The following is a 288,358-nucleotide window of genomic DNA, read 5'->3' as shown; positions in this document are numbered from 1 at the left end:
ATCTGTTCTCAGTGTAGGAACTTCTGATGACATCATATGTTTTTTATCCTATTCTGCTTTCGAGAAGTTTCAGGAATAGGCCCGGGTGCCACACTGAGTCAAAGGCCTTCTTAAAGTCCACAAAGAAGGCATAGATCTTTGTATTGTGGACATGGCTCTTGATGAGGCTCTGCAGGGTGTAGATGTGGTCTGTGATGCGGTGGTTTGGCATGAAGCCTGCTTGACTTCTGCTATGGACATTGTGCTGGGTGAGGAAGCTGAGGATCCTCTTATTCAGGATATTGCTGAGGAGTTTCCCCAGGTTACTGCTGACGCATATCCCTCTACCGTATAGTTGGCTGGGTCCTACCTGTCTCCGCTCTTGTGTATGGGGGTGATGATGCCCTGGTTCCAGCCCTGGGGGAAGTAGCCATCACTCAGCACAACATTGTAGAATTTTACTAATGCAGCTTAGATACCTAGCAAGTTGTATTTGATCATTTCTGGAAGGATCCCATCTGGGCCACTGGCTTTTTTTCTCTTTATCACTGAGATCCTCTCTGTTATCTCCTGCAGTGTGATCAGTGTGTCTAGAGGGTTTTGGAAATCTTAGATTTTTTTCCTCCATATCCTTCAGCTTTTTCATGATTTCTTTTTGTTCTGGGCTTTGGTCCTCCCTCAAGATCTCTTTGTAAAGATCCTTGAAGTACTGGAGCCAGATGTTTCCGTTTTGGATGTGAAGGTTGGTGTTCTTGCTGGTTTTGTCTATGTGCTTCCATATGTGAGATGCGATTTCCCTCTATCATGGCTCTATGGGCCAAGGAAACAGATTGGCTTGCACAAGTAACAAGGATTTTTAAGGATGAAGCAACTGTCACATCCCAGTCCATCCAGCCGAATGTTGTAGAGATGCAAAAGTTGTTAAAGAATCTGTATAGAAACAGAACCAAAACTTGGTGGAATAAAGCGGCACTTGAACAATATCTCATGAAGGACCTGACTCCCAGGGGGCTTCTGGTGCAGGTATACCCCTAATTTCCACTTGAGGATGATCTGTTAAAACAGAGGTGGGAGGACACCTGCAAATTGTGTTTCCGTACTTTTATTGAATTACTCATAGGTTATGAGAGAAAGCATTTTGATGATATTGAAAAGTCGATTGCACCACTACAGGACAAACTGCGTGGCCTGGTCGACTCTGATGCACTTTCACAGTTTGAGCAGGAATTGAAGAATGATCAGGCACGGTGGGATAAGAAGAACCAGGAGATTAAAGCAAAAAAAAATCCAACGCGATATACTCGATCACCAACAAAATCGGGTGTTTCGCAGGCAATACCAGCGCAGAACGAATGTATCTTGGGCTGGCTCATCGATTTCATTCTACAGCAATTTGTCACAGCAACCACGAGTGGCACTGACGAATGGACAGGAGACACTGCAACCACGTACACCACTCACGAGGAAATATAACAACTCTGGAGACTCCAAGAACGGAGAACTTAAGCCCCGGTGAAATTGGAGGCGCTCCGAACATTAGAAGCACTATTGCTGGAATAGGAGGCAGCAGAAGAGGTCGATACCTATTGGTCAGTTCCTACGTGCAAAAAGAATATGTACATCTAATACCGATTTTAAACGCGAATCGGACATACTTAGACAACGCTTCAAACAATGGGGATATCATCAAAAAGACATACAACGGGGCTATTTACGTGCAAAAAATACACAGCGGGAGACACTTCTCACGACCAGACACATGGATACTTCATCTTCCCCACAGGTAGTTAGGATGATCACTAACTACAATACGCAATGGTCTAATATTAGAAAGATCTTTTCCAAATTTTGGCCTGTATTGAGATCGGATCCTGATCTTGAATGGATCCTTACACCAACTCCAGCATTTGTGGCAAAGCGCAGTAAAAATCTGAATGAGATCCTTGTGCGCATCCATTATGTTCGACCTATGTTCTCAGACACGTGGTCCCAAATGGGGCTCGGTGCAATGTGGCCATTGCAGTGTATAAAAGGCCATTGTCAAAACGGACACTTTCAGTGATTCCTCTGGTCAACAAACATACAATATTGTGCATTTTATTAATTGCAGTACATCTGGAGTCACCTACTACACTACCTGCCCCTGTGGTCTTATATATGTCGGGATGACTACACAGGAATTTTGTATTCGTATCCAGGAACATCAGAGTGACATAAAGGTGGCTGCCAGGATTATTGACTCAGAAAGGGACACAATTGTCAAACTTAAACCAGTGGCGAGTACATCTCGGCCTAAAAGGAGGCGATATCTTCAAACGTCTGAAACAAGTGGAAAGCAAGTGGATAGTGAAGCTCAAAACACAAACACTCAATAGATTTAATGATAAAATCCCTTTTGCGTCTTTTCTGTAATGGCATCTCCTTAAATCCTTGTTCCTATTTTAATATCAATATCAGCTTTTGGTGTTGGCGCTGGTACAGTATATTGGGACATTATTCCTTTTGCTTGTTTCTATAGGTGTGCAATTGGGGCATTGTTTTTTTGTCTCTGAATTGTTTCTATAGGTTTGCAACATTCTATCTTACCATTATTTGGCTGGCGTTTTGATTGCTCCTGTTCTGGTATATGTTAATTGGTGTGGGTCCGCTATGCTATACCGCGATGAGGCAAATGTGGGCTTCTTTCTTTTCTATGTCCAATCGACTCAGTGTTTTTGGAAAAAAAAATTGGGAAGTTTTGTGGCATGACATGGTATAATTGTATGGTGAAATGGCACTAACCACTTCAATGTTTCTGTGATGCATTAAATGTATGCATCCTCTTGGTGCTCAGAGGACAGATATGGGCAATTTAGCACAAATCTTGTGCTCCTGTACACTTACACCTAGTGTTTCTTTTTTTTTTCTTAATTTGTAATGGTATCTTCCTCTTTTTTGGTAGATGTTACAAACTTTTGGTGATTAATATTAAGCTGCATTGGCTCTTCACCTATTTGATACTGTACGCCTTCATGCTCCGTGTGTGCCACAACAGTGACTCTGGTGATATTTTGTTTGATGTAGGTTTATCAATTTTGTAGTTGGTTGCTGTTGGCGCCAGTATCTTTTTATCTACCTATTTATTTATTTTTGTTGCTGACCGCGCATTTGCACTTGCACTTTATTATCTTTTCAGTCCACCAATCATGCACCACCAGCCCTAGTGTTTTTAAATTTTGTTTTTAACCATGTGTTTTATCAATCATGTGTATTACAGTGATTTTAATAAAAATTTTATGGTATGATGATATCTTGTGTTGGCATATTATTTTATGTGATTTAGTGAGTATCCATATATCCTTTTTGTTACTGATAATTTGACTATATTTGGATCGGATATATTTATATGGGAATTAGTTTTGGTTTTTCATTCATGTGCTTCCATAGTTCCCAGAAGGAGTTGTCTTGGAGAGTGTCTTGGAGTTGGAGGAGCTTGGTTGAGATGTTGCCTTGCTTTTTCTTTCTGAGGATCTTTTTGTATTGCTTTTGTATGTTGTTGTAGGCTTCCCTCAGACTGGTGTTGTTTGAATTTTGGTGTTTCCTATTTGAGGACATTCTTAGCGCCTTCCTTATATCTTTAAACTCCCGGTTGAACCAATTGTTGGGTTGTTGCATTTTTTGGCCTTTTGTTGCATCTTTTGAGGTCAGACATTTCCGCCATAGTGTAAAGTATATTATTAAAGTCCCTTAGCACGAGATTTACTCTTTCTGGGTTCAGCTGATACACTTTACTATGGAAGTTATAGAGCATCTCATGGATGTCTGCACTATTTATGGTCTCCATATGCTTTGGGGCTGACATCTTGGACCATTTAAAAGATGGAGGTATGCTAAAGAGGCCTGTCTGCTGTGATATTTTTGCCAGTGGTTTACTTGTGGATTTAATGCATATGAGCAGTTGGTCTGACAGTTGTGTCTGTGTGGGGTGACTATGAGGCCACCAACATTTGTGGGGTCCCTATCTGTGATAGCACAGTCTACCACACTGTTGCCTACATGGGAGTTTAGGGTATGTCTACCAAAAGAGTCTCCCTTGGTGCGGACATTGAGAATATGAAGTCCGAGGCTTCAACTTAAGTTCAGTAATTTTCTGCCACTTTTATTTACTGTGCTGTCATAACTGTTCCTCTCTGTGTGCACTGAGCTGTCACAATCAGTGTCTGCTCTGAATATATACTACAAGAAAATGTTTACTAAAACAATCATGGTCACAGGTGCATATCCATCAAGCAAGCATATAAATAACTAATAAAAACATGGCTGCACAACATTTCACATGCAAACAATAGAACTGAGAAATGGGGGTCATTCAAAATTAATGTAGTATTATACCTACTAGAAATGAAAAAATAGAAGCTGCATACATTTGTGATCAAACAAGCTCCGAATATATAGACATTACCGTCAGTGTTCAGGTAGTCTCCTTCCCTCCCTGTTCTTGAATTAAGATCTCCAAACATGAGAACATTGCCCAGGGCCTGGACATGGGCGGCTTCCCTCTGTAGGATCTCAAAGCTGTCAGGATTGAAGTATGGAGGGTGATCACATTGCGATTTCAACTTAGAGCTTCTGCCGACTTCCGTGCTCATGGAACGTCCCCATTACCATGGGACCGGCTCCATGCTAGAATGTACTGTCGGATTTGAGAAAGTTGTAATCGCAATGCGATAAATAGTGATGAGCGGGAGGTGCCATATTCGATTTCGCGATATTTCGCGAATATTCGAATGAATATTTGTGTTATATTCGTCGAAATCGAATATTCGTAAATTATTCCAATTATCGCGAATAATATGCGATTTATTTTTTCGCGTATTGCGATTATTTATCTTGATAGTATAAGGCAACGTTCCTATGCTAATTGACTATGGCTAGGCTAATATGTGTATTTTACGAAATTTCGTGATATTGCTATAACTTCGTCTCTTATAATATTACGAATATTCTAAAAGAAGAAGTTAGAGCAATATTACGAAATTTCGTAAAATACACATATAGATTGTAATTTAGCTAATATTGTGCTATAATCCCTTTTTTTTCCTCTAAATTTTTTTTGCCTCTTCTGAACTTAAGTTTTGTAAAATATGTACACTATTAAAAAATATTACTATAGCAGTATATTAGCTTAAATACAATCTATGTGTATTTTACGAAATTTCGTAATATTGCTCTAACTTCGTCTTTTAGAATATTCATAATATTCTAAAAGACGAAGTTAGAGCAATATTAAGAACATTTGCAAAAGCCGAAATTGCGATGCGAGTAATATAATACGAAATAATCGCATGAAGATTTCAACTTAGCACTGCTATACTCCATATTCTAGCCTAATATGGAATATAGCTGTGCTAAGTTAGCACTGCTATATTCCATACTAGGCTAGAATATGGAATATAGCAGTGCTAAGTTGAAATCTTCATGCGACTATTTTGTGTTATATTACTCGCATCGCAATTTCGACTATTGCGAAATTTCGTAAAATACACATATAGATTAGATTGTAATTTAGCTAATATGGAATATAGCAGTAAGTTAAAAAACGCCACTGACTGGAGCAGCCAGGAAGCCAGGAATCCAAAGGACAGGTAAGAACAACTTTAGAGAAGTGGGAAAGAAAAAATCTAATAATAAAAAAATAAAAAAATAAAGAATATTCGAATTCACGAATATATAGAACGATATTCTAAATATTCGCGAAATCTCGAAATTGCGATATTCGAGAAAAAAATTTGCAATTCGAATATTCGCGCTCAACACTAGCGATCAATACAGGTTATATTAATCGCATTGCGAATTCAACTTAGAGCTGCCGGGATCCTAATGGTTGTATTGCTAGAATATAACGAAGATTGAGAATATAGTGCTAAATTCGTTATATTCCTCAATTCTAGCAATACAACCATTAGGAACTTAGCTCTAAGTTGAATTTGCAATGCGATTAATATAACCTGCATTATTCGCATTGCGATTACAACTTAGATCTGAGTTCCTAATGGTTGTATTGCTAGAATTGACAACGAATATAGCACTAGATTCTCAATCTTCGTTATATTCTATCAATATAACCATTAGGAACCCAGCTCTAAGTTGCATTGCGATTACAACTTTGTGACACTGCAGCTTCAGAATTAATCTAAGATGGATGCTGTCCTTGCTTTTTGATAGGCAGTGGGAGGGTCTGGGAGGGAGGGTATGTTCATTGGCTGGAATGTGTCTGCTGACTGTGAGGTACAGGGTCAAAGTTTGCTCAATGATAACGTATAGGAGGCGGACCGAACATCGCATATGTTCGCCCGCCGCGGCGAACGCGAACATGCGATATTCGCCGGGAACTGTTCGCCGGCGAATAGCAGGGGACATCTCTACTTAGGATATGTAGAGTTTCTCCAACCCTGGGGCCAGTTTGTACTCCCTCTGCAGGCTCTGGTATACTGTCAGCTTCTGTGATGTTCGTATGTTGTTCCTCCAGATGCTGATATACTCTTCTTTGCCATTGTGTATCATCCTCCCTGCTGCCAGGCTGTACTGGTTGGTGGCTTGAACAGGCTGGGTTTCGATGACTTGTTGCTGGGTGCTTTGTCTTTCTGGGGCTTCTTGGTGTAGCAAGGCTTTGTGATGGTAGGAGCTGGGATTGCTGCTATGCAGATGGGCTCTGAATGATAGTGCCCTCTTCTGGACAGCAAAGTAAAGTGGGAATCTGCCCAGTTCTGCTCGCCAGGCACTGTTTGAGGTGCTTCTGTAGACCTGGAGAAGGTGTTTGCAGAGTTCTAGGTGGAAAAGTTCTGTTGGCCCAGAGTCTCACTTTGCCCAGTCCAGGTATGTGTCTGGGCCCCAGACTTCGCTGCTGATGGTGTCAAGGATTTTAAGCCAGACGGTCACTAGTGCCTTAGGACGCCTTCTGATGGCATAGAAGGTTTTGCTCACTTTGTCTTTCAGTGTTTCCATGGCTTTCTTAAAACTCCCTGATTGGCTGATTTCTAGGCCCAGGTAGGTGTAGCTGTCAGTTTCTGAAAGTGGACAGTTGTTCAGCAGGAAGGGATGACGCCCGGCTGCTTTCCGGTTTATTTTCTGGAACACCATGATGTTGGTTTTCTTTGGATTGATGGGCACTGCCCACTTGTTACTGACTTTCTCCAGGATATCTTGGAGACCTTTCTTAGTTGGTGATAGTAGCAGAAGATCATCTGCATAAAGGAGAAATTTCACCTCTGTGTCATGGAGGGTGAGACCAGGTGCTGAGGAGGACTACAGAGCCTCCGCCAGCTCATTGATATAGAAGTTAAAGAGGGTTGTACTGAGGCTGCAGCCCTGTCTGACTCCTTGGCTCTGCGGGAAATAAGCTGTTCTCCTCCTATTTACCTTCACACTGCATCTGTTCTCAGTGTAGGAACTTCTGATGACATCATATGTTTTTTATCCTATTCTGCTTTCGAGAAGTTTCAGGAATAGGCCCGGGTGCCACACTGAGTCAAAGGCCTTCTTAAAGTCCACAAAGAAGGCATAGATCTTTGTATTGTGGACATGGCTCTTGATGAGGCTCTGCAGGGTGTAGATGTGGTCTGTGATGCGGTGGTTTGGCATGAAGCCTGCTTGACTTCTGCTATGGACATTGTGCTGGGTGAGGAAGCTGAGGATCCTCTTATTCAGGATATTGCTGAGGAGTTTCCCCAGGTTACTGCTGACGCATATCCCTCTACCGTATAGTTGGCTGGGTCCTACCTGTCTCCGCTCTTGTGTATGGGGGTGATGATGCCCTGGTTCCAGCCCTGGGGGAAGTAGCCATCACTCAGCACAACATTGTAGAATTTTACTAATGCAGCTTAGATACCTAGCAAGTTGTATTTGATCATTTCTGGAAGGATCCCATCTGGGCCACTGGCTTTTTTTCTCTTTATCACTGAGATCCTCTCTGTTATCTCCTGCAGTGTGATCAGTGTGTCTAGAGGGTTTTGGAAATCTTAGATTTTTTTCCTCCATATCCTTCAGCTTTTTCATGATTTCTTTTTGTTCTGGGCTTTGGTCCTCCCTCAAGATCTCTTTGTAAAGATCCTTGAAGTACTGGAGCCAGATGTTTCCGTTTTGGATGTGAAGGTTGGTGTTCTTGCTGGTTTTGTCTATGTGCTTCCATATGTGAGATGCGATTTCCCTCTATCATGGCTCTATGGGCCAAGGAAACAGATTGGCTTGCACAAGTAACAAGGATTTTTAAGGATGAAGCAACTGTCACATCCCAGTCCATCCAGCCGAATGTTGTAGAGATGCAAAAGTTGTTAAAGAATCTGTATAGAAACAGAACCAAAACTTGGTGGAATAAAGCGGCACTTGAACAATATCTCATGAAGGACCTGACTCCCAGGGGGCTTCTGGTGCAGGTATACCCCTAATTTCCACTTGAGGATGATCTGTTAAAACAGAGGTGGGAGGACACCTGCAAATTGTGTTTCCGTACTTTTATTGAATTACTCATAGGTTATGAGAGAAAGCATTTTGATGATATTGAAAAGTCGATTGCACCACTACAGGACAAACTGCGTGGCCTGGTCGACTCTGATGCACTTTCACAGTTTGAGCAGGAATTGAAGAATGATCAGGCACGGTGGGATAAGAAGAACCAGGAGATTAAAGCAAAAAAAAATCCAACGCGATATACTCGATCACCAACAAAATCGGGTGTTTCGCAGGCAATACCAGCGCAGAACGAATGTATCTTGGGCTGGCTCATCGATTTCATTCTACAGCAATTTGTCACAGCAACCACGAGTGGCACTGACGAATGGACAGGAGACACTGCAACCACGTACACCACTCACGAGGAAATATAACAACTCTGGAGACTCCAAGAACGGAGAACTTAAGCCCCGGTGAAATTGGAGGCGCTCCGAACATTAGAAGCACTATTGCTGGAATAGGAGGCAGCAGAAGAGGTCGATACCTATTGGTCAGTTCCTACGTGCAAAAAGAATATGTACATCTAATACCGATTTTAAACGCGAATCGGACATACTTAGACAACGCTTCAAACAATGGGGATATCATCAAAAAGACATACAACGGGGCTATTTACGTGCAAAAAATACACAGCGGGAGACCCTTCTCACGACCAGACACATGGATACTTCATCTTCCCCACAGGTAGTTAGGATGATCACTAACTACAATACGCAATGGTCTAATATTAGAAAGATCTTTTCCAAATTTTGGCCTGTATTGAGATCGGATCCTGATCTTGAATGGATCCTTACACCAACTCCAGCATTTGTGGCAAAGCGCAGTAAAAATCTGAATGAGATCCTTGTGCGCATCCATTATGTTCCACCTATGTTCTCAGACACGTGGTCCCAAATGGGGCTCGGTGCAATGTGGCCATTGCAGTGTATAAAAGGCCATTGTCAAAACGGACACTTTCAGTGATTCCTCTGGTCAACAAACATACAATATTGTGCATTTTATTAATTGCAGTACATCTGGAGTCACCTACTACACTACCTGCCCCTGTGGTCTTATATATGTCGGGATGACTACACAGGAATTTTGTATTCGTATCCAGGAACATCAGAGTGACATAAAGGTGGCTGCCAGGATTATTGACTCAGAAAGGGACACAATTGTCAAACTTAAACCAGTGGCGAGTACATCTCGGCCTAAAAGGAGGCGATATCTTCAAACGTCTGAAACAAGTGGAAAGCAAGTGGATAGTGAAGCTCAAAACACAAACACTCAATAGATTTAATGATAAAATCCCTTTTGCGTCTTTTCTGTAATGGCATCTCCTTAAATCCTTGTTCCTATTTTAATATCAATATCAGCTTTTGGTGTTGGCGCTGGTACAGTATATTGGGACATTATTCCTTTTGCTTGTTTCTATAGGTGTGCAATTGGGGCATTGTTTTTTTGTCTCTGAATTGTTTCTATAGGTTTGCAACATTCTATCTTACCATTATTTGGCTGGCGTTTTGATTGCTCCTGTTCTGGTATATGTTAATTGGTGTGGGTCCGCTATGCTATACCGCGATGAGGCAAATGTGGGCTTCTTTCTTTTCTATGTCCAATCGACTCAGTGTTTTTGGGAAAAAAAATTGGGAAGTTTTGTGGCATGACATGGTATAATTGTATGGTGAAATGGCACTAACCACTTCAATGTTTCTGTGATGCATTAAATGTATGCATCCTCTTGGTGCTCAGAGGACAGATATGGGCAATTTAGCACAAATCTTGTGCTCCTGTACACTTACACCTAGTGTTTCTTTTTTTTTTCTTAATTTGTAATGGTATCTTCCTCTTTTTTGGTAGATGTTACAAACTTTTGGTGATTAATATTAAGCTGCATTGGCTCTTCACCTATTTGATACTGTACGCCTTCATGCTCCGTGTGTGCCACAACAGTGACTCTGGTGATATTTTGTTTGATGTAGGTTTATCAATTTTGTAGTTGGTTGCTGTTGGCGCCAGTATCTTTTTATCTACCTATTTATTTATTTTTGTTGCTGACCGCGCATTTGCACTTGCACTTTATTATCTTTTCAGTCCACCAATCATGCACCACCAGCCCTAGTGTTTTTAAATTTTGTTTTTAACCATGTGTTTTATCAATCATGTGTATTACAGTGATTTTAATAAAAATTTTATGGTATGATGATATCTTGTGTTGGCATATTATTTTATGTGATTTAGTGAGTATCCATATATCCTTTTTGTTACTGATAATTTGACTATATTTGGATCGGATATATTTATATGGGAATTAGTTTTGGTTTTTCATTCATGTGCTTCCATAGTTCCCAGAAGGAGTTGTCTTGGAGAGTGTCTTGGAGTTGGAGGAGCTTGGTTGAGATGTTGCCTTGCTTTTTCTTTCTGAGGATCTTTTTGTATTGCTTTTGTATGTTGTTGTAGGCTTCCCTCAGACTGGTGTTGTTTGAATTTTGGTGTTTCCTATTTGAGGACATTCTTAGCGCCTTCCTTATATCTTTAAACTCCCGGTTGAACCAATTGTTGGGTTGTTGCATTTTTTGGCCTTTTGTTGCATCTTTTGAGGTCAGACATTTCCGCCATAGTGTAAAGTATATTATTAAAGTCCCTTAGCACGAGATTTACTCTTTCTGGGTTCAGCTGATACACTTTACTATGGAAGTTATAGAGCATCTCATGGATGTCTGCACTATTTATGGTCTCCATATGCTTTGGGGCTGACATCTTGGACCATTTAAAAGATGGAGGTATGCTAAAGAGGCCTGTCTGCTGTGATATTTTTGCCAGTGGTTTACTTGTGGATTTAATGCATATGAGCAGTTGGTCTGACAGTTGTGTCTGTGTGGGGTGACTATGAGGCCACCAACATTTGTGGGGTCCCTATCTGTGATAGCACAGTCTACCACACTGTTGCCTACATGGGAGTTTAGGGTATGTCTACCAAAAGAGTCTCCCTTGGTGCGGACATTGAGAATATGAAGTCCGAGGCTTCAACTTAAGTTCAGTAATTTTCTGCCACTTTTATTTACTGTGCTGTCATAACTGTTCCTCTCTGTGTGCACTGAGCTGTCACAATCAGTGTCTGCTCTGAATATATACTACAAGAAAATGTTTACTAAAACAATCATGGTCACAGGTGCATATCCATCAAGCAAGCATATAAAGAACTAATAAAAACATGGCTGCACAACATTTCACATGCAAACAATAGAACTGAGAAATGAGGGTCATTCAAAATTAATGTAGTATTATACCTACTAGAAATGAAAAAATAGAAGCTGCATACATTTGTGATCAAACAAGCTCCGAATATATAGACATTACCGTCAGTGTTCAGGTAGTCTCCTTCCCTCCCTGTTCTTGAATTAAGATCTCCAAACATGAGAACATTGCCCAGGGCCTGGACATGGGCGGCTTCCCTCTGTAGGATCTCAAAGCTGTCAGGATTGAAGTATGGAGACTCTGGTGGAGCTATGTATGCTGCACAGAGGTACATGCTGCACGGAACAACAACTTCAGGATTCGTTGACATCAGACAAATTTACAAAATTAAAGGAAGCTGTGGATTTACATAAAGCTACAAATAAAAAGGAAACTGAAGAAAAATAGTGAATCAAGTTTCTACGAGACAACGAGGACTATATTTAAAATAAAGTATACAGATGGCAGGATACCTCATTTCAGCATCGGTCGGGATACAGGAGATTTGGAAAGCAAAGTCCTTATGTGTCCAGCTCTGGGAGCGAGTCAGCTGGCTCACAAGAATCCCGGCCTTTTTTTCAGAGAGGCGGCCGGCGCCCACAAGGAGGAGGAACATCGGCGGAACATCTACGGCGGGACCGAGACAGGCTATACAGACCCGCTCCCAGGTAAGAAAGAATCGCTAGTGATTAATTTGTTCTCTCGAAATCTTGACCCTGACCAGATTGTGGCATTACAAAAAGGTTTAACATTTAGCTAGATGACTGGGTTCGACAGTTTTCAGATGGATATCGATCTCCAGCTATTTTTTCGAAAGATCAGGCTTAAGGCCCATTTTTCTGAACCCAGGGAAATATTCGAGATTAAAGAAATTCCTAGGTAGAAGGACAAATATGAAAAATATGGCCTTAAAGTGAAAAGTACATTCATGCCGCCCAAGACATATCATCCTGTGGAAACATATATACAATTTGTTTCCAAAGAAATAGAGACATATTTACGGTATGTGAAACAGGGGGGTTTGTACATGTGTCATAATGTTACTCTTAAAGAAAGGGCAGCTATTAAAATGTTAATGGAGGATACGTCCTTGGTCATTAAACCCGCTGATTAAGGGGGCTCCATAGTGATCATGGACAAGAGTAATTATATTCGGGAGGTGATGCGTCAATTGTCTGAAATTAAATACTTTTTTTTTTATTAAGGACAAGATAATGGAAATGGTAAACCATTATGGTGTAAAAGGTGTCATTGATGAGCAGTTGCAGAGATATTTGGTTAAACAATTACCTATTACACCAGTACTCTATATATTGCCTAAAGTCCATAAGACGCTTGTGGATCCCCCTGGCCGTCCAATAGTGGCTTTGGTGGATTCGATATTGTCCCCCTTATCTATCACCTTGGAAAAGGTCTTAACACCCTTGATAAAAAACACTTGGTCGTTTTTGTAGGATACAACGCATTTTTTAAAAGAAATTACAGACCTGCATTCCATTCCGGTGGATAGTTGGCTCGTGACAATTGATGTGGTGAGTCTCTACACATCAATTGATCATGAGAAATGGATTCAGGCGGTGGCTGATATATTATTAACTAGTGACTACCCAATAATACAACAGGAATTCTTTTTGAATATGCTACGTTTGTATAACAATTATTTTATGTTTGAAGATGCATATTATTTGCAGCGAAGGGGAACCGCAATGGGATCTTACGTGGCCCCGCCCTACGCAAATGCGTTTATGTCAGCTTTTGAGGAGTCCTTTGTTTATAGTAATATGTATTACTAAGAAAACATACTTATTTGGAAAAGATTTATAGACAATATTTTTTGCGTGTGGGCGGGGCCACGTGAGATCCTATCCGAGTTCTTTGACTATTTGAACAGGGTCTGTAATGGTCTCAGATTTACTATTACCTGTGATAAGCAGAAGGTGAGCTTTTTGGTAGAGTTGAGCGGACACCTGGATGTTCGGGTTCGAGAAGTTCGGCATATATTTAGGCCCAGGCACCCAGCCAGAGGAGAGAGGTCCCGTAACAGAGAATCTGGCTTCATGTCAGCAGAGAATCAGTCTGCGTGTCATAGCAGAGAATCAGGCTTCACGTCAGCCACCACTGTTACAGTCCATTGTCATATATTTTGGCCCAGCACCCAGACAGAGGAGAGAGGTCCCGTAACAGAGAATCTGGCTTCATGTCAGCAGAGAATCAGTCTGCATGTCATAGCAGAGAATCAGGCTTTACATCAGCAACCACTGCAACAGTCCATTGTCATATATTTAGGCCCAGGCACCCAGCCAGAGGAGAGAGGTCCCGTAACAGAGAATCTGGCTTCATGTCAGCAGAGAATCAGTCTGCATGTCATAGCAGAGAATCAGGCTTCACGTCAGCCACCACTGTAACAGTCCATTGTCATATATTTAGGCCCAGCACCCAGGCAGAGGAGAGAGGTCCCGTAACAGAGAATCTGGCTTCATGTCAGCAGAGAATCAGTCTGCATGTCATAGCAGAGAATCAGGCTTCACGTCAGCCACCACTGTAACAGTCCATTTGCATATATTTAGGCCCAGGTACCCAGCCAGAGGAGAGAGGTCCTGTAACAGAGAATCTGGCTTCATGTCAGCAGAGAATCAGTCTGCATGTCATAGAAGAGAATCAGGCTTCACGTCAGCCACCACTGCAACAGTCCATTGTCATATATTTAGGCCCAGCACCCAGGCAGAGGAGAGAGGTCCCGTAACAGAGAATCTGGCTTCATGTCAGCAGAGAATTAGTCTGCATGTCATAGCAGAGAATCAGGCTTCACGTCAGCCACCACTGTAACAGTCCATTGTCATATATTTAGGCCCAGGCACCCAGCCAGAGGAGAGAGGTCCCGTAACAGAGAATCTGGCTTCATGTCAGCAGAGAATCAGTCTGCATGTCATAGCAGAGAATCAGGCTTCACGTCAGCCAACATTGGAACAGTCCATTGGCATATATTTAGGCCCCGGCACCCAGACAGAGGAGATGTTCATTCAACTTTGGGTTGCCCCGCAATATAATGGTAAAATGAAAATAAAAAGAGGATTGAATAAAGAAGTGCCCTGGAGCACCTCCAAGGCATAAAAGGCTAGCTCTGGCCACGTGGACAATTTGGAGACCCAGAAGTTGAATGGGGCCGAACCATTAGTCAGTACGTGGAGGGGTGTGCACACGTACTGTTCCACCATGTTAGTGAAATGTTGCCTCCTGCTAACACGTTGCGTATCAGGTGGTGGTGCAGTTAGCTGTGGCGTGTTGACAAAAGTTTTCCACATCTCTGCCATGCTAACCCTGCCCTCAGAGGAGCTGGCCGTGACACAGCTGCCTTGGTGACCTCTTGCTCCTCCTCTGCCTTGCCCTTGGGCTTCCACTTGTTCCCCTGTGACATTTGGGAATGCTCTCAGTAGCGCGTCTACCAACGTGCGCTTGTACTCGCGCATCTTCCTATCACGCTCCAGTGAAGGAAGTTAGGTGGGCACATTGTCTTTGTAGCGTGGATCCAGCAGGGTGGCAACCCAGTAGTCTGCACACGTTAAAATGTGGGCAACTCTGCTGTCATTGCGCAGGCACTGCAGCATGTAGTCGCTCATGTGTGCCAGGCTGCCCAGAAGTAAGGACAAGCTGTCCTCTGTGGGAGGCGTATCGTCATCGTCCTGCCTTTCCCCCCAGCCACGCACCAGTGATGGGCCCGAGCTGCGTTGGATGCCACCCCGCTGTGACCATGCTTCATCCTCATCCTCCTCCACCTCCTCCTCATCCTCGTCCTCCTCGTCCTCCAGTAGTGGGCCCTGGCTGGCCACATTTGTACCTGGTCTCTGCTGTTGCAAAAAGCCTCCCCCTGAGTCACTTCGAAGAGACTGGCCTGAAAGTGCTAAAAATGACCCCTCTTCCTCCTCCTCCTCCTCCTGGGCCACCTCCTCTTCCATCATCGCCCTAAGTGTTTTCTCAAGGAGACATAGAAGTGGTATTGTAACGCTGATAACGGCGTCATCGCCACTGGCCATGTTGGTGGAGTACTCAAAACAGCGCAACAGGGCACACAGGTCTCGCATGGAGGCCCAGTCATTGGTGGTGAAGTGGTGCTGTTCCGTAGTGCGACTGACCCGTGCGTGCTGCAGCTGAAACTCCACTATGGCCTGCTGCTGCTCGCACAGTCTGTCCAGCATGTGTAAGGTGGAGTTCCACCTGGTGGGCACGTCGCATATGAGGCGGTGAGCGGGAAGGCCGAAGTTACGCTGTAGCGCAGACAGGCGAGCAGCGGCAGGATGTGAACGCCGGAAGCGCGAACAGACGGCCCGCACTTTATGCAGCAGCTCTGACATGTCCGGGTAGTTGTGAATGAACTTCTGCACCACCAAATTCAGCACATGCGCCAAGCAAGGGATGTGCGTCAAACCGGCTAGTCCCAGAGCTGCAACGAGATTTCGCCCATTATCACACACCACCAGGCCGGGCTTGAGGCTTACCGGCAGCAACCACTCGTCGGTCTGTTGTTCTATACCCCGCCACAACTCCTGTGCGGTGTGAGGCCTGTCCCCCAAACATATGAGTTTCAGAATGGCCTGCTGACGTTTACCCCGGGCTGTGCTGAAGTTGGTGGTGAAGGTGTGTGGCTGACTGGATGAGCAGGTGGAAGAAGAGGAGGAGGAAGCCGAGAAGGAGGAGGTGGCAACAGGAGGCGAAGAATGTTGCCCTGTGATCCTTGGCGGCGGAAGGACGTGCGCCAAACAGCTCTCCGTCTGGGGCCCAGCTGCCACTACATTTACCCAGTGTGCAGTTAGGGAGATATAGCGTCCCTGGCCGTGCTTACTGGTCCACGTATCTGTGGTTAGGTGGACCTTGCCACAGATGGCGTTGCGCAGTGCACACTTGATTTTATCGGATACTTGGCTGTGCAGGGAAGGCACGGCTCTCTTGGAGAAGTAGTGCCGGCTAGGAACAACATACTGTGGGACAGCAAGCGACATGAGCTGTTTGAAGCTGTCTGTGTCCACCAGCCTAAATGACAGCATTTTATAGGCCAGTAGTTTAGAAATGCTGGCATTCAGGGCCAGGGATCGAGGGTGGCTAGGTGGGAATTTACGCTTTCTCTCAAATGTTTGTGAGATGGAGAGCTGAACGCTGCCGTGTGACATGGTTAAGATGCTTGGTGACGGAGGTGGTGGTGGTGTTGGTGGTACATCCCCTGTTTGCTGGGCTCAGGTGCCAACGTTCCTCCAGAGGCGGAGGAAGAGGCCGAGGCGGCAGCAGCAGAAGAGGCCGAGGCGGCAGCAGCAGAAGAGGTAGCAGGGGGAGCCTGAGTGACTTCCTTGGTTTTAAGGTGTTTACTCCACTGCAGTTCATGCTTTGCATGCAGGTGCCTGGTCATGCAGGTTCAGAACGTTAATGCCTCGCTTCAGGCTCTGATGGCATAGCGTGCAAACCACTCGGGTCTTGTCGTCAGCACATTGTTTGAAGAAGTGCCATGCCAGGGAACTCCTTGAAGCTGCCTTTGGGGTGCTCGGTCCCAGATGGCGGCGGTCAGTAGCAGGCGGAGTCTCTTGGCGGCGGGTGTTCTGCTTTTGCCCACTGCTCCCTCTTTTGCTACGCTGTTGGCTCGGTCTCACCACTGCCTCTTCCTCCGAACTGTGAAAGTCAGTGGCACGACCTTCATTCCATGTGGGGTCTAGGACCTCATCGTCCCCTGCATCGTCTTCCACCCAGTCTTGATCCCTGACCTCCTGTTCAGTCTGCACACTGCAGAAAGACGCAGCATTTGGCACCTGTGTTTCGTCATCATCAGAGACATGCTGAGGTGGTATTCCCATGTCCTCATCATCAGGAAACATAAGTGGTTGTGCGTCAGTGCATTCTATGTCTTCCACCGCTGGGGAAGGGCTGGGTGGATGCCCTTGGGAAACCCTGCCAGCGGAGTCTTCAAACAGCATAAGAGACTGCTGCATAACTTGAGGCTCAGACAGTTTCCCTGGTATGCATGGGGGTGATGTGACAGACTGATGGGGTTGGTTTTCAGGCGCCCTCTGTGCGCTTTCTGCAGAAGACTGGGTGGGAGATAATGTGAACGTGCTGGATCCACTGTCGGCCACCCAATTGACTAATGCCTGTACCTGCTCAGTCCTTACCATCCTTAGAACGGCATTGGGCCCCACCAAATATCGCTGTAAATTATGGCGGCTACTGGGACCTGAGGTAGTTGGTACACTAGGACGTGTGGCTGTGGCAGAACGGCTACGTCCTCTCCCAGCACCAGAGGGTCCACTAACACCACCACGACCATGTCCGCGTCCGCGTCATTTACTAGATGTTTTCCTCATTGTTATCGTTCACCACAACAACAAAAATATTATTTGACCCAATGTATTGAATTCAAATTCAGGCCTTTTTTTAAAGACAACTAACACTATCTGGCTATCTATTTAGGTACCGTATTACACTAATACAGGCACAGCAGTAACCACAGATTTAGCTGACTATAAATTTGAGGCCTATTATTTAGGCGCTGGGTGACAGGTATAGGTTTACTGACAGAATTAGACTTGGAAATGCACAGTAGCGTGTGTGTGAAGTTATTCAGAATGACCCTATGTGCACCTTGAATCTGATATACCCTTTTAGGGATAAATTTAAAGTAGGCCTGATACAGCAGAAAGCACTAAATTAGGAAATTGCTAAATTGGGAATTGTATTTCAACCCAGAACAAAAACTGTGCTTTGACGGACACTAAATAACTTGACCAGCCACACCAGTAACGACAGATTTAGCTGACTATAAATTTGAGGCCTATTATTTAGGCGCTGGGTGACAGGTATAGGTTTACTGACAGAATTAGACTTGGAAATGCACAGTAGTGTGTGTGTGAAGTTATTCAGAATGACCCTATGTGCACCTTGAATCTGATATACCCTTTTAGGGATAAATTTAAAGTAGGCCTGATACAGCAGAAACCACTAAATTAGGAAATTGCTAAATTGGGAATTGTATTTCCACCCAGAACAAAAACTGTGCTTTGACGGACACTAAATAACTCGACCAGCCACACCAGTAACGACAGATTTAGCTGGATATAAATTTGAGGCCTAGTATTTAGGCGCTGGGTGACAGGTATAGGTTTACTGACAGAATTAGACTTGGAAATGCACAGTAGCGTGTGTGTGAAGTTATTCAGAATGACCCTATGTGCACCTTGAATCTGATATACCCTTTTAGGGATAAATTTAAAGTAGGCCTGATACAGCAGAAACCACTAAATTAGGAAATTGCTAAATTGGGAATTGTATTTGAACCCAGAACAAAAAATGTGCTTTGACGGACACTAAATAACTTGACCAGCCACAGCAGTAACGACAGATTTAGCTGGATATAAATTTGAGGCCTAGTATTTAGGCGCTGGGTGACAGGCATACGTTTACTGACAGAATTAGACTGGGATATGGCCAAAAAATAAACAGACTATTGCTGGTTAAATACACTTGGTGTGACAGCTTCACCCTGATGTAGGATTTAGCCAAAAAACAACCACACTATTGAGGGTTAAATGCACTTGGTGGCAGATTGTGCTGGCACACCACAAGACACAAAATGGGCGCCGATCACCCCAGAAAAAAGTGACTGAAAAACGCTCTGGGCAGCCTAAAAACAGTGAGCAATTCAATAGCAGCAGTTCAATCATCCACAGCTGCAGATCGATCTCTGAATGAAGTCCTTTGGAGGAGTTAATCACTGCCTAATCTCGCCCTAACATGGCAGCTGCAACCTCTCCCTATGCTGATCAGAGCAGAGTGACGGGCGGCGCTATGTGACTCCAGCTTAAATAGAGGCTGGGTCACATGGTGCTCTGGCCAATCACAGCCATGCCAATAGTAGGCATGGCTGTGACGGCCTCTTGGGGCAAGTAGTATGACGCTTGTTGATTGGCTGCTTTGCAGCCTTTCAAAAAGCGCCAAGAAAGCGACGAACACCGAACCCGAACCCGGACTTTTACGAAAATGTTCGGGTCCGTGTCACGGACACCCCAAAATTCGGTACGAACCCGAACTATACAGTACGGGTTCGCTCATCCCTACTTTTTGGATACTGTGGTAATAAAAGATGAGTATGGCCGTCTCTCAACTGATTTGTTCAGGAAAGAGATGTACAGGAACAGCATTTTACATTTTACTAGTGCACACCCACCCTCGCTGAAGAAAGCAATACCAAAGTCTCAGTTTAAGAGAATAAAAATAATTGTTTCTGACCCACTTATATGGGACCACAGATTGCAGGAAATGGTGGTGAGAGTTAGTAAAAGGGGGTACCCGAGGTCCATTTTAGAGGAAGCTAGAACTGTTTCCCCATCTAGGGATACTCGAGGTAGTGAACAACAACCCATAGCGTTTATACATAAATATCATACCTATAATGCGAGTATAGCTGGTGTGGTTAGGAAACATTGGCGTATTTTAACTAAAACGTACCCAGATGTGGAGGAATTTAAAAATCCACCATTGATTTGTAACAAAAATAACCCCAGCCTGAGAGACAAATTAGTCCATGCAGACTTAGGGAGTAAAAAGGAAACATTGAGACAGAGCACATTGAGTACAATAAAGAAAGGCACATTTCCGTTCCTGCATTGTCTTCAATGTTCTCATATTATTAAGGGTTCTGAGGTATATCATCCCTTATACAGGAAAGGCCTTCAAAATTGAAGTTTTTTTTACCTGTGAGTCAAAAAATTTGATCTATTTGATCAAATGCCCATGTGGGCTTGCGTATGTGGGTGAAACTATGCAAACGGTGAGGGACAGGATATGCAAACATAAGTCCACAATTAGTAATAAAAATGTATTACTACCGTTGCCTTACCACTTTGATAAATGTAAACATTCCATATCTCAGTTAAGGTTTTGGAGCAAGTTGTGAGACCAAGGAGAGGAGGCAATATAAAAAAACTTTATAGAGAGGCATTTTGGATACATACGCTTGATACATTGTATCCCAAGGGTCTAAATCGCGATTATGAGGTTGTAAGGTTATGAGACTATGTGTATGTTTTCGTACTGCTTGATTCAAATAATTTCATTCTTTTCCTTTATTATAGACATTATCGACTCGCTGATCTGATATTTTCGATATTGTGAAAATTCTTCTGTTATGTGTGTTCCCATGCCAGTGAAACTAAGAAATTGGTTGGTTTATTTTTTGTTCCTGCCCATAAGGGGGTGGATGATGTCACTTTGATTAATTGATGTGTATATATAAGAGTCACTGTGAATTTGAGATGTATCTGTTGATGGAGGTTAAAGTGTTCCCTGCCTCCTCTGCTCCCCCGCCCCTCAGGTGAGGGGAGAGCAATTATTTTTTAGTTTAGACTGGTATAAAGGTACCAGAGGAGACACTGCTCATTGTTACGACTAAGAACTACTGTTCGAAACGCGTCAAAGTTGCTACACTTGTGGGTGGATGTCCTGTCTATATGTCTACTGCCTGAATAAAAGACGAAGATTTTAGCTACCAAAATCGTGAGTGCTGGAATTTCATTGTGCTTTCATATCAAGAATATACAGGCTCACCAGCCTTTTCCGTGCACGCAGGTGTTTGAACAATTGGGTGAGCTGGACTTTTCTTTGTGCATATTCATATATGCCGAAACGTGTTATTTTGAAATAATCTACTCTACTGAGCAATAAAGAAGATTAATATTCGCAACATATTGGCGGCTTGCTGGATTTTTCATTGATCTATGTGGAGCATGCTCATTCCAGGCAACGCCAGGTAACTAGCAGGTGCTGGCTATATTCGATTTGTACAGAGGTAGATGTCAGCCCGAGAGGTGAGGATGGAGCGGCATATTCTTACCCAGATGTGGCTGTCTCCTCTGTTTACTGGTCTGATCTGCTCATGGAGCTCCTCTTTATACCAGACTAATATTCCTCCCGAGCTCCTGCCTAGCTTGACGCTTTGTTTTTCAGAGCAGGGACAGAGATCTCCATGTATCCGGTGGGCACCAGGGATTTATTCTCTGTCTTAGTCCATGTTTCTAGGAGGATCTGTATGTCAATGTTGTTTAGTCTTTGGGTAAAGTCTGGATCTTGCTTCTTACATCCGAAAGGCTGAAGCGTTCAGGCCCTTAATGTTCCAACTGCTGACAATAAGAGATGTCATTGTTTGTCCGTATACCTTATAATGAGCTGCCCTGCATAGGACAAGCTGGATTCTTGATGGTGGCCATGTTGTAGCAGTTTGGTCCAGTCAGTGTTCTGCATAGAGTGCTGAGCAGTGTCTTTATCTCCTCAATTTCTCTGCTATGCATTACTCTATGTGAGGCAGGTGGGTTCCTCCATGGTTTGTGCCTCTGATGGCCATATTTTGGGTAAAGGTCACCATTTCCAGTTTGTTGAGGAGGGTATGAGATTTCAGGTCTATTTGTTGTTGGTGACTTTTCCATAGGTTTTTGTCTTGTGTGGAGTCTGCGCCGGGGGTCTCTGTTGAGCACTATGTCTTTGGATTCTTTGGCTAGAAGGCCAACTCCTTGGTTATTGAGGTGTTATTTGTCATACAGGTGATGATGTTTTATGGAGGGGTGTTGTGCCAGGGTGATGTTTGGCATGGCTCTGATTTTAGCTGTCAGCTCTGTGTTGATGCTCTGGATGATGTGTTCAAGGATGTCCTTTCTTGGGAGCAGAGATGACAGGATGATTTTACAGCTGAACTTCTGTTGTGCGGTCTCTGCTAGCTGGCTCAGTTGTCCTTCTATCTGCTGGTGCTGGTCCTGGAGGTTATTGGTGCCTGTATGTATGATAATGTGGTTGGGTTTGGTGAAATATGGATTATTAATGATGGCTGCTGCTTGTTCGATAGTAGAGCAGAAGATTTTACCATCTATTTTTCCTGGGAAAAGTCGCTCTGTGTTCAAGTATTTACCATTGGAGTCTATAATGAGAACAGTATCAGGGCACAGTGGCTTCCTACTTATGTTTGTGTCCTGCCTGCTGCTTGGGCTTCTTGCAGGAAGCTGCTCTGTTGGGGTTCTGGTAATGGTTGGCTCTGTTGTTGGGGTCTGTTGTGGTTGTATACTTGGGCTTGTCAGCTCTGGGCTCTCTTTTATTACTCTGCTGTTCTTTGCTTTGCTCTCATTTTCTGTTATTTCCATTTGGCAGTTAGTTTATATATTGGTGTCATGGCTACTAGCTTCCATTTGGTTCTCACACCCTTCTTTTCCTGGGTCACTCTCCTTGATTAGCGCATACGTCTGGATTTCAGTTTTTCTATCTCTCATCTCAGTTCTGTTTTTTTTTCCTGCAGTTCTTGTAATTTACCTTTTATTTCCTTCAGGGCTGGGACCTGTTTACACGTTAGTCTAGTTATCTCTTCAGCTACTTGGTCATTTGCATTTTTGTCACCAGAATTTCTTTGAAGCTTCTCTTTAAAGTGTATAAAGTCTATTTATAGCTGAAATAAGCAATCTCTGAGGGTCTCCAGGAAGGGGTGTGAGGAATTAGAACATGGAGCTGAAGGGGGGTCTCTGGTGGTTTTATCTGTAGGGGTAAGGAGGTCTCTGGTGGTTTTCTCTGTAGGGGTATGGAGGTCTCTGGTGGTTTTCTCTGTAGGGGTAAGGGGGTCTCTGGTGGTTGTCTCTGTAGATTTAGGATCACTGTTCTTAATCAGTTCTTTGTAGGTTTGGGCCTGGACTTTAATATGAGGGAAGATATCTTTAAACTGGCCGAGGTTGTCCTCAGTGCCCTGGACGACTATGTTGCCATTATTGTACACGTTGATGGTAAGTGTGACATCATTGTCATTTTGTGGGTCTTTTACCTTGATCTGTCGGCCCTTGTTGTTGCCACACCTGGTGATATTCACATAATGCCTGCACAGGACTGTGTGCCAGGCGATGGGCTGCTCGCTATAGAAAAACACAATCATTTTTCACTTTTCTTCTTCCTTTAAGGTAAAATCACTCAAAAGGGTTACTGGTTTTCTCTAATTTTGGCATGTTTTATGGCTCTTCTCGCTTGATTGCTTCTCTAGCCTTCACAGTATGTAATCTCTCGGGTGTCTGACCCCCTGCTGTCAGAGGCTACAGTCGCCAGCTCTATCCTATGGTCAGTTACATTCTTGGAGCTTTCTTTTTCTAAATTGTAGTTTAGCATTTTCTGGAAACTCTTCATATTCTTTACTTCTATGGGGTGTGCTCTGTAGAAGGACTATTAGACAGGCGATGGAGCCAGATGCTCTTACCTTTAGATGTTTTCAGATGCTCAGTTCTGTCTGATGCTCCCTGTTGCTTTTAGTCTGTGTTATAGGTAGAGTTCTTGTCAGATCCTGTTTTCTATCCTTCTTTGTCCTTATTTTCGGAGATATTTAGTCCTCCTTTTTTTCTGTCATCCATGGAGTCAGTATTTTCCAGGTTTTGTTTTACAGGTTGCAAATTACAAGATATAAATTGGAGAAAACTGAGGAGCTCATGTTTATTGCTGCTTACTCCTGGGACTCCGGGGTGGGATATCTATCTATCCTCATACCTATTGCATATCTATCTCTTCTATTTCTTTTATTAATATATTTGAAAGCACCATTAATTCCATGGCGCTGTATATCAATAGGTGTTACACATACATAATATAAAATAACAAATACAATAAACATTAAACTAACAACAGTGTGGTACAGAGGAGGAGATGATCCTGCTCATGAGAGCTTACAATCTACAAGGAAAGGGGAAGGACACAGTAGGAGAGGGTAAAAACTGCTCAACTGGTTGCATGGTGGCATCATGCTCATTGTAGGTGGTAGGCTTTCCTGAAGAGGTGGGTTTTCAGGCTATTTCTCTATAGCATGCAATCAAATAAATGCAAATAAATCACATCAAAATAATGTAAAAACTTACAAGAGCACTAATCATCATCACATTTAGGCGTAAAGTTTATGGAACTTACGTTTAAATACAAAAAAGTCCAAATAATTTCACGGTGGAGAAAGTTTAAATGCAAGTTCATTTTGTGGCCTTTGTCTCCCCCCAGAGGATTTGCTTTTACATGTTTGTGTGTACTACAGTATTTCTGTGCAAAGTATTGGAACTTCAATGTTTTCTGAATAATACAGCCATTATATATATATATATTTTTTTATTTTAATTTTGTTGCAAGAAAAAATTCTGAACTAATGAATGTTCCTGCAGTTGCGATAAATAAAACAGAATTGGAAAGGTTATGATCCTACTGTGATCTGTTCACCTTGCCCTTAGCTACATTCTACTTCCAATTTAGACAATCTATTTATTGGAATTTTTTAAATATAAATAGCATACTAAGGGCACGGCCACACAATCAGGTTTTTGGATGCAGTTTTGGAAGCCGCTCTTGTTTATGGCTTCCAAAAATGGGAACCTGATCATGTTGCCGTGCCCTAAAGCATCCAATAACTTGCAAGCACTTTGTTGCTAACCATTTGGTATGAACTGAAATTTTACTCCTTACATTTTATTGCCTCTTAAGATTTCCAAAAGATCACATACCAACCTCTTCTCTTCATTAAAGTATACCTGTTTTTATTTTTATTTTTTTACATAATTGCTGTGCTTCTTTCTACAATCATTACTGTCCTGGACAGGTTATTTTTGGGCTTCCCTAAAGTCTTTTCAGCCATATTATTCCCTGTTTCAGCTGCACAGCTAGATGCATTTCATTCAGAAGCAGGGGGCATATCCATTCCATTAAATCTATTAGCACTGTACAACTGCGATGTCCTTTGCCTTACTTACCACTATGTTTTCAGCTCTTTTGCTCAAAGAATAGATGAGGGTAAAAAGACATACAGGAGGCTCCAATAATCTTTAGAAGCTGTATAGAAGCAGTTCTCTTATCAGGTCAGCTAGCTCTGACATACCACCACTTGCTGTGTTACTAGGGATAGATCTTGCATAACAACAGGCTGGGGACTGCAAATTAGGTGGAAGTGAGACACCTATTGGCCATGACTTCACAGCTTTTATTTAGAGGGATGAGGGCATATTTTTTAAATAATGTGTTTTAGAAATTTGATAGTTGCACTATTCTCTATTAAATAAAATCGACTCAGTGATTTTACAGTGGCTCCTTAAGGTGGTTTAGTATGTTTAAATTGAATGTGTTGCCTTAATTGCTGCATCTAATGCATGTCTAGACAATTCAAATCTCATGTTTGTTTTAAGGTATTTTTTGCAAATTTTCAGGATATGTTATACATGCCTGAAAGGTGCAGATCTCTGTGACCTTGGTGACCTCCTATTTATCAATTCTTTGATATATTATGTTCTTCGTGGTGCTCTCTGTTGAACTGTCATGAGATACATAAAGAACCAAGCGCTGGATTGGGCTGCATGCAAGAATTTTCTTTTTTTCATTGAATTAATTGGAGTGTGAGTTGTGGACAAAGGTCAGTGGACCCTTGTTCTTGTAACAAGAGTCAGTGAACCTGCACCTATCAGGCATTTTTGACATATCCTTTAGACAATTCTTCTGAATGCTTCCCATAATGTTCAGATTGAAGTGAAATTGACCACTTTCAAACAGGCCACACGCCTGTCACCTGTCAACAGCTCACCTGCCACACAATCTCTTGCAACCTCTCTCCCATGCATTCTTATTTTCCACCACCCAGTATAAAAGACTCAATCTTTGTGAGTGGTTCTGAGGAGGTTTTCAACAGAATAGATATAAAAGGCAAAGGGGAAGTGTAGCTAAGATTTCTTTCACATTAGTATTAGGATTGTCCTGCAGGCTGTTTCGGCAGGGGAATAGACTGCCGGATCTGTATTAATGCTAGCACATGTGTACTGCCAGAAGTCCTCTCCGGCCCCATTCACCAAAATGGGATGGGTTGGAGCAGCACGGCAAACATGCCAAGAGGCGGCTGGACAAAAACCGCATCATGTTTTTAAACTTGTTTTAAAAAAATTGGGATAATTTTATATATTTTTATTGAAAGATTATAAAGATTTTAACAATATGTTTATACATAATTTTTCAATACAATCTTTGCTAAATTGAATCCACACAGTGTACATGTCACGACCATGGTTATGGCCGTGACTCCTGGAACCGCAAGCAAATGCCTGCGGTCTTGTCTTGTTGTCAATCACAGGTGAGGGCTGAAGTATGTTGCCTCACCTGTGGTTGCCACTGGCAACATCATGTATGTGGCAGTATAGCAGTCTGAGCTGGTGCTAGGCAGCTTGCTGTAAGGGGCATGCGGTTGCACCTGGCAACCTGTCTTTGTAGGTGTGCCTTTTGTCGTTTTGGTGTGCACAGGATTTATGTATTGGTACACTTCCCCTTTAAGGGGCTGTCTTCCCTTGCCTGGTGTAGGAAGAGTTAACTCCCTTCTTTGTGTGTGAACACTAGGTGTGTCTGTGTGTGGGTGTGGCTACATGGGCTATTTAGCCTCAGTTTAGATCAGAAGTCTGAGGGGTACTCCAGCCTTGTTTGTAAGCTGGAGTCATCCTCCTGGTCTTTTACCATCTGCCAGTGAGGGCAACCCTTGTGGTCATAAATGTTTATATGTGATGTTAAGTTGATGTTGTTTTCCTTTCTATGTTTAATGCAGCTATAGATCTGGGTTCCGGTGTGTTTATGTGTGTGTGCTGTGTCCATTTATGTTTGGTGTGGACATCAGCTTGTGAGCACGGGATACAGTCAGCAAGGCTGTGGCAGGTAGGTTTGGAACTAGAGTAGTTCACCTGCCATATCCATATGTATGTTTATGTTCCCCTTCTCCTTGCAGCTTGGCCAGTGAGACTCCTGTCCCTCCGTGCCTAGGAGGAACAGGTCGTTTTACCCTGCTCCTAGTCCAGGGCCACCCTGAGGGCTAGTAAGGACTATAGGTTACGGTGTATGAGCCCTCCTACCATCAGAGTTGGCTCATACAGCTAGGAGTCAGGGTCAGTGTTAGGGACGCGATAGGAGGTGACCTGCTCCCTAATTCTGTCGTCCTGGTCGAGCAGCGACCATACATCTTCTGGAATCGCACGACTGAGGGTTTCCCCCATCCTCAGCCGTGACAGTACAGTTTGTTTCCGATTTTTCATGTTAAAACATAAATTCACCCCCTCCCACCCTATCCCAACCAAACTGAGACTGCTGATCTGATATGCCTACTTTATTCCAATTCAGAAGGACCTAGACTCGCTTCCTGCCTCTTTGTATTCTCCATATCTCCCTGATATTCTAGATTTCCAGTTTACCCGATTTCCCTCCCAATTGGGCTTCCAGATACCATTTTGTTTGTGTGACGGGAGACATCAGCTCCTGAATTTCTGTGTCTGTTAGTGATGCTTCAATAAACTTTTTCCATTTATTGACAAATTTGCCTACTGACTTTTCTTGTACCTCTCCATCTCCAATGTTTCCATGAAAAGCATATGTTTCAGGATACCCAGCACCTGTTCCCATACAGGAGTCTCACTTTGGAGCCAGTGTCTTAAAATTGCTTTCTTGACTGACATGAGTAATATATGGACTCCTTTTTTGGATACCCCGTTTCCCTCCCCTCCCGTCTGATCTATAGGGATAAATTGGAAAATACATTGTTGCGGGTTGAGAGCGACATCTACCCCCCAAACTCCTTTGATGTAGTCCCTTGCTTGAGTCCATAAGGAAGTTAAGTTAGGGCAGTTCTACAGACCATGTAGTAGGTTTGCTTTTGGTAATGAGCATTTAGGACACTGTCTCAAATAATGAGTCGGAGCTTTCCTATAAGATAGGTCAAAGGCATAAGTAGCTTTGTGCATTATTCTCAGTTGGGTCTCTCGCCATTGCTCATTGTATATTGCCTGTCTTATTAGTTCAAAACCCATCCCTGATCTGTTTAGACAGGTTCGGGACACCTAGCTCCTTTTCCCATTTAGAGAAGGCCCTTTAAACTAGACCTATGGTTTGTGTACTATGTAGTCTGCTGTACATTTCTGACAAGGGAAACATGGAGTCATTCTTGACTATTAGTGCGTCAAACCAAGTCAATCTGTCCAACTCTCCCAACTTCTCGGATTGGGCTTTACTGTAAGAACGTATGTGTTGGAACGGAAGTAAAAGAGGGGTGGGTAGATTGTATTTGGCCCTACATTCCTCCCAGGTGATCAACCTCTGGTTTGTTTTGTCTAAGATGTCACGTAATGTTGTTACGCCTTTCTGTTTCCATTCATTATGCATTTTATTTTCTCTCCCTTGGGGAAATGCTGGTAGTGTCCATAATGGCATGTGAGGCGTAAGGTAAATCGGTAATCTGTGGATCTTACGTAACTCTTTCCATGCCATGATGGTGTCCCTAACTAGTACTGATTGTTTAATTTGGGGTGGGATGTTCTTGAGCCTTGTGTGTAGTATTGCGAAAGATCCCATGGGCTAGCCAGTTCCTGTTCTACACGACCAGCTGTGAAATATGTGGTTTCCCCAAATCCAGTCTTTAGCATGTCTGATTAGGGCTGCCAAATTGTAGTGTCTTATGTTGGCCAACTGTAGGCCTCCTTTCCATTTTAGCATGGTTAATTTTTCAAAGGCTATCCGGGGTTTTGTCTTTTTACATCTGACGGTTGTAATGGCTGATTATAGCTTTAAAGGGACTCTGTCACCAGTTTCTGACCCCCACTTTTAAAAATATGGTTCTGTGCATGGAGCCCCTGTGATTCCTATTGTGGTCTTATAAGCTAAATCTGCAGGCTCATTTAGTTAAAAAAACGTTTTATCTAACCTGTCAGTCATCTTGTTAAGGTGCCCAGGGCGTTGCTCATGGCTTGAAGATGCCGCCCGCCGCCGCCGTTCGTGCCCAGCTCCTCCTCTGCTCTCATCAGCGCCGCCTGAAAATATTTAGATACGCCTCCGGCTCTCCCTCACTCCCCCCTCCTTCTTTTCTAAGATCCCGCGCGTGCGCACAGGCCTGTGCCTGATGCGCCCGTGCGGACCTTTCCGTTCAGCCTCATTGAGCGAAGTGCGCATGCGCGGGCACTTCGCTCAACCGCCCGATAACGCGAACACTGCCGCACGCGCGGGATCTTAGAAAAGAAGGAGGGGGGAGTGAGGGAGAGCCGGAGGCAGAGGAGGAGCTGGGCGGCGGCGGCGGACGGCATCTTCAAGCCATGAGCAACGCCCTGGGCACCTTAACAAGATGACTGACAGGTTAGATAAAACGTTTTTTTAACTAAATGAGCCTGCAGATTTAGCTTATAAGACCACAATAGGAATCACAAGGGCTCCATGCACAGAACCATATTTTTAATAGTGGGGGTCAGAAACTACAAACCATCCCAATAATGGGATGGTTTGTAGGGGATATAGAAGCCTGGAAAAGCTTGTCATTTTTAACAGATGTGCTCTCCCGTGCAGGGATAAAGGCAGCTCTCTCCATTTGTCCAGTTCCCCCGTGATTTTCTGGATCAGGGTTGGGTAATTTAACGAGTAGAGGGATGTTGGAGATCGTCCTATCTTAATTCCCAGATAGGTGATGTAATCCTGTCTTATTTCAACTCTGAGTTTCTGATTTATTCCTGTTTTTGTATGGTGAAGAAATAAGATCTGACTTTTGGTAATATTTATTTTATATCCAGTAATCTCTCCATAATGAATGAGGGAATCTAAGATCTGTGTCAACTTCAACAGTTTTTCTGGGGATTGGGAAAAAAATTAAAAGGTCATCTGCAAAGCAGGCCAATTTAATTTCTTGATTACCCAATTTGATCCCGTCAAATAGAGAAGTTTGTATCAGAAATTGGGCTAAGGGTTCTAGGGCTATGTTAAATAAGAGAGGAGATAATGGATACCCTTGCCTTGTACCCTTCTTTAACTCTATCCTGGTTGATAGGAAGCCCGGAATATAAACCTATGCAAAGGGATCAAATTCATCATATATCGCCCTTAGATAATTACAAAAGTTCACTCTTATGCCCATTCTGTCTAAAACCTCGTCTAGCCAGACCCAACTGACATTATAAAAGGCTTTTTCAGCGTCTAGCTTTATCTTGTGACCATCTAGAGCAGCCAACACGCGTCTGATATTTGTGATTGCTGAGCGTCCTTTTTTTTATAAAACCCACCTGATGATTTCCTATCAGGTCCGGCATTATTGCAGCCAGTCTATTGGCTAGGATTTTTGACAGTATTTTTATGTCTTGGTTAATAAGAGAAATTAATATATAGGACCCTGGGTGGGATAAATCCATACCCTTTTAAAATGGAGTTGAATAGGGATGTCAATGTAGGTGTTATTTCTCCCAGTATTCCCTTATAAAATTCTGCCGGGAATCAATTCGGACCCGGAGCTTTCCCGTCTGAGAGGCTTTTGGTGGTGGCCAGGGGCATAGCTAAAGGCTTATGGGCCCTGGTGCAAGAGTTCAACTTGGGCCCCCCTTCCCTCAGTGCTTTGTAACCAGGGGCAGGGGAGCACAGAGCCTTCTGCCTGAGGCAAAAATTGAAATTCTTGACCTAAGTCCTTCACTCCAGACAGAAGTGTAACCTGCATGCACTTTCTATAATACCAGCTTTTTATGTAGCCCCACAAGGGTCTTTGGACCCCGCTCAAGCTCCTGGGCCCTGTAGCGACTGCTACCTCTGCACCCCCTATAGCTACACCCCTGATGGTGGCCTTTACTTCCTTTTCCCCTATCTCCCTATTTAGAGATTGTAAATATTTAGTTGAAAGAGACAGTAGACTGACTTTACTCAAAAGGTCTTTAGCCCTCTCACTTGTGTATATAAGGATCTAAAGTAATCTCCCAATATTTCTTTAATTTCCTTGGGTTGAGTGTGGAGGGTGCACTTATCATCCTTTAGGGGTAGTTTATAGTATGGTCTGAATAAATTAGCTAGCAGCTTTCCCGCCTTATTAACGTGTCTAAATAAATCCGCCCATTTGCGTTCCCCATACCACTTTGCTTTACTTTCCAAATAGTAGTCGAAATTGTGTTTTTTGCCGTTATCTATAGCACTTTATGTGTATCCGATGGGTCCTGGATGAAATTTGTGTATGAGTCCCTCAAAGATTTAACCGCCTCTTCATATTTTCTTTTTGTGTGTCCTTTTTTTTCCACAGCGAAGGCCATAATACGTCCTCTCACTACCGCCTTTGCAGTGTCCCAAAATATTTTGGGATTATGTTTGTAAGATTTATTCTCCTGAGCGAACTCCCACCACCACCCTCGCATTCTGTTTATAAAATCCTCATCTTTAAGCAGATGATGTGGCATTCTCCATATGTAATCTGTTCCTTTTGGGCCCACCTCCCTCATCTCTATTATGACCGGGGCATGATCTGATATAACCAAGTCAGAGATTTGTATACACTGGATTTTTAGTAAAAGGTCAGAGGATGCTAAGAAATAATCCAATCTCGACCACGAGCATTGGGCATGAGAGAAATGCGAGTATTCTCTCCCCACTGGCTTGTGATGCCTCTGTACATCCATCTGGCCTGTTGAGTTTAGGAATGGTGTGAGAGTATGGGATCCTTTCGGGTTGAGATGTTGTTTGGGGTTTTGTTGACGTCTGTCCTCCCTGTGGTTGTGTACCCAGTTACAATCCTCTGTCACCAGTAGAGGACTTCCCCCTTCCTGAAGTATGGTCATTTCTAGATTGCGGTAAAAGCTAGATTGAGCTGTGTTCGGCGAGTAGATTTTATAAATAGTGATGGGCCCAGAAGGTGAATCCAGCACCATTTTCACCAGCCTTCCCTCCTTGTCTGATGTGGTGGATTTAACATCACAATGTAAATGTTTATGTAGGAGAATAATTACCCCAGCTTTTTCCCTTGTGAGGAAGACCCATATACCTGCCCCACCCAAAGTTTACGGAGCCTTCAAAAATCTTGCTCATTTAGATGCGTTTCCTGGAGGAGAGCCTGGAGGAGATTTTGTGTGTTTGTAGATGTCTCAGAATATTAATGCGTTTATATTGGGAACGCAAGCCCTTCACATTCCATGTAGCAATTCTCATGATGGTTTCATCATATGGCTCTTTCCAGGAGATACTCTCCAGGCACACAGGTATATCATTTCTGAATCACTTAAACAAATCGGCATTTCCAGATGGAATAAAGATAGCATTTTTTCCCCTCCCCCCTTCCAAAATCCCCTTTATTTAAACCAAAATCTCAACATATTAAACATAACTGAAGTTTACACTCTCAAGACTTCACTTTTTAAGCACATCGGTGAGTGTGATTATCCACACTCACCATCATTCTAGCACTCTCAAAAAGAGATCAGAAAATAAACCTTTTTCTCTGTTACCTCCTTCGCCCTATAATTATGAACTAATAACTACAGTATGTTATACTCCCCAGCAGACAGTACCAGCATTAAGGCTTAACAAGGTTAATAGAAATTTTGCCTCTGAACATTTCACATGGACCTTCTAGATTCGAATGTTCATTCAGTCCCACTCCAATCCGTGGTCCGAGGGTTGTGAAATCATCTCTCTGGCTAGGTTGGTGTGGGGTTTCGGAGATCTACGACTTCCTGCCGTCTTTCCACATCTCCCTTTTGTCTGAAAAGCCTGCGCTGATGAAAGATCATTGTCTAAGTCCAGTGCCTCCGATGTTTTTTTGGGGATGAGGAAAGTCTCGACAGACCCATCCGGACGACAGACTCGAAGTGTGGCCGGGTATATCAGGGCAAACCTTGTCTTTTTCTGGACCAAGGAGGTGCAAAGGGTTGAGAACACTCTCCTACGTCGTGTGACTATAGCAGAGTAATCGCTAAATAGAAGCACCATTAGTGGTTGTGTATTCTTTCTGTACTTGCTCAGAATAGCTTATTTTGCTGCGTAGTTCAAGTACTATCACGGTGGGGAGTGGGGGAAACCCCCCTACCGTACAATGTCAGGTATAATGGGGAAGCAGCTAGGCCAGGATACCGGAATCAGGGAGCAGGTTACCTCTTAAAGTGTCCATAATACTCGCCCTAACTCCTCACCGTATGAGCGGACCTAGATGGTAGGACGGCTCATACCCAGGATACCTAGGACCCTAAGTCGCCCTGATAATCCCTCACATAAGAGCAGGGGAGAGATGACCTGTTCTTCCACGACTCGGATGAACAGGAGTCTTAACTGGCCTAGTTGCAGAGAAATGCCAAGTGGAACAGCAGGTAAGTTTCCAGTGGTGGGGATAACCACTGAACCTAGAACCCAGGAAGGCATGGTAACTTACCCCTGGCAGCTGCTGGATGGCACAACAGAAGACCACACCAAGGTAAACTGGAACCCATAAAAAACATACTGCAATCCAAACACCAAACAGATGCAGTATGTACTGACACACAGGAACCAGAACTACAGCAACAGCTCACAGACTTGACATTTTTCTCCGGGAAACCATGAGACCCCCTTCCGGAGGCCACGACAGACAAACAGGGGAACATATAGCATCCATGCCGGACAGAATAATACACCAAACACTGACCAGACACAGAACAACAACTAGATGAACAACCACCCCAGAACATATACCCACACCAAACATAACCACAGGTATGGTAGGGAAAATGGAGGATACATAAGGAAGACATCGCTGGAGACATTGATAGGTCCCACTAGGTCCCACTAGATGGCCCTTTACACTGGAAGATGGAACATCCAGACAAGGAGCATAACTCCAGCACACACCAAGGCTGGAGTACAACTGACTCCTGGCCAAAGGCCACAGGTATAAGAAGCACCTAGTGACCACACCCAATCAGGGGGTTAACCCTTACAGCACCAGACTGGGGAAGGCTACAACTTAAAGGGGAAGTGCACACACCAGTCACCACGTTGCCACTGGCAACAGCATGCGTGGCAACCATGTCACGGCCCACACAGCCAAAGCCAAGAAACTGCCACCACATGCCATAACAGCAACGCGTTGCCACCGGCAAACTCAAGCATGGCACAAGTGTCACGGCGCACACAGCAAAGGCCGTGACAAGTACTTCACTATGACTGACCGTAGTCTGTAAGAGCCCGTATTTTGATTTTGTTGGGCTAGTGGCCCCAGTCTGTGTGCTCTCTCAGCTGTGAATTTACCTTGCAGCCCCAGTGCCTGCGGTATATCTTGGGCACATAGTTGGGCCAGTTGGTTAGGCAAAATTGATTCTGGCAGGCCCACTATTCTTAAATTGCTCCATCTGGCGCGATTCTCTAGGTCGTCGACCTTATCTCTCAGAGATTGATTAGTGTGCAGTACCTATTTGATTCTTGAGTGAGCCTTCCCCAATTCTGCCATTACAATGTCAAGCCCCTGCTCCAGTTCAGTTAACTGTGTAGCATGCTGATGCACTTCAGATTGGAGCTGCTGCAGAACAAAGGAGACCGTTGCTTCCAGTGTAGCTTTTATATCCGGCGCCAGCAACTTTGCCACCTCTATCGACATGTTTTTGCAGGAGACCGGCAGCGTCTGGTCAGGGGATGAGAGGCCATTGTCCTCTTTCTGGTCAGCTGCATCTGACTCTGTTTGTTGTTGAGGGGGCTGTGAGGCAGACCTCGTAAGTCGAACGGCTCTGTCAGGAGTGGTCACAATCTTGCCTTGATGTTTCCTGTCTGCTCACTAGAAGAGCGCGGGGATCAGTGTGTGGGAGCCGCACCGCAAAAGGAACTTTTCCATGTAGACCTCCCCAGGCGGTTGAGGTAAGTAGCGAAGGGGACAATTTGTCCCTAGATGCATGGGCTCCCTGTTTTGCGGGCTGTAGGTCTCGGAGCTACTCGCGCCCCTGTCTTCACATGTGCCCGCCGGAAACGGAAGACCGGGGATAATTTTATATCTCATGTATGCTGGAGTTATACCAAAATATTAATATTGTAACTGTTACCTGTGCCTGATGGTCAGCTACCTTCATCCTATTCCATGCCATTCAAGTGCCACTATTACGAGAGTCAACTGCTTGTCGGTGCAATTTTATATGATTTATTTTGTATGTATTGGCCAAGTATCAGCAGAGAAGGTTAAGGTTGATAAAGGTTGACATAAACAGAGCTAACCAACCTGTTCCTCCCTTCTTGGTAGGGGTGGGCTGGTCCTGCTTCCGGCCAGGAGCCGGCATTCAAGTTCAGCTAGAGAAGAGAGATGTAGCACGTGTCAGAGTTCCTACTCCTAGAAACCCTGTCTTTTCGTGTGAGACCAACACTCCAGAGAGATATTCAGAATCAAGAACACAGCCTCAAGAAAGCATCAGTATTTCAAGATAGAGGGATCAGCTTTACCAATAATGCAGCAAGGTGAGAGACAACACCTCAGACACCTATCACCTAAACCACAATAAGGCCAGACAAACATCAAGCCTGTAACACAGAGTACAACTATAAACACAAGTGCCTGCACGTAGTGATGTACGAACATCGGCCGGGACGGTAAACGAACGCAATCAAATGTTCACGAACCGCAAGTTTGCGGCTGGCCCCATTCACTTTAATGGTAGATGAACCTTATAAACCTTCAGCTCATATTTACAGCCACCAAATACTTAGTAGAAGTGTACAAATAGTCCCACAACATGGACAGTGACATACTAGAGGGGGATCAATGACAAAAAGTCGAATAAAAATTATGTATCTTAATCAGGGGACATTTTTATGCATCTTAAAGGTAAATTCTCTAAAATGTGCCCTGTTGGAGCGTAGAAATTTTTTATTTTAGGCCACGGGAGTACGGGCCTTAAAAATTTGGAATTCACCTGACATAAAAGAAATTCTGATTATGTGGCTCGAGGTACATTATGCTGTCAATGGATAAAAATTACACTGTAGGCCACTGGACTACAGGCCCCAAACATTAGGCATTCACATGACAGAAAAGATCAAGTGATTATTTGGCCAGAGGTATATTACACGGTCAATGAATATCAATTTTACTGCAGGTCAGTACAAATACAGGTCAAATACATGTTTAAAAGAACTAAAAATATAAAATGAGATTAAAAACATGTCTAACAAAATCCCCCCTCTTGAAAAAAATAATAATGACAATAGTTGAAATTCAATAACACAAATGTTGCACTACCCAAATGAACTATAAAGAAAGTATCTAATTGGTTTATCACACCTCCAAAAAAAAACTAAACCCCCCAAAACAGAAATCCAACTTCCAAACATGAACTCAGTGATGAGTAGCTCAGCCGTTATTGTTTATCACTTTCAAAATTCGTTTCAGCATGCTTGATGCAAGCGTTTCCATGAGGTGAGTGGGAACATTTCTCCAAGTGGTGAAGACGGCCGCACGAAGGCCATCAACTGTCTGGAACTGTTGTCTATTTTTGTAAACTTCCCTTGTCATCCATCCCCAAAGGTTCTCAATTGGATTTAGATCAGGGGAACACGCAGGATGGGCCAAAAGAGTGATGTTATTCTCATAGGCGTGCGCATGGGGTGTGCCGGGTGTGCCTGGGCACACCCTAATCAGGCCGACTTGAGGTTCTGTCAGGGCCGGGAAGCGCTGAAAGCGCTATACTCATCTCTTCCTTCTTGGTCCTCGGTGCTCCACTGTGAAGGCTGCGCACAGTGTGAGGGCGCGCTGTGACCTCACACTGTGCGTGCCCACACAACAGACTGTACAAGAGGATTACAAAGTGGGGGCTGTGAGGAGCGGCAGCATCCGGAGCAGAAACGGTAAATGTTTTATTTTATTTTATTTGGGGGCCAATATAAGGCACTGGGGGCTGAAGAGAGGCTGTTGGGGGGCTTATATGAGGCACAGGGGGCTGATATGAGGCACTGCGGGCTGAAGAGAGGCTGCTGGGGGCTGATATGAGGCACTGGGGCTCTTATCTGAGGTCTGATTGGGGGTCTTTCACATTGGGGTCTGATCTGAGGTCTTATTTGGGTCTTATTAACATTGGGGGTCTTATTGGGGCTGTCAGCTGAGGTCTGATTAACATTGGGGGTCTGATTGGTGGTCTGACCTCAGGTGTAATGAAAAATATTTTTTTCTTATTGTCCCCCTCTAAAACCTAGGTGCGTCTTATGGGCCGGAGCGTCTTATAGGGCGAAAAATACTGGTAAGTTTAAAAATGATTTCTTCTCCCTTCATTATATTGATAGTGCGGGTCTGTATGTATGTATGCAGAGTGTATTTGTGTATATATATGTGTGTGTATGTGTATGTAATATATACATACATACACTCGCGCGTGCGGCGTGTGTGTTTGTGCTTTAGGGTGCACACTCTAATGCAATAGGCTGCGCACGCCTATGGTTATTCTCCTGGAAGAAGTCCCTTGTCCTGCGGGCATTGTGTACTGTAGCGTTGTCCTGTTGAAAAACCCAGTCGTTACCACACAGATGAGGGCCCTCAGTCATGAGGAATGCTCTCTGCAACATCTGGACATAGCCAGCGGCCGTTTGACGCCCCTGCACTTCCTGAAGCTCCATTGTTCCACTGAAGGAAAAAGCACCCCAGACCATTGTGGCGCCCCCTCCACTGTGGCGCGTAGAAAACATCTCAGGTGGGATCTGCTTGTCATGCCAGTAACGTTGGAAACCATCAGGACAATCAAGGTAAAAAAAATTCTCATCAGAGAATAAAACTTTCTTCCACCTTTGAATGTCCCATGTTTGGTGCTCTCTTGCAAAGTCCAAACGAACAGTTCTGTGGCGTTCAAGGAGACGAGGTCTTTGAAGATGTTTTTTGTTTTTGAAGCCCTTCAGTCTCAGATGCCGTCTGATGGTTATGGGGCTGCAGTCAGCACCAGTAAGGGCCTTGATTTGGGTCGAGGATCGTCCAGTGTCTTGACGGACAGCCACTTGGATCCTCCGGCTCAGTGCTGATAAAAAGTTTTTGGGTCTTCCACTTGACTTTTTTGTTCCATAACCCTCAGGTCATTTAAGAAATTCCAAATTACTGTCTTACTGCGTCCCACCTCAGCAGCGATGGCGCTCTGTGAGAGAGCATGCTTATGCAGTTCAACAACCCGACCACGTTCAAAAAGGGAGAGTTTTTTTGCCTTTGCCATCACAACGTGTGACTACCTGACAGAAAATGACAATGAATCCACATCTTTGCACAGATTTGGCCTTTTAAAGGCATGTGGTCCTAAAATTTGGAAAACAGCCTGTTTCAGTTTAATTGTTATTTTCGATTAATTGAATGCTCAAAAAATTATTTGTCTCACTCTAATTTCTTCTTGTTGCATGTTGAATATCGATAGCACACCTATACCAGTCCGTAAAATGACTTTTGTGGCCCTATTAGCTAGCATTTGGTGTCCCTAACAGTCTGTCCCTGCTCCACACAGCAACCTCTCCCTACACTGGCAAAAGACTGAATGTAAAATGGTGGCCAGACCAGGTTTATTTATAAGGTAGGGGGTATGTCCATGTTCTGAAACGTCTCAATTGGTTGTCCTGTACCACTTGATGGCTGTGTCATGGGTCAAAGTTCTTCACAGTGTAAAAGAATATGGCGCCGGCGGACATCGACATATGTTCGCCCATTTGGCGAACCGTTAAAGAGCAAAGTTCGCCGCGAAACGACACCGGGCAAACTGCAAGGCCACTTCTACCTGCACGTTCCATTAAATTGTCATCTAACCAGCCACCATACTTCCTCATCTTGTGCCAGAATTTGCAATTTGTACTTAAAAATGCTGAATGTGCCACAGGTTGTATTTTGTATATTTAAGTAAAAAGAGACTGTTATACTTTTACTTCTGGCCTGATTCTTCAAACTACCTTTCCACTGCATTGATCCCCAGGGAGCAACGACCTGAGGGAATAAACCGTGACACAACATCTCATCAGGGTCACTACCACTCACATCTTCTGCACTGCTTCTCAGGGGATTGCTGCATCTACTCTGTCCCTTGGATGAACAACAGCATCAGCAATAGCTTCTGCTTTTTTTGTTTGCTTGTCCAGTCCCTGGCTAGTGTGTATGTCCGTTGAGTGTCCTTTGTTGTCTATGTCCTGACCCAGCGGGTATTACTGCTGTATTCAGTCTGTGTCTGTGCATTATGTCTTGGTGCCTGTTTAGACTGTGCCTGTGGTTTTGGTGTGTTTTATTGTCGTTGAGCCTTCTGATGCTTGCATCCTGAGCTCCTGAGTCCATAGGGTCAGCTGCCAAGTTGCCAGGCCAAGACCATCCCAGGAGGTAGTGGTCTGGTTGCTAACCCGCAGCAAAGACCTCAACAATGTACAGGGGTTACAGGGTAAATACTGGGGAGGCTCCAGAATAACACACTTTGGATTTGGTCCAACATGAAACTGGTTACTTCATACAGTGGTTCCACAACCACAGATCCGTAACAGTTCAACTGATGGTAACAAATGCATCCTATGACCTACTGCCTGGTGTCTTCATGTGGCAGTGAGCTGCTTCCTTTGTACAGTAGTGAAAGCAAATACAGTTTCAAACTCAACATTAATAAAATAGAGTACCAGTGAACATACAAGTGAAAGGAAAAGGAGATAGACAATGCACTTCAAGGAACTTCACATGAACTTTGTTCTTCATTGTGTCAATGGAAGCCTGTGGCTATGTTTGACATATGCGCCAGGAGCATTCCCCTGTGTATACGCCAACTGAATTCACTGTACGTGATCTTAACATAGCCTTACAAGTGTTTCATTTTATCCTTCCACTGTGAAAAAGAACTCAATAGGATTTAGGTGAAAGAATGAGTATCTCTTAAGAAGCTGAAAGGAAATAAGCAACTAAGGAGAAAATGTATTGCAGTAAAACTAGCCATACAGTGTAATATTAATATACGTTTAACTTCCTATAGACACCATTTTATGGTGACTGTTAAAGTGGTATTCCCATCTCAGACATTGATGGCATATCTCTAGGATATGCCATAAATGTCAGATAGGTGCGAGTCCCACCTCTGGGACCAATTCGTTTTTCCAGAATGGGGCTTTCAAAGTGACGGAGAGTGCACCGCAGACATGCGGTGTGCTCTCCATTCACTGCCCAGGGAGTTCGAAAAACAGCCAAGCGCTCGGCTAAGTCCCATAGCAGTGAATGGAGACTGCACCAAACATGCACGCGCACCTCTCCATTCACCACTTTTGAACTGCTAAAAAGAACTGAGCCAGCACTCAGCTATTTTCACAAGTTCCATAGCAGTGAATGGATGGTGGCCGCATATGCACAGCTGCTCTACCTTCAATTTGTGGGGCAAAGAAGTGGTTCCTAGAGGTGGTATTTGTGCCTATCTGACGTTGATGCTATATCCTATAGATAGTCTATCACTGCCTGACATGGGAATACCCTTTGAGGGTACCTGCTCACGTTGCAGATTTTTTTCAGTGCGGAAAACCACAGAGTAATACAGTAGCAGCAAATGGTATTTATACACCATTATATGTACCCCATTAAAAAAATACAACTCATCCAGTGGGGGAAATGTATCAATATGTGTCATAACTAACTATTATAGCTGGAGATGAAAGTGGTAAAAATTTAGACCAAATTTATCAAATGTCATACAGAGCACAATAAATTAGCCATAGAGCAGATTTGCCAAATATTATGATGGCAATTGCAACATTTTCCAGCAATTATGACATTTGTATGCCAGTTTGTGGGAGATTTGCCTGAAGTCCTGAATCTGGCCAACGCTGCAGTTTACCTGCAACTTTTTAACAAAAATTTTCAATTTTGCTTACAGCGTACAACTTATGAGTTTACACTTGTCTGGGTAATGCTTACAACTAGTGTTGAGCGAGCATGCTCGCCCGAATACCTGTCCGGCTCGAGCATCGCTATGCTCGGCACATATTGGCTACTGGCATTACAGTGATTGGCTAGCCGAAACGCGTCATCAGGTGCTATATAGCACCCGATGATGCGGGTTCGGTTCATTGTGAGTCAGGGAGAGATGCGCTTAGGAAGGGACAGATAGTTTCGGGAGTGTGATCGTTTCAAAGCCCAAAAGTCCTTTTAAGGACTATTATGTGTGGTTGCAGGCTGGCAGCAATATAATTTAGCCAGTGAATTTTTTTTCGATACTTTGCAATACTTTTTCGATGGAGGGTGTCTGCAGTGACTTGTGACATCTGTGCTGCAATACCTCCTGTGTGTCAGGGCCAGATATTGGCAAAAATATTATGAACAACAAATATATACAGTATATTTTTTCCATAATTTATCCACACTTTGCCTATAAATGGTCTCTGCAGTGAATTATCTCCATCTGCGCTGCAATAGCGTGTGTCAGGGCCAGATATTGGAAAAAATATTACTGACAACAAATATATATTTTTCATAATTTATCCACACTTTGCCTATAAACGGTGTCTGCAGTGAATTGTCACATCTGTGCTGCAAGCGCGTGTGTGTGTGTCAGGACAGATATTTGGAAACATTTTACTGACAACAAATATATTTTTTCAATAATTTATCCCCATTTTTACTATAAACGGTCACTTATAACATATAACATTTAATATGAGGAAGGCGAGCATTAACCCCTTAAGGACACAGCCTTATTACACCTTAGGACCAGGCCATTTTTTGGCAAATCTGACCAGTGTCACTTTAAGTGCTGATAACTTTAAAATGCTTTGACTTATCCAGGCCGTTCTGAGATTGTTTTTTCGTCACATATTGTACTTCATGACACTAGTAAAATGAAGTAAAAAATAAAAAAAATTTTGCACCCAAAAATACCTAATTTAACAAATAATTAGAAAAATTAGCAAATTTCAAAGTTTCAGTTTCTCTACTTCTGTAATTCATAGTAATACCCCTAAAAATTGTGATGACTTTACATTCCCCATATGTCTACTTCATGTTTGAATTATTTTGGGAATGATATTTTATTTTTTGGGGATGTTACAAGGCTTAGAAGTTTAGAAGCAAATCTTGAAATTTTTCTGAAATTTACAAAAACCCAATTTTTAGGGACCACTACAGCTCTGAAGTCACTTTGCGAGGCTTACATAATAGAAACCACCCCAAAATTACCCCATTCTATAAACTACACCCCTCAAGGTATTCAAAACAGATTTTACAAACTTCGTTAACCCTTTAGGTGTTGCACAAGAGTTATTGGCAAATGGGGATGAAATTTGAGAATTTCATTTTTTTGCCTAATTTTCCATTTTAACCAATTTTTTCCACTAACAAAGCAAGGGTTAACAGCCAAACAAGACTGTATCTTTATTGCCCTGACTCTTCCGTTTACAGAAACACCCCATATGTGGCCGTAAACTACTGTACGGCCACACAGCGGGGCATAGAGTGAAAGGTGCGCCATATGGTTTTTGGAAGGCAGGTTTTGCTGGACTGGTTTTTTGACACCATGTCCCATTTGAAGCCCCCTGATGCAACCCTAGAGTAGAAACTCCATAAAAGTGACCCCATCTAAGAAACTACACCCCTCAAGGTATTCAAAACTGATTTTACAAACTTCGTTAACCCTTTAGGTGTTGCACAAGAGTTATTGGCAAATGGGGATGAAATTTGAGAATTTCATTTGTTTGCCTAATTTTCCATTTTAACCCATTTTTTCCACTAACAAAGCAAGGGTTAACAGCCAAACAAGACTGTATCTTTATTGCCCTGACTCTGCCGTTTACAGAAACACCCCATATGTGGCCGTAAACTACTGTACGGCCACACACCGGGGCGTAGAGTGAAAGGTGCGCCATATGGTTTTTGGAAGGCAGGTTTTGCTGGACTGGTTTTTTGACACCATGTCCCATTTAAAGCCCCCCTGATGCAACCCTAGAGTAGAAATTCCAAAAAAGTGACCCCATCTAAGAAACTACACCCTTCAAGGTATTCAAAACTGATTTTACAAAGTTTGTTAACCCTTTAGGTGTTGCACAATATTTAATGGAAAATAGAGATACAATTTCAGAATTTCACTTTTTTGGCAGATTTTCCATTTTTTTTTTCCAGTTACAAAGCAAGGGTTAACAGCCAAACAAAACTCATTATTTATGGCACTGATTCTGTAGTTTACAGAAACACCCCATATGTGGTCGTAAACTGCTGTACGGGCACACGGCAGGGCGCAGAAGGAAAGGAATGCCATACGGTTTTTGGAAGGCAGATTTTGCTGGACTGTTTTTTTTTACACCATGTCCCATTTGAAGCCCCCCTGATGCGCCCCTAGAGTAGAAACTCCAAAAAAGTGACCCCATTTTAGAAACTACGGGATACGGTGGCAGTTTTGTTGGTACTAGTTTAGGGTACATATGATTTTTGGTTGCTCTATATTACACTTTTTGTGCGGCAAGGTAACAAGAAATAGCTTTTTTGGAACTGTTTTTTTTTTGTTATTTACAACATTCATCTGACAGGTTAGATCATGTGGTAATTTTATAGAGCAGGTTGTCACGGACGCGGTGATACCCAATATGTATACAATTTTTTTATTTATGTAAGTTTTACACAATGAATTAATTTTTAAAACAAAAAAAAGTTTTAGTGTCTCCATAGTCTAAGAGCCATAGTTTTTTTCAGTTTTTGGGCGATTATCTTATGTAGGGTCTCATTTTTTGCGGGATGAGATTACGGTTTTATTGGCACTATTTTGGGGTGCATATGACTTTTTGATCGCTTGCTATTACACTTTTTGTGACGTAAGATGACAAAAAATTGCTTTTTTTACACTTTTTTTTTTTTACGGTGGTCACCTGAGGGGTTAGGTCATGTGATATTTTTATAGAGCCGGTCGATACGGACGCGGCGATACCTAATATGTATACTTTTTATTTATTTATGTAAGTTTTACACAATGATTTCATTTTTGAAACAAAAAAAATCATGTTTTAGTGTTTCCATAGTCTAAGAGCCATCGTTTTTTCAGTTTTGGGGCGATTATCTTGGGTAGGGTATGATTTTTGCGGGATGAGATGACGGTTTGATTGTTACAATTTTGGCTTACATACAACTTTTTTTATCACTTTTATTACCTTTTTTGGGAAGTAAGGTGGGCAAAATTTCAATTTCATCATAGTTTTTTATTTTTATGGCGTTCACCGTTTGGGTAAAGTAACATGACCGTTTTATAGATCAGGTCGTTACAGACGCGGCGATACCAAACATGTGTAGGGAATTTTATTTTATTTTTTTTAATCAGTGATAAATGTGTTTTTTGATTTTTACTTTATTTTCACTTTTTTTCACTTTCTTTTTGACCCAGACCCACTTGGTTCTTGAAGATCCAGTGGGTCTGATGTCTGTATAATACAGTACAGAACAATATATATTGTACTGTACTGTATTTTACACTTTGTCTGAACAGATCTATGCCTTTTAGCACAGATCTGTTCAGCACCATGGACAGCAGGACGCCTGAGAAGGCGTCCTGTTGCCATGGGAACCTTCCCTGTCTGCTCAGTAGTGGTCAGAACTGCGCAGACGGGGAAGAGTAAGGACGGGGCTTCGGGGGGCTGCCTGGGAGCTCTCTCCCCCTCCATTCGGGGGGCTGCAAAGGCACAGCAGCCCCCCGATGGGAGAGGGAGGGAGCTCCCTGCGCTGTTAACGGCTGACATCGCAGCACAGATGTCAGCCGTTTATACCAGGGTGCCAGCAATGTGCTGGCACCCTGGTATACCCACTGGCCACCAATGATTATTCAATGGGAGGCGGGCGGGGGATCGCGATCCCGCTTGCCGCACCGCCCGCCTCCCGCACCGCCCGCAACCCTCCCCCTGCACCTCCTACCGGGCAAAAATCACTCAGGGGTGAGGGGGGGGGGGGATACAGATATGTTTTAGGAATACTAAAGTTACTGATCCCCGCGGTCAGGGACCGCGGGAATCAGAAACTGCAGAAATCGCAGCAAACCGCAGGTCTGAATTGACCTGCGGTTTGCCGCGATTGCCGACATGGGGGGGTCACAGGACCCCCCCCCCCGCGCATTTAGCCTAGGTGCCTGCTCAATGATTTGAGCAGGCACCAGGTTCCGATCACTGCCCGCCGCACGGCAGTGATCGGAAATACACAGGGCGTACATGTACGCCCTGTGTCCTTAAGTACCAGGGCACAAGAGCGTACCTGTACACCCTATGTCCTTAAGGGGTTAAGGGACGGGGAAGTGGCCGTGATGCTGATGGTGCACGCAGAGGTCATGGCCCTAGGCATGGTGAAACTGTGCCTGCTGCCAGAGCACAAGAAAAACAATCATCCAAGATACGTAGCTTCATGTCCCAGTTTGCAGGGCGGCGCAGGACACCACTCTTGAAGTGAGCCCAATGAGAGCGTGTGGCCTTTTAGATTGCAGCAGATAGTGCTTCCAGTCGGTTAAGAACCACCCTGTCTTGCACCAAGTCCCGTCTCAGTAGCAAGGAGTCTGGTCCACACAATCCTCACCCTGATCCTCTTTCCTCCCACCATTTACAGTCTGGCAAAAACAAGTGATCCCACACTCGGATATTCGGAGGACCTATTTGCCTCGCCATTAATTGATTTGGCCCTCTCGCCAAGCACGCTTGAAGAGGGACCTGAGATCTCGTGCCCCGATTCCCAACCTCTTGAGCATCCAGAGTCACAAGAACATGACGCTGGTGAACAGCAATTAGTGTGTAATAAGGTGGATGATAATGAGACACAGTTGCCAATGACTCAACCGCAGGAAGAGGATGACACACAGTTGTCAATCACTGAGGTTATGGTTAGGTCAACAAATCAGGAGGATGATCAGAGTGAGGAAATGGAAGAGGAAGTGTTGGATAACGAGGTCACTGACCCAACCTGGGAAGGTGGCAACAAGCCGAGCGAGTAGAGCAGTACAGAGAGGGTGTGAACAACAAAAAAATTGTAGTTTGCAACCTGTGCCAAACAAAAATGAGCCAGGCGTGAACACTAGCAACCTCACCACCACCAGCATGATCTGCCATATGGCATCAAAGCACCCTAATAGGTGGGCAAAACACCTGGGTCCACAATCTGTGTCTGCGGGTCATACCACTGCCTCCTTTTCCCCTGTGTTACTTGCTGGTTAATCCCCTGTCCAATACACAGGCCCGGATGCCTGCACCTGGACCTTTGCAAGCACCATCAGCGACCACATCCACTCCCCTGTCCCAGCGCAGCGTCCAAATTGTCATTGCCCCAGGCATTTGAGCGCAGGCGCAAATACCTAGCCACCCACCCACAGGCCATAGCACTAAATGTGCAGCTTTCCAAATTACTGGCCCTGGAAATGTTGCAATTTAGGCATGTGGACACTGAGGCCTTCCGCAGCCTGATGTCGGAGGCCATCCCTCGTTACGCAGTCCCCAGCCACCACTATTATTCAAGGTGTGCCATGCCAGCTTTACACCAACATGTGTCCCTTAACATCACACATGCCATGACCAACGCAATTACTAGGAAGGTCCACTTAACCACAAACACATGGACAAGTGCTTTCAGCCAGGGACGCTACATTTCCCTGACGGCACACTGGGTGAATGTTGTGGAGGCCGGGAGCAACGCCAAGGATTGTGGGCCCTACTTCCATTAGGCTTTCCGCCAGCACCTACATTATTGGCTCCAACCTCGACTTCTCCTCCTCCGCCTGCTCATCCACTTCCAGTTCCGCCTCCTCCTCCACTTCCACCTCCGAATTATCCACGTGCAGCACCAGTCAGTCATCAGTCGGTAGCTGGAAGCAGTGTAGCACTGAAGTGGGGAAGCGGCAACAGGGCGTGCTGAAGCTGATCTGCATAGGTGACAAACAGACCACCGCAGAGCTGTGGCAGGGGATTAGAGACCAGACTGAGCTGTGGCTCTTGCCACTCACCCTAGAACCAGGCATGGTTGTGTCTGATAATGGCCGTAACTTGGTAGCGGCTTTGGAGCTGGGCAACCTTAGACACATCACATGCCTTGCCCACGTATTCAACCTTGTGGTTCAGCGGTTTCTCAAAACCTACCCCAATTTGCCTGAGCTACTGGTGAAGGTGTGCCGTGTGTGTGTGCACATTCAACAGCTTCAGCCGGTCTGTCAACGCTGCAACTGTGCTTGAAATTGCCAGCTCACCAGCTGTTGTGCGACGTGAGCACACGCTGGAACTCCACGCTCCACATGTTGGCCAGGCTTTGTGAGCAGCAGAGGGCAGTTGTGGAATTGTGGACTACCAGCTGCAACATGGTTGTCACCTTTCTAGTCAGCTTCCGCTATTCACAAGCGAGGAGTGGGCATGAATGTCTGACTTCTGTGAGGTTTTACGCAACTTTGAGGAATCAACACAGATGGTGACCGGCGATAACGCTATTATCAGCATCGCCATCCCACTTCTGTGTCTTCTCAAATGCTCGCTGTTCACAATTAAGGATGACGCTGTGCATGTGGAAGAGGTGGAAATAGGGGAAGACATTACATAGGTTGATGATAGCCAGACCACCCTCAGTTCGTCTTCTCAGCGCGAATTGGTGGCTGAAGAGGAGGAGTAGGAGCAGGAGACGGTTGCCTTATCTACATCTGTTCTGCGTGGGTGGGCAGAAGAGGAGGAAGAGGATGAGGAGATTGGGAGTGATCCTCCTGATGACGACAGCAAAGTCTCGCCTGTTGGTACTCTGGCACACATGACTTCATGTTAAGCTGCCTTCCCTGTGACCCGCGCGTTATACGCATTGTAAACAACACGGATTACTGGTTGTTCACCCTTCTAGGACTGCCGCTACAAAGATAAATTCTCATCTCTCATTCCTCTGGTGGAGAGAATGAGCAAAATGGTGCAATACCAGAATATCCTTCTTGGAAAATTGCTCCAAAGTTTTCCATCTTAAAACGCTGGCGACAGAGTCTGTACTTCCTTGGCCAACCAAGGACAGGAGACAAGGGGAACACACAGCAGTTCCAACAGAGGCAGGGCAACACTCTCCAAAGCCTGGGACAGTTTCATGACACCCCGTCAACACCCTCGCCCTGATGTGCGGCCTACTGCTACAAGGAGAGAAACATTTTGGAAGATGGTGAAGGAGTACAGAGCAGACCGTGTCAGCGTCCTCAATGATCCCTCAGTGCCTTACAACTACTGGGTGTCCAAGCTGGACATGTGGCACAAACTTGCGCTCTACGCTTTGGAGGTGCTGGCCTGCTCTGCCGCCAGCGTTTTGTCTGAGCGTGTATTTAGTGCTGCTGGTGGCATCATAACAGATAAGCGTATCTGCCTGTCAACTAAAAATGCTGACAGGTTGACTTATATAAAAATGAACAAGACATGGATAAACCATAACTTCTTGACTCCACTACTGATGAACATAAAGGTACTTTACATGTGTTGTTTTTAATATACAGGGTGGGCCATTTATATGGATACACCTTAATAAAATGGGAATGGTTGGTGATATTAACTTCCTGTTTGTGGCACATTAGTATATGTGAGGGGGGAAAATTTTCAAGATGGGTGGTGACCATGGCGGCCATTTTGAAGTTGGCCATTTTAAATCCAAGTTTTGTTTTTTCAATCGGAAGAGGGTCATGTGACCCATCAAACTTATTGGGAATGTCACAAGAAAAACAATGGTGTGCTTGGTTTTAACGTAACTGTATTATTTCATGAGTTATTTACAAGTTTCTGACCACTTATAAAATGTATTCAATGTGCTGCCAATTGTGTTGGATTGTCAATGCAACCCTCTTCTCCCACTATTCACACACTGATAGCAACACCACAGGAGAAATGCTAGCACAGGCTTCCAGTATCAGTAGTTTCAGGTGCTGCACATCTCGTATCTTCACAGCATATGCTGTGAATGGTCACCACCCATTTTGAAAAGTTTCCCCCCTCACATATACTAATATACCACAAACAGGAAGTTAATATCACCAACCATTCCGATTTTATTAAGGTGTATTCATATAAATGGCCCTCCCTGTACAATCAGAGGTGATGAGATTTATTTGAGGTAATAAACGTGCACGTGTCTCCCATACTATAATGTGTCGACATAAATCACAGGGTGGTCTCTCAGTCCCCAACTTTGTAAAGTACTACAAAGCGGCGGGTCTGGCTCAATTGTTCCTAACACACCTACAACCAGAAGCACACCCTCTGTGGGTTTCCCTTGAACAGTCCCTCCTTACCCAGTGGTCCTGGAAGGCCCTGCTCTGGACTCCCCTCCTCTTACCGCCGATGATTCGGACCAACTCTCCATTATCACATCACTCTCTACTACTCTGGAGGTCTGTTACGTTTAAATCTGGGCTGCAATCCAGACATACTGTACACCACTTCTTTACCTGTTTGGGAACCCGGCTTTTCCCCCTGGTCTCCGGACAGATACTTTTCAGTGGTAGATCTCTAATAAACTCTCCTCTCTTCATAAGTTCCTGATTAGGGGGAAATTGATTTCACCAGCTGACTTCAAAGATAAATATGAACTCCCAGATATTGAATACTATAATGCTAACCAAATCTTCTCCTTTCTTCACTCTCTGAAGGTTAATAACCTGAACCTAGATTTTACCCCTTTTGAGCGGTCCATCACTTTTTCCATGTATAAACAGGGACTATTATCAAGAATTTATGGAACGCTTAACGCCTCACCAGAAGGGGTTAAGCTGCCATACATGAGGGATTGGGAAGAGTATATCCGGGAGGAATATCCCGTAGCTAAGTGGCACCTTCGTTCACAGACTTTACCTAAGAATTCATGGCAAGTCATGGCGGAGACCTCAATAAAAGTGCTTCACAGGACATATCTAGTACCCTAAAGACTGCACCGTATCTATCTTGAGGTCTCATCTCTTTGCTTTAGGGTTTGTGATGTTGAGGGTACAGTCTACCATGCCTGGTGGTCTTGTCCACATGTCCAACAATTTTGGAGAAAATTTTCTTGATTGCTTTCTTCTGTATTGGACTGTACCTACTCGCCTTCTCCCTCTCAGGGATGACTTTCTCAAAATTTAAGCTCTCCCAACATATACTACTAGCTGCCAAAATTCATATCGCCTCTAAGTGGAGATCTAGCTCCTTTAATTTTCAAGCAGTGAAATTTATTACCCCCAAAAAATCTCATTACCTCTGATTGTGGACAACGGAGGTCTCTACTGGAAATCAATAGAATCCTACTTTACGAGAGCCATTCGTATGGACACATATAAAACTTTTGTAAAGCTCTGGGAGCCCTGGCTGTCCTCTTCCCACTCGACTTTTGATATAGCATGACATTGTAACCTATTATACGCCCTATATAGACACATACGGTTGTTCAAAATTAATCATACTACACTGCCATTTACTATTGCCATTGTCTGATCTCCAATTGTAACTGTTGTTTTGATTGTACGACTCTGTTTATATTGTACAAAATCTGTACGTTCAATATAATGATGAGCATTTACGATGCTTTTTTCTCCATTAAAAAAATCTTTGAAACATAAATAAAGGGGGAAGTTCCTTGAAACTTAGCTAGGCTATTTTCCTTTTTCATGTCCCAAGCATGTTAAAAAGTTGGACCCCTTCATTCCCTGGACAGAAAATAGTCTCTCTATCTTTCTATCAATTTAGATAAAGGGATGATAGATACCTGGGCTATTTTACCTTCTTAGGAACACTTTTGTTTATAGTGTCTCACCCCTCCTATCGCTGTGGTAATGGTGCTCTGCTAAAAAGTGGTTCACCTGGTCACTTCCTTAAGACAAATCCTTATATAATTGATTAGCACTCACCATATGTATTTCATACATATAATAGATTAAATTTATTTATAGAGAATATTATCACAAAAAACTATCATAACATATAATTAAAAGCATACAACATAGAATATGACATCAAGCATGGAACATTTGGCATAAAATGTAGGGAAAAAACATAAAAAGTATAAAAAAGTACATGCAGTGACACTGAGATTGTGGGTGTCGTGATCCTGGTTACCTCAGACCTAATGTGGCATAAGTTAATGGCATTAAATGGTTTAGAGATGCATTAGACGATTCATTAGTAGTCACACATATGCTTGTTAGTATAGTTATTCAGAACTTGTCCAAAATTGTATCAATATCAGTCAAGGTATGCTGTGGTTTTTGCTGACAATATTTGCCAGTCAATCCAATGTTATGGTGGGGTCTTTATATGCCCTTGAGCAATAAACAGATACAGTGTTGTCAGATGGGACTCTTGAGCAAAGTAACTGTCCGAGTCTGGATCAGTTATTAGTGCAGAAAAAAACAGTATGCCTCTATAGAGACTGCTGGTATTCAGGGAAACCTGGGAAGGGGCAACACCTTTACTAACCCCTGGCCCCCTTAACCCATCCTTGACCCATGACAAACCACACAGACAAATGTGTCACTTTTATTGCTGGATGGTGATCGGCCACAGCTTATTTATTAAAGCGGCAAACCATAATAAACCATAATATCGGAGCAGTATGCCAAACGCTGGACTCCCAGCGGGCAAGTTAAACCGTAATCATCAGAGCGGTATGCCCACCGCTGGACTCCCAGCGGGCAAGTTAAACCGTAATCATCAGAGCAGTATGCCCACAGCTGGACTCCCAGCGGGCAAGTTAAACCGTAATCATCAGAGCAGTATGCCCACAGCTGGACTCCCAGCGGGCAAGTTAAACCGTAATCATCAGAGCAGTATGCCCACAGCTGGTCTCCCAGCGGGCAAGTACGCCAACTGCTCCCACCATATCTCCGCTGTACTAAAATGCCGCCAGCTGTGACTTCATAAACTCAACCAGAACTTGCGACTCTCCAAAGCCAAAATCCACGGAGCGATATCCAAACCGCCGGCTCCCAGCGGGGGATCTGAAAAATAGAAAAACAAAACAGAATAACCAAGTATCCATAACTGATCAAAACCGAGCACCACGCCCACCTCTCAGAGATAACCACAAAGGGAGGGAGGGAGGGCCAATTTTGCTTCCACTTGCAAGAGGAAGTGACAGAACAGGGGAGGGGTATATGTAGCCTAACAGGATTCCTGCACCGCCCCCATCCTGTCTAAGGAATGTCCCCTAAGGAATTAACCCTTTAACAGCCCCTTGATCTACCACCTTATTTAACCATAACATGCGGGGCCAGCTCATTGAATGCCCTGAGGGGGAAGAAAGGGCGATGGGGTGACCATCAGTCCCTAATCACCCTCCCTATGCAGTCGGGTGCTTACAATTATGTGAGTTTGGTTCAGAGGTCCTTTCTGGACATCTTTAAAATATGATCTCCGCCTCTCGAGTGTGTTTCAATTTTTTCTAAGGCAGCAAATTTCATTCCACTTGGGTTTCTATCATTGATATTGTTTAAAATGTGCTAACAAGGGGTGTTTCTCATGCCTTCAGAGTCGGCGTCAGAATCGGATAACAGCAGAGGCGAGCACAAGAGCCAGGTGGGAAAAGTCTCTCCAACTCTCACACACAGAGTTTGGCCTGCAAGGAGTGAGAGAGACAAGACCTTAAACATAGAATATAACCGGCCCGGGTGTCATACATAAAGGTGCTATGTCTGTCTGTCTTCTGCGGTCCTGTGGCCTGGTCCTTCCTGCCTGCAAGCTGCAGTCTGCACACTAATCTAATATGGCAGGCATTAGGGAATAATGAGTCCTCGCGAGTCCCCCATACATGATCAACATGACATTACTGTATTGTGGCCACAAGACATTATTATACTGAAGGGGGGTCAAAACTTGTCCATACAGTATAATGTCTCCTTGTTGCCCCATACAGTATAACATCTCCTTGTGGCTGCCCCATACAGTATAACGTCTCCTTTGGCTGCCCCATACAGTATAACGTCTCATTGTGGTTGCCCCATACAGTATGTCTCCTTGTGGCTGCCCCATACAGTATAGCATCTCCTTGTGGTTGCCCCATACAGTATGTCTCCTTGTGGCTGCCCTTACAGTACAACATCTCCTTGTGGCTGCCCCATACAGTATAACGTCTCCTTGTGGCTGCCCCATACAGTATAACGTCTTCTTGTGGCTGCCCCATACAGTATAACGTCTCCTTGTGGCTGCCCCATACAGTATAACGTCTTCTTTTGGCTGCCCCATACAGTATAATGTCTCTTTGTGGCTGCCCCATACAGTATAACATCTCCTTGTGGCCCCATACAATATAACGTCTCCTTGTGGCTGCCCCATACAGTATAACGTCTGCTTGTGGCTTCCCCATACAGTATAACGTCTCCATGTGTTTTGTTCTTTTAAATGGGTATTTATCGCTAATATCGTTATCGTCTGAATATTTTTGATATCGCCCAACCCTGCTATACCCTCACCCTTCCCTTGTAGATTGTAAGCTCTTGCGGGCAAGGTCCTCTACCCCTCTGTACCAGTCTGTTAGTACTTTCTTGTTTATTGTATTTTATATTTGTGCTACCAAAGCTGGATGTACTATATAATGCCATGGAATTAATGGTGCTCTTAAATAAATAATAATAATAATAGTAATATTATTTAATTGCATGTATATTGCAATAATACTTCATTTAAAATGTCCTATTCATTGCATAGTAATACTTTACATGGGATAACTCTTATCAGGGTTCACTTTAAGAGGGGAGGCGATTACTACAGCACTACTCCAATTGAAGTGAATGGGAACATCACTACAGGAGCCATCTCAACCCACTACACAACGGGGCTATGCAGTCCTGGTGTGTACGGGAGAACATCTAGTCTGAGGGGGAGTGGGGTGTAAGACCCCGCTGATCTGATATTGTTGACCACTCCAACAGATAGACCATCAATATAAAAGCCCCCGGGAACCGCTTTAATAATGCATGAATTGTGTTAAAAGATAACATATTGGTTAATAGCACCGAAAATAAAGTTTCATTTCTTGGAGTGAATTAATGTATTGTATATGGTTTAATCAATAGACGCAGGACAATTTCTGAAGAACATTTTATCCATAAGAGCTTGAAGGATGGTTTCCATAGAAACTACTTTTTACATAGCTAATTATGCATAATCCATTGTAGATAAAATATAATAATGAACCTGGTGGCAAGTTCTCTTAAAGATGACCTGCCTTCTTTCCTGACATGTCTGTTTTAGTAACTACTTGCATTCCCCATGCAATTTCAATTCTGGAACATCTATTCATATGAATCTATGTTGTGCCATTCCTTTATTATTCCTGCTATAAGTTATGAATGAATCGCTAGTGGGTGTGACCAGCTGGGGGGTGTCCCTGCACAGTCTGACACTATCCTATCAGTGCTGCCGGTTTCACACTGTGCAGGGACACACCCCCAACCTGTAACACCCATCTGGACCTTCATCCCAAACTGCTCGCAATTTATTAAGAACTTCTAGCAGGAATAATAGAGGGAAGGCACAACACAAAGTCATAAATAAAAGATGCTCCAGAATTGATATTACATGGGGAATGCAAATACAGACATTTCAGGCGAGGTGGCAGGTCCTTTGTAAGGCTAGGACTACAAGGAGACATTTTTGCAGTGCCACTGACTGATTTTATCAGCTGACAGCTTCAGTCCACAATTCAGTGGGGGTAGGTTCTGTGCACCATATTCATTTATTAACCCCTTAAAGACACCGGTTGTTCTTGTTTGGTGAACATCTGGACTTTAAAGATGGCACCCTTGGTCAATTGCGACCATGGCATCCGAGCAGTCCAATCTTGGGAGCACTGCGCTTCCCCTGCGTCGAGATTGAGGGAGCTGTTCAGTTGTCATGGCAGCTTCAGGACTTCTGCAGACTCTGAAGCTTGCTACAGCAAACTTTATATGGAGCCCTGCCTGTGGCTGCAATGTTATATCACTGCAGATTATGGGGGAAGCATGTTGCATGTTCGTGTTCCCAAAATGTTTTTTAAATAAATATATATATATATATATATAAATAAAGAAATGTGGGCAGCACCACTGTCTGTGAGGTGTAAACGGAGTGCCAGCGGCTGAGTAGGCGATCCACCTCCAAAAATGTATAAAGATAAGGAATTCCGCAGCACATCCAGATAGTAAGAAGGTAAAAAAAGACTTTATTCACCAAGCATGCGACGTTTCAATCCTCTCACTGCTTGAGAAAAATCCCATTGAGAGGATTGAAACGTCGCATGCTTGGTGAATAAAGTCTTTTTTTACCTTCTTACTATCTGGATGTGCTGCGGAATTCCTTATCTTTATATATATATATATATATATATATATATATATATATATATAAAATGTAAAAATGGCAAAAGGTTTGAGGAAGGCTCCTGTATAGAGCCGAAACGTCGCATGACCTTTGTGGGTAAATAAAGTATTTTTGCTATTTTTATCTCTTGGAGTGCTGCCCATTTTTAAATTTTAATTTATCTGGATTGGCTTCTATCCATATTGGGCCAGTTGCACCCTTTTTTTTTGCTTACATCTGGGACGGTGCTGCCACTTTGTTTTCTTTTTTCTATATATATATATATATATTCATAATCCAGAAAATGAGCGGTACTCCGGTAAGGTAAGAACAAATGATTCCTTTAATCACCCATCCACACAGGGAAATAAAATAAGTATATTCAGGAGCAGCAACACAAACGGCTTTTGAAGAGCAGGAAATGGTGTTTACGCAGCAGCTGAGCAGGGGATCGCAGATCCAAAGCGATCCAATGGCATGTAGAAAAATAGGAAAGCCACAGCAGCGTCTCACCAAAGGGTTTCTTTATTCAGGAACAATCCTCATAACAAGTCATAAAAAAGCATTTCGCAGCAACGTTTCGGCTATTGTTAGCCTTTGTCAAGCATAGCAATCACTAAAAATCACAGCCTATAAATAGCTATTCATAAGTCCACTTAAGTGGACTTATGAATAGCTATTTATAGGCTGTGATTTTTAGTGATTGCTATGCTTGACAAAGGCTAACAATAGCCGAAACGTTGCTGCGAAATGCTTTTTTATGACTTGTTATGAGGATTGTTCCTGAATAAAGAAACCCTTTGGTGAGACGCTGCTGTGGCTTTCCTATTTTTCTACCATCCACACAGGGGTCAGTACAGAGTTCTATCCCATCATCTATTTATCCCCAGGACTGTGACTGTGACGAGGGGACATCCTCTGCATCTGGAGGAAAGAAGGTTTGTACACAAACATAGAAGAGGATTCTTTACGGTAAGAGCAGTGAGACTATGGAGCTCTCTGCCTGAGGAGGTGGTGATGGTGAGTACAATAAAGGAATTCAAGAGGGGCCTGGATGTATTTCTGAAGTGTAGCAATATTACAGGTTATAACTAGTAGAGAGGGGTCGTTGATCCAGGGAGTTATTCTGATTGCCTGATTGGAGTCGGGAAGTAATTTTTTATTCCCCTAAAGTGGGGAAAATTGGCTTCTACCTCACAGTTTGTTTTGTTTTTTTGACTTCCTCTGGATCAACTTGCAGGATCACAGGCCAAACTGGATGGACAAATGTCTTTCCCGACTTCAATCAGGCAATCAGGATAACTCCCTGGATCAACGACCCCTCTCTACTAGTTATAGCCTGTAATATTATTACGCTCCAGAAATACATCCAGGCCCCTCTTGAATTCCTTTATTGTACTCACCATCACCACCTCCTCAGGCAGAGAGTTCCATAGTCTCACTGATCTTACCGTAAAGAATCCTCTTCTATGTTTGTGTACAAACCTTCTTTCCTCCAGACGCAGAGGATGTCCCCTCGTCACAGTCACAGTCCTGGGGATAAATAGATGATGGGAAAGATCTCTTACTGACCCGTAACATATTTATACATAGTAATTAAATCTCCCCTCAGTCGTCTTTTTTCTAAAGTAAATAACCCTAAAGTTGATAATCTTTCAGGGTACTGTAGTCCACCCATTCTAGTTATTACTTTAGTTGCCCTCCTCTGAACCCTCTCCATCTCTGCTATGTCTGCCTTCTTCACAGGAGCCCAGAACTGTACACAATACTCCATGTGTGGTCTGACTAGTGATTTGTAAAGTGGTAGGACTATGTTCTTATCACGGGCATTTATGCCCCTTTTGATGCAACCCATTATCTTATTGGCCTTGTCAGCAGCTGCCTGACACAAGTTTTTACAGCTTAGTTTGCTGTTCACTAAAATTACTAGGTCTTTTTTCATGTCAGTGTTACCCAGTGTTTTACCATTTAGTATGTACAGGTGACTTGCATTATTCCTTCCTATGTGCATAACCTTACATTTATCAGTGTTAAATCTCATCTGCCACTTATCTGCCCAAGCCTCCAATCTATCCAGATCCATCTGAAGCAGTATACTGTCCTCGTCCGTGTCATTTACTTTACACAGTTTAGTGTCATCTGCAAAAATGTATATTTTACTGTGCAAGCCTTCTACAAGATCATTAATAAATATATTGCAGAGAATAGGGCCCAATACTGATCCCTGAGGTACCCCACTAGTGACAGTGACCCAATCTGAGTGTGTAACATTAATAACCACCCTCTGTTTTCTATCACTAAGCCAGTTACTTACCCACATACAGACATTTTCTCCCAGTCAAAGCATTCTCATTTTATATACTAACCTTTTATGCGGTACAGTGTCAAATGCTTTGGAGTCCAGTTATACGACATCCATTGATTCGCCTGTGGCAAGGCTCCATAGGAACATAGTAGAATCCCAATAGTTGCCAATGCTAATGCATTGGAGTCTATGAAAGAAGCAATCTAATGATTGCTTGTTATAATTCCCTATAGGAACTATAAAAAAGGGTAAAAAAAAATGTGTACAAAATTTTTTTTGAAAAAGTAATCAAAAAGTCATACACATCCCATAATGTATCAATGAAAAGTAGAGATCTCCCTGCAAAAAATCAGCCCACACACAGCTCCATATACAGTCGTGGCCAAAAGTTTTGAGAATTACATAAATATTGGAAATTGAAAAAGTTGCTGCTTAAGTTTTTATAATAGCAATTTGCATATACCCCAGAATGTTATGAAGAGTGATCAGATGAATTGCATAGTCCTTCTTTGCCATGAAAATTTACTTAATCCCCAAAAAAAACTTTCCACTACATTTCATTGCTGTCATTAAAGGACCTGCTGAGATCATTTCAGTAATCGTCTTGTTAACTCAGGTGAGAATGTTGACGAGCACAAGGCTGGAGATCATTATGTCAGGCTGATTGGGTTAAAAAGGCAGACTTGACCTGTTAAAAGGAGGGTGATGCTTGAAATCATTGTTATTCCATTGTTAACCATGGTGACCTGCAAAGAAACGCATGCAGCCATCATGGCGTTGCATAAAAATGGCTTCACAGGCAAGGATATTGTGGCTACTAAGATTGCACCTCAATCAACAATTTATAGGATCATCAAGAACTTCAAGAAAAGAGGTTCAATTCTTGTTAAGAAGGCTTCAGGGCGTCCAAGAAAGTCCAGCAAGCGCCAGGATCGTCTCCTAAAGAAGATTCAGCTGCGGGATCGGACTGTGCCACCAGTGCAGAGCTTGCTCAGGAATGGCAGCAGGCAGGTGTGAGCGCATCTGCACGCACAGTGAGGCGAAGACTTTTGGAAGATGGCCTGGTGTCAAGAAGGGCAGCAAAGAAGCCACTTCTCTCCAAAAAAAACATCAGAGACAGATTGATCTTCTGCAGAAAATATGGTGAATGGACTGCTGAGGACTGGGGCAAAGTCATATTCTCCGATGAAGCCACTTTCAGATTGTTTGGGGCATCAGGAAAAAGGCCCCGTCCGGAGAATAAAAGGTGAGCGCTACCATCAGTCCTGTGTCATGCCAACAGTAAAGCATCCTGAGACCATTCATGTGTGGGGTTGCTTCTCATCCAAGGGAGTGGGCTCACTCACAATTTTGCCCAAAAACACAGCCATGAATAAAGAATGGTACCAAAACACCCTCCAACAGCAACTTCTTCCAACAATCCAACAACAGTTTGGTGAAGAACAATGCATTTTCCAGCACAATGGAGCACCGTGCCATAAGGCAAAAGTGATAACTAAGTGGATCGGGGACCAAAACTTTGACATTTTGGGTCCATGGCCTGGAAACTCCCCAGATCTTAATCCCATTGAGAACTTGTGGTCAATCCTCTTAGAGGCGGGTGGACAAACAAAAACCCACTAATTCTGACAAACTCCAAGAAGTGATTATGAAAGAATGGGTAGCTATCAGTCAGGAATTGGCCCAGAAGTTGATTGAGAGCATGCCCAGTCGAATTGCAGAGGTCTTGAAAAAGAAGGGCCAACACTGCAAATACTGACTCTTTGCATAAATGTCATGTAATTGTCGATAAAAGCCTTTGAAACGTATGAAGTGCGTGTAATTATATTCACTACAGAAACAACTGAAACAAAGATCTAAAAGCAGTTTAGCAGCATACTTTGTGAAAACTAATATTTGTGTCATTCTCAAAACTTTTGGCCACGGCTGTAGATAACTACAAAGAAATTAAAGGGGATCAGAATATGGTGATGAAAAGAAAAAAAATAATTTTTGTTCAAGGATTTTTTTTCCTTCGGTATAAAAAACACAAGAAAAACTATACATAAGTGCTATCTCCATAATCATAGTGACCCTGGAGAATGAAAGTACTGTAACTGATCAGTTTTACCATATAGGGAACTCAATAAAAACAAAACCCATAAAACTGTTGCATAATTGTTTTTTTTTCTAATTTCACCTCATTTGGAGTTTTTGTTACAGCTCCCCACTCTATTGTATGTAATATCATATGGTGGAATTAGAAAGTGCATCTTGTCCCACAAAACATAAGCCCTCATACGGCTATGTGAATCGAAAAATAAATAAAAAGTTCTGGCCTCAGAAAGGCAGTGAGTGAAAAACAAACGCAAAAACGAAAAAACAAAAACAAAAAAAAAAAAACAAAACGTGGCTGGAAGGGTTAAGGTGTTAATGCACCTTACAGGAGGAGGGAAACTAAAAAATTTGCCCTGCTGGACAATTTTTATTTCCTATCGGTTTGATGTATACAAATGTACAGCAATCCATGTTTTTGTATCCTGCAGAGCCCATTTAAAAAAATGCATACGTTAACGTACATTTTTTTTCTTCCATGGAACTGTATGGTGAACGGACGCCACTGTATGGCATCAGTCTAAGGCATCTGTTAACTCATACATTTTTGGTATGCAATAAATGGATGGTAAAAAAAAAATGTAAACCCAGCCCTAGTGTCAGAATAAGCACCAGTACTCAGCGGAGCAGCATGGCGAAGAGGGGAGGCCGCCATGTACTGACAGAGCGCTACCTGTTCCTGGTGGTCAGGGATGAGGACTGTGTTTCCAAAGGATCATTTTATAATGAGAAATACAGGGCACAGTATAATGCACTAGAATCTATATAATATAAAGATATTAGCCCTACCCCCAAATAATAATACAATTAGGTGGTCATTTATTATATAGAAATAAGTCTATGATAGGCGTATTTCTGACACAGATTGTAGCGCAAAGGTCCTTAGCACCGCAATCTGTATATTTTTCCCGCTCATGCCAGATCTAAAAAAGGATGGCGTGGGCAGGAAAAAGGATACAGTTATGGCCATAACACCTCTGTACAGTGACTGGATAACAACACCATACCGTAACCGGATAAAAGGGTATAAGAGGGCACAGTACAGGGAATGACTAGGGGCACTGCACAGGGTGTGGTAAGAGGGCACAATGCAGGGTATAAGGGGGCACAGTCACATGACTCTGTGACATTAGAAGGTCCTTATAGTGAATATGGTTCATACGCCACCATAATGAGAGGCAGAGAAGTAAGACAGGGGTGTGATTATGTGGCTAGAGATAAAAAATTCAACTGTCGGCCAGTACAGGCCCCAAAAATTAGGCAATAGGCATTCACCTGACAGCAAAGAACTTTGGATTCTGTGGCTGGAGGTACATTAGGCGGTTACAGGATAAAAATTTAACTGTCGGCCAGTACAGGCCCCAAAAATTAGGCAATAGGTATTCACCTGACAGCAAATAACTTTGGATTCTGTGTCTGGAGGTACATGAGGCTGTCACAGTATAAATATGTAAATGTTGACCAGTATAGGCCCCAAAAATTAGGCATTAACCTGACAGAAAAAGCCTTTTATGCCGCTGCATATACATAAGGCAAGGACCATTCTTTGTTCTGGGTGGTGGCGGATATGTGAGGGCTGTCATGAGGAAATTCAATTACACGTGGTCATCACAGGTGTTGAATTCCTCAGAGACCCATGCCTCATAAATTTTTTTAAATGTGAGGTAGTCCACACTGTCGTGAGCTAGGCGAGTGCGCTTATCGGTCATGGACCCCGCTGCTGCGCTGAACGTCCTTTCGGACAGGATGCTCAACGAGGGGCAAGCCAAGAGTTCCATGGCAAATTGTGCCAGCTCTGGCCACAGGTTAAGCCTGCACACCCAGTAGTCAAGGGGTTGCTCGTTTCTCAGAGCGTCCACATCGGCCGTTAACCCGAGGTAGTCAGACACCTGTCGGTCTAGGCATTCCGTGAGGAAGGATCTGGAGGGCAGCTGTCGATGGGTTGGCTGCAAGAATGATCTCATATCCGAAGTGGCCAACACATCTTCAAACCACCCTCTTTTTGCAGGCACAGAAGGATTGGTAACAGCACCTTTTTCGCTGTGGGTAGAAACTCCTCTGCCAGTGCACGGAACAGCAGAATGCAGCATCTGTCACAGCAAGGCCTGGAAATGCTGCATTCTGACATCCCTCTATGATGCTTGTAACATGTACACCATTTTGTGTTTGTACTGGGGGTCTAAGTACGTTGCCACCCAGTACAGGTCCTTGACCTTTGTGCTTTTTATACGGGGGTCCCTCTTCAAACACTGGAGCATGAAGGCCCCCATTTGCACTAAATTGGAAGCAGTGGAGTGCCCTGGCTTCTGCTCATCGCCCAGGAGAATGTCGTTCTCGTGTCTCCTACCCCCCAGCCACGGACAACACTAGTGATCCCAGAAAAGTTTAAAGCCTGCTCTTCTTGATCCTCCCCCTCCTCTCAACAGCCAACATCCTCCTCTGAATCCTCTTCAGACTCCTGCTGACTTGTCTCAGATGGAGTAGCCCCCCCTGGGAATTCATTCAGCATTGCGACTTCCTCATCTTCGAGCTCCTGCTCCTCGATGGCTTGATCAATTATACTATGCAATGCACGCTCCAAAAAGAAGGCGGAAGGTATTATGTCACTGATAGTGCCCTGGCTGCGAATGAACAGTTTGGTGATCTCATCAAATGGCCGAAGAAGTCTGCATGCGTCGCACATGAGCAGTCACTGGCGCAGTGAAAAGAAAAAAAAACTCCCCAGAACCTGTCCTGCCGCAGAGTTCGTACAGGTAGTCGTTAACGGCACGTTTCAGCTGGAGCAGTCTATCAACATATACAAGGTGGAGTTCCAGCTGGTCGGGCAGTCACAAATCAGGCTTCTGACGGGCAAGTGGTGTCGCCGCTGAACATCAGCAAGGCGAGCCATGGCTGTGTAAGATCTTCTAAAACGGGCAGAGACTTTCCTGGCCTGCCGCAAGACGTCCTGGACCCCGGTGTATTTGGCAACGAATCGCTGCATGACTTAGTTCAGGACGTGTGCCATGCATGGCATGTGTGTCATTTTGCCCTGTTTCAGCGCGCTCAGCAGATTGGCACCGTTGTCGCACACCACTTTACCAACTGTCAAATTGAGCAGTGTTAGCCACTGATCGGCCTTTGACCGTAGAGCTGAAAGGAGTGCAGGACCGGTGTGGCTCTTGGCTTCCAGGCACAACAGCCGCAGCACTGCATGCAAAGTCTCACCTGGCACATCAAAAAGGTTCTGAGGAGCTTGAGGGGTGCAGAGGAGAAGTCGGCAGCAGTGAGAAAGGAGGATTCAGCCGAGGAGGAGACTGAAGATGGAGTAGGAGGAGGAGAAGAAGAGGCAGGCCTGCATGCAATTCCGTGGCGGTAACACCAAATCCACATGGGTGCCACGGGTTACATGCTTGATGGCTATCAGAAGGTTCACCCAGTGGGCAGTTAAAGTTATGTTTGACCACCCTATAAGAAAAACCTCATAATGGGTATATAGATATACTGGGGTCTAGTATAATATACTGAGCCAACCAACGGAAAAGACCAATAACCCCATATAAAATGAGAAGACACACATATAAAATATATGTAGTTTATTAAAACTCGAAATTGACAAAAAATTTTGCTAAAAAATGACATTTTTCACTTTCAGTTGTAAAATTTTTCAAATAAAACTACATTTCTATATAAAATTTTCTCTAAATTTATTGTTCTACATGTCTTTGATAAAAAAAATGCAATAAGTGTATATTTATTGGGTTGCGCAAAAGTTTACAAACTATGGTACAAAAATGTGAATTTCCACATTTTGAAGCAGCTCTGACTTTCTGAGCACCTGTCATGTTTTCTGAGGTTCTACAATGCCCAGACAGTAGAAACACCCCACAAATGACCCCATTTTGGAAAGTAGACACCCTAAGGTATTCACTGATGGGCATAGTGAGTTCATGGAAGTTTTTTTTTTTGTCACAAGTTAGCGGAAAATGATATATATATATATATTTTTTTTTACAAAGTCTCATATTCCACTAACTTTTGACAAAAAAATTAATTTTTACATGAACTAACCATACCCCTCACGGAATACCTTGGGGTGTCTTCTTTCCAAAATGGGGTCACATGTGGGGTATTTATACTGCCCTGGAATTTTAGGGGCCCTAAAGCGTGAGAAGTAGTTTGGAATCCAAATGCGTAAAAATGCCCTGTGAAATCCTGAAAGTACTCATTGGAATTTAAGCCCCTTTGCGCATCTTGGCTGCAAAAAATTGTCACACATGTGGTATCACCGTACTCAGGAGAAGTAGGGCAATGTGTTTTGGGGTGTATTTTTATGCTTTAGAGCCCCTAAAATGCCAGGGCAGTATAAATACCCCACATGTGACCCCATTTTGAAAAAAAGACACGCCAAGGTATTCTGTGAGGGGCATGGTTAGTTCATAGAAGATTATTTTTTTGGCACAAGTCAGTGGAAATTTTTTTTTGTTTGTATTTTCTCACAAAGTCTCACTTTTCGCTAACTTGTGACAAAAAGTTCAATCTTTCATGGGCCCAATATGCCCCTCAGCGAATAACTTGGGGTGTCTACTTTCCGAAATGGGGTCATTTGTGGGGTATTTATACTGCCCTGGCATTTTAGGGGCTCTAAAGCGTGAGAAGAAGTCTGGAATATAAATGTCTAAAAAATTTTACGCATTTGGATTCCGTGAGGGGTATGGTGAGTTCATGTGAGATTTTATTTTTTGTCATAAGTTAGTGGAATATGAGACTTTGTAATGAAAAACAAAGAAACAAAAAAAAATTAAAAATTTCCGCTAACTTGTGCCCAAAAAAAAAAATCTATGAACTCGCCATGCCCCTCATAAGTGATCTTTATAGCGCCGCAGCGATTTTACGGTGTTTTTGCAGTGATCAGAAAAAATAAATTCTGTCACTGCGGTTGGGCGGACTGAACGCAAGTGTGCACACAAGATCAGGCCTGATCGGGCGAACACTGCGTTTTTTGTAGAGCCTATAGAACATGTTCTATTCTTGTCCGCAATTGCAGACAAGAAAATGCATTTTCTATATAGTTCTGGAAATGTGCGGATCCGCAAAATGCGGAAAGCACATTGCCGGTGTCCGTGTTTTGCGGATCCGCGGATTCCGTGTTTTGCGGATCTGTGGATCCTGTCATTGATCACCCCCCTGTAAGGCTCCATTCAGACGTCCGTATGTGTTTTGCGGATTCACGGATCCGTGGATCCGCAAAACACATATGGACGTCTGAATGGAGCCTTACAGGGGGGTGATCAATGACAGGGGGGTGATCAGGGAGTCTATATGGGGTGATCAGGGGTTAATAAGGGGTTAATAAGTGACAGGGGGGGTAGTGTAGTGGTGTTTGGCGCTACTTACAGAGCTGCCTGTGTCCTCTGGTGGTCGATCCAAGCAAAAGGGACCACCAGAGGACCAGGTAGCAGGTATATTAGACACCGTTATCAAAACAGCATCTAATATACCTTTTTGGGGTTAAAAAAATCGCATCTACAGCCTGCCAGCGAATGATCGCCGCAGGCAGGCTGTAGATCCACTCGTTTACCTCCCGCTCCTGTAAACGCGCGCTCCTGTGTGCACGCGTTCACAGGAAATCTCGCCTCTCGCGAGAGGACGCATCGGCGCGTCCAGGAGGAATAACAGGGCCGCCGCCAGGACGCAATCCTGCGTTTTGCGGTCCTGAGCTGGTTAAAGACACAAATGAATGACAATAAATATGACACAAAGGCACAAGGTAAAGGGGGGTGGGACGCCCCGTGTAATGGGACCGAAATCAACCACCCTCACATATACCGGACTAACAGGGAGAAAGGGGTCACAGACATTGGTTGTAAAAACCGCATACTTTTGGGAAAGCTGTAAGTTCGCCCAAAGTAACCTATAAACTTTCTCGGCGAAACGCGTGTCGAGGTGCAGCTCTGGTCACCGACCTTGGGTTCCGGCATACCATGGGCAATTTGTATTTTTGTCTCATGCATGGTTATTTTGTTACTTTAGTATGATCCAATGCTTACACATAGCATTCCTGCTTTGCCCTTGATTGTGTTACTATTTGACAATCTGTATTCACCGGTTATCTATGTTATATCTGGAGGGCAAGTTTGCTATGTGTGACCATATTGACTCTCTTATATTATTGTATGTAGCATACACATGTTTATAGGTTACTTTGGGCGAACTTACAGCTCTCCCACTAGTATGCGGTTTTTACACCCAATGTCTGTGACCCCTTTCTCCCTGTTAGTCCGGTATATGTGAGGGTGGTTGATTTCGGTCCCATTACATGGGGCGTCCCAACCCCCTTTACCTTGTGCCTTTGTGTCATATTTATTGTCATTCATTTGTGTATTTAATAAACTACATATATTTTATATGTGTGTCTTCTCATTTTATATGGGGTTACTGGTCTTTTTCGTTAGTTGGCTCAGTAAAAGTTATGTACCTTCCCTGCCTGTTTTTGCTAGACCATGTGTCTGTGGTCAGATGTATCTTGGCACCGACACTGTGTGCCAAAGATATATTAACTTGCCGCTGAACGTGGCCATATAGTTCAGGGATGCACTTCTGGGAGAAATATTTCCTTCCGGGGACCTTCCATTGTGGGGTGCCAATTTTCTAAAGGCCTCCGCGTCCAGCAATTTATATGGCAGTAGTTGGCGGGCTAGCAGCCTTTGGACAAGATGATTACTCAGCATCATAATTTTTTTACGCTCAAACATTTGGGCCACGGAAGCCTGCCTTGTGCCAGATGAACGAAACGATGGCATGGTGGAAGGTAGAATAAAGGACAAATGGGAGGAGAGAGGAGAAGGAGAAGAGGCAGGATTTGGAGCGCCGGAAGTGTGGCTATGTGGGTTCTGACGGTGTTGCTCCCACTGGGCTTGGTGATAGGAGGCCAGGTGCTTTCTTAAGGTGGTCATCCCTAGGTGAGTGTTGGGCTTACTGCGTTGACAGCACAGGCTGCAGATGGCAACATTATTATCAGCAGCTGACACGTAAAAATAAATAAATCACTACTTAGCCATGTGTCGGCCCCCATGTGATCGCAAGATGTGACCGCGCATGGTGGATGGCTCGCTCCAGATACATTTGCAGTCTGCTTTTTGCCTCCTGTGCACTGTGAGTTCTGCCTGCTTCTCCTCCTTCTCTTCACTATCTGCTGCTCCGTCTCTCCCTCTGAACTCTGCTCCTCTTCATCTCTTGTGGACATCCCCGTGACGTCCATCGACACATTATTATTGTCAGCTTCACCACCACTGACATTAGAGATCTCGGAGTAGGCAGCAATAGTGGGGACGAATCTCCTTGGGTTGATCTGGGTACTGTCGTCAGACTGCTGGGTGGCGGCTGTTGCTACCTCCTCTTCCCCATCCGATGCCAAGAATGGCTGTGCATCGGTAAGGTCATGTAATGGATGGAAAAATAATTCCTCTGACACGAGTGGAGGGGCTATAGTGGTGGTGTTGGTGTCTTTGGGGTGCACACAACAGAGAGTGAGGAGGGTGTAGATACAGAGGATGAGGAGGGTGCAGAAGCGGAAGGCTGAGCCCTCAATCAGTATTTTGTGGAAAAAGGTATATAGCAATAGCACCCCTGAATCAGTATTTTGTGGAAGAAGGTATATGGCACCCCTCAATCAGCATTTGGCGGAAACAGGTATATGGCTTCCCTCAATCAGAATTTTGTGGAAGCAGGTGTAAAGCAGCCCTCAATCAGTATTTGGTGAAAGAAGTTATATACCAATAGCAAAAAAAACGACTGAAGGGAGATCTAATAACTATGTATAAATATATTCGGGGTCAGTGCAAAGATCTCTCCCATCATCTATTTATCCCCAGGACTGTGACAAGGGGACATCCTCTGTGTCTATAGGAAAGAAGGTTTGTACACGAACATAGAAGAGGATTCTTTACTGTAAGAGCAGTGAGACTATGGAACTCTCTGCCTGAGGAGGTGGTGCTGTTGAGTTCACTAAAAGAGTTCAAGAGGGGCCTGGATGTATTTCTAGAGTGTAATAATATTACAGGCTATAGCCACTAGGGATGGGTCATTGATCCAGGGAGTTATTCTTATTGCCTGATTGGTGTTGGAAAGGAATCTAAGTGGGGAAAATTGGCTTCTACCTCACAGGGGTTTTCTTGCCCTACTCTGGATCAACTTGCAGGATAACAGGCCGAACTGAATGGACAAAGTTCATTTTTTGGCCTTATATACTATGTTACTATGTTAGCCCTCAATCCGTTTTTTTGTGGAAGAAGGTATATGGCACCCCTCAGTCAGTATTTGGCGGAAACAGGTTTATAGCACCCCTCAATCAGCATTTGGCAGAAACAGGTTTATAGCACCCCTCAATCAGTATTTGGCAGAAAGAGATATATAACACCCCTAAATCAGTATTTTGTGGAAGCAGGTGTATCGCAGCCCTCAATCAGTATTTGGTGGAAGAAGGCATATAGCACCCCTCAATCAGTATTTTGTGGAAGCAGGTGTATCGCAGCCCTCAATCAGTATTTGGTGGAAGAAGGCATATAGCACCCCTCAATCAGTATTTTGTGGAAGAAGGTATATAGCTCCCTTCAATCAGTATTTGGTGAAAACTGGTATATAGCACTCCTCAATAAGGATTTTGTGAAAGGTATATAGCACCAATCAATCAGTATTTGGCAGAAACAGGTATATGGCACCCCTCAATCAGTATTTTGTAGAAGCAGGTGTATCGCAGCCCTCAATCAGTATTTGGTGAAAGGAGGTATATGGCAGCCCTCAATCAGTATTTAGCAGAAACAGGTATATAGCACCCCTTAGTCAGTATTTAGTGAAAGAAAGTATATGGCACCCCTCAATCAGTATTTGGAGGAAACAGGTATATAGCACCCCTCAATCAGTATTTGGTGGAAGAAGGTATATAGCAATAGCACCCATCAATCAGTATTCAGTGGAAGAAGGTATATGGCACCCCTCAATCAGTATTTGACAGAAACAGGTATATGGCACCTCTAAAGCAGGTGTATCACAGCCCTCAATCAGTATTTGATAGAAGAAGGTATATAGCAATAGCACCTCTCAATCACTATTTTGTGGAAGAAGGTATATGGCACCCCTCAATCAGTATTTTATGGAAGCAGGTGTATCGCAGCCCTCAATCAGTATTTAGTGGAAGAAGGTATATGGCACCCCTCAATCAATATTTGGAGGAAACAGATATATAGCACCCCTCAATCAGTATTTTGCGGAAACAGGTATATGGCACCCCTCAATCAGTATTTTGTGAAATCAAGTGTATCACAGCCCTCAATCAGTATTTGGTGGAAGAAGGTATATAGCAATAGCACCCCTCAATCAGAATTTTGTGGAAGAAGGTATACAGCACCCATAAATCAGTATTTGGCAGAAACAGGTTTATGGCACCCCTCAATAAGTATTTTGTGGAAACAGGTGTACCGCAGCCCTCAATCAGTATTTGGTCGAAGAAGGCATATACAGCCAGGTCCATAAATATTGGGACATCAACACAATTCTAATATTTTTGGCTCTATACACCACCACAATGGATTTGAAATGAAACAAACAAGCTGTGCTTTAACTGCAGACTGTCAGCCCTATTTTGAGGGTATTTACATCCAAAGCGGGTGAACGGTGTAGGAATTGCAACAGTTTGCATATATGCCTCCCACTTGTTAAGGGACCAAAACTAATGGGACAATTGGCTTCTCAGCTGTTTCATGGCCAGGTGTGTGTTATCCCCTCATTATCCCAATTACAATGAGCAGATTAAAGGTCCTGAGTTCATTTTAAGTGTGCTATTTGCATTTGGAATCTGTTGCTGTCAACTATCAACATGAGATCCAAAGAGCTGTCACCATCAGTGAAGCAAGCCATCATTAGGCTGAAAAAACAAAACAAACCCATCAGAGAGATAGCAAAAACATTAGGCGTGGCCTGTTTGGAACAGTCTTAAAAAGAAGGAAAGTACCAGTGAGCTCAGAAACACCAAAAGAGCCGGAAGAACACAGAAATTAACTGTGGTGGATGACCGAAGAATTCTATCCCTGGTGAAGAAAACACCCTTCACAACAGTTGGCCATATTAAGAACACTCTCCAGGAGGTAGGTGTATGTGTGTCAAGATCAACAATCAAGAGAAGACTTCATCAGAGTGAATACAGAGGGTTCACCACAAGATGTAAACCATTGGTGGGCCTCAAAAACAGGAAGGCCAGATTAGAGTTTGCAAAACGACATCTAAAAATCCTTCACAGTTCTGGAACAACATCCTATGGACAGATGAGACCAAGATCGACTTGTACCAGAGTGATGGGAAGAGAAGAGTATGGAGAAGGAAAGGAACTGCTCATGATCCTAAGCATACCACCTCATCAGTGAAGCATGGTGGTGGTAGTGTCATGGCGTGGGCATGTATGGCTGACAATGGAACTGGTTCTCTTGTATTTATTGATGATGTCAATGCTGACAAAAGCAGCAAGATGAATTCTGAAGTGTTTCGGGCAATATTATCTGCTTATATTCAGCAAAATGCTTCAGAACTCATTGGACGGCACTTCACAGTGCAGATGATGACCCAAAGCATACTGCAAAAGCAACCAAAGAATTTTTTAAGGGATAGAAGTGGAATGTTATGCAATGGCAAGTCAATCACCTGACCTGAATTCGATTGAGCATGCATTTCACTTGCTGAAGACAAAACTGAAGGGAAAATGCCCCAAGAACAAGCAAAAACTGAAGACAGCTGTAGTAGAGGCCTGGCAGAGCTTCACCAGGGATGAAACCCAGCGTCTGGTGATGTCTATGCGTTCCAGACTTCAGGCTGTAATTGACTGTAAAGGATTTGCAACCAAGTATTAAAAAGTGAAAGTGTGATTTCACATATGCAAACTGTTGTAATTCCTACACCGTTCACCTGATTTGGATGTAAATACCCTCAAATTAAAGCAGACAGTCTGCAGTTAAAGCACATCTTGTTTGTTTCATTTCAAATCCATTGTGGTGGTGTGTAGAGCCAAAAATTTTAGAATTGTGTCAATGTCCTAATATTTATGGCCCTGGCTGTAGCTCCCTTCAATAAGTATTTGACGGAAACAGGTATATAGTACTCCTCAATCAGGATTTTGTGAAAGGTATATAGCACCAATCAATCAGTATTTGGCAGAAACAGGTATATGGCACCCTTAATCAGTATTTTGTAGAAGCAGGTGTATCGCAGCCCTCAATCAGTATTTGGTGGAAGAAGGTATATATCAATAGCACCCCTCAATCAGTATTTTGTGGAAGAAGGTATATGGCACCCCTCAATCAGTATTTGGCGGAAACTGGTATATAGCAACCCTCAATCAGGATTTTGTGGAAGAAGGTTTATCGCAGTCCTCAATCAGATTATTTAGGGGCAACAGGTATATCACATCCGTTGCAATTAGTTTCTCCAATAGCGTTTGTCCCTATATTGTGCAGCAGAACTGCACACAACTGCTGCACAATATAAATACACTATAATATAATTTCTATGTTAGAAAGTATATTATAAGTATATCACACCCCTCTATATCACACCTATCGATAGCACACCTATACCAGTCCCTAAAAAGACTTTTTTGGCCCTATTAGCTAGTGTTTGGTGTCCCTAACAGTTTGTCCCTGCTCCAAAATAGAACCTCTCCTTACACTGGCAAAACACAATGTAAAATGGCTGCCAGATCGGGTTCTGTGATTGGGTGGTGGTGTGTCCATGTGCTGATACATCTCAATTGGCTGTCCTGTCCTACCTGATGGATGTGTCATGGGTCAAAGTTTGGCACTATGCAAAAAAAATGGCACGTGCGAATATCGCCATATGTTCACATGTTTGGCGAATCGCGAACGAGCAAAGTTTGGCGTGAAACGACCTCCGGGCGAACCGCAAGGCTATCTCTATTCAATACACCAAATTTATCAGACTACGTGATAAATGTTGAGCATCTCAAGATTGCCTTTTTTAACTTTACGCAATGTAATTATACAGGGTTAATAAATATTCCCCTTTGGACTGCAACTATAGCTAAATGTTTAAAATCTGTACGTAGCTATAATATGTAAGTATGTAAGTCTCTAGTGCTGGAAAGCGCCCATGCTAGTCATTCTGACATTTTTCCACTAGATGGCAGCATTAGTACAGAATCTATGCACCGTGATAAAAGTAAAATGCCTTCCCTGGACTGAGATAGACTTGTCCTACAGTGTACAGTCACATTCTAAAATACTAAGTTCTACCTGACTATCACAAGCTAATACTCGTGTACAGAACCCATATCAGTGCACAGACCTATTGGTACAGACTGCAATTCTCTAACCTGAAATGTGCATCTACTTCCATTGCAGGTACTTAATATTCCTTATGTTAGTGATGCATGGTTTAGAGGAATATATTGTGAAATACTAGTGTCTGTAGAGCGCATAAATGCATATGAAGAACATATATACAATAATTCTGTGTGCAGGGTCAAGAATCTGGAAAATGGAGCTGCTCCTCGTACCCCTTGCAATCAGGCAATCAGTTATTTTCAGTAGAAGCTAGGTCCAGTCAGACTGTGGACATCCCAGTGGAAATGTAGCATTACATGATGGTGTTCATATAAATGAATGGGCATCTGTGTAAGGCATGGACATACCAGGCACATAGAGGATGATCCCAAGCAGGACATATGGAAAACACCTCAAACATCGCTATCTATGGTGGCTGTTAGAGTTGGACGTTATGAAGTTATGGAAAATTTGATTCGGCTGCTTTGCCGAATTTCACAAAGAAATTTGCTTCATGACGAGTTACCTCATCACGAAGCACATTTCTTTGTAAGTAGTGGGTGCAATGATGGAGGAACATCGAGGGCGCCACACCCTGTCATTGAACCCCTCAGATGCCACTCAGATGATCTAAGAGTAACATCCTCTGGATAGGTCATTATTATCAGATCAGTGTGACCCCACCATTCAGCTGTTTGAGATAAGTCTTTAGTATAAAAGTGTTGGAAAGCCCCTTTAATAAGCATAGATATTAAGGTAAGTGGCTGCCAGGAAACTCTGATGCTTCTTATGTCCTAGGGAAGCAGCATAGTTAGTTGGACAATAAGGCAGTGCCCATATACATTCTATAGGAGGTATTTGCCAACGAAGAGCTTATTAGCTAGCTATAATGTCCATGGTATACCCTGGAGACGAAGGCTTGCATCATTTCCAACAGTGTTATCTTATTTGTGTAGTTCTGCTATAATAAACGTTGATATACGCAGGTTTCATATACAATTTACGAATCCATCATGATCATTCTGTTGTTCTTAAAGGGTTTCTGTCACCCCAAGTTTCGCTATTAAACAGGCTGACATTATAGATTTAAAAATGTCACCTTAATTTAACTCTGCATTTCTTTTATTTAAGTATGTTGCATATGGGCAAGCATAATGGAAACCATTTATATCGCCTCTTGAGAAACTCTTGGAACACTAAGCCTGCTGCATCACTTAAGTTCAGTAAAACCACTGTTTACTGCTTTCTCACTGCACCTGCGCCGAATACTGAACAGGACGCCACAGGCGCAAGATTTACACGGCAGACAGGGCCAGCAGGAGAACCAATGCTGGCCTGGGCCTGTCAATCAAGACAGAAGGGCGTGGAAATGAGGTGGGTGAACGGAGCCTCTAGGTGTAGGTGAAACGACCCCCGCTCCTAGAGGCTCATTTGCATATAATAAAAGTTGAAATTACACGAAAACGGAAGCATACCTAAATAAAAGAAATGCAGATTGAACTGTGCCGCATAGACATATATAGAGGTATTAATCATTAGTGCAGATACTGGGCAGCTGGATTTGTGCTTTAACTGTTTGTTTGTAAGGGGTCAATCCTTACCTAAGTTCTCTTTGGCCTGTGAGTGACTCTCTGTCAAAGCTGACAGAACGAATCAGGTGGATACAGTTATAATTTAAACAGTGCTTTTACTGAACTTTAGTGATGCAGCAGGCTTAGTGTTCCAAGAGTTTCTCAAGAGGCAACTGTCTTAGGGCGGGTTCACATCGACGTTATGAATGGTTTCCATTATGCAGGCTGGAAAAGAAAGTTGCTGTTGACAAGACTTTCTTTTCCATTCTGCATAACGGAAACCAGGCGGTTCCAACATGCCCCCCTCCCCAGCCGATGGTGTCCCAGGTTTATAGGATTGCCGAGTGGTGTGGTGCTCCAACCTGGATACAGTTGCTCCACAGGGTTAGGCTCGGAAGCAATAAAGGTGAGAGTAATGGTGGAGGTGGACAAATAGTCCAGACTTCTGTTTCAGTTTCTGGTTTATAATAAAAGGTTAGAAAATGGTTTGGCAACAGCATTAAGAGGATATTTGGATGCGTCTTAGACTCCTATTATGTACGACATACAATAGACAACCACACAAAGGCTATATGCCAATAGCCAGGTATGTGCAAGCAATCAACCTATCCATAAGACAGATGGCAGCCTTGTGCACCATGAGACATTCCAAACTAGCTCATCTGACTGAGAACCAGTAAATCTCAAAGTTATTTTGCATTTGTTGGATGGCTTGGGTGCACCTACACACCTAGATCAATATCATTGGTGAGACAAAAAGTTTTCTGTTTGTCCTAACATAATATTGAATAACCTTTCTATACATTTTTGTTATGTAATATGGGAAAGACATGCAAATGAGCAGAATCTGCTTTGTTTTTCAGCTGTTAAAAGACTATGAAAACCAATAGATGGTGCTATTGAGTTAAAACAGCGCCCTCTGTTGGTTTCACAGTCTTATGACAAGTCTAATATTCTTGTCAGAAGACTATGAAACCATTAGAGGGCGCTGTTCATAACTTAATAGTGCCATCTACTGGTTTCATAGTCTTCTGACAAGAATATTAGACTGAGTCTTATGACAAGCTTATTAGTGTAGCCTTTTGCATGGAAAATTCGCAATAAAAATTTGTGATTAGAATATTCGCGATCTACACTAGGATGATATCGGACACTGGGAAAGCTAGGTAATAACTCTCGATCTACACTGAGTTATTATTTCCAGTGTCAGATATTAATACTGACTTACTACATAATTATTACATAATATTAGCTATATTGCTATATATTCGTTTTTTAGAATATTACGAATATTCTAAAAAACGAATATAGAGCAATATAGCGAATATGATCTCAGCAAATAGTCTTGCCATAACACTATGCAACTAATAGAGGGCACTGTTCATTATATATTCTGCTCATTTGCATGTCTTTCCCATTTGCCCATGTTTATGCAAATTAGTTTTTACAATACAACACTGTATAGAAAGGTTATTGAATATTATGTTAGGACAATCAAAAAACTTTTTGTCGCCCTAGTGATATTGATCTAGGTGTGCAGGTCCACCCAAGCCATCCAACAGATGCAAAATAACTTTGAGATTTACTGGTTCTCAGTCAGATTAAAGCTGGTTTGGAATATTTCACAGTGCACTAGGCTGCCATTGTAAGGTATGCTGGCTGTTATCTGTCTCATGGATAGATGGATGGCTTGTACATACCTGGCTGTGGCATATGGCCTTTGTGTGGTTGTCTATTGTATGTTGTACATAATAGAAGTCTAAGATGCATCCAGCTACCCTCTTACTTCTGTTGCCAAACCATTTTGGTGGGGTTTCCATCAATTTCTAACCTTTTTTTATGAACCAGACACCCTCTTCTCTTCCGAGCAGGGGGTGCCTGGGGTTCTCCTATTGACTTCCATTGTATTTGAGCACCTGAATTATTCGGCCGAGCACTCAGAATATAGTGTGGTGTCTCATCAGTTACAGTTTGGTTTTACTCATACATACAAAGAATGGAGAGGTTTGTAATTTTTATTGTAGGTACTCTTCAATTGTGAGAGACAGTCTAAAAAAAATCCAGAAAATCATATTATATGATTTGAAAATAATTAATTTGAATTTTATTGCATGAAATAAGTATCTTATACAATAGAAAAGCAAACCTTAATATTTGGTACATAAACCTTTGTTTTCAATTACAGAGGTCAGACGTTTCCTGTAGTTCTTGACCAGGTTTGCACACACTGCAGCAGGGATTTTAGCCACTCCTCCCTACAGATCTTCTCCAGATCTTTTTGTCCCTGGGCTATAGAGTATCAGCTCCCTCCAAAGATTTTTGATTGAATTCAGGTCTGGAGACTGGCTAGGCCACTCCAGGAGCTTCAAATTCTTCTTACGGAGCCACTCCTTAGTTTCCCTGGCTGTGTGTTTCGGGTCATTGTCATGCTAGAAGACCTAGCCATGATCCATCTTCAATGCTCTTACTGAGGAGGTTGTTGGCCAAAATCTTGCCCCACCCATTCTCCCTTCAATACGGTGCAGTTGTCCTGTTCCCTTTGCAGAAAAGAACTACCCAAAGTATGGTGTTTCCACCCCTATGCTTCACGATTGGGATGGTGTTCGTGGGGTTGTAGTCATTCTTCTTCTTCCTCCAAACACGGCAAGTGGAGTGGATACCAAAAAGCTATATTTTAGTCTCTTCTGGCCACATTACCTTCTCCCATGCCTCTTCTGGATCATCCAGATGGTCATTGCCAAACTTCAAACGGGCCTGAACATGTGCTTACTTGAGCAGGGGGACCTTGCAGGATTTTAATCCATGATGGCTTCATGTGTTACTAACAGTAATCTGTGGTCCCAGCTCTCTTTAGGTCATTAACCAGGTCCTCCCATGTAGTTCTGGGCTGATTCTTGACTTTTCTCACAGTCATACTTACCAGGGGCGGACTGACAACTCATGGGGCCCCCAGGCAATAGGAGATTATGGGGCCTCTGTGTCCCCACCCACCATCAAGCCACACCCATACACAACCCCACCCACATATCGTGCCGCCCACATCACCTACACTTGGTACAAAATTTCTCTTCACTATGTTCAAAATAAATATTTACTAATTACAAAAAAATAAAAAATAACACCCTCAACCACAACACAAGCGTATCTCAGACTCAGTGTATCACATAGCTCCACAGCAATATAACTCACAGTAATGTGCGATGTGCAAGTACATCACAGATCACCTCAGCAATAAAATGCAGAGAAAAGTGCAGTGTGTGAGTATCGCAAGTTCTACAGAAATATTAGTCATATTAAATATAAGAAAAAGAACTGGATCGCACATCCTCAATACTATGCTTTTATCTAACTGCTTCTCAGCATAATAACATCGCTTCTCAGCTCAATATATCGTATACCTACCTCTATGCTAAATACTGTACATGAGGCATTGGTATACAATTTGATCAAAAAGCATAGGCCCACTCACCACGACAAGGTTGCCTCTTTGAATGGGACCCTAACCTAAATTTGACGCAGCACTGCACGACGACCACCAACACCACAGCACCGACCCAGCAGGCAGCAGGACCCAGTAGCCAAACAGTGCCCCCGCTTTCTGGCAAAGCCACCTTGGCACTGGGCCCCACCAACCCATCAGGACAGCACCAAAGCAAAAATGTCCGCCATGCAGTACTGCACCATGTGAACAGGTATGGAACTCACCCAATCACCCTACCAGAAATATAAGTCACAGGAATGTGCAGTTTGTGAGTGTATTACAGATCACCTCATCAATACAATGCACAGGAATGTGCAGTGTGTGAGTATGTCATAGCCAACCAACTGCTTTCCCATAGGGAAGCATTAGGAGGCTATTGCGCATGCGTGGATTCATAGAGATTGAATCAATGTTTTTTTATGAGGAGTGTTTAGCACATTGTGCAACACTGGACTTGGAAGCACCTCTAGTGGCTGTCTGATAAGTGGCCACTAGAAGTTTTCCTTGACAGTAATGTAAATACTGCCTTTTTTTTCTGAAAAGGCAGTGTTTACATTAAAAAGCTTGCAGAGACATGCTATAGACACCAGAACTACTACGTTTAGCTGTTGTGGTTCTGGTCATTATAATGTCCCTTTATGTAGAGAGAAAAAAGAATCAGCACAATAGTATCAAATAAAATGACCGTATAATTATTTAAAAAATTAAAAAAGCACAACTTCTGACACAAATATATAGAATTTTGCAGATTACTTTTTACAATGTGCAGATAGTACTGTAACCCTCCATCCACCCCTCCGTTCCCCTTCTCCATCCCCCCACCCCCTTCTCCAACTACCCGACACCTTTACTCACATAAAACAAGTAATATATATAATATAGCTTACAGTGAATTACTGTAAATACTTTCAGTTCTGAAGACTGCAGCAGGCTCAGGGTCAGTGCTCTGGGCAGTGGGCAGCTGGGCTCAGGGCTGGAAGTGGGCATAGCTCTGCAGTTCAAGAAGGAGACCTATAAGATGCACCTAGGTTTTAGAGGGGGGCAATAAGAAAAAAAATCTTTTTTTTATTACACCTCAGGTCAGATCACCAATCAGACCTCCAATGTTAATCAGGCCTCAGCTGACAGCCCCAATCAGACCCCCAATGTTATTAAGACCCCAAAAAGACCTTGAATCAGACCCAAAATCAGACCTCAGCTCAGACCACAATATAAATGGCCCCTAATCAGACCTCAGCTCAGACCACAATATAAATGACCTCTAATCAGACCTCCTCAGAGGAGAGCTCCATGCCTCTCATCACCCCCATATCACCCCCATGCCTCTCATTAGCCCCCATAATCAGCGTGTATGCCTCTCAGCCACCATTATCACCCCTTATGCCTCTCCTCAGCCCCTATTATGCCACTCAGGCCCCCCATTATGCCACTCAGGCCCCCCATTATGCTTCTCAGCCATCCCCCATTATGACTCTCAGACAGCCCCTATTATGCCTCTCAACCAGACCCCATTATGCGCCTCTCAGCCCCCATTTTTGCGCCTCTCAGGCCCCCTATTATGCCTCAGGCCCCAGTAGAATGGCCATTATGCCCCCAGCTAAAAAAAAAAAAAAAGGAGAGAAAAGAAAAAAGAATTTGGCACTCACCAAAAAAATACTCTTTGCAGCTTTATTGACATAAAAAGGTCAGTGCCATGCGGGCAAAACACAGATAGAAGGCAAGGTTGATTGACACTGCCCTTTTTATGTGAATACTACTTGTTTTTTATGCTGAGCACCACCACTACTCACATTTGATCAGTACAGCACCAAATTAAATCCCATACTAACAGGAGTGCCGACCGTATCATCTACATATTACAAAAAAATAAATAAAACACCTCTCCTGCTCCTGGACTCTGCCGCTCCTCACCGACACAGCGATCTTCTTCCTCCTGCTGTTACCTGGTCTGTGGCAGGCGCAGCACTATGAAGTGCCATTGTGTCATTGAGCTTACCTCACATTCATATAATGCATCTTAAAGGCATATTATCTTTTCTGCTTCTGTGAACACAACATATAGTATAACAGTTATATGACATCCAAACATGAAGTCACTGTAAATAACTCTGCTTTTGTCTTTAACACACACACATAGGAACTTTATTAAGGCTGTTGGCAGAGCTAGCTGTATAAACATATAAGCTATATTAGCAACCTAGGACAGGTCCTAACTGGCCAGCTACACTCCCACCAAAATGACCTATAATTCTATGTTCTTAGTGGTAGGACTTAAACATAAATTTGAGGAATTTTCCATCAGTTTCTCAACTTCCAAGTGTCTTTTATCACTCTCAAGTAGAATGACTAACTCCTGTATAGGACGTTCCAACTTGTGTGGAGTAGTGAGAGGTTTTCCTTTTTTGTCAAATTTTGAGTCTCCTATTTGTAACAACACTCTTCTTACTAGTTTGTCTTCATTCTTTTGAACTTCTAGAATGTTGGCCAATTTCCATTGACTTCTAGGTAAATCTTCTTCTTTCCCTAACACAGACATTTCTTCTGGCTGTTTGCCATTTACTTCTTAGCATAAGTTTGGCTAAGTACTCTTTCCTCCGTCTATTCCAAAACTGATTTGATAGATATTGAACTCTTCACCATCTTCTTTTAGAATATAAATCCTTTTTGGTAAACTTGCCAGGTGGTGGCTGTATGTAATCAGACTTAAGGTGAAGTAGATGGTTGGGAGTTAAAGGGTCCAAACTTGTTGGATCGTTGATGTTATCAACTGTAAGTGGACGACTGTTAACAATAGACATTTCTTCATAGAATAGGGTCCTAAGTGAAGCATCATCAATTTTTCCGGCATTCTTTTTTAACACTGAACTTAACTCATTTTTTACAGTCCTGATTTGTCTTTCCCAAACTCCTCCTGTATGGCTTGCATGTGGAGCATTCATATGAAAATCACACTGTTTCTCTAACAAATACTCACTTACTTTTTCTTTATCAATCTCTTTTAGAGCTTTCTTCAAGTCATTCTTTGCTCCGACAAAATTAGATCCTTGGTCAGATCTAAGCTCTCTAACAGTACCTCTAATGGCTATAAAACATCTCAAGGCGTTGATGAATGCGTCAGCTGACATATCCTCTAACATTTCCAGGTGACTTGCTCTGGAGCTCAGACATGTAAATATTAGTCCATATCTCTTGTACTCCTTGTGGTTTTGTTTGGTGATTAATGGGACAAAACAATCCATTCCGCTATAAAGAAATGGTGGTGATGGGTTTACACGATCTGCCGTTAAATCTGCCATTCTTTGTTCTTTGGTAGGTCTATGTGCCTTTCTGCAGACTACACATTTACTTATATACTTTGCTATAACTTTGCTTCCATTCACAATCCAGTAATCACCTTCTCTCAAACAGATTTGGGTAAAACTTCTTCCTTGATGCAAGGATTTGTTGTGGTAGTGATCAATAAACAATCTTGCAAAGGTAGAATCTTTGGGTAGAATTGCTGGATGCTTCAGTCTACTAGGTAACAATGCATTTTCCAGTCTCCCTCCCACCTTCAGTATACCATCCTGCAGAACAAGATTAAGCTTGTACAATAGTTGGTTGTTTGGAAGCCTTTTAGGTTCTTGACTAAGTCTCTTCAACTCTTGAACATTTGGCTAGTCTTCCAAGTATGTCATCTTGACACTTGGCAGCAGTGCTCAATGTTTGTACATCTTTTACTTCTGGATCACCAATAGACAATTCTATGTATCCTTTACTGGGCTTGATTTCCCTTTCCCAATGGAACTCTGGGCCTGTAAACCAATTTAAAATTTCCAATTGTTACATTCAGGCCTCTTGAAGCATGATCTGCTCGGTTATGCTTTGTGTCAATGTGATGCCAATGTTCCGGATTTGTAATTTCCCGTATTTTCTCAACTCTGTTGACGACAAAGATATGGAATCTTTGAGCTTTGTTGTTTATGTATCCTATGACAACTTGTGAGTCTGTCCAAAAAAATTCTTCATCTATTTTTAATTCCAATTCTTCTCTCAGAAACTTGCTTACTGATGCTGAAACTACGGCTGCTGTCAGTTCAAGTCTCGGTATTGTCTGAATACTAGTAGGTGCAACTCTGGCCTTTCCCATAACCAGGGAACAGTGTATCTTTTCTTCTCCTATTACTCTGATGTAGGAGCACTGACCATAACCATAACTACTGGCATCTGAAAAATGACGAAGTTCTATTTTCTTGTACTTTCCGAAATCATGAGGTATAAAACATCTGGGTATCCGAACCTCTCAAGTTTTGCAGATCTCTTATCCAACTCTCCCACCTTGGCCCCAATTATTCAGGTATGGGCTCATCCCATCCCAACTTTTGTCTCCATAAGTATATCTTTTGCTCTGAGGATTACTGGGGCCAAGAATCCCAATGAATCATATATAGAAGCCACTGCGGAAATAATTGTACGTCTAGTTTCAACTTTCTCTTTAATAGATACTTCAAAGAAGAACTTGTCATTCTCTACATTCCATCCCAATCCAGGTACGTTCTGAACTGGAAGATGATCATAATTGAGATCTACATTCTTCATTGTTGCTGCACGTTTAGAGTCAATGATGGATTCCAGTACCTCTTTGTTGTTTAAGATAAATTTGAGAAGGCACAGGTTTCCTCTAGCGCAAAACTCTTGGCTTTCTTTCACTAGTTTTATTGCAGACTCTGTGGACTCTAGACTTATGAGACCATCATCTACATAAACGTTTTTCTTCAGAAAATTTGCTGCTGATGGGCAATGCTTTTTATTCTGATTGGCCAGGTTCTTCAAACCATAATTGGCGCAATCTGGAGACGATGCTCCTCCAAACAAGTGTACTTTCATTCTATATTCTGCTGGCTCTGTATCTGTATCTCCATGCTCCCACCATAGAAACCTCAGGAAGTCTATCTTAATTTTTGAAACTGGTGGAACATCTTTTCAACATCACACATGACCGCTACGGGATACTTTCTGAATCTACAGAGTACTCAGGCAGAGTGTTTGTAAGATCTGGTCCTTTTAGTAGATGATCGTTCAATGCAACACCATCATACTTTGCTGAGCAATCAAACACCACTCTAGTCCTATCTGTTTTCTTTGAGTGGGATGTACCACACTTCTCCTTCTTTAGGTTGATTATTAACTTTCTCTGCATGTCTTTATTCGAGGATGCCTTCCATGAATTTCAAATAATCATTCTTGAGTTTGGGATCTTTTACCATAATTTTCTTCAAACATTTCAATCTTGCTAGGGCAAGATTTCTGTTATTTGGCAGACGAGGCCATTCTCTAAAAGGTAAGTGCTTTTCAAGATGATCTTGTTGATTCTGCTGAATACTTTCTTCTAGAGTGTGTCTTCTTGGTATACACTCTTTTCTTTAGAACTTATGTCTGCAAAGTCGGATTCAAGGATCTTGATTACTTTTGCTGGACTTACAGTTGGTAACTCTTGGACAAATATTCGATGACACAATCCTGTCACCTGTCTTGAGTTTGCGATCTGCTGTTTTCCTCCAACAACACCCCATCCTAGATCAGTTTGAACAGTGATTACTGTGATTACCTTATATGGTGCCAAGGCTTCGGGACAATCGTAGTCTATCAACAGTCCAACACCAAACACCTTCAGCGGGGACATTTCATGAGATATGACAGATAGGTGCTCCCATTTATTGGCTGTTTCACAGGTAGGTATGCAATCTCGATTTAGAAGTATATTGTCTTTTGTCAAATCTGGAGGTAGATCTATTGTGAAGTTTGAATTAAGTCCTTTAACCCTCAGTCCTTTGACCCTTTGACTGTTCACTAATGTGTCTCTCCCAGTCATTGTGGTGAGTTTGAGCTTCACTGGTTCTGTAGCCACTTATAATTTCTTTCAGATTTCTTGATCAATGAAGGTGATGCCCCTCTGGGATCCAGTAGCGCATAGGCGTATACCTTCTTGTTCCTCCTTTTAGGATTTAAAACGCACACTGGTACAACCATTGATGTGCCATTGCTTTCTCCTTACCTCACTCTGCAAGAGAATACCAATACTTTCTTTAATTCCTCAGTATCTTTTGGTATTGAAGATTTATCCTTCTTTGGACATTCTTCATGTGGTGGCGTCCTTTACAAATGCTGCATGTGGCCTTTTTCTTACACGCCTTAGTAACACAACCTTTTCTTAGGCATCTGAAACACAGTTGGTTATCAAGTACAAACCTCTTCTTTTCATCAGGGGACTTCTCCTTCAATTGTTGGCACTTGTGTATGGAGTAGTTCTCTCCACAGAACATATATTTGAAGGTAGTCTGAAGATTTGTCGGTTCTGTCTCTCTACTGATCCCAGTAGTGACTTTGAACTTCCTCTCGTAGGTGTCTGGACCTTTACCTGCTGCGTTGGTTGCAAAGCTAGTTGCTCTTGCTCATCTTATCTCTCTTGCAGGCCTCTATTCTAAGAATTTTAAGACGTAAGATGATGTTATGTATTACATGCTATATGTGCTTCCTCATTGACAAACTCAGAGAACTCTTTAAAACTTGGGATCTAACTGTTTAGTCACATAGCGATTCCATCTAGAAGCCACTTCTTCAGGTAGCTTAGTTAGCTGTCACAACCAGACATCTGAGAAGCTCTGACAGATGCCTTTCAGAACCTCCTCCTTGAGCTTTCTTTGTTTTGGTTTTCAGTTCCTCATCTCGTTAGCCTCTCTCAGCTGTCTTGTAGTTGGACTGATTGCATCCCTTAAATTCCTCCCCATAATGCATTAGTGTGCGGTTTATACAACTTCCTGGAGTGTGTGTGCATGCTGATCCTATTTCCCAGTCTTCTACAAGATAAGTGTTGTACATTCATTTGTGATTTTCTGTTTGCTGGATCCCAGGTGACCCTGACTCCCTCCGTGTCTAGTGTAGGGAGCCGGTGGTCGTGTCCCCTCACTATTGTAGGGTGTTCAGGTGTTATATAGTCGAGGTACGAGGATATGCGATCATCCACCATTGGGGTGTTCGCATAGGCTGAGCAGTCAGGGAGAGTGCCAGGTCTTATGCAGGGGTCTCCCTTTTGTTCCTTAGTTTTGGATCCAGTGAGTCATATATTCATTTTGCATTGTCTTGTTTCCTGTACACCTTCCGTGACATTAAAAACCGCCAAAACCGTCTCAAGCATGGATCCGGTTTCACTTTTGACTGAACGCTTCCAGGGTCTTTCATTGGAGGTAGCAGATCTCCGTAAGACTCTTTCTCAGTTTCAAGTGACCGGTTCAGCTTGCGTTCATGGAGTTTGTTCTAAGCGTAAGATCTCGCTCCCGGATACGTTCTACGGGGGTAGTGAGAATTTTTATGCGTTTCAGAGAGGCTTGCAAACTCCATTTTCGCCTTCTTCCCCATTCCTCTGGTGATGAGGAATGGAGGGTGGGGATCATTATATCGCTGCTCAGGGGTAACGCTCAGTCGTGGGCCTTTTCGCTGCCGCTGGAGGCACGGCCCCTCCGTTCAGTGGATGAATTCTTTTTAGCCCTGGGTCAGATATATGATGATCCGGATCGTGTTGCTTTGGCTGAGTCTAGACTACGTCTGTTATGCCAGGGTAAACAATCCGCAGTGATATACTGCTCAGAATTTCGGAGATGGGCAGCTGATACTGGTTGGAATGATGCTGCACTCCGAAGTCAATTTTGCCATGGTCTTTCAGAGGGATTGAAAGATGCATTTGCCTTTCATGAGAGGCCTATCTCCTTGGACTCTGCTATGTCTCAGGCCATTCGTATTGACAGGCGTCTTAGAGAGAGAGGAGAGATCTCTCCTTCCTGTCATACTCAGTCCCAGGACAGTGCAGCGGTCTCATTCTGTGCGGAGGGGTCTCAGTCGCTGTCAGCCCCTTCTGAGCAGGAGCCCATGCAGCTGGGGTTGATTGCCTCTGACAATAGAAGATTCAGCCCGCATGGGAAGGTTTGTTTTTGTTGTGGAGGTATAAATCATTTGGCAAATGTTTGTCCCTCTAGGAGATTCAGGCAGTTTTCTGGGAGTAATAAAGAAACATAAAGGAAAAAATATTTTAAAAATGTTCCATCTGTTACTATTGGCAGGGTTGAGGCGGAAATTGAAGGTTTTCCGTTTGCTTGTAGTTCCCGTTTTGTCCTGCCTGCCAGGGTGGTGCTAGAGAGCAAGAACATTTTTTGTGAGATTTTTGTAGATAGTGGAGCTGCTGTCAATCTCATTGATAATCAATTTGCTATAATTCATGGTTTCCAGGTATGCACTTTGGGAAAGGATATTCCTGTTTTTGCTATTGATTCCGCTCCACTTTCTCAGAAATCATTAAAGGGCATAGTTCACAATATTCGTTTAATTGTGAGTGATGCTCATGTTGAGGATGTGTCATGTTTCGTCCTTAGGGGATTACCTACTCCTCTTATATTGGGGCTTCCCTGGCTCACTAAACATAACCCCACCATTGATTGGCAAGCGAGGCAAATAAATGGTTGGAGTGACTTTTGCAGAGAGAATTGCCTCACGACATCTGTTTCTGAGGTTTCTACTAAGACTGTACCCCTTTTTTTCTCTGAATTTTCGGATGTCTTCTCAGAGTGGAGTTCAGGATTTGCCCCCGCACAGGCAGTACGATTGCCCTATTAATCTCATCCGAGTCGCCAAGCTGCCTAAATCTCGTTTATACAATCTTTCCCAACCTAAAAGGCTCGCTATGCGTGCTTATATCTCTGAAAGTCTGAAAAAAGGACACATACGACCCTCGAAGTCACCTGTTGCCGCTGTTTTTTTCTTTGTTAAGAAAAAAGATGGTTCTTTAAGACCTTGTCTGGATTTCAGGGAGCTGAACAGTATCACTATTCGTGACCCTTATCCGCTTCCTCTGATCCCGGACCTGTTTAACCAGATTGTTGGGGCTAAAGTCTTTTCCAAATTAGATCTAAGAGGGGCATACAACCTGGTCAGGGTCAGAGAAGGAGACGAATAGGAGACGGCCTTCAATACCCCTGAGGGCCATTTTGAGAATTTGGTTATGCCTTTTGGTTTGATAAATGCCCCAGCCGTTTTTCAGCATTTTGTGAACAGCATTTTTTATCATTTAATGGGAAAATTTGTATTAGTGTATTTGGATGACATTTAGATTTTTTCTCCTGATTTCAAAACTCATAAGTAACACTTACGTCAGGTCTTGCTCATCTTGCGGGAGAATAAATTATATGCGAAACTGGAAAAATGTGTGTTTGCGGTTCCAGAAATTCAATTTCTGGGGTTTCTTCTCTCCGCTTCTGGTTTTCGTATGGACCCCGAGAAGGTCCGCGCTGTGCTTGAGTGGGAGCTTCCTGAGAATCAGAAGGCGCTGATGCGTTTTTTGGGCTTTGCCAATTATTACAGGAAGTTTATTTTGAATTATTCCTCTGTTGTTAAACCACGCACTGATATGACCAGAAAGGGGGTAGATTTTTCTTCCTGGTCGGTAGAGGCGCGTAAGGCCTTTTCTAATATCAAGGAGAGTTTTGCTTCCACTCCCATCTTGGTACAACCTGATATTTCTCTACCCTTCATAGTTGAGGTTGATGCTTCTGAGGTGGGTGTGGGTGCGGTCTTGTCTCAGGGTTCCTCTCCTGCAAAATTGCGACTGTGTGCCTTTTTCTCGAAGAAACTCTCCTCCGCAGAGAGAAATTACGATGTGGGAGATAGGGAGTTGTTGGCCATCAAGTTGGCTTTTGAGGAATGGTGCCATTGGCTAGAGGGAGCCAGACACCCTATTACCGTGTTTACTGACCATAAAAATCTGGCCTACTTGGAGTCAGCCAAGCGTCTGAACCCGAGACAGGCCAGATGGTCTTTTTTTCTTTTCAAGGTTTAATTTTGTTGTCACGTTCCGCCCTGGGGTTAAGAATGTGAAGGCAGATGCCCTGTCACGTTGTTTTCCGGGAGGTGGGAATTTTGAAGACCCGGGTCCCATTTTGGCCGAAGGTGTGGTGGTCTCTGCTCTTTTTCCTGAATTGGAGGCAGAGGTGCAGGCAGCCCAGTCAGAGGCTCCTGATCTTTGTCCTCCTGGGAGGTTGTTTGTGCCTCTCGCTTTAAGACACATGATTTTTAAGGAACACCACGATACGGTCCTTGCTGGGCACCCGGGGGCAAGAGCCACAGTGGATCTCATCGCTCGGAGATTCTGGTGGCCTGCGCTTCGTAAGTCGGTTGAGGGTTTTGTGGCAGCCTGCGAGACTTGCGCTCGTGCCAAAGTCCCTCACTCACGGCCATCAGGTCCTCTCCTTCCCTTACCCATTCCTTCCCGTCCTTGGACACATCTGTCCATGGACTTCATAACGGATCTGCCTCGTTACTCGGGGAAGACTGTGATTCTGGTGGTGGTGGACCGTTTTAGCAAAATGGTGCATTTCATCCCTTTTCCTGGTTTGCCCAATGCTAAGATGCTGGCGCAGGCATTTATTGATCACATTGTCAAATTGCATGGTATTCCTTCAGACATAGTCTCTGATAGGGGCACGCAGTGTGTTTTCAGATTCTGGAAGGCTTTCTGTTCTCGCTTGGGGGTTCGGTTGTCATTCTCTTCTGCTTTCCACCCACAGTCGAATGGCCAAACAGAGCGCGTCAATCAGAATCTGGAGACATATTTGCGCTGTTTTGTGGCGGAGAATCAGGAGGATTGGTGTTCTTTTTTGTCCCTTGCTGAGTTTGCTTTAAATAACCGTCGTCAGGAGTCCTCTGATAAGTCACCATTTTTTGGTGCATATGGGTTTCATCCGCAGTTTGGGACTTTCTCGGGAGAGGGGTCTTCTGGTTTACCTGATGAGGACAGATTCTCCTCGTCTTTGTCATCTATTTGGCAAAAGATTCAGGATAATCTAAAGAGCATGAGTGAGAGATATAAGTGTGTGGCAGATAAGAGACGTGTGCCTGGTCCGGACCTGAATGTTGGTGATCTGGTGTGGTTGTCTACCAAGAATATCAAATTGAAGGTTCCCTCCTGGAAGTTGGGTCCTAAGTTTATTGGACCTTACAAAATCCTGTCTGTCGTCAATCCTGTTGCCTACCGTCTTGATCTTCCTCAGACTTGGAAGATCCATAATGTTTTTCATAAGTCCTTATTAAAACCTTATGTTCAACCCATTGTACCCTCGCCTTTGCCTCCTCCTCCGATTATGGTTGATGGGAATCTTGAATTTCAGGTCTCTAGGATTGTGGATTCTCGTGTTGTCCGCGGTTCTCTCCAGTACCTCGTTCATTGGGAGGGTTATGGTCCTGAGGAGAGGATGTGGGTCCCAGTGACGGACATTAAGGCCACTCGTCTCATCAGGGCTTTCCATAGGTCCCATCCTGAGAAGGTGGGCTCTGAGTGTCTGGAGTCCACTTGTAGAGGGAGGGGTACTGTCACAACCAGACATCTGAGAAGCTCTGACAGATGCCTTTCAGAACCTCCTCCTTGAGCTTTCTTTGTTTTGGTTTTCAGTTCCTCATCTTGTTAGCCTCTCTTAGCTGTCTTGTAGTTGGACTGATTTCATCACTTAAATTCCTCCCCATAATGCATTAGTGTGCGGTTTATACAACTTCCTGGAGTGTGTGTGCATGCTGATCCTATTTCCCAGTCTTCTACAAGATAAGTGTTGTACATTCATTTGTGATTTTCTGTTTGCTGGATCCCAGGTGACCCTGACTCCCTCCGTGTCTAGTGTAGGGAGCTGGTGGTCGTGTCCCCTCACTATTGTAGGGTGTTCAGGTGTTATATAGTCGAGGTACGAGGATATGCGATCATCCATCATTGGGGTGTTCGCATAGGCTGAGCAGTCAGGGAGAGTGCCAGGTCTTATGCAGGGGTCTCCCTTTTGTTCCTTAGTTTTGGATCCAGTGAGTCATATATTCATTTTGCATTGTCTTGTTTCCTGTACACCTTCCGTGACATTAGCATCCTGTGGTTTTCTAGATAGTCGTTTAGTACTTCTAGTCCTTGAACATGTGGGATAGCATTTCTGCATGCTTGCAGGGAGTAACCATACTCTTGGAGTCTGAAGTGTTCTTTAGGACCTATTTTAGGTCAGTTATTCAATTTCTCTCTAAAAGCTCTTTGTATTAAGAAAGGATGACCATATCTTGCATTTATGTTTTCCCAAGGTTGCTGTAGGCTTCTTTGTCTTTTCTATAGGAGTTACCTTAAAGAACTTTCTTTGCTTCCGCACCAACATATCTCTGTAGGTAGAATAACTTGTCGACTGGACTGAAGCATTGATGCTCAATGATCATTTAAAAACTTGCCTTCTACTCTATGAACTTCAGTACATCTCACAAAAATAGAGTAGGTTCGGGAACGGGAAGTCTAGTTAGGACTGTTCTCTGTGATCTTGCTGGGACAATAGTTGCAACATTCTCCTGAGCATAGACGTGGCATCTAGGAATAGAATCATCCAGTTCTATTTTTTCACTTAGTTCTGAATTAGCTGAATCCCTTTCTTCTTCTTTTCCGGTAGAGATAAAGGGTAAATCCACACACCTTTTTCCTAACACTGGACTAGGCCTCTCTTTGTCTTTCTGAGCAGGGATGGAAGGATAATAACTTATTTCTTCACTACATGCTGGAAATTTCCTTTCATTCTCTTGAGCATATAAAGAAATGTAGGAGTCTGTTTCTTCACTCAGTACAGATTTGAACCTATGACCACTCTGATTCATATCCTCTTCGTGTACTCTGAGTCTGGATTCTATGATCTTCAATTCTTTCTGCCTTTCCAGACTCCATCTGTTGGAGTGGTGCTTCCATTTCAGCTTACATCTGATGCCGTTGTGCATCCCTTTCAGCTTCCTTTTCAGCCATAATTTGGCGCTGATCCTCGATTGCATCTTCCACTTCAATTTCTGCTCTCCTGACAGCAAGTTGTTCAGCTGATTCCTTTCTTTTGGCTGAAGTATTTGAGGACTCTGATATGTTGGTGGCACTTCTGCTAGCAAAGGAAGTCACACTTGAGATTGTGGCACCACCATAAAGTAATAACCTTCCAATTATCATTCAAAAGAGCGTTTCTACAGGGAGGAACAAAAATACCAAACTTCAAAAAAGCTAAATTTAGCCAACTAAGAGAGGCCATAGGCCTAACTAACTGGGAAAAAGTCCTCAAAAATAAAAATACAGCCACAAAATGGGATATATTTAAAAGCATCCTAAAATCTCATTGTGAGAGGTACATACCGTATGGGAATAAAAGGTTAAGGAACAAAAAGAAACCAATGTGGATAAATAGAACTGTAAAGAAAGCATTAAATGACAAAAAGAAAGCATATAAATCACTAAAACCGGAGGGTGGCACAGAAATACTGAAAAACTATAAGGAAAAAAATCGAACATGTAAAAAAACAAATAAAAGCGGCCAAACTAGAGACTGAGATTAATTGCCAAAGAGAGTAAAACTAACCCTAAAATGTTCTTCAATTATATAAATGTTAAAAAGTATAAATCTGAAGGTGTCGGCCCTTTAAGGAGTAATGAGGGGGGAGTCGCAGAGAGAGCGACGAGAAGAAAGCAAAGCTGTTAAATATTTTTTTCTCCAGTGTATTCACTGAGGAAAATAAACTGTCAGATGATATGCAGAATGTAAAAATAAATTCCCTATTAAAAGTGTCCTGTCTGACCCAGAAAGAAGTACAACAGCGACTTAAAAAGATTAAAATAGACAAATCGCCAGGACCGGATGGCATACACACCCGTATCCTAAGGGAATTAAGTAATATCATAGCCAGACCCTTATTTCTGATATTTGTGGACTCTATACTAACAGCGAATGTCCCACAGGATTGGCACATAGCAAATGTGGTGCCAATATTCAAAAAGGGTCCAAAAACAGAGCCTGGAAACTATAGGCCGGTAAGTTTAACATCTGTTGTGGGTAAACTGTTTGAAGGTTTTCTAAGAAATGCTATCTTAGAGCATCTCAACGGAAATAAGCAAATAACGCCATATCAGCATGGCTTCATGAGGGATCGGTCATGCCAAGCTAATTTAATCAGATTGTATGAGGAGGTAAGTTCGAGACTTGACAGCGGCGAATCAATGGATGTTATATATCTGGACTTCTCCAAAGCATTTGACACTGTACCACACAAAAGGTTAGTATATAAAATGAGAATGCTTGGACTGGGAGAAAACGTCTGTATGTGGGTAAATAACTGGCTCAATGATAGAAAACAGAGGGTGGTTATTAACGGTACACATTCAGATTGGGTCACTGTCACTAGTAGAGTACATCAGGGGTCAGTATTGGGCTCTATTCTCTTCAATATATTTATTAATGATCTTGTAGAAGGCTTGCATAGTAAAGTATCAATTTTCGCAGATGGCACTAAACTGTGTAAAGTAATTAACACTGAAGAGGACAGTATACTACTACAGAGGGATCTGGATAGATTGGAGGCTTTGGCAGATAAGTGGCAGATGAGGTTTAACACTGACAAATGTAAGGTTATGCACATGGGAAGAAATAATGCAAGTCACCCGTACATACTAAATGGTTAAACACTCGGTAACACTGACATGGAAAAGGACCTAGGAATTTTAATAAACAACAAACTAAGCTGCAAAAACCAGTGTCAGGCAGCTGCTGCCAAGTCCAATAAGATAATTGGTTGCATCAAAAGGGGCATAGATGCCCGTGATAAGAACATAGTCCTACCACTTTACAAATCGCTAGTCAGACCACGCATGGAGTACTGTGTACAGTTCTGGGCTCCTGTGAACAAGACAGACATAGCAGAGCTGAAGAGGGTCCAGAGGAGGGCAACTAAAGTAATAACTGGAATGGGGCAACTACAGTACCCTGAAAGATTATCAAAATTAGGGTTATTCACTTTAGAAAAAGATGACTGAGGGGAGATCTAATTACTATGTATAAATATATCAGGGGTCAGTACAGAGATCTATCCCATAATCTATTTATCCCCAGTACTGTGACTGTGATGAGGGGACATCCTCTGCGTCTGGAGGAAAGAAGGTTTGTACACAAATATAGAAGAGAATTCTTTACAGCAAGAGCAGTGAGACTATAGGACTCTCTGCCTGAGGAGGTGGTGATGGTCAGTACAATAAAGTAATTCAAGAGGGGCCTGGATGTATTTCTGTAATGTAATAATATTACAGGCTATAGCTACTAGAGAGTAGTGTTGATCACGAATATTCAAATTTTGAATTTTTATCGCGAATATAGGTACTTTGCAAATTCGCAAATATAGTGATATATATTCATAATTTAGAATATTCCATTTTTTTTTTTTATTAGTAGACATGATCCCTTCCTGCTTCTAGCTTGTGTACCAATGAGAAGGCAGTATTTTTTACTTTAGAAGTAGTGTTGTTTGCGAATTTTCATAATGCAAATTTTTGTAATGCAAATTTTTCAACTTACAACTATTAGACAAAGAAGATTATAGCACTATATTAGCTAAATTGCTCTATATTTGTTTTTTTTCCGAATATTCGGTATATTGCTATATAGTCTTGTTTTAGAATATTATAAATATTCAAAAAAACAAAGTTATAGCAATATAGCGAATATTCTAAAATAAACGAATATAGAGCAATTTAGCTAATATAGTGCTATAATCTTTTTTTTTAATAGTTGTATATTTTTTCCAATCTGAACTTCAGATGAGATTTTTTTTTTCTAAAATTAGACAAAGAAGATTATAGCACTATATTAGCTAAATTGCTCTATATTAGCTTTTTTTTCGAATATTCGCTATATTGCTATAACTTCGTGTTTTTGAATATTCGTAATATATAAATAAAAAAATATGAATATAGAGCCATTTAGCTAATATAGTGCTATCATCTTCTTTGTCTAATAGTTGTAAGTTGAAAAATGCGCAATAAAAATTTGCATTACGAAAATTTGCATATTACACGATCATTACCATGCCGATTTTTCGAGTAAAAAAATCGTAGAATATAACGAATATTCAAATTTGCGAATATTCGACAAATATTCTACAAAATATTTGCGAAATATTTCGAATTCGAATATGACCCCTGCCGCTCATCACTACAGAGGGGTCGTTGATCCAGGGAGTTATTCTGATTGCCTGATTGGAGTCGGGAAGGAATTTTTTATTTCCCTAAAGTGTGGAAAATTGGCTTCTACCTCACAGTTTGTTTGTTTTTTGCCTTCCTCTGGATCAGCTTGCAGAATGACAGGCCGAACTGAATGGACAAATGTCTTTTTTCGGCCTTATGTACTATGTTACTATGTTATCTAAGGACCTAGCATAGTCTCTCATAAAAAGCTCGTTCATTCTACTTCTTGCTTTAACGTCATCATAATTAGCTGCAGATTAAAGTTCTCTCATGAGCTTTACAAAATCTTTAGTGACTGCAGTACATATGTCTATTTTCCTTACAATATCCTGGGACGGTGTCGTAAACAACCACAGGTTGACTTATGCTGCCATAAGCTCTGATTCAGATTCTTCTACCGTCTCTACCATATCACTCAAGTTCTTTTTTATACTTTCTTGCCTTAGCTCTCTACAAATGTCTTTTATGTATGATTTCCATCTACCATACATCCAGGCAAACTTTTTCTCTTTTAATGCCGCTTATTGTTCCAAATTTTCCAGTATCGTTGAGGTCGGTTTTCTGGCACGTGGTGAATGTCTTAGTTCATCTGTTTGGGCTATATTTGTTTGAGTCGAGACTAATGCTACATCAGACTATTCTACCTCAGACAGGTTCCCTTGCTCTTCAACTTCTACTCTATCTATTTTTGTATCCTCTAACAGTGGCATGGAAATACTAGGCTCAGAAATTTTACTTGAAATGATATAACAATCAATACAAATAATAAGATGCCTTTCACTTTAAATGCAATACTGACAAATGCAGAAATAAATGACTTTCACTTTAAATGTAACAGAGTTCGTGTATTACAATCTGTCCTTTGTCTTTTATTCCTGAACACGAAAATTTCACTTTATACCAAAACCTATGTGTAATGATAAGTAATAAGGGAAGCTCTGACCTTATTCTGAAGAGCAGGAAAAAATGTCTGTCTTAAAGTAGACGTGTCTTTTCTTGCGATGCTCTGTGCTGACTTCCGATTCTCTGTGCACACTTATGATGCGCTGGCTTGGATACGCTGCTGCAGGCTTTGCGCCTAGTGAAGGGAAACTAGCTTGCTGCAGTACGTGGTCTCTTCGTGGATAGCGGTAAGGGCACTCTAGCTCTGGACTTTGGCCTCCCACCATGTGTCTCTTTCTCTCTCTAGGGATCGCAGGAGGATTGGTGCTCTTTCTCTGACTATTTTGCCTTTTGCCGTTCTGCCTCTTTAAGAGTCGGCTGCAGTATGACTATTGCACACGTTCTATGGGCTCTATGGTAGCTCCGCTTGCTCACTCAGGGAACAGTTGATGCGAGGCGGTATATGCTGGCGCTCTGCTGTCCTAATGCACTCTTTACCGTGCAAGTTGAGGAGCACTATCACTACGCCCTCTGAGGCCAAGGCCTCTGTGGCAGTCACAATACTATGAAGTGACTTTTTAGTCTAACCAGACTGTCTATTACTATGTAATTTATCTAGTGCCATTCTATGGAAACAGTAGGTTTAAAGAGCACACCAAATGCTTGAAATAACTTCTTTATTGACCTTAACTTTTCTTCATATAATACTGCCACCTCCGCTGCAGATAGTCTATGTACAAAACACGTGCTGCATAAAGATTCATAAAATGGCGGTATGCATAAGATGGTGGTTCAACTGTTCAATCTAGTCATTCAACACAAAATGGTGGCTATATTTCTCTCTTGAGTATCTGTACTCTCACTTTAACTTATTTAAGCACTTCATGATCTTTCTGAGAGGTATATCTGAGGTCTAGCGAATAGTTCTACTTAGTGAATTTGGACGCAATTTGCGGTATGTAGTTAGCAGTAACTATTTGCAGATTGGTTGAGTATGATCTGGTATGATTGTATGCAATTTGGATTGCAATATGGAATTTCAATTTGTATGAATTTGCAATTGTATCATATTTGCAATTGGCGGAACTGTAAGTAAACACACATATAACTGGTTCAGTATATAGTTCTAATCACTATATTAACAGTAGTAACATTATATAACTGTTTTAAATATCTATTTTGGCCTCTCTGCTTCCATAAAACACAGCTGTTAGTGTAGTGAATGTATGTTCAGCTTCTCTCTCTGGTGAATAATGTTTAGCAGCTCCTGCTAGGGAATTTCCCACACAGGCTGTGTGTGAGGCTGGCTGTGACTGGTCAAGAATCCTGCCCAGCCACAACTGTTTAACACTATGCTTTCTGTTGTGTCTGCTGTGCCATTGAGCTTATCTCACATTCATATAATGAATCTTAAAGGCATATTATCTTTTCTGCTTCTGTGAACACAACATTTAACAGTTATATGACATCCAAACATGAAGTCACTGTAAATAACTCTGCTTTTGTCTTTAACACACAAACATAGGAACTGTATTAAGGTAAGTGGCAGGTATAGCTGTAAAAATATATAAGCTATATTAGCAACCTAGGACAGGTCTTAGCTGGCCAGCTACATGGCACGCACAGAGTGACATCACAGAGCAACTCACGCTGGGCGCAGCCCTGCATAGCCGACAGCAGAAGACCAGGAAGCGATGAGTACCGATCCACCGCTTCCCGGTCCTCCGGTACTAATTAGCACTTCCAAAATGGAAGAGCTGATTAGTATTCACCGTGAGTCCTTCACTATTCGAGCCATGCTGCTCGCATATTGTAGGATAGGATCAGGACACACACGGAGCCTGCGGAGCGGAGGCAGTGGCCAGCGGGGCCCTCTATTGGCCGTGGGCCCTCAGTCTATGCCCGAGTGCCCAAATGGCCAGTCTGCCCCTGATACTTACACCACGAGGCGAGATCTTGCATGGAGCCCCAGACCGATTAAGATTGACAGTCATTTTGTGTTTCTTCCATTTTCTAATAATTGTGCCAACAGTTGTTGCCTTCTGACCATGATGCTTGCCTATCGTCCTGTAGCCCATCCCAGCCTTGTGCTGGTCTACAATTTTGTCCCTGGTGTACTTAGACAGCTCTTTGGTCTTTTCCATGGTGGATTGGTTGGAGTGAGATTGATTGAGTGTGTTGAGGTATATTTTATACAGGTAACAAGTTCAAACAGGTGCAATTAATAAAAGGTAATGAGTGCAGAGTAGGAGGTTTTCTTAGGGTCCTGGCACACAGGGCAGTTCCGACATGAATTCAGGATGCAGTTTTCAATTTAGCCACTTTAGCAGCCTCGTTAAACCCTGGTGTTCTGCATTGTGGAAATTATTGATTTAATTTCAGTTAGCTATACAAACTGCATCCTAAATGCATGTCAGAACTGAACTGTGTGCCAGCACACTTACAGCTAAACTAACAGGTCTGTAAGAGTCAGAATTCTTGCTGGTTGGTAGGTGAGCAAATATTTATTTCATCCAATAAAATGCTAATTAGTTATATACAAATTATACAATGTGATTTTCTGGATTATTTTTATTTTTTTTAGATTCTGTCTCTCACAGTTGAAGTGTACCTACGATAAAAATTACAGACCTCTCCATTCTTTCTTTTTTGCCAGTGTATCATATACTTATTTTCCCCACTGTATCTGTAGCTCTCATCAACATCTTGTCTGAGGATACATGGTGCACACAGGCATTATCCCCATTCCACCTGTAATCTCACTGCTCTTCATATACATCTTACATATGGAATCAATACTCAGGGCATTTAACCTACAGTGGTGCAAATAGCACATTAGGCATATCATATGGTGTATCATTAATAGTATATCACAGTGTGTCACATATACATGAAGTAGTATGTCACATTACTGGCATTTCCCACAGTAAACCATCACATAACAATCTAACAGTTCAGCATGGATGGCATTGCCACCTCAACAGGGTAAATGTTAACCCTTAGCAATGGAACATCAGCTATGCATAACTGCAAAAGGATGCATATTTCTGATATAAGTGTGCAGGTATTTTCAACTCAACCTCAGCTGTGCTATATCTGCATTTAAACGGGGTTGGCCATCTTGGATATTGAAGGCATTTTGCTAGGATATGCCATCAATGTTATATAACTATGGGTCCCACTTTCAGTAGAAGGACAAGCTTAGTTGCGTAACTAGAAAGGCTAGATTCCATAGAAAATTTTCCCACCATGACTAGTCAAGACCGCCCATGCTTGCCATACAACCTAATTTAGTGCCTCTTCTTCACAGTAGTGAAGCCTGGTTTCCACAAATAAATGGAGCACATACTGCTATATGCAGTGACGCCATTGTGCCTGCTGATCTATGAGAGTGCACAGGCCCGGGAGAGGTGGGGGAATGATCATTGGCCTGTGAGCTCTTTTGGTTGGCCACCAGGTGCAATGATGTTATCGGTACCTGCCCAAGCGAGCACAGGAATGAGGCATTCATTATGGCCTGCCGGTCCCCCCACCCCCACCACTGCAGATCAACCCCTGGACCCACTCCTATCTAGAGAAAGGGGCCTGTCACGGCGGGCGTGCACTCAGACTCACAGATAACCCACCAACCAGGCTCTGGGCGAGAGACAGGGGAAGGGTCACCTCCTAGCTAATCCCTGACCTCTTTCCCTGCACTGCTCAGCCCACATGCAGACCTTGCAGGTAGGTATGATGTGTCCCCGTGCCTGGGCTGAAAAAAAAAAAATTCCCTGAGTTGGTGAAGAGGGGAAATAGGAGCAGCCTGCTCGCACAGAACCTGGATGGGAGAAATGACACAAAACAACCAAACTAGAAATCACACTTATCTTTCTGAGCTGGAACAGACAACCTTCCTTCTTAGCTTCCAAGACCACAATGATTCCTATAATCCACTCAGAGAACTGGACTGGTGTGCTATTTAAACCAATGACTAATGAGAGGTGGATCCAGCACGGCTCCAAAACAAACACTAAACTCTTGCTGCTATCCTGGCCGACCTCCGCACATCGTCAGAGTGGGGCATGACAGGGCCCTGATGTGAAGGAGAGCACAACAAGCATGCATGCTTAGCTATTTTCAGAAGTCCCATAGCAGTGAACAGAGGGTGGCTGTGCATGCACAGACACTTTCTCTTTACCTTGGGGTCCCATTCTGGAGATAAAAGTGACTCGTAGATGTGGTACCCACATTAATATACGATCAGTGTCCCAGATGGTAATATCCCTTTAAAAAATAAGAAACAATGTGGAGAAATTTGTGATTTACTTAATTTTATAAATTTTGTTTATAACTTTTCAGGTAAGCTTTCAGTGTACAGGCAGCACACTGTATAAGGGGTTATTGTCCTTGGCTTATTTATTTCCTTCCTAAAGGCTATATATAGGGAAGAAATAGTTAACTGTCTGCCCTTAGTAACAGTTGTTAGGTGTGGGCTGGAGCCACTCCTGTAAGGTACAGTTAGTTGGGAGCTGCCAAGAGAGAGTTGAGAACAAAGCCTAGAGGAACAGAAACAGTCTGACATTCAGCAGCCTGTGAACTAAGAACATCCTCAGAGAAAAACTGAATTTAAAAGAATTTAGAGCGGCTATTATAAAAGGATAGTGCTGAGTATTTTCCAGAGACGGCAGCGCATGTATTTTGGCTATAGACATCTCTGCATTGTGTTTGGGATGATTAATCTCAGGTCCTCCATCATCTTGAAAGTCTAGACTGGCCATCTGTTTGAAGGAATGTAACCTGCTGTGGGTACTGTCAAATACAGACATAGACAGGGAGGAAAAAAGGCTACACTCCTTGACCAAATTGGGAGGTTATCAGGAGAGTAACTCAGAGGGGAATTTGTACTGTCTACAACCCCTATACCCAGCCCTGAGAAAGCTGTCTATGCAACATGTATGATACAACTGTATCTGCAGTGGCCATATTGGCCCCCAACATTATGCTGGGTCCTCTGGATATACATGGAGGTGTCACCATGTGTTGTTGCTCTGCAAAGGGCATGTTGCCAGGGTCTATGGCTTATTTGTCTGGATGGCTCCCTGGTCAAAGGACTAGTGACTCAGGACTTCAGCATAATATCTGAGCATCTTCTTCTGGTCACCTGTGCAGTCTGGCTGGGACTCTTCTACCAAACACTGGACCCTACGAGCATACAACTATAGGCTCAGACTGCTCTGCTATTATACAATTTTGAACTAATCTAGAACCTTCTAGTTGGAGGGGTGAAGCTGGAGAAGCACAACCTAACATAAACAGTGTTGCAGTTCAAGGCTGCCATAGACTTGTATTAGGCTTCAATACAAGGCAATGGGAATAAATAAGGTTAGTTTTTGGCAGAGAAACAGCCTCCCGCAGTTCATTATATCTGGCGTAGCCGGATACTGCCTTTCCCCGCAAGAGTCTATTGATTATAATGGGACCCAGCAGAGATCCGGCCTGTTTTCAGCATTAGTGGCGGGATTCAGCCAGACAACAACAGCTGCAAGCATGCCTGCCAGAACAGCCTGCCAGAAGATTGTAGCACTAGTGTGAAAGAAGCCTAATTAGTTTTCAGTCGTGAATAATAGTCTGACAGAGCTAAACCAGATGGTCAAAAGTTGACTTTGTCCAGCTTTTCCCTCAAAAACTCAGCTCTGCCTGGTTCGTTATGACAGCAGGGGAAAATGATTACTAGCTTCTCAGTGCACAGGCTGGAAAGTTCCTTAGTATGACCTGAGTGTGCATGAGCCATTACCACAATTCCATGCAAATACAGTGCCGTAACATTGCAAGTAAACAGGATATATAATATAAAATGCAATCCCACATTATAAAACATTGTAAGTCGATGGCTTTGCAGAGCAGCATTAAATGCATGGTAAATGTCCACAAACATCCAGACTCCAAAGTACCCTTGCTCCAGGGCACTACATACCTATCAATGCCAGCATGTGTACTTGGGAACTGCTGAAGTTGCCAGTAAAACAGTTCATTACTGCAAGCAGCAACACCTGAATTGCTGCCATACTGTATTGTGTGCTCTTAATATGGGACCGCTGCCTCACACATCAAAAACCCATTTCCACCAACGGCACCCCAACTGCCACCAGGCAGAACCCCAAAACCAATGTGTGCCCTGAGTGGAAGAAAAGGTGCACCCCTCCCATTACTGCACTTGCCTGGGGAGTGCCAGGTTGAGGAATGCCACTATGAATACCACTACTCCCACCTTTACCATGGTCACAACTCCCGTCTTCTCTGTCCCACTCCTCCTTTGAGGGCCGTTGCAAGCTTACAGAAGACCAATATTTAAAGGGTATGGATGGAAATTGCTGCCAACAGTATCATAATGAGTACATGGTAGGTTGGGTCCCTGCTACAGTTTTTGCATTGGGCTTTAGGAGTTTCAAATGACACCACTGTACCCAAGTAGAATGCCTCTGTTTAATCCCTCTCTTGCTGCACAGTGACTCTTGGAGGCATGAGTGATCGTGTGGCTTCAGTTTATCAGCACACTTGATGCTGGACAGATCCTTGGTTGATGTGTCAGAATTCTTTAATGAAGTCTCTGCAGCTTTGTGGAGTTGTATAATGCATATTTCATTTATTCTGAGCTTTGTCATTACCAGGACCTATGAACAGTTTCAGAACCACAGACTGTCAATAGATTTCTGACAATGAGAGATTAGATTTTTTTTATTTCTGTCAGCACTAGTTGTAAATCACACACTGCTTCCTGACTGTCCTGTCGCCCCAAGCTCTTCTTTTGAAGCAAAATGCTTTTCCTAGAAGAACAATAATGACTAATTCTGCGTCACCTACCATATATTTTAGATGTGTATGACTGCCTACTGAATGAAGCACACCATCCTTTTCCTATGTTTTCTATCAAGTTTCTGTGTGCATCTGTATAGCTCTGTTTCTTAATAGGTATAGCATGGGGACATCCTAAGAATAACCCCTACGCTGATCACTAACTCATCCCAGTACGGAGGTCGGCATAGAAATGAATGAACCCATCATATGCTAACAATACACAGTGCAATTTCTCACAAAATAAATACAGTGCAGTTTCTCATCACCATGTGGTTTCAAACAAACGTATCTGCAGCACCCATAGGCATACAGATGAAACTCGAAAAATTTGAATATGGTGCAAAAGTCCATTTATTTCAGTAATGCAAATTAAAAGGAATTCCATTAATGCATCTTAAAATAAAAATTTTGTGAAAAGGCTCAATATTCTAGGCTCAAAGTGTCACACTCTAGTCAGCGTATTAATCCATATTCCCTGAGCAAAGGGTACCTCAAAATTGTGACTTTGGGGTTTCATAAGCTGTAAGCCATAATCATCCAAATGATAACAAATAAAGGCTTGAAATATTTCGCTTTGCATGTAATGAGACTATCTCATATATTAGTTTCACCTTTTAAGTTGCATCACTGAAATAAATGAACCTTGCACAATATTCAAATTCTCACCTGAGGTAGAGATGAGAGAATTTCTCTAAATTCATTTAAGGTCCAAATCCAATGAGTTAGTAAAAGAAAATTGATTCAGGCCTGAATTGATTCTATCAGAATCAAAAGTGCTTCAATGAAAGGTCTCCCAGGACCTTTTTTTATCTTGTGTATTTCTCTCTTTTTTTATTTTTTTGACAAATAACTATGGGTAAATGCATTGTTGACAGTGATAACAAATAACCTGTTCAAACCCACATTTCACCGTTGAATTTGTTATACTTTTTAAAATTAAAAATGTTCCAAAATTTGTTCCTTATCGGGGGCAGATGTCTACCGATGTTTATACAGATGCAATAGTACAGGAAAAAGCAGGTGCTTGTTTAGAACAAGTGCCCAAAAATGATAGCAGTACATTACGATACTGGTATATTGACTTAAAAGTGCTGAATTAAACTAGCATATTGTTTTACTAAAATGCACTGAATTAAACTGGTATATTGACATACTAAAATGCTTTGTCAGAGGCTCAATTCAATGTCTCTCTCATTCTATGTACAGTACACACTGCACACTAGTATTGACAATTTACAAAGGTATATTAATGCACTCAAATCTGCTGAATTAAACTGATATATTAATGCAGTAAAATGCTTTGAACTGCACACTTTTAAATGATAGCAACATTGCAACTGGTTTTTAGAAAGTAAAATGCACAATTGTGCAGCATACTCAGCTGAATATATACTGCTGGAGGTGCTGGGAATATGACTATAAAACACTTATGTATAGTATGTTGAGTTTTTTCTTTTTAAAGGCTGGCTGCCCATGCACAGGAAAAAAAATGAAAAAAGATCTCTGTACAGACACTGAAGGATCTTTGTGATCCACCTTCCCCTTACTGTAGATTTTAGTGAAGAGCAAACTAAGCTATAAAGACCAGTGTCAGGCAGCTGCTGCCAAGGCCAAAAAGTTAATGGGTTGCATCAAAAGGGGCATAAATGACCGTGATGAGAACATAGTCCTACCACTTTACAAATCACTAGTAAGACCTCACATGCAGCCACCAAATACAAATAGTCCCACAACTAGAGATGGCCTTGTGGTTTGCCTGGCAGTCATTTTGCGGCGAACTTTGCGTGATCGCGATTCGCTGAACATGCAAACATATGGCGGTATTCACGCCGACCATATTCTTTTACATTGTGAAGAACTTTGACCCATGACACATCCATCAGGAGGTACAGGACAGTCAATTGAGACATTTCAGCACATGGACATACCCTCTAACTTATAAATAAACATGATCTGGCTACCATTTTACATTCAGTGTTTTGTCAGTGTAGGGAGAGGTTGCTGTGTGGAGCAGGGACAGACTGTTAGGGACACAAATTGCTAGCTAATAGGGCCACAAAAGTCATTTTAAGGACTGGTATAGGTGTGCTACTGATAGGTGTGACATACTGAGGGGTGTAATATACTTTTGCCCCCCCCCCCCAAAAAAAAAAAATTGATCGAAGCAGGGATTTTATATACCAATAATATACATTCTATATAGTGCATTTAGGTAGTGCAGCATTTGTTTGCTGTTTTGCTGAGTTACCGCATCTACACAGAGGGACAAACACTATTGGAACTAATAATTTCTACTGGTATGATTTACCAGTTGCCCCCCAAAATAACTGATTGAGGCAGTTGTGTGATATACCTTCTTCCACAAATACTGCTCTTCTATAGGGACTTTTGTCACAGGGTCATTTTGAAAATGACAGGCAGAGGAAGGCCATTCCTCAGGGGTTGTAGGGGTCAGGCAGGTGCACAAGGCCACAGCCTAAGTGAGAAGGTGCATGCGATTACGTCAAAGGATGCACCAGACTTGGTTGAGTGGCTCACTCAGCCTTCCGCTTCTGCACCCTCCTCATCCTCTCTATCTGCAACCTCTTCACTCTCTGCTGTGTGCACCCCCAAAGACACCACCACCATATCCCCTCCGCTCGAGTCAGAGGAATTATTTTCCCATTCATTACAAGACCTTACCGATGCGCAGCCATTCTTAGCATCAGGTTAGGAAGAGGGGGTATCAACGGTTGCCATCCAACAGTCTGATGACAGTACCCAGATCAGCCCAAGGAGGGTGGTCCCCGCTGTTGCTGCCTACTCCGAGATCTCTAATGTCAGTGGTAGTGAAGGTGACGAATCCGATGATGACATGTCGATTGACGTTATGTGGGTGCCCACAAGAGAGGAAGAGGAGGGGATTTCAGAGGGAGAGACAGAGCAACAGATAGGGAGGAGAAAAAGGAGAAGCATGCAGAACTTACAGTGCACAGGAGGCAAAAAGCAGACTACTAATGTATCTGGAACGAGCCATCCACCATGCACAGTCACATCTGGCGCTCCCAAGACACCGACACATGGCTCCACAGTGTGGGCTTTTTTAACCTGTATGCTGCTGACAATAGTGTTGCCATCCACAGCCTGTGCTGTCAACACATAAGTCGCGGTAAGCCCAACACTCACCTAGGGACAAACGCCTTAAGGAGGCACCTGGCCTCCCATCACCGATCCCAGTGGGAGCAACACTGTCAGAACCCACAAAGCCACACTCCCGGCGCTCCCCGTCCTGCCTCTTCTCCTTATCCTCTCTCCTCCCAGTTGTCTTCCACTCCACCTTCCACCATGCCGTCGTCACGTTCATCAGGCAAAAGGCAGGCTTTCTTGCCCCAAATGTTCGAGCAAAAAAAGATGATGACGCCAGATAACCCTATTGCCCAACGGCTGACTGCTGGCTTGTCAGAACTGCTAGCCCGCCAACTACTGCCATATTAACTGGTAGACTTGGAGGCCTTCAGAAAATTTGTGGCCTATGGAACACCGCAATGGAAGGTAACCGGAAGGAAATATTTCTCCCAGAAGGGCATCCCAGAGCTATATGGCCACGTTCAGCGGCAAGTGAATGCATCTCTGGCACACAGTGTCGGTGCCAAGATACATCTGACCACAGACACGTGGTCTAGCAACCACGGGCAGGAAAGGTACATAACTTTTACTGCCCACTGGGTGAACCTTCTGACGGCCGTCAAACATGCAACCCGTGGCACCCGTGTAGATTTAGGGTTATAGCCCCGGATTGCATGCAGGCCGGCCTCTTCTTCTCCTCCTCCTCCATCCTCCTCCTAGGCTGGCTCCTCCTTTTCCGCTGCTACTGTCTCTCCTGATGCGCCCCTCAAGCTTTCCAGAACCTATTTAACGTGTCAGATGAGATGTTGCCATGCTGTGCTGCGGCTGTTGTTCCTGGAAGACAACGGTGCCAATCTGCTGAGCGTGCTGAAATAGGGAAAAATTACACACGTGCCGTGCATGGCACACGTCCTGAAATTAGTCGTGCAGCTCTTCGTTGCCAAATACCCCGGGGTCCAGGATGTCTTGTGGCAGGCAAGGAAAATCTCTGGCCATTTTAGAAAATCTTACACGGGTTCAGGGGCAACACCATCTGCCCATCAGACGTCTGATTTGTGACTGCCTGACGCAATGGAACTCCACCTTGTATATGCTTGATAGGCTGCTCCAGCAGAAACGTGCAGTTAACGACTACCTGTGCGAACTCTGTGGCAGAACAGGTTCTGGGGGGCTTTTTTTTTTTTTTCACCGTGCCAGTGGCTGCTCATGCGCGACACATGCTGACTTCTGCAGCCATTTGATGAGATCACCAAACTAGTCAGTCGCAGTCAGGGCGCCATCAGTGACATCGTACCTACGCCTTCTTTATGGAACGTGCATTGCGTTGTGTTATTTATCAAGCCGTCGAGGACTAGGAAGATGAGGAAGTCGCAATGCTAGATGAATTCCCAGGGGCGGCTACTCCATATGAGACAAATTAACTTTTTGATTGATAACTAATTGGCGTACTAAAAATGTATATACTATGCCGGAGGCTCTACCTTGCTGCACGCACGCCATTAGAGGCGTGCAGTGTTCTGTTTAATGTAATATATGTTACTGCACACTCACCATTGAGTGATGGAGTTGAATCTGAACAGTGCCCTCTATGATTATGTTGCCGTTGCTCCTGAGGAAATACCGCACAATAGCGGCAGAGAAACGCGTTGAGCACTACAGAGCGCCTTGTTATGTTCAATAGAATTTGATACATACCTTTGTTGAGCAGCTGACTCAGTGGGGTAGTGGGTCCATTTAAATAACACCACTAGTGGCTGTACCTTCACTCCAATATTTTATTGGGGTTATCCATTGTATTAGGACAGACCAAGTTGTAGTGGACTGTACTAAAACCACCCCATTTAATGTGTGGGCTTCAATTAGCCCCTATACTGTATCCTTTACAGTAGATATTTGTGGGGATGTGAGTCTTGTAGAGCTGGTATATACATGAGGTCCCAGACTCTAACTCGCACCACAAGCCTGATTTTTTTATTTTTGGGAGAACCAATTTTTATTCAGTTTTCAAAAATATATTTTTAAATGTACTTTATTCAGGCAGTTAATAGTGTATATCCATCTGAGACAAGTCAACAACAGGAGTCTGAAGAGGAGTCAGAGGAGGATGGTGTCAGGACAGAGGACGAACAAGAAGAGCATGCTTTTAACGTTTCTGGGATCTCCTGGTGTTGTCCATGGCTGGGGGGAGGAGACGGAGGACGACATTATCCTGGATGTTGAGCAGGAGCTTGCCCACTCCACCACTTCCAGTTTAGTGCAAATGCTCAAGTGTTTGAAGAGGGACCCCCGTATAAAAAGCATAAAGGGCAAGGACCAGTACTGGGTGGCAACGTACATAGATCCCCGGTACAGGACTGTCAGAATGCAGCACTTCCAGGCCTTGCTTCGAGAAATGCTGCATTCTGCTTTTGCGGGCGCTGGCAGAGGAATTTCCACTCACAGAGAAACAGTTGCGGGTACCAATCCAACAGCGCATGCAAGAATAGGACGGTTTGAAGATGTGTTGGTCACTTCGGATATGAGATCATTCTTGCAGCCAACCAATCAACATCTGTCCTCCGGATCCAGCCTTAGGGAACGCCTAGACCGACAGGTGTCAGACTACATCGCGTTAACGGCCGATGTGGGCGCTCTGAGAAGCGATGAACCCCTTGACTACTGGGTGTGCAGGCTTGACCTGTTGCCAGAGCTGGCACAATATGCCATGGAACTCTTGGCTTGCCCCTCGTCGAGTGTCCTGTCCGAAAGGACATTCAGCGCAGTATGGGGGATCGTGAGCAATAAGCGCACTTGCCTAGCTTACGACAGTGTTTACTACCTCACATTTCTAAAAATGAATGAGGCATGGATCTCGGAGGAATTCAACACCTGTGACAACCACGTTTAATTGAATTTCCTCATGCCAGCCAATACACATCCACCACCACCAAGAACAAATTATGGTCCCTGTCTTAGGTAAATACAGCGGCATAAAAGGCCTTTTTTGTCCGTTAAATGCCTAATTTTTGGGCCCCGTACTGGACGACAGTTAAATTTTTATCCTGTGACAGCCTGTACCTCCAGCCACAGAATCCAAAGTTCTTTGCTGTCAGGTGAATGCCTATTGGCTAATTTTTGGGGCCTGTACTGGCCAACAGTTAAATTTTTATCCTGTGATTGCCTAATTTACCTCCAGCCACAGAATCCAAAGTTCTTTGCTGTCAGGTGAATGCCTATTGTCTAATTTTTGGGGCTTGTACTGGCCAACAGTAACATATTTATCCTGTGACCGCCTAATGTACCTCCAGCCACAGAATCCAAAGTTCTTTGCTGTCAGGTGAATGCCTATTGGCTAATTTCTGTGGCCTGTGCTGGCTGACGGTTACATTTTTTTATCTCTAGCCACATCCAGCAACAGAATCCCAAGTTATTTGCTGTCAGGTGAATGCCTATTGGCAAATTTTTGGGGCCTGTACTGGCCGACAGTTACATATTTATTAGTGTTGATTGAGCACCGTAGTGCTCGGGCCGAACATATCGGGATGTTCGGGTGCTCAACCGAGCATTAAACCAGGTAATGGAAAGTTAGGAAAATGTCAGAAATTGATGGAAACACCACCAAAATGGTTCTGGAACAGCATGCGGAGGATGTCTGGATGCATCTTGTACTTGCAGGTCGCTGCTGGGAACGATGTTGTCAGAGGAAAAATGTATAGGAAACATTCTTTCCTGTATATTTACTTGTATATAAAGTGCAAGTGCTGCCAAAAATTACAAGGCACTCCGATACAACCTGTATATCACATAAAGGAGGGCCTCATTCACATTGTGGTACAATTGTTCATGTAGTGGGAATCCTACACTCATAAAGCCTATGCACTAAGTGAAAGGGCTGCCAAAAATCACAAAGAACCGACACTCCAATGCACCCTTTGTTATACATAAAGGGGCATCATACACAGCCTTAAAGAATTATGATTGATGTCCTGCTGGTGACCCTCAAAATCATTTGAAGCAAGGGCTTGCTGATCTGACCATCTAAAACATTATGGGTGAGGGCCTGCTTACGCTTTGGCGACTCTGGATAACCTGGGTACGATCGCACATCCCCATGACGGTGACGATCCATTCAACTTTCGATGTTATTTTCGCTGTCGTCATCAGGAGGGTGGCTCTTAATCTCCTCATCCTTTTCCTCCTCTTCTGCCCACCCACACAGAACAGATGGATTTAAACTTCCATGGGTACTACCCTCTGTAGCGGAGGCAACCGTCTCCTGCTCCTCCTCCTCCTTTTCATAGTCCAAATCGCGCTGAGAAGATGAACTGAGGGTGGTCTGGCTATCACCCTGTGTAATGTCTTCCCCATTTACACCTCTTCCACATTCAAAGCATCGTCTTTAATTGTAAGCAGTGCATTGCCGATATTTTGCATTGAAAAAAATAATGAATGGAAAACGCAAATTCGAATAATACATCTGGTATGTCACTGTCCATGTTGTGGGACTATTTGTGCACTTCTAGTAATTATTTGGTGGCTGCAAATATGACATGAAGGTTTTTCAGGTTTGCCTGCCATTCAAGTCTATGAGGCCCGCTGTGAACGCATGGTGAACATTTGACTGCAAACGTGCATTCGTCTCGGCCAATGTTTATCCATCACTGCCCACAAATGGACAGTAACATACTAGAGGGGGATAAATTACAAAAATTCTAACAAAAAATATGAGTCTCAATCTGGGGACATTTTTATGCATCTTAAAGGTAAATTCTCTGAAATGTGCCCTGTCGGAGCCTAGAAAAGTTTTATTTTAGGCCAAGGGAGTACGGGCCTTAAAAATTATGCATTCACCTGACATAAAAGAAATTCTGATTATGTGGCTTGAGGTACATTATGTGATCAATGGATAAAAATTTTACTGTAGGTCACTGGAATACAGGCCCCAACCGGACAGAAAAGTTCAAGTGATTATATGGCCTAAGGTATATTACACGATCAATGGATATCAATTTTACTGCAGGCCAGTACAAATACAGGTCAAATACATATGTTTAAAAAAACAAAAAATATAAAATTGGATTCAAAACATGGCTAACGAAATCCGCCCTCTTTAAAAAAAAAAATACCCTAATGATAATAGTTGAAATTCGAATTATGCATTCAGTGTACATAAAAGAACAAGTAAGTATGTGGCTGGAGGTAGATTATACGGTCATTGGATATGAATTTTACAGCAGGCCAGTGGACTACAGGCCACAAAAATTATGCATTCAGCGTACATAAAAGAACAAGTAATTATGTGGCTGGAGGTCTATTAGACGGTCAATGGATATCACTTTTACTGAAGGCCAGTAAGAATACAGGTCAAATACATATGGTTAAAAGAACTAAAAATATAAAATTAATTAAGGATTAAAAACATGGCTAACAAAATCCCCCCTTTTTAAAAAAAAAACTAATGATAATAGATGAAACACGTGGTCGTCACAAGTGTTGAATTCCTCCGAGGGCCAAAACATTAGGCATTCAACGGGCAAAAAAGACCTTTTATGATGCTGCATTTACCTAAGACAGGGACCTTTATTTGTTCTGGGTGGTGGTGGATATTTGTGGGATGTCATGAGGAAATTCAATTAAACGTGATCGACTCATCACATATGTTGAATTCCTCCGAGATCCATGCCTCATTCATTTTTAGAAATGTGAGGTAGTCCACACTGTCGTGAGTTAGGCGAGTGCGCTTATCAGTCATGATCCCCCTGCTGCTCTGAACTTCCTTTCGGACAGAACACTGGACAAGAGGAAAGCGAAGAGTTCCATGGCAAAATGAGCCAGCTCAGGCCACAGGTCAAGCCTGCACACCCAGTAGTCCAGGGGTTCTGCGCTTCTCAGAGCGTCCACATCCACCGTTAGCCCGATGTAGTCAGACACCTGTCGGTCTAGGAGTTCTCTAATCCAGAGGGGCGGCTGTTGGTGGGTTGATTGCAAGAATGATCTCATATCTGAAGTGACCAACACATCTTCAAACTTCCCTTTTCTTGCTTGCGCTGTTGGATTGGTAACAGCAACTGTTTCTCTGTGAGTGGAAATTCCTCTGCTAGCACCCGCGAAAGCAGAATGCAGCATTTATCGAAGCAAGGCCTGGAAGTGCTGCATTCTGACAGCCTTCTGTTATTCTGCTAACATGTCCGCCATTTTGTGTTTGTACCGGAGGTCTAAGTACGCTGACACCCAGTACAGGTCCTTGCCCTTTAAGCTTTTTATACAGGGGTCCCTCTTTAAACACTGGAGCATGAGGGCCCCCATTTGCACTATACTGGAGGAGTGTCACAGCCTATGGTGTGCGTAGTGACATTTTTCTTCACTTGGTTGCCCGTGACTACGTTTGGTGTTGTATGCATGTGGTGGCAGTGTCTCGGCCTTCTGGCTGATCCCCAGGACATGGTTGCCATGCATGCCATTGCCCGTGGCAACAGGTGAAGTGTGTGTTTATGTGTGTACTTCCCCTTGATGTGGCCGTTTTCCCTTGCCTTGTGGTGGAAGGGTTAACTTCCTTCCTAGTGTGTGTGTGCACTGGGTGTGTCTGTGTGTGGGTGTGGCTACATGGGCTATAAAGCCTCAGTTTAGATCAGTAGTCTGAGGGGGTACTTCAGCCATGGTTAGCTGGAGTCATCCTCCTATGTTATATCATCTGCCAGTGGGGGCCACCCTTGTGGTCATAGGTTTATGTTACATGATGTTATGAAGATGTTTGTTTGGTCTTTATTCTTTGCAGCTTATGGTCTTCGGTTCCTGTGTGATGTGTGGTGTGTGCTGTGTCTGTTTGTGTTGTTGTGGACAGCAGCACTTGCACATGGGTTCCAGGCTTTGTGTCTGTGGCAGGTAGGTGTGGTGCTTGTTACATTTACCTGCCATTGCCATAAGTTGTTCATGTCTCCCTTTTCTATGTAACCTGGCCACTTTAGACTCCTGTTTCTCCGCGTCCAGGAGGAACAGGTTGTATACCCAGCTCCTAGTCCAGGGCCACCCTGAGGGCTAGCAGGGGCTATTAGGTTCCGGTGTATGAGCCCTCCTACCATCAGGGTTGGCTCATACGGTTAGGAGTCAGGGTCAGATTAGGGACGCAATAGGAGGTGACCTGCTCCCTAATTCTGTTGTTCTGGCCGAGCACCCAGTAACATCTTTTGGCATCGCACGGCTGAGGGTTTTCCCCATCCTCAGCCGTGACAAAGAGGTGGAGTGGCCTGGCTCGTGCTCATAGGCCAGGATAATGTCGTCCTTGGTCTCCTCCCCCCAGCCACGGACAACACCAGGGATCCCAGAAAAGTTTAGAGCATGCTCTTCTTGCTCCTCCTCCACCCTGGCACCATCCTCCTATGACTCCTCTTCAGTCTCCTGTTGACTTTTCTCAGATGGAGCACCTCCCCTGGGAATTCATCCAACATTACGACTTCCTCATCTTCCTGCTTCTGCTCCTCAACGGCTTGATCAATGACACGACGCAATGCACGCTCCAGAAAGAAGGCGTAAGGTACGATGTCATTGATGGCGCCCTGGCTGCGACTGACAAGTTTGGTGATCTCATCAAATGACCGCAGAAGTCTGCATGTATCGCGCATGAGCAGCCACTGGCGCAGTGAAATAAAACCAAGCTCCCCAGAATCTGTCCTGCCACAGAGTTCGTACAGGTAGTCGATAACTGCATGTTTCTGCTGGAGCAGCCTATCAATCATATACAAGGTGGAGTTCCAGCATGCTGGGCAGTCACAAATCAGACGTCTGATGGGCAGGTGGTGTCGCCGCTGAACGTCATCAAGGCGAGCCATGGCCGTGTAAGATATTCTAAAATGCCACAAGACGTCCTGGACCCAGGGTATTTGGCAACGAATCGCTGCACGACTAAGTTCAGGACGTGTGCCATGCATGGCACGTATGTAATTTTTCCCTGTTGCACACCACTTTACCAACTGTCAAATTGAGCGGGGTTAGCCACTGATCGGCCTGTGACCGCAGAGCTGAAAGGAGTTCAGGACCGGCAGCACAGCATGGTAATGTCTCACCTGGCATGTCAAAAAGGTTCTGAGGAGCTTGGGGGGCGCAGCGGAAGAGGCGGTAGCAGCGGAAAAGGAGGAGTTAGCCGGAGGAGGAGACGGAGGATGGAGTAGGAGGAGGAGAAGAAGAGGCAGGCCCGCATGCAATCCATGGCAGTAATACCAAATCTTCACGGGTGCCACGGGTTGCATGCTCGACGGCCGTCAGAAGGTTCACCCAGTGGGCAGTAAAAAATATGTACCTTCCGTTCCCTTGTTTACTAGACCACGTGTCTGTGGTCAGATGTATCTTGTCACCGACACTGTGGGCCAGAGATATATTCACTTGCCACTGAACGTGGCTATATAGCTCTGGGATGCCCTCCTGGGAAAAATGGGGACCTTCCATTGCGGTGTGCCAATTGCCACAAATTTTCTAAAGGCCTCAGAGTCCACCAGTTTATATGGCAGTAGTTGGCAGGCTAGCAGTTCCGACAAGCCAGCAGTCAGCCTTTGGGCAAAAGGTTATCCTGCGTCATCATCTTTTTACGCTCAAACATTTGGGCCACGGAAGCCTTCCTTTTGACAGATGAACGCGACTACGGCACTGTGAAAGGTGGAGTGGAGGACAAATTGGAGGTGAGAGGAGAAGAGGCAAGACGTGGAGCGCCTGGAGTGTGACTTTGTGGTTTCTGACAGGGTTGCTTCCACTGGGCTTAGTGATGGGAGGCTAGGTGCCTTCTTAAGGTGGTCGTCCCTAGGTGAGTGTTGGGCTTACCGCGACTTATGCGTTGACAGCAGAGGCTGCAGATGGCAACACTATAGTCAGCAGCGGACACGTTAAAAAAAGCACACACTGAGGAGCCATGGGCCAATGTCCTAAGAGCCCCAGATGTGACTGTGCACGGTGCATGGCTTTTTCCAGATACATTAGCAGTCTGCTTTTTGCCTCCTGTGCACTGTCATTTCTGCCTGCTTCTCCTTCTACTCCCTATCTGCTGCTCCATCTCTCCGTCTGAACTCCCCTCCCTTTCCTCTCTTGTGGGCACTCACGTGACATCCATAGACATGTCATCATTGTCCCCTTCACCCCCACTGACAGAGATCTCGGAGTAGGCACAACAGCGGGGACAACCCTCCCTGAGCTGATCTGGGTACTGTCGTCAGACTGCTGGGTTGCGACCGTTGATACCTCCTCTTCCTGATCCGATGCCAAAAATGACCGTGCATCGGTAAGATCTTGTATTGGATGGGAAAATAATTCCTCTAACTCGAGCGGAGGGGATATGGTGGTGGTGTCTTTAGGGGTGCACACAGCAGAGAGTGAATAGGGTGCAGATAGAGAGGATGATGAGGGTGCAGAAGCGGAAGGATGAGTGAGCCAATCAACCAAGTCTCGTGTGTCCTTTGACGTAATCGCACGCACCTTCTGCAACTTTTCACTTAGGCTGTGGCCTGGTGCACCTGCCCAACTCCTACCACCCCTGCGGAATGGCCTGCCTCTTCCTCTGCCTGTCAATTTCAAAATGACCCTGTTACAAAAGTCCTTATATAATAACAGTATTTGTGGAGGAAGGTAAATCAAACAACTGCCTCAATCAGTATTTTGGGGGGGGGGGGGGGGCAACTGATATATTACACCAGTAAAATTATTTGTTCCATTAGCGTTTGTCACTCTGTGTTAACGCAGCAAAACCGCAAACAAATGCTGCACTACCCAAATGCACTGTATAGAAAGTATTTTATTGGTATATAACACCCCTGCTTCAATTAACTTTTTTGTGGGGCAACAAATGTTGCACTACCAAAATGTAATATATAGAAAGTATATTATTTGTATATAACACCCCTGCTTCAATCACTTTTTTTGGTGGGAAACTTATATATTGCACCAGTAGAAATTATTTGCTCCAATAGTGTTTGTCACTCTATGTAGCTGGGTAACGCAGCAAAACCGCAAACAAATGCTGCACTACCTTTATGCACTATATAGAAAGTATATTATTGGTATACCCCCCCCCCCCCCTCCACACTGCTTCAATCAGTATTTTTGGGGGGCCACTGGTATATCACACCAGTAGAAATTATTTGTTCCAATAGCGTTTGGCACTTTGTAGCTGCAGTATCGCAGCAGAACCGCACACAACTATATAGTAACATAGTTCATAAGGCCGAAAAAAGACATCTGTCCATCCAGTTCGGCCTGTCATCCTGCAAGTTGATCCAAAGGAATGCAAAAAGAAAACTGTGAGGTAGAAGCCAATTTTCCTCACTTTAGGGGAATAAAATTCCTTCCCGACTCCAGACAATCAGAATAACTGCCTGGATCAATGACCCCTCTCTAGTAGCCTTAGCCTGTAATATTATTTTTCTCCAAAAATACATCCAGGCCCCTCTTGAATTCCTTTATTGTACTCACCATCACCACCTCCTCATTTAGAGAGTTCCATGGTATCACTGCTCTTGCCATAAAGAATCCTCTTCTATGTTTGTGTACAAACCTTCTTTCCTCCAGACGCAGAGGATGTCCCCTTGTCACAGTTACAGTCCTGGGGATAAATAGATGATGGGAGAGATCTCTGTACTGACCCCTGATATATTTATACATAGTAATTAGATCTTCCCTCAGTCGTCTTTTTTCTAAAGTAAATAACCCTAATTTTGATAATCTTTCAGGGTACTGTAGTTGCCCCATTCCAGTTTTTACTTTAGTTACCCTCCTCTGATTCCTCTCCAGCTCTGCTATGTCTGCCTTGTTCACAGGAGCTCACAACTGTACACAATACTCCATGTGTGGTCTGACTAGCGAATTGTAAAGTGGTAGGACTATGTTCTTATCACGGGCATTTATGCCCCTTTTGATGCAACCCATTATCTTATTGGCCTTGGCAGCAGCTGCCTGACACTGTTTTTTGCAGCTTAGTTTGCTGTTTATTAAAATTCCTAGATCCTTTTCCATGTCAGTGTTACCGAGTGTTTTGCCATTTAGTATGCACGGGTGACTTGCATTATTCCTTCCCATGTGCATAACCTTACATTTGTCAGTGTTAAACCTCATCTGCCACTTCTCTGCCCAAGCCTCCAATCTATCCAGATCCCTCTGTAGTAGTATACTGTCCTCTTCAGTGTTAATTAGGCTACTTTCACACCTGCATTAGGTGCGGATCCGTCTGGTATCTGCACAGACGGATCCGCACCTATAATGCAAACGCTTGTATCCGTTCAGAACGGATCCGTTTGCATTATTTTTTTTAAAAAAAGTCTAAGTCAAAACGGATCCGTCCTGACTTACATTGAAAGTCAATGGTGGACGGATCCGTTTTCAACTGCACCATATTGTGTCAGTGAAAACGGATCCGTCCCCATTGAGTTACATTGTAAGTCAGGACGGATCCGTTTGGCTCCGCATCGCCATGCGGACACCAAAACGCCACAAGCAGCATTTTGGTGTCCGGATCCAGAGCGGAATGTAGGCGGAACAGAGCCAAACTGATGCATTCTGAACTGATCCATTCAAGATGCATTGGGGCTGAACTGATCTGTTTTGAACCGTTTGTGAGAGCCCTGAAACGGATCTCACAAACGGAATTCAAAATGCCAGCGTGAAAGTTGCCTTACTTAACACAGTTTAGTGTCATCTGCGAAAATTGATATTTTACTAATCAAGCCTTCTACAAGATCATTAATAAATATATTGAAGAGAAAGGGGCCCAATACTGACCCCTGAGGTACCCAAAACTGCTGCACAATGCAAATGCACTATAATATACTTTCTATGTTAGAAAGTATATTATAAGTAAATTACACCCCTCAGTAAGTCACACCTATCGATAGCACACCTATACCAGTCCTTAAAAGGACTTTTGTGGCCCTATTAGCTAGCGATTTGTGTCTCTAACAGTCTGTCTCTGCTCCACACAGCAACCTCTCCCTACACTGGCAAAAGACTGAATATCAAATGGCAGCCAGATCGGGTTTATTTATAAAGGTAGGGGGTATGCCCATGTGCTTAAACGTCTCAATTGGCTGTCCTGTACCACCTGATGAACATGTCATGGGTCAAGGTTCTTCACAATGTAAAAGAATATGGCCCGGCGGACATCGCCATATGTTCGCCTGTTCCGCAAACAGCGAACAAGCGAATTTCGCTGCCAAACGACCGCCGGGCGAACCGCAAGGCCATCTCTAGTTAGCAGAGATCCCGATTAGTGTTGATCGATTATGCTCGGCCGAATACCAGTTCGGCTCGAGCATCGCTATGCTCGGCACACGGTGGTACTTTGCCGAGTACCGCATGTGCTGGAGCGCAATGCTCAAGTCTCCTCCCCGCACATTTTGCGGCTGCTAAGCAGCCAATAAACGTGCAGATAAGTACTGCCCTCCCTGTAATGACAGTAGCCATGTTGGCTTCTGGCATTACAGTGATTGGCTGGCCGGAAAGCGTCAAAAGGTGCTATACACTACGTGCAGAATTATTAAGCAAATGAGTATTTTGACCACATCATCCTCTTTATGCATGTTGTCTTACTCCAAGCTGTATAGGCTCGAAAGCCTACTACCAATTAAGCATATTAGGTGATATGCATCTCTGTAATGAGAAGGGGTGTGGTCTAATGACATCAACACCCTATATCAGGTGTGCATAATTATTAGGCAACTTCCTTTCCTTTGGCAAAATGGGTCAAAAGAAGGACTTGACAGGCTCAGAAAAGTCAAAAATAGTGAGATATCTTGCAGAGGGATGCAGCACTCTTAAAATTGCAAAGCTTCTGAAGCGTGATCATCGAACAATCAAGCGTTTCATTCAAAATAGTCAACAGGGTCGCAAGAAGCGTGTGGAAAAACCAAGGCGCAAAATAACTGCCCATGAACTGAGAAAAGTCAAGCGTGCAGCTGCCAAGATGCCACTTGCCACCAGTTTGGCCATATTTCAGAGCTGCAACATCACTGGAGTGCCCAAAAGCACAAGGTGTGCAATACTCAGAGACATGGCCAAGGTAAGAAAGGCTGAAAGACGACCACCACTGAACAAGACACACAAGCTGAAACGTCAAGACTGGGCCAAGAAATATCTCAAGACTGATTTTTCTAAGGTTTTATGGACTGATGAAATGAGAGTGAGTCTTGATGGGCCAGATGGCTGGATTGGTAAAGGGCAGAGAGCTCCAGTCCGACTCAGACGCCAGCAAGGTGGAGGTGGAGTACTGGTTTGGGCTGGTATCATCAAAGATGAGCTTGTGGGGCCTTTTTGGGTTGAGGATGGAGTCAAGCTCAACTCCCAGTCCTACTGCCAGTTTCTGGAAGACACCTTCTTCAAGCAGTGGTACAGGAAGAAGTCTGCAAGGTAAGAAAAACATGATATTCATGCAGGACAATGCTCCATCACACGCGTCCAAGTACTCCACAACGTGGCTGGCAAGAAAGGGTATAAAAGAAGAAAATCTAATGACATGGCCTCCTTGTTCACCTGATCTGAACCCCATTGAGAACCTGTGGTCCATCATCAAATGTGAGATTTACAAGGAGGGAAAACAGTACACCTCTCTGAACAGTGTCTGGGAGGCTGTGGTTGCTGCTGCACGCAATGTTGATGGTGAACAGATCAAAACACTGACAGAATCCATGGATGGCAGGCTTTTGAGTGTCCTTGCAAAGAAAGGTGGCTATATTGGTCACTGATTTGTTTTTGTTTTGTTTTTGAATGTCAGAAATGTATATTTGTGAATGTTGAGATGTTATATTGGTTTCACTGGTAAAAATAAATAATTGAAATGGGTATATATTTGTTTTTTGTTAAGTTGCCTAATAATTATGTACAGTAATAGTCACCTACACACACAGATATCCCCCTAAAATAGCTAAAACTAAAAACAAACTAAAAACTACTTCCAAAAATATTCAGCTTTGATATTAATGTGTTTTTTGGGTTCATTGAGAACATGGTTGTTGTTCAATAATAAAATTAATCCTCAAAAATACAACTTGCCTAATAATTCTGCACTCCCTGTATAGCAACCGGTGCCACCTGTTCGGTTCATTCTAAGTCAGGGAGAGCTGAGCATGGGAAGGGACAGAGAGTGTAGGGAGTGTAATTGAATATTTTTTCTGTACAAAAACGTTTCAGAGACCCAAAAGTCCTTGTAAGGACTATTGTGTGTGACAGAAGCAATATATGTTTTTAGAGCAACCTGTGCTAAATTGCTCAGTGTTAGGAAGAGCTCTGCATAAGAAGAGACAGACAGTGTAGGGAGTGTAATAGAAAGATTTTTATACAAAAAAACTTTTCAGAAACCGTGTGACAGCAGCAATACATATTTTTAGCGCACCCTGCGCAAAATACTGTGTAATAGGCCGCTCCGGACAGTTAAATCATTCGCTCCATATCCTGTGTAAATTGTGCGCATCTCTGAAATATCAGTGACATACAGTACACTTTTTCCGTAGACGGTGTCCCCTGCGAACAGTAACATTATCTGCATTACATCTACTGTGTAAAGTGTGTGCATCCCTATAATATCAGTGACATCCAGTACGCTTTTTCCGTAGACACTGCGAACTGTGACATTACCCGTGGTAACGTTTCCTCATCACAAATACCTTAGCAAATTTTTTTTTTGCACATACACTTCCAAATCCTACTCTATTGTACGTGTGACATACTTTCAAGCATATATCACATTTAAAATGAAGAAGGCAAGCATTAAGGGACGGGGAAGTGGCCGTGATGCTGATTGTGCACGCAGAGGCCGTGGCCCTGGGCGCGGTAAAACTGTGCCTGCTGCCAGAGCACAAGAAAAACAATCATCCAAGATACCTAGCTTCATGCCCCAGTTTGCAGGGCAGCGCAGGACACAACTCTTGAAGTCAGAACGGTGCGACTAGGTGGTGGGTTGGATTGCAGCAGATGCTTTCAGTCGGTTAAGCACCACCCTGTTTTCCACCAAGTCCAGTCTCAGTAGCTAGGAGTCTAGTCAACAGAATCCTCACCCTGATCCTCCTTCCTCCCACCATTTACAGTCTGGCCAAACAAGTGATCCCACACTTGCATATTCCGGGGACCAATTTTCATCTCCCTTACTTGATTTGGCTCTTTCGCCAAGCACGCTTGAAGAGGGACATGAGATCTTGTGCCCCAATTCCCAACCTCTTCAACATCCACAATCACAAGAACTTGACGGTGGGGAACGGCAATTAGTGTTTAAAGGGTTTGTCCGAGTTATTTTTTTGTTCTTACTATGTTCCTAACAAGGCAAATGTTACAGCTTTCAAATTAACTCACTTTATCTGCAGTGGCTGGTTTCTCAGATTTGAATGAGGGTCACAGGACCTGTGATGTAAGCTTCTCTCCCTGCTCTGATAATGTTTGTTTGCAAGCCTGTAAATGAGACGTCACTGTGCTGGCCACACCCCTCTTACAACTACTGGGTGTCCAAGCTAAACATGTGGCACGAACTGACGCTCTACGCTTTGGAGGTGCTGGCCTGCCCTGCCGCCAGCGTTTTGCCTGAGCGTGTATTTAGTGCTGCTGGTGGCATTATAACAGATAAGCGTATCCGCCTGGCATCTGAAAATGCTGACAGGTTGACTTTTATAAAAATGAACAAGGCCTGGATTGCCCTAGACTTCTTGACTCCACCAGAGGAAAGCGGCTGAACATAAAGACACTTTAAATGTGTTGTTTATAATGTACTGAATACACTGTATTCCCATGCTCCCCTTCCACCACAAACAAGGGTATATGGTTGAATCTTCCTTTTCTCATCCTCCTCCTCCATCATATCAACATGCTTGTTCGTCACATATAATGTCCTCGCATATACAATATGCCCTTTGCATATAAGGTTTTACAGGGTCAGCACACATGCAGGCCCTCGCATATCATTTTTTAGAGGGTCAGCTCACCAGAAGGCCTTCACCTACAATTTTTTACTGGGTCAGCTCACCAGCAGGACCGCACCTCAAATCTTTTACAGGGTCAGCTCACCAACAGGTCCGCACCTCAAATCTTTGAGGGGCAGCTCACCTGAAGGCGCTCGCATAAAATTTTTTTGAGGGTTAGCTCATCTCCAGGCCCGCACCTCAAATCTTTTATAGAGTCAGTTCACCAGCAGGCCCTCACATATAATTTTTACAGGGTCAGCTCACCAGCAGGATTTCACCTATAATTTTTTACAGAGTCAGCTCACCAGCAGGCCTGCACCTAAAATCTTTTACAGGGTCAGCTCACCTGCAGGCCAACACCTAAAATCTTTTATAGGGTCATCTCACCTGCAGGACCTCACCTTATTATACCTAATAGGTAATTTACACGCATGCTGCCTTGCTTGGACGTAGTAGCCATAGCTGTTTCTCAGGCTCCCTCTCCAAAATCGAACCATGATTCCCCCGTTACCTATGATCTACATGATTCAGGCTGAAAATAACATTGAAAGTTGATAGGGCAGACATCCGAATAGATTATCGCCGTCACAGGGACGTGCGATCGTCCCCAGGTTATCAGGAGTCACCAAAGCGGCAGAAGGCCCTCTCCCATAATGTCTTAGATGGTCAGGTCAGCAGGCCCTTGCTCCAAATGTCTTTGAGGGTCACCAGCAGGCCATCAATAATAATTTTTCAAAGCTGTGTATGATGCCCTCCTTTATGTGTAACAAAGGGTGTATTGGAGTGCCGGTTCCTTGTAATTTTTGGCAGCCCTTTCACTTAGTGCATAGGCTTTATGAGTGTAAGAGTCCCACTACATGAACAATTGTACCACAATGTGAATGAGGCCTTTCTTTATGTGATATACAGATTGTATCGGAGTGCCTCTTCCTTGTAATTTTTGGCAGCACTTGCACTTTATATACAAGTAAATATATAGGAAAGAATGTTTTCTATCAATTTTTCCTCAAAAATCTTTTTTTTTCTTCGGCTATGTGCGTATTATTGTCAGCCTGTAAAAGTGGCGTACTACTCGGACAACATCGTTCCCAGCAGCGACCTGGGAGTCCAAGATGCATCCAGACATCCTCCCCATGCTGTTCCAGAAACATTTTGGTGGCGTTTCCATCGATTTCTGACATTTTCCTATGAACTAGGCACCCTCCACTCTTCAGAGCAGGGGGTACCTGGTTTAATGCTCAGGATCTACCATTGACCTCCATTATACTCAGGTGCTCGGTCGAGCACCCGAACATCCCGATATGTTAGGCCCGAGCCCCCGAGCACTACAGTGCTCGATCAACACCAATCCTGATGGATCAGCTAATATCCTGCCCACTGATTTACTGACAGGCTGTCTGCCAAGCATTATGGGCAGGTCCACCAGCTATGGTCCTGCCGGAGTCATGTGTTCCTCCATTTTTATCAGTCTTCATCCTCCCTGCCCTGTCTACCTATAAAAGTAAAATGGCTAGCACAGTTTGCATGACTCTTCTGAGGTGAATTTGCTAAAACTTCAAAATCTTTCTCAGATCTTTCACTTTTTCTCTTGAACTGGGTACACACTGTATCATTTTGGATTATAGTCAGTATTACTATTGTTATGCATGTTGGAGAAACGACTCGGAGGAACCTCAGTAAAATCGTCTGGTAAGTTCATTATAAAACTGCCTCTGTGAACACAATGTAGAAATTACCATAATAGTAAAATAACTTAAGCTCTTTATTATCATGTTAATTGCTATTATTGCTATCTATTAATAAAATTAATTTTCTAAGGAACTTGCCAGAGACTCTCCTGAGTGCAGCTTTAGCTCCTGATAATAAACCCTGTCAGGATGTTCACAATTGAAATAAAAAGGTCAAAATTTGCAGCCACCAGTAGAATCGGAGGATTGGTAAATAGTCAAGTAAAGCAGGTCTTTAAATAAAAGCACACACAGGTAATCCCAACCAAACCATACAGCATAGGTTATGTGTTAATAGCTCATTAACTGTTCGTTAGCTACTGATCAAAGGTATTATGGTGAAGTACAGTAACCAAGGCAACACCTAGGGCATAGCCCTAGCGGGCTGCAGAGGTGATAGTCACATTCAAACCTTAGGGGAGACAGAGGTCTCAATACCACTTATGCAAACACCAGGATTATAAATGGCACATGGTAGGTAATAGCCCAGCTTCAGGTTTTTCTTTTAGACACTGGAGTGTGAAGCTATTCTTTTGGTCAGTCTTAACCAGTAGACCACTGCCACATTTTAGGGATTTAATCTCTAAAAGCACCGCAACATAAATGTATATAATTGTTGTGCTATAAATATATGAAGCATACTCATAATCTAACCCAATCTATATGCAGTGGCTGCCGGCTGTGTAATACAGCTGACACCTGTAATACAGCTGGGGGGCCATCATGGAGACCCTCATACACAGGTGACATATAGGGGAATATATTGACTTCTTCACTATGTATGTTGTTAAATCACCTTGATGAAGTATTTTTTGAATGTTCATAAAATTGAATTATGTTCTGCGTAAATAGAAGTATACTCCCACTTGGTAGGCGGAATTATACACACCCACTATTGTACCCACCTATACACATTATTTAAGGCACACTGGGATATGGTAACCCACTGCTTGATAAAGACCAACTGTGGTCGAAACGTCGCTGTATTCTAGCTGCTCGAGTGAATAAATCACCACTTTTTTCACCATCTACTGGCGAGTGCTGCGGATTATTGAATTGTCTGTAATACAGCTGACACCAAGATTGGAAATAACTCATCCTGGTCATTTAGTCCCTCAGATGCCATGGTCAATAGTGACCACAGAATCTGAGCTGTTATACAGAAGTAGCGGGCTGCCTCTGTCCTCCGACTGGAGCCCCTACAGATCATTGATCGTTTGCTTGTGAAGGCTCCCAGGCTTGTCATAGCAAGCTGCCTGTTAAGCTGTGCCTGCTGCAAGGCTTGACAGGCAGGCAGTAAAACGTTTTTAAACTTCAATAGTATACTGTTGCAGCCTATGAGATCAGAAGATCCGATATTCCTGTCTCCTAAGGCTCCATTCACACATCTGCAATTCCGTTGCGGACCCATTCATTTCTATGTGCGCCCCGTATCCGGAAATGCGGACCCGCACTTACAGGTCCGCAATTTCCGATCCCCCAAAAAATAGAACATCTCCTTATTTAACCTTAACTATACCTGAATTGGGCATTGTGTGGCTACTGCTACTTTACATTTATTGTACAGTCTATTAGTTATGCTGTGTATGGTGGTTTTAGCAGCTCTGTGTAGCACTGTTGTTTAGACATGTGGAAGTATTATGTGGCCAGTTGCACTGTTGTTTGGGGATGACACTTATAATTAGGCAGTGCCTGGTATGTTTATTTGTATAATGTATGATATGCCCTATGGGTGGAAGTTGCAGATGGTCTTGCACAGGTCACATCCAATGTACGCATGTAACTTTAATTTTTTTTTAACTGACATGGCTTCATGTCACTTTTGGAGTACATATCGATTACGTTGAAATTTTTATACATTTTCATTACTTTGCAAATATAGAAAAAATCTTTTTTACATTGATTTATTTTTTTTTTTACTTTATTGTTTACTAGGAGAGGTACCCGGCTTTGCACAGGTATATTTCATCTATTTCATTTAATGTTTGTGTGTGTCCTTAAAAGATATCAACAGTATTCCCCATAACAGTGACCTCTACAGCACCCTATCCCTTTAACAGTGAACTCCACAGTCCCCCACCCCTTAAGGGTCCATTCACACGTCTGTTTTTTCTTTCCTGATCTGTTCCGTTTTTTCAGGAACAGATCAGGACCAGATCTGGACCCATTCATTTTCAATGGGTCCTGGAAAAAATCGGACAGCACAATGTGTGCTGTCCGTTTCCGTTGTTCCGTTCCGCATGTCCGTTTAAATATAAAACATGTCCTATTCTTGTCCTGAAAAATCGGATCCTGGTACAATACAAAGTCAATGGATCCGCAAAAAACGGATGACATTCGGATGTCCTTCCGTATGTCATCCGTTTTAAACGGAATCCGTTCCTGGAAATTAAATCCTGCCCACAGAAAACAAAGGGGAAGGGCTTGGCAGAGCTGGATCCAGATTTTTGGAAATCAGACTGGAGAAGTTGACAAGATGCCACTGTACGATGTGGAACGTTTGATTACGTTGATTGAGGAGCGTCCCAATCTATGGGATACACGGCTGGAGTCCTACCATGACCGAGTGCTGAAAGATAGGTCCTGGGAGGAGATTGCCAAGGAACTGGATGGGGCAGAATTTGCAAAAGCAGATGCCAAGAAGCGTCAAGTCATCAGTGAGTAATTTATATATGTTTAATATGTCTGGTCATATTTCTTGTATGAAATGCATGTACTCAGGAAGGTGTAAACTATGGCTCTCCTAACTACTACTCCTCCTATGACATGCTGTCTAGAGTAGTAGTTTTTCAGCATTTGGAGAGCAGCAGGCTGACCATGCATTCCATATAGAATTACTATCCATGTTTTTAGGCTTGGCAAACTTTAAAAATCCTTACATCAAAGATTTTTACTTTGCAAACCTATGCATAGCAAGGCATTCATATACATCTGCATATGCATGCTTTTTGAGCTGGTTTGCAAACATTTTAACCCCCCAGTCCCAGATGTTTGCTATGCAAACCTGTGCAGAGCAAGGCATAAATACAGCTGCATATGGCTACATTTTTTTTTTTGGCCCTTGCAAACATGTTAACTCCTTATAGCATGGCTGCTCAAGCTGTGGCCATCCTGCTTCGGACAATCTACAACACCTAACATGCCATGCTATAGGCCAGTGTTTCCCAACCAGTGTGCCTCCAGCTGTTGTAAAACTACAACTCTCAGCATGCCCGCACAGACAAAGGCTGTCCAGGAATGCTGGGAGTTGTAGTTTTGCAACAGCTGGAGGCACACTGGTTGGGAAACACTGCTATAGGCTGATAGCTGTAGCCTGTGCAGAAATGATGGGAGTTGTAGTTTGGAAACAGCAGGGGGGCCTGAGGTACTGCATGCCACCCTTTACAGCTAAAACTTTAAATTGAGTAGATTAGTGTTTGAATAGTGTGTAAATCTCATATCTGTTTTTTTTTAAATATTGCAAATTTAAAATATATGTCAGTTTATTCTTTTTTCTTTTTTTATCCCAGTCAGCAAAATAAAAAACCGCTGGTACTCTTGCCGTGACCAGTTCAAGCGGGAATTGAACCTGCGGCATAAAAGTGGAGATGGGTCCTTGGCCAAAAAGCCTTATCTATATACCGCAAATTTACAATTTCTAAGGCCTGTAATGGAAACTAGACCGTAAGTAATGTTTGAATAATATTATATTATATTTCAATGTCATCTTGATGAGTATAGTTTGGTTCTTTTCTGACTGGCGTTTCGCGGTCGACCTTTGAAACCCGTTTTTTAGGCTCGCGCAAGCGGCCCAAAAATGTCAAGATAAGGATCAATGCACTCTGATTGGATATGGATCCATTTAGAATGCATAAATTTGACCGGCACCATGCCTCTTTTACTAAACATGCTGCGCTTTTTGCACTGGCCAAAAAACCGGAACACTTGCCGCAAGGCCGGATCCGTAATTAATGCCCATTGAAAGGCATTGATCCGGATCCGGCCTTAAGCTAAACGTTGTTTCGGCGCATTGCCGCATCCGACATTTAGCTTTTTCAAAGTGGTTACCATGGCTGCCGGGACGGTAAAGTGAGTACACGCCGGATCCGGACAACGCAAGTGTGAAAGAGGCCTAAATGATGTATGACGAATTTAGATGTGCTCCTAGAGGTGGCGAACCAAAGGGATCCGTCCTGAGGTACAATGTAAGTAAATGTGAATGGATCCTTTTGCAGTTACACAATATGGTGCAATTGTAAACGGATCCATTTCCAATTGCCTTTCATTGTAAAGTCAGGAGTCCCTATTAATATACCATTGGATAAGATTTTTTTCCTATCCAATGGTATTTTTTATCTTGAAACGTCCACATCACCATGAGAAAGCCTCTATGTTATAAAATACCAGGCATGCTCAACCTGCGGCCCTCCCGCTGTTGCCAAACTACAACTACCAGCATGCCCGAACAGCATACAGCTATCAGCTTACAGCAGGCCAACGTGGGAGTTTTAGTTCGACAACACTCATTGAGTGAGGAATCCTGTGGGTTTAGTTGAACTAGATAGTCAATCTATCCAGACAGAATCAGTTATTCTCGTCAGCAGTGGGCCTATGGTTTTTTCATATCCAATAGCTTGGATAGTGACCCTGCGTCATGCATAAAACTGTTAGCAACTAGCAACTCTCACAATGGTCCTATGGTTAAGAGGCTTTCTGTATGCCGTTCGGAAATGATGGGAAATGTAGGTCGGAAACTGGTTGACGTTTCCCAGATCTGCATGTCTGTCAAATAATAATCTTTTTTTTTTTTTTTTTGAATAATTAACTTTTATTAATACTTCAGAATTTTTTTTTACAGGACCGTTGATAACCTCTGCAGTGCTCTGGAGGCTGACCAAGCACCATCTGGCCCAGCTTCCCCAGAAAATCCATCGGCCCCTCCATCCACGGATGAAACTCCGCCATTAGAACCAGTCAGGGAGGATGTCCCGGAAAATCGCACAGTGCCACAGCAGATAAGCACCCAGCCTCGTTCCTCGGGTAGACGTAGGGGTCCCCCTCCCCACGATTCTGGTTTAGATACTAGAGCCATTGTTGAAGCAAGGGTTATGGACTATTTAAACCAGAATCGTGGTGAGAGTGCGGACGAAACTATGGTTAAAAGTTTAGTGCCCTTACTAAAACAAATACCCGAGGAACGAAAAGCTCGGTGTCTATCTGCTGTGGCACTGTTGATGGACCTATTTGCAGGTCCCCAAGAACCATTACAAACTGTGCACAATTTAGAGCGGGACCGCGATGCTATGCTGAATTGGAGGCCATATGCACAAACGTTTTCTCAGAATCCACCCCCATCTCGATTCCATCACGGAGAGAGCTCATCCCTGGGGAGTTATCAATTCGAGGCTGGACACCCCAGGTCTTCACAGGGAACTCATCTCCCAAGTTCCAACCCTGGCCCTTTTACAAGGGATCTTTTTGAACTTTAATTTTTTTATTTCCTAAAAAATTGTTTTGTAAAATAAATGGCATTTATCATTTCAAAAAGTCTATTCTTTTTTTTATTTTTTCTGAGCACCAATCATGTTTCCTGAGGTTCTACAATGCCCAGACAGTAGAAAACCCTCACAAATGACCCCATTTTGGAAAGTAGACACCCTAAGGTATTCGCTGATGGGCATAGTGAGTTTATAGAACTTTTAAATTTTTGTCACAAGTTAGCGGAAAATGATGTTTTTTTTTTTTTTTTCTTACAAAGTCTCATATTCCACTAACTTGGGACAAAAAATTAAAACTTTCATGAACTCACTATGCCCATCACGAAATACCTTGGGGTGTCTTCTTTCCAAAATGGGGTCAATTGTGGGTAAGTTATACTGCCCTGGCATTCTAGGGCCCCTAATGTGTGGTTAGTAATTTTAAATCAAAATGTGTAAAAAATGGGCAGTGAAATCCGAAAGGTGCTCTTTGGAATGTGTGCCCCTTTGCCCACCTAGGCGGCAAAAAAGTGACACACATCTGGTATCGCCGTACACCCCAAAACACATTGCCCAACTTCTCCTGAGTACGGCGATACCAGATGTGTGACACTTTTTGGCAGACTAGATGATTTTTACGGATACATGGATCGGATCCGCAAAACACATGCGGAGTCTATATGGGCTGATCAGTGGTTCCTAAAGGGTTAATAAGTGACGGGGGGGGGGGTGTAGTGTAGTGTAGTAGTGTTTGGTGCTACTTTACAGAGCTGCCTGTGTCCTCTGGTGGTCGATCCAAACAAAAGGGACCACCAGAGGACCTGGTAGCAGGTATATTAGACGCTGTTGTCAAAACAGCGTCTAATATACCTTTAGGGGTTAAAAAAAATCACATCTCCAGCCTGCCAGCGAACGATCGCCGCTGGCAGGCTGGAGATCCACTCGCTTACCTTCCGTTCCTGTGAGTGCGCGCGCCTGTGTGCGCGCGTTCACAGGAAATCTCGGCTCACGCGAGAAGACGCCTATTGGCGTAAGCGTAGCCTGGGAGAGCTGCCGCAATGACGCCTTTCGGCGTTAGCGCGGTGGCAAGTGGTTAATGAATTAACGTTAATAACATATAGTTCTAAAAATTCACTGCAAACACAATTTTTTAAAATTTTTATTGCTTGAAAACAAAAAAAAAATGGGGTTACAAAAACACAATTCAAAAAAACATTTTGATCATTTTTGCACTAATGTTTTTTAGAGGTATTTGAAGGTATTTAATAGCAAAAAAAAAGATTCAAAAATTAAAACACTATCACCAAATTCTGAGAGAATGATAGTCATTTGTCAAATATTAAATACCTCAGCTCGCAAGCCCACGTCAAGGGTCCTCTTTATCTTGCGAGTCCCTAAACTAAACTATAACAACTGGGGATCTAACTAAACTAATAAATTGAAAATTTGGAAAGTAATTTGGAAACCAGATTCAAGCTGAAATCAACGACTTCCACGGATGGCTTCCAATTGCCACGGTAATGCCCCCTCTGGACTGCTGAAAAAGTCGGCATAGAAATCCCGAACAGCTAGCCCAGCCGTTCCCGGTCTTCCAGTCCGACTGAGATCAAAATTGACTGAAGATGGCACATTTTGACCCAAATCAGCATCAGCGGAGGCATCATGTATCCTGGTGAAGTTGTGCAGCACTACACAAGCCTGTATCACCAGGGTGGCATTGTCCGGATTCATTTGTATGGATGACATGAATACTCTCCACTTACTGGACAGTATTCCAAAAGCGCACTCCACATACCGACGGGCGCGAGTCAATCGATAATTGAAGATACGCTTCCTGTCATCCAGATCGCGTCTAGGGAAGGGCCGCATCAGGTGATGTGACAATGCGAATCCTTCGTCTGCCACGATCACAAATGGAGCCGGCGGACCTGCAGATCCGGGTAGTCTTCTTGGCTCTGGCAGGGCAAGCTGGTTTTCACGAAGCCGTTCACTCATTCTGGAAACACTAAAGATGCGGCTGTCTGAAGTGCTCCCGTAGGCCCCGATATCCACAATTACAAACTTGTAGTTACTGTCAACCAAGGCCATCAGCACTACAGAAAAATATTGTTTGTAATTGAAGAACCGGGACCCTGAGTGAGGCGGTTTCTTCACACGGATGTGCTTTCCGTCCAGTGCCCCAATGCAGTTTGGAAACTGCTCGGATTGGAAAAAACCCTCGGCGATACGAAGCCAATCTTCCGCCTTGGGGGTGGGCATCACCGCATCTCTGAGTCGCTGCCATATGACTTTACACGTATGGCAGACAATCCCAGAGATAGTTGAGATCCCTAGCAAAAATTCAAAGTGCAGCGATGCAAACGAATTTCCAGTTGCAAGGAATCTGTGGAAAAAAAAAAAAAAGGTTTAGTTCAATTAAAATACACAAAATATTCACATTACCGAAAAAAACTTACCTCAACGTGACAATAAGCCTTTGTTCGGCAGAGATGCTGCGCCGCATGCTTGTGTCCCTGAAGTTAAGGTCAGGGTGGAGAGACGTCAAAAGGTGATCAAATGACTCCATGGACATACGGCAAAAATTGTGAAACTTGAAGGGGTCTTGACGCAGATCATTATAAAGTGTGTGAAATTGTCCCTTCTGAATTCTCTGCGCAACAATGGGATGAATCCAGTGTCTCCTCCTCCTCCTCTCCGGTTCTTCTTCCAACATTGGTTGTTGTTGTCCAAATAAGCGAAATAGGACCCAATGGAACAGAACTCCACAAATGTCCTTCGGCATTTTATCGCAGTAGAGTATGCACGGAAAAATGGCTATATAGCAAAATTTCCACACAGAGCTCTTTACCTCACGATGAACCAAAGAAAATGGCACCTGAGGTAATCATATCTTGTCTTTTTATTCACTTTTTTTTTCACTTTTTTTTCAAAGAAATCCAAATAACTTTATTTGCTTCCAACTTTAGACATCTATCCGTTTTTTGCGGATCCGCAAAAAACGGATGACATACGGAAACATTTTCAGGAACAACGGATCCGCAAAAAACGGACAGAAAATCGGATTATAGAAAAATCAGGACGTGTGAATGTAGCCTAACACTGACCCCTTCACAGTGCCCCACCACTTTAACAGTGAGTTTCACAGCACCCCACTCCCTTGACAGTGACCTTCTCAGGGGCCTGCCCCCTTAACAGTGACATCCACTGTACCCCACTACCTTAACAGTGACCTCACAGTACCCTGCTGCCTTAACAGTGACCTCCACAGCGGCCTGCCCTCTTAACAGTAACATCCACAGTGAATGCCTCTTTAACAGTGACCTCCACAGTGCCCTGCCCCTTTAATGCTCGGGCTACACGATGACATGTGTCGCGCAACATTTTGTCTCAACAATTTTTATCATGATAGACTATGGTGTTGCACTGCGACATGTGACATGCTGCGACTGCGACATGATACGACAGTTGCAAAAAATCCATCCAAGATGGATTTTTCTGCGACTGTTGCGTCGTAGTCGCAGCATGTCACATGTCGCGGTGCAACACCATAGACTATCATTGTAAAAATTGTTGCACGACACATGTAGCAATGTAGTTGTGCCCTATGTGTCTTCATGTAACCCTACAGACTAAAGCTGACCTGTGGAGATTAAGGGCCTGTAAGCTTCTATTGGCTGATAAGGGGCATGTGACCGTGTGTATGGCAGTTGGGATATGAAGAGAAAGACTTGTATTGGCTAGCTGTGAGATTACAGCACTCTAACTTTGTGACGTCCGGAAGCAAGGAGGAGATTAGGAGGATGCGGGCGGTGCTGGGCTCCTTCACAGTGGGAGTGGCTGGGCTCCAGAAACGTTAGTAACAGCCCCTTTGGCTCCTTACTTGCCTCATTTACATGTATATATAAAAAAAAAAAATTGCCTAAATAAAAGCACTCGCACCTATGGGGAATGTATATTGTGGAGCTGCGATCTAGCAGTGCATGTCAGCAGCTCTATAAGCAAAATCCAGGTGACAGAATCCCTTTAACTAACCCTTTCAATGGCTTTTGTCACACGATAACACTGTGGCATGTGTTATCACAGTTATCAGACTCAATTTTAGCTTGGCTACATCTGTACAGTGTGCTCTAACAACCAGATTACTGAAATTACAGTCATGGGATTCTTTCTACATCCCCATTGTGACAATCCTTGACAGCCTGCAACCCACATGACAACCACTGGGCAGCACATTGACACATATAAGATAGACATAGCGTGACAGAGTATCACAAAGTCATGTTTTTGCACCACACAAGCCAGGATATATTGAGCCAAGAAGAAAGGCGAGGACGGACACATCTGTAAACCAGTACTGATCAGGGATCATGTAACAAATTACTGTATTTATATGCTGTTTTTTTTATTTATATACTGTTTTAAAAATGTCACTTGACAGTAAAAAAAAAAAAAAAAAAAAAAAAACTCTACAGCTGATTAAAAATGTTAATACTCCACTGGTGCATTTATGGTGTAAGCTGTATTACTTCTAATATATGAGAGTAGGCTCCATTCAATCTACTAGGATGCAGACTCTTGTTCTGCAGCAATGGTAAATGAACATTACTGGAAGATTTCTATAAAATGGATAGAGAATGTGAACCGGTTTTACCGGATCTTTTATGTGACCGATCATCAGTAGATTACAAGGTAATGAAATAATGGCAAAGCAAGAAAAAAAGTTAAGCCCATTAAATGTAAAATGGGCTGAGCGCAGCAGATTTCATGTCTTGTGTGTAATCTATCTGAATTTCAAAATGACACTTTCTATCTAATCATCTTTCATGCTGCACAACATTTTTTCCCCCAGCACTTTATCTGACATTTATGCTTAAACAAGGAACAATGCCCGCTGACGGTGCACAACAGAGGATGCAATGCTTCCTGATAGCTATCTACATTAACAGCAAACTCATATGCAAAATGTACTTGTGTACGCTGCTGCTAAAGGCCATTACTCCCATGTCACTGCATAAACAGATGAGTGGTGGGATACACTGATACTTACAAATGGAATATTATATGTGTAATAAGGGCATGGATTCAGCCATAGCCAGGCATTTTCAGCAGACTATTGATACTTACCAAACTGCTGATACAAGATGGCCGTCTTGTGTATAGCTAATGTACCATTTATGACAGCACTTGATGAATGTAGAATCACAACCATGAAAAGTGACTTGTAACTAGACACGAAGGGATTCTTTAAGATGTGCTCCACTGTCGATTTCCCAAGACAATCCATTTTCTGCTGATTTATGATGTTATTTTCATTATATTCCATCTCTGCGCCATGGAAAGGAGAGGCTACAGTGTGAGAATGAACAAGTTTCTCATTACTGTGAGAGAGCGGTTGAGGTAGACATGGTCATGGTAAGAGATGAGCGAAGTTCTCAAAACTTCGATTCGGCTGTTTTGCCAAATTTTACAAAGAAATTCACTTTGTGATAAATTACTTTGTCACAAAGAACATTTCTTTGTGAGTAGCGGGTGCAATAATGGGAAACAGCGATTATGCCCCCCTCCCCCGTCATTGAACCCTCAGATGCCACATTTATCGCTGATCATGGAATCTGAGCTGACCATTGAGGGCTGTCAAGGGTTATTCTAAAAAAATAAAAAATAATTGATAAAATAAAAATACTCACCTTATCCATTTAATCATGAAGAGCCCACAGCAGGCATCTTCCTTGAAGATCCAACTCAAAATTTTGTGCAGTGCATGATGACGTTATCACGCTGGCCGGTGTGGTGACATCATATGTAGTGCTCTGGAGTTGACTATGAATTCTGGACATTTGTGGGCATTTGCCTATTTCTCCTATGTAAAGTTATGAACTACTTATTTTATTTCACTTGAAAATGTAAACCTAATACTGTGCAACTGCATTTTATATATATTTTGTGATATATATCTGTTCATTTGCACTGTATTTGCAAGGCTCTATGAAAAGGGTTAATGGATACTAAGAGACTTTTGGGACTTTGAATAAGAAGCTGGTAATTTTCCACTGCTGCCATAGGGTTTAAAGAAGAGCATGTTTTTGTGGGAAAAAGCCAGACTTGTTTACCACCAAAACCAGACAGACTAACTTTTTGAATGTCTGGTTTAACTATGTTGTTATGGAAACTTGTTTTTGTCTGGAAAAATTGCTGTGCCATTGCCATTGGGGAAGTGGAGGTGGCACACCAGCATTGCAGTCTATTTTTATCTTGTTGCTTTAATCCTATTTTGTTGTTTCCTGGTGTATTGTGGATCTGCTTTTCCAATCATGCTGCACATGCCAGGGATTTATGGCTGTGAAACCCTGTTACTTATTTATTTGGATTGAGTTATGTCTGCCTAAACTTGTGTACGGAGGAGGGTGGGTTCCTATTTGTTTGTAGGCCCCAACCCTGCTATAGTAAATGACATGTGCAGCTGTGATGAGGCTCTTATGAATAGGTAAACAACTTACGCTATTTGGGTGTATATTCTTTTTTCACCCTCTTATCTATATAGACTGACCGGTGTTGCTGGTGATGACCTCCTGGTTGCCACATATGGGATCCAATTTTAAATTTATATTGTGAATCATATTGTGAATTATATTATGTCATATATGTTTTAATGAGATCTTAATAAAGATATTTGTAATTAATATTGAGTGGAGGTGTGGCTTAGTGGTGTTCAGCATTTGATTACGAACACACTTGTACATGTTACTTCGTGTACCAATTAGTGGTGGAGTCTTTGCTATTGAGTATCATTGAAGCCCTAACGTAATGCTATGCCTGTCACGGTTAGTGATGAGCGGCAGGGGCAATATTCGAATTTGCGATATTTCGCAAATATTTGGGTGAATATTCGCCATATATTTGAGAATTTGTGAATTCATGATCTCTAGGCATTATTTTCTTGATTGCGAAAATCAGCAAAAAAAATTCCCCCAAAATTTGCATGAACTGGTATTTTAAAAAAAAATAATATTCGCGATTGCAAATATATTTTGCGATATTCTAAATATTAGCTAATTCTTGAAGTGCCGATATTCAATTAAAATTCGCAATTCGAATATTCTTGATCAACACTAGTCACGGTCCCTTCCTTGACAGAGGTGAAAAGTTCGGAGAGACTGGCGGCACATGAGGGTATCTGAAAGTCTCTCTGTTTTTTCCTTTCAGTGTTTGGTAATGACCACTTTCACGGTTCCTCAGGTGACTGATGTCAGGAAATCAAGGAGATTGGCTGAGCGTGGAGGAATCTAACAGCCTCCTTGATTTCTCTTAAATCAGTGTTGATAGGGTTAATGACCACTTCCCTTTTCTCAGCTGCTGCAGTGGTCATCAATTCTTCCCTTTATAGTCTCACCCCACCCTTATGACTATGCGGTTGATAGCTTCATTTGGGTTTGGCTAAGCTGGTGTGAGATCCTCTCTGGTGTTCCTGTTTCTCCATCTCTACAGAAGTTAAGTATTATGTTAGTTTGTATTTGTTATATTCCCTGTTGTTGTATCTGGGCCTGAGACAGAGACTTCCATTTGTCCATCTGGGGAGGAATGGGTTGTCTGTGGTTCTATACTTATTCCATGGCCTTATAGGGAAATCAGAACCTAGGTATCCTGCTTATGAATATTCCTACCTTCAAGGTCTATTCATATTGATTGGTAGTCAGGGCCCGGATTAGGGTTATCTAGGAGGTGACTTGTTTCTTCCCTAGTTTCCAGGCCCAGTTACAGTTTCCCTTCCCTCCTGTGTTCAGTGAGGAGTTTCCCCCCACACTGATCGTGACAACTACACCTCTTGTCAGGTGCAGCTTGTAGTCATTACTGAGGCCCTATTTAGTTCTGACTCACTCTGCTTACCATGCGGTTGATATTTCCTGCTGGAGTTGGTTGAGCTGGGGTGTTGTTCCTTTGGTTCTCCTGCTCCTCCATTCTGCTTTAAGCTAAGTGCATTTTGTCTTGCAATTTGTTGTTCGCGTGTGTGTTGTTGTCTACTAGTGTTGAGCGCGAATATTCGAATATCAAATTTTTTAGCGAATATCGGCACTTTGCTAATTCGCGAATATTTTGAATATAGTGCTATAAATTCGATATTTCGAATATTCTTTTATTTTTATTTTATTGTTATATTTTTTTCTTTCCCACTTCCCTAAAGTTGTTCTTACCTGTCCTTTGAATTCCTGGCTGCTCCAGTCAGTGCCTGTTGCCGCTTCTGCCGACTTCCGTGCTCATGGAGCGTCCCCATCACCATGGGAACGTCTTCATATACTAGAATATACTGTCGGATTTGAGAATTATGTTGAAATCGCAATTCGATTATTTCAAGTTATAATAATCGAATTGCGATTTCAACTTAACACTGCTATATTCCATATTCTTTAATTCTAGCCTAATATGGAATATAGCAGTGCTAAGCTGAAATCGCAATTCGATTAATTCAAGTTATAATAATCAAATTGCGATTTCAACTTGGACCTGGTTTACTATGGTTGGCTTGGTAGAATTAGCGAATATAACGAATGTATTCGTCATATTCCACAAAACGAATATAACGAAGCATTCTGCATCTTCGTTTTAGCTACCTTTTCATCAACTTCGCTAATTCTAGCAATCATATAGGAAAGTTTACTATAGAGACAGCTAAGTTTAATTCGCAATGCGATTATATTGCTTTGCTTTTTTTTAATAAATAGAATAATTATAATAATTATCAGGTATTATAATTATTCTATTTATTTAAAAAAAAAGCTAAGTAATATAATCGCATAGCGAATTAAACTTAGCTGTCTCTATAGTAAACTTTCCTATATGATTGCTAGAATTAGCGAAGTTGACGAATAGGTAGCTAAAACGAAGATGCAGAATACTTCGTTATCTTCGTTTTGTGGAATATAACGAATATATTCGTCATATTCGCTAATTCTACCAAACCAACCATAGTAAACCAGGTCCAAGTTGAAATTGCAATGCGATTAATATAACTCGAAGTAATCGCATGGCGATTTCAACTTAGCACTGCTATATTCCATATTAGGCTAGAATTAACGAATATGAAATATAGCATTACTAAGTTGAAATCGCCATGAGATTACTTTGAGTTATATTAATCGCATTGCGATTTCAACTTGGACCTGGTTTACTATGGTTGGCTTGGTAGAGTTAGCGAATATGATGAATGTATTCGTCATATTCCACAAAACGAATATGGCAAATGTATTCGTTATATTCCACAAAACGAAGATAACTAAATATTCTCCATCTTCGTTTTAGCTACCTATTCATCAACTTCGCTAATTCTAGCAATCATATAGGTTAGTTTACTATAGAGACAGCTAAGTTTAATTCGCTATGCGATTATATGACAGCTTTTTTTTATAAATAGAATAATTATAATAATTATCAGGTATTATAATTATTCTATTTATTAAAAAAATATATATATATAATCGCATAGCGAATTAAACTTAGCTGTCTCTATAGTAAACTTTCCTATATGATTGCTAGAATTAGCGAAGTTGATGAATAGGTAGCTAAAACGAAGATGCAGAATACTTTGTTATCTCCGTTTTGTGGAACATGACGAATACATTCGCCATATTCGTTTTGTGGAATATGACGAATACATTTGTCATATTCGCTAATTCTACCAAGCCAACCATAGTAAACCAGGTCCAAGTTGAAATCGCAATTCGATTAATTCAAGTTATAATAATCAAATTGCGATTTCAACTTGGACCTGCTATATTCCATATTAGGCTGGAATTAACGAATATGGAATATAGCAGTGCTAAGTTGAAATCGAAAGTTGATTATTATAACTTGACTTAATCGCATTGCTATTTCAATAGGAGAGTAGCCTTTAAGTTAAAATCGCAATACGCGATTATTTAAATCGCATATTAATCGCGATAACTAGAATAATTACGAATATTCGATTTCGACGAATATAAAACAAATATTCTATCGAATATTCGCGAATTTCGTCGAAATCGAATATGGCACCTGCCGCTCATCACTATTGTCTACGCCTCAGGGAGACGCTAGTTCCTTCATCTGGGAAACAACCATTAGTCTCATTCCCTGCTACCATTCCTAGGGCCTTCCAGGGTCTTTAGGGCCTAGGTTACGATATATGAGTATTTACACCTTCGACTCATACTGGCAGGAGTCAGGGAGAGGTCTAGGGGTTCCTAGGAGGTCACTATCCCTGTCCTTTAGCTTTGAGGCCTAGACTCCGGTCTATTCCTTCTGTGTGTCATTTGGTGTTATCCCCTCCCCATTACTTATGACAATGCCAGACGGAAGTGGTAACTTTGTAATTGTGTTGAGTTTCTCCACTCCACCCTTCCCACTAGAAGGTCCCAGTTTAGCTAGAAATTGTATATAAGGAGAGCAGTCAGAACCCCTAGTGTTCTGCAGTTAAGGACTAGTCCTTGGAGGGGAGACTCATGCCAGTCTTCATGAGTGACCAGAAGAAGACGCTGAGATGGGAACAGTGAGCAACACACCATGGGTCACCAGCTCTGTGAGCAAGGAGTCACCCGGGCTACTGAGTTACAGACCATGTACTTTCAGCATTTGGCCATGGTACCAGCCTTCTGATAGAGAGAAAGGGATAGCTAGCTCAGGACTTTTCTCAGCATCAAACCCTTTTTCTGCCAGGGAGGAGACTGGAAAAGCCAGCCCTATGCCTCACCTGATTTGTTTTTCACCTATATACCTCCAGTAAAGAATAAAACTAGTTAACTGTAGACCCTGATTCTCTAGACTTATTTCCCATTGAGGTGCATCATGCCTTACCATCCCTTCCGGAGAGCAGTACCACATGGTGACACCTTGACGTTGTCCGGGGGACCCAACGTAGTCTTGGGGCCGACCTAAACCCCGGCACTGCATATACGTCCCTACGCATGTGGCCATGGAGAACTCTATGCGTGCAAATGGATAAGGCGAGTATGATTTTGTTTTTCTTTTACCATCATTTTTCGGGAAATTGATGTGTTAACACAAAGCACAAGGAGATTTGCAGCGAATAAATTTTATTTCCCAGAAAGTCAGATTAAAGTCCACTTCCTGAACTTCTGATTCGCTCAACACTAGTCACGGTATCTGCAATTCCGTCCATACAGTAGGTTAGTCAATCCTAAACTCTTAACAGGCTAAATAGCATAAAACAGATTGAGAATTACTGGGAGTATTACCAAAGTATAGTTCAAGTTCTACATTAATACTTGGGAACAACATGAGAGAGACCAAAGCCACTTTTTGTCGAGGAACATACTAAAAAATTTGCAGCCCTTTGGACCATAAGAAACCTTTATAATAAAATTACTGTCAAATGTTTCCATAGGTCCCCTGGGATCTGGCAGGACAAGAATGTTGAGTCATTAGTAATGTTACATCACATGTATAGGCTGATGGCTACCTTAGGACATTACATCTAGTGTTGATCGAGCACCAAAGTGCTTGGGTGCTCTGGTCGAACACATTGGGATGCTCAGGTGCTCTACTGAGCACCCGAGTATAATGCAAGTCAAAGGGAGAACCCGAGCATTAAACCAGGCACCCCCTGCTCTGAAGAGGGGAGGGTGCCTGGTTCATAGGAAAATGTCAGAAATTGATGGAAACACCACCAAAATGTTTCTGGAACAGCATCGGTAGGATGTCTGGATGCATCTTGGACTCCCTGGTCGCTGCTGGGATGTTGTCCGAGTAGTACGCCACTTTTACAGACTGACAATAATATGCATAAAACTAAAGATAAAATCAATTTTAAAACTCTGATACAACCTGTATATCTCATAAAGGAGGGCTTCATTCACATTGTGGTACAATTGTTCATGTAGTGGGACTCCTACACTCATAAAGCCTATACACTAAGTAAAAGGCTTGCAAAAAATTTAAAGAAGCCAGCACTCCAATACACCCTTTGTTACACATACAAAGCCTTGAAAAATTATGATTGATGGCCTAATGCTGACCCTTAAAAACATTTGGAGCAAGGGCCTGATGATCTGACCATCTAAAAATTAGGGGCAAGGGCCTGCTGCTGAGCTGATCCTCTAAAACATTATGGGTGAGAGTCTGCTGCTGAGCTGACCATCGAAAAAATTATGGTTGAGGGCTTGCTGCTGAGCTGACCATTAAAAAAATTATGGGAGAGTGCCTGCTGCTTAGCTGACCATTGAAAATTTTTTACAGTGTTCAGAGTAGGCCGGGTTGCCTGAATTCTTCAGCTAGGAATAATGGAATTGGACTCCGGTTGACTCCGGTTCTATTTTGTTGATTTTTGGAACTGGGGCATGATTAAGAGGGACGGCAGCGGACATCCGTATTGTGCCGCTAGAGGTACAATTCTTGGACCGGCGCAAGAAGAACCAAAGCAAAAGCATTTGCCAAGAATGTTTTCATTAATCAAAAACGAAAGTCGGACGTTTGAAGACCATCAGATACCATCGTAGTTCCGACCATAAACGTTGCCGACCGGCGTTCCGGTTGAGTTATTCTCATGACCTGCCAGGCAGCTCCCGTGAAACCAAAGTCTTTGGGTTCCGGGGGAGTATGGTTGCAAAGCTGAAACTTAAAGGAATTGACGGAAGGGCTTCACCAGGAGTGGAGTCTGCAGCTTAATTTGACTCAACACGGGAAACCTCACCCGGCCCGGACACGGAAAGGATTGACAGATTCTGTGGGTGGTGGTGTATGGACATTCTTAGTTGGTAGAGCGATTTATCTGGTTAATTTCAAAAACGAACGAGACTCCTCCGTGATAACTAGTTACGCGACCCCCGACAGTGAGGATTGTGTTGACCACACTCTTGGATAGTGAGACTGGACTTGTAGGTGATGGCCTGCAGGTGAGCTGACCCTGTAAAACATTATATGCAGGGCCTGCTGGTGAGCTGACCATGTAATAGATTGTAGGTGAGGGCCTGCTGGTGAGCTGAACCCTCTAAAACATTATACGCGAGGGACTTCAGGTGAGCTGACCCTGTAAAAGATTTACAGGGCAGGCCAGCTGGTGAGCTAACCCGTTAAAAAATTATATGCGCGGCACTGCTGGTGAGCTGACCCTGTAAAAGATTTTTGGTGTGGGCCTGCAGGTGAGCTGATCCTCTAAAAAAGTTATACGCGAGGGCCTTCAGGTGAACTGACCCTGTAAAAGATTTACAGGGCAGGCCAGCTGGTGAGCTAACCCATTAAAAAACTCATATGCGCGGCACTGCTGGTGAGCTGACCCAGTAAAAGATTGTAGATGCGGGCCTGCAGGTGAGCTGACCCAGTAAAAGATTATAGGTGAAGACCTGCTGGTGAGCTGACCCTCTAAAACATTATACGCGAGGGCCTTCAGGTGAGCTGACCCTGTAAAAGATTTACAGGGCAGGCCAGCTGGTGAGTAGGGATGAGCGAACCCGAACTGTATAGTTCGGGTTCGTACCGAATTTTGGGGTGTCCGTGACACGGACCCGAACCCGGACATTTTCGTAAAAGTCCGGGTTCGGGTTCGGTGTTCGTCGCTTTCTTGCCGCTTTTTGAAAGGCTGCAAAGCAGCCAATCAACAAGCGTCATACTACTTGCCCCAAGAGGCCGTCACAGCCATGCCTACTATTGGCATGGCTGTGATTGGCCAGTGCAGCATGTGACCCAGCCTCTATTTAAGCTGGAGTCACGTAGCGCCGAACGTCACTCTGCTCTGATCAGTATAGGGAGAGGTTGCAGCTGCGACGTTAGGGCGAGATTAGGCAGTGATTAACTCCTCCAAAAGACTTCATTCAGAGATCGATCTGCAGCTGTGGATTATTGAACTGCTGCTATTGAATTGCTCACTGTTTTTAGGCTGCCCAGAGCGTTTTTCAGTCACTTTTTTCTGGGGTGATCAGCGGCCATTTTGTGTATTGTGGTGTGCCAGCACAAGCTGCCACCAAGTGCATTTAACCCTCAATAGTGTGGTTGTTTTTTTGCTAATATCTGACAATGGACTGTTACAGTGGTGGCTGACGTGAAGCCTGATTCTCTGCTATGACATGCAGACTGATTCTCTGCTGACATGAAGCCAGATTCTCTGTAACGGGACCTCTCTCCTCTGCCTGGGTGCCTGGGCCTAAATATATGACAATGGACTATTACAGTGGTGGTTGACGTGAAGCCTGATTCTCTGCTATGACATGCAGACTGATTCTCTGCTGACATGAAGCCAGATTCTCAGTTACGGGACCTCTCTCCTCTGCCTGGGTGCCTGGGCCTAAATATATGCCAATGGACTGTTCCAATGTTGGGTGACGTGAAGCCTGATTCTCTGCTATGACATGCAGACTGATTCTCTGCTGACATGAAGCCAGATTCTCTGTTACGGGACCTCTCTCCTCTGCCTGGGTGCCTGGGCCTAAATATCTGACAATGGACTGTTAAAGTGGTGGCTGACGTGAAGCCTGATTCTCTGCTATGACATGCAAACTGATTCTCTGCTGACATGAAGCCAGATTCTCTGTTACGGGACCTCTCTCCTCTGCCTGGGTGCCTGGGCCTAAATATATGACAATGGACTGTTACAGTGGTGGCTGACGTGAAGCCTGATTCTCTGCTATGACATGCAGACTGAATCTCTGCTGACATGAAGCCAGATTCTCTGTTAAGGGACCTCTCTCCTCTGCCTGGGTGCCTGGGACTAAATATCTGACAATGGACTGTTACAGTGGTGGCTGACGTGAAGCCTGATTCTCTGCTATGACATGCAGACTGATTCTCTGCTGACATGAAGCCAGATTCTCTGTTACGGGACCTCTCTCCTCTGCCTGGGTGCCTGGGCCTAAATATATGACAATGGACTGTTACAGTGGTGGGTGACGTGAAGCCAGATTCTCTGCTATGGGACCTCTCTCCAATTGATATTGGTTAATTTATATTTATTTTATTTTTATTTTTATTCATTTCCCTATCCACATTTGTTTGCAGGGGATTTACCTACATGTTGCTGCCTTTTGCAGCCCTCTAGCTCTTTCCTGGGCTGTTTTACAGCCTTTTTAGTGCCGAAAAGTTCGGGTCCCCATTGACTTCAATGGGGTTCGGGACGAAGTTCGGGTCGGGTTCGGATCCCGAACCCGAACATTTCCGGGAAGTTCGGCCGAACTTCTCGAACCCGAACATCCACGTGTTCGCTCAACTCTACTGGTGAGCTAACCCGTTAATAAATTATATGCGCAACACTACTGGTGAGCTGACCCTGTAAAAGATTTTTGGTGTGGGCCTGCAGGTGAGCTGATCCTCTAAAAAAATTATATGTGAGGGCCTGCTGGTGAGCTGACCCTCTAAAAAATTATATGCGATGGCCTGCAGTTGAGCTGACCCTGTAAAACATTATCTGCAAAGGGCATATATGCAAGTGCATTATATGCGATGAATAAGCATTTGTTGATATGATAGAAAAGAAAAGGAAGATTCAACCATATACCATTGTTTGTGATGGAAGGGATGCATGGGAATACAGTGTATTCAGTACATTATAAACAACACATTTAAAGTGCCTTTACGTTTATCAGCTTTCCTCTGGTGGAGTCGAGAAGTCATGGTCAATCCAGGCCTTGTTGATTTTTATAAGAGTCAACCTGTCAGCATTTTCAGTTGACAGGCGGATACGCTTATCTGTTATAATGCCACCAGCAGCACTAAATAACCGTTCAGATAAAACACTGGAGGCAGGGCAGGCGAGCACCTCCAAGCGTAGAGCGCCAGTTCGTGCCACATGTCCAGCTTGGACACCCAGTAGTTGTAAGGCACTGAGGGATCATTGAGGACGCTGACATGGTCTGCTATGTACTCCTTCACCATCTTCCAAAATGTTTCCCTCCTTGTAACACTAGGCCGTACATCAGGGTGAGGGTGCTGGTGGGGTGTCATGAAACTGTCCCAGGCTTTGAAAAGGGTTGCCCTGCCTCTGTTAGAACAGCTGTGTTTTCCCCTTGTCTCCCCTCCTTGGTTGGCCAAGAAACTACGGACTCTGCCGCCAGTGTTGTCAGATGGAAATTTTTGGAGCAATTTTTTAACAAGGACCTTCTGGTATTGCACCGTTTTGTTCGTCCTCTCCACCAGATAAGGCGGGGGTCGAGAATGGTGAATAACAAGTAATCCGTGTTGTCTAAAATGCATATAACGTGCGGGTCGTGGGAAAGGCAGCCTAACATGAAGTTAGCCATGTGTGCCAGAGTACCAAGAGGCAAAACTTCGCTGTCGTCATTAGGAGGATCACTCAATCTCCTCATCCTCTTCATCCTCTTCTGACCACCCACACACAACAGATGGAATTAAACTTCTATGGGTGCTACCCTCTGTAGCGGCGGCCACTGTATCCTGCTCCTTCTCCTCCTCCTTTTCTTCGTGCAATTCGCGCTGAGAAAACGAACTGGGGGTGGTCTGGCGATTACCTTTGTAATATCTTCCCCCATTTCCACCTCTTCCACATGCAAGGTGTCATCCTTAATTGTGAGCAGAGAGCATTTGACTAGACAAAGAAGTGGGATTTTTACGCTGATAATAGCATTATCGCTGCTCACCAACTGTGTTGATTCCTCAGAGTTTCTTAAAACCTCACAGAGGTCAGACATCCATGCCCGCTCCTCGCTTGTGAATAGCGGAAGCTAACTGGAAAGGGGACTACCATGTTGCAGCTGGTATTCCACTACTGCCCTCTGCTGCTCACAAAGCCTGGCCAGCATGTGGAATGTGGAGTTCCAGCACATGCTCACATCGCACAACAGCCATTCAGCTGGCAATTTCAAGTGCTGCTATAGCATTGACAGACCAGCTAAAGCTGTCGATGACTTGCGGAAATGTACACATGCGCCGCACCTTCACCAGTAGCTCAGGCAAATTGGGGTAGGTTTTGAGAAACCGATGAACCACAAGGTTAAACAAGTGGGCTAGGCATAGGATGTGTCTGAGCTTGCCGAGCTCCAAAGCTGCCACCAAGTTACGGCCATTATCAGACACAACCAAGCCTGGTTCTAGGTTGAGTGGCGAGAGCCACAGGTCAGTCTGGTCTCTTATCCCCTGCCACAGCTCTGCGGTGGTATGTTGTTTGTTCCCTAAGCATATCAGCTTTAGCTTGGCCTGTTGCCGCTTCCCCACTGCAGTGCTACACTGATTCCAGCTACCAACTGATGACTGACTGGTGCTGTATGCGGATAATTCGGAGGTGGAAGTGGAGATAGGAGCCACTAACGTAGGTGCTGGAGGAAACTCTGATCAATGTAGGGCCCTCAATCCTTGGCGTCGGTAGCACCTGTGCCATCCCAGGGTACAACTCGCTCCCGGCCTCCACAAGATTCACCCAGTATGCCATCAGGGTAATGTAGCTTCCCTGGGAAATGCACTTGTCCATGTGTCCATGGTTAAGTGGACCTTCCCAGTAACTGCATTGGTCAGGGCACGTGTAATGTTACGGGACACATGTTGGTGTAAGACGGGCATGGCACACCTTGAAAAATAGTAGCGGCTGGGGACTGAGTAATGAGGGATGGCCTCAGTGTCCACAAGCCTAAATGGCAACATTTCCTAGGCCAGTAATTTGGAAAGCTGTGCATTTAGTGGCCTGTGGGAGGCTGGGTGGGTGGGTATTTGCGCTTGCAGGTGCACACTGCGGTATTACTAACCCTCATACTGGTGTAAAATTGAGAGATTAGCCAACATATCCAGCTTGGAGGACATGTCTGAGCCTGAGCACCGTGCCAAGTTTTCTCAAGAAGCTCGGGACCTAACGCTAAGGCCTCATTGTCACCACCAGACATCTGAGAAGCTCTGACAGATGCCTTTCAGAACCTCCTCCTTGAGCATCCTTTGTTTTGCTTTCAGTTCCTCATCTCGTTAGCCTCTCTCAGCTGTCATGTAGTTGTACTGATTGCATCCCTCTAAATTCCTCCCCATAGTGCATCAGTGTGCGGTTTATATTTCTTCCTGGAGTGTGTGTGCATGCTGATCTTACTTACCAGTCTTCTACAAGATAAGTGTTGTGCATTCATTTGTGTTTTTCTGTTTGCTGGATCCCAGGTGACCCTGACTCCCTCCGTATCTAGTGTAGGGAGCCGGTGGTCGTGTCCCCTCACTATTATAGGGTGTTCAGGTGTTATACAGTCGAGGTACGAGGATATGCGATCATCTACCATTGGGATTTTCACATAGGCTGAGCAGTCAGGGAGAGTGCCAGGTCTGATGCAGGGGTCTCCCTTTTTGTTCCTTAGTTTTGGATCCAGTGAGTCGTATATTCATTTTGTGTTGTCTTGTTTCCTGTACACCTTCCGTGACATTATAAACCACCAAAACCGTCTCAAGCATGGATCCGGTTTCACTTTTGACTGAACGCTTCCAGGGTCTTTCATTGGAGGTAGCTGATCTCAGTAAGACTCTTTCTCAGTTTCAAGTGACCGGTTCAGCTTGCGTTCATGGAGTTTGTTCTGAGCCTAAGATCTCGCTCCCGGATACGTTCTCCGAGGGTAGTGAGAATTTTGTGCGTTTTAGAGAGGCTTGCAAACTCAATTTTCGCCTTCTTCCCCATTCCTCTGGTGATGAGGAACGGAGGGTGGGGATCATTATATCGCTGCTCAGGGGTAACGCTCAGTCGTGGGCCTTTTTGCTGCCGGTGGGGGCACGGCCCCTCCGTTCAGTGAATGAATTCTTTTTAGCCCTGGGTCAGATATATGATGATCCAGGTCATATTGCTTTGGCTGAGTCTAGACTACGTCTGTTATGCCAAGGTAAACAATCCGCAGAGATATACTGTTCAGAATTTCGGAGATGGGCAGCTGATACTGGTTGGAATGATGCTGCACTCCGAAGTCAATTTTGCCATGGTTTTTCAGAGGGATTGAAAGATGCATTTGCCTTTCATGAGAGGCCTACTTCCTTGGACTCTGCTATGTCTCGGGCCGTTCGTATTGACAGGCGTCTTAGAGAGAGAGGAGAGATCACTCCTTCCTGTCATACTCAATCCCAGGACAGTGCAGCGGTCTCTTTCTGTGCGCAGGGGTCTCAGTCGCTGTCAACCCCTTCTGAGCAGGAGCCCATGCAGCTGGGGTTGATTGCCTCTGACAATAGAAGATTCAGCCCGCATGGGAAAGTTTTTGTTGTGGAGGTATAAATCATTTGGCAAATGTTTGTCCCTCTAGGAGATTCAGGCAGTTTTTTGGGAGTAATAAAGAAACAAAAAGGAAAAAATCCTTTAAAAATGTTCCATCTGTTACCATTTTTAAGGAACACCACGATACGGTCCTTGCTGGGCACCCGGGGGCAAGAGCCACAGTGGATCTCATCGCTCTGAGATTCTGGTGGCCTGCGCTTCGTAAGTCGGTTGAGGGTTTTGTGGCCGCCTGCGAGACCTGCGCTCGTGCCAAAGTCCCTCATTCACGGCCATCAGGTCCTCTCCTTCCCTTACCCATTCCTTCCCATCCTTGGACACATCTGTCCATGGACTTCATAACGGACCTGCCTCATTTCTCGGGGAAGACTGTGATTCTGGTGGTGGTGGACCGTTTTAGCAAAATGGTGCATTTCATCCCTTTTCCTGGCTTGCCCAATGCTAAGACGCTGGCGCAGGCATTTATTGATCACATTGTCAAATTGTATGGTATTCCTTCAGACATAGTCTCTGATAGGGGCACGCAGTGTGTTTTCAGATTCTGGAAGGCTTTCTGTTCTCGCTTGGGGGTTCGGTTGTCATTCTCTTCTGCTTTCCACCCGCAGTCGAATGGCCAGACAGAGCGCGTCAATCAGAATCTGGAGACATATCTGCGCTGTTTTGTGGCGGAGAATCAGGAGGATTGGTGTTCTTTTTTGTCCCTTGCTGAGTTTGCTTTAAATAACCGTCGTTAGGAGTCCTCTGATAAGTCACCATTTTTTGGTGCATATGGGTTTCATCCGCAGTTTGGGACATTCTCGGGAGAGGGGTCTTCTGGTTTACCTGATGAGGACAGATTTTCCTCGTCTTTGTCATCTATTTGGCAAAAGATTCAGGATAATCTAAAGAGCATGAGTGAGAGATATAAGCGTGTGGCGGATAAGAGACGTGTGCCTGGTCCGGACCTGAATGTTGGTGATCTGGTGTGGTTGTCTACTAAGAATATCAAATTGAAGGTTCCCTCCTGGAAGTTGGGTCCTAAGTTTATTGGGCATTACAAAATCTTGTCTGTCATCAATCATGTTGCCTACCGTCTTGATCTTCCTCAGACTTGGAAGATCCATAATGTTTTTCATAAGTCCTTATTAAAACCTTATGTCCAACCCATTGTACCCTCATCTTTGCCTCCTCCTCCGATTATGGTTGATGGTAATCTTGAATTTCAGGTCTCTAGGATTGTGGATTGTCGTGTTGTCCGCGGTTCTCTCCAGTACCTCGTTCATTGGGAGGGTTATGGTCCTGAGGAGAGGATGTGGGTCCCAGTGACGGACATTAAGGCCACTCGTCTCATCAGGGCTTTCCAAAGGTCTCATCCTGAGAAGGTGGGCTCTGAGTGTCCGGAGTCCACTCGTAGAAGGAGGGGTACTGTCACCACCAGACATCTGAGAAGCTCTGACAGATGCCTTTCAGAACCTCCTCCTTGAGCTTCCTTTGTTTTGCTTTCAGTTCCTCATCTCGTTAGCCTCTCTCAGCTGTCATGTAGTTGTACTGATTGCATCCCTTTAAATTCCTCCCCATAGTGCATCAGTGTGCGGTTTATATTTCTTCCTGTGTGTGCATGCTGATCCTACTTCCCAGTCTTCTACAAGATAAGTGTTGTGCATTCATTTGTGTTTTTCTGTTTGCTGGATCCCAGGTGACCCTGACTCCCTCCGTATCTAGTGTAGGGAGTCGGTGGTCGTGTCCCTTTACTATTATAGGGTGTTCAGGTGTTATACAGTCGAGGTACGAGGATATGCGATCATCTACCATTGGGATTTTCGCATAGGCTGAGTAGTCAGGGAGAGTGCCAGGTCTGATGCAGGGGTCTCCCTTTTTGTTCCTTAGTTTTGGATCCAGTGAGTCGTATATTCATTTTGTGTTGTCTTGTTTCCTGTACACCTTCCGTGACACTCATGCACATGACCGTTGTTTCATTCCGTTTCTGTTGTTTCATTTTTCGTGATTTTCTGCGGACGCATTTACTTTTAATGGGTCCGTAAAAACTCGGCTAATGCACCGTTTGTCATCCGCGTCCGTGATCCGTGGTTCCAGTCCGTAAAAAAAATAAAATAACCTGTCCCATTTGTTTTTTTCACGGAAAACGGATCGCGGACGGATTCAAGTCAATGGGACCGTGAAAAAACGCAGAGGCACACAAGATTGGCGTCCGCGTCCGTTTTTTTCCAATCATTTGCATGGAAAACGTGACTTTTTTTTACTTTCCTTCATGTCTGATGATCATCTAAAAATTAAGGAAGACACACGGAAACAAAAACGGAAACGGCTCACAGAACAACGAAACCCCATTTTGCGGAACGGAACACAACAACAATTGTGTGCATGAGGCCTATACCTACCTGGGCCGTATGGGCAATACCAGGAGCCAGTGGGCAAATTACAGGAGCACATTTTTGGAGGTGTATAAACTCCTAGTCTGAAAGTGCTTTTATTTCCATCCACAGGCAGCATTCTGGTGCACATGTGAGGCCCGGGCTATATCAGCCAGTCTTCGGTGGGGCTCAGAGTTCTCTCCCTCCTCCCACTCCTCCGACTGTATGCATGGTCTCATGCTGGAGGTTACTGGGAGATTAACTGTGAGTCGGACCTTGCGCTCCTGTAATTTGCCCACTGGCTCTTGGTATTGCCCATACGGCCCAGGTAGGTTTAGCATTGGGTCCCGAGCTACTTGAGAAACCTTGGCGCGGTGCTCGGGCTCAGACATGTCCTCCAAACAGGATATGTTGGCTAATCTCTAAATTTTACACCAGTACGAGGGTTAGTAAGACCGCAGTGTGTACCTGTTTTTGTTATATTATCTTTACAGTTCCAAATAACAGTCAATATTGGCACAAAACCTTCAGGCTTCGGCTAGAAAGCTGAACATGAAGAGGAACTTTATCTTTCAGCAGTACAACGACCCAAAGCATACATTCAAATCAACAGATTTGGAGTGTTTTTGCAAAGAGTGGGCAAATCTTGCCAAGTGAAAATGTGCAATGCTCATAGACTCATACCCAAAAAGACTGAGTGCTGTAATAAAATCAAAAGGTGCTTCAACAAAGGGTATGCACACTTTAAGGGTATGCACACTTATGCAACCATATTATTTTATTTTTTCTTCCCTCTACCTAAAAGATTTCAGTTTGTTTTTCAACTGAGTTGTACAGTTTATAGGTCATATTAAAAGTGGAAAAAGTTCTTTGTCTCATTTTTTTTACATCACAGAAACCTGACATTTTAACAGGGGTGTGTAGACTTTTCATATCCACTGTATGTCTCATCATCATCCATCTCATTAAACAGTAATTACCGTTTCCTCACCTCCATCTTCTTGTGATTGTGGATGCTCAAGAGTTTGGGAATCAGGGCACAAGATCCGTCCCTCTTCAAGCGCACTTGGCGAAAGGGCAAAATCAAGGAATGGCGCTGAAAAGAGCTCCTCAGAATATCCGAGTGTGGGATCACTTGTTTGCCCAGACTCTCCATGATGGGAGGAAGGAGGATCAGGGTGAGGATTGGGTTGAGCAGACTCTTGGCTACTGAGACTGGACTTGGTGGAAGACAGGGTGGTGCTTAACAGACTGGAAGCATTATCTGCTGCAATCCAAGCAACCACCTGGTCGGACTGATCTGACTTCAAGAGTGCTGTCCTGCGCCGCCCTGCAAACTGGGACATGAAGCTAGGAATCGTGGATGATTGTTTTTCTTGTGCTCTAGCAGCATGCACAGTTTCACTGCACCCAGGACCACGGGCCTCTGCGTGCACCATCAGCATCACGGCCCCTACCACATCCCTTACTATTTGCCTTCTTCATATTAAATGTAAAAAATTATTGAAAGTCTGCCACACATACAGTAGCGTAGCATTTGGAAGTGTATGCGCAAAAAATTTAAAAAGGTATTTGGGATGTGGAAACGTCACACAGGAGATATCCCGCAGATAATGTCAATGCTGTCACCAGCGGCTAATGAAAAATTACAGGGAATGTCACAGGTATTTGGGATGAGGAAACGTTATACAGGAGAGGTGTCACTGTCTGCAGAATGTACTCAAAAATGTACACTGTATGTCACAGATAAATTTGTGAAGCGCACTCATTACACTCGAGATGTGCCCCTGGTAATGTCAGCAGCAGACAGTCTATTGAAAAAGTACACTGGATGTCAGTTCTTTTTTGGATGCGCACACTTTACACTGGAGATGTGGTGCAGCTAATGTCACTGTCCGCAGCGGACACCATCTACGGAAAAAGTACACTGGATGTCACAAATATTTTTTGGATGTTGGATGTGCACACTTTACACTGGAGATGTGGCGCAGCTAATGTTACTGTCCGCAGCGGACACCGTCTACGGAAAAAGTACACTGTATATCACAGATAAAAAAATTCTACGCGCATGTTACACTGCAGATGTGGCGCTAGTTATATCACTGTCAGAAGCGGACACTGTCTATTGAAAAAGTACACTGTATGTCACAGATTTTTTGGGGATGCGCACACTTTACTGGAGATGTGGCGCAGCTAACATCACTGTCTGCAGCAGCTAAACTATTGTAAGCTATTTAGCGCAGGATGCTCTAAAAATAGATATTGCTGCCTCACACAATAGTCCTTAGAAGGACTTTTGCGTCTGAAAAGTTTTAGCTATTTAGCACAGTTTGCGCTTAAAAAAGATATTGCTGCTGCCACACACAATAGTCCTTAAAAGTGCTTTTGGGTCTGTAAAGTGTTAGCAATTTAGTGCAGGTTGCGCTAAAAATATAGATTGCTGCTGCCACACACAATAGTCCTTAAAGGGACTTTTGGGTCTCTGAAAAGTTTTGGTGGTAAAAATATTCTTAAATCACTCCCTACACTGTCTGTCCCTTCATCAGCACAGCTCTACCTGACTAAGAATGAGCCAAACATGCGTCATCGGGTGCTATATAGCACCCGATGATGCCTCCGGCCAGCGAATCACTGTAATGCCAGCAGCCAACATGGCTACAGCATTACAGTGAGGGCAGTACTTACCCGTAAGTTTATTGGCTACATAGCAGCCAAGAAACGTGTGGGGCGGAGACTCGAGCATTGCACTCGAGCACATGCGGTATTCGGCAGAATACTGCCATTTGCCAAGCATCGAGATCATCACTAATTACATCCTCATGGAGGAAACTCTACAGCCATTAGACAATGCAACCAGATAATATGATGCATTGTTATGTTCGTCACATAGATTTATTCAATTTTTACATTTCAAACTGAACTCACTGGGAGTTTTGTAAAGCCAGAATTTTATCCCTATGATTCAAAGCTATCAGATGCCAACCAAATTACTAATATACTTTATTTTTCGAAACGTCAATGATGGTCTGATTTCATTCCTTGTCGTGGAAGTAAAACTTCTCCTGTAAGCAATGACAATCCAACCAAGTATCTGGGGATAGACATCCATCTACCCCTCTGAGTGTCAGGGAAGAGTTGAAGGTCCTGGCTTTCTGGTTCAGATCATAGCTTAGCCACCCATTTCAAACATGTCACCAACACACGGGGAGGGGGGGGAATCTCTTTGGAACCAGAATCAGTATTTATTTATTTTTAATGCACTTATATAGCGCTACTATATTCCACAGCGCTTTTCAGACATTATCATCCGAATGTCCCCAACGGGGCTCACAATCTAAGGTCCTCATCGTTATGGCTTTGTTAGAATGTCATCTCATACATCTCACAGATACTTTTATGTACTATCCTGTGAAAAGGTGTAGTAATCACATATATATGCTTGTTTGAATAATATAGACAATTGAGGCCTGACACTTATTTTCATTTTATCACTCACAAGTAAATTGTTGCCCTACCATGTGTATTGGTGTACTGATCAATTATATGCTGGTTTGATTAAATTGAACCCACCCCCAGTGAATTAAATTCCAAACATATGGATATAGAATAAGTATAAAAGGATGATTAAGGCCTTATGCTCAATTACAAGTTAACACCCACAGGTAAATTGATGCCCTAGCCTATGTATTGGTATACTGATCACCTATGTATAAGCTGGAATAATTACATTCAATGACCCTCTCCTTCCACCCATAAAAAATTGGAACTGTGTTTGTGGAGATAATAACAGATTTAGTTAATATTTTGTTCTAAGTCACTGATATATATGGCTTTTCAAACAAATAAAAAAATATAAATAATAATAATTAAATATGTGAGATCACCTGACACAGTTAGGTGAGATTTATAACTAGTATTCTATATGCTATGTTAGATTGATGGTAGAACACATGTTGTAGAGTTGTCAATTGTTCAAGCCTCCCCACCCCAAAAAAGAAAAAAAGAAAAAAGGATTTATGTGAAAATCTGAAAAAATAAATGTATGATATCTTTGCAGGTGGCTGCTTTTGAAGTTTGCAGCAGCTGCAGTTGTTTTAGGAGGCACAGTGGCCACAGCTCCTCACTTTTTCCTCCCGGGCAATCAGATTCCCTGCCCCCTTATTCTACCCACACAGTTCTCATTCTTCTTTGTAATTCTAGCCTTTTGTTTCACTGTCCGTGGCAGTAGAATACAAACTTGATTTTTTTTTTGACTGTCCCTGACTCCATAAGATCGTTTTTCTGGCAGACACTGTAAGACCCAACCACCCTCATTCACAGCCCAACACAGAATTACGCTCTGCTCATTCTGCTAGGGAACCTCCCTGCCTGCTGCAGCACTGATTGGCTCATCAACGCTGCCTCCCTGGTGCTTTGTTCCCGCCGACATGTGCACTAAAATGGTGTTATCCGCCTTTTTAGTGTGTTCGTCTAAAACAAACCTGAAAAGATTGTCGTCCGAAAAATAGCAAAGTTTGGACCGAACTCCTTTCGGTATGAACTGGTTCACTCATTCTTATGCAGAAATATAGAAAATTCTAATGGATTCACAAACTTTCAAGCACCACTGTAATTAAGCCATATTACATTATTTGAGCTAGATTTTTAAGCCTTGGTGTTTTATAGGGAATTTGATTAAAGGTTAAAGGGGTTTCCTGAGAGTTTATAACAGATCACCTATCCTTTTGTGAGCGCCGTGGCCTTCTCACAGCTTTTCCTAGGCCAATGAAGACATGTTCATCGGTCACGTGTCCTAAGCACAACTCAGCCCCATACAAGTGAATAGGGACTGAGCTGCGATACCAAGCACAGCCACTATACAATGTACGGCACTGTGCTTGGTAAGCAGGGAGAAGGCAGATGTGCGCACAGGAGTGCCAATGCATTCTCAAACAGCTGATCAGTGGGGGCCCCAGGTGTCGGACCCCCACGATCAGATACTGATGACTTATCCAGAGGATAGGTCATCAGTTATAAAAGCCTGGAAAACCCTTTTAACGATCAGTGTTTTATTAAATATTTTGTTGATTGATTGAAACAAGGTTAAAAAATGTTTACCTTTGCCAATTTGTTTTGCTACCATAGAGCTTACAGCCTCACCTATTGGGTCTTTTTTTAATATACTCTCTTAAAAAGAATAAAAAAAAAAAATCTAATTCTTTCAAACCTGAACTTTTTGGAGAATTCAAATTGAATTTTAGAATTTGCTTATCCCCACTTCTGTGTCACCTCTCTATGGCTCCCACAGTAACTTCATGTATACGGTATGAAAACCTAACCCTTGCATATTATTTGAAAATTCTAAGCATAAAATAAAGAATGCAATGTGTCTTCCTCATGTATATTTGTGTTTCAGTCCTTTGGCTATCAACAATTCAAATTCTATTTGAGATGAGAATCCATCAGCTGCTTTTCTTCAGGGCATTTTTCTTCCTGTTTATATCAATTGTTGCTGCTTTTTTTTTTTTTTCATGTGCTGTATTCAAATTTTCCTTTGTGTCATACTTTAAATAATCTAAAATAGCAGAACATAGTGTGTGATGCAAGCTGTAAAACATTAATATCTCTGAGCATTATACTAATGAGTATGTTGATGATCGCTCCTGTTGTTTAGATTATGGGTTGTGTTGCAATGTAACATCTCCCCTTAATAAGAGAAAGACTTTAAAGTTTAAAATGAGTTCATAGATATGGAAATCATAAATGCAATCCTGCACATTTCATTTTGGAGGGCGATGCATTCTAAGCTAATTACACAAGCTGTTGACATAAAGGAAAGATTCTTTGCAGTACAAATAAATTGCTGGATGAATAAATTGACAGAGTATGTGCTGGTTTTAATTATTCTATATCCCATTAAGCCATTACAGAATCCGCTTTACTATATTATAGAGGGCTAGCAATATTTACTTGTTTCAGGGATAGGGCTCTTGTTACAGTTCCAATTACTGAAGCTGCCAAATTTTGTTAGTATAATTTAATAGGCTGCATATGAAATGCACATAATTTAGAATATAAGTTAGAAAAGAAGCTATGATATACAAATGAAGGCTGAAATATGTTTTGGGTGTTTTTATTGCTATGTATTATGAATATTATGTGCTTTTCCCATTGGAGTATGTGTATTCCTTATTACATACTATATATATATATATATATATATATATATATATATATATATATATAGAGAGAGAGAGAGAGAGAGAGAGAGAAATCTAATGCTTGGTTGTACATTGTTTATTCACAATTAACACCTTGAATAAGAAATGAAATCACTTTTGTTTGCATCCGTCCTGTTCTCATTTATCTGTGTGTTGCTTGTCTTTCAGACTTCCTATAGATATTTTAAATAAAAATGATCCTTCTCATGTGCAGAATGAAACCTGGGGGGGGGGGGGGGTTAAAAAGTGTGCTGCTTAATGCCCTGCATGGCAAAATTTGCGTAATTTGGTCATGCCCCTCATGCTTATGTAAAGGGTTTTCATGGTCAGGGTCGTACATTGAAATCATTGCACTCTACAGTATGTCCTGTTCCTAGCCCCTCCCACTAACTGTCCCAGGCTTTCCCACTAACTGCCCCTGGCCCCTACTACTATCTGCCCTGGCTCCCCATTTGACCTGTCCCCTTTTCACTAGCAGAAAAAAACAAATACTATAACAATATGTATATATGTATATATATATATATATATACATATATATATAACCCCCCCCCCCCCAATTAGCTGTGCCTGCTGTTGCTTATTATATAGTTTACCCCTTTGTTGTACAACATATAATATGCAGCAGCAGGCACAGTTCATGGGTGAGGATGACAGTAATACACCATTTAATAAGCGGTTGCAGGCACAATTTATGGAGAGTAGTGTTGAGCGGCAAGAGCAATATTCAATTTTGTAAAATTTTGCGAATATATGGTAGAATATTCATCATATATTCGCAAATTCGCTATCTTCATACACTTAAATTTGCTTATGCGCAAGGGGCGTGGCCTAATTCCAGAACTGTTTTCAAACTACCCGAAGTTTGAGAAGATTGGAAAAGATGGTGGGAAGCAATTTTCGCACAGTGAGGAAGAACTAATGATCACTGTAAGTAATTTGACATTACATCAGTGTATTTGATTACATTTCACATGCATGTCGCTTTATATGCAGATAGAGTGTTATAAAATATTCGTGATTGGGAAAATCGTCACTTATGATCCCAATTTTTTTCCCGCGATACATATAACTTCACTTTTCATCAGGTCTAAGTAGATGTTACTGCCTGGTGCACTAAGTATTGTTGTGACATCACAGCACTATGTCATTAGCATGTATATATGGACAGCAGAGAAATATCTCTCACATGCACATTGCACAACCATTATCCTGCCGCACACTATACACTACGTGCAGAATTATTAGGCAAATGAGTATTTTGACCACATCATCCTCTTTATGCATGTTGTCTTACTCCAAGCTGTATAGGCTCGAAAGCCTACTACCAATTAAGCATATTAGGTGATGTGCATCTCTGTAATGAGAAGGGGTGTGGTCTAATGACATCAACACCCTATATCAGGTGTGCATAATTATTAGGCAAATTCCTTTCCTTTGGCAAAATGGGTCAAAAGAAGGACTTGACAGGCTCAGAAAAGTCAAAAATAGTGAGATATCTTGCAGAGGGATGCAGCACTCTTAAAATTGCAAAGCTTCTGAAGCGTTATCATCGAACAATCAAGCGTTTCATTCAAAATAGTCAACAGGGTCGCAAGAAGTGTGTGGAAAAACCAAGGCGCAAAATAACTGCCCATGAACTGAGAAAAGTCAAGCGTGCAGCTGCCAAGATGCCACTTGCCACCAGTTTGGCCATATTTCAGAGCTGCAACATCACTGGAGTGCCCAAAAGCACAAGGTGTGCAATACTCAGACATGGCCAAGGTAAGAAAGGCTGAAAGACGACCACCACTGAACAAGACACACAAGCTGAAACGCCAAGACTGGGCCAAGAAATATCTCAAGACTGATTTTTCTAAGGTTTTATGGACTGATGAAATGAGAGTGAGTCTTGATGGGCCAGATGGCTGGATTGGTAAAGGGCAGAGAGCTCCAGTCCGACTCAGACGCCAGCAAGGTGGAGGTGGAGTACTGGTTTGGGCTGGTATCATCAAAGATGAGCTTGTGGGGCCTTTTTGGGTTGAGGATGGAGTCAAGCTCAACTCCCAGTCCTACTGCCAGTTTCTGGAAGACACCTTCTTCAAGCAGTGGTACAGGAAGAAGTCTGCAAGGTAAGAAAAACATGATTTTCATGCAGGACAATGCTCCATCACACGCGTCCAAGTACTCCACAACGTGGCTGGCAAGAAAGGGTATAAAAGAAAAAAATCTAATGACATGGCCTCCTTGTTCACCTGATCTGAACCCCATTGAGAACCTGTGGTCCATCATCAAATGTGAGATTTACAAGGAGGGAAAACAGTACACCTCTCTGAACAGTGTCTGGGAGGCTGTGGTTGCTGCTGCACGCAATGTTGATGGTGAACAGATCAAAACACTGACAGAATCCATGGATGGCAGGCTTTTGAGTGTCCTTGCAAAGAAAGGTGGCTATATTGGTCACTGAATTGTTTTTGTTTTGTTTTTGAATGTCAGAAATGTATATTTGTGAATGTTGAGATGTTATATTGGTTTCACTGGTAAAAATAAATAATTGAAATGGGTATATATTTGTTTTTTGTTAAGTTGCCTAATAATTATGTACAGTAATAGTCACCTGCACACACAGATATCCCCCTAAAATAGCTAAAACTAAAAACAAACTAAAAACTACTTCCAAAAATATTCAGCTTTGATATTAATTAGTTTTTTGGGTTCATTGAGAACATGGTTGTTGTTCAATAATAAAATTAATCCTCAAAAATACAACTTGCCTAATAATTCTGCACTCCCTGTATACCCCCCACACACACACAGACACAGTCTATAGATTAGAGTTTGTGTCCTGTTGGTCAGGACTCAGGAGAAGCTTTCTTTGTCTTACCGCCAGTATTTGCTGGTTCATTTAGAGTTATTCAGGGTGCACCACGGGGAGGCAAACCAGCTTTATACCCCATACCGTACTGTCACTTCACTAGACAGGTACATCTCTGCTCAGCTGGCCAATATCCGATTCCTCAGACCCCACACACATACAGTGGCAATACAATACAATCTTATAATGGTAACATTAAATCTAATATTTCCCCTTCGAAGACAAAATACTTTTGGATGCTTTGTTGAGGACTTTATTTATAATACTTGTATAAAAAAAGAATTGGCATTATATGCTTGCATCTTTATCCTGCAGCGCTTGTTGGAGCAGGGCTATGACCAGACTCGGGTCCACGCTGAGAAGCAGGCCATTGTGAGAGAGATCCTTTCCAAGCTCAAGAGGAAGTTTAAGGCAATATCCCTCGGATGGCCCTATTGAAAAAAGTGGCATAGATTTACCATTGCATATGGGTTTGAGCACTTCCTTCTTTTTAATACTACGCCAATCTGTAGTTTGTATATTTAATTTTTTGGAGGTGTAGAAACTCCTAGTCTGAATGTGCCTTTATTTCCATCCACAGGCAGCATTCTGGTGCACATGTGAGGCCCGGGCTATATCAGCCAGTCTTGGATGAGGCTCAGAGCTCTTAATTAGATATATTATGTATCACCGCATCCCTTTCAAAAGGCTCTATAAAAATATCACATGACCTAACCTCAGGTGCACACCGTTAAAAAATAAAAAATAAAAACTATGCTAAATAAACCATTTTTTTGGCACATTACATCACTAAAAGTGGAGCACCAAGCGATTAAAAAGGCATATTACCCCCAAAATAGTACCAATCTAACATCACCTCATCACGCAAAAAATGAGCCCCTACCTAAGACAATCTACCAAAAAATAAAACAAATATGGCTCTCAGAATATGGAGACACATATTTTTTTCGGTTCCAAAATGCTACTACTCAAAATCCCGCCACTACTAAAATCCCTCCAAAAAAGTATACATATTAGGTATCGCCACGTCCGTAATAACCAGCAGTATAAAAATATCACATGAGCTAACCCCTCTGGTGAACACCGTAAAAAATAAAATAAAAAAAACAGTGTCAAAAAAGTCTTTTTTGTCACCTTACATCACAAAAAGCATAATTCCAAGTGATCAAATTTTGGGTAAATTTGGTATTAAGCTAAATATAAAAATAACATTTTGCGAACGATTTTTACCACTGTCATGAAATACTATATGTGACAAGAAAACTATTTCAGAATGGCCTGGATAAATAAAAGCATTTTAAAGTTACTAGTACTACCACATAAAGTGTCACATGTCAGATTTGCTAAAATGGCCTGGCCAGAAGGGTGAAAAATGGCCCGGTCATTAAGGAGGGAATTTGCATATGTTCTGAGTTCTGAGTTGCTTGTCTAAATTCTGAACATTGTGTGATTACAGGGGTTCCACTTCCCTCAGTCCGTCGCAGGTCGTCGACGGACGAGATGGAGATGGTGGTGGTGTCTGGCGAGGAGGGGGAGGTAGACCAGGCCGGACCCTCCCAGCAAGAGCCAGACACACCACCAACACAACCTGAAGTGGGTGAGGAGGTGGAGGTGGAAGAGTCTGGTCCCTCCCAGAAGCCAGATTCCAAACACCAGGCTACTGATGATGAGGAGGTTGTGTCCAGCCCCCGCCAGGAGGGTAAATATGTTCGCACAGCAATATAATTCGGTATCCATGCATCTTAATCTGAATTGCACTAAAAAAAAATTCTATCCTAACAGTACTAATTCAATTGCAAAAAATAAAATGGCCCAGCTACAAGCCCAACATGACGCAGGTATGCAGAACATGTGGAGGCGGCTGCAGGACATGCGGAGGCAGCTGCACAAGATGGAGGTGCAGCATGAAAAAAAATGAAGAAAATATCAGATATACATGAAGTGTTGAAAAAGTTGCCTTAGAGGCCTGTTTGTAAATAAATATAGTTTTCCTGTTAGAAATTGTGGTTAAGTTTTTTAATATTGTTATGTTCTTTGGTGCTGGGTAAAATTTATCAGGATCAGGACAGGCAGCAGCAGCTAAATGGTAACGTGGTAGTATAAGGCCTACACATAGCTAGGCCAAACTCAGTCAGAACAGATAGGAGCCAGTTCTTTGTTTGTAGGATGAATAGGTTTCCATGAATAGGCACGCACCAGACTGGGGCAACCACAAAAATAAACTTATACACCTCTGACAGCAGCATGTTCTTTGTTGGCAGCAGGAATGTGTTCCCATGCATACAATTTTAAAAATATTCCTTTGCCAATTTTAATTTTAAAGCATTTTTCAGATTGTAAAGCCCACAAGAAATGTAAAAAATAAAATATATACATCAAATTACAATATAAAAAAACTATATCTAAAAGCAATTGTGTCACTAAACTATCAGGTGTACTGATTAAAAACATAATGGAGGGGGCCAATAACTAACCAGCATGGATCCAATATAGCGCCCCGTTTAATTAACTGTGCATGTTGGCGCTTTGCTTCCGCATTACATAAAGAAAAATGTAATGCAATAATGTGATTGCATCGAAGGAGGAACACACACAGGCCGAGAGTGTCCATAGACAGGACGTTCACATGATAACAGATCACGTGTTCGCACCAGAAAGTGAACGCAACCAGAGCCACACGGATGAGTATAACGGCAGTAACACCCAACCATGCAGAGAGGTCAATATTAGTGTTGAGCGCGAATATTCAAAAAGCAAAATTTTATCTCGAATATCGCCACTTCGAGAAGTTGCGAATATTTAGAATATAGTGCTACAGTATATATTCGTTATATTGAATATTTATATATATTTTTTCCATCTGAACACATGATTCCTACCTGCCTCTTGCTTGTGGGCCAATGAGTCATTGGCCCACAAGCAACTTAAGCAGGAAGGAATCATGATTTCAGATGGAAAAAAATTACGAATATTTAAAAATACAAATATACAGTATAGCACTATATTGAATATAGTGCTATATATTCGTTTTTTAGAATATTCGTCTTTTCTTTTTTCATCTGAAGTCATGATTCCTCCCTGCTTAAGTTGCTTGTGGGCCAATGACTCACTGCAGTGTTCTTCTCCAGACTCGATGTGCCCAATATGGAAACTGAGAGCAGACCGGAGCGGGCAGCGTGTGGAGCGCTGTGTGCTAATTGGTATCTGAGGGGTCTATTTTCCAATATGGTTTAAGCATGGATGCCTCTATTATCAAAAATACTCCGGCTGTGAACAAGGTCTTTGATAAGACCGAAACGTTGGCCAGTATACCACTATGAATTTTTTTTTTCCGGATAGATATATCTAAAAAATATAAAAGAAAATATATGAAATAAACAAGATATATATGCAATATTCTCTTTTGAGTGCCGTGGTCTCCCTATCAAAGTCCCTTGTCACTAGGACTTTTAAGGCAAGTAGGCAGGGACAGGGGTGCGGGTGGAGCTCAGTGGTCACTTCCCCACTCCCTGTGTGTGTGATAGAATAACAGGCCCGATTTTCCACTGTTACCATGAATCCTTTGGTTACCCTGACGGAGCATGTTTCTAATTTGACTCAGATGGTTCAGGAATTGGGGGAGAAACTCTGTTTACATGAGTCAGGACAGAGTGCCTCCACTCCGCATTCACCTAGTCATCATATGGAGCCCCAGATTAAGCTTCATGAACTATTTTCTGGTGACCGTAAAAAGTTACTTTCTTTCAAAGAGAGCTGTAAGCTTTACTTTAGGTTACGCCCCTTGTCATCTGCTCTTAAAGCTTTCGTTCAGGGAGCTCAATCTGCAGAAGAGTATTGCACCCAGTTCAGAAGATGGTGTGTCCCCTCTGGCTGGAATGAACCAGCCCTTAAAAGCCAGTTCAGGTCAGGCTTGTCTGAGAACCTTAAAGACCTATTAGTAAACTATCAGCTTCCTGAGACATTGAAGGAGACTATGACACTTGCTGTTCGACTTGACAGACGTGTTAGGGAGAGACAACAGGAACGTTTGCTTTTTCCCCAGGAGGCAGTCCAGCCAGAGGTCTTTCTTATGAGCAGAACCGATATCTCTTCTGAGGAACACATGCAGGTCGGGATGACTCGTAGAGATCAGCGTCGCCGACGTGGGGTTTGTTTCTATTGTGGAGACTCAGACCATTGAATTAATCAGTGCTTCAAGAAGCCTTCCTCCGTTAAATCGACCAAGACTGGAGAGCCTAAGAACCAGGTATTTCTAAATGTGGTCAAGAGTAATTAAGTAGTAGTACCTATTACTATCTCCATGGGTAATAACAAACATTCTGGTAATGCTTTTATCGACTTTGGTTCTGCTGCCAACTTTATTGATCATAAGTTTACACTAGGGTTAGGCATTCCGATTTTGACACTACCCACTCCCATCCACATCATGGTGATCGATTCCACGGCATTTCACCTCTGAGATATCCTTGACTGGGGGGGGGGGGGTGTCACTCGGAAATATGCTCCTTGTTAGGCTAGTTTCACACTAGCGTTCGTCGGTCCGCTCGTGAGCTCCGTTTGAAGGAGCTCACGAGCGGACCCGAACGCCTCCGTCCAGCCCTGATGCAGTCTGAATGGAGCGGATCCGCTCAGACTGCATCAGTCTGGCGGCGTTCAGCCTCCGCTCCGCTCGCCTCCGCACGGACAGGCGGACAGCTGAACGCTGCTTGCAGCGTTCAGCTGTCCGCCTGGCCGTGCGGAGGCGTGCGGATCCGTCCAGACTTACAATGTAAGTCAATGGGAACGGATCCGCTTGAAGAGGTCACCATATGGCTCAATCTTCAAGCGGATCCGTCCCCCATTGACTTTACATTGAAAGTCTGAACGTATCCGCTCAGGCATCTTGCGCACTTAGAAAATTTTCTAAGTTATTAATGCAGACGGATCCGTACTGAACGGAGCCTCCGTCTGCATTAATATGATCGGATCCGTTCAGAACGGATCCGATCAAGCGCTAGTGTGAAAGTGGCCTTAGTTCTTTAAAAATTGTCAGTAGAGGTGGTACTTGGGATGCCTTTGCTCCCGTTACATAATCCCATTATAGACTGGACCAAGGGAGAACTGGTGAAATGGGAGTTAAAATGCAACTCGTGCTTGTCTGTGGTGCAAGCTGGTGTCTCAACAGAATCCGATACATTGCCTCTAGTCGTAAAGGAATATATGGATGTGTTCTCCTTATTTGACCCCGAGTCTCTACCACCCCATAGGTCTTACGATTGCGCCATTGAATTGGTAGAGGGTGCCAGGTTTTCCAAGGGACGCAGCTATAATCTTTCTAGGCCTGAATGCAAGGCCATGGAGGATTATGTCAAGGAGAGTCTCAGTAAGGGGCACATTAAGCCTTCGGTATCTCCTATGGGGGCGGGATTTTTCTTTGTCAAAAAGAAGGATTGAGGCCTAAGACCTTGTATCGATTATCGGACATTAAATAAGATTACGATTAAGAATCAATACTCCCTCCCGTTAAGTCTCGATTTGTTTAATCAAGTACAGGGGGCTTCCTGGTTCTCTAAAATTGATTTGAAGGGGGCATATAACTTAATTTGAATTAGGGAGGGAGACGAGTGGAAGACAGCGTTCAATATTCCAGCTGGACACTTTGCATATCTTGTAATGCCTTTTGGACTCAGCAATGCGCCAGCAGTCCGAATGCTGACAGCCTGATCCGTAGAAAAATAGACTATACACAATGTTAAACACAACATATAACCCCGCCACCAAAAACCTGATTGAGGAGTAGAGTGACGGTGGTGCTAATGCGTCCCGACGCGTTTCCTCCTAGGAAAACCCAGGATTCATCAGGGGACACTGCAGGCAGGTTGACTGAGTCTGCAGATAACATAAAACATACAAAATGTACAATAAATAGCGTGACATAAAGATAGGCCCCCATAATTTCTGTCCCAAAGGGGTATGGAAGGCTAGTCACTTACATATGCGTGGCAACGGTCGGCATATGGCTCTGAAGGCTGCCAGCAAGCTAAGATCCAGGGTGGTGGTATCCGCTGTGGTGGAGTGACCGGCAGTTGCTGGGGCGTGTGCTGCCCCTTTATAAAGGCTGTAGGGCCAAGTGGTTTTTGGTGGCGGGGTTATATGTTGTGTTTAACATTGTGTATAGTCTATTTTTCTACGGATCAGGCTGTCAACATTCGGACTGCCTGCACTCTCCCTGTGTCTAGGGCCTCATTAGGGTCATTTACACAGGACGAGAGTTCCAGTCGGGGCCACCCCTTGCGGGGCTTTTTTGGACCCCGTCCCGTGGATTACCTAGTAGGGTCGGACCAGGCCAAGTAGGGAGGCAACAGGGCCAGTTTACCTTCCTCAACATAGCCATACACGACCTACCACCAGTGGTCTTGCCCACCACACACAGTACACCTAGACGGGATTGGCGCCTCTGTGTTTCCGCCATCCTATCAGTGTACCTCTGTGTATGGTGTACATGTTGTTTGTCTGTAGGGGCTGGTTTTATCTCCCTATAATCAATAAAGTTTCATGTTTTACTTAGTTCACTGCCCCTCTTAGTTTTTTTCCAATAAACTTAGGACCCAACTTCCAAGAGGGAACCTTCAATTTGATATTCTTAGTAGACAACCACACCAGATCACCAACATTCAGGTCCGGACCAGGCACACGTCTCTTATCCGCCACACGCTTATATCTCTCACTCATGCTCTTTAGATTATCCTGAATCTTTTGCCAAATAGATGACAAAGACAACGAGAATCTGTCCTCATCAGGTAAACCAGAAGACCCCTCTCCAGAGAATGTCCAAAACTGCGGATGAAACCCATATGCCCAAAAAAATGGTGACTTTTTAGAGGACTCCTGACGACGGTTATTTAAAGCAAACTCAGCAAGGGACAAAAAAGAACACCAATCCTCCTGATTCTCCGCCACAAAACAGCGCAGATATGTCTCCAGATTCTGATTGACGCGCTCTGTCTGACCATTCGACTGGGGGTGGAAAGCAGAAGAGAATGACAACCGAACCCCCAAGCGAGAACAGAAAGCCTTCCAGAATCTGGAAACAAACTGTGTGCCCCTATCAGAGAAAATGTCTGAAGGAATACCATGCAATTTGACAATGTGATCAATAAATGCCTGCGCCAGCGTCCTAGCATTGGGCAAGCCAGGAAAAGGAATGAAATGCACAATTTTGCTAAAACGGTTCACCACCACCAGAATCACAGTCTTCCCCGAGGAACGAGGCAGGTCCGTAATGAAGTCCATGGACAGATGTGTCCAAGGACGGGAAGGAATGGGTAACGGAAGAAGAGGACCTGATGGCCGTGAATGAGGGACTTTGGCAAAAACGCAGGTCTCGCAGGCTGCCACAAAACCCTCAACCGACTTACAAAGCGCAGGCCACCAGAATCTCCGAGCGATGAGATCCACTGTGGCTCTTGCCCCCGGGTGCCCAGCAAGGACAGTATCGTGGTGCTCCTTGAAAATCTTGTGTCTTAAAGCGAGAGGCACAAACAACCTCCCAGGAGGACAAAGATCAGGAGCCTCTGACTGGGCTACCTGAACCTCTGCCTCCAATTCAGGATAAAGAGCAGAGACCACCACACCTTCAGCCAAAATGGGACCCGGGTCTTCAAAATTCCCACCTCCCGGAAAACAACGTGACAGGGCATCCGCGTTCACATTTTTAACCCCAGGGCGGAACGTGACAACAAAATTAAACCTTGAAAAGAACAAAGACCATCTGGCCTGTCTCGGGTTCAGACGCTTGGCTGACTCCAAGTAGGCCAGATTTTTATGGTCAGTAAACACGGTAATAGGGTGTCTGGCTCCCTCTAGCCAATGGCGCCATTCCTCAAAAGCTAACTTGATGGCCAACAACTCCCTATCTCCCACATCGTAATTTCTCTCTGCGGAGGAGAGTTTCTTCGAGAAAAAGGCACATTTGGCAGGAGAGGGACCCTGAGACAAGACCGCACCCACACCCACCTCAGAAGCATCAACCTCAACTATGAAGGGTAGAGAAATATCAGGTTGTACCAAGATGGGAGCAGAAGCAAAACTCTCCTTGATATTAGAAAAGGCCTTACGCACCTCTACTGACCAGGAGGAAAAATCTACCCCCTTTCTAGTCATATCAGTGAGTGGTTTAACAACAGAGGAATAATTCAAAATAAACTTCCTGAAATAATTGGCAAAACCCAAAAAAACGCATCAGCACCTTCTGATTCTCAGGAAGCTCCCACTCTAGCACAGCGCGGACCTTCTCGGGGTCCATGCGAAAACCAGAAGCGGAGAGAAGAAACCCCAGAAATTGAATTTCTGGAACCGCAAACACACATTTTTCCAGTTTAGCGTACAATTTATTCTCCCGCAGGATGAGCAAGACCTGACTTTAGTGTTCCTTATGAGTTTTGAAAATCAGGAGAAAAAATCTAAATGTCATCTAGATACACTAATACAAATTTACCCATTAAATGATAAAAAATGCTGTTCACAAAATGCTGAAAGACGGCTGGAGCATTCATCAAACCAAAAGGCATAACCAAATTCTCAAAATGGCCCTCAGGGGTATTGAAGGCCGTCTTCCATTTGTCTCCTTCTCTGACCCTGACCAGGTTGTATGCCCCTTTTAGATCCAACTTGGAAAAAACTTTAGCCCCAACAATCTGGTTAAACAGGTCCGGGATCAGAGGAAGCGGATAAGGATCACGAATTGTGATACTGTTCAGCTCCCTGAAATCCAGACATGGTCTTAACCACTTCAACCCCGCTAGCTGAAACCCCCTTAATGACCAGGCCACTTTTTACACTTCTGCACTACACTACTTTCACCGTTTATTGCTCGGTCATGCAACTTACCACCCAAATGAATTTTACCTCCTTTTCTTCTCACTAATAGAGCTTTCATTTGGTGGTATTTCATTGCTGCTGACATTTTTACTTTTTTTGTTATTAATCAAAATTTAACGATTTTTTTGCCAAAAAATGAAATTTTTCACTTTCAGTTGTAAAATTTTGCAAAAAAAACGACATCCATATATAAATTTTTCACTAAATTTATTGTTCTACATGTCTTTGATAAAAAAAAAAATTTGGGGTCAAAAAAAAATGGTTTGGGTAAAAGTTTACAAACTATGGTACAAAAATGTGAATTTCCGCTTTTTAAAGCAGCTCTGACTTTCTGAGCACCTGCAATGTTTCCTGAGGTTCTACAATGCCCAGACAGTACAAACACCCCACAAATGACCCCATTTCGGAAAGTAGACACCCTAAGGTATTCACTGATGGGCATAGTGAGTTCATAGAACTTTTTATTTTTTGTCACAAGTTAGCGGAAAATGATGATTTTTTTTCTTTTTTTTTTCTCACAAAGTCTCATATTCCACTAGCTTGTGACAAAAAATAAAAACTTCCATGAACTCACTATGCCCACTATGTTGGGGAATGTGTTTTGGGGTGTCATTTTACATATACCCATGCTGGGTAAGAGAAATATCTTTGCAAAAGACAACTTTTCCCATTTTTTTATACAAAGTTGGCATTTGACCAAGATATTTATCTCACCCAGCATGGGTATATGTAAAATGACACCCCAAAACACATTGCCCAACTTCTCCTGAGTACGGCGATACCAGATGTGTGACACTTTTCTGCAGCCTAGGTGGGCAAAGGGGCACACATTTAAAAGAGCATCTTTAGGATTTCACCGGCCATTTTTTACAGATTTTGATTTCAAACTACTTCGCACACATTAGGGCCCCTAAATTGCCAGGGCAGTATAACTACCCCACAAGTGACCCCATTTTGGAAAGAAGACATCCCAAGGTATTCTGTGAGGGCATGGTGAGTTCCTAGAATTTTTAATTTTTTGGCACAAGTTAGTGGAATATGAGACTTTATTAGAAAAAAAATAAAAAATAAATCATCATTTTCCGCTAACTTGTGACAAAAAAAAAAAAAGAATCTACGAACTCGCCATGCCCCTCACGGAATACCTTGGGGTGTCTTCTTTCCAAAATGGGGTCACTTGTGGGGTAGTTATACTCCCCTGGCATTTTAGGGGCCCGAAAGCGTGAGAAGAAGTCTGGGATCCAAATGTCTAAAAATGCCCTCCTCAAAGGAATTTGGGCCGCTTTGCGCATCTAGGCTGCAAAAAAGTGTCACACATGTGGTATCGCCGTACTCAGGAGAAGTTGGGGAATGTGTTTTGGGGTGTCATTTTACATATACCCATGCTGGGTGAGATAAATATCTTGGTCAAATGCCAACTTTGTATAAAAAAATGGGAAAAGTTAGCGGAAATTGATTTTTTTAGTATTTTCTCACAAAGTCTCGCTTTCCGCTAACTTGGGACAAAAATTTCAATCTTTCATGGACTCAAAATGCGGAATACCTTGGGGTGTCTTCTTTCCGAAATGGGGTCACATGTGAGGTATTTATACCGCCCTGGCATTTTAGGGGCACTAAAGTGTGAGAAGAAGTCTGGAATATAAATGTCTAAAAAATTTTACGCATTTGGATTCCGTGAGGGGTATGGTGAGTTCATGTGAGATTTTATTTTTTGACACAAGTTAGTGGAATATGAGACTTAGTAAGAAAAAAAATATAAAAAAAAATAATAATTTCTGCTAATTTGGGCCAAAAAAATGTCTGAATGGAGCCTTACAGGGGGTGATCAATGACAGGGGGGTGATCAGGGAGTCTATATGGGGTGATCACCCCCCTGTCATTGATCACCCCCCTGTAAGGCTCCATTCAGACGTCTTTATGATTTTTACGGATCCACGGATCGGATCCGCAAAACGCATACGGACGCCTGAATGGAGCCTTACAGGGGGGTGATCATTGACAGGGGGGGTGAATAGGGAGTCTATATGGGTGATCACCCCCCTGTCATTGATCACCCCCCCTGTAAGGCTCCATTCAGACGTCCGTATGTGTTTTGCGGATCCGATCCATGTATCTGTGGATCCGTAAAAATCTTACGGACGTCTGAATGGAGCCCTACAAGGGGGTGATCAATGACAGGGGGTGATCAGGAAGTCTATATGGGTGATCACCCCCCTGTCATTGATCACCCACCTGTAAGGCTCCATTCAGACGTCCGTATGTGTTTTGCGGATCCGATCCATGTATCCGTGGATCCGTAAAAATCATACGGATGTCTGAATGGAGCCTTACAGGGGGGTGATCAATGACAGGGGGTGATCAATGACAGGGAAGTGATCAGGAAGTCTATATGCGTGATCACCCCCTTGTCATTGATCACCCCCCTGTAAGGCTCCATTCAGACGTCCGTATGTGTTTTGCGGATCCGATCCATGTACCCGTGGATCCGTAAAAATCATACGGACGTCTGAATGGAGCCTTACAGGGGGGTGATCAATGACAGGGGGGTGATCAGGGAATCTATATGGGTGATCACCCCCTGTCATTGATCACCCCCCTGTAAGGCTCCATTCAGAAGTCCGTATGTGTTTTGCGGATCCGATCCATGTATCCGTGGATCCGTAAAAATCATACGGACGTCTGAATGGAGCTTTACAGGGGGGTGATCAATGACAGGGGGGTGATCAGGGAGTCTATATGGGGTGATCATGGGTGATCAGGGGTTCATAAGGGGTTAATAAGTGACAGGGGGGTGTAGTGTAGTGGTGTTTTGTGGTACTTTACAGAGCTACCTGTGTCTTCTGGTGGTCGATCCAAACAAAAGGGACCACCAGAGGACCAGGTAGCAGGTATATTAGATGCTGTTATCAAAACAGCGTCTAATATACCTGTTAGGGGTTAAAAAAAATCACATCTCCAGCCTGCCAGCGAACGATCGCCGCTGGCAGCCTGGAGATCCACTCGCTTACCTTCCGATCCTGTGAACGCGCGCGCCTGTGTGCGCGCGTTCACAGGACATCACGGCTCTCGCGAGATGACACATATATGCGTGACTCTGCGTAGAGCTGCCACCTCCGGAACGCAAATCTGCGTTAGGCGGTCCGGAGGTGGTTAAAGAACCATCTTTTTTCTTAACAAAGAAAAAACCAGCGGCAACAGGTTACTTCGAGGGTCGTATGTGTCCCTTTCTCAGACTCTCAGAGATATAAGCACGCATAGCGGCCCTTTCAGGTTGGGAGAGTTTGTATAAACGAGATTTAGGCAGCTTGGCACCTGGGGTGAGATTAATAGGGCAATCGTACTCCGTGTGAGGGGGCAAGTCCTGAACACCACTCTCAGAAAACACATCCAAAAATTCAGAGAGAAAAGATGGTACAGTCTTAGTAGAAACCTCAGAAACAGATGTCGTGAGGCAATTCTCTCTGCAAAAGTCACTCTAACCATTTATTTGCCTCGCTTGCCAATCAATGGTGGGGTTATGTTTAGTGAGCCAGGGTAGCCCCAACACTAGAGGAGTAGGCAACCCGCTTAGGACGAAACATGACACATCCTCAACATGAGTATCACTCACAATCAAACGGATATTGTGAACTATGCCCTTTAACGATTTCTGAGAAAGTGGAACGGAATCAATAGCAAAAACAGGTATATCCTTTCCCAAAGTGCATACCTGGAAACCATGAGTTATAGCAAATTGATTATCAATGAGATTGACAGCTTCTCCACTATCTAGAAAAATGTCACAAAAAATGCTCTTGCTCTCGAGCGCCACCCTGGCAGGCAGGACAAAACGGGAACTACAAGCAAACGGAAAACCTTCAATTTCCGCATCAACCTTGCCAATAGTAACAGATGGAACGTTTTTAGAGGATTTTTTTCTTTTTGTTTCTTTATTACTCTCAAAAAACTGCCTGAATCTCCTAGAGGGACAAACATTTGCCAAATTATTTATACCTCCACAACAGAAACAAACCTTCCTATGAGAGCTGAATCCTCTATTGTCAGAGGCAAGCAAACCCAGCTGCATGGGCCCCTGCTCAGAAGGGATTGAGAGCGACTGAGACCCCTGTGCACTGAATGAGACCGCCGCACTGTCCTTGGACTGAGTATGACAGGAAGGAGTGATCTCTCCTCTCTCTCTAAGACGCCTGTCAATACGAACAGCCCGAGACATGGCAGAGTCCAAGGAGGTAGGTCTCTCATGAAAGGCAAATGCATCTTTCAATCCCTCTGAAATACCATGGCAAAATTGACTTCGGAGTGCAGCATCATTCCAACCAGTATCAGCTGCCCATCTCCGCCAGAGCAATATGATCCGGATCATCATATATCTGACCCAGGGCTAAAAAAAATTCATCCACTGAATGGAGGGGCCGTGCCCCCACCGGCAGCGAAAAGGCCCAAGACTTAGCGTTATCCCTGAGCAGCAAGATGATGATCCCCACCCTCCGCTCCTCATCACCAGAGGAATGGGGAAGTAGGCGAAAATGGAGTTTGCAAGCCTCTCTAAAACGAACAAAATTCTCACTATCCCCGGAGAACGTATCCAGAAGCGAGATTTTAGGCTCAGAACAAATTCCATGAACTCAAGCAGAAACGGTCACCTCAAACTGAGAGACAGTTTTCCGGAGATCTTCTACCTCCAGTGAAAGACCCTGCATGCGGTCAATCAAGGTTGAAACCGGATTCATGCTTAAGACGGTTTTGGCGGTTTAAAATGTCACGGAAGGTGTACAGAAAACTAGAAGACACAAAATGAAGATCCGACTGACTGGATCCAAAACTAAGGAACCAAAGGGATAGCCCTGCAACAGACCTGGCTCTCTCCCTAACTGCTCAGCCTATGCAAAAATCTCAATGGTAGATGATCGCATATCCTCGTTCCTCGACTGTATAACACCTGAACACCCTATAATAGTGAGGGGACACGACCACCGGCTCCCTACACTTGATACGGAGGGAGTCAGGGTCACCTGGGATCCAGCAAACAGGATAATACAAATGAATGAACAAAACTTATCTGTAGAAGACTCAGTAGTAGCATCCAGCATGCACACACTCCAGGAAGTTGTATAAACCGCAAAGTGATGCAGTATGGGAAGGGATTTAAAGGGATGCAATCAGTGCACCTATATGACAGCTGAGAGAGGCTAACAAGATGAGAAAACGAAAGCAAAACAAAAGGAACCTCAAGGAGGAGGTTCTGAAGATTGTCTGTCAGAGCTTCTCAGATGTCTGGTGGTGACACTTCATCGGGCCTGCTGCTGCCTGTTCCCGGTGACCGCATTTGTTTTAGACCGGCTCGCGGCTCAGGAACAGGTAAGGGCTTACCTGTGCATTGCCGGACTTGTGAGTTAAGATGGCAGCCTGCATGTGTTCGTTGGCCCTCTCTGTGTGTCTGTAGGTGTCCCTTAAACAATAGCGGCGATGACTGACCAGCTTCGTCAGGGATTTGCATACACCATGGGTACACACATAAATAATGCCAAGTGCACTCAACCCGACGCGTTTCAATGGCCAAATCGAAGGCAAGATCTTCAGGGGACTGGCAAATCTATAATTGGTCACAATAGCCAGTTAGGTCGCCTAACAGTTCAACAAAACAACCAAACAGAACATGGCAACATTAAACTGCTGTCAGCAGTTACTTAGCCCTCCATGTATGGATGTCCATGGCCCAGCTATAATCCTCGCTTGTGTATGGCAATGGTGACGGTAACAGCCCGAACTGGCGTTATTTAAAGCCAAAGCGGGTTCAATAGGAGTCCGCCCACCTGATCACATGATCTATCACGTGGGCTGTGACGTAGATAGTCACATGATCTTCGCATCACTGAAGCCGCATGGTCACATGCTCCGTTGTGCGGACTGTGAAAACCCACGGCTACCAACTCTCTTGAGCTGGGATAGCCATCACCCTCTTTCCACCGAGCAGTACCTGCGGATAAAGAGGAATTGCTCTACCTTGAAGACAACAAGCAGGTGATCTACGGGACAGGTTTCGGGACAAGGGCTAGCCTGAACCTATCCTAAAAAAAGCATATCAAAATGCTCGCTCCAAAAATCAAACGGAGGACAAAAGAAGGATAAAATACAGAAGGACAAAATACAGGCAACCTCATACACTAGATAGGGACCTTTGATGGCGCGGAAAAAGAGGCGAAACAGGTGATATCCAAACACTGGGGTACCCTACAATTGGATCCCAATATCAAACAAGCTATTGCAGTAACCCCACAGATTACTTATCGGAGAGGCCGCAGCATACAGGTGTCACAACCAGACAGCTGAGAAGCTCTGACAGAGGCCTTTCAGAACCTCCTCCTTGAGTTTCTGTGTTGTGGTATTCAGCTCCTCCTCCTCTCGTTAGCCTCTCTCAGCTGTCATGTGTTGGACTAATTGCTTCCCTTTAAATTCCTCCCCAGAAGGCTTTTCTGGGCGGCTTATACTACTTCCTGGAGTGTGTGTGCATGCTGACCTTGTTCTCCTGTCTGCTACAAAGCTAAGTGTTGTACCTTTATCGTTTATTTTCTGTTTGCTGGATTCCAGGGGACCCTGACTCCCTCCGTATCTTGTGTAGGGAGCCGGTGGTCGTGTCCCCTCACTATTGTAGGGTGCTCAGGGCTTTATAGTCAAGGTTCGTGGATATGCAAACCTCCACCATTAGGATCTTTGCATAGGCTGAGCAGACAGGGAAAGTGCCAGGTCTCCTGCAGGGGTCTCGTTGGTTCCTTAGCTTTTGGATCCAGCGAGTCATTTATACATGTTGCTTTGCCTTGTTTCCTGTACACCGTCCGTGACATTATAAGCCGCCGTAACCGTCTCAAGCATGGATCCGGTTTCACTTTTGGCTGAACGCTTCCAGGGTCTTTCATTGGAGGTAGCTGATCTCCGTAAGACTTTTTCTCAGCTTCAAGTGACCGGTTCAGCTTGCGTTCATGGAGTTCGTTCTGAGCCTAAGATCTCGCTCCCGGATACGTTCTCCGGGGGTAGTGAGAATTTTGTGCGTTTTAGAGAGGCTTGCAAACTCCATTTTCGCCTTCTTCCCCACTCCTCTGGTGATGAGGAACGGAGGGTGGGGATCATTATATCGCTGCTCAGAGGTAACGCTCAGTCCTGGGCCTTTTCGCTGCCGGAGGGGGCACGGCCTCTCCGTTCAGTGGATGAATTCTTTTTAGCCCTGGGTCAGATATATGATGATCCGGATCGTATTGCTCTGGCTGAGTCTAGACTACGTCTATTATGCCAGGGTAAACAATCCGCAGAAATATACTGCTCAGAATTTCGGAGATGGGCAGTTGATACTGGTTGGAATGATGCTGCACTCCGAAGTCAATTTTGCCATGGTCTTTCAGAGGGATTGAAAGATGCATTTGCGTTTCATGAGAGGCCTATTTCTTTGGACTCTGCCATGTCTCAGGCCGTTCGTATTGACAGGCGTCTTAGAGAGAGAGGAGAGATGTCCCCTTCCTGTCATACTCAGTCCCAGGACAGTGCAGCGGTCCCGTTCTGTGCGCAGGGGTCTCAGTCGCCGTCAGCCCCTTCTGAGCAGGAGCCCATGCAGCTGGGGTTGATTGCTTCTGACAATAGAAGATTCAGCTCGCATGGGAGGGTTTGTTTTTGTTGTGGAGGTATAAATCATTTGGCAAATATTTGTCCCTCTAGGAGATTCAGGCAGTTTTCTGGGAGTAATAAAGAAACAAACAGGAAAAAATCTTTTAAAAATGTTCCGTCTGTTACTATTGGCAGGGTTGAGGCGGAAATTGAAGGTTTTCCATTTGCTTGTAGTTCCCGTTTTGTCCTGCCGGCTAGGGTGGCGCTAGAGAGCAAGAACATTTTTTGTGAGATTTTTGTGGATAGTGGAGCAGCGGTTAATCTCATTGATAATCAATTTGCGATAACTCATGGTTTCCAGGTGCGCACTTTGGGAAAGGATATTCCTGTTTTTGCTATCGATTCCGCTCCACTTTCTCAAAAATCATTAAAGGGCATAGTTCACAATATCCGTTTAATTGTGAGTGATGCTCATGTTGAGGATGTGTCATGTTTCGTCCTTAGCGGTTTACCTACCCCTCTGGTGTTGGGGCTGCCCTGGCTCACTAAGCATAACCCCACCATTGATTGGCAAGCGAGGCAAATAAATGGTTGGAGTGACTTTTGCAGAGAGAATTGCCTCATGACATCTGTTTCTGAGGTTGCTACTAAGACTGTACCATCTTTTCTCTCTGAATTTTCGGATGTCTTCTCTGAGAGTGGAGTTCAGGATTTGCCCCCGCACAGGGAGTACGATTGCCCTATTAATCTCATCCCAGACGCCAAGCTGCCTAAATATCGTTTATACAATCTTTCCCAACCTGAGAGGATTGCTATGCGTGCTTATATCTCTGAGAGTCTGAGAAAGGGACACATACGACCCTCGAAGTCACCTGTTGCCGCTGTTTTTTTCTTTGTTAAGAAAAAAGATGGTTCTTTAAGACCTTGTCTGGATTTCAGGGAGCTGAACAATATCACAATTCGTGACCCTTATCCACTTCCTCTGATCCCGGACCTATTTAACCAGGTTGTTGGGGCTAAAGTCTTTTCCAAATTAGATTTAAGAGGGGCATACAACCTGGTCAGGGTCAGAGAAGGGGACGAATGGAAGACGGCCTTCAATACCCCTGAGGGCCATTTTGAAAATTTGGTTATGCCTTTTGGTTTGATGAATGCCCCAGCTGTTTTTCAGCATTTCGTGAACAGCATTTTTTATCATTTGATGGGAAAATTTGTATTGGTGTATTTGGATGACATTTAGATTTTTTCTCCCGATTTCAAAACTCATAAGGAACATTTACGTCAGGTCTTGCTCACCCTGCGGGAGAATAAATTATATGCGAAACTGGAAAAATGTGTTTGCGGTTCCAGAAATTCAATTTCTGGGGTTTCTTCTCTCCGCTTCTGGTTTTCGCATGGACCCCGAGAAGGTCCGCGCTGTGCTTGAGTGGGAGCTTCCTGAGAATCAGAAGGCGCTGATGCGTTTTTTGGGCTTTGCCAATTATTACAGGAAGTTCATTTTGAATTATTCTTCTATTGTTAAACAACTCACTGATATGACCAGAAAGGGGGTAGATTTTTCTTCTTGGTCAGTAGAGGCGCGTAAGGCTTTTTCTGATATCAAGGAGAGTTTTGCTTTGCTTCCGCTCCCATCTTGGTGCAACCTGATGTTTCTTTACCCTTCATAGTTGAGGTTGATGCTTCTGAGGTGGGTGTGGGGGCGGTCTTGTCTCAGGGTTCCTCTCCTGCCAAATGGCGACCGTGTGCCTTTTTCTCAAGAAAACTCTCCTCCGCAGAGAGAAATTACGATGTGGGAGATAGGGAATTGTTGGCCATCAAGTTGGCTTTTGAGGAATGGCGCCATTGGCTAGAGGGAGCCAGACACCCTATTACCGTATTTACTGACCATAAAAATCTGGCCTACTTGGAGTCAGCCAAGCGTCTGAACCCGAGACAGGCCAGATGGTCGTTGTTCTTTTCTAGGTTTAATTTTGTTGTCACGTTCCGCCCTGGAGTTAAGAATGTGAAGGCAGATGCCCTGTCACGTTGTTTTCCGGGAGGCGGGAATTTTGAAGACCCGGGTCCCATTTTGGCTGAAGGTGTGGTGGTCTCTGCTCTTTTTCCTGAATTGGAGGCAGAGGTGCAGGCAGCCTAGTCAGAGGCTCCTGATCTTTGTCCTCCTGGGAGGTTGTTTGTGCCTCTCGCTTTAAGACACAAGATTTTTAAAGAACACCACGATACGGTCCTTGCTGGGCACCCGGGGGTAAGAGCCACACTGGATCTCATCGCTCGGAGATTCTGGTGGCCTGCGCTTCGTAAGTCGGTTGAGGGTTTTGTGGCAGCCTGCGAGACTTGCGCTCGTGCCAAAGTCCCTCATTCACGGCCATCAGGTCCTCTCCTTCCCTTACCCATTCCTTCCCGTCCTTGGACACATCTGTCCATGGACTTCATAACGGACCTGCCTCGTTCCTCGGGGAAGACTGTGATTCTGGTGGTGGTGGACCGTTTTAGCAAAATGGTGCATTTCATCCCTTTTCCTGGTTTGCCCAATGCTAAGACGCTGGCGCAGGCATTTGTTGATCACATTGTCAAATTGCACGGTATTCCTTCAGACATAGTCTCTGATAGGGGCACACAGTTTGTTTCCAGATTCTGGAAGGCTTTCTGTTCTCGCTTGGGGGTTCGGTTGTCATTCTCCTCTGCTTTCCACCCGCAGTCGAATGGCCAGACAGAGCGCGTCAATCAGAATCTGGAGACATATCTGCGCTGTTTTGTGGCGGAGAATCAAGAGGATTGGTGTTCTTTTTTGTCCCTTGCTGAGTTTGCTTTAAATAACCGTCGTCAGGAGTCCTCTGATAAGTCACCATTTTTTGGTGCATATCGGTTTCATCCACAGTTTGGGACTTTCTCGGGAGAGGGGTCTTCTGGTTTACCTGATGAGGACAGATTCTCCTCGTCTTTGTCATCTATTTGGCAAAAGATTCAGGATAATCTAAAGAGCATGAGTGAGAGATATAAGCGTGTGGCAGATAAGAGACGTGTGCTTGGTCCGGACCTGAATGTTGGTGATCTGGTGTGGTTGTCTACCAAGAATATCAAATTGAAGGTTCCCTCTGGAAGTTGGGTCCTAGGTTTATTGGGCCTTACAAAATCCTGTCTGTCATCAATCCTGTTGCATACCGTCTTGATCTTCCTCAGACTTGGAAGATCCATAATGTTTTTCATAAGTCCTTATTGAAACCTTATGTTCAACCCATTGTACCCTCGCCTTTGCCTCCTCCTCCGATTATGGTTGAGGGGAATCTTGAATTTCAGGTCTCTAGGATTGTGGATTCTCGTCTTGTCCGCGGTTCTCTTCAGTACCTTGTTCATTGGGAGGGGTATGGTCCTGAGGAGAGGATGTGGGTCCCAGTGACGGACATTAAGGCCTCTCATCTCATCAGGGCTTTCCATAGGTCCCATCCTGAGAAGGTGGGTTCTGAGTGTCCGGAGTCCACTCGTAGAGGGAGGGGTACTGTCACAACCAGACAGCTGAGAAGCTCTGACAGAGGCCTTTCAGAACCTCCTCCTTGAGTTTCTGTGTTGTGGTATTCAGCTCCTCCTCTCGTTAGCCTCTCTCAGCTGTCATGTGTTGGACTAATTGCTTCCCTTTAAATTCCTCCCCAGAAGGCTTTTCTGGGCGGCTTATACTACTTCCTGGAGTGTGTGTGCATGCTGACCTTGTTCTCCTGTCTGCTACAAAGCTAAGTGTTGTACCTTTATCGTTTATTTTCTGTTTGCTGGATTCCAGGGGACCCTGACTCCCTCCGTATCTTGTGTAGGGAGCCGGTGGTCGTGTCCCCTCACTATTGTAGGGTGCTCAGGGCTTTATAGTCAAGGTTCGTGGATATGCAAACCTCCACCATTAGGATCTTTGCATAGGCTGAGCAGCCAGGGAAAGTGCCAGGTCTCCTGCAGGGGTCTCCCTTGGTTCCTTAGCTTTTGGATCCAGCGAGTCATTTATACATGTTGCTTTGCCTTGTTTCCTGTACACCGTCCGTGACAACAGGACCATCTAGTTTACAGCCATTTTAGTGAAACCAATGAGGGAATGGGCATGTGGCTTAAACCGTTGCTGGGATGCCATCATTGTAGTGGATGTGTTGCATGACCATTTGTCACCAGGGGCCGTGAGTTTAGGAGTAATGTCACGGGTAAGATTTACACCATTAGGTGTTTCCTCAATTGTGGTTCGAAAGGAGTGGTCTACAAAGCTACTTGTCAATGTGGCCTGGAATATGTGGGCAAAACCACTTGACAGCTCCGAAAGGAGAATTGGGGAACACCTTGGTGACATGAGACATGGGAGACATGGGAGGGACACTCCCATGTTACCGCCGCCATTGCCATAAGCAAGAGAGGATTATAGCTTGGCCATAGACATCCATACATGGAGGGCTAAGTATCTGCTGAAATCAGTTTAAAGTTGCCATGTTCTGTTTGGTTGTTTTGTTGAACTGTTAAGCGACTTAACTGTTTGGCTATTGTGACCACTTATAGATTTGCCGGTCCCCTGATGATCGGGCCTTCGATTTGTATTATTTATTTATGGGCCTATCATATTAAGGCTACTTTCACACTTGCGCTTGATCGGATCCGTTCTGAACGGATCCGATCATATTAATGCAGACGGAGGCTCCGTTCAGTACGGATCCGTCTGCATTAATAACTTTAAAAAAATTCGCAAGTGCGCAAGTAGCCTGCGCGGATCCGTTCAGACTTTCAATGTAAAGTCAATGGGGGACGGATCCGCTTGAAGATTGAGCCATATGGTGACATCTTGAAGCGGATCCGTTCCCATTGACTTACATTGTAAGTCTGAACGGATCCGCACGCCTCCGCACGGCCAGGCGGACAGCTGAACGCTGCAAGCAGCGTTCAGCTGTCCGCCTGTCCGTGCGGAGGCGAGCGGAGTGGAGGCTGAACGCCGCCAGACTGATGCAGTCTGAGCGGATCCGCATCCATTCAGACTGCATCAGGGCTGGACGGAGGCGTTCGGGTCCGCTCGTGAGCTCCTTCAAACGGAGCTTACGAGCGGACCGACGAACGCCAGTCTGAAAGTAGCCTAATGCTGTTAATGCTGGTCTTCACTGGTTTTCTGTGTGTTCTGGTGGGCATGCTCCTGGCATAGGTCTGCGTCCTTGTGTGGCAACAGCTTCCAGGGGGCCCTTACTACATTCAGTTCAATTTAGTAGAGACACTTAGGTTTGCTTGGTTTTTGTAATGTTACATGTTTCCGTTACATGGTCATGCTGCAATTGGGCTATAATAGCTATTTTCTTGTTGTAGGTCAGCTTTCCCTCCCTTTGTCGGCTATTTCCGTGGGGCTAGGTAATAAATACAGGAGGACATACACAAATATATATATATATATATATATTAGCTTGGTGGACGTTAAGCTAAGGTTTTGTGTCATCGTTACTTACACAATCTTGTATAAATCATTAGCAGGTTCGGACCGTCGTATTTCCGTCGTATTTAGCTTGTTTTTCACCAGGGTTCTGGTAAGTTTCTTCGCCAGCTGGCGGTTGCCATGCATTGGCACTTCTCTTTAATTGCGTGCGCCTGACAAAAAAAATAATAAAAAAAAATATATATATATTATTCTTTTGGCATGGGATTTGCACAAGCTAAAGGTCACGCTCAGTGCTTGGTCAGGGTTTAGCCACATGGTCACAGTGCTGGCCTAGGTTTGCATGTTTCCACCTCCTCGAGGCCTCCTGTTGAGGATTTTGTCTCCACAGTCGGCTTCGGGGTGCATGCATGCCTCTCGGTTTCCCCAGCCACCTTGGTGATCGTTCTATCGGTGGTGGTGGTTCACACACCTGCAGTTGTCCTGATTTCTGTTGTCCCAGTTTAGACATGTCAAACGCGTCTGATATCGTTGAAGCCTCCGTGGACAAGAACCCCTCTGACGGAGGGGGGCAGTGTTCCATCACTCCAGAGTTGGACAATTCCCAGGCTCACATCAGAGCTGTTAAAAAGGAACATACCTTTCTTGGCCTCGGCGATAAAGGCAGAACTGTACCGCTTACAGGTGGCGGATACAGCGGGTCCTCGTCAGGACGAGGTCTCGATGGCTACGTTGCAGACTTCTCACACCCAACTGCATGTGATGGTCAACAACTTGACATCATCAATTAACAATATTCATTCCAGGCTGCAGACTGTAGAGTCTCGAGGTACTACTGCTGCTAATCCTGCCCAGGACATTCCAGTTGCTTACAAGTCCACTGCAGGTTTCTCAGGTATCGTATCCTCCGTGCCCAACGTCACGTTGGCGCATTTTATTCCAGCAAATGTCAAGAAGAACATTCTTGAGGGCAGAGATGTGAATCTGGCATCCTTGCTTATTGCTACCAGAGACATATCTGATAACAAAGTTATTGCATGTGGTGATGTTTCCATGGTTCTTAGGAGCCACGATCACAGGCTTAATAAGAGGTTAACAATTCCGGAATTCGTTCTGGCATTCAGCCTGTATAGAGATGTCATCTGTTCTGTCCGCACAGATAGGAGAGTAGAGTTGGATCTGTATCTTTATAAGGTTACTGATTTGGGGCATAAGTATGGCGGTACTGCATTCTATGATTATCATTGTTCTTTTTCTGCGAAGGCTGCAGTAGCACTCAGTCAGTTTCAATTTACTACAAATTGGGCTAATATTGACACTGAGCTCTTCTGGAGACATTTCACAGGGCTTAAAGCACCGGCGTGTTCTTTGTGTCAATCTATAATACATACGGCTGAGTGGTGTCATCTTTCTGCCGTCGGTGCAGAGACAGCCCCCAGAGCCCCTTCAGCTGGCCCGTCGGATGCTCTCAAGGGTACCGGCACGGTCGATAAATTAGGTCGCCCTATCAAATTTTTAGGGAGATCCCAGATTTGTAACAACTTCAACTTCGCAGCGTGCAACTACGGTCAATGTCATCTGCTCCATGTGTGTATCAATTGCTCATCCTAAGGTAGCGTGTACATTAAAGTCAGACAAACCGTACATGAGTGTCATTAACACTTATTATTTACAGTCATGTCTGCTAGGTCATCATGACCCTGAGTTTGTTAACTTCCTGATCACAGGTTTCGTGGCAGGAAAGAGATCATTCTTGCAGCCAACCCATCCTCAGCCGCCCTCCGGATCCAGCCTCAAGGAACGCCTAGACTGACAGGTGTTCGAGTACATCGGGTTAACGGTGGATGTGGCCGCTCTGACAAGCGAGGAACCCCTTGACTACTGGGTGTGCAGGCTTGAACTGTGGCCAGAGCTGGCACAATTTGCCATGAAACACTTGGATTGCCCCTCGTCGAGTGTCCTGTCCGAAAGGATGTTTAGCGCAGCAGGGGGGATCATGACCATTAAGCGCACTCGCCTAGCTCACGACAGTGTGAACTACTTCACATTTTTTTTAATGAATGAGGCATGGATCTCAGAGGAATTCAACACCTGTGATAACCACGTGTAATTGCATTTCCTCATGCCAGCCCACACATATCCGCCACAACCCAGACCAATAAATGGTCCTTGCATTATGTATTTACAGCAGCATAAAAGGCCTTTTATGTCAGCTGAATGCCTAATTTTTAGGGCCTATACTGCCCGACAGTTACATATTTATCCTGTGACCGCCTAATGTACCTCCAGCCACAGAATCCAAAGTTCCTCGCTGTCACGTGAATGCCTATTGGCAAATTTTTGGGGCCTGTACTGGCTGACGGTTAGATTTTTATCCTGTGACCTCCTAATGTACCTCCAGCCACAGAATCCAAAGTTCTTTGCTGTCAGGTGAATGCCTATTGGCTAATTTCTGGGGCCTGTGCTGTCTGACGGTAATTTTTTTTTTATCTCTAGCCACATCCAGCAACAGAATACAAAGTTATTTGCTGTCAGGTAAATGCCTATTGGCAAATTTTTAGGTCCTGTACTCGCCGACAGTTACATATTTATTAGTGTTGATTGAGCACCGTAGTGCTCGGGCCGAACACATCGGGATGTTCGGGTGCTCAACCGAGCATTAAACCAGGTACTCCCTGCTCTGAAGAGGGGATGGTGCCTGGTTCATAGGAAAATGTCAGAAATTGATGGAAACACCACCAAAATGGTTCTGGAACAGTATGCGGAGGATGTCTGGATGCATCTTGTACTTGCAGGTCGCTGCTGGGAACGATGTTGTCAGAGGAAAAATTTATAGGAAACATTCTTTCCTGTATATTTACTTGTATATAAAGTGCAAGTGCTGCCAAAAATTACAAGGCACTCCGATACAACCTGTATATCACATAAAGGAGGGCCTCATTCACATTGTGGTACAATTGTTCATGTAGTGGGAATCCTACACTCATAAAGCCTATGCACTAAGTGAAAGGGCTGCCAAAAATCACAAAGAACCGGCACTCCAATGCACCCTTTGTTATACATAAAGGGGCATCATACACAGCCTTGAAGAATTATGATTGATGTCCTGCTGGTGACCCTCAAAAACATTTGGAGCAAGGGCTTGCTGATCTGACCATCTAAAACATTATGGGTGAGGGCCTGCTTACGCTTTGGCGACTCTGGATAACCTGGGTACGATCGCACGTCCCCATGACGGCGACGATCCATTCAACTTTCGATGTTATTTTCGCTGTCGTCATCAGGAGGGTGGCTCTTAATCTCCTCATCCTTTTCCTCCTCTTCTGCCCACCCACACAGAACAGATGGATTTAAACTTCCATGGGTACTATCCTCTGTAGCGGAGGCAACCGTCTCCTGCTCCTCCTCCTTTTCATAGTCCAATTCGCGCTGAGAAGATGAACTGAGGGTGGTCTGGCTATCACCCTGTGTAATGTCTTCCCCATTTACACCTCTTCCACATTCAAAGCATCGTCTTTAATTGTGAGCGTTTGAGTAGACACAGAAGTGGGATGGTTACGCTGATAATAGCGTTATTGCCGCTCACCATCTGTGTTGATTCCTCCAAGTTTCTTAAAACCTCACAGAGGTCAGACATCCGCAGCATATTTTTTTAGGCTCCAGCAGGGCACATTTCGAGAGTGGGGCCCGCCGCAAATGTGCAGTTCGCGAACATTTGATCGCAAACGCGCATTTGAGAATCGTCCCGGCTGATGTTCGTCCATCACAATTATTAGATAAAAATACAAAAAACTGACCCCAGTATAATTAATTGTCAGACATATAAAAAATTTGCATATATTGTAGCCATATCACTACTTATATATCTTAGCACCTATAACAATGTGCATAAATTGATTACGGCACAACTTGCCACATATGATGAAAATACATTACAGCACAATTACAGAATAGGAGACCCTCAAATTAGTCATCCATTTTACTCAGGGTTCTGTTGTTTCCGAATATAGACTAGAAGGCTTGCCAAGTGAGGATAGGGTCAGGAAAGATTATATCCCTACATTGCCCCTATAGTTGCCCCTGCCTAAAAGCGGAGCGCCTGCCCCGAAAGGGGCGACCCCACTTCTCGTGGCTAAACCCTCCAATGTCACCTAAGAGAGCCCTGATGAGGCACCTTTGTAGAAGTTGTCCCGACGCGTTTCCCCAATTTGTGTTGTTGGTTCTTCAGGGGACCACAGTATGAAGAAAGATTTCTAGTATATGCAATACCTAGAGTAAAATTGGCCATGACATCATTAATGTTGTGTGAATATTCACAAAGAAGTTCTACAAAGTTGAAGTATCTGGAAATCTCCACTTCTTAAGAATCTGCATTGTTGTTTTTTTTGCTGTTGTTTAAAGATTTTTGTTTTCCATAATGCTTTCAGTTTTCTATATTATTTCAATAGGTCACAGTGTTTAATATATTTTCTTTTCTTTTTTTTACTTATGGGTTCAGTTAGTTCATTCTCAACCTCTGTTTCTCCTTCAGACTACTGAAAAGTAATGTGTGATTATGGACCTTCTTATTGGTTCTGCTTGAACAGCCATTTACCACTTTGAGAACGGGTTACAGGAAATTCTACTCATATAATCAGAACATTGGTTGGTGGCTTCCATTAACTGGAACAATTGCATTTTGCTCTCTTAAATTCTCTATTTCAGCTAACAATTTAAAATGCAACCTTTGGCACTTTTCTACTGCAAATGACATTTAATTAAATATAGTGCTTTCAACATTTGTGCCAAGAACACCTTATGTCACCAATGTGCTTAACTTATCCATTATTAACGTAATGGAAGAAAAAAATACAAATTATAATGAGAAAGTATTACGATGTCAAGTGCAGGAATAGTTGTGAACACGGCTACAGTGTATTATATATTATAATTTTCTGTCATATATATCACATTTGTTACTATGGATTAAATCAGTTCTAAGCCATAAGTCAAGTGTATCAGTATGCTTTATGTATTCTACAAAAGAAGGAGGCAAATGCGCCTATGTACTGGCATTTTTAAGGAATACATATAGATTTACATCTTATCTGTGGTATAGAATGTGTGAATCCTTATAGTGTAGTTTGTAAGGGGTTCCCTAATGAGGATTGTTGGATGGAACACTTAACAACCGTAGTGGTTCAAGAATATGATTTGCTAAAAGGTGTTGGTTAAGTTCTGACATGTTATCCTGTATGCGCTGTTGTATGCCATGTTATGCTGTGTTGCGCTAGAAGAATGTATGTCACATACAATAAGTAGAATCAAATTGGGGCCAGATTATAAATAGGAGTAGCTCATAGTCTCTTAAAGTCAGTCATGGTGGCTTAGTTATTAGCACTAGAGATGAGCGAATCAAATCCCATGAAGTGGAATTCGATCCGAATATCAGGATAAATTTGATTAAAAAATAAGCCGAATTTCCTTGTGCTTCGTGTCAGCGAATCGATTTAACCAGAAATAGTATAAAAAAACAAAAAAATTCAAACTTACCACCTCCATTTGCACGCAACGGGCCACCAGCCTCCATCTTGCTTGAAGTTCTCGGCCGAATTCCCGTGCGGAGCGAGATTACATCATCAGGCTGACTGGCATGATGACGTTATATGTCACCACTCCAGCCGGCGTGATGACGTAATCTTGCGCAGCAGGGGATTTCGGACAAGATCTTTAAGCAAGATGGCGGCAGCCGGCCCGTCGCAAGCAAATGGAAGTGTTAAGTTTGATTTTGTAAGTTTGAATCATTGTAAATTTTACACTCAGATGCCGCGATCATGTATGAATGCGGCATCTGAGAGGTACAATGATAGGGGTGGCGTTATTGGAGCTCGCTGCCATTGCACCCACTACTTACAAAAAAAAGCGCTTCGTGGCGAAGTAATTAGTCACGAAGCAAATTTTTTTGCAGCTTGAGTTTGTATATTTTCCCTGTGTTTGGGTAGGTTTCCTCCGGGTACTCCAGTTTCCTCCCACGCTCCAAAGACATACTGATAGGGAACTTAGATTGTGATTCCCATTGGAGACGGCAAGTGAAGATAATGTCTATAAAGTGCTAAGGAATATGTCAGTGCTACATAAGTGAGTAAAATAAACAGGTACTTGCTGTGAGTTGGCAGAGAGGAGGGTCCAAATTCTAAGTTTGGCTAAAAAAGATGTTGACCCTGAGATCCTGTGGGACTGCCTATAATATATTATATGTATTGTAGTCAATGTAGCTTTGATCTCCATTTATATGATCAATTGTTTAATGGTCCAATAAAAGCATTTTGTTTTACTGAAAATGCTTGAATTCTTTTTCTTCATGAATGCTACAGTGCAGCAATTGCTTGTCTTATTCAAGTGAATGAGACGAGCGGTTGTAATTACACTGCACCACCACTACAAGGGAGACCGAGTGCAGTTAATCAGTAAAGAGGACGCAGTGCTCGCATGAACGCTGCAGCCTCTTCTAACAGTTGATAGGTGCAGATGCCAGGAGTCAGATCCCCAGCGATCTAATATTGATGACCAATCGTGAGGATAGCTCAATACATGAGTAACGAACATCCCTTTTGATGTACCCCCCCTTGATAGTTGTTACTAATGCTGCAAACAGACTGGTCACTGTTAGAAGAGCCCCTTTACATGGGCCGAGTTCGCAAGCAGTTATTGGGGACATAAAATTTATTTCTAATAATTTGCAGCCCATCAGAAGAGGTCTGATGGGCTCTTCTGATGGGCCCATGGGCTTTATGTTCAGCCGCTTTCATCTGGTGGAGTAGAGAAGTCAGGGACAATCCAGGCCTTGTTCATTTTGATAAGAGTCAACCGTGTCAGCATTTTCAGTTCACAGGCGGATAAGCTTATAAGTTATTATGCCCCCAGTAGCACTAAATACCCGCTCTGACAATATGCTGGCGGCAGGGCAGGCCAGCATCTCCAAGGCATAGAGCACCAGTAGTTGTCAGGCACTGAAAGATCATTAAGGATGCTGACACTGTCTGCTATGCACTCCTTCACCATATTCCAAAACTTTTCTCTCCTTGTAATACTAGGCCGTGCATTAGGGTGAGGTTGCTGGCGGGATGTCATAAAACTGTCCCAGGCCTTGGAGAGTGTTGCCTTGCCTCTGTTGGAACTGCTGTGTGTTCCCCTCGTCTCCCCTCCTTGGTTGCCCAATGAACTACGTACTCTGCTGTCAGCGTTGTCAGATGGAAATTTTTGGAGCAATTTTTCCACAAGGACCTTCTGGTATTGCACCATTTTGCTAGTCCTCTTCACCACAGGAATGAGAGATGAGAAGTTCTCTTTGTAGTGAGGGTCGAGAAGGGTGAACAACCAGTAATCAGTGTTTGTCAAAAGGCGTATAACGCGAGGGTCACGGGAAAGGCAGCATAACAAAGTCAGCCATGGGTACCAGAGTCCCAACAGACAAGACTTCGCTGTCCTCATTAGGAGGATGACTCTCATTCTCCTTATCCTCCTCTTCGGCCCATCCACGCTGAACAGATGGAATAAAACTACTGTGGGTACTACCCTCTGTACCGGAGGCAACCGTCTCCTGCTACTCCTCCTCATCATCATCATCATCCAACTTACGCTGAGAAGACGAACGGAGGGTGGTCTGGCTATTACCCTGTGTACTGTCTTGCCCCATTTTCACCTCTTCCACATGCAAAGCGCCCGCCTTCATTGTGAGCAGAGAGCATTTAAGTAGACACAGAAGTGGGATTGTTACTCTGATAATAGCAGCATCGCCGCTCACCATTTGTGTTGATTCCTAAAAGTTGCGTAAAACCTCAAAGAGGTCAGACATCCATGCCAACTTTTGAAGAGCGGAAGCTGACTGGAAAGGCGACAACCATATTGCAGCTGGTATTCCACTACTGCCCTCTGCTGCTCACAAAGCCTTGCCATCCTGTGGAACGTGGAGTTCCAGCGCATGCTCACGTCACACAACAGTCAGTGAGCTGGCAATTGCAAGCGCTGGTGCAGCGTTGCCAGACCGACGGCAGTTGTAGATGACTATTGGAAATGGGCACACATGAGGGGCACCTTCACCAGTAGCTCAGGAAAATTGGGGTAGGTTTTGAGAAACCGCTGAACCACTAAGTTGAACACATGTGCTAGGCATGGTATGTGTGGAAGGTTGCCGAACTCCAAGCCGCCACCAAGTTACAGCCATTATCAGACACAACCATGCCTGGTTGTAGGTTGAGTGGCGAGAGCCACAGCTCAGCCTGGTCCCTTATACCCTGCCACAGCTCTGTGGCGGTGTGCTGTTTGTCAACTAAGCATATTGGTTTCAGCTCGGCCTGTTGCCGCTTCCCCACTGCAGTGCTACACTGCTTCCAGCTAATGACTGATGGCTGTCTGGTGCTGCAAGATGAGAATTCATAGGTGCAAGTGGAGGAGGAGAAGGGAGGTTGCAGCCACTAATGTAGGTGGTGGCGGAAATCCTGATGGAAGTAGGGCACGCATTCACTGGTGTCAGTAGCTTCTGTGCCATCCCAGGGTACGACTCGCTCCCGGCCTCCATTATGTTCACCCAGTGTGCCGTCAGGGAAATGTAGCGTCCCTGGCCAAAAGCACTTGTCCATGTTAAAGTGGACCTTCCCAATAACTGCGTTGTGTAGCAGCCAACAAACGTGCAGGGAGGAGACTCGAGCATCTCACTCAAGCACACGCGGTATTCTGTCGAACACTGCAATGTGCCGAGCATCGCAAAGCTCGAGCCAAACCGGTGTTCGGCCGAGCATGCTCGATCAATACTAGTGCGTTCACTTGCCGAATTACAGTTTGCTCATTATTAGCGTGATTTGTGGCCCCTTTAGACAGGGTAATTATTGGGATCATAGGAATGCTCCTTTGTGATAATTACCTCAGTTGTCGGTCCATGTAAAGACACCTTAACACAAAGTAGCGAAGCCTTTGTTGTTGCTCATCTATTGACATGAACAACTGTCTGACTAATGAGTCAGACAGAGCTGGTACCATTCAAGAACTGCTTTTTTAAGAAAAGAAAAATGCCTGCACTACTACCTTTAAGTGTAGCCTAAGGGTAAAAATATATTATTGTAAAATATTTTGTGAGATAAATTTGTGGTTGTCTTTTGCTCATCTGTATGACATTCCAGTGATATTTTTTTTTTTCTTTGTTACAAAAAAGAATGTTACGGCTGTTGGACAAGGCTTTGCTTCTCCCTCCTGTATTGACCTTTGACGTTCAAGTTTGGTGTAGATTGTAGGAAAAGCTACCATCAGCAAGCTAAAAAGCCAAAGTAATAAGGTCATAAACTGATGGTTTTCTGTTAAAGGAACACTAAACCTAAAGTAGAACATTTATAAAAGTGATAGACAGATACTTTATCTGTATCTCCATGTGTTTCTGGCGTACCACAAGTTTCTTCCTTTCTGATTTCTGTAATGTGTGTAGTTTAAAAGCCCATGCCTTCACATTCAGTATGAACAAAGATGCTGTTTCCCACTATTGAAGGAAGTTAGCTTTTAGATAATGGTGTGGATGGTAATTTAATCCATGTATGGGCAAATTTTGGACCGTATCAATTCTACCAGAATAAAATGTGTTCCAATTGGCCTGGAAATAGATTTATGACACTTTGCGGTCTCCTAAGAACTTTTTTTTTAACTTTTTTCTCTCTAGGCTTTCTCTCTTTTTTTTTCAATTTATTTCCTTCTCTCTCCCATTAAGCTCTTTAATGCAAAGACAGCAATAGTAAAACATTGATATATATAGCTATGGCAGGCTTGATCATGTTAACAGACTATTTAAAAACACACTGCGTCATTGAATTTATGCTTTTTAAACATAAAAACTTGTGCGACTTGTGCAGCAAGCTGCTGAGGAGCTGGTGCAAATGATGAGAGTGGTAGTGGCCCTGATGAGGTGTTGTGTCATTGTATATTGCCTCAGGCCATTGCTCCCTGGGGATTGGTGCTGGAGAAAGATGAAGAATCCTGTAGTATTAAGTAAAAAGTGCAGTTTCTGGCACCAGACAAAGAGATGTGGTGAATGGTTGTGTGGCAATTTAATGGCACTTGCAGGCACTTATGGATATATGTGTCCACTGGATGATTAAGGCTTTATATTTGACTGTCCTGGAAGAGGTCTATGTGATGGATGTTTGAGTCATAGTCCCTCACCTGGAGCAGGGTCTGTTAAGCACTGATTTTGCTGATCACTTTGCCAGCTTGGCTTTTGGAAGCATTGTTCCCAATTTTGTCTAGTTTCCTGGAGTAAAGGTCTCACAAGAGCAACTGGATATGGTCCCTTGGAGTAGGAGCTCTTGCATGACATTCCTAACTTCTTGCTGTCTGGATTCAAACTCTCCCTCCTGGCAGGAAGTAGGACCAGCCCACTCCTACCAACAGGGGAGAAACAGGGTTTTTAGTCCTGTCCCTGCCAACCATACCTCTTCTACTGGAACACACAGCCTAAAACATATGCATAACATAATAATACATAATAAAACATTTGCAGATACTCCCAGGTCTGAATAAGAGGTCCAAAATTGTGCCCTAACAGGGGCAAATTTTAACACAATTTTACTTAATATTAAGTTAACTTGCTATGACTACAATGTATACTGATATTGGCATGCTAAAATATTTGTGTTTGTGCACTTATGATCAATAGAAAAATTGCAACAGTTTTTTTTTTCTTTAAATGCTGTCTGAATTGGATGTCCCCTGGCCTCGCCCAAACAATACACTGGTATTAATGCACTAAAGTTAAGTTATTTGCACAATTACAATCGGGGGTGGACTGACTGGTCGGACACTTCAGACGTGGTCCGAGGGCCCGGCCGGGATGGGGGACCGCCGCAGCCGTGAACATAACATAATGTGCACGGACTGCAAAGTTATTCACCCGGGCCCGGCGGCTGGCGCAGCATCGCGAATCGCAATATTACCTATATTATTCCTGGCACAGGCGGGCACGATAACATCACGTGCCTGTGCCAGGATGCAGCACAGTGACGTGCGCCGTGCGCCTATCTTTGAGTGAGCGCCAGGAGTCTAGGACACAGGTAAGTATTGGCTTTTATTTTATTTTTTTGTGTGCCAAGCCAAATTTGGGGGACATAACTGGGTGGCACAGGAGGCAAGGATACATATTACTGAAGAGACAATGGGGGGAAATTATTACATGGGGAGCAAACTATTACATGGGGTCAGTGTGGGGGGAAATGAATACTGTGGGGTCAGTGTGGGGGACAATTTATACTGTGGGGGGAAAATTACTACTGTGGGGCAGCGTGGGGGAAATTCATACTGTGGGGGACAATTGCTTCTGTGAGGGAAGTGTGGGGGATGTCCCTATTGGGTAGGAACTATAGGGGAGTTTATTTTACAAGGACATATTATGAGACATTATTTTTCAGGGACACTTTACAGGTATTATTACCTGGAGCACAATATAGGATGTTATTATTACTGGGGGTACTCTAGGGGACATTATAATTGATGTAGATACCATAGGGACATTTGGGGGTCATTTATCAAACTAGTGTAAAGTAGAACTGGCTTAGTTGCAACCAGATTAAACTTTTAAATTTAGACAGCTCCTTTTGAGAATGAAAGGTGGAATCTGATTGGTTGCTATGGGCAACTAAGCCAATTGTAATATACACCAGTTTGATAAATGACCCCAATTATGAGAAATCTAACATGTCTGTGTAACAAACTCTGTAGAGATGAGATGCGGCTGAAATAATTTGTCATGGCATTCTGGGGCAAACGGAGGAGAAGAGGAAAGAGAAGATCTACATGATAGGAGATGTCACTGGAAGTAAGAGGTATGTGGTGCTGTATTCCCCTATATGTAGAGCTGGCTCACTACTGTGACCTACGTCTCATCTTCTCCTCCAAGTGTTTTTTTATTATGAGGCTACTCACACTAGCGTTGAAGTTTTCCAGTATTGAGTTGTCATAAGGTCTCAATACCTGAAAAAAACGCTTCCGTTTTTTCCCCATTCATCATCAATGGAGACAAAACTGAACCGAACAGAACGGAATCCACCAAAATGCATTCTGTTCCGTTTAGTTGCGTTCCCAGACCGGAGAGCAAACTGCAACATGTTGTATTTTGCTTTCCGTTCTGGGATGTGGAGCCAGACGGATCTGACACAATAGAAAACGCTATTGACTTTCAATGGAGTTCATGACGGCTTTGTCTTGGCTATATTACAGATAATACAAACGGATCTGTTCATAATAGATGCAGAAGGTTGAATCATCAGTAACAGCTAGTGTAAAAGTAGCCTAATTTATGTATTTTAAATTTGGCAACTAAAAATTTTATTTGGCTTCTGGATATTTTTGCAGTCCTATTTAACACTACAGATACCATAAGGTAAAAGGGTTCTCTGGGATTTACATATTCATATAGGTGATGTTGGCGGTGCAATATGTGGGTGTGGCTTGAGGGTTGGTGGGGACACAGGGGCCCCATAATCTCCTATTGCCCTGGGGCCCCATGAGTTGTCAGTCCGCCCCTGCTTACAATGTATATATGGTAGAAAAATTGCAACAGGTTTTAGGAAATGAAATAGGCCTAATTGGACTTCCGTTGGCTGAGAACACACTATACACTGGTATTAGTGCACTAAAATGTGCATTTATAAAGATAATTAAAATGAAATCCGTTTTTTGGAGTAAAGCACAGGTCCAATTGGACATCCTAGAACAAACTTTACACTGGTATTGTTGCATTAAAATACACTAAATTGCACTCTAATAAATGGTAGAAGAATTGCAATAGATTTTTTAGTAATTAATACAGGCCAATTAAAACTCCCCTGGCTAAGAACATACTTTGGTATTGAAGCACTAGAATAAGTTTTATTGCACACTTATAAACTGTAGAAAAATTGCAACAAGTTTTTTAGAATAAAATAGAACCCCAACAATATATATTGCTGATGATGCTGGGAAATGCAACTATAACACACTTGAACTTTAGAAGCTTCAAAACAGATTTTTAGATAAAAAAGTCTATCTCGTGGACAAAAAAAATAGAGAACAGTCTCCTTAAAGGGAACATGTCACCAGTTCTATGGTGTCCTAACTAAGGGCAACATAAGTAAGTGACTGATTCTCTTAACAAAATGCTGGGTCACTTTCTTTAATTGACCCAGTCAATCTGCCAACATCTTGTATTGAAAAGCTCCAGCTCATAATGAAAGTCCTGAATATTCATGAGATCCTGACTCTCCCCGCCTACCTGCTGCTGATTGACAGTTTTTTTTCCATATAAATCAGCAGCAGGTGGGCAGGGGAGTGGCTAAATCTCTGAATTAAAAATACGCTGGACTCATTGACATCACGCTGGACTCACCTTTAGGAAAAAAACCTGGATAGAGTATAGGAGTACTGCACTGACTATAAGACGCACAGTACACTAACTGCCCCTACACTTTCCCTACTGATATATCCTGACTTTCTACCTAGTAATTTAATCTACCTAAAAAAATATATTTTCTTCACAATCCCTACATTTTCACTGCACAACCTTATAGTGGCTGTTTTGTGTTTCTAATTGGTATCTGTCAGAAACATGGCAAACATGTCCTATCACATCAGTGGCTAAGCTCAGAATGGCGTTTGTACTTCAGAGCTAGCAGATACTGATAAACCAGTCAATATCCTCCCTTCTGATTTTCTGCCAGGCTGACTGCAAAACACTGTGCACAAACCTGCAAGCACAGCAGGTGCTATAGCCACCAGGTTTCTACTACATAAAAAAAAAAAAATAATAATAATCATAATGACATTATTAAAGAATATCTCTTATTTCTAGCAGTGCCACTTCAAAACTGTATTAAAGATAGCGACACTCAAATCTGATGCCCAGAAAGCACTGTAGAGGGCAGGGCTTCATGGGTGTGGGACCTCTTCTATCCATACACTTATGGAAACACCCCTTTAGTATATTACGTCATTTACACATGTAGTGGTCAGATGTGTCATGGATAGAGTTGAGCGAACATCTGGATGTTCGGGTTCGAGAAGTTCGGCCGAACTTCCCGGAAATGTTCAGGTTCGGGATCCGAACCCGACCCGAACTTCGTCCCGAACCCGAACCCCATTGAAGTCAATGGGGACCCAAACTTTTCGGCACTAAAAAGGCTGTAAAACAGCACAGGAAAGGTCTAGAGGGCTGCAAAAGGCAGCAACATGTAGGTAAATCCCCTGCAAACAAATGTGGATAGGGAAATAAATAAAAATAAAAATAAAATAAATAAAAATTAACCAATATCAATTAGAGAGAGGTCCTATAGCAGAGAATCTGGCTTCACGTCACCCACCACTGTAACAGTCCATTGTCATATATTTAGGCCCAGGCACGCAGGCAGAGGAGAGAGGTCCCGTAACAGAGAATCTGGCTTCATGTCAGCAGAGAATCAGTCTTCATATCATAGCAGAGAATCATGCTTCACGTCACCCAACACTGGAATAGTCCATTGTCAGATATTTAGGCCCAGGCACACAGGCAGAGGAGAGAGGTCCCGTAACAGAGAATCTGGCTTCATGTCAGCAGAGAATCAGTCTTCATATCATAGCAGAGAATCATGCTTCACGTCACCCAACACTGGTACAGTCCATTGTCAGATATTTAGGCCCCGGCACCCAGGCAGAGGAGAGAGGTCCCGTAACAGAGAATCTGGCTTCATGTCAGCAGAGAATCAGTCTGCATGTCATAGCAGAGAATCAGGCTTCACGTCACCCAACATTGGTACAGTCCATTGTCAGATATTTAGGCCCAGGCACACAGGCAGAGGAGAGAGGTCACGTAACAGAGAATCTGGCTTCATGTCAGCAGAGAATCAGTCTTCATGTCATAGCAGAGAATCAGGCTTCACGTCAGCCACCACTGTAACAGTCCATTGTCATAAATTTAGGCCCCGGCACCCAGGCAGAGGAGAGAGGTCCCGTAACAGATAATCTGGCTTCATGTCACCAGAGAATCAGTCTGCATGTCATAGCAGAGAATCATGCTTCACGTCAGCCACCACTGTAACAGTCCATTGTCATAAATTTAGGCCCCGGCACCCAGTCAGAGGAGAGAGGTCCCGTAACAGAGAATCTGGCTTCATGTCAGCAGAGAATCAGTCTGCATGTCATAGCAGAGAATCATGCTTCACGTCAGCCACCACTGTAACAGTCCATTGTCATAAATTTAGGCCCCGGCACCCAGGCAGAGGAGAGAGGTCCCGTAACAGAGAATCTGGCTTCATGTCAGCAAAGAATCAGTCTTCATATCATAGCAGAGAATCATGCTTCACGTCACCCAACACTGGTACAGTCCATTGTCAGATATTTAGGCCCCACGTACTGTTCCACCATGTTAGTGAAATGTTGCCTCATGCTAACACGTTGCGTATCAGGTGGTGGTGCAGTTAGCTGTGGCGTGTTGACAAAACTTTTCCACATCTCTGCCATGCTAACCCTGCCCTCAAAGGAGCTGGCCGTGACACAGCTGCCTTGGCGACCTCTTGCTCCTCCTCTGCCTTGGCCTTGGGCTTCCACTTGTTCCCCTGTGACATTTGGGAATGCTCTCAGTAGCGCGTCTACCAACGTGCGCTTGTACTCGCGCATCTTCCTATCACGCTCCAGTGCAGGAAGTAAGGTGGGCACATTGTCTTTGTACCGTGGATCCAGCAGGGTGGCAACCCAGTAGTCCGCACACGTTAAAATGTGGGCAACTCTGCTGTCGTTGCGCAGGCACTGCAGCATGTAGTCGCTCATGTGTGCCAGGCTGCCCAGAGGTAAGGACAAGCTGTCCTCTGTGGGAGGCGTATCGTCATCGTCCTGCGTTTCCCCCCAGCCACGCACCAGTGATGGGCCCGAGCTGCGTTGGGTGCCACCCCGCTGTGACCATGCTTCATCCTCATCCTCCTCCACCTCCTCCTCATCCTCGTCGTCGTCCTCCTCGTCCTCCAGTAGTGGGCCCTGGCTGGCCACATTTGTACCTGGCCTCTGCTGTTGCCAAAAACCTCTCTCTGAGTCACTTCGAAGAGACTGGCCTGAAAGTGCTAAAAATGACCCCTCTTCCTCCTCCTCCTCCTCTTCTATCATCGCCTTAAGTGTTTTCTCAAGGAGACATAGAAGTGGTATTGTAACGCTGATAACGGCATCATCGCCACTGGCCATGTTGGTGGAGTACTCGAAACAGCGCAACAGGGCACACAGGTCTCGCATAGAGGCCCAGTCATTGGTGGTGAAGTGGTGCCGTTCCGCAGTGCGACTGACCCGTGCGTGCTGCAGCTGAAACTCCACTATGGCCTGCTGCTGCTCGCACAGTCTGTCCAGCATGTGCAAGGTGGAGTTCCACCTGGTGGGCACGTCGCATATGAGGCGGTGAGCGGGAAGGCCGAAGTTACGCTGTAGCGCAGACAGGCGAGCAGCGGCAGGATGTGAACGCCGGAAGCGCAAACAGATGGCCCGCACTTTATGCAGCAGCTCTGACATGTCGGGGTAGTTGTGAATTCAGGCTCTGATGGCAAAGCGTGCAAACCACTCGGGTCTTGTCGTCAGCACATTGTTTGAAGAAATGCCATGCCAGGGAACTCCTTGAAGCTGCCTTTGGGGTGCTCGGTCCCAGATGGCGGCGGTCAGTAGCAGGCGGAGTCTCTTGGCGGCGGGTGTTCTGCTTTTGCCCACTGCTTCCTCTTTTGCTACGCTGTTGGCTCGGTCTCACCACTGCCTCTTCCTCCGAACTGTGAAAATCAGTGGCACGACCTTCATTCCATGTGGGGGCTAGGACCTCATCTTCCCCTGCATCATCTTCGACCCAGTCTTGATCCCTGACCTCCTGTTCAGTCTGCACACTACAGAAAGACGCAGCAGTTGGCACCTGTGTTTTGTCATCATCAGAGACGTGCTGAGGTGGTATTCCCATGTCCTCATCATCAGGAAACATAAGTGGTTGTGCGTCAGTGCATTCTATGTCTTCCACCGCTGGGGAAGGGCTAGGTGGATGCCCTTGGGAAACCCTGCCAGCGGAGTCTTCAAACAGCATAAGAGACTGCTGCATAACTTGAGGCTCAGACAGTTTCCCTGGTATGCATGGGGGTGATGTGACAGACTGATGGGCTTGGTTTTCAGGCGCCATCTGTGCGCTTTCTGCAGAATACTGGGTGGGAGATAATGTGAACGTGCTGGATCCACTGTCGGCCACCCAATTGACTAATGCCTGTACCTGCTCAGGCCTTACCATCCTTAGAACGGCATTGGGCCCCACCAAATATCGCTGTAAATTATGGCGGCTACTGGGACCTGAGGTAGTTGGTACACTAGGACGTGTGGCTGTGGCAGAACGGCCACGTCCTCTCCCAGCACCAGAGGGTCCACTAACACCACCACGACCATGTCCGCGTCCCTTACTAGATGTTTTCCTCATTGTTACCGTTCACCACAATAAAAAAAATATTATTTGGCCCAATGTATTGAATTCAAATTCAGGCCTTTTCTTACAGACACCTAACACTATCTGGCTATCTATTTAGGTACCGTATTACACTAATAAAGGCACAGCAGTAACAACAGATTTAGCTGAATATAAATTTGAGGTCTAGTATTTAGGCGCTGGGTGAAAGGTATACGTTTACAGACAGAATTAGACTTGGAAATGCACAGTAGCGTGTGTGTGAAGTTATTGAGAATGACCCTATGTGCACCTTGAATCTTATATACCCATTTAGGGATAGATTTAAAGTAGTTCTGATACAGCAGAAACCACTATATTAGGAAATTGCTAAATTGGGAATTGTATTTCAACCCAGAACAAAAACTGCTTTGACGGACACTAAATAACTTGACCAGCCACAGCAATAACCACAGATTTAGATGGATGTAAATTTGAGGCCTAGTATTTAGGCGCTGGGTGAAAGGTATACGTTTACAGACTGAATTAGACTTGGAAATGCACAGTAGCGTGTGTGTGAAGTTATTGAGAATGACCCTATCAGCACCTTGAATCTAATATACCCTTTTAGAGATAGATTTAAAGTAGGTCTGATACAGCATAAACCACTAAATTAGGAAAATGCTAAATTGGGAATTGTATTTCAACCCAGAACAAAAACTGTGCTTTGACGGACACTAAATAACTTGCCCAGCCACAGCAATAACCACAGATTTAGCTGACTATAAATTTGAGGCCTATTATTTAGGCGCTGGGTGACAGGTATACGTTTACAGACAGAATTAGACTGGGATATGCACAGTAGCGTGTGTGTGAAGTTATTGAGAATGACCCTATGTGCACCTTGAATCTTATATACCCTTTTAGGGATAGATTTAAAGTAGGTCTGATACAGCAGAAACCACTAAATTAGGAAAATGCTAAATTGGGAATTGTATTTCAACCCAGAACAAAAACTGTGCTTTGACGGACACTAAATAACTTGCCCAGCCACAGCAATAACCACAGATTTAGCTGACTATAAATTTGAGGCCTATTATTTAGGCGCTGGGTGACAGGTATACGTTTACAGACAGAATTAGACTGGGATATGCACAGTAGCGTGTGTGTGAAGTTATTGAGAATGACCCTATCAGCACCTTGAATCTAATATACCCTTTTAGGGATAGATTTAAAGTAGGCCTGATACAGCAGAAACCACTAATTTAGAGAATTGCTAAATTGGGAATTGTATTTCAACCCAGAACAAAAACTGTGCTTTGACGGACACTAAATAACTTGCCCAGCCAATATTCTAAAAAACGAATATATGGCACTATATTCAATATAGTGCTATATATTCCTTTTTGAACCACGCCTATATTGATTGCGTAATATTTGCATATTATGCAATCATTACATTGCCGATTTTTTTGAGTAAAGAAAAATTTAATATAATGAATATTCGAATTTGCGAATGTTTGACGAATATTCTACAAATATTCACGAAATATCGCAAATTCGAGTATGACCCCTGCCGCTCATCACTATTAACCACATTAGTTTTCTCCCATTTCTAACATGTTATTATAGACTATACACTAAATGGTATAAATCTTTCACAGTGTAAAAAGTTTTTATGCTGTGATGTGGTATTAAAAGTTTGCTATAACTGGTTCTTTAAATAATAAATGCACCCCCGCAAAGCTTTTTTGTTTGTTGCTAATTATATTCTTAACAACATTAGTATCGCCTAGTCTCCCCCATGGATTAAAGATGCCTTAGGTTTCATTCATTCAGTGGTAAAACTGTTCTTTGTGTTAGAAAACCTTACTCAAACAACCTTTGGTGGAGGTTTTACTGCATCCCCCGAAGCTATTATTGGTACTCAAAAATATATAATTTGCACATGGAGTTGAAAGACCTGCAACCATGTATGTAATATAGAATAAATTAGCCCAAAAGAATGAGCAATGAGGTTGGCACCCACATGCATTCACTGCTAAAAACTTCACAGAAGAATTGTTTATTGGAAATATGATTTGAATCAGTGAATAGTATAGTATCAGTGATAGAGTCCAGAACAATCTCTTCCATCAGGATTACTACATTATTACTACCACGTATCTATCAATGGGAGTGTATTTCAAAGCAAGTGTTTTGTTTTAGTGTCCTTTGAGTGTACTGACAGTTTTCTGGATTGTGGCACAGCTAGGGAGAAGGAGACACCCATTGAAAACCCTGGCGTCTCCTCCTCCCTGTACCAATGCTCAGTATTTGCATACTGAGCATGAAAACTTCAGGCGGGCACAGCGGGGCGTAGGGGTGATGTTTAAAAAACAAAAAACGTGTGGCAGCATCAGCAGGGGGTACCCCCGCAAGTACAGGTATTTAGCTCCTATAAGTAAAATAATTGCACTAAAAAAGCTGTGACTCTTTTGTGTGGTGAATCCCAAAATGAACCAACATTAAACAATAAACCTAAAAATAAAGAGTAAAAGTAAAGAGCAGAATAATAGCAGTCAGACATCACTAACCTGATCAATCACTGTTTTTGGTAGAAATTCTATTTCTACATGGCAAATAATTTACTAGCAGGTGTAGTAGATTAATAGAAACCCAACAGACCCAACAGTCATGACATGCATGCTGCTGATTCTTTGTAATTCAATCACTTATTGAAAGGGGCATGTTTAACCACCTCCGGACCGCCTAACGCACATGTGCGTTCCGGAGGTGGCAGGCTGGCGCACAGTCACGCATATATGCGTAATCTCGCGAGACGCGAGATTTCCTGTGAACGCGCGCACACAGGCGCGCGCGCTCACAGGAACGGAAGGTAAGCGAGTGGATCTCCAGCATGCCAGCGGCGATCGTTCGCTGGCAGGCTGGAGATCCGAATTTTTTAACCCCTAACAGGTATATTAGACGCTGTTTTCATAACAGCGTCTAATATACCTCCTACCTGGTCCTCTGGTGGTCCCTTTTGTTAGGATCGACCACCAGAGGACTCAGGTAGGTCAGTACAGTCGCACCAAACACCACACTACACTACACCCCCCCCCCCCCGTCACTTATTAACCCCTTATAAACCCCTGATCACCCATGATCACCCCATATAAACTCCCTGATCACCCCCCTGTCATTGATCACCGCCCTGTCATTGATCACCCCCCTGTCAGGCTCCGTTCAGACGTCCGTATGATTTTTACGGATCCACGGATACATGGATCGGATCCGCAAAAAGCATACGGACGTCTGAATGGAGCCTTACAGGGGGGTGATCAATGACAGGCGGGTGATCACCCATATACACTCCCTGATCACCCCCTGTCATTGATCACCCGCCTGTAATTGATCACTCCCCTGTAAGGCTCCATTCAGACGTCCGCATGATTTTTACGGATCCATGGATACATGGATCGGATCCGCAAAACACATGCGGACGTCTGAATGGAGCCTTACAGGGGGTGATCAATGACAGGCGGGTGATCACCCATATACACTCCCTGATCACCCCCGTCATTGATCACCCCCCTGTAAGGCTCCATTCAGACGTTCGCATGCGTTCTGTGGATCCGATACATGTATCCATGGATCCGTAAAAAATCATGCGGATGTCTGAATGGAGCCTTACAGGGGGGGTGATCAGTGACAGGGGGGTGATCACCCTGATTACCCTGATCACCCCCTGTCATTGATAACCCCCCTGTAAAGCTCCATTCAGACGTCCGCATGCGTTCTGTGGATCCGATACATGTATCCATGGATCCGTAAAAAATCATGCGGATGTCTGAATGGAGCCTTACAGGGGGGGTGATCAGTGACAGGGGGGTGATCACCCTGATTACCCTGATCACCCCCTGTCATTGATAACCCCCCTGTAAGGCTCCATTCAGACGTCCGCATGCGTTCTGTGGATCCGATACATGTATCCATGGATCCTTAAAAAATCATGCGGATGTCTGAATGGAGCCTTACAGGGGGGGTGATCAGTGACAGGGGGGTGATCACCCTGATTACCCTGATCACCCCCTGTCATTGATAACCCCCCTGTAAAGCTCCATTCAGACGTCCGCATGCGTTCTGTGGATCCGATACATGTATCCATGGATCCGTAAAAAATCATGCGGATGTCTGAATGGAGCCTTACAGGGGGGGTGATCAGTGACAGGGGGGTGATCACCCTGATTACCCTGATCACCCCCTGTCATTGATAACCCCCCTGTAAAGCTCCATTCAGACGTCCGCATGCGTTCTGTGGATCCGATACATGTATCCATGGATCCGTAAAAAATCATGCGGATGTCTGAATGGAGCCTTACAGGGGGGGTGATCAGTGACAGGGGGGTGATCACCCTGATTACCCTGATCACCCCCTGTCATTGATAACCCCCCTGTAAAGCTCCATTCAGACGTCCGCATGCGTTCTGTGGATCCGATACATGTATCCATGGATCCGTAAAAAATCATGCGGATGTCTGAATGGAGCCTTACAGGGGGGGTGATCAGTGACAGGGGGGTGATCACCCTGATTACCCTGATCACCCCCTGTCATTGATAACCCCCCTGTAAAGCTCCATTTAGACGTCCGCATGCGTTCTGTGGATCCGATACATGTATCCATGGATCCGTAAAAAATCATGCGGATGTCTGAATGGAGCCTTACAGGGGGGGTGATCAGTGACAGGGGGGTGATCACCCTGATTACCCTGATCACCCCCTGTCATTGATAACCCCCCTGTAAAGCTCCATTCAGACGTCCGCATGCGTTCTGTGGATCCGATACATGTATCCATGGATCCGTAAAAAATCATGCGGATGTCTGAATGGAGCCTTACAGGGGGGGTGATCAATGACAGGCGGGTGATCACCCATACACTCCCTGATCACCCCCTGTCATTGATCACCCGCCTGTAATTGATCACTCCCCTGTAAGGCTCCATTCAGACGTCCGCATGATTTTTACGGATCCATGGATACATGGATCGGATCCGCAAAACACATGCGGACGTCTGAATGGAGCCTTACAGGGGGTGATCAATGACAGGCGGGTGATCACCCATATACACTCCCTGATCACCCCCGTCATTGATCACCCCCCTGTAAGGCTCCATTCAGACGTCCGCATGCGTTCTGTGGATCCGATACATGTATCCATGGATCCGTAAAAAATCATGCGGATGTCTGAATGGAGCCTTACAGGGGGGGTGATCAGTGACAGGGGGGTGATCACCCTGATTACCCTGATCACCCCCTGTCATTGATAACCCCCCTGTAAAGCTCCATTCAGACGTCCGCATGCGTTCTGTGGATCCGATACATGTATCCATGGATCCGTAAAAAATCATGCGGATGTCTGAATGGAGCCTTACAGGGGGGGTGATCAGTGACAGGGGGGTGATCACCCTGATTACCCTGATCACCCCCTGTCATTGATAACCCCCCTGTAAGGCTCCATTCAGACGTCCGCATGCGTTCTGTGGATCCGATACATGTATCCATGGATCCGTAAAAAATCATGCGGATGTCTGAATGGAGCCTTACAGGGGGGGTGATCAGTGACAGGGGGGTGATCACCCTGATTACCCTGATCACCCCCTGTCATTGATAACCCCCCTGTAAAGCTCCATTCAGACGTCCGCATGCGTTCTGTGGATCCGATACATGTATCCATGGATCCGTAAAAAATCATGCGGATGTCTGAATGGAGCCTTACAGGGGGGGTGATCAGTGACAGGGGGGTGATCACCCTGATTACCCTGATCACCCCCTGTCATTGATAACCCCCCTGTAAAGCTCCATTCAGACGTCCGCATGCGTTCTGTGGATCCGATACATGTATCCATGGATCCGTAAAAATCATGCGGATGTCTGAATGGAGCCTTACAGGGGGGGTGATCAGTGACAGGGGGGTGATCACCCTGATTACCCTGATCACCCCCTGTCATTGATAACCCCCCTGTAAAGCTCCATTCAGACGTCCGCATGCGTTCTGTGGATCCGATACATGTATCCATGGATCCGTAAAAAATCATGCGGATGTCTGAATGGAGCCTTACAGGGGGGGTGATCAGTGACAGGGGGGTGATCACCCTGATTACCCTGATCACCCCCTGTCATTGATAACCCCCCTGTAAAGCTCCATTCAGACGTCCGCATGCGTTCTGTGGATCCGATACATGTATCCATGGATCCGTAAAAAATCATGCGGATGTCTGAATGGAGCCTTACAGGGGGGGTGTTCAATGACAGGGGGTGATCAGGGAGTCTATATGGGTGATCACCCCCCTGTCATTGTTCACCCCCCTGTCATTGATCACCCCCCCCCCCCCGGTAAGGCTCCATTCAGACATTTTTTTGGGCACAAGTTAGCGGAAATTTTTTTTTTGTTTTTGATTTTTCTTACAAAGTCTCATATTCCACTAACTTGTGTCAAAAAATAAAATCTCACATGAACTCGCCATACCCCTCACGGAATCCAAATGCGTAAACATTTTTAGACATTTATATTCCAGACTTCTTCTCACGCTTTAGGGCCCCTAAAAAGCCAGGGCAGTATAAATACCCCACATGTGACCCCATTTCGGAAAGAAGACACCCCAAGGTATTCCGTGAGGGGCATATTGAGTCCATGAAAGATTGAAATTTTTGTCCTAAGTTAGCGGAAAGTGAGACTTTGTGAGAAAAAAAACAAAAAAAAATCAATATCCGCTAACTTATGCAAAAAAAAATTTCTAGGAACTCGCCATGCCCCTCATTGAATACCTTGGGGTGTCTTCTTTCCAAAGTGGGGTCACATGTGGGGTATTTATACTGCCCTGGCTTTTTAGGGGCCCGAAAGTGTGAGAAGAAGTCTGGGATCCAAATGTCTAAAAATGCCCTCCTAGAAGGAATTTGGGCCCCTTTGCGCATCTAGGCTGCAAAAAAGTGTCACACATGTGGTATCGCCGTACTCAGGAGAAGCTGGGGAATTTGTTTTGGGGTGTCATTTTACATATACCCATGCTGGGTGAGAAAAATATCTTGGTCAAATGCCAACTTTGTATAAAAAAATGGGAAAAGTTGTCTTTTGCCAAGATATTTCTCTCACCCAGCATGGGTATATGTAAAATGACACCCCAAAACACATTGCCCAACTTCTCCTGAGTACGGCGATACCAGATGTGTGACACTTTTTTGCAGCCAAGGTGGGCAAAGGGGCGCATATTCCAAAGTGCACCTTTCGGATTTTGCAGGCCATTTTTTACACATTTTGATTGCAAGGTACTTCTTACACATTTGGGCCCCTAAATTGCCAGGGCAGTATAACTACGCCACAAGTGACCCCATTTTGGAAAGAAGACACCCCAAGGTATTCCGTGAGGGGCACGGCGAGTTCCTAGAATTTTTTATTTTTTGTCACAAGTTAGCGGAAAATGATGATTTTTCTTTTTTTTTCTTTTTTCCTTACAAAGTCTCATATTCCACTAACTTGCGACAAAAAATAAAAAATTCTAGGAACTCGCCATGCCCCTCACGGAATACCTTGGGGTGTCTTCTTTCCAAAATGGGGTCACTTGTGGCGTAGTTATACTGCCCTGGCAATTTAGGGGCCCAAATGTGTGAGAAGAACTTTGCAATCAAAATGTGTAAAAAATGCCCTGCAAAATCCGAAAGGTGCACTTTGGAATATGTGCCCCTTTGCCCACCTTGGCAGCAAAAAAGTGTGACACATCTGGTATCGCCGTACTCAGGAGAAGTTGGGGAATGTGTTTTGGGGTGTCATTTTACATATACCCATGCTGGGTGAGAAAAATATCTTGGTCAAATGCCAACTTTGTATAAAAAAATGGGAAAAGTTGTCTTTTGCCAAGATATTTCTCTCACCCAGCATGGGTATATGTAAAATGACACCCCAAAACACATTCCCCAACTTCTCCTGAGTACGGCGATACCAGATGTGTGACACTTTTTTGATGCCAAGGTGGGCAAAGGGGCACATATTCCAAAGTGCACCTTTCGGATTTCACCGGTAATTTTTTTACAGATTTTGATTGCAAAGTACTTCTCACACATTTGGGCCCCTAAATTGCCAGGGCAGTATAACTACGCCACAAGTGACCCCATTTTGGAAAGAAGACACCCCAAGGTATTCCGTGAGGGGCATGGCGAGTTCCTAGAATTTTTTATTTTTTGTCGCAAGTTAGTGGAATATGAGAATTTGTAAGGAAAAAAGAGAAAAAAAAAATCATCATTTTCCGCTAACTTGTGACAAAAAATAAAAAATTCTAGGAACTCGCCATGCCCCTCACGGAATACCTTGGGGTGTCTTCTTTCCAAAATGGGGTCACTTGTGGCGTAGTTATACTGCCCTGGCAATTTAGGGGCCCAAATGTGTGAGAAGTACCTTGCAATCAAAATGTGTAAAAAATGGCCTGCAAAATCTGAAAGGTGCACTTTGGAATATGTGCCCCTTTGCCCACCTTGGCAGCAAAAAAGTGTGACACATCTGGTATCGCCGTACTCAGGAGAAGTTGGGGAATGTGTTTTGGGGTGCCATTTTACATATAACCATGCTGGATGAGAGAAATATCTTGGCAAAAGACAACTTTTCCCATTTTTTTATACAAAGTTGGCATTTGACCAAGATATTTTTCTCACCCAGCATGGGTATATGTAAAATGACACCCCAAAACACATTCCCCAACTTCTCCTGAGTACGGCGATACCAGATGTGTGACACTTTTTTGCTGCCAAGGTGGGCAAAGGGGCACATATTCCAAAGTGCACCTTTTGGATTTCACCGGTCATTTTTTACACATTTTGATTGCAAAGTTCTTCTCACACATTTGGGCCCCTAAATTGCCAGGGCAGTATAACTACGCCACAAGTGACCCCATTTTGGAAAGAAGACACCCCAAGGTATTCCGTGAGGGGCATGGCGAGTTCCTAGAATTTTTTATTTTTTGTCGCAAGTTAGTGGAATATGAGACTTTGTAAGAAAAAATAAATAAATAAAAATCATCATCATTTTCCGCTAACTTGTGACAAAAAATAAAAAGTTCTATGAACTCACTATGCCCATCAGCGAATACCTTAGGGTGTCTACTTTCCGAAATGGGGTCATTTGTGGGGGTTTTCTACTGTTTGGGCATTGTAGAACCTCAGGAATCATGACAGGTGCTCAGAAAGTCAGAGCTGTTTCAAAAAGCGGAAATTCACATTTTTGTACCATAGTTTGTAAATGCTATAACTTTTACCCAAACCATTTTTTTTTTGCCCAAACATTTTTTTTTTATCAAAGACATGTAGAACAATAAATTTGGCGAAAAATTTATATATGGATGTCGTTTTTTTTGCAAAATTTTACAGCTGAAAGTGAAAAATGTCATTTTTTTGCAAAAAAATCGTTACATTTTGATTAATAACAAAAAAAGTAAAAATGCCAGCAGCAATGAAATACCACCAAATGAAAGCTCTATTAGTGAGAAGAAAAGGAGGTAAAATTCATTTGGGTGGTAAGTTGCATGACCGAGCGATAAACGGTGAAAGTAGTGTAGTGCCGAAGTGTAAAAAGTGCTCTGGTCATGAAGGGGGTTTCACCTAGCGGGGCTGAAGTGGTTAAAATAACAGCAGTGTGGAGTTCAAAGATTGAGGTCGTTCATTCTTTGAAAAACGGGTGTCAATTATTGCCCTTATTTAAGGAAGGAAGTCAGCAAATGTTGTACATGCTGGTTACAGTGCATTTCTCTCTGAAATTCTGTTGAAAATAGGTTGTTCCAGACATTGTTCAGAAGAACAGCGTACCTTGAGTAAAAATTTTATTGGAGAGGGGAAAACATATAAATAAGTGCAGAAAATGATAGGCTGCTCAGCTAAAATGAGCACAAATGCTTTAGAATGGCAACTAAAACCTGAAAGACGTGGAAGAAAGCAAAAAACTACCATTCGAATGGATAGAAGAATAGCCAAAATGACAAGGGCTCAGCCAACAATCAGCTCCAGGAAGATCAAAGAAGATCTAAATTTACCTGTGAGTAATGTTACAATTAGAAGACGCCTATGTGAAGCCAAGCTATCTGCAAGAAGCCCCCCGCAAAGTCCCACTGTTGAAAAAATAAAAATTAGCTGAAGAGGTTACAATTTGCCAAAGAGCACATTGACTGGCCTAAAGAGACATTTTGTGGACTGACGAAAGAAAGTTATTTTTGGGTCAAGTGGCCGGAGACAGTTTGTCAGATGACCCCCAAACACTGAATTCAAGCCACAGTACACTGTGAAGACAGTGAAGCATGGTGGCGCAAGCATCATGATATGGGGATGTTTCTCATACTACGGTGTTGGGCCTTTTTATCACATACCAGGGAACATGGATCCGTTTGAATACATCAGAATACTTGAAGAGGTCATGCTGCCTTATGCTGAAGAGGAAATGCCCTTGAAATGGGTGTTCCAACAAGACAATGACCCCAAACACACCAGTAAACATGCAACATCTTGGTTCCAGACCAACAAGATTGATGTTATGAAGTGGCCAGCCCAATCCCTGGATCTTAATCCAATAGAAAACTTGTAGGGTGACATAAAAAAAATGCAGTTTCTGAGGCAAAACCAAGAAATAGAGAAGAACTGTGGAATGTAGTCCAATCACCCTGGGCTGGAATACCTGTTCACAGGTGCCAGAAGTTGGTTGACTTTATGCAACACAGATGTAAGTTCTCAGAAACAGTGGTTATACAACTAAATATTAGTTTAGTGATTCAAAGGAAAACAAAATCTTCAAATATTTTTCAGTTTACATATTGTTTGAGTTTGTAAAGAAGAGTACAAACACTGCTATTTTTTTGAACAGTCTAATATTCACTTTTATTCAATTTTTTTAGAGGAACACAAATTTGATATATTTTTCTTCATGTTTTGATTTGGAATAGAATGTGTAGTGTTCCCAATGCATTTGTGTTTATGGAAATAAAAGCTATTAGAAGGATTTTGAGGTTTATTCACTTTTTTAAACACACTGCTATTATTTTGAACACAACTGTATGTGTGTCCACACAGAATGTTCTGCATGTTCCTGAAACAAACAGTGTAAGGCTACTTTCGCATATGCGTTTTGCTTTTCTGGTATTGAGACCCGGCAGAAGATCTCAATACTTGAGAAAAATGCTTCCGTTTAGCCCCCATTTATTGTCAATGGGGACAAAACGGAACAGAACGCAGTGCACCAAAATGCATTCCGTTCTGTTTGGTTGCGTTCCCATATCAGACAGAAAACCGATCCAAGCAGAGGTTTTCTGTCCGGCATGGGAATGCGGAGCAAAACGGATCTGTTTTCTCAGACACAATACAAAACGGATCCGGCACCCGTTGACTTACAATGGTTTTAATGGTGTATCTGTCATTGCTATTTTAAAGATAATAGATGAACCAGATCCATTCATAACGGATTCAGCCGGTTGTATTATTAACCCTTTCACGTCTGCAATCTGTATATATACGTGATAGCTGCACATACCCCGTGCAGCTACCACGTATATATACGTTCTGGCAGCTCTTTAATCCAAGCGCTGCAAAGCGCTTGGATTAAAGCTTCTGCCCCTGCCCTGTATGCTGTCACGGACAGCATACAGTGCAGTAATGCCGGCAAGGGACCAATCAGAGTGGCCCCTTGCCGGCAATCGATCCGATTGGTTAGTCTGTGCAGACTAACCAATCGGATCGCGGCAGCGTTAAAATGCCGGTTTCTGGCTCTGATCTGCGCTCTGCAGATCAGAGCCTGAAATCGGTAAGGTGTCCTCGTGCCCCCCGATCCTCCAAGCCTTTGGTGCCCGCCTTTGGTGCCCCTCTGTGGTCCCCCCCCCATCTGTGCCCCGCTGACCTGTGCCACCTCTGCCACGCCGATCTGTGCCTCCTGCGCAGCTGCGCTGATCTCCTTCCTGCCCTGATGCGGTCCGCCCCCCCAGCGCTGCCCCCGATTCCCCATTCTGTGTGCGATGGCGGCGGCTCCATTCCTGAGCCGCCGCCATCAGCAGAGAGTGTCAGCTCTATGCTGACACTCTCCTGTAACCCCATAGATGCTGCGGTTGCGGCATCCATCGGGTTAACAGAGGGAGGGGGCTCCCCCTCTCCACCATCGGGGCTGCAGCGCTGTGATTGCAGCGCCCGATGGTTGCCATGGCAACCGGACGCTTTGCAAAAGCGTCCGGTTGCCATGGCAAAGGCGTCCAGTGCTGCCACCTACAGGCAGTCTGGAAGTATTATACTTTGCAATGCAAGAGCATTGCAAAGTATAGTACAACTATCAGCCCCACTGGATCTTCAAGATCCAAGAGGGAACTGATTAAAAAATGTGAAAATAATAAAAGTAAAAATAAATAAATAAAAATGTAAATAAAAAAAAAGACATTGCCTTTTCCTATAAAAAAATGAAAAAATAAAATAAAATACACATATTAGGTGTCACCGCGTCCGTAACGACCGTCTCTATAAATATATCACGTGATGGACCCCGTCCGATAAACACCATAAAAAAAACAGTGCCAAAAAAGCTATTTTTGTCACCTTACATCACAAAAAGTGCAACAGCAAGCGATCAAAAAGGCTTATGACCCCCAAAATAGTACCAATCAAACCATCACTTCGTCCCGCAAAAAATGATACCCTATTTAAGACAATCGCCCAGAAAATAAAAAAGCTATGGCTCTCAGACTATAGAGACACTAAAACATCATTTTTTTGGTTTCAGAAATGCTATTATTGTGTAAAACTTAAATAAATAAGAAAAAGTATACATATTAGGTATTGCCACGTCCGTAACGATCTTCTCTATAAAACTATCACATGACCTAACTCCTCAGATGAACGCTGTGAAAATAAATAAATGAAAACTATTCCAAAACAGCCAATTTTTGGGTCACCTTGCCCCATAAAGTGTAATAGTGAATGATCAAAAAATCCTATGTACCCAAAAATGATACCAATAAAAACCTCAACACTTTCTGCAAAAAACGAGCCCCTGCACAAGACGATAGGCAGAAAAATAAAAAACATATGGCGTTCAGAAAACCAATCCAGCACAATCTGCCTTCCAAAAACCGTATGGCATTCCTTTCCTTCTGCGCCCTGCCGTGTGCCCGTACAGCAGTTTACGACCACATGTGGGGTGTTTCTGTAAACCGCGGAATCAGGGTAATAAATATTGAGTTTTGTTTGGCTGTTAACCCTCAATGTTTTAAAGAAAAAAAATATATAAAATGGAAAATCTGCCCAAAAAGTGAAATTTTTAAATTTCATCTCCATTTTCCTTTAATTCTTGTGGAACGCCTAAAGGGTTAACAAAGTTTGTAAAATCAGTTTTGAGTAACTTGAGGGGTGTAGTTTCTATAATGGGGTCATTTATGGGGGTTTCCACTATGTAAGCCCCACAAAGGGACTTCAGACCTGAACTGGTCCTTAAAAAGTGGGTTTTGGAAATTTTCTTAAAAATTGTAAGAATTGCTTCTAAACTTCTAAGCCTTCTAACGCCCTAAAAAAATAAAATTACATTTCCAAAATGATGCCAACATAAAGTAGACATATGGGGAATGTTAAGTAATAAATATTTTATTAGGTATCACTTTCTGTTTTAGACGCAGAGAAATGGAAATTTGGAAAATTGTGAATTTTTTCATAATTTTTGGTAAATTTGGGATTTTTTCATAAATAAAGGTGAAATATATTGACTCAAATATATGACTGTCATGAAGTACAATGTGTCACGAGAAAACAATCTCAGAATGGCGTGGATAAGTAAAAGTGTTCCAAAGCTATTACCACATAAAGTGACGCATGTCAGATTTGTAAATTTTGACCTGGACACTGGGGCATCAATGACCCTTGGTCATGAAAGGGTTAATAACGGAAGCATTTTTGCTGATCTCTGCCGGATCAGGCAAAAACGCAAGTGTGAAAGTATCCTTAGTGAATGGCTGAAAGGGTGACCTTAAACAAGGGGTGGGTCCTAACAATCTTTGTATTCTACTGCAGACAGGACAGGGAGGGAGGCTTCTGCTGCAGCCAGTTATGTACCTTACAACCACACACAAGATTATGAAGTGGAGAAGGAAGGACATGACAGAGCTCCTGGAACAAATAGATAAGATTAATTTATAGACTTCTCAGTTTTAATAGTGATATAAGACAAAATAGGATCAAAGGAAAGAGGAAATTAAGAAAGGAATCAATTGATCAAGTAATGTTTTATTTTTTAAAAAAAATTTCTGAATTTCTTATAGTCTGTGTTCCCTTAACCCCTTCCCGACAGCCATACTGCTATTTATGTCAACGGTCGGGACTTTAAAGATAGCATTCTCTTCTGAGCAGAGCGTGTGCCATAGCCGCAACTGGCTGTCTGCTATTTCATACAGTTGGCAGGGTGTCTGCTGTTTCATACAGCAGGCACCCACAGCTAATGTCTACAATCGGCGGTAATGCCGAGCGTGGACATTTAACACTTCATATGCCATGGTCAATCCTGACCATGGACATCTCAATGCTAAAAACCCAGAATCAAACGCTTTCGGGTGTGCTCCAGCTCCCCCGGCAGAGATAGGGGGAGCCAGAGTGTGTTAGCTGCAGCCCCTGTCCTCCTGTGTGACAGGGGGCTGCTGCTTAGTAATTTCTATGGAGCCCCTGCCTGTGCCTGAGCTCCATAGAAGTACAGTAAAATCCTCATTGACTTCAATGCTAATGCATTGAAGTCTATTAGAAAAGCAATCCAATGATTGCTTGTTATAGTCCCCTAGGGGATCTATCAAAAAAAAAAAGTGTAAAAAAAAAAAAAAGTTTTTATGAATAAAAAAAAAAAAAAAAATATATATATATATATATATATATATATATAAATTGAAATCACTCCCCTTTCCCCAAAACAAAAACAACAAAACAAAAAAATAAAAAAATACACATCATAGGTATCCTGGCATGCAAAAATGCCCATACTAATAAAATATAAAAAATTAAATCCCATACGGAAAATGGTGAAACGGACAAAAATGGCAAAATGTCCGATTAGTCATTTTTTGGTCGCTTCTCTTCCCACTAAAAAATTAATTAAAAAGTAAGCAAAAATGTATACATACCCCAAATAGGTTTCACTGAAAATTACAGATCACCCGACAAAAAGTGAGTCTTCACACAGATCATTTATAGGGATCAGAATATGGAGACTAAAAGAAAAAAATATTTTTTTCAAAGTTTTTTTTATTTTATTTTTCATTATGAAAACGCAATACAAATATGTATATATGTATGTGGTATTGCCAGATTCTTACTGACCTGAAAAATGAAAGTAACTGGTCAGTTTTATAGTATAGGGAACGACGTGAAAACAATACCCAAAAAACTGTTGTGGAATTATGTTGTTTTCTACCCCACCACATTATATGGAACCTTATATAGTGCCATTAGAAAGGGAATCTTGTCCCACAGAAAAACAAGTCACAGCTATGTGACCAGAAAAATTAAAATATTATGGCTTTAGGAGGGCTGGGAGTAACCCCTCCCCCCCCCCCCAAAAAAAAAAAAGTAAAATTGCCTAGTCATGAAAGAGTTAACTTACCCGCACACTTGCTTTTATGTGGATTGTTGTAAGTATATCATAATAATAATTGACCATATAACCACAGTAGCCACCTTCTTGAGAAACAATTGGCCTTTTTATGTATAAACTCAATAAAACCTAAATAGACAAGCTTATAACATACCATCAGGAGTTAAAACTGTAAATCTGGTCTGAAACTCATTTTTCAGCCATAGCGCACACTTTCCTCCTCCCTGGACTCATAAATAATGCACAGACCAGGAAGCATACCACTTAGTTGTTGACAGCTACACTAGAGGTGGAACAGAAATTTGCTGAAGGCTGATGTACTGTAACTATTGACAATCTACCGCTGCTAACAGCGTGCAGATAAAATCAGACCACAAATAAACTAATGAGCACTTTGTTATTTTCCCCAAAAACACGGCCTTAACATAATATGAATATGTTCTGATTATATTCTACCTTGTTGCAGTTATGACAAGTAATAGTAACAGAGGTCTCTGAATGCCCAGATTTACTGTATCATTGAAGCACGTTAGTAATTTGTTTACAGCTTTCTCTAACTATATACCTTGAAGCCAAGTTCTTCTTCTTCTATTATTCTCTATACAGAAGCAATATAATGAATAATATGGCAAAAAGGCTCTGATACTACCGCACTTTGTTAAAGGCAGGTTTTCACAAGCAGACAACAAAATTCACCCCTTCATGAACACCTTCTACATGCATTGCATCACATAATTTGTTCTGGTGGCTATTGTCTGTGGTGGTCTAGGTCAGGTATGGGTATTAATGGGCACATCCGTAATGGTCTATGTTAGGGCAAGGGTCATTTACATTACAGTTGGTTGTCTAGGGGGCTGAAGAGGTTTGCATACACTTCTGGTGATCTCCTGGTTGTTCATTTACAGATGTAGCAGGGGTAACACACACACTCATAACTCAAATTTCTTAACTCATCGCATTTTCTTGAAACAAAAGCCATTGAAAAGCAATTGCTTAACGCATTTAGTTGCATTTAGTTTAGATAGCATGTCTCATAAAGCATGTATGTTAACACTGCTACATCCGTACTTCAAATAGGTCTGAAATTGCATACCAAATAATTTATACAGCATTTTATAATACATTCATAAATGACCACAAAAAATTGGCTTGGTGTTCCTGTCATAAAATATAACTAGAGCCACCATGCAGCATCCTGTAGAGTCTAAGGTTCTCTTAAAGAGTTGTTGTCCTTTCTGGAATATAGAGGGGGTCACAAACATGATACCTTCCCTGTATAAAAAAATATATATATATATATTTATTTATTTATTTTTTTGTGGTCATGGCTACGGCCAAGAGATATCTGAAGAGCCCTAGTGAGAGAAACAATGGGAACAACCTAACCCAGCTAGGCGTGTCTTAGCTGACCTGACTAAACGGCTTGTTCGTGGGTAGGCCTATAAGTGGGCAAAAAGGAAGGGTAGAAAAGAAATTTGAATGGCATGTGCAAACGAATCCCCAAGCCAACTGCAAGGAGTCCGGGATCTAGAGCGAAAATTCAGGGTATATGAAGCAAGACCAGTAGGAGACCTACAACCCATCTTGTGGATGACAAGGCCAGAGACATGCTCAATATTGCGGATACTGCCCCAAAGCGGAATGGAGGACCGGGAATACGTTGTGAAATGGATCATAAAAACCAACTGAAACTTGTAAAGTTTGGTTCTAGTGTGAGTACTGGCAATGCCCTAGCGTCAGGAGATCGTGGGACCGAAACCTAACTGCCTAGACTATGCAGGAATGAGGGCCAAAAAGAATCATGTAGATTGGAAGAGAATTCTTGAATAGTTCCCCAGACAACAGCTATCCGCGCGTTGTTCTACTGTGCACCCCTGAGAATTGCTTTTACGCTTGAGACGTGAAGACCGACCTACTATCTGAATCTTTTACCGTGAGGAAATGCTGGACCTTGTCCAAAATCTGATTCAACGTGGTTGTAGGGAGTCGGAGGTTAGTGCGACAAGAAGCTATGAAGCTATAATATGCAAGATTCTGTCTATGCCCTCCCATGAGTGAGGGAATGCAATGCAATGAAGCTACTGGCAAAAATGAATTCCTGATCGTGGTAAAAAGGCAAAGACTTTGTGCGGAGACCCGGTTGACAAGATATGATCGCCTACGATCAGAGACTGAAATGCTAGAGGGACTTGCCCTACTTGTTCTTCCTCTGGCAGGACCTGAACGAAAGCATGAACAATTAAAGAAAGACGAAATATCTGCGTAAGACATGACAATGATGCTGTAGGGCGAACCGGACCAGTTTGCGGTCAAAACATAAAGTGAGCGATCAACATGGATTATTAGGAAATTAGGGAAGCAGGTATGAATGCTATACATAATCAGCCTAGATGCACAGATGGACAACCAACCAGGCAATCAGCCCAGCAGGACTGAAAACAGTCGTCTGGCCCCCGAAGCCATGGGGCCGAAGCTGTTGTCGGGCCCCCGAAGCCATGGGGCCGAAGCTTTCCTCGGGCCCCTGAAGCCATGGGGCCGAATCTGTCGTCGGGCCCCCGAAGCCATGGGGCCAAAGCTGTCGTCGGGCCCCCGAAGCCATGAGGCCGAAGCTGTCGTCGGGCCCCTGAAGCCATGGGGCCGAAGCTGTCGTCGGGCCCCCGAAGCCATGGGGCCGAAGCTGTCGTCAAAGTTTTTTTTTTGTTTTTTTTATTATAACTATAAAAAGTGACCTGAATAAGGTGCAGGTGAAATTAAACCATGAGCCTGACCGATGTGGCAGGCGATACCGAAGATAAACTACGTGGCCTGAATAACATGCAAGGCGAAATATCGTTAGGAACGAGACCTGACCGACGTGGAAGGTGACCCCAATATGAGTTCAACTGCATGACCTAAAAAGACAAAGGGAAACGTGACAGAAAATGGAGATAATAACGGACATTAACTAAAATTAATAACATAAGCTGGCAAGCAGAATAACATAAGCTGGCACGCAGGTAAAGATATGTCATTCAAAAGGTGGACAGACAACCATTGGTCAGACCCCTGAAGCCATGGGGAAGAAGCAACCACCAGGGGCCCATGGGGCCGGGCAGCCGCCGGGATGCGAGCCTTAAGGATTAAGGATGGCTGGGGAAAAGATTAGGGCTTAACCCAACGGGTTTAGTAAGCAACCGGGACTCGATAACCTAGAAAGACAAAGACATGGGGTAAAGCTTCTTAATGAAATGAGGCTGAAATGAACTGCAAGTACTAATCTGTTAAATATAAATGAACAAAAGAAAACTTCTGAAAGGTGTGCCATGGAAAATAGTATCAGATGGCCGTATGACCTACCAATGTCAATGACAATTGTGAAATCCTCTGAGCCAAGAGCCACTCCAGCGAGCCCCTTATGGCGGGAGCCATGTGTGAGAGCCCCTTATGGCGGGACAAGTATTAGATGACCGTGCAAACTACGAATGACGATGCAAGTCGTGAGGTCCTATAAGCGAAGAGCCACTCGTGCGAGCCTCTTATGATTATTTTTTATTTTTTTTTATAAACCAGTTATGCAGCACCAGAATGCCTTGGGGACTCGCATAACCATGACCCCCTCCAACAGCAAACCTGGGACACTAACCAGCCTACAACCATGTCGTACCCTTAACAAACAAAACATGAAAAACGGGCATGGGGGCCCCCAGAGCCATGAGGCCGGATCAGTCATAGGGCCCCCGAAGCCAGAGGGATGACGTTGCGGTGACGATAAGTAATTAAAACGTAAGCCGGACCTGATGGCATATGAAGCGACTTGAATGATTGGATTCGCTAGAAGGTAGCCTAAGGAACATGACTGCCAACAGGCGTTAAAAATATAGACATTAGTAATCCGAAGCACGTGCATACATAAAACACTAACCACCGCGAACCATAAACGTAAACATGAAATGCCTGGGGCATTGCAAGTTTGGTAAGAGAAGTCTCTTATCGTGACAAACAAACAAACAGCTTGTGAAAACATAGCAGGAAACTTACTGGCCCACTGACCTCTGCTAAGGAGCTGTTTGGTGAACTGGGGCAGGAGACCAATCTGAGTGAATACGAACCAGAAGTAAAAGGAGACCAGTTTGAGCGATTACGAACCAGGATTAAACAGAAAGTAGGCCTATGGAATGTAACAGACCACTGAGGAAGGGAACGTAAGCCTGAAAAGAACGCAGTTATGTTTGTCAGGAGAGAGGTAACAGATTGGTGGGTGCAGACTGCCTCGGTGAGATTGAGCAAAACCATGATGTAGCAATAAACAGGAGAATGCAGCTTTGAGTGGGAGCAGAGTACAACACATGATGTAACAACAAATGGGTGAATGCAGCTTTGGATGTGAGAGGTACCTAAAAAACATGGTATAGGTGCAGCTCTGAGTATGGGTAGCACATGAAAAGCATGGTATAAAGCAGACGTATAAATGCAAACTGAAAGTGAGCAGAGTATTGACGTGATGCGAAAGCAGACACGTGGACACAGCTCTAGTAGTGAAAGGAGTATAGGACAAGATGTGAAAATCAGACATGCGGACGCAGCTTTGGATCTGAACAGAATATTAACTTGATGTGACAGCAGACATGGAAAGCAGCTTTGGTGAGTGGGGTATACGACCTGGTGTAGCAGTAGAAGTGTGAACTTTTATATAAAGGGGATGAAAATGGTGATTTATATTTAAAACTTAACTTTTATTTGATTATTATGTAGAATATGGTCCCTAGATGTTCTCTTGAGAAAAGAAAAAGAAAGTGTGTGATGACACCAGGGATACAAAAAAGTACACAGCGACACTTTTGATACACAAAGAGAAAAATGTGCGCGGCGGCACTTTGCAAAAACCGATGGTCCTACCGTACAGGCCAGGATCCTCCGGTCGCCTTGAATGTTCAGTGAATCCGATAAACTGAAAAGAAGAGCGGTTATGGCTAGACGAGGGATGTTGATTGATTGGTGGCCCCTAGACAGCCCTAATGTATCGGTACTGACTCGGCCCTAGCATCCTAACACGGAGCACCCGTTCTAATAAGAACGACCCCGTCCGGAACCTTGCCCTTTTTGCTACTTGGCCCTATTGTGCCCTAGTGTAGCTAATCCCTACACGCATGTTTCGTTTATAACACTCATCAGGGGAATTTAGGCAAATACAATCGGGCAATACAATAAGAACTGTAGTGTTGACTTTTTTGCTGTTTATCAACACATATAGTTATACATGTACTTTTACACAGTTACATTGAACAGTGTATGACACAAATGGTACCTTCCCAGTGGTAGCCTTTTGTCCAGGCTCCACTGACGTACCAGGGCGCAAAACTTGCCTGACTATGTTCGGGCAGTGTATAGAGACAGACCTGGATGGTGGTCCGGTTCAGCTCTTGGAGCACAGCGTTGTGTCCGGAGGCCGTGATGTAGCCTGTTCTCCTGATAACGCTGGCTCGTATTTAAACATCCTTTTGCCTCAGAGTGAGGCTTGAGACGCAGCGCGATGACGTCAGACGCACGTACGACGCCATCGCGCATGCGCCATGTATGTGGAAGATGCACATAACTTCTCCTCGTAAGGAGACTAAATGCGCAGCGCGGTGACGTCAGCGAGCCAGCCGACGCAACCGCGCATGCGCAGATTATACTGAGGATAGACAGCAGGTAAACTGACGTAGTCAGAGATATATACGTCATTCTCGATGGCCGAGTATTGGGTCATGAACCCAGGACCTTATTGTTATCGGCGGCCATTTGTTTATACGGTTGCCTAGTAACCGGGACGTTCTGAGGCAGCCTTGATATAAGATCACCGTCTATAGCAAATACGGTGTATTTTAAATTAATTAAGGTGGCATTTTTTGCAGTATTATCGGAATAAAGTCGAGGTATTCTGGTCAGTTTGTACTGAACACGAATGTATGTGGAGAAATATTCAACAGATGTATACTACTCTCTCTTTACGAGATTACACGCTTATACACTTTATTATCGGTCTATTTCACATAAATGTATGTGTGAAAGGAAATTCAGTAGCTATATGATAGACTGCGTCTTGCAGATCCCAGGTATATTGTTATTGGCTTGGATTAGATCAGGAGGCCGCCTCTTCCAAATCACAGGCCTACTGTTATTAACTGGGATTAGTTTCATTGTTGTCTTGTACTACCTTGACAATGTTTATAATCCCAATATAAGTGTCTGTGATACGGTTTGTGATGAGTACCGTTTTTTTTTTTTTTGTTTTTTTTTGTAAGTCTTAGCCTTATTGTTTGTTTAACTGATCACCGATGCTATTTTTTGCTGGGATATGCAAAATATTGTCAATATTGTTATAGGTCTTTAACCACTTAAGGACCACAGGTTTATACCCCCCTAGTGACCAGGCCCTTTTTTACAAATCGGCACTCCACAACTTTAGCGGTTTATTGCTCGGTCATGCAACTTACCACTCAAATTAATTTTACCTCCTTTTCTTCTCACTAATAGAGCTTTCATTTGGTGGTATTTCATTGCTGCTGACATTTTAACTTTTTTTGTTATTAATCGAAATTTAACGATTTTTTTGCAAAAAAATGACATTTTTCACTTTCAGTTGTAAAATTTTGCAAAAAAAACGACATCCATATATAAATTTTTCGCTAAATTTATTGTTCTACATGTCTTTGATAAAAAAAAATGTTTGGGTAAAAAAAAAATGGTTTGGGTAAAAGTTATAGCGTTTACAAACTATGGTACAAAAATGTGAATTTCCGCTTTTTGAAGCAGCTCTGACTTTCTGAGCACCTGTCATGTTTCCTGAGGTTCTACAATGCCTAGACAGTACAAACACCCCACAAATGACCCCATTTCGGAAAGTAGACACCCTAAGGTATTCGCTGATGGGCATAGTGAGTTCATAGAACTTTTTATTTTTTGTCACAAGTTAGCGGAAAATGATGATTTTTTTTTTTTCTTTTTTTTTCTTACAAAGTCTCATATTCCACTAACTTGTGACAAAAAATAAAAACTTCCATGAACTCACTATGCCCATCACGAAATACCTTGGGGTGTCTTCTTTCCAAAATGGGGTCACTTGTGGGGTAGTTATACTGCCATGGCATTCTAGGGGCCCTAATGTGTGGTTAGTAGTTTGAAATCAAAATCTGTAAAAAATGGCCGGTGAAATCCGAAAGGTGCTCTTTGGAATGTGTGCCCCTTTGCCCACCTTGGCTGCAAAAAAGTGTCACACATGTGGTATCGCCGTACTCAGGAGAAGTTGGGGAATGTGTTTTGGGGTGTCATTTTACATATACCCATGCTGGGTGAGAGAAATATCTCTGCAAAAGACAACTTTTCCCATTTTTTTATACAAAGTTGGCATTTGACCAAGATATTTATCTCACCCAGCATGGGTATATGTAAAATGACACCCCAAAACACATTGCCCAACTTCTCCTGAGTACGGCGATACCAGATGTGTGACACTTTTTTGCAGCCTAGATGCGCAAAGGGGCCCAAATTCCTTTTAGGGGGGCATTTTTAGACGTTTGGATCCCAGACTTCTTCTCACGGTTTCGGGCCCCTAAAATTCCAGGGCAGTATAAATACCCCACATGTGACCCCATTTTGGAAAGAAGACACCCCAAGGTATTCAATGAGGGGCCTGGCGAGTACATAGAATTTTTATTTTTGGGCACAAGTTAGCGGAAATTATTATTTTTTTTTTTTCTCACAAAGTCTCCCTTTCCGCTAACTTGGGACAAAAATGTAAATCTTTCATGGACTCAATATGCCCCTCACAGAATACCTTGGGGTGTCTTCTTTCCGAAATGGGGTCACATGTGGGGTATTTATACTGCCCTGGCTTTTTAGGGGCCCTAAAGCGTGAGAAGAAGTCTGGAATATAAATGTCTAAAAAATGTTACGCATTTGGATTCCGTGAGGGGTATGGCGAGTTCATGTGAGATTTTATTTTTTGACACAAGTTAGTGGAATATGAGACTTTGTAAGAAAAAATAAAATAAAAAATATTTCTGCTAACTTGGGCCAAAAAAAATTCTGAATGGAGCCTTACAGGGGTGATCAATGACAGGGGGGTGATCAGGGAGTGTATATGGGGTGATCACCCCCCTGTCACTGATCACCCCTCTGTCATTGACCACCCCTCTTTTTACGGATCCACGGATACATGGATCGGAACCGCAAAACACATACGGACGTCTGAATGGAGCCTTACATGGGGGTGATCAATGACAGGGGGGTGATCAGGGAGTGTATATGGGGTGATCACCCCCCTGTCATTGATCACCCCCCTGTAAGGCTCCATTCAGACGTCCGTATGCTTTTTGCGGATCCGATGCGTGGATCCGTAAAACACATATGGGCGTCTGAATGGAGCCTTACAGGGGGGTGATCAATGACAGGGGGGTGATCAATGACAGGGGGGTGATCAGGGAGTGTATATGGGGTGATCACCCCCCTGTAAGGCTCCATTCAGACGTCCGTATGTGTTTTGCGGATCCGATCCATAGATGTGTGGATCCGTAAAACACATACAGACGTCTGAATGGAGCCTTACAGGGGGGTGATCATCCCATATAGACTCCCTGATCACCCCCCTGTAAGGCTCCATTCAGACGTCCGTATGTGTTTTGCGGATCCGATCCATGTATCCGTAAAAATCATACGGACATCTGAATGGAGCCTTACAGGGGGGTGATCAATGACAGGGGGGTGATCAATGACAGGGGGTGATCAGGAAGTCTATATGGGTGATCACCCCCCAGTCATTGATCACCCCCCTGTAAGGCTCCATTCAGACGTCCGTATGTGTTTTGCGGATCCGATCCATGTATCCGTGAAAATCATACGGACGTCTGAATGGAGCCTTACAGGGGGGTGATCAATGACGGAGGTGATCAGGGAGTCTATATGGGTGATCACTCCTCTGTCATTGATCACCCCCCTGTAAGGCTCCATTCAGACGTCCGCATGTGTTTTGCGGATCCGATCCATGTATCAGTGGATCCGTAAAAATCATACGGACGTCTGAATGGAGCCTTACAGGGGGGTGATCAATGACAAGGGGGTGATCAATGACAGGGAAGTGATCAGGAAGTCTATATGCGTGATCACCCCATTGTCATTGATCACCCCCCTGTAAGGCTCCATTCAGACGTCCGTATGCGTTTTGCGGATCCGATCCATGTATCCGTGGATCCGTAAAAATCATACGGACGTCTGAATGGAGCCTTACAGGGGGGTGATCAATGACGGAGGTGATCAGGGAGTCTATATGGGTGATCACTCCTCTGTCATTGATCACCCCCCTGTAAGGCTCCATTCAGACGTCCGCATGTGTTTTGCGGATCCGATCCATGTATCAGTGGATCCGTAAAAATCATACGGACGTCTGAATGGAGCCTCACAGGGGGGTGATCAATGACAGGGAAATGATCAGGAAGTCTATATGCGTGATCACCCCATTGTCATTGATCACCCCCCTGTAAGGCTCCATTCAGACGTCCGTATGCGTTTTGCGGATCCGATCCATGTATCCGTGGATCCGTAAAAATCATACGGACCTCTGAATGGAGCCTTACAGGGGGGTGATCAATGACAGGGGGGTGATCAATGACAGGGGGGGTGATCAATGACAGGGGGGGTGATCAGGGAGTCTATATGGGGTGATCAGTGGTTCATAAAGGGTTAATAAGTGACAGGGGGGGTGTAGTGTAGTGTAGTGGTGTTTGGTGCTACTTTACTGACCTACCTGTGTCCTCTGGTGGTCGATCCAAACAAAAGGGACCACCAGAGGAGCAGGTAGCAGGTATATTAGACGCTGTTATCAAAACAGCGTCTAATATACCTGTTAGGGGTTAAAAAAATCACATCTCCAGCCTGCCAGCGAACGATCGCCGCTGGCAGGCTGGAGATCCACTCGCTTACCTTCCGTTCCTGTGAGCGCGCGCGCCTGTGTGCGCGCGTTCACAGGAAATCTCGCGTCTCGCGAGATGACGCCTATTGGCGTTAGTGTGACCTGGGAAAGCCGCCGCGATGACGCCTTTCGGCGTTAGCGTGGCGGCAAGCGGTTAAAGGCAACATTTGGAGATGGATAACAAAGTCAATGGTATGGTGGATCTTGGGCTATGTCAATACCTTTTACCATGTCTTGTGTGGGCCTGTATGATGGTGCATATCCCCTGTGTGACTGAATCCATCCACTACATGGCGATACGTGCCCCCTCTCTTATTTTCAGGAGGCTCACTCATGTTAACCATCAAATAAAGCAGGCAAAGCAGAGTTGTTCGTTGCGACCCTGTGGTGCTTCAGTACGCAGAGTGTGGATCCAGCGTGCTTCATGTTGTAGAAGGGTGCGATCCCAGTCGCCTCCTCGTAGCGGTGGGATGACTGCCTCAATGCCCATGGCTTTAATGCTTCGTGGATTTCCCTGATGGTATTCGTGCACATGGCGTGACACAGCTGTGTCCCTTTTGTTGCTGATATCCTCGAGATGTTCTCCCAGGCGCCTGCGTAGCTCTCGTTTCGTTTTACCAATGTATTCTAGGGGGCAGTCACATGTGAGTCTGTAAATGACACCTCTAGTCCGGCAATTTATAAAATAATTGATTTAGAAAGTTTTTTCAAGGTTGATGCTCACAAAGGTTTTACCCGTTTCCATCATATTGCATGTAACGCATCCACTACATCTGAAGCATCCTTGGGGTCTTCTATCTAGCCACGTTCCCTTTGCAGTTGTTTTGTGGTGGCTATGTACCAGCATATCTTTTAGGCTGTGTCCTCTCCGGAAGGTGATCTGGGGATACTCGAAGATCTTCTCCTTGATGTCTGGATCCATCATCAGGATCGGCCAGTGTTTCTGGAGGATATTTCTTACATCACTAGCAGCCTCATCAAATGTGCCAATAATCCTTGTCTTTTGTCTGGTGTCTGCAGGTTTAATTTTGGGTACCAGGAATTCCGTCCGTGAAGATCTTACGGCCTGTTGGTATGCTGACCTCAGTACTGCATCGGGAAATCCTCTGGAGAGGAATCTGTTCCTCAAGATCCCTGCCTGTTTGACAAACTCTGCTTTGTTGGAGCAGTTGCGTCTCAGACGCAAATATTGTCCTCATGGTATTCCCCTCTTAAGAGGTAGAGGGTGACTACTGCTCCAGTGTAACACAGAGTTTGTTGCTGTGGGCTTACGAAATATTGTGGTGGCCAACTCTTCCGAATCACTTCTCTGGATCATTATGTCCAGGAAGGGTAACGTATTTTTGTTGGTCTCATATGTGAAGTGGAGGCCCAACACATTTTCGTTTAACTCGCCCACGAATGTTGTGAAGGCTGGTACAGATGCGTTCCAGATAATGAATATGTCATCTATGTACCGGGCCCACAGAACGATGGGCCCGGTCCATGATGACATCGCCTCACTAAAAACGTTATTGGTCTCCCACCAGCCCAGGAGCAAGTTTGCGTACGATGGTGCACAAGAGCATCCCATCGCGGTGCCCCTGAGCTGGTGGTACCACATCCCGTTAAAGACAAACACATTATGTGTCAAAATGAATTTAAGGAGTTTGAGAACAAACTGGTTGTGCTCCCCAAATTGTTGACCTCTCATGCTCAGGTAGTATTCCACTTCTTGGAGGCCTGCCTCGTGCGGTATAGATGAGTACAGGGCCTCTACATCTATACTTGCTAAGATGGATTGTTGGTCTAGTGTGATGCCGTCTATCCTTTTCAGGAGATCCATGCTATCACGTGTATACGAGGGCAGGGAAGTAACAAAAGGTAGTAGTATCTGGTCGACATATTTGCCTAGATTTTGACATATGCTCCCTATCCCTGATACTATTGGTCGTCCTTTCAGGGGAATTGTCCCTTTGTGTATTTTAGGGAGACTATAGAATGTTGCTGTCACTGCTAATTTAGGGTATAGAAAATCATGTTCGGTCTCGGAGATGATCCCATTCGATTTTGCCTCCAATAGGATGTCCCGAAGCTCAATCAGATAAGGGGCAGTCGGATTACAAGATAAGGTGCTGTAGTTCTGTTTATAAGTATAAGCAGAGCACGAAATTTGGCATAAACGCAGCTCTGGTTGTGAGTGAAGCAAGGTGGGAACACCAGGGTGGTGCGTCCAGAGCATGAAAACGGAGTAACAGTAGCAGCTATGGCTGTAAGCCGAGTATACAACATGTAATAACAGGCATGTAATACGGATCCGGCTATCGGCTGGGGACGGAATGAGATGTAACAGCCAACAGGTGAACGCAGCTTGAATGTGAGACCAATCTGAGTGAATACCAAGAGTAGAAAAGTGCAGTACAGTTAGGACGTGCGGATGCAGCATAAGACATGAAATAAAAGCCGAAAGTGTAAGTGCCGCTCAGGATAACAGCAGAGCATGAAAGTGTGAGATTGTGGATCAGCTCTGCCTGTATATTTATGTTTAAATTGTATTGGAGCTGTCATTTGGCATTCCGGGCACTAGAGGCCACTGTTTTGCAGCACCGTCAGCATGCGTCTGTGTGAACCAGGAAGTGTTGATCTGACATAGTAGATGGATTGTGCTGTGAGGGACTGAATCCAATTCCATCCTGGCTTGCGGATGTCTGGCAGTGAATGGACACTCAAGGGAAGGCGAGTATCTGCTGTCCCCTGTCAGGATCCAGCTCTTTGAAAGAGAGGTTGTCCCAGGAAGACCAGTTCCAGTGTATGGACAGAAAACCTTAGCATCAAGCAAGGCCGCACGGTTGCTTGATGCTAAGCAGCATCCTAGGGCCCAGAACGGACGCAGGTCAGTATACCTGATTACCAATTGTACTTTAATGTTTGGCACCTAAAGTAAAAGAGACTAGCCTAGGCCTTGTATTAGCTAGTTAGATAGGGTTATAGCTTTGTTAGGCCTTACTGTACTGGACTGCAGCGCAGTAATTGACTTGCAGGCTCTGCTCCATCTGCCACCGGTTAGGTGTGTCCTCTATAGCGGCACAGTACGACTTGTAGGCTCTGCTGTGTACACCAACGGGCTAGGCCTGTCCCTCGGACAGGGACGGTGACTGTGGGTCTGGGGTATTACTTATACTGTTTGTACTTGTGTTAATATTGTTTCCAAAGTAAAGTTTATATTCTTGCATATAAAGCTGGTGTCAGTGTCGCTTACCTTGTCTGTGACTTTGCTGTATCCTGGGGAGCCCACCCCGGTACACGGCTTACAAAAGTGAAATACATGAAGTCTAAAGATGGTGGTAGCGGGGGGAGGGGGAGACACATGGCAAGGAACAGCTACACCAAGAGGCCTAAACAATAACAGCTGCGTCTGATCTCCAAACATGACGTCACATGCAGCCCAGATAACTCTTTCTTTACAGCAAACCGGTTGAAGTAACTTTTCATATGAGACGAACGAAGCAAAGTGAAACTTGTAAGATTTATAGGAACTAACTCCTATTACCAACAAACAAAATCAAAAAGAAAATGGAAGTGTTTAGGCCCAACAAGCAAACCTGAGGTAGCAGATTCTCTAGCAAAGTCGGTTCCGACCGGCCAGGAGAGATGGCCCCGGCTCAACCTACCTACGTAGTATGGCATGTGCATGCTACGGTAGCAGAGAGCAGAGTAGAAAGTTCATGCATAACAAAAAACGTCACCTTGTCAGTGGTTCTGCCTCCAGCAGTCTAAATGCAGGTTTTAGGTGGCCTGCTCTCCCAACACCCGGGTCTCAGCTTTTCATCCCAGCACAGGGCTCAGATCACAACACACAGGGCATTCTCTGCTGCTGAGCCAAGCTGGCTTTTTAAGGATAGTCAGGTGCTGTCAAAACCCGGCCTGAAAGTGGGGAGTAGTCACCCACCCAGCACTTTGACTACTCCCAATAAGAGCCGTCCTGGATCAGCTATTTACATCAATACTAAATAGCAAAAGTGTCAATCAGCATTAGCTACCGCTGACACATGGAAATACCAGCTCTTACTTCACTGAGGCCAGGAACCTCGGTGACACATACCTACCATCAATGACGACCCCTTGTACCTTCCTACATACCTCCCCCCTTTGTTCAACTCTGAGGGGGTGAACACACGCTAGACAGTATACATGGGACAGGGCATCCGCGTTTCCCTGTAACCGGCATGTCCTGTGCTTCACTTAAAGACATTTCTGTCCTTAATATCACTGTAGTTAAGAACGCTATGGGAATTTGATAAAACTAATGCTTTATCGAATATACAAAAAATAAAGGTAAGGAAACCTACTAACTATATAAAAATCAAAGTGACCAAAATGTACCCACAATTCCTGAGGCAGATCGAGGTAACACAACAAGGACCACGATCTGCGGTACCACTCAAGTGTGGAGACGGTCACTAAGAAATCCAGTTCAGGTGCACTATGAACTATGCACTATTTATATAACACACAGCATACCCAAATCTAGAATAAATTACATGCATCGAGACTCAAAGAAAGCATACAAAGGAGTTGTGCTCATTGACTGCTACAAAAAGAGATACAGTGGATTTACCGTTTGCACACACTACAACCAGAGGGACTCAATGAGCACAACTCCTTTGTATGCTTTCTTTGAGTCTCGATGCATGTCATTTATTCTAGATTTGGGTATGCTGTGTGTTATATAAAAATTCCTTTGAGATAATACGGTAATCCACATGATATATCCTCCATCTCCCTGGACAATCTCCCACTTTCTACCTTGTATCTTGTAGATCCATTGTAGATCCATTCTGTGTTAGTGACGAATACTACACTAGCTAATAGCTACATAACATCACTTACGAGAATTAGACAACGATCCCTGTCCCTACAATGCTCTGCTGCATTATTATTATTTTTAAACCGCCGTTTTGTCACTCTAACAACAATATGTGAATGTGTTGACATTCATCTGCGATTGTCTCATAGAGGGGGCGGGTAAGTGGGGCGGGTAGTTTGTTGCGGCGTGGCCGCGATTCCTTCCTCCTTATTGGCCGCTCTAGGGGCTTGATCCGGAAGAGGGGAGGAGTCTCCTCATTATATAGCACGCGTCCTTGCGGCCGCGTACGGCCACTCAGTGCTGATAGCTGCAGCCTCTGTCACGGAGGTGAGCAGCTGATCTGTTTGTTTGTCCTTTCACCCACAATTTATGCTCCTGACGAGCCAGAGTATGGCAAAACGCGTTGAGCGATTAGTGGGGGCAGACTGATGTTTTTGATTGTTGCTTGAATTGCGTTTACATGGCAGTAGTGGTCAGCGGTTTTTCAGCCCTCTGCCATATGTGAACAGATGCACTCAAGCATAGGTAGTTAGTGTCCCTTGATTCGTGCTCTGAGGGTGGACAATCAGACATCTGGTTCATAACTATGACAGGTCGTTCTTGATGCAGGTCGGATCCTAAGGGTAAATGTTTATCAATGGATTAGTCTATTTATTAATCTAGTCCAGGGCCATCTAGACTGGGTGAATGAGCTGAGCACCTTGTCCGTGCCACAGTGCACAATTTTGGTTGTGCATAGATCACTATAGCCGCAGGCATGGTTATGCAATCAACCATAGTGCACCTAAAGTGGATTTCTTAGTGACCGTCTCCACACCTGAGTGGTACCGCAGATTGTGGTCCTTGTTGTGTTACCGCGATCCACCTCAGGAATTGTGGGTACATTTTGGTCACTTTGATTTTTATATAGTTAGTAGGTTTCCTTTCCTCTATTTTTTGTATATTCAATAAAGCATTAGTTTACAGTGATATTATATTTTGATGGTGGAATGTCTACCAATATTAGCCTGTCAGTGATTTGTCATTTCTGTCCTTGGCCTGGATCATTCATTTGAGAGGGGAGTGGTATGTCACCAGGCGGAACTTTCTCCCCAACAAATAGTAGCGGAGAGATTCTAGTGCCCACTTGATAGCCAGGCACTATCTCTCCCCTATACTGTACCTGGTCTCGGCTGGGGTGAGCTTACGGTTGAGGGAGGCAACGGGATGCTCCTCCCTGTTGACTTCCTAAAACAGTGCAGCACGAGGCCTACTTCGGAGGCATTGGTCTGTACTATAAACTCCCTTTTGAAGTCGGGCGTCACCAAAACCGGGGACCCACACAGGGCCGACTTCAAAGCAGAGAAAGCCTTTTCTGCCTGATCATCCCAGTGAACCATCACTGACTTCCGTCCCTTCAAGAACCCTGTCAAGGGTATGGCCACCATAGCAAAGTGGGGTGCAAACCTCATATAATATCCCACCATTCCCAGAAACGACTTTACTTGCCTAGTAGTGACAGGTCGGGGCCAATTCCATATTGCCTCTATTTTGTTCATTTGGGGTTGATGACTCCATGCACATTGACATACCCCTGGTATTTTGTCTCCTCTAACCCTATCGCACATTTTTTTGGGTTAGCTGTTAGTCCAGCCTTTCGAAGAGAGTCCACTATAGCCTGTACCTTGGGTAGGTGACTTTCCTAGTCGGTACTGTGGATGACAATATCGTCCAGGTAAGCAGAAACATACCGATGGTGTGGACGCAGCACAATGTCCATGAGCCTTTGAAAGGTGGTGGGGGCGCCATGCAGACCAAAGGGTAACACCTTATACTGATACAGCCCCTCTGGTGTGATGAAGGCAGTTTTCTCTTTGGCAGCCTCCGTTAAGGGTACCAGCCAGTACCCTTTGGTGAGGTCCAAAACAGAAAAATACCGGGCTTGGCCTTACCTCTCAAGAAGCTCATCCACCCGAGGCATGGGATACGCATCAAATTTGGAAATCTCATTTAGTTTTCGGAAATCATACAGAACCGTAACGTCCCGTCTGGCTTGGGAATCAAAACTATTGGACTGGCCCATTCTCTTTTGGACTCCTCAATTACGTCTAGTTGTAGCATTAGCTGCACTTCTTCCAGGATTGCTTGTCGCCTAGCCTTGGATACCTGATATGGTTTCAACCGGACTCTGACCTGAGGCTCAGTGACAATGTCATGTTGGATAATAAAAGTGCGTCCAAGGAGGTCCGAGAACAACTCCCTGGCCTCCTGAGTCTGTTTAGAGGAAATGATTTCAGCAATCTTCACTGTTGCAAATGCTTCCCTTGTATCAGACCATGGGGCTGGAACCTCTTCCGCTGTCGTCTGTACTGGTCTCCATATCTTTCTAAGGATTGAGTAAATTCACATGATACACCTGCTCCGTCTTTCACCGCCCTGACTGGTGTACATTGTAGTTTACTTCGCCAACTTTTTCAAGTAATTCAGAGAGCCCCTGCCACCTAGCCAGGATCTTACTGTCGACTGTCAGTACCAGAACCAAAACCCGATCTCCCGGGTTAAAAAACCCGGACCTGAGCCTGCCAATTATAGACCCTACTCTGGGCTCGCTGGGCTGCCTCCATATGTTCCATAACAAGCGGCAACACTGTCTCTATCCACTCTTCCGTCTGGGTGACATATTCAATTACACTTTTATATGGTGTGGGTTGTTGTTCCCATGCCTCTTTAGCTATGTCCAACAGGCTGCAAGAATGTCAGCCATATAGCAGTTCGAAGGGCGAAAACCCAGTAGAAGCCTGGGGCACTTCTCGCACTGCGAACATGAGATAGTGCCGCTGACACATGAAAATAATGGCTCTTAACCCCTTAAGGACACATGACGTATCGGTACGGCATGTTTCCCGAGTCCTTAAGGACACATGACGTACCGGTACGTCATGTGTTGTTCCGATCACTGCCGTGCGGCCGGCTGTGATCGGAACAAGGTGCCTGCTCAAATCATTGAGCAGGCACCTCGGCTAAATGCGCGGGGGGGTCCCGTGACCCCCCCATGTCCGCGATCGCAACAAACCGCAGGTCAATTCAGACCTGCGGTTTGTTGCGCTTTCTGCAGTTTCCGATCGCTGCGGTCCCTGACCGCGGCGATCAGAAACTTTAGTGTGGCGAAAATATATATTTATCACCCCCCCCCCTGCACCTCTGAATGATTTTAGCCCGGTGGGAGGTGCAGGGGGGGTGTTGCGGGCGGTGGGGGCGGTGCGGGAGGCGGGCGGTGCGGCAGGCGGGATCGCGATCCCCCGCCCGCCTCCTATTGCGTAATCGTTGGTGTACAGTGGGTATACCAGGGTGCCAGCACATTGCTGGCACCCTGGTATAAACGGCTGACATCGGTGATGCGATGTCAGCCGTTTAACCCTTTCCATACAGCGGTCCGTACGGACCGCTGTATGGAAAAAGTTAACTGTAAGAGGGAGCTCCCTCCCTCTCCAATCGGGGGGCTGCAGTGCCTTTGCAGCCCCCCGATGGAGAGGGAGAGAGCCCCCAGACAGCCCCCCGCAGCCCCGTGCTCACCCTTCCCCGTCTGCGAAGTTCTGAGCAGACGGGGAAGGTTCCCATGGCAACAGGATGCCTGCTCAGGCGTCCTGCTGTCCATGGTGCTGAACAGATCTGTGCTGAAAGCATAGATCTGTTCAGTGTAAGTAAAATACAGTACAGAGCCCTATATAGAGTACAGTACTGTATTATACAGACATCAGACCCACTGGATCTTCAAGAACCAAGTGGGTCTGGGTAAAAAAAAATGTGAAAAAAAAGTAAAAATCAAAAAACACATTTATCACTGATTAAAAAAAAATAAAAAAAAATTCCCTACACATGTTTGGTATCGCCGCGTCCGTAACGACCTGATCTATAAAACGGTCATGTTACTTTACCCGAACGGTGAACGCCATAAAAATAAAAAATAAAAAACTATGATGAAATTGAAATTTTGTCCACCTTACTTCCCCAAAAAAGGTAATAAAAGTGATCAAAAAAGTCGCATGTACGCCAAAATTGTAACAATCAAACTGTCATCTCATCCCGCAAAAAATGAGACCCTACTTAAGATAATCGCCCAAAAACTGAAAAAACTATGGCTCTTAGACTATGGAAACACTAAAACTTCATTTTTTTTGTTTCAAAAATGAAATCATTGTGTAAAACTTACATAAATAAAAAAAAGTATACATATTAGGTATCGCCACGTCCGTATCGACCGGCTCTATAAAAAATATCACATGACCTAACCCCTCAGGTGACTACCGTAAAAAAATAAAAACGGTGTAAAAAAAGCCATTTTTTGTCATCTTACGTCACAAAAAGTGTAATAGCAAGCGATCAAAAAGTCATATGCACCCCAAAATAGTGCAAATCAAACCGTCATCTCATCCCGCAAAAAATGAGACCCTACTTAAGATAATCGCCCAAAAACTGAAAAAACGGTGGCTCTTAGACTATGGAGACACTAAAACATTTTTTTTGCTTTAAAAATGAAATCATTGTGTAAAACGTACATAAATAAAAAAAAATTGTATACATATTAGGTATCGCCGCGTCCGTGACAACCTGCTCTATAAAATTACCACATGATCTAACCTGTCAGATGAATGTTGTAAATAACAAAAAAAAAAACGCTGCCAAAAAAGCTATTTCTTGTTACCTTGCCGCACAAAAAGTGTAATATAGAGCAACCAAAAATCATATGTACCCTAAACTAGTACCAACAAAACTGCCACCCTATCCCGTAGTTTCTAAAATGGGGTCACTTTTTTGGAGTTTCTACTCTAGGGGTGCATCAGGGGGGCTTCAAATGGGACATGGTGTAAAAAAAAACAGTCCAGCAAAACCTGCCTTCCAAAAACCGTATGGCATTCCTTTCCTTCTGCGCCCTGCCGTGTGCCCGTACAGCGGTTTACGACCACATATGGGGTGTTTCTGTAAACTACAGAATCAGGGCCATAAATAATGAGTTTTGTTTGGCTGTTAACCCTTGCTTTGTAACTGGAAAAAAAAAATTAAAATGGAAAATCTGCCAAAAAAGTGAAATTTTGAAATTGTATCTCTATTTTCCATTAAATCTTGTGCAACACCTAAAGGGTTAACAAAGTTTGTAAAATCAGTTTTGAATACCTTGAGGGGTGTAGTTTCTTAGATGGGGTCACTTTTATGGAGTTTATAATCTGGGGGTGCATCAGGGGGCTTCAAATGGGACTTGGTGTCAAAAAACCGGTCCATAAAAATCAGCCCTCCAAAAAACAAACGGCGCACCTTTCCCTCTACGCCCCGCTGTGTGGCCGTACAGTAGTTTACGACCACATATGGGGTGTTTCTGTAAACAGCAGAGTCAGGGCAATAAAGATACAGTCTTGTTTGGCTGTTAACCCTTGCTTTGTTAGTGGAAAAAATGGGTTAAAATGGAAAATTAGGCAAAAAAATGAAATTCTCAAATTTCATCGCCATTTGCCAATAACTCTTGTGCAACACCTAAAGGGTTAACGACGTATGTAAAATCTGTTTTGAATACCTTGAGGAGTGTAGTTTCTTAGATGGGGTCACTTTTAGGGAGTTTCTCCTCTAGGGGTGCATCAGGGGGCTTCAAATGGGACATGGTGTAAATAAACCAGTCCATAAAAATCAGCCTTCCAAAAACCAAACGGTGCACCTTTCACTCTACGCCCCGCTGTGTGGCCGTACAGTAGTTTACGGCCACATATTGGGTGTTTCTGTAAACGGCAGAGTCAGGGCAATAAAGATACAGTCTTGTTTGGCTGTTAACCCTTGCTTTGTTAGTGGAAAAAATGGGTTAAAATGAAAAAGTTGACAAAAAAATAAAATTCTCAAATTTCCTCCCCATTTGCCAATAACTCTTGTGCGACACCTAAAGGGTTAACAACGTATTCAAAATCAGTTTTGAATACCTTGAGGGGTGTAGTTTCTTAGATGGGGTCATTTTTGGGTGGTTTCTATTATGTAAGCCTCGCAAAATGAGTTGAGACCTAAACTGGTCCCTAAAAATTGAGTTTTTGTAAATTTCTGAAAAATTTCAAGATTTGCTTCTAACCTTCTAAGCCTTATAACATCCCCAAAAAATAAAATATCATTCCCAAAATAATTCAAACATGAAGTAGACATATGGGGAATGTAAAGTCATCACAATTTTTGGGGGTATTACTATGTATTACAGAAGTAGAGAAACTGGAACTTTGAAATTTGCTAATTTTTCCCAATTTTTGTTAAATTATGTATTTTTTGGTGCAAAAAAAATAATTTTTTTGACTTCATTTTACCAGTGTCATGAAGTACAATATGTGACGAAAAAACAATCTCAGAATGGCCTGGATAAGTCAAAGCGTTTTAAAATTATCAGCACTTAAAGTGACTCTGGTCAGATTTGCAAAAAATGGCCTGGTCCTAAGGTGTAAAAAGGCTGTGTCCTTAAGGGGTTAAATAGGGTTGAGCGAACCCGAACTGTAAAGTTCGGGTTCGTACTGAACTTTAGGATTTTGGGACCGCCGACCCAAACATTTCAGTAAAAGTTTGGGTTCGGGTTCAGTGTTCGGCGCTTTCTTGCCTCTTTTTGGAAGGCTGCACAGCAGCCAATCAACAAGTGTCATACTACTTGCCCCAAGAGGCCATCATAGACATGCCTACTAATGGCATGGCTGTGATTGGCCGGAGCAGCATGTGACCCAGGCTCTATAAAAGCTTGAGTCACGTAGCGCTGCACGTCACTCTGCTGTTACAAGTGTAGGGAGAGGATGCTGCTGGACTTGTGATTTCAGGGGGAGCATAGGAGAGAATTTAACTCAGCGATCTACAGACAAATAGTTGTGTGGGTGCAGGGCACTATCGTTTTACCCTGCCCTGAGTTCATTGACCAAAAAATACAAACTTTTAGAATTCTGTTAGTTAGGTGGGTGGCGGCGGCCATTTTATGCATGCTCTGTGCACCAGCACTGCATCTGAGCTTTTGAGACATTGCAAATCACAATGGGGGGCAAACTACAACATCTGAATTAGTCAGTGTGCAATTTAAGGTAGAAATACACCCATCATTTTCTGGAGTTTGAAAAACACACTTTTTTTTCCCTTTAAAAAAACAGTATTTTCCAGATCTGTAAGTGTTAAATTCAGGTTTAATATATGCAGCTTTCATAATCTGTTAGCAAAAAAATACTTTTTGGGCAATCTACAACATCTGTATTAGTCAGTGTGCAATTTAAGGCAGAAATACACCAATCATTTTCTGGGGTTTGAAAAACATACTTTTTTTCTTCTTCAAAAAACAGTATTTTCCAGATCTGCAAGTGTTAATTTCAAGTTTAATATATACTGCTTTCATATTCTGTTAGCAAAAAAATACTTCTTTGGCAATCTACAACATCTGTATTAGTCGGTGTGCAATTTAAGGTAGAAATACACACATCATTTTCTGGGGTTTGAAAAACTCTTTTGACAAAAAACACTATTTTCAGGCCTTGCACGTGTGAAATTACAGGCTTATATACTGTCAAATTCAGTTTTTAAACAAACACTCATTTGGGCACAAATGTGTAGTTGGCAGCCTTTGATGCAGATGTCATTGTGAGATACACCCTTAATACATTTGGATTAAATTCAGAGATTTTAAATACCGCCATTTGGTGCACTAATATGGAATTCAGGCCTAAACTGGTTCAGGCCATGTAAGATACACCCTCTACATACAGGTGTTTGAATTAGGCATTTGAAATACAGCCATTTTGTGCAAAGATATATTTACTTCAGGCCTACACTGGTTCAGGGTGTGTGTGATCCCCCCTATACATACAGGGGTTTGAATTAGGCATTTTGTAACATCCCAGAGTGGGGTTACTAAACGCATTTACCCCGCTACAATCTGCTAGAGCATCAACGCGGTCATTTGATGTGATTTCCCTCATGACATTCACCACTGTGCAGTTGAAACCATTGTAAATGTGATATTCTCTTTGTAATGATTCAGGTCTACCAGCAGGTGGCGGCGTCGTTGGTAGGAATTGTTATGTTATGGCCATTCAGAATGGAACATTCCAGTTCTGTTCTGTTCCCCCCTGCTTAAGGGAAGTGGAGTTTCCCACGCCCTGCAGCAAGGGAGGGAAAAAACGGTTAGATCCGGTGTGTTCCAGCTCTCCCTGCAAGGGGAAGGCTGTGCAAGTAGGAGCTCCCAGAAATAGGAATCCCAACCCAGGATCTTGTCTTGGTTGAGACCAAAGATCTTCATTCCCAGTCTGAGCCCTTCAGCCTCAACTGGTGACAAGCAATTAGCCACCTCCAGAACTCCAGGACGAACCATTCCCTGTGAGCATAACTTTGAGTAAATATCCAGAGACCAGGAGAAGTCAAATTCCTCCTCAGCTAGTCAGTCACTTACCAAGCAGAAGATAGACAGAGCAGAAGACAGATTCCTGCCACATATTACAGAGCCATAAGCAGAAGACAGATTCCTGCCATATTCTCCAGGCACATGCTAGATGCCGAAGAGATATTGATCCCTGCCATACATTGCCAAATACCTGCTGGGACCCAAAAGACTAATGCTGTAACTCATATGGATTTATGCTGCCTTCGGTAAAGACAAGTTGAATTATACTTCAAGTCTGGATCTCATTCATTCCTCAATTACTCCTACTAGCAACACTCATTTATTGCAAGTTAGCCAGGATCCAGGAGTCCAGCCGTACCAAGGTAGGAGACACCGTTGACACTATTGCTACTACTACACAGAGACATTACACCACTCTGGCATTCCTCACCTGGTACGTGAGTTGCAACACCTTAAAGGGCCCTGTGTTAGTACACTGTGCACGCTGCAATTGGCGTCACAAACAAAAACTATAGACTTATATACCCATATCCGGACCCACTGCATATTTTGGCATCCGCCTAACTGTACCACAGTCCTGCTCATTGCATTTTTGGCGTCACGAACAGGATCAAGCTGTGTGCCAACAGAACCGGATCCAATAGTGTTCCTAACCAGGATTTACCTTTGTGCCTTACTGCATGTACTTATTGCTAGGTGGACTTGCATCAGTTGCAGCACAGTGGCAGCGCAGGGGTTAAGCAACTATCCCAGATATCTCCATCCAGCAGAGGGGAGGGAACTAAACAGCCTGCCTCCACAGAGAAAGCATTCCTACAGCAGCAGGAACAAAAGTGTTGAATACAAGTTCCCAGGAGGACAAAGAGATTGCTGCCCATACAGGAAGCAGGAAGTAAAGCGGCGGCCATTTAAAAAAAGGGAAATACAGCATTATCTTCATTGAATGTGGGAGAATCATCTGCCATTAAACCTGAGTGAGTACAATTGTGCAAAAAAACTTGCTAAAGACTGTTAATAGTTGTTATCTGTCTGCCAGAGCACCACACGTCCCGAAATTGAGCAGTTGCAGCGACTCTTAAAGGAGCCACGCACCAATTCTGCTGCAGTCACCCATAGCAACCTGATCTAAAATTGCATTGTAGCCAGTACTAATCTCTCTAATCTGGTACTGGGCATCAAGGGACATGTCTGACAATGAAGATAGCACCCACTTTGACCACAGCGATCCGCCAGCAGCAGCAGCGGCAGCCACCTGCATTATGCCTCTCACTATGCCATACTATTTTGGGGCAACCTGTGTCACGGCGGACAAGCACTCAGACACACAGAGAAACCAACAAACAGGCTCTGAGCGAGAAGCAGGGGAAGGGTCACCTCCTAGCTTATCCCTAACCTCTCTCCCTGCACTGCTCAGCCCACAGGCAGACCTTGGTGGTAGGAATGCTGTGTCCTCGTGCCTGGGCTAATTCACCCTAAATTCCCTGAGATGGTGAAAAGGGGAAATAGGAGCAGCCTGCTCGCACAGAACCTAGATGGGAGAGATGACACAAGCACAACTACAACAGCAAACAACAAAAACAGAAACCACACTTATCTTATCAGAGCTGGGACAGAAAACCTTCCTTCCTTGCTTGCTTCCTAGGCCAGACTGATTTCTATAACCCGCTCAGGGCACTGGAATCGAGAGCCATTTAAACTAATGACCCCACCTAGTGCACCTGATGGGAGGCGGATCCAGCAGGACTCCAAAACAAACACTAAACACGTGCAGCTATTCTGGCCGACCTCCGCACATAGTCAGAGCCGGGCATGACACCCTGGCTCCCAAGTTACTCAGGAGAACCCCATTCACTCAGGGAATTCCGTGATAAAATGCTAGCCACGTTTAAGCTATATCAGAAAGTGGAAATCCGAATTGGCCAGTTACAAGGAGCTGCGCTCCGAGAGGTCAAGTCCTGGCCCCAGTCAGAATGGAAAACCACTGAGCAGATCCTAGACCGACTCAGTACGACCTTTGAGATTAGGACCGCCTCTAAACTTGAAATGCGCTTCTTTGGAAAGCGGCAGCAGTCAAAGGAGACCTTGAGAGACTTTGCCCTGTTCCTGCAGGAAGCACTGCGAGCTGTTATTCAGATTGATCCCCGTGAAACTGAGGGACAAGATCGAACCCTCAGGGAACAGTTTATTTAAGGTGTCCTTGATGAATCCCGTAAACGTCAGCTGAGGATGCTTTCAGCTCAGCACCCAGATACCCCTTTCTTGGACTTTAAGGAACTTGTTATTGGCATTCTAGGGGAAAGTCACCAAGCTGAACCTCCTGAAAACAAGAAGGCAGGGCCCATACTACGGCCTGCAACTCACAGCCAAATAGCTGAGCACGGAGCTCAGGCACCCGTTCCAAATACTGTAGCAGCTCTGACCGCTCATGTCTCCCTCTTAGCTGAGAATATGGAGAGGATGAGGAAACAGCTAGAGCGACTAGAACAGCAACCCAAGGTGGGGAAAGGGACTTCTGCAAATAGAGACCGCCCTACACCCAGTCCACAAGAGTATCGGTGTCAGCCAGTCAGTAGATTGCCAGACCCCGGTTATCAAAACATCAGGGAACAGCGATGCCTGCATTGTCAGAGGTATGAACACATTGCAAAGGACTGCCATCAGTTAAACGGGTATCCCCTGAGGGCGAGGACCGCCCCTCGGGAGGAAGAATACTAGGTCCCAAAGATCCAGCCTTTATGCCAAGGTATGTGGGTGCCCGCCCCGTAGTGGAAGTTGACATCAACGGAGTGAAGTTTCCTGCTTTAATTGATACCGGATCTCATTTGACACATGCCGAAATGGAGCCCAACTGATACAACCTCCTGAATCTTGGCTCCAGATCATGGCTACCAATGGCAAACTAGTGCCTATACTAAGTTATTGGGAACCTACCTTACAGATTGAAGATACTGAACTGTCATGCCAAGGAGTAGTCGTGATTCAGGTCCCAGATGATGATAATTGCCCTGTGGTCCTGGGGATAAATGTACTCGGCAACTGTTACCCTGAAGTGCTGAAAGCCTTAAAGAAAACCCTGCTGACTACGCCCCATGAAACTCAATGGGTTATACACCAGACCATACAAGTGCTATCCGCCCAACAAAAGTTCAGCAATCGACAGGGTGAAATCTGCCGTGTCCGCATCAAGGATGCTTACCCTATCAAACTCCAGCCTGGAGCAGAGACTCTGATATGGTGCAAGGCTTGCATCGGTATCCAAAGTCAAGATTATCACGCCCTTGTGGAGCCAAAACATCTTCAGGATCATCCCCTTGTCCTAGCCGACAGGAGCATGGTCACCGTGTCCCAAGGAAAGGTACCTATACGCTTAGTCAATCTGGGTGATGAAGCTGTGAAATAAAAAAAAAGCACTATCCAGTGGCCTGCCTATACCACATCCGTCCGCAGTATATCCTGGATTATCCCACTGCTGCGGCTCAACAATCACTCCAAACCGTGGAGGAAGCCAAAGATCCGCCAGAACAGCCCTGGTGGGCCGAACTACACATTGGCGATACCACAACCTCTGCTGAGCAGATCAACGGTGTGCTGGACTTAGTCAAACAACACCATCAAGTCTTCAGCATCCTCTGGACTATGGTCAGACTCGCATAATACAGCACACCATTCTAACCGGCACTCATCCTCCAATCAAAGAGAGATACCGACCAATCCCTCCTGCCCTGCCAACAACATTACGCACAAGGATGCGTACCACCTGCCACGAATTAAAGAATTCCTGGCAGCTCTGGGATCCGCTGCCTACTTTTCAACTCTGGATCTAACCAGTGGCTATTGGCAAGTTCCCATGGCACCAGAAGATAAAGAAAAAACTGCTTTTGCCACCCCAATGGGTCTGTTTGAGTTCAACAACATGCCATTTGGGCAATGCAACGCCCCTGGGACATTTCAGAAACTAATGGAAAGATGTCTTGGACACAAAAACTTTGAGACTGTGTTGTTGTACCTGGATGATGTGATCATCTACTCTAAGACCTACGAGGAACATTTGCAGCACCTGGCGGAAGTGTTCCAGACTTTGACTCAACATGGACTGAAAGTGAAACCTTCAAAGTGTCACTTATAGTAGCCCCAAATATCTGAAATATCTGTGAGTGCAGAAGGCGTGAGACCGGACCCTGACAAAATAGCAGCAGTACAAAGTTGTCCGGCTCCCAAAACAGTCAAAGAGGTCAAGAGCTTCCTTGGATTTGCAAGCTACTATCGGAGATTTATCCCACACTTTGCTCAGATTGTGGAACCTATCCAGGAGCTTGTGAAAGGTCACCCTAAATGATGTCAGAATTCCAAGATACCAGTGGAGTGGAATGAAGAGAGAAGCTGCTTTCCAACTGTTGAAAGAAAAACTTGCAGAACCTCCAATCCTGGGTTATCCTGACTACAGCCTACCATTTTGCCTCTATACTGATGCAAGTAAGAAAGGTTTGGGAGCTGTACTATCTGAGACACAAGCTGGAACTGAAAGAGTCATCGCCTATGCAAGCAGACCTTTATGAGAGCCAGAGCAGAATGACCATAACTACAGTTTGTTCAAACTGGAGTTCTTAGCCTTGGTTTGGGCTGTAACTGAGAAATTCAAGGACTACCTAGATGCTACACGTTTCACGGTCTACACCGACAATAATACGCTAGCTCACTTGAACACTGCATGTCTGGGAGCTCTAGAACAAAGATGGGCCTCTAGACTGTCTAACTTCAACTTTACCATTAAGTACCGGACTGGAAAATCTAATGACAATGCCGACGCTTTGTCTAGGCCACCTGCCCAGAAGGAACCAATTTCTACTGATGATCAGTGGGAAGATGTGGAGATGCCACTATTCTACTCCCGATTTGCCCGACAGGAGGCCCTACACACTAGGCACCCGACCTCTAAAGTCACTTGTTTTCCACAGACCTGTGACCCCTCACCTCCAGTTGAGAAAGAGCTCTGGATTAAACTACAATCAGAGAGCAGAGCCATTGGAGAACTGTTGGATTATTTTTACAGCGGGCGCATACCGGAGAGAATCCGACAGCGGAGAGCTGACTCAGAGCTAGTTCGCCTCTGGCGACAACGGAAACTACTCTTCTTACAAAGAGACCTACTCCTCAGGAGAACGCTTGATCCAGTCACCTGTGAGCGCTTACACTAGATAGTGGTGCCTTGAAGAGATGCCAAGATGGTGATGGACATGTACCATAACCGGTCTGGTCACTTTGGAATCCAAAAATCGGAAGCCACCATTAGACAACGTTTCTACTGGATTGGCATGAGAAGTGACATTCAAATCTGGTGTTGACAGTGTCCCACCTGTGCAGTGGCGAAAGGGGAAAGACATGATCAGCGAGCCCCCCTTCATCCAATAGTGAGTAAAGGTCCTCTTGAAATCGTGGCAATCGACCACGTGAAACTGGAACCCAGCAGAACCGGGTATGTCTATGCTATGACAATCATAGACCACTACAGTGGGATGCAAAAGTTTGGGCAACCTTGTTAACCGTCATAATTTTCCTGTATAAATCGTTGGTTGTTACGATAAAAAATGCCAGTTAAATATATAATATAGAAGACACACACAGTGATATTTGAGAAGTGAAATGAAGTTTATAGAATTTACAGAAAGTGTGCTATAATTGTTTAAACAAAATTAGGCAGGTGCATAAATTTGGGCACCACAAAAAATAAATGAAATCAATATTTAGTAGATCCTCCTTTTGCAGAAATTTCAGCCTCTAAACGCTTCCTGTAGGTTCCAATGAGAGTCTGGATTCTGGTTGAAGGTATTTTGGACCATTCCTCTTTACAAAACATCTTTAGTTTATTCAGGTTTGATGGCTTCCGAGCATGGACAGATCTTTAAGTCACACCACAGATTTTCAATTATATTCAGGTCTGGGGGCTGAGATGGCCATTCCAGAATGTTGTACTTGTTCCTCTGCATAAATGCCTTAGTGGATTTTGAGCAGTGTTTAGGGTCGTCGTCTTGTTGAAAGATCCAGCCCCGGCGCAGCTTCAGCTTTGTCACTGATTCCTGGACATTGGTCTCCGGAATCTGCTGATACTGAGTGGAATCCATGCGTCCCTCAACTTTGACAAGCTTCCCAGTCCCTGCACTGGCCACAAAGCCCCACAGCATGATGGAACCACCGCCATATTTTACTGTAGGTAGCAGGTGTTTTTCTTGGAATGCTGTGTTCTTTTTCCTCCATGCATAACGCCCCTTGTTATGGCCAAATAACTAAATTTTAGTTTCATCAGTCCACAGCACCTTATTCCAAAATGAAGCTGGCTTGTCCAAATGTGCTTTAGCCCACCTCAAGCGGCACTTTTTGTGCTGTGGGCGGAGAAAAGGCTTCCTCTGCATCACTCTTGCATACAGCATCTCCTTGTGTAAAGTGTGCCGAATGGTTGAACGATGCACAGTGACTCCATCTGCAGCAATATGATGTTGTAGGTTTTTGGTGCTGGTCTGTGGGTTGACTCTGACTGTTCTCACCATTCGTCGCTTCTGTCTATCCGAGATTTTTCTTGGTCTGTCACTTCGAGCCTTAACTTGAACTGAGCCTGTGGTGTTCCATTTCCTCAATATGTTCCTAACTGTGGAAACAGACAGCTGAAATCTCTGAGACAGCTTTCTGTATGCTTCCCCTAAACCATGATGGTGAACAATCTTTGTCTTCAGGTAATTTGAGAGTTGTTTTGAGACCCCCATGTTGCTACTCTTCAGAGAAAATTAAAAGAGGAGGGAAACTTACAATTGACCCCCTTAAATACTCTTTCTCATAATTGGATTCACTTGTGTATGTAGGTCAGGGGTCACTGAGCTTACCAAGCCAATTTGAGTTCCAATAATTAGTTCTAAAGGTTTTGGAATCAATAAAATGACAACGGTGCCCAAATTTATGCACCTGCCTAATTTTGTTTAAACAATTATAGCACACTTTCTGCAAATCCCATAAACTTCATTTCACTTCTCAAATATCACCATGTGTGTCTCCTATATGATATATTTAACTGACATTTTTTTATCATAGCAACCAACGATTTATACAGGAAAATCATGATGATTAACAAGGTTGCCCAAACTTTTGCATCCCACTGTATACCAAGTTCGTTGTGGCTGTACCTGTAAAGGACTTAACTGCAAAAACTACAGCTGCTGCCATGTGGAAGAGCTTTATTCTGCAGTATGGGTGTCCTGACAAAATACTCACTGATCAGGGATCTGCATTCGAGTCTCAGTTATTCTATGAACTTTGTGCAAAAAACTGAGAACTACCGCATACCCCCCTTAGGGAAACAGACTGTGCGAAAAAATTAATCAGACGCTGATCAACATGCTCAAGGCTGTGACGCCTCACCAGAGGGCTGATTAGCCGTTACTCCTCCCAGAATTAGTGTACCTGTACAATACAACCCATTGCTCCACTGGGTACACTCCATACTACCTCATGTTCGGAAGAAATGGCCATCTACCCGCAGATCTTGCCCTTGGCGTCCCTGTGCTGGACGCTGAACCGCTCAATCTCCAATCGGAGTGGGTCAAAGAGCATCAGAAGCGCCTGGAGGACGCTAAAGAAATAGTGGACTCTAAAATAGAGAAGGCTCAACAAAAACAGGACTTTGATATGCATGCCCATGCTGAGCCCTTACAACCTGGAGACCAGGTCTGGCTAAAATACAATCACCCTCTAAGGCTACTTTCACATTAGCGTTTTTCTTTTCCGGCATAGAGTTCCGTCACAGGGGCTCTATACCGGAAAAGAACTGATCAGGCATATCCCCATGCATTCTGAATGGAGAGCAATCCGTTCAGGATGCATCAAGATGTCTTAAGTTCAGTCATTTTGACTGATCAGGCAAAAGAGAAAACCGTAGCATGCTACGGTTTTATCTCTGGCGAAAAAAACTGAAGACTTGCCTGAATGCCGGATCCGGCATTTTTTTCCATAGGAATGTATTAGTGCCGGATCCGGCATTCAAAATACCGGATTGCCGGATCCGTCCTTCCGGTCTGCGCATGCACAGACCTTTAAAAATGAGGAAAAAAAAAACGGATCCGTTTTGCCTGATGACACCGGAAAAAACGGATCCGGTATTGCAATGCATTGCAATGCATTTTTCTGACTGATCAGGCATTTTTCAGACTGATCAGGATCCTGATCAGTCTGAAAAATGCCTGATCAGTCAGAAAAAATGACATCCGTTTGCATACAGTTTGCCTGATCAGGCAGTCAGTTCAGGCAACGGAACTGCCTGCCGGAATCAAACAACGCAAGTGTGAAAGTACCCTAAGCAAACTGGATAGTCGCTGGGAGCGTGAGCCATATACAATAGTGGCCATTCCCTCATCAGAGCTCTACAAAATCCAGAGAGAGGATAAAGGTACTCAGCGAGTCCATCGTAACAGGCTCAAGAAATGCCTACCGGAACTTGTTCAAGAACAGCCAGAAGAAGAGGATACATTACCTGAGCTGCCATTGTCTTCAGAAAGTAAGACTCCAACAGAGTTGCCTTCCATGCTTGACCCCCTTCAGTGGTTACTCCAGCTTCAAATTCGAGTCCTGATGCCAGTTGCTGAGATTACTCCAAGTCAGACAGCTGATCCTCCTGCACAAGTTCAAGACTCTACTTCTACTCCTGGAGAAGCAGTAGAACTGTCCTTGCGGCGATCTCAAAAGACCAATAAAGGTAAAACACCTGCCCTTTATCGGGAATTCTTTGGGATGGACCTTTAGTTACAGAGACAATAGGAGCCAAGCCATGGACACATTTTGACTGGTAAGAAACATTGCCTACTGTTTATTGTTGACATTTTGGCCCTTTTCATATCACCTTTTTGTGCCTGGACTTAATGGACTCCATTTATCAGCCAAACCTTACTTCATGTTGGATTACAAATTATTTTAGATTTTTGTTTTTTTCCTACTTGATACAAGTTATGTAACGTTACAAGCTTGCACCCAAAGAAAGGACTCAAACGTGTACCTGAGCTCTTTCTGACTTATGCTGTTCTAATCTTACATTAATTTTGCTCAAATGTTTACAGGTTGTGCAACGTTCAAGTATTTGTGCCCATTGTATGGACTCTTTTACAGATGCCGCAATGTGAATTTATGCATTTATTGTGAAACTGCACTAACTTTTGCCTTTAGCCAGAGCAGTAGCACCTTACTTTTGTGTGTCTTGCCTTACAGCTCTGTTCTCTTTACACGGACTGCCTTTATACGGACACTTAAAACTAATGGCCTACTCTTAGTGCACAGGTAGGACCAATTGGTAAGTCCCAGGCAGGTCCAGCAAGGGTAACCCTGCTGCTTCGAGAATGGCTAGGGGAACAAGGTACCCCTCCTTCTCGCTTGTCATATGTACCAGGAATGGTAATGGGGCTTCTAAAACCCCATCCTGATGTGTCTTCCAGCAGTTCCATGGGATTATATTAGCCTCCTCCTGAGACATTGCCAGAAGTGCATGGAGACGCTAATACCTCCCTTCTGAGCCTTTGCCTAAGGTATGGCGCCTCAAACCTTAGAGCCACAAATTAGCTACCCCTTAGTCACCATAGTGATCGTGCTATAAGCCAAATTTCTCAGACTTTGGTGCAGGAAAGGGAATACAGGATAAAGCCACTCTTTCATTTGCGGGCATTCCATTACACAATGGCGGGACTACAGAGTAAAGACAACCCCATGCTTTCTTTGGTATTGCTGGACGATACCCCAAAAGTCAGTTGGTAATGTTTGCTTAGCGCAGTATTTGGTTCACTGGTTATACCAAGAGAAGGAAACTGGACACCTTACTCTAGCAGGTAGGAACCTGGGGATAGCCGTTTCATGTTTGTCTTTGTATGTTTATATATGTAATTCAGGCAGCCCTTTTGTATCAATTTGGGTACCCCCAGAGCTCATCCCTCTTATCCCAAGCACAAGCCGAGGACTGCTTGATTCAAGGTAAAGGGGAATGTAACATCCCAGAGTGGGGTTACTAAACGCATTTACCCCGCTACAATCTGCTAGGGCATCAACGCGGTCATTTGATGTGATTTCCCTCATGTTATTCACCACTGTGCATTTGAAACCATTATAAATGTGATATTCTCTTTGTAATGATTCAGGTCTACCAGCAGGTGGCGGCGTCGTTGGTAGGAATTGTTATGTTATGGCCATTCAGAATGGAACATTCCAGTTCTGTTCTGTTCCCCCCTGCTTAAGGGAAGTGGAGTTTCCCACGCCCTGCAGCAAGGGAGGGAAAAAACGGTTAGATCCGGTGTGTTCCATCTCTCCCTGCAAGGGGAAGGCTGTGCAAGTAGAGCTCCCAGAAATAGGGATCCCAACCCAGGATCTTGTCTCAGTTGAGACCAAAGATCTTCATTCCCAGTCTGAGCCCTTCAGCCTCAACTGGTGACAAGCAATTAGCCACCTCCAGAACTCCAGGACGAACCATTCCCTGTGAGCATAACTGAGTAAATATCCAGAGACCAGGAGAAGTCAAATTCCTCCTCAGCTAGTCAGTCACTTACCAAGCAGAAGATAGACAGAGCAGAAGACAGATTCCTGCCACATATTACAGAGCCATAAGCAGAAGACGGATTCCGGCCATATTCTCCAGGCACATGCTAGATGCAGAAGAGATATTGATCCCTGCCATACATTGCCAAATACCTGCTGGGACCTAAAAGACTAATGCTGTAACTCATATGGATTTATGCTGCCTTCGGTAAAGACAAGTTGAATTATACTTCAAGTCTGGATCTCATTCATTCCTCAATTACTCCTACTAGCAACACACTCATTTATTGCAAGTGAGCCAGGATCCAGGAGTCCAGCCGTACCCAGGTAGGAGACACCGTTGACACTATTGCTACTACTTCACAGAGACATTACACCACTCTGGCATTCCTCACCTGGTACGTGAGTTGCAACACCTTAAAGGGCCCTGTGTTAGTAACAAAAGGTAGTAGTATCTGGTCGACATATGCTCAGGATAACAGCAGAGCATGAAAGTGTGAGATTGTGGATCAGCTCTGCCTGTATATTTATGTTTAAATTGTATTGGAGCTGTCATTTGGCATTCCGGGCACTAGAGGCCACTGTTTTGCAGCACCGTCAGCATGCGTCTGTGTGAACCAGGAAGTGTTGATCTGACATAGTAGATGGATTGTGCTGTGAGGGACTGAATCCAATTCCATCCTGGCTTGCGGATGTCTGGCAGTGAATGGACACTCAAGGGAAGGCGAGTATCTGCTGTCCCCTGTCAGGATCCAGCTCTTTGAAAGAGAGGTTGTCCCAGGAAGACCAGTTCCAGTGTATGGACAGAAAACCTTAGCATCAAGCAAGGCCGCACGGTTGCTTGATGCTAAGCGGCATCCTAGGGCCCAGAACGGACGCAGGTCAGTATACCTGATTACCAATTGTACTTTAATGTTTGGCACCTAAAGTAAAAGAGACTAGCCTAGGCCTTGTATTAGCTAGTTAGATAGGGTTATAGCTTTGTTAGGCCTTACTGTACTGGACTGCAGCGCAGTAATTGACTTGCAGGCTCTGCTCCATCTGCCACCGGTTAGGTGTGTCCTCTATAGCGGCACAGTACGACTTGTAGGCTCTGCTGTGTACACCAACGGGCTAGGCCTGTCCCTCGGACAGGGACGGTGACTGTGGGTCTGGGGTATTACTTATACTGTTTGTACTTGTGTTAATATTGTTTCCAAAGTAAAGTTTATATTCTTGCATATAAAGCTGGTGTCAGTGTCGCTTACCTTGTCTGTGACTTTGCTGTATCCTGGGGAGCCCACCCCGGTACACGGCTTACAAAAGTGAAATACATGAAGTCTAAAGATGGTGGTAGCGGGGGGAGGGGGAGACACATGGCAAGGAACAGCTACACCAAGAGGCCTAAACAATAACAGCTGCGTCTGATCTCCAAACATGACGTCACATGCAGCCCAGATAACTCTTTCTTTACAGCAAACCGGTTGAAGTAACTTTTCATATGAGACGAACGAAGCAAAGTGAAACTTGTAAGATTTATAGGAACTAACTCCTATTACCAACAAACAAAATCAAAAAGAAAATGGAAGTGTTTAGGCCCAACAAGCAAACCTGAGGTAGCAGATTCTCTAGCAAAGTCGGTTCCGACCGGCCAGGAGAGATGGCCCCGGCTCAACCTACCTACGTAGTATGGCATGTGCATGCTACGGTAGCAGAGAGCAGAGTAGAAAGTTCATGCATAACAAAAAACGTCACCTTGTCAGTGGTTCTGCCTCCAGCAGTCTAAATGCAGGTTTTAGGTGGCCTGCTCTCCCAACACCCGGGTCTCAGCTTTTCATCCCAGCACAGGGCTCAGATCACAACACACAGGGCATTCTCTGCTGCTGAGCCAAGCTGGCTTTTTAAGGATAGTCAGGTGCTGTCAAAACCCGGCCTGAAAGTGGGGAGTAGTCACCCACCCAGCACTTTGACTACTCCCAATAAGAGCCGTCCTGGATCAGCTATTTACATCAATACTAAATAGCAAAAGTGTCAATCAGCATTAGCTACCGCTGACACATGGAAATACCAGCTCTTACTTCACTGAGGCCAGGAACCTCGGTGACACATACCTACCATCAATGACGACCCCTTGTACCTTCCTACATACCTCCCCCCTTTGTTCAACTCTGAGGGGGTGAACACACGCTAGACAGTATACATGGGACAGGGCATCCGCGTTTCCCTGTAACCGGCATGTCCTGTGCTTCACTTAAAGACATTTCTGTCCTTAATATCACTGTAGTTAAGAACGCTATGGGAATTTGATAAAACTAATGCTTTATCGAATATACAAAAAATAAAGGTAAGGAAACCTACTAACTATATAAAATCAAAGTGACCAAAATGTACCCACAATTCCTGAGGCAGATCGAGGTAACACAACAAGGACCACGATCTGCGGTACCACTCAAGTGTGGAGACGGTCACTAAGAAATCCAGTTCAGGTGCACTATGAACTATGCACTATTTATATAACACACAGCATACCCAAATCTAGAATAAATTACATGCATCGAGACTCAAAGAAAGCATACAAAGGAGTTGTGCTCATTGACTGCTACAAAAAGAGATACAGTGGATTTACCGTTTGCACACACTACAACCAGAGGGACTCAATGAGCACAACTCCTTTGTATGCTTTCTTTGAGTCTCGATGCATGTCATTTATTCTAGATTTGGGTATGCTGTGTGTTATATAAAAATTCCTTTGAGATAATACGGTAATCCACATGATATATCCTCCATCTCCCTGGACAATCTCCCACTTTCTACCTTGTATCTTGTAGATCCATTGTAGATCCATTCTGTGTTAGTGACGAATACTACACTAGCTAATAGCTACATAACATCACTTACGAGAATTAGACAACGATCCCTGTCCCTACAATGCTCTGCTGCATTATTATTATTTTTAAACCGCCGTTTTGTCACTCTAACAACAATATGTGAATGTGTTGACATTCATCTGCGATTGTCTCATAGAGGGGGCGGGTAAGTGGGGCGGGTAGTTTGTTGCGGCGTGGCCGCGATTCCTTCCTCCTTATTGGCCGCTCTAGGGGCTTGATCCGGAAGAGGGGAGGAGTCTCCTCATTATATAGCACGCGTCCTTGCGGCCGCGTACGGCCACTCAGTGCTGATAGCTGCAGCCTCTGTCACGGAGGTGAGCAGCTGATCTGTTTGTTTGTCCTTTCACCCACAATTTATGCTCCTGACGAGCCAGAGTATGGCAAAACGCGTTGAGCGATTAGTGGGGGCAGACTGATGTTTTTGATTGTTGCTTGAATTGCGTTTACATGGCAGTAGTGGTCAGCGGTTTTTCAGCCCTCTGCCATATGTGAACAGATGCACTCAAGCATAGGTAGTTAGTGTCCCTTGATTCGTGCTCTGAGGGTGGACAATCAGACATCTGGTTCATAACTATGACAGGTCGTTCTTGATGCAGGTCGGATCCTAAGGGTAAATGTTTATCAATGGATTAGTCTATTTATTAATCTAGTCCAGGGCCATCTAGACTGGGTGAATGAGCTGAGCACCTTGTCCGTGCCACAGTGCACAATTTTGGTTGTGCATAGATCACTATAGCCGCAGGCATGGTTATGCAATCAACCATAGTGCACCTAAAGTGGATTTCTTAGTGACCGTCTCCACACCTGAGTGGTACCGCAGATTGTGGTCCTTGTTGTGTTACCGCGATCCACCTCAGGAATTGTGGGTACATTTTGGTCACTTTGATTTTTATATAGTTAGTAGGTTTCCTTTCCTCTATTTTTTGTATATTCAATAAAGCATTAGTTTACAGTGATATTATATTTTGATGGTGGAATGTCTACCAATATTAGCCTGTCAGTGATTTGTCATTTCTGTCCTTGGCCTGGATCATTCATTTGAGAGGGGAGTGGTATGTCACCAGGCGGAACTTTCTCCCCAACAAATAGTAGCGGAGAGATTCTAGTGCCCACTTGATAGCCAGGCACTATCTCTCCCCTATACTGTACCTGGTCTCGGCTGGGGTGAGCTTACGGTTGAGGGAGGCAACGGGATGCTCCTCCCTGTTGACTTCCTAAAACAGTGCAGCACGAGGCCTACTTCGGAGGCATTGGTCTGTACTATAAACTCCCTTTTGAAGTCGGGCGTCACCAAAACCGGGGACCCACACAGGGCCGACTTCAAAGCAGAGAAAGCCTTTTCTGCCTGATCATCCCAGTGAACCATCACTGACTTCCGTCCCTTCAAGAACCCTGTCAAGGGTATGGCCACCATAGCAAAGTGGGGTGCAAACCTCATATAATATCCCACCATTCCCAGAAACGACTTTACTTGCCTAGTAGTGACAGGTCGGGGCCAATTCCATATTGCCTCTATTTTGTTCATTTGGGGTTGATGACTCCATGCACATTGACATACCCCTGGTATTTTGTCTCCTCTAACCCTATCGCACATTTTTTTGGGTTAGCTGTTAGTCCAGCCTTTCGAAGAGAGTCCACTATAGCCTGTACCTTGGGTAGGTGACTTTCCTAGTCGGTACTGTGGATGACAATATCGTCCAGGTAAGCAGAAACATACCGATGGTGTGGACGCAGCACAATGTCCATGAGCCTTTGAAAGGTGGTGGGGGCGCCATGCAGACCAAAGGGTAACACCTTATACTGATACAGCCCCTCTGGTGTGATGAAGGCAGTTTTCTCTTTGGCAGCCTCCGTTAAGGGTACCAGCCAGTACCCTTTGGTGAGGTCCAAAACAGAAAAATACCGGGCTTGGCCTTACCTCTCAAGAAGCTCATCCACCCGAGGCATGGGATACGCATCAAATTTGGAAATCTCATTTAGTTTTCGGAAATCATACAGAACCGTAACGTCCCGTCTGGCTTGGGAATCAAAACTATTGGACTGGCCCATTCTCTTTTGGACTCCTCAATTACGTCTAGTTGTAGCATTAGCTGCACTTCTTCCAGGATTGCTTGTCGCCTAGCCTTGGATACCTGATATGGTTTCAACCGGACTCTGACCTGAGGCTCAGTGACAATGTCATGTTGGATAATAAAAGTGCGTCCAAGGAGGTCCGAGAACAACTCCCTGGCCTCCTGAGTCTGTTTAGAGGAAATGATTTCAGCAATCTTCACTGTTGCAAATGCTTCCCTTGTATCAGACCATGGGGCTGGAACCTCTTCCGCTGTCGTCTGTACTGGTCTCCATATCTTTCTAAGGATTGAGTAAATTCACATGATACACCTGCTCCGTCTTTCACCGCCCTGACTGGTGTACATTGTAGTTTACTTCGCCAACTTTTTCAAGTAATTCAGAGAGCCCCTGCCACCTAGCCAGGATCTTACTGTCGACTGTCAGTACCAGAACCAAAACCCGATCTCCCGGGTTAAAAAACCCGGACCTGAGCCTGCCAATTATAGACCCTACTCTGGGCTCGCTGGGCTGCCTCCATATGTTCCATAACAAGCGGCAACACTGTCTCTATCCACTCTTCCGTCTGGGTGACATATTCAATTACACTTTTATATGGTGTGGGTTGTTGTTCCCATGCCTCTTTAGCTATGTCCAACAGGCTGCAAGAATGTCAGCCATATAGCAGTTCGAAGGGCGAAAACCCAGTAGAAGCCTGGGGCACTTCTCGCACTGCGAACATGAGATAGTGCCGCTGACACATGAAAATAATGGCTCTTAACCCCTTAAGGACACATGACGTATCGGTACGGCATGTTTCCCGAGTCCTTAAGGACACATGACGTACCGGTACGTCATGTGTTGTTCCGATCACTGCCGTGCGGCCGGCTGTGATCGGAACAAGGTGCCTGCTCAAATCATTGAGCAGGCACCTCGGCTAAATGCGCGGGGGGGTCCCGTGACCCCCCCATGTCCGCGATCGCAACAAACCGCAGGTCAATTCAGACCTGCGGTTTGTTGCGCTTTCTGCAGTTTCCGATCGCTGCGGTCCCTGACCGCGGCGATCAGAAACTTTAGTGTGGCGAAAATATATATTTATCACCCCCCCCCCTGCACCTCTGAATGATTTTAGCCCGGTGGGAGGTGCAGGGGGGGTGTTGCGGGCGGTGGGGGCGGTGCGGGAGGCGGGCGGTGCGGCAGGCGGGATCGCGATCCCCCGCCCGCCTCCTATTGCGTAATCGTTGGTGTACAGTGGGTATACCAGGGTGCCAGCACATTGCTGGCACCCTGGTATAAACGGCTGACATCGGTGATGCGATGTCAGCCGTTTAACCCTTTCCATACAGCGGTCCGTACGGACCGCTGTATGGAAAAAGTTAACTGTAAGAGGGAGCTCCCTCCCTCTCCAATCGGGGGGCTGCAGTGCCTTTGCAGCCCCCCGATGGAGAGGGAGAGAGCCCCCAGACAGCCCCCCGCAGCCCCGTGCTCACCCTTCCCCGTCTGCGAAGTTCTGAGCAGACGGGGAAGGTTCCCATGGCAACAGGACGCCTGCTCAGGCGTCCTGCTGTCCATGGTGCTGAACAGATCTGTGCTGAAAGCATAGATCTGTTCAGTGTAAGTAAAATACAGTACAGAGCCCTATATAGAGTACAGTACTGTATTATACAGACATCAGACCCACTGGATCTTCAAGAACCAAGTGGGTCTGGGTAAAAAAAAATGTGAAAAAAAAGTAAAAATCAAAAAACACATTTATCACTGATTAAAAAAAAATAAAAAAAAATTCCCTACACATGTTTGGTATCGCCGCGTCCGTAACGACCTGATCTATAAAACGGTCATGTTACTTTACCCGAACGGTGAACGCCATAAAAATAAAAAATAAAAAACTATGATGAAATTGAAATTTTGTCCACCTTACTTCCCCAAAAAAGGTAATAAAAGTGATCAAAAAAGTCGCATGTACGCCAAAATTGTAACAATCAAACCTGTCATCTCATCCCGCAAAAAATGAGACCCTACTTAAGATAATCGCCCAAAAACTGAAAAAACTATGGCTCTTAGACTATGGAAACACTAAAACATTCATTTTTTTTGTTTCAAAAATGAAATCATTGTGTAAAACTTACATAAATAAAAAAAAGTATACATATTAGGTATCGCCACGTCCGTATCGACCGGCTCTATAAAAATATCACATGACCTAACCCCTCAGGTGACTACCGTAAAAAAAATAAAAACGGTGTAAAAAAAGCCATTTTTTGTCATCTTACGTCACAAAAAGTGTAATAGCAAGCGATCAAAAAGTCATATGCACCCCAAAATAGTGCAAATCAAACCGTCATCTCATCCCGCAAAAAATGAGACCCTACTTAAGATAATCGCCCAAAAACTGAAAAAACGATGGCTCTTAGACTATGGAGACACTAAAACATTTTTTTTGCTTTAAAAATGAAATCATTGTGTAAAACGTACATAAATAAAAAAAATTGTATACATATTAGGTATCGCCGCGTCCGTGACAACCTGCTCTATAAAATTACCACATGATCTAACCTGTCAGATGAATGTTGTAAATAACAAAAAAAAAAACGCTGCCAAAAAAGCTATTTCTTGTTACCTTGCCGCACAAAAAGTGTAATATAGAGCAACCAAAAATCATATGTACCCTAAACTAGTACCAACAAAACTGCCACCCTATCCCGTAGTTTCTAAAATGGGGTCACTTTTTTGGAGTTTCTACTCTAGGGGTGCATCAGGGGGGCTTCAAATGGGACATGGTGTAAAAAAAAACAGTCCAGCAAAACCTGCCTTCCAAAAACCGTATGGCATTCCTTTCCTTCTGCGCCCTGCCGTGTGCCCGTACAGCGGTTTACGACCACATATGGGGTGTTTCTGTAAACTACAGAATCAGGGCCATAAATAATGAGTTTTGTTTGGCTGTTAACCCTTGCTTTGTAACTGGAAAAAAAAATTAAAATGGAAAATCTGCCAAAAAAGTGAAATTTTGAAATTGTATCTCTATTTTCCATTAAATCTTGTGCAACACCTAAAGGGTTAACAAAGTTTGTAAAATCAGTTTTGAATACCTTGAGGGGTGTAGTTTCTTAGATGGGGTCACTTTTATGGAGTTTATAATCTGGGGGTGCATCAGGGGGCTTCAAATGGGACTTGGTGTCAAAAAACCGGTCCATAAAAATCAGCCCTCCAAAAAACAAACGGCGCACCTTTCCCTCTACGCCCCGCTGTGTGGCCGTACAGTAGTTTACGACCACATATGGGGTGTTTCTGTAAACAGCAGAGTCAGGGCAATAAAGATACAGTCTTGTTTGGCTGTTAACCCTTGCTTTGTTAGTGGAAAAAATGGGTTAAAATGGAAAATTAGGCAAAAAAATGAAATTCTCAAATTTCATCGCCATTTGCCAATAACTCTTGTGCAACACCTAAAGGGTTAACGACGTATGTAAAATCATGTTTTGAATACCTTGAGGAGTGTAGTTTCTTAGATGGGGTCACTTTTAGGGAGTTTCTCCTCTAGGGGTGCATCAGGGGGCTTCAAATGGGACATGGTGTAAATAAACCAGTCCATAAAAATCAGCCTTCCAAAAACCAAACGGCTGCACCTTTCACTCTACGCCCCGCTGTGTGGCCGTACAGTAGTTTACGGCCACATATTGGGTGTTTCTGTAAACGGCAGAGTCAGGGCAATAAAGATACAGTCTTGTTTGGCTGTTAACCCTTGCTTTGTTAGTGGAAAAAATGGGTTAAAATGAAAAAGTTGACAAAAAAATAAAATTCTCAAATTTCCTCCCCATTTGCCAATAACTCTTGTGCGAACACCTAAAGGGTTAACAACGTATTCAAAATCAGTTTTGAATACCTTGAGGGGTGTAGTTTCTTAGATGGGGTCATTTTTGGGTGGTTTCTATTATGTAAGCCTCGCAAAGTGACTTGAGACCTAAACTGGTCCCTAAAAATTGAGTTTTTGTAAATTTCTGAAAAATTTCAAGATTTGCTTCTAACCTTCTAAGCCTTATAACATCCCCAAAAAATAAAATATCATTCCCAAAATAATTCAAACATGAAGTAGACATATGGGGAATGTAAAGTCATCACAATTTTTGGGGGTATTACTATGTATTACAGAAGTAGAGAAACTGGAACTTTGAAATTTGCTAATTTTTCCCAATTTTTGTTAAATTATGTATTTTTTGGTGCAAAAAAAATAATTTTTTTGACTTCATTTTACCAGTGTCATGAAGTACAATATGTGACGAAAAAACAATCTCAGAATGGCCTGGATAAGTCAAAGCGTTTTAAAGTTATCAGCACTTAAAGTGACTCTGGTCAGATTTGCAAAAAATGGCCTGGTCCTAAGGTGTAAAAAGGCTGTGTCCTTAAGGGGTTAAATAGGGTTGAGCGAACCCGAACTGTAAAGTTCGGGTTCGTACTGAACTTTAGGATTTTGGGACCGCCGACCCAAACATTTCAGTAAAAGTTTGGGTTCGGGTTCAGTGTTCGGCGCTTTCTTGCCTCTTTTTGGAAGGCTGCACAGCAGCCAATCAACAAGTGTCATACTACTTGCCCCAAGAGGCCATCATAGACATGCCTACTAATGGCATGGCTGTGATTGGCCGGAGCAGCATGTGACCCAGGCTCTATAAAAGCTTGAGTCACGTAGCGCTGCACGTCACTCTGCTGTTACAAGTGTAGGGAGAGGATGCTGCTGGACTTGTGATTTCAGGGGGAGCATAGGAGAGAATTTAACTCAGCGATCTACAGACAAATAGTTGTGTGGGTGCAGGGCACTATCGTTTTACCCTGCCCTGAGTTCATTGACCAAAAAATACAAACTTTTAGAATTCTGTTAGTTAGGTGGGTGGCGGCGGCCATTTTATGCATGCTCTGTGCACCAGCACTGCATCTGAGCTTTTGAGACATTGCAAATCACAATGGGGGGCAAACTACAACATCTGAATTAGTCAGTGTGCAATTTAAGGTAGAAATACACCCATCATTTTCTGGAGTTTGAAAAACACACTTTTTTTTCCCTTTAAAAAAACAGTATTTTCCAGATCTGTAAGTGTTAAATTCAGGTTTAATATATGCAGCTTTCATAATCTGTTAGCAAAAAAATACTTTTTGGGCAATCTACAACATCTGTATTAGTCAGTGTGCAATTTAAGGCAGAAATACACCAATCATTTTCTGGGGTTTGAAAAACATACTTTTTTTCTTCTTCAAAAAACAGTATTTTCCAGATCTGCAAGTGTTAATTTCAAGTTTAATATATACTGCTTTCATATTCTGTTAGCAAAAAAAATACTTCTTTGGCAATCTACAACATCTGTATTAGTCGGTGTGCAATTTAAGGTAGAAATACACACATCATTTTCTGGGGTTTGAAAAACTCTTTTGACAAAAAACACTATTTTCAGGCCTTGCACGTGTGAAATTACAGGCTTATATACTGTCAAATTCAGTTTTTAAACAAACACTCATTTGGGCACAAATGTGTAGTTGGCAGCCTTTGATGCAGATGTCATTGTGAGATACACCCTTAATACATTTGGATTAAATTCAGAGATTTTAAATACCGCCATTTGGTGCACTAATATGGAATTCAGGCCTAAACTGGTTCAGGCCATGTAAGATACACCCTCTACATACAGGTGTTTGAATTAGGCATTTGAAATACAGCCATTTTGTGCAAAGATATATTTACTTCAGGCCTACACTGGTTCAGGGTGTGTGTGATCCCCCCTATACATACAGGGGTTTGAATTAGGCATTTTGTAACATCCCAGAGTGGGGTTACTAAACGCATTTACCCCGCTACAATCTGCTAGAGCATCAACGCGGTCATTTGATGTGATTTCCCTCATGACATTCACCACTGTGCAGTTGAAACCATTGTAAATGTGATATTCTCTTTGTAATGATTCAGGTCTACCAGCAGGTGGCGGCGTCGTTGGTAGGAATTGTTATGTTATGGCCATTCAGAATGGAACATTCCAGTTCTGTTCTGTTCCCCCCTGCTTAAGGGAAGTGGAGTTTCCCACGCCCTGCAGCAAGGGAGGGAAAAAACGGTTAGATCCGGTGTGTTCCAGCTCTCCCTGCAAGGGGAAGGCTGTGCAAGTAGGAGCTCCCAGAAATAGGAATCCCAACCCAGGATCTTGTCTTGGTTGAGACCAAAGATCTTCATTCCCAGTCTGAGCCCTTCAGCCTCAACTGGTGACAAGCAATTAGCCACCTCCAGAACTCCAGGACGAACCATTCCCTGTGAGCATAACTTTGAGTAAATATCCAGAGACCAGGAGAAGTCAAATTCCTCCTCAGCTAGTCAGTCACTTACCAAGCAGAAGATAGACAGAGCAGAAGACAGATTCCTGCCACATATTACAGAGCCATAAGCAGAAGACAGATTCCTGCCATATTCTCCAGGCACATGCTAGATGCCGAAGAGATATTGATCCCTGCCATACATTGCCAAATACCTGCTGGGACCCAAAAGACTAATGCTGTAACTCATATGGATTTATGCTGCCTTCGGTAAAGACAAGTTGAATTATACTTCAAGTCTGGATCTCATTCATTCCTCAATTACTCCTACTAGCAACACTCATTTATTGCAAGTTAGCCAGGATCCAGGAGTCCAGCCGTACCAAGGTAGGAGACACCGTTGACACTATTGCTACTACTACACAGAGACATTACACCACTCTGGCATTCCTCACCTGGTACGTGAGTTGCAACACCTTAAAGGGCCCTGTGTTAGTACACTGTGCACGCTGCAATTGGCGTCACAAACAAAAACTATAGACTTATATACCCATATCCGGACCCACTGCATATTTTGGCATCCGCCTAACTGTACCACAGTCCTGCTCATTGCATTTTTGGCGTCACGAACAGGATCAAGCTGTGTGCCAACAGAACCGGATCCAATAGTGTTCCTAACCAGGATTTACCTTTGTGCCTTACTGCATGTACTTATTGCTAGGTGGACTTGCATCAGTTGCAGCACAGTGGCAGCGCAGGGGTTAAGCAACTATCCCAGATATCTCCATCCAGCAGAGGGGAGGGAACTAAACAGCCTGCCTCCACAGAGAAAGCATTCCTACAGCAGCAGGAACAAAAGTGTTGAATACAAGTTCCCAGGAGGACAAAGAGATTGCTGCCCATACAGGAAGCAGGAAGTAAAGCGGCGGCCATTTAAAAAAGGGAAATACAGCATTATCTTCATTGAATGTGGGAGAATCATCTGCCATTAAACCTGAGTGAGTACAATTGTGCAAAAAAACTTGCTAAAGACTGTTAATAGTTGTTATCTGTCTGCCAGAGCACCACACGTCCCGAAATTGAGCAGTTGCAGCGACTCTTAAAGGAGCCACGCACCAATTCTGCTGCAGTCACCCATAGCAACCTGATCTAAAATTGCATTGTAGCCAGTACTAATCTCTCTAATCTGGTACTGGGCATCAAGGGACATGTCTGACAATGAAGATAGCACCCACTTTGACCACAGCGATCCGCCAGCAGCAGCAGCGGCAGCCACCTGCATTATGCCTCTCACTATGCCATACTATTTTGGGGCAACCTGTGTCACGGCGGACAAGCACTCAGACACACAGAGAAACCAACAAACAGGCTCTGAGCGAGAAGCAGGGGAAGGGTCACCTCCTAGCTTATCCCTAACCTCTCTCCCTGCACTGCTCAGCCCACAGGCAGACCTTGGTGGTAGGAATGCTGTGTCCTCGTGCCTGGGCTAATTCACCCTAAATTCCCTGAGATGGTGAAAAGGGGAAATAGGAGCAGCCTGCTCGCACAGAACCTAGATGGGAGAGATGACACAAGCACAACTACAACAGCAAACAACAAAAACAGAAACCACACTTATCTTATCAGAGCTGGGACAGAAAACCTTCCTTCCTTGCTTGCTTCCTAGGCCAGACTGATTTCTATAACCCGCTCAGGGCACTGGAATCGAGAGCCATTTAAACTAATGACCCCACCTAGTGCACCTGATGGGAGGCGGATCCAGCAGGACTCCAAAACAAACACTAAACACGTGCAGCTATTCTGGCCGACCTCCGCACATAGTCAGAGCCGGGCATGACACCCTGGCTCCCAAGTTACTCAGGAGAACCCCATTCACTCAGGGAATTCCGTGATAAAATGCTAGCCACGTTTAAGCTATATCAGAAAGTGGAAATCCGAATTGGCCAGTTACAAGGAGCTGCGCTCCGAGAGGTCAAGTCCTGGCCCCAGTCAGAATGGAAAACCACTGAGCAGATCCTAGACCGACTCAGTACGACCTTTGAGATTAGGACCGCCTCTAAACTTGAAATGCGCTTCTTTGGAAAGCGGCAGCAGTCAAAGGAGACCTTGAGAGACTTTGCCCTGTTCCTGCAGGAAGCACTGCGAGCTGTTATTCAGATTGATCCCCGTGAAACTGAGGGACAAGATCGAACCCTCAGGGAACAGTTTATTTAAGGTGTCCTTGATGAATCCCGTAAACGTCAGCTGAGGATGCTTTCAGCTCAGCACCCAGATACCCCTTTCTTGGACTTTAAGGAACTTGTTATTGGCATTCTAGGGGAAAGTCACCAAGCTGAACCTCCTGAAAACAAGAAGGCAGGGCCCATACTACGGCCTGCAACTCACAGCCAAATAGCTGAGCACGGAGCTCAGGCACCCGTTCCAAATACTGTAGCAGCTCTGACCGCTCATGTCTCCCTCTTAGCTGAGAATATGGAGAGGATGAGGAAACAGCTAGAGCGACTAGAACAGCAACCCAAGGTGGGGAAAGGGACTTCTGCAAATAGAGACCGCCCTACACCCAGTCCACAAGAGTATCGGTGTCAGCCAGTCAGTAGATTGCCAGACCCCGGTTATCAAAACATCAGGGAACAGCGATGCCTGCATTGTCAGAGGTATGAACACATTGCAAAGGACTGCCATCAGTTAAACGGGTATCCCCTGAGGGCGAGGACCGCCCCTCGGGAGGAAGAATACTAGGTCCCAAAGATCCAGCCTTTATGCCAAGGTATGTGGGTGCCCGCCCCGTAGTGGAAGTTGACATCAACGGAGTGAAGTTTCCTGCTTTAATTGATACCGGATCTCATTTGACACATGCCGAAATGGAGCCCAACTGATACAACCTCCTGAATCTTGGCTCCAGATCATGGCTACCAATGGCAAACTAGTGCCTATACTAAGTTATTGGGAACCTACCTTACAGATTGAAGATACTGAACTGTCATGCCAAGGAGTAGTCGTGATTCAGGTCCCAGATGATGATAATTGCCCTGTGGTCCTGGGGATAAATGTACTCGGCAACTGTTACCCTGAAGTGCTGAAAGCCTTAAAGAAAACCCTGCTGACTACGCCCCATGAAACTCAATGGGTTATACACCAGACCATACAAGTGCTATCCGCCCAACAAAAGTTCAGCAATCGACAGGGTGAAATCTGCCGTGTCCGCATCAAGGATGCTTACCCTATCAAACTCCAGCCTGGAGCAGAGACTCTGATATGGTGCAAGGCTTGCATCGGTATCCAAAGTCAAGATTATCACGCCCTTGTGGAGCCAAAACATCTTCAGGATCATCCCCTTGTCCTAGCCGACAGGAGCATGGTCACCGTGTCCCAAGGAAAGGTACCTATACGCTTAGTCAATCTGGGTGATGAAGCTGTGAAATAAAAAAAAAGCACTATCCAGTGGCCTGCCTATACCACATCCGTCCGCAGTATATCCTGGATTATCCCACTGCTGCGGCTCAACAATCACTCCAAACCGTGGAGGAAGCCAAAGATCCGCCAGAACAGCCCTGGTGGGCCGAACTACACATTGGCGATACCACAACCTCTGCTGAGCAGATCAACGGTGTGCTGGACTTAGTCAAACAACACCATCAAGTCTTCAGCATCCTCTGGACTATGGTCAGACTCGCATAATACAGCACACCATTCTAACCGGCACTCATCCTCCAATCAAAGAGAGATACCGACCAATCCCTCCTGCCCTGCCAACAACATTACGCACAAGGATGCGTACCACCTGCCACGAATTAAAGAATTCCTGGCAGCTCTGGGATCCGCTGCCTACTTTTCAACTCTGGATCTAACCAGTGGCTATTGGCAAGTTCCCATGGCACCAGAAGATAAAGAAAAAACTGCTTTTGCCACCCCAATGGGTCTGTTTGAGTTCAACAACATGCCATTTGGGCAATGCAACGCCCCTGGGACATTTCAGAAACTAATGGAAAGATGTCTTGGACACAAAAACTTTGAGACTGTGTTGTTGTACCTGGATGATGTGATCATCTACTCTAAGACCTACGAGGAACATTTGCAGCACCTGGCGGAAGTGTTCCAGACTTTGACTCAACATGGACTGAAAGTGAAACCTTCAAAGTGTCACTTATAGTAGCCCCAAATATCTGAAATATCTGTGAGTGCAGAAGGCGTGAGACCGGACCCTGACAAAATAGCAGCAGTACAAAGTTGTCCGGCTCCCAAAACAGTCAAAGAGGTCAAGAGCTTCCTTGGATTTGCAAGCTACTATCGGAGATTTATCCCACACTTTGCTCAGATTGTGGAACCTATCCAGGAGCTTGTGAAAGGTCACCCTAAATGATGTCAGAATTCCAAGATACCAGTGGAGTGGAATGAAGAGAGAAGCTGCTTTCCAACTGTTGAAAGAAAAACTTGCAGAACCTCCAATCCTGGGTTATCCTGACTACAGCCTACCATTTTGCCTCTATACTGATGCAAGTAAGAAAGGTTTGGGAGCTGTACTATCTGAGACACAAGCTGGAACTGAAAGAGTCATCGCCTATGCAAGCAGACCTTTATGAGAGCCAGAGCAGAATGACCATAACTACAGTTTGTTCAAACTGGAGTTCTTAGCCTTGGTTTGGGCTGTAACTGAGAAATTCAAGGACTACCTAGATGCTACACGTTTCACGGTCTACACCGACAATAATACGCTAGCTCACTTGAACACTGCATGTCTGGGAGCTCTAGAACAAAGATGGGCCTCTAGACTGTCTAACTTCAACTTTACCATTAAGTACCGGACTGGAAAATCTAATGACAATGCCGACGCTTTGTCTAGGCCACCTGCCCAGAAGGAACCAATTTCTACTGATGATCAGTGGGAAGATGTGGAGATGCCACTATTCTACTCCCGATTTGCCCGACAGGAGGCCCTACACACTAGGCACCCGACCTCTAAAGTCACTTGTTTTCCACAGACCTGTGACCCCTCACCTCCAGTTGAGAAAGAGCTCTGGATTAAACTACAATCAGAGAGCAGAGCCATTGGAGAACTGTTGGATTATTTTTACAGCGGGCGCATACCGGAGAGAATCCGACAGCGGAGAGCTGACTCAGAGCTAGTTCGCCTCTGGCGACAACGGAAACTACTCTTCTTACAAAGAGACCTACTCCTCAGGAGAACGCTTGATCCAGTCACCTGTGAGCGCTTACACTAGATAGTGGTGCCTTGAAGAGATGCCAAGATGGTGATGGACATGTACCATAACCGGTCTGGTCACTTTGGAATCCAAAAATCGGAAGCCACCATTAGACAACGTTTCTACTGGATTGGCATGAGAAGTGACATTCAAATCTGGTGTTGACAGTGTCCCACCTGTGCAGTGGCGAAAGGGGAAAGACATGATCAGCGAGCCCCCCTTCATCCAATAGTGAGTAAAGGTCCTCTTGAAATCGTGGCAATCGACCACGTGAAACTGGAACCCAGCAGAACCGGGTATGTCTATGCTATGACAATCATAGACCACTACAGTGGGATGCAAAAGTTTGGGCAACCTTGTTAACCGTCATAATTTTCCTGTATAAATCGTTGGTTGTTACGATAAAAAATGCCAGTTAAATATATAATATAGAAGACACACACAGTGATATTTGAGAAGTGAAATGAAGTTTATAGAATTTACAGAAAGTGTGCTATAATTGTTTAAACAAAATTAGGCAGGTGCATAAATTTGGGCACCACAAAAAATAAATGAAATCAATATTTAGTAGATCCTCCTTTTGCAGAAATTTCAGCCTCTAAACGCTTCCTGTAGGTTCCAATGAGAGTCTGGATTCTGGTTGAAGGTATTTTGGACCATTCCTCTTTACAAAACATCTTTAGTTTATTCAGGTTTGATGGCTTCCGAGCATGGACAGATCTTTAAGTCACACCACAGATTTTCAATTATATTCAGGTCTGGGGGCTGAGATGGCCATTCCAGAATGTTGTACTTGTTCCTCTGCATAAATGCCTTAGTGGATTTTGAGCAGTGTTTAGGGTCGTCGTCTTGTTGAAAGATCCAGCCCCGGCGCAGCTTCAGCTTTGTCACTGATTCCTGGACATTGGTCTCCGGAATCTGCTGATACTGAGTGGAATCCATGCGTCCCTCAACTTTGACAAGCTTCCCAGTCCCTGCACTGGCCACAAAGCCCCACAGCATGATGGAACCACCGCCATATTTTACTGTAGGTAGCAGGTGTTTTTCTTGGAATGCTGTGTTCTTTTTCCTCCATGCATAACGCCCCTTGTTATGGCCAAATAACTAAATTTTAGTTTCATCAGTCCACAGCACCTTATTCCAAAATGAAGCTGGCTTGTCCAAATGTGCTTTAGCCCACCTCAAGCGGCACTTTTTGTGCTGTGGGCGGAGAAAAGGCTTCCTCTGCATCACTCTTGCATACAGCATCTCCTTGTGTAAAGTGTGCCGAATGGTTGAACGATGCACAGTGACTCCATCTGCAGCAATATGATGTTGTAGGTTTTTGGTGCTGGTCTGTGGGTTGACTCTGACTGTTCTCACCATTCGTCGCTTCTGTCTATCCGAGATTTTTCTTGGTCTGTCACTTCGAGCCTTAACTTGAACTGAGCCTGTGGTGTTCCATTTCCTCAATATGTTCCTAACTGTGGAAACAGACAGCTGAAATCTCTGAGACAGCTTTCTGTATGCTTCCCCTAAACCATGATGGTGAACAATCTTTGTCTTCAGGTAATTTGAGAGTTGTTTTGAGACCCCCATGTTGCTACTCTTCAGAGAAAATTAAAAGAGGAGGGAAACTTACAATTGACCCCCTTAAATACTCTTTCTCATAATTGGATTCACTTGTGTATGTAGGTCAGGGGTCACTGAGCTTACCAAGCCAATTTGAGTTCCAATAATTAGTTCTAAAGGTTTTGGAATCAATAAAATGACAACGGTGCCCAAATTTATGCACCTGCCTAATTTTGTTTAAACAATTATAGCACACTTTCTGCAAATCCCATAAACTTCATTTCACTTCTCAAATATCACCATGTGTGTCTCCTATATGATATATTTAACTGACATTTTTTTATCATAGCAACCAACGATTTATACAGGAAAATCATGATGATTAACAAGGTTGCCCAAACTTTTGCATCCCACTGTATACCAAGTTCGTTGTGGCTGTACCTGTAAAGGACTTAACTGCAAAAACTACAGCTGCTGCCATGTGGAAGAGCTTTATTCTGCAGTATGGGTGTCCTGACAAAATACTCACTGATCAGGGATCTGCATTCGAGTCTCAGTTATTCTATGAACTTTGTGCAAAAAACTGAGAACTACCGCATACCCCCCTTAGGGAAACAGACTGTGCGAAAAAATTAATCAGACGCTGATCAACATGCTCAAGGCTGTGACGCCTCACCAGAGGGCTGATTAGCCGTTACTCCTCCCAGAATTAGTGTACCTGTACAATACAACCCATTGCTCCACTGGGTACACTCCATACTACCTCATGTTCGGAAGAAATGGCCATCTACCCGCAGATCTTGCCCTTGGCGTCCCTGTGCTGGACGCTGAACCGCTCAATCTCCAATCGGAGTGGGTCAAAGAGCATCAGAAGCGCCTGGAGGACGCTAAAGAAATAGTGGACTCTAAAATAGAGAAGGCTCAACAAAAACAGGACTTTGATATGCATGCCCATGCTGAGCCCTTACAACCTGGAGACCAGGTCTGGCTAAAATACAATCACCCTCTAAGGCTACTTTCACATTAGCGTTTTTCTTTTCCGGCATAGAGTTCCGTCACAGGGGCTCTATACCGGAAAAGAACTGATCAGGCATATCCCCATGCATTCTGAATGGAGAGCAATCCGTTCAGGATGCATCAAGATGTCTTAAGTTCAGTCATTTTGACTGATCAGGCAAAAGAGAAAACCGTAGCATGCTACGGTTTTATCTCTGGCGAAAAAAACTGAAGACTTGCCTGAATGCCGGATCCGGCATTTTTTTCCATAGGAATGTATTAGTGCCGGATCCGGCATTCAAAATACCGGATTGCCGGATCCGTCCTTCCGGTCTGCGCATGCACAGACCTTTAAAAATGAGGAAAAAAAAAACGGATCCGTTTTGCCTGATGACACCGGAAAAAACGGATCCGGTATTGCAATGCATTGCAATGCATTTTTCTGACTGATCAGGCATTTTTCAGACTGATCAGGATCCTGATCAGTCTGAAAAATGCCTGATCAGTCAGAAAAAATGACATCCGTTTGCATACAGTTTGCCTGATCAGGCAGTCAGTTCAGGCAACGGAACTGCCTGCCGGAATCAAACAACGCAAGTGTGAAAGTACCCTAAGCAAACTGGATAGTCGCTGGGAGCGTGAGCCATATACAATAGTGGCCATTCCCTCATCAGAGCTCTACAAAATCCAGAGAGAGGATAAAGGTACTCAGCGAGTCCATCGTAACAGGCTCAAGAAATGCCTACCGGAACTTGTTCAAGAACAGCCAGAAGAAGAGGATACATTACCTGAGCTGCCATTGTCTTCAGAAAGTAAGACTCCAACAGAGTTGCCTTCCATGCTTGACCCCCTTCAGTGGTTACTCCAGCTTCAAATTCGAGTCCTGATGCCAGTTGCTGAGATTACTCCAAGTCAGACAGCTGATCCTCCTGCACAAGTTCAAGACTCTACTTCTACTCCTGGAGAAGCAGTAGAACTGTCCTTGCGGCGATCTCAAAAGACCAATAAAGGTAAAACACCTGCCCTTTATCGGGAATTCTTTGGGATGGACCTTTAGTTACAGAGACAATAGGAGCCAAGCCATGGACACATTTTGACTGGTAAGAAACATTGCCTACTGTTTATTGTTGACATTTTGGCCCTTTTCATATCACCTTTTTGTGCCTGGACTTAATGGACTCCATTTATCAGCCAAACCTTACTTCATGTTGGATTACAAATTATTTTAGATTTTTGTTTTTTTCCTACTTGATACAAGTTATGTAACGTTACAAGCTTGCACCCAAAGAAAGGACTCAAACGTGTACCTGAGCTCTTTCTGACTTATGCTGTTCTAATCTTACATTAATTTTGCTCAAATGTTTACAGGTTGTGCAACGTTCAAGTATTTGTGCCCATTGTATGGACTCTTTTACAGATGCCGCAATGTGAATTTATGCATTTATTGTGAAACTGCACTAACTTTTGCCTTTAGCCAGAGCAGTAGCACCTTACTTTTGTGTGTCTTGCCTTACAGCTCTGTTCTCTTTACACGGACTGCCTTTATACGGACACTTAAAACTAATGGCCTACTCTTAGTGCACAGGTAGGACCAATTGGTAAGTCCCAGGCAGGTCCAGCAAGGGTAACCCTGCTGCTTCGAGAATGGCTAGGGGAACAAGGTACCCCTCCTTCTCGCTTGTCATATGTACCAGGAATGGTAATGGGGCTTCTAAAACCCCATCCTGATGTGTCTTCCAGCAGTTCCATGGGATTATATTAGCCTCCTCCTGAGACATTGCCAGAAGTGCATGGAGACGCTAATACCTCCCTTCTGAGCCTTTGCCTAAGGTATGGCGCCTCAAACCTTAGAGCCACAAATTAGCTACCCCTTAGTCACCATAGTGATCGTGCTATAAGCCAAATTTCTCAGACTTTGGTGCAGGAAAGGGAATACAGGATAAAGCCACTCTTTCATTTGCGGGCATTCCATTACACAATGGCGGGACTACAGAGTAAAGACAACCCCATGCTTTCTTTGGTATTGCTGGACGATACCCCAAAAGTCAGTTGGTAATGTTTGCTTAGCGCAGTATTTGGTTCACTGGTTATACCAAGAGAAGGAAACTGGACACCTTACTCTAGCAGGTAGGAACCTGGGGATAGCCGTTTCATGTTTGTCTTTGTATGTTTATATATGTAATTCAGGCAGCCCTTTTGTATCAATTTGGGTACCCCCAGAGCTCATCCCTCTTATCCCAAGCACAAGCCGAGGACTGCTTGATTCAAGGTAAAGGGGAATGTAACATCCCAGAGTGGGGTTACTAAACGCATTTACCCCGCTACAATCTGCTAGGGCATCAACGCGGTCATTTGATGTGATTTCCCTCATGTTATTCACCACTGTGCATTTGAAACCATTATAAATGTGATATTCTCTTTGTAATGATTCAGGTCTACCAGCAGGTGGCGGCGTCGTTGGTAGGAATTGTTATGTTATGGCCATTCAGAATGGAACATTCCAGTTCTGTTCTGTTCCCCCCTGCTTAAGGGAAGTGGAGTTTCCCACGCCCTGCAGCAAGGGAGGGAAAAAACGGTTAGATCCGGTGTGTTCCATCTCTCCCTGCAAGGGGAAGGCTGTGCAAGTAGAGCTCCCAGAAATAGGGATCCCAACCCAGGATCTTGTCTCAGTTGAGACCAAAGATCTTCATTCCCAGTCTGAGCCCTTCAGCCTCAACTGGTGACAAGCAATTAGCCACCTCCAGAACTCCAGGACGAACCATTCCCTGTGAGCATAACTGAGTAAATATCCAGAGACCAGGAGAAGTCAAATTCCTCCTCAGCTAGTCAGTCACTTACCAAGCAGAAGATAGACAGAGCAGAAGACAGATTCCTGCCACATATTACAGAGCCATAAGCAGAAGACGGATTCCGGCCATATTCTCCAGGCACATGCTAGATGCAGAAGAGATATTGATCCCTGCCATACATTGCCAAATACCTGCTGGGACCTAAAAGACTAATGCTGTAACTCATATGGATTTATGCTGCCTTCGGTAAAGACAAGTTGAATTATACTTCAAGTCTGGATCTCATTCATTCCTCAATTACTCCTACTAGCAACACACTCATTTATTGCAAGTGAGCCAGGATCCAGGAGTCCAGCCGTACCCAGGTGGAAGACACTGTTGACACTATTGCTACTACTTCACAGAGACATTACACCACTCTGGCATTCCTCACCTGGTACGTGAGTTGCAACACCTTAAAGGGCCCTGTGTTAGTACACTGCGCACGCTACAATTGGCATCACAAACAAAAACTATAGACTTATATACCCATATCTGGACCCACTGCATATTTTGTCGTCCGCCTAACCCAGACATCCCAACCTGCAAAAACTCATTTCAGGGAGGTGAACTTCTCATTTCAGGGAGGTTTTCTTTTTTTTTTGCCTAAAGGGTTAACGGTAAAGTGTCACACATTATTACAGTTACTCACCTCAACATGTCTCTTACAGTCATTTAACCCACCATGGGAAATTGAAAAATCACTGCTGCAAACAGTGCAGTGAGCTACACTTTCATTATTTTTTACCCCTATTAGACAAGGGTACACTTTAGTGTAGTCAGGGGTGAAGTGCGTTTTGTACTTCTTTTTTTTACTTGCAGATTCTGCCATGGTGCTGAGCTCTGTCACTGCTGAGTGATCAGATCGTCACTGCGTCACTCTGACTCACGACACTCTCTCTTTTGGCAAACAGTCAGTGACTGATTCTTAAGTGCCGCCTCTCCCCGCCTCCCTCCCCCTCCCCCTCCTCCCTCCCCTCCCCTCCTCCATCTTTGAGATCAGACATCCAGTTGCGGACACATCGACTTCTTCTTGCACTGTACAGTTCGCACGCGCCGAGACACTGCTACAGGTGCCGGAAAGGACAGTGCCACCTCTCCTCGCCTTCCTCCCTCTCCTCCCTCCCCCTCTTTGAGATTATCCCGCGCGTGCGCACAGGCTCAGATGCGCCGTTGCGGACTGCATCGGCTTCTTCTTGCACTGTAAGTGCGCACACGCCGAGACACTGCTACAGGTGCTGGAAAGGTTTACTGCGAGCAAACCTTTCCGGGACCTATTGTCTCACTTGCGGGCGTCAGGGAGCCGCTATCTAATAGCGGGAGACTCCCTGAACGTCCGGGAGACTTGATATCCCTGCTAACCGTACCACGGTCCTGCTCATTGCATTTTGAAATACAGCCTTTTTGTGCAAAGATATATTTACTGCAGGCCTACACAGATTCAGGGCGTGTGTGATCCCCCCTATACATACAGGGGTTTGAATTAGGCATTTGAAATACAGCCATTTGAAATACTGCCATTTTGTGCAAAGATATATTTACTTCAGGCCTACAGAGGTTCAGGCCCTCTGAGATACCACCTCTACGTACAGGGGTTTGAATTAGGCATTTGAAGTACAGCCATTTCAAATACAGCCTTTTTGTTCAAAGATATATTTACTGCAGGCCTACACTGGTTCAGGGCATGTGTGAGTCCCCCTATACATACAGTAGTTTGAATTAGGCATTAGAAATACAGCCATTTTATGCAAAGATATATTTACTGCAGGCCTACACTGATTTAGGGCGTGTGTGATCCCCCCTATACATACAGGGGTTTGAATTAGGCATTTGAAATACAGCCATTTTGTGCAAAGATATATTTACGTCAGGCCTACAGAGGTTCAGGCACTCTGAGATACCACCTCTACATACAGGGGTTTGAATTAGGCATTTGAAATACAGCCATTTTGTGAAAATATATATTTACTGCAGGCCTACACTGATTCAGGGTGTGTGTGATCCTCCTATACATACAGGGGTTTGAATTAGGCATTTGAAATACAGCCATTTGATATACAGCCATTTTGTGCAAAGATATATTTACTTCAGGCCTACACTGGTTCAGGGCGTGTGTGATCCCCCTATACATACAGGGGTTTGAATTAGGCATTTCAAATCCAGCCATTTCAAATACAGCCATTTTGTGCAAATAAATCTTTAATTGAGGCCTAGTCTGGTTCAGGCCGTGTGAGATACACCCTTTAAATACTGTCGTTCTTTTCTACTATTAATTAAACACCCATTTAGGGCAAGATTCTTAATTTGAAAAATATGAGGAGAGCGTCAAATAAGGGACGTGGCCCAGGTCGTGGTGCTGCTGGTGGAGCTCTTATTGCAGGGAGAGGATGTGGTCGATCTGTGCCAGCTACACGCACAAGTGAAACCCCTTCCTCAGGTGCGAGTAGGCGACAAAACCTGCAGCGGTATTTGGTCGGGCCTAATGCTGCTCTACGAATGGTGAGGACTGAACAAGTACAGGCGATAGTAGATTAGGTTGCTGACAGTGGATCCAGTTCCTTCACATTGTCTCCCACCCAGTCTCCTGCTGACAGACCACAGTTGGCACCTGCAGCCGATGTCCATCAGTCTTTCACCTCACCCCCTTGCAAATCAGCCAAGCAGTCTGAGCCCCAAGTCATGCAGCAGTCTCTTCTGCTTTTTGATGACTCTGTTAGCAGGGTTTCCCAGGGCCACCCACTAGCCCTGCCCCAGAAGTGGAAGAGATTGAGTGTATCGATCCCCAAACACTTATTTTTCAAGATGAGTACATGGGAGGACCATCGCAGCACGTCTCGGATGATGACGAAACACAGGTGACAACTGCTGGGGCTTTCGAAAGTGTGCAGACCGACAAGGAAGTCAGGGGTGAAGAGTGGGTGCAAGATGATGTGGAGGACGATGAGGTCCTCGACCCCACATGGAATCAAGGTCATGCGAGTGACCACTGTAGTTCGGAGGAAGAGGTGGTGGTCGCACAGAGCCACCAGCACAGCAGAAGAGGGAGCAGGGTGCAAAAGCGGAGCGGCCGTCCTCTAGACAGTACGCCTGCTACTGCCCACCGCAGCAAGGGACCGAGCACACCAAAGCCAGCTCCAAGGAGTTCCCTGGCGTGGCAGTTCTTCAGACAATGTGCTGACGACAAGACACGAGTGGTTTGCACGCTGTGCAATCAGAGCCTAAAGCGAGGCATAAACGTTCTCAACCTGAGCACAACCTGCATGACCAGGCATTTAAGTCCAAAGCACGAGCTGCAGTGGAGTAGACACCTCAAAAACCAAGAAAGGTCTCTGGCTCCTCCTGCTTCCTCTTATGCTGCAGTCGCGGCCTCTTCATCCACCTCTGGAGTGACAGTGCCATCTGGCACCCCACAAACAGAGGATCTGCCAGCAACACCAACACCTGGGTCACCAAGCATCTCAACAATGTCCCACGCAAGTGTTCAGCTCTCCATATCCCAAACGCTGGAGAGGAAGAGGAAGTACCCCCCTACCCACCCGCGATCCCTAGCCCTGAATGCCAGCATTTCTAAATTACTGGCATTTGAAATGCTGTCATTTTGTCTGGTGGAAACGGATAGTTTTAAAGGCCTTATGGTTGTCAAAATGGGAGCTGTCTAAATTTTTATGCTATGGGGGTCCCTCTTTTAGCAGAATTTTGTTGGTTAATGGTATGGCAATGGGGCTTAGTTGGGAGTCTCGTGTCAGGGAAGTACAGGGGCATTTAGGGAACTAAGAATCCATGAAAGGTCTGAAAAAACCTGTTGGTAGTGAATGAAATGTTGAGAAGATGTGACATTTGATTTTGACTGTCTACAGAGGATGACAGTCTTCTGTGTACACCCACTGTGGTGGTTATATGGACTCTAACTTTCTCTCCTAGGAGTCCTGTCAGGAGTTTCTCAGATTTTTATTTAGAAATATTGCTTCTAATTATATAAACCTCTATATCTAGGAGATCAGCTTCTGTCCACCTAACATATCCTGCTTTTTGATAGGGCAGTAAAAATCTCCTGATAGTTTTACTTTAAAGGTGTTGTCTCACTTCAGCAAGTGGCATTTATTGTGTAGACAAAGTTAATACAAGGCACTTACTAATGTATTGTGATTGTCCATATTGCCTCATTTGCTAGTTTTGATTTGTTTTTCATGAAATATACACTGCTTACATCCAGCAGTGGTGGTCACGCAACTACAGAATAAAGTGACAACCTCTCTGGTGGCCAGGACCGTGGGAGTGCGCATAGGCTGCAAGCACGACCACCATCTCTTGTAAATGTAAAATCCTCCATCTCAATTTATCATTTTTGGTGGCTACCAATTTATAATACTGTACATACACAAAATATAGAAACATATGTAAATGCAGGCAAATCCTTTAACTATTGCATGATTCACATAGATGGAAAAGTAGCAGCCAGATAAAAATGCCCCATAACTAGAGATGAACAAATCGAATCCAACAAAGTGGATTTCAATTGGAATTTCAAAGATAAATTTGATTTGCCGCAAAGCCGAACTTCCTCGTGCTTCGCGGTAGCAAATTGATTTAACCTGAAATAGTGTAAAAAATAAATAAAATCATACTTACCTTCTCCATATGCTCAAAACGGGCTATCCGCCATCATCTTTATTGAATATTTTGGCCGAAATCCAGTGTGTGGCAATGTATGACATCAACACGCCGGCCGGCGTGACGATGTCATCTCGGACTGTGTGAGATTTTGTGCCAGATCTTCAAGCAAGATGGCGGGTGCCAGCCCGTCGCAAGCAAATGGAGATGGTAAGTATGATTTAATCATTGTTTCTATAAATTTTTACTCTCAGATGCTGTGATTATATATGAACACGGTATCTGAGGGGTGTAATGACGAGGGGCGGCGCTATCGCAGCTCCCTGTCATTGCATTCACTACTTACAAATTCTTCACAATGCAAATTTTCTTATAAATTTCGGCAAAACAAATTTTCCAAAACTTCGCTCATCTCTACCATAACCTGTTTTTCCCTTAGCTTTCTCTACTCTATGTTTAGATCAATGGCTGTAATGCAGTTTTTGGCCCTGATCTGGCCCAGTAACAAGAAGACTGTCCTCGTTATTAACTATGCGCCATCTTCTCCTGTGATCTCACATGCGATACCTACAGCTGGCACAACTGCTACTCATTAAGCAAAACAGCTTTGGCCTCGGGCAGAATTCTGTTTACTAATTAATGTATGAATTAATGAATTTATTGTTTAACTCCTCCTGTCGGGGGCAGAGATTACTCACCTCATAACAAAAGTTCAGCCGAGTATACTTTCTTGATGCTCATTATTTTGTATTATCTAGCTACAGTCTCTATCTGGCTAGACTGTATAAATATTAATTAGGTCAAGTGGCTGCAATTGTAAACGGCATATCAGAAAAAAAAAATCTGCACAATTCAGGAGAGCACACAGGTATATTTCTCAGTAATTAATGTCATGCAAAATTGTCTTTCCATATGTGTTTTAGACCCTCCTCTGTGTAATCTAAATACAAGGAGAATTGTCGGGTTCATTGTAAAGAGAGACAAAATAATCACTTCATTAAAGCTATTCAGGTATTCATGAAGTACTAAAATATGGATAACGACTTGAGCTCCCTCCTAAAATCATCATCTGTCCCCAATTAATACTGATGTATTGCACTTGTAAGAGCTGTTAATGATCATATTAATAGTAAATTATTGCTTCTCATATAATTTGTCCTTATAATTGTGTATTTATAATACAATGGTGTCAACTGAACAGTACCCCAGGAGGCTTATTACTTGACATATTGTGCAAAATTTATAGAGGGAGTTTATTTGTACAGATTTATGGTAAAACAATAAAAAATAATAGGTTGCCGATTACAAAATGCTTAAAATTCGGTATATGGGAGTACACTGCTCTGAAGTAATGTACACCAGACAAAGGATGGGATGAGTCCCCTAGAGACCTCAGTTGGTCTTTTTACTCTATATATCTAATTAAGATATTTATGAGACAAGGGATATTAGAAGTGAAAACTAACAATAGGCTACTGCTACCACAAAAAAAATATAAAATCCCAATAAAATTCTGTATCTGCCGTTAGATGGTGTTTTTCAGTATTGTGAGGGTATACTACCCAACATCAGCAACAACAGCAAACCTTGTGGTTAGACATGGCATTACACGAGCTGTGCTACAAAAGGAAGTGTGGAGCTATGTCTGAAACCAAAGCAGCAACTACTACACAAAGACTAACCAATTGTGGTGAATACTCTGTGTATGAAACAGTTTTAACTGTTAAACAGCAAGCTATATTATTGATATTTCTACTAGTAAAAACTTAGGGGTTAATTTATCAAGATGTGACTTTTTACAGATTTTTTGGGAGTGTCTGCTCCTGTTTAGCTATTTATTTTGCAATAAATTTCCAAAATGTTGCAGACAATTTGTTAAACTTTTCACTAGTGTTGAGCGAACCAGAACTGTAAAGTTCGGGTTCGTACCCAACTTTGCGAGTTCGGATACCCGGACCCAAACTTTGCTGGAAAAGTTCAGGTTCGGGTTCGGTGTTCGGGCGTTTAATAAAGCTTTTGAAAGGCTGCAGGGCAGCCAAATAACAAGCTTTTAAAGGATAACTGTCACACTTAGACCCTAATTTCAATTTTCATATATGTAGTTGCTAATAACATGATATTCCAGAATCAGTTACTATTAGACTGACTTACCCCATATTTAATAAGATTCAGCCCTTAGCAACCAGTCTGCATAAAACTGCAATTTCTCTATTCAGTTAAGATGGCCACCACTGCCCTCACCCTGAGGCTAATCCCGCCTGTCCTCACTAGCCAGTAACAATAGCCCCCCAAAAGTGTCAGTAACCAGAGCCCTCAACCCTAAAGGGTTAATCTCCTGCAGCACAAAGGGGTCCTCTTACCACATGTTGCTTTCATTTATACACTGAGCAGACGGCAGATCTCCCTTCCCTGGTCTGTGCTGCTTCGGCTCTGCATTGTCCCAGTCTGCTGAGTGAAGGGAGCGTCTGCCAAGCGCAGGGACAGGGAGAAGTGCACACAGCCCAGGCACTGTTATCAGCTGCTGGGGAGGACCTGGCTTTAATCATTTACTTACAGTCCCTGGCTGTCAGTAATCTGACCTTGCACGCTGCGGCTTCTGTCAGTCCTTCAACACATAGACGGACCTGCATAGCAACCTGATTTTAAGCACAGGCAAAAGTAGGCAGTACAAGGAACAAAACTGTGGAATTAAGGGGTAATTGAGTACACAGTGAAAAGTTGAAATAGAGCCACCAAGGAGATATTAATCAGCACAATCCAATACTCCCCCCAAAAAAAAGATGACAGTTAGGCCTCATGCACACGACCGTTGTGTGCATCCGTGGCCGTTGTGCCATTTTCCGTTTTTTTTCGCGGACCCATTGACTTTCAATGGGTCCGTGGAAAAATCGGAAAATGCACCGTTTTGCAGCCGAGGCCGTGATCCGTGTATCCTGTCCGTCAAAAAAAAAATGACCTGTCCTATTTTTTTGACGGACAACGGTTCACGGACCCATTCATGTCAATGGGTCCGTGAAAGAACACGGATGCACACAAGATTGGCATCCGTGTCCGTGATCCGTGGCCGTAGGTTGCTTTCATACAGACGGATCCGAAGATCCGTCTGCATAAAAGCTTTTTCTGATCTAAGTTTTCACTTCGTGAAAACTCATATCCGACAGTATATTCTAACACAGAAGCGTTCCCATGGTGATGGGGACGCTTCTAGTTAGAATACACTACAAACTTTGTACAAGACTGCCCCCTGCTGCCTGGCAGCACCCGATCTCTTACAGGGGGCCGTGATCAGCACAATTAACCCCGTCAGGTGCGGCACCTAAAGGGGTTAATTGTACTATCATATTCCCCTGTAAGAGATCAGGGCTGCCAGGCAGCAGGGGGCAGACCCCCCCCCCCTCCCCAGTTTGAATATGGTTGGTGGCACAGTGTGCACCCCCCATCGGGCCCCCCCTTCCTCCCTCTAATGTTAGAAATAGTTGGTGGCACAGTGTGCGCCCACCATCGCCCCCCGCTCCCTCCCTCTATTGTAATAAATCGTTGGTGGCACAGTGTGCGCCCACCATCCGCCCCCCCTCCCTCTATAGCAGTAACAACATTGGTGGCAGTGTGCGGCCTCCCATCCCCCCCCCCCATCATTGGTGGCAGCGGAGTTCCGGTCGGAGTCCCAGTTTAATCGCTGGGGCTCCGATCGGTAACCATGGCAACCAGGAAGCTACTGCAGCCCTGGTTGCCATGGTTACTTAGCAATAGTACAACAGTAGAAGATTCATACTTACCTGCTTGCTGCTGCGATGTCTGTGAACGGCCGGGAGCTCCTCCTACTGGTAAGTGACAGTTCTTTAGCAATGCGCCGCACAGACCTTTCACTTACCAGTAGGTGGAGCTCCCGGCCGGACACAGACATCGCAGCAGCAAGCAGGTAACTATGAGTCTTCTACTATTGTACTATTGCTAAGTAACCATGGCAACCAGGACTGCAGTAGCGTCCTGGTTGCCATGGTTACCGATCGGAGCCCCAGCGATTAAACTGGGACTCCGATCGGAACTCCGCTGCCACCAATGATGGGGGGGGAAATGGGAGGCCGCACACTGCCACCAATGTTGTTACTGCTATAGAGGGAGGGGGGGGGGGGCGATGATGGGCGCACACTGTGCCACCAACGATTTATTACAATAGAGGGAGGGAGGGGGGCCGATGGTGGGCGCACACTGTGCCACCAACGATTTATTACACTAGAGGGAGGAAGGGGGGCCCGATGGGGGGCGCACACTGTGCCACCAACTATATTCAACCGGGGGAGGGGGGGGGTCTGCCCCCTGCTGCCTGGCAGCCCTGATCTCTTACAGGGGAATATGATAGTACAATTAACCCCTTTAGGTGCCGCACCTGAAGGGGTTAATTGTGCTATCATATCCCCCTGTAAGAGATCGGGTGCTGCCAGGCAGCAGGGGGCAGTCTTGTACAAAGTTTGTAGTGTATTCTAACTAGAAGCGTCCCCATCACCATGGGAACGCCTCTGTGTTAGAATATACTGTCGGATCTGAGTTTCACGAAGTAGCTCATATCCGACAGTATATTCTAACATAGAGGCGTTCCCATGGTGATGGGGACGCTTCAAGTTAAAATATACCATCGGATTGGAGAAAACTCCAATCCGATGGTATAAAAGAACTCCAGACTTTACATTGAAAGTCAATGGGGACGGATCCGTTTGAAATGGCACCATATTGTGTCAACATCAAACGGATCCGTCCCCATTGACTTGCATTGTAATTCAGGACGGATCCGTTTGGCTCCGCACGGCCAGGCGGACACCAAAACGACTTTTTTTTCATGTCCGTGGATCCTCCAAAAATCAAGGAAGACCCACGGACGAAAAAACGGTCACGGATCACGGACACACGGACCCCGTTTTTGCGGACCGTGAAAAAAAACTGTCGTGTGCATGAGGCCTTATACTTTAAGCTGTGGGCACTTAGAAGCAATCACAGTCATGCCTAGTAATGGCATGGCTGTGATTGGCCGGAGCATCATGTGACCCGCCTCTATACAAGCTGGATCACGTGTGCCACTGCCCATCAGCTCTGAGTAGTGCAGAGACAGAAAGCAGGCAGATGAAGTGAGAGAGAGAGTGTTAGGAATCTAGCTATTTGTTTTGTGGGTGACCTCTAATCATTTTTTTTTGTGCGTGCAATACACCATCTTTGCACCCCTGACACAGAAATATAATAATAAATCTGGCTGTTATTTCTGTGGGTAACCTATAGCGATTTTTTTGTGAGAAAAGACATTTGTCCATCCAGTTCGGCCTGTCATTCTGCAAGTTGATCCAGAGGAAGGCAAAAAAAACTGTGAGGTAGAAGCCAATTTTCCTCACTTTAGGAGAATAAAAAATTCCTTCCCGACTCCAATAAGGCAATCAGAATAACTCCCTGGATCAACGACCCCTCTCTAGTAGCTATACCCTGTAATATTATCACGCTCCAGAAATACATCCAGGACCCTCTTGAATTCCTTTATTGTACTCACCATCACCACCTCCTCAGGCAGAGAGCTCCATAGTCTCACTGCTCTTACCGTAACCTAAACTTTTATTTCACTATATTAAAAGTATCAATAGACTTCTTGGAAACATTCATTAAAATCCTCAGGAGTTCAATGAGTCAGGGCAGGGCCAGTGCTACCATAAGGCAGACCAAGCGGCTGCCTTATGGCGCACCCTGGGGGAGGGCGGAAAAATGTGACATGGAGGGGGAGAAATGTGACATGGAGGGCTGATGTGACATGGAGGGCTGATGTGACATAGGGGGGTGATTTGACATGGAGGGGGAGAAATGTGGCTGACATAGGAGCATGATGGCTTACATGGGGGCATGATGGCTTACATGGGGGGCTGATCTGAGGTCTGATTAACATTGGGGGTCTGATTGGGGCTGTGAGCTGAGGTCTGATTAACCTTGGGGGTCTGATTGCTGGTCTGACCTGAGGTGGGCGCCCCCCCTCGCAGGTGAGCTGCGAGGGGGGCGCCAAAATGTAACTTCGCTTGTGTTGGCAAAAATCCTTGCACCGACCCTGGGTCAGGGTCATGTGCCATGTGTTGATGTACATGTGTGTGTATTTGCACTTCATGCTATTACTGGCTTAACAAATTGTTCACCATCTGGGTGTCCAAATAATCTCACTAGGTGCCCTGAACAACTCCTGCCTGAAAACTAAAGTCCTGTGTTCCTACATGTTTCACCGAGCCTCTCGGCGTCTTCAGGGGAAACTATACAGGTACTGAGTGGGGGGCGGGGTCTGGGCTGTTAAATCCTCGGTATGTCTGGGCTATAATGTCTAACCAATCAAACGGCCGTGCGGGTGAGCTAACACCCACGATCACCAATGGGCAAGGCTTCTGCATGTGCGTCACATCACCATGCATACTGACGTCACCATGTTACGCCCAAGTCACTCACCGCATCCATCCTCGCCCGTGATGTCATTCTCAATGTGCCGCTCTTTCATCCTTATAGGCGCCTGGATCGGTGATTACTTACCAATCCTGTGCCTGCGCCCTGTCCCTGTGTACCCCGTTGATGCCTCTTCGGCGCATGCGTCCACACTTTGTGCTTCTTTTGCCGTCTGCGCAGACCTTGAGACACAGCAGGATCTCTGTGAGAGAGCCCAGACGCATGCGCAGACTTTGCCCCTGTGGCTACATACTGCATGGACCCCTCTTCTGCGCATGTGTCCGCACTTTGTGCTTCATTTGTCATCTTCTTATATTGCGCATGCGTGCAGACTTAGAAACATCTCTATCGGAGTCATACTGCATCTCTTACCAATACAGGATGGAGGGAGGGGGGCGGGGGGGGGGGGGGTGAGTATAGATTCTATATAGCCTATGGATCATATACTATAACTGACTAGGCACCGGTTACTGTGAGATATATAGTTCTTAATCCCAATATTAGATTATACATATATATAGTCATTATTGTTATAGCACTTCGCAGACCAGCTCAAGATCCTGATTATATATAATGTAACCAATATTTTATCAGTTTTACATAATGGCTAATATACTCTATCCTCCCTTAGTAGCTTCTATTTCTATCCGCAGGTCACTCCAATTCCACACGCCGGACACACACAGAGGCCGACTCCACATCCCAGGTAGGTATTACACATAGAGAAAGCACTTTGTGCTTCTTTTGCCGTCTTCTTATGCTGCACATGCATGCAGACTTGGAGACATCTCTAAGGAGGTCATACTGTATCTCTTATCAGTGCAGGATGGGGCAAGACTATAGATACTATTAGTCTATGGATCAGGCTCTATGTCTACCTGGGCGCCAGTTATTATATGATAATATTATTATTACTATCAGTGTTAGATTATATATACACATGACCATTATTATTATAGCGCTTAACAGACCAGATCAAGATCCTGATTCTGTTTATTCTTGAAAATATCTATTCATTATGCATAATGGCTACTATACTTTATCATACCTTACTGGCTTCTATTTCTATCCATAGGCCACTCCAGTTCTACACGTAGAGGCCAGCTCTCCATCCGTAAGTATTGCTCATAAAGAACAGTTTCTGCCTCCTACATACAGGGCTAAAAAGGAATGGATATATCATAAGCCCCTATTACTAGACTACCCTTCCCCTCACTTAATCCTCCCATTTCTCCATAGTATGAGAATTGATTTATTGGGGGATCATTCTACTTTTTGTTCCATGTATTTCATACCTTTTTAATTCATTTCACTGTGGATTATACTGTAGCTGGTTCAAATTAACTTATAAAAATGAAGCGAAGGTGAAACCTTCATTAAGCCCATTCGGGGAAAGAGACTGGAGACGATAGATCCATTTTGTATCCTCTTGTTGTAGTTTCCGGTCCATGCTGCCCTGTCTAGGAGATCCCCACATCCTCTGTATCCCCCAGATCTTCAGACCATTTGTTTTTCCATCGTGGCATGTTTGTAAGTGTCTAGACAATGGTGTCTCCTCATTTGTATTTAAAATACTGAGATGTTTGGAAATCCTCCTCCTTAGTTCTTGAATCATTTTTCCAATATATAATTTATCACACTCACATTGTATACCGTAAACCACCCCGATACTCTTACAATTGATGAATTCTCGTATTTTGTATGTTTTTCCGTCTTGAGGGTTGCTAAACTCCTTCTTAGGGATCATAAACTTGCAGAAGCTACAAGCTCCACATGGGTATGATCCTATTGTTTTTAGCCATGTTGCCTTACTTTTAGGGGTTCTTTGAAAGTGGCTCCTAACCAGCATCTCTTTTAGATTGGTACCCCGTCTGTATGTAAAACTTGGGTTTTTAGGGAGTATCTGTCTCAGATCCCTGTCTGCTTTCAGGATATGCCAGTGTCTTTGGAGAATCCTATATATCTTTTTGTTCTGCACATCGAAGGTCTCTATGCATCTAATGACCTTATCTCCATCCGTTTTTCTCTTATTGAGAAGTTCCTCCCGGTTAGTATTGATGGCTCTGTTGTAAGCTCGATGCAAGACCTTCTTGGGGTAACCCCTCATTCTGAATCTCAAATATAGATTACTACTTTCTTTTTGGAAGGTCTCTTCATCAGTGCAATTCCGTCTAGCCCTTAAGTACTGGCCCACGGGAATGCCTCTCTTTAATGGTGGTGGGTGGTAGCTTTGCCAATGCAGAAAGCTATTTGATGCAGTCGGTTTTCTGTACACCTCTGTTTTAATACCTCCTTTTCTGTCCAGTGTGATTTTTAGATCTAGGAAGTTGATACTTTCGGATTGAATTTCACAAAGTGCTTTTCCCTATGTGTTATACCTACCTGGGATGTGGAGTCGACCTCTGTGTGTGTCCGGCGTGCGGAATTGGAGTGACCTGCGGATAGAAATAGAAGCTACTAAGGGAGGATAGAGTATATTAGCCATTATGTAAAACTGATAGAATATTGGTTACATTATAATAAGGATCTTGAGCTGGTCTGCGAAGTGCTATAATAATAATGACTATATATATGTATAATCCAGGGGCGTAGCGTGGGGGGGGGGGCAGGGGGGCCGTTGCCCCGGGCGCCAAACTGCAGGGGGGCTGAAAAGTTTTTATATTGTGCGTTTTTTTCAGGACGCGCAACGGCCGGCCAGAGTCTGAGGCAGAGAGCTGTTTAGTGCGTGCGCCCGCCCATAACAGTGACATCCACAGCGGCCCCATACCAGTGACATCCACAGAGCCCCCATAACAGTGACATCTACAGCGCCCCTATAACAGTGCCATCCATTGCTCCCATGTGCCATTCATTGCGCCCATTGTGCCATTCATTACCCCCTTGGGCCATCCAGTGCCTCCTGTTTGACATCCAGTACCCTCTTGTGCCATCCAGTGCCCTCTGTAACATGCACAGCATAGCGATCAGCCTCTGTGGCTGATCGCTATGCTGTCACTCCTGCACAGCGCTTACATCGCGCTATGCAGGAGTCAGTACAGGCTTCACATAGAAGCCTGTACGATACACAGAGCGGCCGGCGGTCCTGCACATGCGCACTAGCATTCAGCCTAGTGCGCTTTGAAGACTGCCGGACGGCGCTTTCTCCAGCAGGAGGCGGTGACGTCACACATGATAATCCATCTTCTGCTGGAGAAAGAAAGAGAAGACAGGAAGATAAGAAGACGGACTTCGGCTGGAAGCAAAGAAAAGCCATCTGGAGATCTCAGGAATGGCTGCATTGAGGAAGGTAAGTATGTGATCATTAATCTTTCCTCCACAGGTTAGATTTTTAAAGGCAAAAAAAGGTTAAGCCCAGAGAACCCCTTTAATCTGTCTGTTAGTTCGGTGGGTGACATATTCCCATTTTTGGTGTGAGGTACACCTGCACTGTATCCGTGAAAACAGGGAAATTAATATAGTTATTCAATCTGTTAGTTGTGAGGGTGACATATACCCATTTTTGGTGTTAGATGCATGTGCACTTTATACATGACAGGGAAATTAATATAGTTAATCTGACTGTTAGTTCGGCCGGTGATGTATGCCCATTTTTGGTGTAAGGTACACCTGCACAGCATACATGACAGGGAATTTAATCTAGTTAATCTGTCTGTTAGTTTGGTGGGTGACATATTCCCATTTTTGGTGTGAGGTACACCTGTACTGCATACATGACAGGGAAATTAATATAGTTAATCCTTCTGTTAGTTAGATAGCAGACCAGCAAGGAGGGCAGGTGTGAAGAGTGTGTGGAAAATGATGTGGAGGATGATGAGGTCCTAGACCCCACATGGAATCAAGGTCATGCGAGTGACCTGTGCAGTTCGGAGGAAGAGCTGGTGGTCACACAGCGCCAGCTTCACAGCAAAAGAGGCAGCAGGGTGCAAAAGCAGAGTGGCCATCCCCTAGCCAGTATGCCTCCTACTGCCCACCGCACCCAAGGACTGAGCACACCAAAGCCATCTCCAAGGAATTCCCTGGCTTGGAGACAATGTGCTGACTACAATACGAGAGTGGTTTGCACGCTGTGCAATCAGAGCCTGAAGCGAGGCATAAATGTTCAAACCTGAGCACCACCTGCATGACCAGGCATCTAACTGCTAAGCACGAGCTGCAGTGGATTACACACCTGAAAAACACAAAAAACCTCAGGCTTCTCTTGCTCCCTCTTCTGCTGTAGTCTCAGCCTCTTCCTCCCCCTCTGGAATGACAGTGGCACCTGCCACTCCTCAAACAGTGGATGTGACAGCAACGCCACCACCTCCACCAACGTCACCCAGCATGTCCACACTGTCCCATGGACGAAGTTCAGCTGTCCATCCCCCAAACACTGGAGAGAAAGAGGAAGTATCCCCCTACCCACCCGCGATCCCTGGCCCTGAATGTCAGCATTTCTAAATTCCTGGCCTGTAGAGTTGAGCGAACACCTGGATGTTCGGGTTCGAGAAGTTCGGCCGAACATCCCGGAAATGTTCGGGTTCGGGATCCGAACCCGATCCGAACTTCGTCCCGAACCCGAACCCCATTGAAGTCAATGGGGACCCGAACTTTTCGGCACTAAAAAGGCTGTAAAACAGCCCAGGAAAGAGCTAGAGGGCTGCAAAAGGCAGCAACATGTAGGTAAATCCCCTGCAAACAAATGTGGATAGGGAAATGAATTAAAATAAAAATTAAATAAATAAAAATTAACCAAAATCAATTGGAGAGAGGTTCCATAGCAGAGAATCTGGCTTCCCGTCACCCACCACTGGAACAGTCCATTCTCAGATATTTAGGCCCCGGAACCCAGGCAGAGGAGAGAGGTCCCGTAACAGAGAATCTGGCTTCATGTCAGCAGAGAATTAGTCTGCATGTCATAGCAGAGAATGAGGCTTCACGTCAGCCACCACTGCAACAGTCCATTGGCATATATTTAGGCCCAGCACCCAGGCAGAGGAGGGAGGTCCCGTAACAGAGAATCTGTCTTCATGTCAGCAGAGAATTAGTCTGCATGTCATAGCAGAGAATGAGGCTTCACGTCAGCCACCACTGCAACAGTCCATTGGCATATATTTAGGCCCAGCACACACACAGGCAGAGGAGAGAGGTCCCGTAACAGAGAATCTGGCTTCATGTCAGCAGAGAATCAGTCTGCATGTCATAGCAGAGAATGAGGCTTCACGTCAGCCACCACTGCAACAGTCCATTGGCATATATTTAGGCCCAGCACACACACAGGCAGAGGAGAGAGGTCCCGTAACAGAGAATCTGGCTTCATGTCAGCAGAGAATCAGTCTGCATGTCATAGCAGAGAATGAGGCTTCACGTCAGCCACCACTGCAACAGTCCATTGGCATATATTTAGGCCCAGCACACACACAGGCAGAGGAGAGAGGTCCCGTAACAGAGAATCTGGCTTCATGTCAGCAGAGAATCAGTCTGCATGTCATAGCAGAGAATGAGGCTTCACGTCAGCCACCACTGCAACAGTCCATTGGCATATATTTAGGCCCAGCACACACAGGCAGAGGAGAGAGGTCCCGTAACAGAGAATCTGTCTTCATGTCAGCAGAGAATTAGTCTGCATGTCATAGCAGAGAATGAGGCTTCACGTCAGCCACCACTGCAACAGTCCATTGGCATATATTTAGGCCCAGCACCCAGGCAGAGGAGGGAGGTCCCGTAACAGAGAATCTGTCTTCATGTCAGCAGAGAATTAGTCTGCATGTCATAGCAGAGAATGAGGCTTCACGTCAGCCACCACTGCAACAGTCCATTGGCATATATTTAGGCCCAGCACACACACAGGCAGAGGAGAGAGGTCCCGTAACAGAGAATCTGGCTTCATGTCAGCAGAGAATCAGTCTGCATGTCATAGCAGAGAATGAGGCTTCACGTCAGCCACCACTGCAACAGTCCATTGGCATATATTTAGGCCCAGCACCCAGGCAGAGGAGGGAGGTCCCGTAACAGAGAATCTGGCTTCATGTCAGCAGAGAATCAGTCTTCATATCATAGCAGAGAATCAGGCTTCACGTCACCCACCACTGTAAGAGTCAATTTTCTTAAATTTAGGCCCAGAACCCAGGCAGAGGAGAAAGGTCCCGTAACAGACAATCTGGCTTCATGTCAGCAGAGAATCAGTCTTCATATCATAGCAGAGAATCAGGCTTCACGTCACCCACCACTGTAAGAGTCAATTTTCAAAAATTTAGGCCCAGAACCCAGGCAGAGGAGAAAGGTCCCGTAACAGACAATCTGGCTTCATGTCAGCAGAGAATCAGTCTTCATATCATAGCAGAGAATCAGGCTTCACGTCACCCACCACTGTAAGAGTCAATTTTCATAAATTTAGGCCCAGAACCCAGGCAGAGGAGAAAGGTCCCGTAACAGACAATCTGGCTTCATGTCAGCAGAGAATCAGTCTTCATATCATAGCAGAGAATCAGGCTTCACGTCACCCACCACTGCAACAGTCCATTGGCATATATTTAGGCCTAGCACACAGGCAGAGCAGAGAGGTCCCGTAACAGACAATCTGGCTTCATGACAGCAGAGAATCAGTCTGCATGTCATAGCAGAGAATGAGGCTTCACGTCAGCCACCACTGCAACAGTCCATTGGCATATATTTAGGCCCAGCACCCAGGCAGAGGAGGGAGGTCCCGTAACAGAGAATCTGTCTTCATGTCAGCAGAGAATTAGTCTGCATGTCATAGCAGAGAATGAGGCTTCACGTCAGCCACCACTGCAACAGTCCATTGGCATATATTTAGGCCCAGCACCCAGGCAGAGGAGGGAGGTCCCGTAACAGAGAATCTGTCTTCATGTCAGCAGAGAATTAGTCTGCATGTCATAGCAGAGAATCAGGCTTCACGTCACCCACCACTGTAAGAGTCAATTTTCAAAAATTTAGGCCCAGAACCCAGGCAGAGGAGAAAGGTCCCGTAACAGACAATCTGGCTTCATGTCAGCAGAGAATCAGTCTTCATATCATAGCAGAGAATCAGGCTTCACGTCACCCACCACTGTAAGAGTCAATTTTCATAAATTTAGGCCCAGAACCCAGGCAGAGGAGAAAGGTCCCGTAACAGACAATCTGGCTTCATGTCAGCAGAGAATCAGTCTTCATATCATAGCAGAGAATCAGGCTTCACGTCACCCACCACTGCAACAGTCCATTGGCATATATTTAGGCCTAGCACACAGGCAGAGCAGAGAGGTCCCGTAACAGACAATCTGGCTTCATGACAGCAGAGAATCAGTCTGCATGTCATAGCAGAGAATGAGGCTTCACGTCAGCCACCACTGCAACAGTCCATTGGCATATATTTAGGCCCAGCACCCAGGCAGAGGAGGGAGGTCCCGTAACAGAGAATCTGTCTTCATGTCAGCAGAGAATTAGTCTGCATGTCATAGCAGAGAATGAGGCTTCACGTCAGCCACCACTGCAACAGTCCATTGGCATATATTTAGGCCCAGCACCCAGGCAGAGGAGGGAGGTCCCGTAACAGAGAATCTGTCTTCATGTCAGCAGAGAATTAGTCTGCATGTCATAGCAGAGAATGAGGCTTCACGTCAGCCACCACTGCAACAGTCCATTGGCATATATTTAGGCCCAGCACCCAGGCAGAGGAGGGAGGTCCCGTAACAGACAATCTGGCTTCATGTCAGCAGAGAATCAGTCTTCATATCATAGCAGAGAATCAGGCTTCACGTCACCCACCACTGCAACAGTCCATTGGCATATATTTAGGCCTAGCACACAGGCAGAGCAGAGAGGTCCCGTAACAGACAATCTGGCTTCATGACAGCAGAGAATCAGTCTTCATATCATAGCAGAGAATCAGGCTTCACGTCACCCACCACTGTAAGAGTCAATTTTCATAAATTTAGGCCCAGAACCCAGGCAGAGGAGAAAGGTCCCGTAACAGACAATCTGGCTTCATGTCAGCAGAGAATTAGTCTGCATGTCATAGCAGAGAATCAGGCTTCATGTCAGCCACCACTGCAACAGTCCATTGGCATATATTTAGGCCTAGCACACAGGCAGAGGAGAGGTTCATTCAACTTTGGGTAGCATCGCAATATAATGGTAAAATGAAAATAAAAATAGGATTGAATGAGGAAGTGCCCTGGAGTCCAATAATATATGGTTATGGGGAGGTAGTTAATGTCTAATCTGGACAAGGGACGGACAGGTCCTGTGGGATCCATGCCTGGTTCATTTTTATGAACGTCAGCTTGTCCACATTGGCTGTAGACAGGCGGCTGCGTTTGTCTGTAATGACGCCCCCTGCCGTGCTGAATACACGTTCAGACAAAACGCTGGCTGCCGGGCAGGCCAGCACCTCCAAGGCATAAAAGGCTAGCTCTGGCCACGTGGACAATTTAGAGACCCAGAAGTTGAATGGGGCCGAACCATCAGTCAGTACGTGGAGGGGTGTGCACACGTACTGTTCCACCATGTTAGTGAAATGTTGCCTCCTGCTAACACGTTGCGTATCAGGTGGTGGTGCAGTTAGCTGTGGCGTGTTGACAAAAGTTTTCCACATCTCTGCCATGCTAACCCTGCCCTCAGAGGAGCTGGCCGTGACACAGCTGCCTTGGCGACCTCTTGCTCCTCCTCTGCCTTGGCCTTGGGCTTCCACTTGTTCCCCTGTGACATTTGGGAATGCTCTCAGTAGCGCGTCTACCAACGTGCGCTTGTACTCGCGCATCTTCCTATCACGCTCCAGTGCAGGAAGTAAGGTGGGCACATTGTCTTTGTAGCGTGGATCCAGCAGGGTGGCAACCCAGTAGTCCGCACAGGTTAAAATGTGGGCAACTCTGCTGTCGTTGCGCAGGCACTGCAGCATGTAGTCGCTCATGTGTGCCAGGCTGCCCAGGGATAAGGACAAGCTGTCCTCTGTGGGAGGCGTATCGTCATCGTCCTGCCTTTCCCCCCAGCCACGCACCAGTGATGGACCCGAGCTGCGTTGGGTGCCACCCCGCTGTGACCATGCTTCATCCTCATCCTCCTCCACCTCCTCCT

This window comes from Bufo gargarizans, chromosome 1 (assembly GCF_014858855.1).
Source record: "Bufo gargarizans isolate SCDJY-AF-19 chromosome 1, ASM1485885v1, whole genome shotgun sequence".
Lineage (NCBI taxonomy): Eukaryota > Metazoa > Chordata > Amphibia > Anura > Bufonidae > Bufo > Bufo gargarizans.
The sequence above is the reverse complement of the archived record's forward strand: the minus strand, read 5'-3'. Positions refer to the sequence as shown.